Here is a 288,358-nt window from a genome sequence, read left to right as displayed (position 1 = left end):
ACCAGAGCGGTTGGGGCCGCAGTCCAGTCCCGGGTGGCGAGTGGTGGTGGGCTGTGATTCCCCCTGGCACATGTTGAGAAGCAGAAATTCGGAAGTTGGCGCGACCCATAGTCTCTGAGATGCCTCCTGGGCCATAGCCTTGTCAGCAGCAGTCTCCTTTTCAGTCTCCTCAAGATCTCTGCAGGAGTAGAGAGCAGGCGACTACGCTAGACTTCCCACAGGAGTTCGTGAAGTGGCACACAGTAACCCTGCCAGACTTCCCGGGGGAGTTCGCGCAGCGAGTGGGAGGGGCGGGGATGGGAGGCGGGGTGGGAAGTGGGGCGGCGCCTGCGCAGAACATCCAGATCTTCACCTTCCAGACGATATCACCTGCCACCTCAGACCCGCCGCTTCCGCGAGGGAGCTCCCCTGTGTGGGAGTGACAGGTGTTCACACACAGAGGAGGGTCTGTGTTACACAGCAGAGGTAGGCGGGTTAACATGGAATTACTCTGTGAGAGGCTGTGGTTGCCCTCGGATCAGTCACCAGCCGAGGTCCCAGATCCCAGAATGTTATTGGATCTGGTTAGGGAAGGTTCCAGATTCAAGAGGAGCAGCTGTAGTGGCAGCAGTAGACTTCAGGGCAGCTGGCGGTTATTCCTAGAGGATATGACACTGATCATTCATAATGAAAGAAACTAGTCTTTGCGGAATATATGAAATAACTTTGGACTTGAATCTCTTCCCCAGGTGGTACAGTGATAAAGACTCTGTCTTCTGCCAATGCAGGAGACACAAGATCAATTTCTGGGTTGGGAAGATACCCTGGAAAAGGAAATGGCAACCCACTCCAGTATTCTTGCCTGGAAAATTCCATGGACAGAGGAGCCTCGTGGGCTACAGTCCACAGTTGGCAAAGAGACCCACAGGACTGAATGGGCGCATGCACACACGCTGTTGGAATCTCAATCTAATAGCTGATAGCAGTGAATCCGAGAGCATTCACAGGGCTCCACCCAGTGACTTGCAGTAGATGAGAATTAAAGGAGAGCAGAAGTGGGGGTGGGGGGGAACACATCAAAACAGCCTTGGGAAATGTCTTTAAAATGTATATAAATTACCTTCAACCAAAAAGAATTTCAGCTTGAACCTATCTCATTTGCTCCCTCTCCAATCCTAACCTTCCCCATCTTTTTCTGCTTCTATCTTTCTAATTCATGTTTCAACATCAATGATGCTGTCAGTCACCACAGAAATCCCTTTGACAAGTCAGAAACTTGCCAAAAATTAGTGACCAGTGTCATTGTGGAGAAGCATGATTCTCTGTACCAAGGCTTGGACTTTAGAAAACAAAACACAGAGGCATGAAGTGGTAGGGTTTTATTTTTTTAGCCTGCGCATGCTCAGAGAAAGCATTTATTAATAATTACAAAGGATCATACCTCCCCTACCCTCTGTGATACAGACCCTGGGTTGGTAGGAGTTAATGTGGGTGCAGAGCCCATATCTCCCACTTCTTTCTTGCTCCCACAAAGTTCAGCAGTGTTTTCCACCTCATAGGAACTCAATAAGCAATTAATAGATTGAAGTGGAGAGTTACTGTTAGCAATCTCACACCTGGCACAAAAATCACAAGACTTACCATTGCTGCTGCCTATAGAAATTGATCCACCTCAAAACTATATATACATGCAATGGATTTGTAGACTTAAACTTTCAAAAGTACTGCTTTTCCAATCTGGAGAAATAAAGATATTTTAATCCTATTGCATCTTTCAGTTTAAGATATTATATTAGACTGAAACAGACATTATAACTCTTACTCAAGAGATATCTCTTCCAGCCTCATTCCATTAGTTACAACAGGGCCCATCATTAAAGACTTGACCCTTGCTGGGAGAGAAGTGATGAGTGACTGACTCTGACAATTGGCTTAGGGAACCAGACTCATTCATTGAATCAAAGAAAAAAAACATCAAGGAATAAGAGAACATCAAAGAATAATTCTCTAGGCTCATTTTTTAAATTTATTTCCTTGAGTCAGACCACTAGCATCTTTCTCAGAAGTGAGGTAACATTCCAGAACAAAGATCTGAGAGCTGAAGTAACTTCAATGGGTCTGCAGTATTCATTAAGCACTGAGTGCTTGAGTGAGTGAAAAGTGCTCAGTTGTGTCTGACTCTTTCGACCCCATGGACTAAACAGTCCATGGAATTCTCCAGGCCAGAATACTGAAGTGGGTAGCCTTTTCCTTCTCCAGGGGGATCTTCCAAACCCAGGGATCAAACCCAGATCTTCCACATTGCAGAATTCTTTACCATCTAAGCTACCAGGGAAGTCCCTCATTAAGCACTGCTGCTGCTGCTGCTACTAAATCCCTTCAGTCGTGTCCAACTCTGAGACCCTATAGACAACAGCCCACCAGGCTCCCCCATCCCTGGAATTCTCCAGGCAAGAACCCTGGAGTGTGTTACCATTTCCTTCTCCAATGCATGAAAGTGAAAAGTGAAAATGAAGTCACTCAGTCGTGCCTGACTCCTAGCCAGCGCATGGACTGCAGCCCACCAGGCTCCTCCATCCATGGGATTTTCCAGGCGAGAGTACTGGAGTGGGTTGCCATTGCCTTCTCCGCATTAAGCACTAGCTGTATACAAATCTTTCAATGGGATGATAACTGCTACTGAAGAACCTACTGCAGACCTGACCATGCATTCTTTGCCTGAGAACCTTATTATCTCATTGAGAAGACTTAAAACAGAGCAGAGGTTTTTTTCAAAGAAAGAGCAACATAAAAAATAATGGAAAATAATAAAATGCTAATGAAATACCCAAGGGCCAGGAAGAGTTGGAGTAAAGCAGCAATTAAGTCAACATCAGTTCAGTTCAGTTCAGTTGCTCAGTCGTGTCCGACTCTTTGCGACCCCATGAATCACAGCACGCCAGGCCTCCCTGTCCATCACCAACACCCAGAGTTCACTCAAACTCATGTCCATCGAGTCGGTGATGCCATCCAGCCATTTCATTCTCTGTCGTCCCCTTCTCCTCCCGCCCCAAATCCCTCCCAGCATCAGACTCTTTTCCAGTGAGTCAACTCATCACATGAGGTAGCCAAAGTATTGGAGTTTCACCTTCAGCATCAGTCCTTCCAATGAACACCCAGGATTGATCTCCTTTAGAATGGACTGGTTGGATTTCCTTGCAGTCCAAGGGACTCTCAAGAGTCTTCTCCAGCACCACAGTTCAACATAGGCAGTAACAAATAATTCCTTCCATGTGTACAATACTCCACAGTTTTCTAATTATTCACACATATCACCTCTTAATTTTCAAACAATTTTATGAAATATGTTTTATCTTCCCCAATTTCTTGATGAGAAAACAGTCCCATAAAGATGAGGTGACATGTCCACAGCCCTGGTGAGTGGCAGAGCTGAACAGAAAATAATTTAGGGCTCTAACCTCTAACGTAGGCATCATTGTTTCCACTTTCCCACATAATCACTCAACACATATATCTGTGCAGAGCTTTATTTTCACAAAACATTTTCATGGGCATTTTATCATTTGGTCTTCTCAGTGCCTGATGTGAAAGGAAGGGCAAAAATTCCGCAGGAGAGCAAACACGGACACTGATGAGCTTTCCCTCATGAAGTCATCCAACCAGAGATTGTTGTTGCATCCTGACTCCCCAGCACAGGGACCACTGATTCACACCTAGCTGTGATTTCATGGTGAGGTGAGCAAGAAAAAGGACAGGGGTAACAGGAAAAAGGTACATGCACTTTCACTTCTTCCTGGATCTCTACCTGTCAGGTAGCAATTCATACCATGAGACTAGAAGAGGAGAGGGGCTGATGTACACACCAGCCTGTTCTCTCAGCAGCTTCCTTGCTTTTCAGAGCATAAGGAATAGTAGTGGTTCCTCACATCCCCTGCACACCCCTTTTGGATATAGACAATGGAGTTGGATGGTGAATTTAAATCATGTCCCCAGCTCCCAGCGCTAACCTGTCTAGCCTGTCAGAGGAATTGCCAAAGCCTCTCTGTTTTGCATGCACTCTGCAAAGAAGGAGTAGGAAAGAAGATAACCCCGGGGTGAGCAAGAGAACCACTTTGGGAAATGTATTCCTGCAGCACCCGAGAAAGAGTGGGCTAATTGGCTCCAGAGGCAGCGACAGTCGTGCGCGCAGGTAGGATCATGCCTTCCTTTATTGACTAGTGCAGTCACTTGTTGGGAATCTGTGTTCATTAGCTGTGTGTAAAGTGATATTAGAGCAGAGACGCTGAGTCCTGTGCTGAATGATTGAGCGCCCTACCTGATGGGAGGTGCATTATGTAAAAGCGCCTGCAAGAGTAATCGAGTTACTTAAGTGGATGTGTTGAACGCATCTGAGAGGGTGATGCTGTGAGAATGCAAGATCGGGCACTGAAATGTGAAAGGCGACTCTACCTCAACTGAAATAAGCCCTCAGCCCTTTCATACCCATTCTCCATTGTTCTCTGGAGTTATTGTGCAGAACTAAAGGGTCTTCCACCTCCCCTGTGCTCACTCTTCATGTTTCTAAGCAAAAAAGTGGGTAAGTGAGCTACCTGAACCTGTTTGTTTAGCAGGTCCAGGAGGAAAGCAGAGAGGCCAGCTCTTCCCTCAAATCTTCCTTTCTGTGACATGAGGAAGCTCATTGGCTACTCCCTAGGCTTTTAAAGATACCAATAAATTTTTTAAAGCTACTAGAACAATGGTATCTCCCAGGGTGTTTGCTGGTTCAAGCCAAAAGTATCAAAGAGCTCACTGTATTTATCCCCACCCACCCTCACTTTTGGAGGCATAGAAAGGAGAGTCGGGGTAGCATCAACCTTGTGCTGAGACCAAACAAGCTCACCAACCCTCAAAATGGGATGCATCAAACCATGGCATCTCCACCACTGTTGCTCCACAAAGTGTTGGTCATTAGTCTCCTGCTTTTCTCCCTAGTTCACTGCCCTCTGAAACCTCCTCCTCTCCTTTTAACCACAGCATCTCAGAGAGACAGTGACATTACACAAAAGCTTTTCTCTGACTCTACCCCCACTCACTCTGCAGAACCTGCAGACCCGTCCAGAGCCTCCCAAATCATCCCAAGAATCCCCAAGAGTACTTCCTAGGTGCTGCTTCAAAACCAAAGTATGGGCTACCAATGTCCCCTGGACCTACCACATTTACAGAGTCGTAGGAAGTGTCTCCCATCAGAGCTAGCACCAAAAGTAGCACCCATGTGCCTCCTGAAGTCTAGAACTCTGGATCCCTTGTGCAAGTGGTCTGCAGCTGGATGTTCAATCCCCATCCCAGTTCTCCAAACATGGCACATGCTAGAGGGAACAGAGTTTCAGTTCACACCAGGACCTAGCTCACTTTTAAGGGCTCTAAACCATGTACACTTCCCAGGTGGTTCAGTGGTAAAGAATCCTCCTGCCAATCCAGGAGACACAGAAAACATGGGTTCGATCTCTGGGTAGGGAAGATCCCCTGGAGGAAGAAATGGCAACCAACTCCAGTATTTTTGCCTGGAGAATCCTATGGACAGAGAAGCCTAGTGGGCTACAGTGCATAGAGTCATAAAGAGTCAGACACAACTGAGCAACTGAACTTGCTTGCACCAGGCTTCCATCTCTCTCTCAGCTCAAACCATGTACACAGTGCAGCCCAAATTCTTCACCCTGGTATTCAAAGCCCCAATCACTCCATTTCCACTGCAGTTCCTCTTCCTGCAAATCAATCCTTACATCCAACTCATCACCCACCTCCCAGACTATACACCTTTCACTAAACACATTTTGAATGCTTCCTGCCACGTGCCTTTATCCTAGGTTTCCTGCAGTTGATGTCCCTCCCCTCTATCCTACTCACCGGCCTTTCAAAATCCAGCCTATCAGAAAGCAAGACCCAGCTCAGGCTTTCCTCCTCCCTGTCATTGCAAACCAGCTTATATCACAGTCAGTCGTGTGGGTCCCTTCCTAAAGCGTACTCCCTGGGGAGCAAGGATCACATCTTGTTTATCTAAATCCCTACTGTCAATAGGGCTTCCCTGGTGGCTCAGATGGTAAAGAGTCCACCTTCAGTGCAGGAGATTCAGGTTCAGTCTCTGGGCTGGGAAGACCTCCTGGAGAAGGACATGGAAATCCACTCTAGTATTCTTGCCTGGAAAATCCCATGGACAGAGGAGCCTGGTGGGCTACAGTCCATGGGGTCACAAAGAATCAGACATGACTGAACGACTAACACTACTGTCAATAACAGATTGCTTTGCACGTGGTATTGTATGTATGTGCTTAGTTGCTCAGTCATGTCTAACTCTTTGCGACCCTTTGGACTATAGCCCACCAGGCTCCTCTCTGTGCATGAGAATTTCCCAGGCAAGAATACTAGAGCAGGTGCTTTTTTCCCTCTCCAGGAGATCTTCTTGACCCAGGGATCAAACCCACCTCTCCTGTATCTCCTGTATTGCAAATGGATTCTTTACCCTCTTAGCCATCTAGGAAGCCTGCTTTGCACACAGTGGGCGCTCACTAAGTGGTTATTGGATTGAAGAGTCTATGCTATGAATCATTGCCTAACTATAAAATCATTTATCTATGTGTTTCTTTTACCTGAAGGTGCTCCAGAGGAATAGGACCCAGAACTGACAAAGTTAAATAGGTAAGGTTAGTATTGGAAAATGCCTAAAGCATGGTCCACAGGACACCCATGTGTAAAATCCTTACCACCAAGTGGGAAACAAACAAAATGGAGTAAGTGGAGAAACAAGGTGGGAGAAAGGAGACAGTCAAAACAAAGAAGCAGGGACGTCCCTGGTGGTCCACTGGTTAAGACTCCATGCTTCCAATGCAGGGAGCCTGGGTTCAATCCTTGGTCAGGGAACTAGATCCCATATGCTGCAACCAAGACCCAGTGCAGGCAAAGACCCATCACTGACAATGCATGCTACTTGATACCGTTCAACCTTTTACTTCAAAAATAAAAAGTTTTGTGAGAAGTTGGAATCATCAGATATTAGAATTACATGGCCTAACCCCTTCATTTTGTAGAATCAGCAGTGGAGGCTCAGAGAGGTAAAATGACTTCCCCAAGGTCACACAGCCAATTAGCTGCAATGTCAGAACTAAAACCAAGGTCTCCTGAGTACACTGTGTATTTTTTTTTACTAATATTGTAGTCTTTTCTTCCCATATATTTATCATTCATTTTCATAAGACAAATGAGAATGAAATGAAAGGATGAGGAAGCAGAGAAAGGGGAACTGAAAAGCAATTTAAGATTCATAAATCTTGGTCATAATTCCAATGAATCCCCCAGCACAAGCAGTAAAAGGCTTTCGTAAATTCCCTTGTTTTCCTGAAAAGAAGACATGAAACTCACAAATGAAGACGTGGAATTCATAAGTGACTATGTAACCAGATGTTGAAAGCTAAGCTCCCCCTGCTAAGCTCCCCCTGCTAGGTGGGCACCTAGCCCTCCTGCTAGCTAGCATGGGTAGGCTGAGCATGTGGGTGGGAGGCCAGATTTTTTACATTATTGTCTTTGGCACTAGTCCCCAATCCTGCCCGCCTTTCCTCTCTGATTTATTAGCACAAACCCAGCACTCTAAAAATATAATTACTACATTTACAGTGTTCTTCCTATCTATAGGCTGCAAGGGCTTAAGGAGCACATAAACTCTTCTGACATTGAATTATACCCTGAAAAACCAAAACTGTGCACTCTGCAAAGCTAGCCTGATGGCTGAATGATCCAATGGGCTGGTGGAGCTCGTTAGCAGCTGCCATGTGAATGAGAGCCGTGATCATTTTTAACATAAAGTCACAATTAATAGCAAAGAAGGCAGCCTCATAGATCTTGATCATCTTAATATGGATTATTTCCTGAGTTAAAAAATACCTCCAGATTCTCATCCTTGATCTAGAGAGAAACTATAGCATTTCTTTGTGACATTACTAATACAAGACAGGATAAAGAGATGAGTTAGGCACCATGTTTCTGATGAAAAGAGTGTCTGGGAAACACAGTTAACCTGAAGCATGGGTCCCTCAAACTCAACTATCTACCTCTTTTATATGACCTTTAATGCCTTACAGACTCCTCACAGTCTCCAGGCCCCTCCAGGACCTTGAGAAGGCCTTGAGGTATAGTGACTTGGGTATCACCCTATCCCTGGAGGTTTACTGTGCGATCATGCAAACTTGATTCTTTGTGTTTTGGTCGTCACAGTCACAAAATGGGGATAACAGCCTTCCTATATTAGCTTACCAGAGCCACCATGACAAAATACCATGGACTGAGGGGCTTAAATAACAATCCTTTTTCCCCACAGTTATGGAAGCTAGACGTTCAAGATTGAGACATCAGCAAGGTTGATCTCATGCTAAGGCCGCTCTCCTTGGCATGCATGTGGCCACCCTCTCCCTATGTTCTCACATGGCCTTTTCTCTGTGCTCACACATCTCTGGTATCTCTCTGTGCACCCAAATTTCCTGTCCTTGTAAGGAAATCTGTCAGCTTGGTTTAGAGCCCACCCTAATGGCTTCATTTTAGCTTCATTACCTCTTTAAAGACCTTGTCTCCAAATGTGATTTCATTCTGAGATAGTAGGGGTTAGGACTTCAACAAACAAATTTTAGGAGTGGGAAAGGGGGACACAATTCAACCCCTAATACCCTGACACTGACATGATGGTAAGAAGCAAATGCAGTAATATGTGTAAGTAGCTAAAAGAGAGTCAGCTCTTACTATTATCATTATTGGCTCGTTTGATAATATAATTTTGAGTTTTAAATAAGATTCAGAACTTACAATGTGTATTCCCTGATTAGAAACTTGCAATGTCATTGGAGGCTTTTGGCCAGAATAACAATCTAACAACTTTAGCATTACTTATAAACTCTTCAGAACCAGGGTTTGACCTACCTTTCCTACCTTAGTCATGCCTTCACATTCCTGATGCTCTCTGTTACTCCAGACTTCTTTGTGTTCTCCAGATTTGTTGGCTCTATCACACATTTAGGTACCTCTTCCTTCCACTATACACTGGATGAATCACATCCTTCAAAACCCATACTAAATTTTACATCTTTTGTGAAATCTTTCTCCTAATCCGAAGTCAAAGTCAGTTTCTCTTATGTTACACAAAAAAATTACTTGGCCTACAAATTTATGTTAGCATGTATTGCTTTATATTGTAAATATTTATCAATATGAATATCTGTGGTTTATTACTCTTTTTCACATAGTAGGTGAAATTGTATCAGAATACAAAACAAAAATTGTATTGGAATAGGGATGGAGGGAGTAAAGAAGGAATGGGAGATGAAAGAAGAGACAATCAGAGGGAGAAAAGAGAGAAAAGAAAAGAGAAAAACCAGAAGGAAAAGAAAGAAAGAAAATCTAGCAAACCATACCTATGAAAATGGTTAAAGACAGAAGAGGCAAAGGAAGCCACAGGTCAAGCCAAAAGTCTAACCTCACCACATCCCCACTGATGCAGTGTACTAGAGAAAACCAAAATCATTAAACAGATAGAAAAGCAGATGTCACTGAAGAAGCAAATCTTCTTCAACAACATGAGTACTTCCATTAGTAAAATGGTGCCTTTTAGCTTCAAAGCTGGTGGAGGACGGAAACTGTGAGTCACCGAATTTCCCCAGAGGATCTAACCCAATGCACACTAAATAAATATGAAGTGAAAACACACCTAACCACGTCTGGTTTGGTGCTGCCAAATCAAATTGATTTTTTTGCAAATAAAATGTTTAATATGTCTCAGTTCATCTTTTAACAGCTCTGATGTCAGAGAGGACCTGAGGAGACCCCCCAGTAACTCCCAGGAGCAATGAGCAACCAGGTGTAGGCACCCATTAGCTCCCTGAGATGGCTGCTTTCTCACTACCTCTAGAGGTCACCTGTAGGTAAGTCCCTCTTGGATCCTAGCTCCATAGCCTTTGCCTTATGAGTTTTCAGAGACTTTATTTAAGCATTTCTTTTCCTGGACTGGGTCTGAAACCAGTGGTGGGTCTGCCTGGTTTTGACTTAGAAACTGGACCAGGTCCACAGTCCGACTAGGTCCAACTTAAAGTAGACTGGGTCCATTGTAAGGTCTTGGGTAAATAATAAATAAAATAAATAATAAAATTTTGTTTTAAGAATGAACAAGTAGGTTAAACTGACCAAAGATAATCTTGAATTACAGTGGCCACAGTGGAAAACTTTCAACCATCTTAGATGAGCTTATCCATTTGCAATGTGCCTTAGGGAAAAGGGGGGTCTTAAGTCAAACGCTTAACATAATGGGTAGAGAGAAAATTACTTTTCCTCCTCTACAGATCTAGTGATCAAGATGAGACCCACTGGATGTCTCACTCCAGACACTACAGACCTGGGAAAACTTGCAGTAGCTGTTGAAGGGTAAAGATTCTTAATGAAGTCAGCTCTCCCAGATCTCTTTCTGTGGTGACTGCGCAAGAGAGAAAGGTAAGGGCTTCCCTGGTGACTCAATGGTTAAGAATACACCTGCTGATACAGAAGACATGGGTTCGATCCCTGATCCAGGAAGATCCCACATTCCCCAGAGCAACTAAGCCTGTGTGCCACCACTACTGAAGCCAGAGCACCGTAGAGGCTGTGCTCCTCAACCAGAAAAGTCACCACACCAAAATTAGAGAGTAGCCCCCACTCACCACAACTAGAGAAAGCCCATGAGTAGTAGCAAAGACACAGCAAAGCCATAAATAATAAAAAATAAATTTTTAAAAGAGAGGAAGGTAAAATTTCACATTGTTCCTTTCTTTCCAAATGCAGATTGGCAGAAAAAAATTCTGGTTATTGCTCCTTCCTCTCTTTCTCGGGGACAACTAATGTATTCTTTCTGGTCTCATTTTGTGTCCTGAGACATGGAATGTCTGGGCCAGATGAACACCAGCTGTTTCTTGAAGCCTTTCCCAAGGCCTTGCCGATAGTCCTCACATCATATGAGAGGTGTTGTTGTTCCTCCTCTTCCGTTGCTCAATCGTGTCTAATTCTTTGTGACACTGTGCACTGTAGCACACCAGTCTTCCCTGTCCTTCACCATCTCCTGGAGCGTGCTCAAACTCACATCCATTGAGTCAGTGATGCCATCCAACCATCCTATCTTCTGTTGCCCCCTTATCCTCCTGCCTTCAATCTTTTTCAGCATCACGGTCTTTTCCAATGAGTCAGCTCTTTGCATCAGGTGGCCAAAGTATTGGAGCTTCAGCTTCAGCATCAGTCCTTCCAATGAACACTCAGGCTTGATTTTCTTTAGGATTGACTGGTTTGATCTCCTTGTTGTCCAGGGGACTCTCAAGAGTCTTCTCCAACACCACAGTTCAAAGGCATCAATTCTTCAGTGATCAGCCTTCTTTATGGTCCATCTCTCACATCCACACATGACTACTGGAAAAACCATAGCTTTGACTAGAAGGACCTTTCTTGGCAAAGTAATATCTCTGCTTTTTAATATGCTGTCTAGGTTGGTCATAGATTTTCTTCCAAAGAGCAAGTGTCTTTTAATTTCATGGCTGCAGTCACCACCTGCAGTGATTTTGGAGACCAGGTAAATAAAGTCTGTCACTGTTTCAATTTTTTCCCCACCTATTTGCTATGAAGTGATGGGATCGGATGTCATGATCTTCGTTTTTTGAATGTTGAGTTTTAAGCCAACTTTTTCACTTTCCTCCTTCACCTTCAGGAGGCTTTTTAGTTCCTCTTCACTTTCTGCCATTAGGGTGGTGTCATCTACATATCTAAGGTTATTGATATTTTACCCTGCAATCTTGATTCCAGCTTGTGCTTCATCCAGCCCGGCATTTTTCGCATGGTATACTTTGCATATAAGTCAAATAAGCAGGGTGACAGTATACAGCCTTGATGTACTCCTTTCCCAATTTGGAACCAGTCCATTGTTCCATAAGAGAAGTGAGTCATAACCATTTAAGAGACCCCCTGACTAACCAGAGAACACTCCAAGAAAAGAAAAGGAAACTGAAGATGTTGGTATAGAACATAAGGAAAACCTGGAAGCATGGTGTTAAGTCTTAGTCCAAAAGCTCAAGGAGCCCAGTTTTCAGTTTGAGTCCAAAGGTTGGAAAAGACTGATGTTGTAGCTCAAACATTCAGACACAAGGAGTTCCCTCTTACTTAGCCTTTTCATTTTATTCAGATTTTTCAATTGATTGGATGAGACCCACCAACACTAAGGAGGGCAATATGCTTTACCCAGTCTATCAATTCAAATGTTAATCTCATCTGGAAATAACCTCACAGATGTTTGACCCAATGTCTGTGCACCCTGTGTCTCAATTAGGTTGACACATAAATTTAATCACCTCACATAGTGCTCCCAAAACCTATCTGACCTCAGAATGCCTCTCTAGAACAGTGTTTCTCAGGCCATGGTGTTCCATGGGTCACCTGTCTCAGAATTCCCTGAACTGCTCTCTAGAGATTCTGATTCAGAGTTGGAATTAGACCCATGAAGCAGCATTTTCAGGACCATAACATGTGAACCCATGGATCAATCTCAGTGCCACTAAAAGTGGGACTCCTCTTGCTGAGACACAGTAGAAAACACACTGTACCACCTGTCATGTATTCTTGCTCTTAAATGGAACCAAATCTAAACAAGTCTTAAATCTAGGTGACTATCAGTTAATAGGAAATAATGGCAAACTAATTAAAATTCACTGTTGAAATACAGTAAGCCAAATTTAAAATGTTCCATATTCCATAGGATTAACTATTTGATTTCTTCTACAAATAAGTGGTATGGGCTTCCCTGGTGGCTCAGACATTAAAGAATCTGCCTGCAACACAAGAGAACCTGGGTTCAGTCCCTAGATTGGGAAGATCCCCTGGAGGGGGGAATGGCTACCCACAAGTATTCTTGCCTAGAGAATACCATGGACAAAGGAGCCTGGTGGGCTACACTTTCCATGGGGTTTCAAAGAGTCAGACATGACTGAGTGAGTAACACTCACTTTTATTTTCCTTCAACAAGTAAGTGGTCTTTTTTAAATTGATGGGGGACTATCATCGATTAACAGAAACTTAACAAATATAAAACTCAGTGCAATGTGTAATATGTAGAAACCATCTTTAAAAGATATTTTGGAGACAAATATGAAACAATTAGGACAATATGAATATGGATTATGCGTGCATGCTTAGTCCCTCAGTCGCGTGCTACTCTGCTACCCCATGGACTATAACCCTCCAGGTTCCTCTATCCATGGGATTTTTTTCAGGCAAAAATGCTGAAGTGGGTTGCTATTTCCTTCTCCAGGGGATCTTCCTAAGTCAGGGAACAACCCAAGTTTCCTGTGTCTCCTGCATTGCAGGTGAATTCTTTACCCACTGAGCCATCAGGGAAGATTGGGTACTAGTTAATATGAGGGAATTATTGTTAATTTTATTATATGAGATAACAGTATTGTGAGTGTGTACAAAGAAGTGTCATCTGGGAGAGATGCATATTGAAGTACAGGCAGATGATATATATATATGCATATATATATACCATTATATGATAACTGAGGCTTTCCTTAATTACTCCATTTAAAAAATTATAAAGATGAAATGTTTGCAAATATTGATAATAGTTGAAAGTGGGTGATGAGTACATAATTTTAAATATAATTTTCTCGACTGTTTATTATAATTACGTTGTTCCATGATAAAAGATATTTGATAAAAGAAAAAGCACCTTTGGATGATTCTTACGCATTCTGAAGTTTTGCTCTCCAAGTGGTGCTAGGACAAGTGGGTAATAAAGAACCAGAAATCAACTCACTATTTCAGAAGTCTTCTAACAGTCAGATATATCTGACTCTGAGAGTGTTTAGGAGAAGGTCAGGGATAAAGGAAGCTGAAGAGGGCCTTTCTGCATTGTTTTGGGGGACTGGACAATGATCCACGTAGCCAGCAGCTTGTGCAATCCAATGCCTTTCCTTCACCATTCCTGGCCACCTGCCCTCCAGGGAACACGAAGGTTACCAAGTTCCAGCCACCTGACCTCATTCAGCATAGTCACAGCTCCCATGTTATAACATGTCTAATCTCCAACTCTGAGGATGGTGAGGACCCATAGAGTTTTTGGGGTGAGACTTACCACCCGCTTTGAACTTAAAGTGGCTTGTCCCAGACAAAGGCAGTGGATCACTCATGTGAGAGCCTCTCCAGCCAGTTATTTGAAATATTTGACAGGCCTTGCAAATAGTCACTTGCTCAGGGCAAGAAACTATTTATTAGGGACACATAGAAAAGGATATTAATTTCACTTACTGTACTACATGTATTTGTCCCTGGAGGGCAAGGAGAGATCTAGTTTTTAAAAAAGAAAAAGCTACTGTGGGCTAAGAGGAATCTATAAATTTTTAAGTATGATGGTTTAGGAATATGTTCAATTTGAATTTGACAAATTCATTTGCTAATTGTCTAGCTCCTCCATATCCTAATAGAGAACCAGCTGAAACTGTGAGAGATACCAAATAATGACGAAAAACAAGACATGTCCATTCATCACAGCTGAAGCTGGAGACAGGCTAATGAAGTTGGCTTGCAAAGTGTCAGTTATACTTTGCTCTTAAGGTTATCTATAGCATTTTATTTTCCTTCATTTTTTGCCCTTTAAAGGTTTTCTAGCACCTTGGCCTGTAAAAATCACCTTTGCAAACAGTGGCATGATTGAACACAGAAGTGAGCTCCCTGTCTCAATTCAGAATCACACACACAGTTATTCAGTGACTTTTCCAATCAGCTATGTTTATGATGGCTGCATGGCAAGGGTGCCACCTCACAGTTATTTTTCTTCTGCAAATTAATGGTGCTGTGTGTCTCTATTAAAATAAGTGTGTTTGACTTCTCTATAAGGTATATTACTCTAAACGGGTTGTCAGTCAGATTGCCCTCATTAAGCACTCAAAACTCCAAGTTCATCAGGGAATAGATTTAGATTGGCTAATGATGTTACAAAGCTGCCAACCTTTATTCATAAGAAAAACTGGTTCTGTGATGTCTCAGGAATCCATCTCTTCCTTTCTTCCCTCATAAATCTTACTCAAATTCAGACCCTTCCTACCTCTGGCACACACAAAAAAGCCTTCTCTCCTCCATCTCCACCCACTTCACACACACACACACACACACACACAGCTTTGCTCTTCACTTTGACATTTAAACCAAACCATCTTCTTCCCTGGTGGTTCAATGGTAAAGAATTTGCCTGGCAATGCAGTAGACATGGGCTCAATCCCTGGGTCAGGAAGACCCCTGGAGAAGGAAATGGCAACCCGCTCCAGTATTCTTGCCAGGGAAATCCCTTGGAAAGAGGAGACTGGCAGGCTACTGTCCATGGGGTCACAAGAGTCAGACATGACTTGGTGATTAAACAACAAACAACCATCTTTCTGGCTTTATCCCTACTCCCATCTTCCCCATCAAGGCTCCCACTATATCACTAAATTGATGTCCCAAACATATCCCATGGTTAACATGTCCTGAATAGATTTAGTATGCATCCCTTGCCAGTCCTCCCTGCCTGAATGTCCCTAAACCACTTCTAGGTGAACTTTTCATTTTTTTTTTTTTTTTTTTTTACATTTTTTTTTTATTTTTTTCCAATTTTATTTATTTATTTTTTTCAAGTTGAACAGACTAAATTTCTTTAAACAAACTTACTTATACTCCAGAGTCCTTTAAAAACTTAATAGCATTTATACATTGAAGGTATTTGATTTTCTTGTAACTAGCACTTCAAATGCAACAAGCATTTGACCCAACAAGTAAAACTTTCTACAGTTCATAACTTTTATAAATAAAATAAATTAAATGTACAGTGAATAAGTTCTCTGAAATATTTCTGCAGGTTTAGTAACATCGTAAAATACATTTCAACTAAAATTCACAAATCTAAAAACCTGTTAGGCATTTTTAGGCTTTTTAAGATGGAAATGAAGACCAATGTTACATCGTAATATGCCAATTACAAATAGTACTTCAAATAGCAAATACTACAGTTTGTCCCAAACTTTAAAAACTATTCATGAACTCAACACTGAACTATTGATGGCTATGAGAATTGTTTCCTAGCCTTTTTGAAAATTTCAACCCATTTACGTTTAAGGTAATTATTGATAAGTACGATCCCGTAGCCATTTTCTTTATTGCTTTGGGTTCAAGTTTATACACTCTGTGTATCCTGTCTATAGAAGATCCTTTAGCATTTGTTGGAGAGCTGGTTTGGTGATGCTGAATTCCCTCAGCTTCTGCTTGTCTGTAAAGCTTTTGATTTCTCCTTCATATTTGAATGAGATCCTTGCTGGGTATAGTAATCTGGGCTGTAGGGTATTTTCTTTCATCACTTTAAGTATGTCTTGCCACTCCCTTCTGGCCTGAAGAGTTTCTGTTGAAAGATCAGCTGTTATCCTTATGGGAATCCCCTTATGTGTTATTTGCTGCTTTTCCCTTGCTGCTTTTAATATTTGTTCTTTGTGTTTGATCTTTGTTAATTTGATTAATATGTGTCTTGGAGTATTTTGCCTTGGGTTTATCCTGTTGGGGACTCTCTGGGTTTCTTGGACTTGGGTGATTATTTCTTTCCCCATTTTAGGGAAGTTTTCAACTATTATCTCCTCAAATATTCTCTCATGGTCTTTCTTTTTGTCTTCTTCTTCTGGGACTCCTATGATTCGAATGTTGGAGCGTTTAACATTGTCCCAGAGGTCTCTAATATTGTCCTCATTTCTTTTAATTCGTTTTTCTTTTTTCCTCTCTGTTTCATTTATTTCTACAATTCTATCTTCTAGTTCGCTTATCCTGTCTTCTGCCTCTGTTATTCTACTGTTTGTTCCCTCCAGAGTGTTTCTGATCTCATCTATTGCATTATTCATTGTATATTGACTCTTTTTTATTTCTTCTAAGTCCTTATTAAATCTTTCTTCCATCTTCTCAATCCTTTTCTCCAGGTTATTTATCTGTAACTCCATTTTGCTTTCAAGATTTTGAATCATTTTCACCATCAAAATTTGAAATTCTTTATCAGGTAAATTCCCTATATCTTCTTCTTTTGTTTGTGTTGGTGGGCAATTATCTTGTTCCTTTACTTGCTGGGTATTTCTCTGCCTCTTCATCTCGCTTATATTGCTTTGCTTGGGGTGGCCTTTCCCTCTTCTTGCAGTTTGTGGAGTTCTCTTTATTACGTAGTTTCTTCGCTGTGTGTGGGGTTGGACGGGTGACTTGTCCGGGTTCCCTGGATAGGGAAGCATGTGTCGGTGTTCTGGTGGGTGGAGCTGGATTTCTTCTCTCTCCTTTAGAAGACAATGGGCTGCTTTTCTGGGAGCCTGATGTCCTCTGCCAGTATTCAGAAGTTGTTTTGTGGACTTTACTCCGCGTTCAAATGTTCTTTTCATGAATTTGTGGGGGAGAAAGTGGTCTTGCCATCTTATCCCTCCGCCATCTTGTTCCTTCCTCCCCAGAACACTGGATTCTTATATTCCACTTCGTCGTGGAGTATCTCTTCCCAGCTGCTCCAGCAAGGTGCAGCCGCTGTACCTTACCTTGGACGAGGGGTATCTCCTCAAGCCCGCGCCTCCTGCTTTGAATGTAGATCATCTCCTCTCGGCCCTCCGGTGCCCAAGCAGCCACCGCCTCCTGAACGTGGTACAGCTCCTCTCGGCCACCGCCCTAACCCTGGGCGCAGGGTAGCTCATCTCAGCCACGATTCTGATACATTTACATTTTGAACTTTTCATGTTTTCTAAATAGCTAATCTCTTCCTTCATTCATTTAACTCTGCTTACCACATTCTTACAGCACACCAATAGCCTCTAAATTTTGTAACTATTCAGGTACATACCTTCTCCTCCACCAGAACGTGAGCCGTGGGAGACAGAGTCCTGTCATGTTCATCTTTGCTTCTCAGGCAATACCTACCTGGCACATGGCAAATGTCCCAAATGTTTCAGGGTTACAATGAAATGCTAGGCAGCCATTCAAAATAATACATGAAACTATAAACAAGATATAACATTAAGTAAAAAGCAAAGGCAGGAAAGTATTTATACTATGTTGCCATTTATGTAAAATAAAATAAAATATGGGTAGAGATATAAATAGATTGATCTCTCTCAAAAGAAATACTTACATACATGGACCAAAACAAAAGCAAAAACAGAAAGCCTCTGATAACAGTGGTTGGCACTGAGGAGGGAACAGATACACAGGGTCAGTGATGGGACAGAGTCTTATTTTCTCTGTATATAATTTCATAGCGTTTGAATTTTATTACCATTGCATGTATTACCCTGTACATAAATTATCCACATTACCTATGCAAAGATAACAATTCAATTCAATTAAACTGAAAGTAATAAATGTTTGACTTTAATTGAAACTGAACTGAACAACCCTGAAATTAATAATAGAACTAGCTGGAGTAGTCAAATTATCCATTCCCAAGGAGTTCAGCATTCACAAAGAGAATTTTATTCCTCTAATTATATGGTGATCCAATGCCAAGTTGAATTCATTACTTTTAATAATAGTAATAATAATGAATATGCTTATAAAATTAATAGATCAGATATAATTTTTCATGTTGAGAAATTTTATCCAAGTGTATAAATTCTATCAGTTCACTAACAATGTGAGCTCTCAGCTTTTTATCCAGGATTATTATTGAAAAGTATTGCCAAATAGCATAAGCTGAAACATTGCAATAAATTTATCATTAAATCTTACAATTGCATAAATTATATCAGTAAGTACTTGCTGGAAATGTGTGTATAGATGGAATAAAAACTGGCCTGTTCAAGATATGATATCGTCTGAGAAAGGCCTTTCAATGAAGAACTAGAACATGGTATTTATAGCTAACAGTTTCCCAGACTGAGCTGTGTGGCCAGGTTTGCACAAGTCTGTGGGAAATGTCATCCCTCTTCCAATTTCCACCATGCAAGGAAAGCACTCACTCTGTCATACTAACTCAAGACACCATGGCTCCCTCTTTAGCTACTTTTGTATCTTTCCTTCTTCATGATATGTTAGCAAATACATGAACATTCAAAGAAGATTTTAAAAATTAAAAGAAACCCTTCCACAGCATATATGGACTGCCTTCTTCACCCTTTCTGGTGAAAAGACCCTGCTCTGGACCCCACGGTTACACTGCTTTCATCATTATCTTAGCCTCTGGAGCTACAAATGTTACATGTGGCCGTTAAATTATCCTGCCATCTCTAAGATCCCTTTTTAAAGAGTCACATATGATGTATGAGCAGCACTGAAACCCCACTCCTGGAGGCACTCAGTGAAATGTTAGGGGCAAAATGGAGACCCATGCTGCAGCGGCAGATCCTGGGGGATGCTAATGAGGGGCAGGGCACTGCTTTTATTACTATATTAGCCCTGCAGGGCAGTGTACCAGTTTTAATAAGCAACCAAACTGCAAGACTTCTCCACTATGAAACATCTGGAAACTAAGGGAAAAATAACCATCTATACTGTAACACCTCATTTCCAGCAATGCCTAAAAAACATTTTTCATAACAACAAATTTTCAGGCACTGCTAGTCACTATACTAATCTTAGTATTATTGCTAATATAAACATGACTGTTACTCTCTACAACCAGTATGTTTGTCATAGTGTATATATACTGAATATACTACCATAGCACTCATGCTAATGATTATAAACTGTCATAAATATTTTGTTCACCACTGGAACCCCAGGGACTAGCCTGGGATGTGGCAGGTGCCCAATACTGGTTGAATCTAACTGAGTATTACATACAATATGATACATAACATACTGTCTTATTTCCAAGAATAAAGATGCAATTTCTTGAAAATGATTTCTGACTCTCATATGTTTTTATCTGCAGATATCGTCATTTACTTGAAAATCACAAAAAAAGGAAACAGCAAAAATTCAGAGATGAATACACCAGAGGAAAGACTAAGGAGAAGAGAGCCTCCGAGCAGCTGTACAAGGTCAGTGACAAGTCACCCTGTCCCTCCTTCCTGCAGTCAGTCCTTCCTGCTAAAGCATGAAGAGCAATCTTCGCCTTTAGACAAAAAAAAATTTTCATATTTAAGCCTCCGACCCTTCTTTTAAATGCCCATTTCTTCTCTTTGTCCTCTGGTCCATGACAGACTCTGAACTGCTTATGGAAAGTACTTGGAACCACTTTCTCCAGAATCTGGAAAAAATATCAGCAATGCCCTTTAAGTTCCAGGTTCCAGTCATATACTGCTGGTTGGCAAGAATATTGGTACAAGTGTTTTGAAGAGCAGTTTGGCAATATACTAGCAAGAGCTCTAGAACTGTGCATTTCATTTGGTCCAATAAGTCACCTTCTGGAAAGCTAACCTAATGAAGTCACCCCAAATACATAAAAGGCTTTCTAGTTGAATGTATTCAGAACCACATCTGTAACAATGAAAATCTGGATGCAACCTGACTTACTAACCAATGACAGAATGTTTTAATCCATTCACATGTTGAAACACTATACAGCCATTTAAAGATTATTTATGAAAAGCATGTAACAAAGAGGAATCGTTATGTTTTCATTATAAGTAAGAAAGTATGTGTATATAGGATGATCTTAACTTATTTTAACTTATTAAATATATGAATAAAAATAAGGGGCTCAATTTCACTAAACGAAGTGCAAATAAAAATTACAATGAGATACTACTTCACAACATGAGATCAGCAGAATTTAAAGTCTGACAATAGAAGTGTTGATGAGGCTGTGTAAAAATAAAACTCTTGGGCTTGGATAGCAAGTTTTTTTACTGAATATATAAACTTTTATGACGGCTAGAGAAATGGGCATTCTCACACAGTGTAGGAAAGGATAACCCCAGCCAGCACATGAGACCCACTGGTGCACCACGGGCTGAGGACTGTCCTTCATACACATACTATGTTTGACTTGCGATCTTCCCTTTTTTACTCTATCCAATCAACTTAGCAGGGTTTCAAGAGCAACACTTCTAAATTTCCAGAGAGCAACCAAGATGGTGAAATAGAACGAGTTGACTCACTGGAAAAGACTCTGATGCTGGGAAAGGTTGGGGGCAGGAGGAGAAGGGGACGACGGAGAATGAGATGGCTGGATGGCATCACCGACTCTGTGGACATGGGTTTGAGTGAACTCCGGGAGTTGGTGATGGACAGGGAGGCCTGGCGTGCTGTGATTCATGGGGTCGCGGAGAGTCGGACACGACTGAGCGACTGAACTGAACTGAAGCTCACCTTCTCTCATGAGCACACCAAAATCACAACAACTTGCAAAACAACTCTCACTGAAAAAGTGTGAAAAGATCTTCTACAACTAAAGACATTAAGAAGGAACCACAAAGAGACTGGTAGGAGGAACAGACTCACGAGATAATCAAATCCATACCCCCAGGTAGGTGACCCACAAACTGGAGAATAATTATGTTACAGAGGTTCTTCCACACGAGTGAGAGTTATGAGCACTGCATCAGGCTCCCCAACCCAGGGGTCCAGCACTGGGAACATGAACCCCCAGAGCATTTGACTCTGAAGGTCAGCAGGGCTTGGTTACAGAATCTCCACAGAAAAGAAGGAAATAGAGACTTCACCCTTAAAAGATGAACACAAAATCTCACACACTCCAGGACCAAGGGCAAAAGCAGTAATTACATAGGCATCTCAACCAGACCTATCTAGGTCTTCAAGGGCTTCCTGGGGAGGCAGGGAGTGGCTGTGGCTCACACTGGGGACACATGCACTGGTTGTGGGCACCCCAATGTTCACTGCTGTACTGATTACAATAGCCAAGACGTGAAAGCAATCTAAATGTCCACGGACAGATGAATGGATAAAGATGTGGTGTACATATACAATGGAATAGTACTCAGCCATGAAAAGAATGAAATAATGCCATTTGCAGTAACATGGATGGACCTAGAGATAATCATACTAAGTGAAGCAAGCTAGAAAAAGACAAATGTCATATGATATCACTTATATGTGGAGTCTAAAAAAATGATACAAACAAATTTAAATACAAAACAGAAATCGACTCAGAGACATAAAAAACTGATTTATGGTTACCAAAGGGGAAGTTTGGGATTAACATGTATACACTACCATATACAAAGCATATAACCAACAAGGACCTACTATATACCACCAGAAAATAACTCAATATTTCACAATATCCTATAAGGGAAAAGAGTCTTAAAAAAATAGATATTTGTATAACTGAATCACTTTGCTCTTGCTGTACACCTATAACTAACACAACATTGTAAACCAACTATACATCAATAAAAAATAAAAGAATGGAAATATGTTTAAAATAAATTTTAAAATGAAACAAGTTTTAAAAAGACTAACAATAATAGGTTTAGTATGCTCTATTTGTGTAAATATTTTTAAAGCATATGCCTGCATACACTTGGAAGAATTTAAAATATTTTTAATGTATAAAAGATTACATGAGAAGCTGTTAAGAAAGATTCCTGGAGGAGAGGAATAATGGAGAAAGAGGTTTATTTTTCTTTTCATACCCTAAGGTGTTTTGAATTTTTAATATTTGTATATATTGACTTCAGCTATATTGCTTTTATTTTAAATGTTTCTTTGATCTGTTTAGAAATAAGTAGCTATTGCTGTGTTTTTCAAATACACATATGTGCTGTGTGCTCAGATGTGTCCAACTCTTTGCAACCCCATGGACTGTGGCCCACCAAATTCCTCTGTCCCTGGAATTTTCCAGGCAAGTATATTGGAGTAGGTTGCCATTTCTTTCTCCAGGGAATCTTCCCAACCTAGGGATCAAACCCAGGTCTCCTGCACTGGCAAGTGGATCCTTTACCATTGGCATGTACATATCTGGGAAGCCCCGATATGTACATGCATACATATTTATGTGTTTGTGTATGTGTGTTAAAAAAACAGACAAGCATCACTGGATCTACAATAAAGAGGCCTACAAATAGTATACAGCATTATTCTGGGTTAAATGATACAGACTTTGAACACTTGAAAATACAATTCTATTTCTTAAGCACTCTTTTCACTTCCCTTCCTTCCACCACCATACATTTCATTTGTGCTTTTAATTAGAATGACAAACTGTTTCCCCTGAATAGTACAAAGCACAATCCAACAATCTCAAGTAAATAGTCCAAATCAGTCACGTCTTAGAATGCTTCCTTTGTGATCCTACAACATACCTATTGTTATGGAGGCTTCTTGAAGAATATGAGTATTCAAAACAATTGGGGACTAAGTGGGAAGGCAGTTGTAAAAAGAAGAGAATATTTAGGGAAGAAAGTTAAAAACTGAAAAGAAAAGCTAGACAAGACAAGAAAACATTTCTGTGAATGTTGGGGATAGTTGTGGGAAGTAAATGTGATTACACAGGAAGAGATGTTTCTTTGTAACTGAAAGTTGGCAGGAAGGACATTGAGATATGACAGTTGGAACAGACTATATTTGAAAAGGTAATAATGCTATAAGAAATTCCAAGAGATTTCCTAGAGTGTTGAAAAGAGTAGCAATTGTTTGATGACATATAAGATTTGAAAACATGTGAGGCAAATTAAACATCAGTTCAGTCGCTCAGTCGTGTCCGACTCTCCGCGACCCCATGAATCACAGCACGCCAGGCCTCCCTATCCATCACCAACTCCCGGAGTTCTCTCAAACTCATGTCCACAGAGTCGGTGATGCCATCCAGCCATCTCATTCTCTGTCATCCCCTTCTCCTCCCGCCCCCAACCTTTCCCAGCATCAGACTCTTTTCCAGTGAGTCAACTCGTCGCATGAGGTAGCCAAAGTATTGGAGTTTCAGCTTTAGCATCAGTCCTTCCAATGAACACCCAGGATCGATCTCCCTTAGAATGGACTGGTTGGATCTCCTTGCGGTACAAGGGACTCTCAAGAGTCTTCTCCAACACCACAGTTCAAAAGCATCAATTCTTCGGCGATCAGCTTTCTTCACAGTCCAACTCTCACATCCATACATGACCACGGGAAAAACATCATAAGAATATAAATCTATACCCTGTGTATATCGGTAAAAGCAGTCTTAGTTAAAAGTAGGCAAAATAGATGCCTGTCTGCTGTGTTTTTAAAGATCCCTTGGAATAAGAATCACATGCTTATGTACACTTGTATATACACAAAGTGCGATGACCAATCATCCCAACTTGCCTGGAACTAATGGGTTCCCTGGATGCAGGACTTTTGGTACTGAAACCAGGATAGTCCTAGGCAAACTAGGAAAACATTCATCACACTAACACAGAGGTAGGTAAACAAATATAAGGACAAATAGATAGGTATATATGATAGATAAATAATGTAGATAATGAATATAGATACCCTTACATACAGGTCTCTGAAATATGTTTGCAGCATTACAAAAAAATTAGAATTATTCCTGTGGCTCCTATTATTTTTCAAGACTATTTTTTTAGAGGAGTTTTAAATTCACAGCAAAATGGAAAAGAAAGTACAGAGATTTTCCATATACTCCAACTGCACATAAGCACAGCATACCCCATCATCAACATCCCCAACCAGGGTGGTACATTTATCACAATTAAAGAACTTACCTTGATTCATCATTATCATCCAAAGTTTATAGTTTACATTGTCTCACTCCAGATGGTGAACCTTCTATAGGTTTTGACAAATGACTTTCTGGGTGGCTCAGACAGTAAAGAATCCTCCTGCAATGCAGGAGACGTGGAAGACATAGGTTTGATCCCTGGGTAGGGAAGATCCCCTGAAGAAGGGAATGGATACCCACTCCAGTATTCTTGCCTGGAGAATTCTATGGACAAAGGATACCGGAAGGCTCCAGTTCATGGGGTCACATAGACTGTATGTGTCCGATATTTTTGGTGTGAGGACTGGTTTTGGTATGGATGACAGCCACATCTTTCCCCAAAGTGTGCTGGCCATTATCCCCTTGATAGGGGGTGTGATTGGTGTTGTAGTGACTAGACCCTGTGCTGAATGTGAGGCAGGGTATTGGCTATCACTGACCTTTAGAGGTAGAGTTTGCTCCCCAGTTATTGGAGTAGAAGCCCTGAGGTTTGGGTTCAGTCAGGCTCCATTGCCCTTGAGTAGGTGCCTTTTCCCAAAGGAGGGAATTGCTGAAACAAATGAGGCCCATGCAGTCACAGAGCTCCTATGCACTGTCTGTGTAGACATCTACCATTCATCTCAGAAGTGGCCCAAGTTTGCATCCCTCTCTCTGTCTTGTTCATCCTGGATCTAGTGCAAGGCTGTAGTGTGGATTAGGCTGCATCTGGGGATCGGGACATTGTGGCTGCAGGAACTGAGGTGTCTGTGCCGCCACCTGGGATCTGGACTGCTTCTGTGGCAGACCTCTCCCAGGACCTGTCTGCTCCAGATCTGGTGCTAAGCTGCAGTATAGAGTGGGAGGGGCCAGTGCACTCTCTCTGTGCACTGAGATTAGGCACTTAAGCACCATGCATTCTTGTGACTCACCCAGTGTGCATGCTGACAATGTTTACCGGTCTCAACCTGCCACCCCCGTGCCTGTACTGACAATGGCCTCGGCAGTTCTGCCCAAATCACACCCCGGGCACCTGGGTCTGTCTCTGTGTAGCTAGACCAAATCTCTGCCCTGATTTCACACCAGGTTGTCCTGTGGAGTGAGCGGGGCCAGGGCACTTGCCCCTTCAGATAGGGAAGTACAATAAGAAAGTGCAGCCACCAATACAAGGCTCTCTTTGCCCTGATCGTTAGCAAGCGAGCGTGGACACACTCCTCACGAGTGAAGCTAGGCTTCTGCAGTCTTTCTATCTGTCTCAGTGGATTTCCCAGCAGGCAAGGGGCTTGTCTTCTCTATGCGGGCCCCAGGACTGTGATGCCCAGATTTTGAGTCAGTCTGCTCCCTCCCCAGGGTGAGGGTCCACCTGTGTGGACCTTCTTTTCCCTACAGATCTCTGCCAGGGACACAGGTCCTGACTTGATGCCTGTTTTTCCCCATCCTGGTTATGTGGACATCTTCCTTGCAGCTTTGTTGTACAGGAGATCTTCTGCCACTTTCCAATTAGCTTTCTGTGAGAATTGTTCCACATGTGGATGCACTTTTGACATGTTTGTGGGGGGAGGTGAGCTCCGCATCTTCATAGTCTACATCTGGATTCTCTTCTCCTTAAGAGTTATCTTTTAAAACTCTTTTCCCTCACTACTGCTTCCCAGGTGGCACTAGTGGTAAAGAATCCACCTGCCAATGCAGGAGATGCAAGAGACACAGGTTCAATCCCTGGATGGGGAAAATCCCCTGGAGTAAGGAAGGTAACCCATTCCAATATTCTTGCCTGGAAAATTCCATGGACAGAGGAGCCTGGCAGGCTACATAGGGTTGCAAAGAGTCGGACACAACTGAGCAACTACCTCTCCACTTTCATTTCATCTACAAATGTTATCAACTCCACTTCTGAATCACATTCCAAAAGTCTCCATTTTTCTTTTTATTCATGCTACTTTACACTTTTTCTATAATTTAACTGTGGTAAGAACACTTATGAAATTTACCCACTTAACATTATATAGTGTAACAATACTATATTGTTTTCTCTATGTACAATGTTATACAGCAGATTCTGGAACTTATCTTGCATAACTGAAATTTTATACCTATTGATTAGCAACTCTCTGTCTCCCTGACTCCCAGCCCCGGGCAACTACAATTCTATTATTTGCTTTCATGAGTTTAACTATTTTAGATACCTCCTATAAGTGGAATTTTGCAGTATTTGTCCTTCTGCGACTTATTTCACTTAGCGTAATGTCCTTCAAGTTCATTCATGTTGTTGCATAAGACAGGATTTCCTCCCTTTTTTATGCCTGAGTAATATTTATGTATATACCATGTTTTCTTTATCTGTTCGCCTGTCTGTAAACATTTACATTTTTCCCACTTCTTGACTACTGTGAATAATGCTACAGTGAACTTTTAAAAAGCAAATATCTCTTCAGGATCCTGATTTCAATTTGGAGGGATAAATACCCATAAATGGGGTTGCTGGATCATGTGGTAGTTCTATTTTTAATTTCTTGAGGAACTGCATACTGTTTTCCATAGTGGTTGCACTAATTTACAGTCTCATCAGCAATGCACCAAGGGTTCCCTTTTCTCCACAGCCTCACCAGCACTGGCTATTGCTTACCTTTTTTTAATATATAGTAGTCATTCTATGCTTCTGATTTATCAGTTTTAGGTTAAAAATTCCATAACTACTCCTCAGACTTTTCAATGCCAGTCACAAGTCTAGGTTGTTATCTGTACTTCTAACTGACTGGTTATAAATCAGACTTTCCCACAGCCCTCTCCTTTGGTAATATTAATTTGCTAAAGTGACTTAAAGAACTCAGAGAAACATAATACTACATCAGTGGTTTATTATAGAAGAATATAACTCAAGAACAGCCAGATGGAAGAGATGCACAAAAATGATAATTTTAGGTTGTCAGACACATCTTAAATTTCTTCTTTCCCTTTTTTCCAGTGCTAATTTGTCTTTAAGTGTGGGTTATTCTAATTCTCCAAAGAAGGTATACAAATTGCCAATAAGCACATGAAAAGATGCTCAACATGACTAGTCATCAGGGGAATATAAAGTCAAACCGCAATGAGATACCAGATAGAAGAGATGCACAGGGCTAGGAACCGGGAAAGAACATGTTGCTTCCATGCCCTCTCAGACGGTGCCACTCTCCCCAAACCTCCATGTGTTCACCAACCTGGAATCTCTCCAGACCCCGTTCTTTGGGGTTTTTATAGAGACTTCATTACACAGGCATGACTAAATTCTTGGCGATCAGCAGCTGAGTCAACCTCCAGCCCCTCTCCCTTCCCCAGAGGTCAGGTGGTAGGCTGAAAGTTCCAACCCTCTAATCACATGGCTGATTCTCCTTGCAACCAGCCCCCATCCTTAAGTGCTACTCAAAAGTGTCTTCATTAACATAATAAAAGACATTTTTATAGCTCTCAACACTTAGCAAAGTCTAGGTTTTAGGAGCTCTGTACCAGAAATGGGGAAGAAGACAAATATGTATTTCTTATTATAAACCACATCACAATGTTCATCAGGGAATATTGGCCTGTAGTTTTCTCTTGGTGTCTTTACCTAGACTTGGAATCTTGACCTCATAAAATGAGTTTGGAAGGGTTCCCTTCTCTTCAGTTTTTTGGAAGAGTTTGAGAAGGACTAGCATTCAAAATTTCCATTTTTATCCTTCTCCACATTCACCACCTGAGTCCAAATCATCATTTTTCACCTGAAACTGTAATAGCCCCCTATTCACTACATCCACTCTTGAACTTCTACTATTCATTCCTCTTAGAGCAGCCAGAGGAATCTTTAAAATCACAGATTAGATCATGTCACTCCATTAGAAATCCTTTAGGGGCTTCACACCACCTTTGGAATACAGTGTAGACGTCTTTATCATGGGCCACAAGGCCCTGTGTGGTCCAATCCCTACCCAGATCTCCAATCTTGTGCCACTGTAGCACTCAACTGCAATTCTTTATCTAAGTAGTCCATCTTAACAGACACATTTATTGATTTGAGCAAGTATATGTCAACTTTTGGGCTTCCCAGGTGGTGCTAGTGGTCTGCCAATGCAGGAGATATAAGAGATGCAGGTTTGATCCCTGGATCAGAAAGATCCCCTTGAGGAGGACATGACAACCCACTCCAGTATTCCTGCCTGGAGAATCCCATAGACAGAGGAGCCTGGAGAGCTACAGTTCATGGGGTCACAAAGAGTTGGACACCACTGAAGCGACTTAGCACGCACACATATGTCAACTTTCTTGGAGTCAGCAGAAGGAAGGTAAATACTATCTGTATCACTGACCAAAATAAATAATTATCCTTTTTAAAAATCTAACATTTGCATAGCTTTATTTGTGCATCAGGAATAAAATTCAAAACAAGTAGGCAGATACCATTGCTCTCCTTTGACACCTAGAAAACTAAAACATGCAGAAAAAGTCTTGATACATGAAGTAGTCATAACTACCTCAACTTAAATGTAAATTAAATCTTAATGGAACTTTAGACTACAATTCATCCTTCAGAGTAATATTAAGTCAGCATCAAATATATGTCCTATATTACAAGAGTCTTAAGACCTATAATGTTATATTGCTTACATTCATTTTTAAAGAACCATTTTTAAACATCTGCATCATTCTCCCTCTGAAAATTGTGTTTTTATTACAATTTGGATTGTCTCCATAGAGCAAAATTGTATTTGTATTGTCATTATGGCAAAAGAAAGTCTTGAAATACATAAACCACCCATGTTAATAAGGGACTATCATTAATTTTCCTAAGTCAAAAATCTAGTTAGTGATCTTTGACATTTCAAAACAAAATAAAAACTCAGAAAAACAAGTGGGATATTTTTATCAATATGAGTTAAGATTTATTCTTATTTGAATACTAAAATTAATTTTAGAAGAGAATTTTTATTGTATTTGCTCATTTGTTAGTAATCACTAAGAATGAGAAGAACTAAATTACCCAGAGGTGCTGAAAATACTAATTATGTATGCCTATTTGAGGTACAGTACTAAATAATGCTTTCTTATTGCTTTTGTAAATAATTTATTTACCCAAACTAATTCATACCCAAAGTATTTTATAAAATAGAGCTACTATGGTTTGAGTGAGGATAAAAACCCAGTAATCCACCAGCAGAGTCACCTCCTCATTCCAGTCCCCTAAGAACCTATGGTCTGTTAGTTTCCTGCTTTATAATCCACAGAAGTTGCTGAAATTTTACTTTTGGTCCAAATGAATATGATGGATTTTATAACACAAATTTAACAAATATCATAGCTTGGTTTTATTTTTTACTTAAAGTAGTATTTGTATTTCAAACTTTATTGCTCTCTTTTTTCTTATATGATTAACTCTATTGTTATTCTGTTTTCATTTTCAGTGACTATAAGCTATGAATTTCTAAAATACAAAAGAGAAGAAACATACATTAAGGAAGAGATTCAGCATTTTCATGCATTAATATTTTGTTCTAAAACTTTAGATCCAGTGAGCCATAAGACACTGGCCATTGTAATGTACAGTTGGGCACCTGGCTCAGAAATAAGAACAAAAGTCAGTAGTTTGAAGCCAAATGCTCCAGCGCTGAAATAAAAACAATAACAGAAAAAGGCATGTGAACACGAGTTTCTGGGGGATTTTGCTATTTACATCAATAAATCCAAATAGAAGAGAATATAACAAAAAAAAATAATGTTATAAGTTTCAAAGAAATCAGGAGTAGATGAAATTCAAACACAAGAGGAATAGATATCAAACTCAAACATAAGAGAAACCCTTAATTACATGGCTTGAAGACAAAGTCATTTAGGACAGCCCCCCACTAACCAATGTTTTATTTTTTCTGTAGGTGGATAATAGTCTCCATCACTTTAAGCACCACCTGGATGCAAGCCTGCCTCAGGAATAGCCCATGTCAGCCAGGGTAAACAGGCATTTTGCATAGCATGGGTCTGGGTCTCTCCATTATCTCCCCAATCCAATTATAGCCAAAACCTGCTTTATTAAGAAATATTTTGGTATGTTTCCTTTACTCTCTAAAGTAAAATTAATTAATACTATAACCTACTAATGCACATATTTCATAAGGTTCCAATAATGATGTAAAGAAGAAATAAAGCAACTTATCATTTAAGAGTAAATATTTCAAAATGTAAATATTCAGACATCACTGAAAAACTAATAAAGTAATTGGAAGCTTACAACTTACCAATACTGAATGTTTGGTTTAAGAAATATAAGAAAATCTTATAAAAATCTTAAACCAGATACATTTTATATAAGAAACAGAGATAAAAGAGGGCATATGTAAGAAAGAACATACAATAAAATCTAGCATTAGGAAAAGTAACAGGAAACCAAAATGTACCTGTATGCAACAAGACAAAGGAAATAACCCATAGTCCATGATAAGTTACAGACTGCCAAATTAAATTAAGGTATATTCTTTTGATTGATTAATAATGTCAATATACCCCTGCCAAGACTACCAGATTTTAGAATTTACTGTCAAAGTCTGTGAAGGTAGTATCATTTAGAAATACATTCAGCTGCCAGTAACATCTCCGAAATAACCTTGACTTAAATATGATAAAGGCCTCTCTCAAAAGGAAAACCTAAAGTTTGAATGATCATCAGAAACCAAGCTTCTATATTTCTGCCATGCCACCTTTAACATACAGCTTTTTTCCTCAAAATTGCCTCATTATTGCAAGATGATCACTGCAGATCCAACCATCAAGTCTATGACCCAGGCATGAGGAAAAAGAGAAGGGCAAGGACCAAGGTCACACATTCCAGCTGATTCAGCCTCCTTTAAAGTACTTTCCTGGAAGTCTCACCATGTGATACATGCTTACCACTCATGGACCACTCTCCCTGACTGCAAGAGAGAGGGGGAGATTTAGCGGCACATTTGGGCACATTGCTACATCCAACAATCTAGGAGTTTTACTGCTGAGGAAAAAAGGGGGAAATTCTGGGGGAAGAATAAAGAGATATCTAAAGATGAAATTTAGGAAGTTTTGCCTATGAAGAGCTAAGTAAAAAAGGGTAGTGCCAATTTTAAGACACTTTCAAGAAGACAGATAGTAAAGATCCACTTTATTTTTCAAAGCTTTTTGGATTGCTTTGTGTTTCATTTTAATATGACCAGCTCACACTGCCCTAAAGACAAGCTTCCTGTCCTGGGGCAATGGTTGTTGCCCCAAAACATACGAATCAAATTCAATCGAGAACAATAAGATTCAAAGGCAAATCTAAGGGGTACTTATTGTAATAGAAGGGGAAATTAACCAAAAGTAATAGTAAACAGAAAAAAAATATATACATTCTCCTCAGATAAAATTTGATACTGCGATTTCTCTCTGGTTAAATCAGAAAAATGGAGATTTGGAAAATCATTTAAAGAATTAGGGCTTTATAGACACCAAGAGTATGAGTACTTGGTTTGGTTTGGTTTTCTGTTTTGTCATTTTTATACTGGCCTTCCTAACCCCCATCTTCTCATGCTGCCACAGGTTATCCAGGGGATGTTCCCAACCCCAGAATCGAACCTACATTTCCTGCATTGGCAGGCAGATTCTTTACCACTGAGCCACCAGGGAAGCCCAACGAAATGTCTAGTGGAAGGGACAATAAAAAGTATTTCCCTTTCTATTTAATGGATTATCACAGAGCAGAAAGAGAAAGTGAGGTTGGGTGGTCAGCAGTAGGAAAGACCTCTAGAGAGAGGAGAAAGAGCAGCAAAATGAAGAGAAAAAAGCTCTCCAATTTCAGACTCTGCTGTCTACCTACCTATACCTCCTGACTACTGTCTTTTCCTTGAGAAGTCATCCTAGCCAATGCCTTTCCCCTTTCCCATTGAGCTTACTATGTGGGATTTTCCACTGCTAACCAAAAATAAAAAGGAAAACTTGAGTTATACCAAAAATCCAAATGATGTGATTTTACTAGGACATTTACTCTATCTAGGCTAAATATCTATTTTATCAATATAAATGCCTATATTATATTCAGTAGAATTTATTTTATTCTGGCAAATAAGAATAATCCAGGGTTTATACTGTCTCTGTAACCAGCAACGTCCAACAGGTCAATTTGGTTTTCCTTCTTTATTTCTTTCTTTCTTATTTCTTTCTTTCTTCTTCTTTTTTTCTTTCTTCTTTGAGAAATACTCTTAGAATAAGATGGCTTATCTTTTTAATGTTTTAAATTTAAATTGTGTCTGAAACTTCTTTTCCTTTCTTTAGCTCTTTAATATTTGGCATCTGCAGATTTTAGTCCCAGAGTTAGATCAGCCTGGAGAGTTTCTAATTTCTTGAACTCTCAGTTCTGGCCTGATTCCTACCCCCTGGGAAATATAATGCTACTTCTAGAATCTTTCTAAACCACACAAGGACTGTCGTGTAAGGACATTTCAGTGATCAGAGTTTATGACTCAGAGCTTTAAAAAGTCTAAATTCTAGTATCCGTTCTTAAATTATGTCCTGGTCAGAGTTTAAGTCTCCCAGTTTTCCCCCACTTCACATTACAGAAACTAGATCCAAGAATTGATGAGACAAACTACATTTCCAAAGATAATGTTAGATTATGATAAGAAAATAGTTTACAGAAGACAAGAATAAACATAAGGGGAGAGGAAGGTTAATGAATATTTGGCAGTCATTTAGGAATTAACCCAATATTGAGTACTATATGCCGAGTAATTTCACATATATTCTCCAATTTAATCATTAAAGTAACCTTGTGGCATAGGCACTATGTGACTCATTAAAAGAGAAAACTGAGGCTCAGAGTGGTTAAACGCCTTGCCCAAGGGCCCCATCACTAGTGAGTGTAACAAGACTCCTAGTACAGAATTCTTTTCCCTGCCCCACTCAGTTGAAAAGACTAGTAATTCTACAGCTGGCAATTTGTCATCCACTACCTATGATTCACTTTTTAATATAAACCTTACTAAAATAAATTCACCTTTATTCTAGTACAAACTCAAAATATTACCTTGTCTAGAAAAGTAAAATTGCAAGGTTGTCCCTATTAGAATACTCTAAGGAAGAACTGGGAAACGTGGAATTTGTAGAGAGTTGATACCATTCCCTGGATTCTTTACAAACAAGAATAAACCCCTATCTAATGCAGACTACTCAATACTGCCTCCTTTTAGTCTAAGTGGGGCCCTTTTACCGAGGAAGCTGCTAATATGGCATCAGGCTATTAATGGGAAAAGCATTTACTTTAGATTAAGAATAGTGTAAAGTAGAGCTGGGGCCCTCTATGACTGGCTATTAGGGATGTTAATTAAATATTTATAATATCTAAATTAGCATAGTGAAAGCTCAATTCATCAATTTGTTCTGGTCTGTTTGTAAGGGGGAAAAAATAACTCCAAATGCCCCTGAAGAAAGATGCTATGTGAGTCAATAGGAGGATGACTGAACAATTTATTATGATTGTGGTAAACTTTTTATTTTGATTTTATTTAAAGATACTTGTTGCAGCACCTTATCTTAAAGACCATTTACCACAGTCAATATACTGGAGGGCCATGTATTATTCATTGTTATCCAATGAAAAATTTGCTAAGGTGCTTCCATGCTGAATGTCTGATTGATTCATTGATTTCTTGATAGTTACTTCCAAAAAGTAAAGGCTAAGTTTGATATTGAGACGTGGAGCTGGAAGCCAGAAGCCCCAATTCCTTCCTTTATTACCAACTAGCCTGCTGAAAGACCTAGTTTTCCAAGCCTTTAAATGATATCTTGCTAATAGAATAGTTTGCAGGCTTCATGGTTAATAATTGAGAGGAATAGTTGGATCTTCCACCGAAAACTGTAAGTATGCGGCTGCTTCTCCTGTCCATATAGGGAAGCCAGGAATATTAACACCTAAATGCCCATAGCCTGTGAATGCCTAATTAATGTCTTTTATGAATTCCACTAAATTAAAATTATTTTAAGTCTCATTTTATTATGAGAAAGTCCCCAAAGGGAAAGACCAACTGTTCAATCTATTTTCAACTGTAGATGAGGTTGGCTGCAGTGGAGACTTCATCACCAACATTTTAAATGAAGTTGTATGTGGCTGGCTTAAGCTCACCACCACTCACACACGTTTGGGTAAATACACTTAAATATGGGTGGAAAGTTTGGAACTTTTTTAACAAATCCATCCTCCCCATACTGGCCCAGTAGTTAGTTCCCTGATCATACCTGATGAATGCACTTCTCCCCCAAAACTAAAAATTAGAAAATAAAACTATTAAGACCTCATAGTTTGTTTTGGTTATAATGAACTGTTTTCCTTCTGTCTTGTAGGTTTTCTTCTCCAATTAAGAAGTGACCCGAAATACAATGACCCCTCTTTATATGGGTGCATCTGATCGCCCTCTTTCTTTCCTCCATCAGACAAGCTGGCCTTCCCTAGAGGGTGGGCTGGCGTGAAAGGGTTAAAGGTTCTCTGGTCAAAATGACCCAACAGAAGGAGCCCGGCCCAGAGCTGAAATCTAAGTGCTAATGACCGCTGCCCTTCACCCCACTGCTGTCCACCGGCCGGACCTGAGGCCGGGTAGGGGCCGGGACTGGGAGTGGGCACAATGTTCTGCATTTAACATTTGAACTTCTCCTATCCGAGGCAGCAGGCCGTTTTGTCCTGAGGTCGCTGACCCTGGCTCCCCCATCAGCTGCCCTGAAACCTTAATTGAATGACAGATGGTCGTCTTAGGGGGTGCCAGAAGCTGCGGGCTGCCAGCCGCACAGGGGCTGCGGCCCCAGGCCCCAGCGGTCCTGCCCCGGCCCTGCCAACAAGGGGCGGGCAGCAGAGGCAGCAGGAGGCCCGCAAAAGCGGCGGGCTTGGTGGGTCTCGGCCAAAGGCGTGGCCCCGCGCCCCCTGAGGAAACAAGCGCCTAAGTGGTCGCACGGGCGAATAACCGGTTCCTAGCGCTCTAACCAGCCTCCCACGCAGAGCGCCCCAAACAGTTCAGGCCCCATCTAGGCCTCGGTCCCCGGAAGGCAGCCGAGAAGGGACAAAACGTCTCGCCTCAGTGTCGAAGGCCCGTATTCCAACAACCGCGGGCCCCAAGCGTCGAGGTCTAGAGTCCGTGCGGCCTAAGGCAAACAAGCTAGAGTCCAAGCCCAAGATGCCCACCCCCAGGTGGGTCCACCCTCCTGAGCCGGCGAGAAGGCCCGGAAAAGACCGATCGCATGCCGCACGCGGCCTGCCCTGAGTCACCAAGAGCGCCTTCGGGCAAGCGCCATTCTCGGCCGAGGCCACGCGAGCCACGCTGATGTCCGAGCGCTGGCGCCCCAAAACCACCCCATTGCAAGGAGCTTTCAGGGCTCTAGGGTAATAGATGCGAGCCCCAGAAGGCGCCTGGAGGCACCAGAGTCCAGCAGCACTGCCTCAGCCGCTCGTCCGCGCCCTAGTGTCCTATTTCTTTAAAATAAAAGCTGCGAGCCCTACAATTACTGGGATTACAGTGAGCGGGTATTGATCTGCAGCCAGCATCGTAGGATCAAGCAGGCGGGCGGAGGTAGACATCGCCGCTCCTACCCCCTTGCCGCCGCCTAGGGTTGCAAACCGCTAAAAAAAAAAAAACCGTTTCTAAATGTTTGATTTCAAACGCGCCATCAACACCTGCTGCAAAAGTACGACCACCGCCCCCCCCCCCCGCCTGCACCTCACCTCCTCCCGTCCGCCCGTGGGCCTCCCAGGCCCGAGCCAACTACATAGCCACCTTAAGCCCTTTCTTTCTTTCTTTCTTCCTTTATTTTTAATTACTGGGGGAAAATATACACATAAGCGAAAAAAAAAAGCCTCCCCGGCAGGCGCGAGCGGGGGTGTTGAGGAGGCCGGCGAAGGCGGTAATGCAACCCTAATGCACAGATAGCTGACATCAACTTCCGTCAGGCAGCTCCTGAAGATCGAACCTTTCGATTGTAACTGGGACAATTTGCATAGTGATTCCCTTTCAGAGCTTTCCCGGGTCCATAACAAGCCCAGGCAGCTATTCAAATGCAAGTTGCAACCCCAAATGCAAGGCTAGCCGGACCAAAAAGAGCCTTCCGGCGCTCGGGAGACGCGAGACCTGTGCTTTGGATCTCATCCTTCTCTCTTCTTTTTTCTCTCTTTCTCTTCTCGGGTTCCTGATTTAGCTGGGAGCTGTTTATTTATGGCTGCAAATGTGTGCGTCCGAGAGAGAGGGAGAATTGATCTTTGCCTGGACTTAAAGATGGAGCCGAAGGCGCTGGAGGGAATTTGGGTTTGTGCGCCTAGCTCAGACCCGGCCGCCGAAGGGGGCTGTTTGGCACGAAGCCCGAGGTCGCTCTTTTCCGCACCCCACACCTCGCGACCTTTCAGGAATCTGAGGGGTCCTGAAGCGGCCTGAATGACCCACCTCCCCGGGGCCGAGCTACCGAGAAAGGCTTCATGGAGGGAGCCATCCCGTCCCTGTCTTTAAAATGAGCGCAATAAAAGGTATCACCTGCGACTTGTACGGATCACTTTTTCTTACTGTGCACTGGCTCGGGGGCGGGAGCGGAGGGTACTTACAGTTTCTCGGGCGGGGTGGGGGGGGGGGCGTATATAGGATCCCGGGGAGGGGGGAATTAGGAGGCTAGAAGTTAGGCTCCCCAGTTTCCCGGTTTCTTTCTCATTAGAAATTATGCAGATTGACTCTCGTTTCCTCCCTCCTAGGGGGCAAATCCTCAAACGCGAACCTGATCACTTGTCACAGAAGCAACTTGCCATGAAATCCGCTAATGCGCCGCGACTCGCCCACCCGGGTAAGCCTCTCTCACAGGCGCGTGCGGAGGTGGGGGTGGGGGACAAGCCGGGGCAGGGGCTCCAGGGGCCCGGCGTCGCTGGTCCACTGCTGAGCCTGTAGCCACGCAGACAGGGTGGGAACCGGGGGCGGAGGGCAGAAGCCGCGTCACGGTCAGGGAGCCGAGCGAGGGCGCCCCCCTCCCACCCTGCCCACCCAGCTTCGGCGCTAACAGGTCCTCCTGGCAAATTTAAAGTAGCAAATGAGGGCGGGGAGGAGGCCTCCCAAATAGGGTGTAAATATCCGGCAGTGCCAAGCGTGGCGGCGGGTACGCGAGCGCGCGTCTGCGGTCTATGAGCGGTTCTCCCTCGAAGCCGCGTGCGGTAGCAGAACTACACCTGCATCCGTGCGAGTCGTAGAAACTGAGATAGCCAGGGTCACTGACCAGGGGAAAACCCCGAGTTAGAACTTGTCTACACTTCTCTAGGCTGGTTCCCGCTTTCTAAATCTCCCAGGTGGCTTGTTGTCTCTGCAAATCCAATACAAACCTGCTCAGGATTATCTCAGGCCACTATCCTTGCAGCACTACCCATTATCTCGATGGAAGAACCAGCTCCTCTGGTCAGAGAGCATAAAGCGGCGGCTACATTCATGTCTTTCCCCACCCCGCCCTTTAATGGTGAGAAAATATATCTCAAATCCACAGAAGCAACCAAACACACATTTCCCAATGTTCTTTGTTTATATCGGTTCGGGTGCTGGAAGCTGTCTGAACATCGAGGTTTTTCGTTGAGTCTGTTTTATGCAGAGCACTTGGGATAGGTTTCAGTCTTGTATCTTAAATATATATATATATATAGAGAGAGAGAGAGAGAATGCTTTATGGATGGTTTTGCAATAGGTTTCTTAAGGAACAGATATGTTCCTGTTTGGGACTGAATGGTGAGAGAAGCTGCCTGGTAGGTATAAATAAACCCAATGCAAATTAAAAACACATTGAACAGAAGAAATGATTATGAATGAAGATGAGGGAATTAACTAGTCTGGAAAAAGCGATTTTAATGTCTGAATTTTCCAGATTTCATGGCCACAAATAACAAATTGAAAGGAATTTAGTCTATCCTTTTACCTGTGTTTTCTTCATACACAACGGAAGGGCACAGGCCCTCCTGGGTTTGTCTGTCAAGTGCACATTTCTAAGCATTTCAACGGACAAATCAGTTTTGGGATGTTTTGGTCCGTAAACCACAACCAGTTTAGTTCTGATGGAAAACAATTTAAAATTAATTCAAGTTGTAGAAAAAAAAGAAAAAGTGTAAAATCCTGACAGTTAAACTATTACCAGATTCCTGGGGGTTAATTTGATATAAATAACCCACTTGCCTGTGAGCACAGAAGGTGGAAGTTAGAGGTCCTGGCAGCAAAAAGACTCTGGTGGTGACAGAGCTTTGTGAGTCTGAGGGGGTCTGCAGAGGCTCTGAGCCTAGCTTTGGGTTTGTTGCATCCCTCTTGCTCGCTTAAAACAGTAACTCAAGATGTAAGTAAAAGTGTTTTCATTTTTTATTGATCCCACTAACATCTTTCATTATCCAGCATGTAGCCACAGCAAATTATTGCTCATTTGATACCGAGAATTCTATTGACCATCACTTTCGTTGGAGAGAGAATTCTAACTACTCGGCTCCTCTGTAGTCAGAGCTGAGGCTGAGAACATTCCTCGGCTAAAACCCAAGTAAATTGAGCCCTCTGCCTCCAGGAATTGATGGAGATGTGTTCATTACATGAAGCCACGTGAATGTGCATAGAGATCTGCTTTTTACTCTGCCTGCCTTGCCCCCACTCATGCGAAAGGTCGGTCCCTTTGGAACAGATCTGCCTACTTGGAGAGCTGGGCATTCGTTAACCTCTCCTGGAACCCTTCTGGCAACTTCTTTCCAACTCTGATCAGGGTTAGGGCAAGGGAAATGATGCAACAAAAGCCTGCTCTTAAGGTCAGTCCTGTACTCAAAACCACCCCAATGTAGACACCTATGGAAATCATTACCCACGCCCTCCCCCCAAAAAAAGACTCCTAAAATATCCAGATGAGTGACTTCATGGTCCGAATACAACTTTCTAAATTAAACTACCATCCCCTTCAACTCTCCTTGTCATCAAAGAGGTCTAAGTATTGGAAGAGGGAGCTCTGAGTTCAATGTCTGTTTTCTCTTTGCTTGGGAATGGGTGTCCAGCCCCGAATGACAGGCCAGGCGACTCCCGTGCTCCCGCCAGTGCACGAAGAAGGCGTCCCCTGCCCCCTGCGACCCCAAGCCCCCAGTGAAGGCCTGACCTTTAACCCTAGGGCTAGCAGCTTCGGCTAAAGAGGGAGGAAGGTAGAGAAAAGAGGCTGGAGAGAGGGTCCGAGAGAGGAAAGGAGAGACCAGACTTGTTTCCCGAGAAGCTAGTGGCTGAATTTGCCTTCACGCGGAAAGGAGTCCAGAGATGCCCCAAGCAGGCGCCAAGCGAGGTCTCAACCCTCAGGCTGCCTTCCCCCTTCCCAAGGTGGCTTCCTCAGACCTGCCTGTCCGGACCCAGGCGCCCTTTCGGTCTCCCTTCGGGCGTCTCCGTGAAAAGTGCCCCGATTCGAGGGTGCGCTGAACTGGCACCCCCGCAGCGAAGAGAGAGACATCAAGCCTGACAACGAGCGGGGCCCGACTACCGCTACCCCGCCGTCGGCGCCCAGCCGGGCTTGTCACATTTCCCAGTAGTACGTAATCCACGGCCGCTACACCGTAAGCCCTCCAGCCCAAGCGGAGGCCAGGACGGTCTTGGAGAAGCCATGCCCGTGGGGACTCGGTAGAGGAGATGGTTTGGTTAGGTTTCATTTCCACAACCACCAGGTTTTCCACTAGGTTCCAGAACAAACGGAGAGCAAATTAATGCCTTTAACAAATGAGTCGGCGCTTGCAGCCCGCCTAACGGCTCCAACTCCAAATCCGAAGGCGGATTTGGGGCTCTTAGGGACCGTCTAGGTAGTTATTTTCCTAATGGTGCTAAATGAGCGTGAAACTGTTCTCTCGGGGACCGCGCTCCATGAACCTTGTGCGTCTGGGAGCCACTCTTGTTCTAGAACAAGGTAGTAACGGGTTGGGAGCATGCTCTAAGCACGCGGGACTCTCGCCCAAGAGCAGCAGCCTAGAGATGAGAGTAGATTCTAAGTGGACTTTTAGGGGTTGCGAGATAGGGGAGGGGAATTTAAGCTGGGATTCATACAATGGATTTTTTTCTTTGTTTTTCTTTTTGTTTTTAACGTAGATCGATAACCCCGGCAGTGGTGTAACCAGCGCGCGCGCCCAAAGCCGTCTTGTCCCTCGAATGCGCTCACCGCCCGCAACACTTGGAGAATCCAGCCCACAGGGGTTTCGAAAACCCCATTTTCCTGATTGCAGCTTAGACTCTGGAACCCCGAAAGCCTCCCCAAAGAGGGAGCCTGAATCGGGCCAAGTAGTGGGTCGGGGACACACACCCACACACATACACACGCACGCACGCACCTGCACACAGAGGCAGAGCAGTGCTTCATAGGATCTAAGATCCAGAGTGGCTGGAAAGGGATCTGGGAGGCCACGGCTGAGGGAGCCAGCAAGGCCCTGGTGCTGCCCCTGCCAGAGTCGTGCAGCCACTGAAGCAGCCTGATCCTGATAGTTATTTTGGGGGAGAAAAAACCTGGAACCCAGGTTTGAGCTAAAGAAAGTAAGGGCAAGTGACAGATGATCAAGCATTTCTTTGAAATGAGGAAGAACTGAGAACTACCCAGCTGGCCTGGCGTTAGGGCAATCTGGACATTAGAAAATTACTCTCCTCGCACTCACAGCAGCACACATCCTCTCATGGCAAGCTCACCCATACCCAGCAAGGGCCACTGCACCTCCTAACTGCTTTTTCGGCCTCCTCCAGGTTTTGCCAGGCAAATGAAACAAGAACTCAATAGTAAATTATTTTCTTCAGACTTCTGTCTTTTTATGAAAATAAAAGGCAACACTTTGTCATTTTTAATCATATAAGCAGACAATAAACCTAATCTTGATATTGATTTTTCCAGAATCAAGTGATTTTGTGCAGTGTCTGTTTTATTTCCTTTCTGAGGAAGAGCCGTTTGTTGGTGGATGGTGTGGCTCTAAGACTGCTCTCCAGTGGGCGGGTGCTTATCTGAAACATGTAGCTGATTGTGGACTTTGAAGCGAGATAGCTAAAATGGGGTTCTGCCTGGGTGGCAGGAAGTTTTGTTTTTGTCTAGTTAGCTAGATAATGGTTTCAACCTCTGGTGCCCTAGGATAGATTTAAGACTCAGTTGGTGCTTTTAGAAGTTATGGCCTCAGAGTTTCACTGCATTTTTTTTTTCAAAATAAAATCAAATAAAAAAAATAAAACCAACAGCCCCAAAATCTTGATGTTATTGGTCCCAGACAGCGCCGTGAGAAGCATTAGCAAGGAGAGCACACTCTCCCAGCAGCCCCAAGTTTAGGAAAGGGGCATGACCCTGAGCTGGCTGACCTTGGACAACTGCAAAAGCCCAGTAGAGAAATGGCAGGGGATGCAAGTTCCTGCTAATGGGCTCAGAGACATGGATGATGTCTCTGAATTCTGGTGTTCTCTCTTTCCTTTGTCAAAAACAAGGTGATATTTGATGCTGATGCCAAATGGTGTTGGCACCTTTCATGTGAAAATCTTGAGGTGCAGGGAGGTGGGCCTGGCCTCCACCTAGCTATAGAAGGAAGAGAAAGTGGGAGGGGATGAGGGGAGAAAGCTTCAGAGAAGAAAAGAATGAGGTGGAGAGAGGAAGGAAGAAAGAAAAAAAAATGAAAAGAGGTGGAGAGGAAAATGAAACGGGAGAAAGAGGGTAAGATAGAAATAAAAGGAGGAAAGAGAAGTAAAAAGGATGGTGAAGGAGAGGAAGAAAGGAAAAGAAGGAAAAACAGATTTCAAAAGACCTAATAAAAAAACAAAATTACCCCATCCCTCGGAGGGAATTGTTTGCTCTGTGAACTACGTGGGAATTTTCCCACAGCTCTGGGTAGCTTCTCCTCCCTCCTGAAATGCAGAACAAATTACAGTCGCCAGCATAAATTAAAATCCCCGAAACTCCTACAACAATCCAAAAGGCTGGACTCAGGGCGCGCGGACCGCGGACCCACTGGCAACCCAGCATCCACCAACTCCCCAGCCACCCCCCTCCCCCGCCCCCGCAGTGAGTGGCAGAGGTCACCACCACCCCACTCCACCCCCCTCCACCAATTTCCAAGGGCCTAGGACCCTGGCTAAGGGAAGGGGACTTGCTGGTTCTATGCCCTGCGGAGGGGGAGGGAACCTCGGGCCTTCGAGTGACCCTAGGGCTCTGACCTTTGCTGCCGCCCTCTGCGGTCAGCAGTTAACCTATCGCTCCCGCCCCTCTTCCCTTCCCGCCCTGGTCACTCAGCGGCCCCGGGCTAGGGAGAGTGCGTCAATATTTGGGGCCAGCGTGGGGGAGGGAGCGGCGTCCAAGCAGGCTTGCAGGAGGATGGAGCCCAAACCTGCGTGCTCATTCCGCTCCCCACACCCAGAAGACCCAGCCTCAAAGATCCCTCGCTTGCCCAGAGCTCAGTGCCAAGGCCCAGTTAACCCCGTGCCTGGTAAAGAACCCGCTAAGGCACGTAGGAAGAGAGTGGGCATCTTTCTCAGTTTTCCTGCCCTGTTTAGAGCAATTTATCTTCATTCAAAGTGTTACACACCCTTCAGACACCAGCCACCCACCCTTTTGCATTTGGGGAATTCAAAGAGCCTTGGGTGAGAGGAGAAGCAGTGTGGAGTTAGCTTTGTGTACCCCTCAAGCCCGAAACCTTGGACTAGTCTCTGGGAGCAGGTGCCAAGAGAACAAGTGAAGAAAGCGGGCCAAAGTCCATGCTACGGGTCCCAGCTGACCGCCTCACTGTCCCCTCCGGGACTACGGGAACCAGCCTAGCGCCTGCCGCATCCCACTTCCAAAAGCGCCTGCGACCGGCGCCCCAGAGGGCTCTCCCGGCGGGGACGGGGCGGGGGGCGGGAAGCGGGCGGCAAACCGGAGGCTGCCAAGGCTGGCGGAGTGCCCCCAGCCCCCAGCTCACCGCTGCTTGGGGTTTTCGCGGTCTCCCCAGCTGGAGCCGGGGCCGCCAGGAGCCGAGAGCGTTAGGTTCAAATGCATCAAGGCTCTGAAGTCATTTATCCGGTTTCATAAATAATTTTCTTATTACACTTAAGCCCGATTACTGCCCCCTTCCCGTTTTTATTGCGGGGTTTCAGCGGCTAAAAAGTTTCTAGGTCGGGTGGGCAGTTGTTTTCCTTTTTCCATCATTAACATCATTAATATAAGCTATCAATAACCCTGTCGTTCGGAGCCGAGTTTCACGGTATTGATCCACGCGGCTATTCATCTCTGCCATGCAAGACACGGAATAATTTTCGCATTACAGTAGCTTGGATTTGCTTTTAATTCATATTTAAAGCTGCAACCGGCTCGGTGGAGCGCTCTGCGAAAGACTAGAGGCGCCTAATTAATAATAAGTTAGAAACGAAGGAAGGCACCGGCGAATAAATAATTAATACAGACATCTATGTCTCTTTGAATATTGCTCCTTTAAAAATTTAGACTTACCAGGACCATACTGTAAGTCTGCAATTTATATTGCAGGGATGATTTAAGAAAGCTATTTTTTTTCCTTGAAATACAATACTAAATTATTTACAGTGTTTTTGCAAACCTAAGTTCCTTCATTAGCCAGCCCCTCGGGTTTGTTCCTTCCAGGTGGAAAACACCAATTTAAAAAAATAGTAATCAAAATAAGAATCACAATAAACTCCCAAGAACCACTGGCTATGATTAGTTTAAAGGTGGCAAGGTTGGGGGCAGATTGGCTGGAAGAGAGGCATATGGGGTTTTCAGAGGAGCAAAGAGCTGCCCTGTGGGGAGCTTGAGGGGGAGAGGTTGTTAGAGAAAACAAAAAAATCTAAAGTCAGTGGCAGTGACTTGGGACATTCACTGGTACTGGAAGGAACAAAGTTTTAGGTAAACTCAGAGTTCTCAGGGGGACTCAGGGAGTGTCCCAGGTCCTCCCCCCTATAACTCCCCCTGGGAGGAGCAGGGAAATAGCATTTTTAAAGAAAAACTATTGAAAGCTATTTCTGGATTGCAGGCTAGCTGGGAGCTACCAGTGAGCTAGGAAAGATAACAAAATTTAAGCGGGTCAAAGTGACTGAGAATCAGACAAGGGTTTGTGTGAGAGAGACTAGGATTTGTTTGCAATATTGTTAGCAATATTGATTTTTTTTTGTTACTTGGATTAATGTATGTTAAACAGGGAAATACAGGCATTAGTCAAGTACATTATAATCATCTATTGTTGAGAGCAACCTTTCTCAGGTGAGTGCTGGAGACTCAGGACTGCGAAGCACTTCCAGGGGCTCAAGGGCATCCAGGCCCAGATAGGGGCATCCGGGAGCCCACAGGGACTGGTAGTGCAGAAAGAAGACAACCTCAACCCCAGCTTGTTCTTCCTTCCGCTCCTTTTAGAATTACAGGCTTATTTAACCAATCTACTACCCAGGTATTTCAGGCTCAATCTCTAGCTGCGTGGGTGACTACAGAAATGTACAAGCTAAGTCATTTCAGTTGCGTCTAATTCTTTGCAACCTCATGAACTGCAGCCTGTCAGGCTCCTCTGTCCATGGGATTTTCCAGGCAAGAATACTAGAGTGGGTTGTCTGGAGAGGTGGAGGCATTCTTGACACCAAAAATTCTTCGCCAGCCCCAGGAATTTTCCCACAGCTTCCTAGCCTGACTTCCGGGTCTATTGGCCCTGGCGACCATCCCTACAACTCGCTTGGGTCTCGACCTAAGGCTGGGAACTCCCACATCCCAGTCGGTGGCCCGAGGCCTGGGGGGAGCACATTGGTATGCCTGCACGAGTACATGCACACCAGTTACACCTGAAAAAAAGATACGAACTGGGGAGAGAGACACCTGGAGACCCTCTCAGTCCTGGCTCTGGATCTTAGGTGCTGGTCCAGCCGTGGGAAGTGTGCCTCTGAGACAACAGACATCCCCCACATAACGGTCCCCAGTCATCCCTTCACCCCAACCCATCCGCAGGCCCACTCCCCACAGGTCCTGGCACCTTGCCCCACCTCCCCCGCAGTTGGAGGGGGAGGGGTTCTAAAACCACACACTCTGCTTTTTTTCTCATTCCCTTTCCTGCACCCTGGGTCACTGCATTTATGGAGCAAGACCCTGCAACATGAAGTTCCCAGCTAATAAAGGTGAAGGTCTTTTATGAGCTCCACTCAGGTTAAAGGGCTCCACTCATGTAAAACACCTTGGGCCTTGGATGGTTCAGAAGGGGGCAAAAGGGTTAGAGGGTAAGGATTGTAGGGGGAAAGACTTCTGGGCACCATTGCCCGGATGGCGCTGGGGTAGACGCTTGCCTAGAGCCCAAGAGTCACACAGCCGAGACTGGTTCTCTTGTCAGCTGCAGGGACAAAGGAATGAGATGGCCAAGACTTGCAGGATGAACAGGGCCCGATGGGCAAAGAAAGAAGGGAATGTGTAGAAAGTGTGAAGGGGAAAGGAAAGATGAAGGTTGGGAGGAGAAAAGGCGGCTCAGCCACAAGAAAACACATGGCCAGGCGCAACCCAGGCAGGAGGCACAGGCAAGGGATGGGGAGCCCAGAACACCAACACTGGCGTTTCATTTTTAAATCTTCTAGGTGTCTGCGGGTCAAATAAAGACAAGGGCAGTAACGATTATTCTGTTAAATCTATGGTACTTGACTTCGCAAACACTAATTGATTAGACACCAAAATGATTTGTTTAAAGAGTTTTCCTTCCCAAGTGCAGCTGCTCTCCAGCGGATCGGCGTGATCCTGTAAGGCTGCGGAGGAGCTCACCAAATGGGCCATGCTCCCGGCTGCAGAGGCTGCAATCAGCCCAGGGCTCTGGGGCCTAGTCCACACCCATCCACCTCAGATTCTGGGCTGGACTGCCACCCTCGACTTCCATCCTTCCTGTCCACCAGGTCCAAAGCTTGGTGCACCTGGAGATCATTGTGAGCCAACTTTGCCCTCTCTCCAACCCTTTTGCTCGGAGTTGTCCTCACTTTGGGTCGCTTTGATCTGCTCCAGTGAACAGACCCCTTCTCCCTTTCCCCTGTCCTCCCCCGTCTCCAGCCCTTTCGTTCTCTACATCAGGGGCTCCCGGCTAACCTGGAATAGAGCACCAGAAAGGAAGCACTGGAAGAGCATTTACCACTGCCCCAAATCTGGTAAATTCATTGCCCCACTGCACCTGCAGCCCAGATAGATCTCCTTTGTAATATACTTCAACAATACAAAGACTAGGAAAGAAAATCCACTGAAGGGTTGGCCAGAAGGTCACCTGCCCCGGAATCTAGCTGGCTGCATCCATAGTGGGGTCTTGAAAACAGTATGTTCCACCTGGAAGTCTTGGACCCCATCCCAAGCCCCAGGGCATCAGTAAGCCCCTCTCCCTTTAGGGCTCTTAGCCAGAGATCTTGAAAAACCCTAGACAAAATGGGCAGCCATTGGAATGAATTTCAGTCCAGGAAAACCTGCCTCTAGCTTATCCAGTCACCCTATTTGCCCAAGAATGGGGAGAGGCTCCCAAACCCGTCTGAGGTCCTAGAATGTTGGACCACCTGGGCCTCTCCTATAACCCGGAGTCTGCTGAGCTGGCAGGAGCTGTCAAAGAGCTCTTCACCAGAGCATCTTCTCTTTGGGATTTGGAAAGTGTAGGTAGGAAATGCCACAAAGGAGAGAGTGAACTCACACTATATATAGTGTGCAAAACATAATTTACATTAAAAAGGAAAAAACTAACAACAGATGAATACGAAGTATGTGAAGGTCAAAGATTGATGAAGAGGGCTAGGATAATTGATTAGCACTTCCTTGGCCCTCATAAAGTGGAGAGAAGCCACTGACTAAATTTTTTTAATGGTTGTCAGTAGGGAATCACAGGCTACCCTCTTCTGAATTTTTCCTATTCTAAGCCAATAGCAATTTTCTGGATAAAAAAAATTTTCTGCAGAGGTGGGAGGAAGACAGGAACCTGGCTAGAAACACCCAGGACCAAATCCTTGACCCACAGTTATCAAGTGCCTAACTCTGCCCAGCGCCAAAGAAATGGTTCCTCACCAAGAGTTTAATTCTAGACTTGCTACAGGCATCAGAAAGGATACTGAGTTACATTCCTAGGCTCTGGTCAAGGAACCAGCCTTGCCATGAAGCCCTGAGTGAGGGAATCCACCCTGACACTCAGGTTTGCTGTTTGTGCCGTCTGCAAACAGGAAGTAGACATTTAATGACTAAGAGGGGCTGGAAACAGTTCTTTGGAAGGGTACTGAAAACTGGGACTGAGTCATGTGCCACATCTCTATTACTCACAAAGAACACTAAAGCAGCAACTCTGAAACTCATAGAAGGTTCTCAAAGAACCTTGTGTGGCCAGCATTTGGAGGAAAGACCTTATTCTCATTCTCTTTTCTAAGCCTTCTGGGGTCACCAGGCAAGCTCTAGCCCACCTAGCATAGGAAGGACTGGACCTGCCTGACTACCACCAAGCAGCACTCCAGCATCTACAAAATAAGTAGTCTGAAATCCTTGTTTCCACACTGAAAATATTGCCAGCAACAAGTACCCAGTCCATAGTCTTGTTTCCTTTTTTCTTAAATATATATGTGTATGAAACAGAGTAGTGACTGACTTTTTTTTTTTAAGTTTTTAAGTTTCCTGCAGCTACTCAAAATCTAACCAGCTAACAATGAGCCCTCCCCTCAAGCTTCTTGGCTATTATATAGAACTGTACACATCCTGTAATCACATACATTAAACCCATCAAGTAATTTCAAGAGACCCATCCTTGGGCTCTTTAATCCTCCATAGTGCACCTGATGGGTGCCAGGCTGGGCAGTGGGAGGTGGAAGGGCAGAGAGGGACAAAATGACAGAGCTATCCCAGTCGTCTGGTTCCCTCCATACACATACACACACACACACATGCACACACACACACATGCACACACACACACATGCACACACACACACATAAATATGCCTTCACCCTAACTAGGCCTAAGAGCACCCATCCCACCCAACATACATTCTTAGTAGCAGGAAAGTTTTTCAAGACATTGAGTAAGAATAAAATGTTTCTGAAAAATCACTGCAATTCAGTCAACTCCAGGGAAACAAAGGTTAAATGAAAGGCATAAATGACCAAGAAAAATTAAGGAGATTTCCTCCTCAAGCAAGTCCTGTACACACTTTAGTCCACCATATAAATACTTATCCAGTTTTTTACATTGGCTCTTCCTTTAGGGACCAGCACTGAACCAGGCCCCCTTTCATAAGGTGGGGGGAGGGAGAGTTAAGCTCACCTGATCCCAGCCTGCTTCAGGTAGGCTCTAGAGGTTCAACCAGGAGCCTCACATGAGGGAAGGTTTCTAGGATCAAGTCCCTAATTAGTTACACAAAGAGAAAACCATGAACAATTTGTGCATTTGGTGGTATTTACTTCTTTCTTTTAACAAACTGCCTTTTGGGAACAGAGTTGTCATAAGGGCAAATCAATCACTTCAGGAGGATTAGAATGAAGTGGGGGAGGCAAACGGTTTAGCTCAAAGTCTGCCTTCTATGTTAACCCATTGTTTGGTCTCATATGAGAGCTACATGCTCTGTGTTGTAAGAAATGAAATCAGAAACATTAAGGAACCAAGAATTCAGCTTGCCACCAACATATTGTGATCCACTAGGCAGAAGATATGTTTTATGCTTGTATGTATGTATGTATAAATAGACAGATGTAGATACGAGTAATTTTAAAATTAATTTTTGTTTTCTGAGTTCCTTTTTGTCAGTCTATATTTCCCAAAGACCTTTTACCCTCCGGAGGTTTTAAATCCTAAATATTCATTGTTCAAGTTGATGCTCAGTCCATGGAGATAGACCCCCATTTCTAGGACCTCCATAGGCATTGTTTGGACAAAACAGGAGTGTCTGTGGTGATGAAACCAACCAGGTTAACCCATCTCTGAACAGGACAGCTTTCAAAGAAGTCAGCTAGAGTGAACTCATTGGTCTTGACCTACCTTGATCTTCACGTTTCCTGGGCTGTGGTAGGGACCTGGGCAGAGGCTGGCCTGCTTATGCCTTAGCTCGTGGGAAGTCTTCCCACCTCCTCCCCCTCCCCAAGGATAGGCCAGCCCAAGCTTTTGCCTAAGGGACTCAGCCACCACCACCACTACCACTGCACCAACCTGAGCTTTCCTAGGGTCTGGGAACATTCCCAGGAGAGACACCCGTGGTGGGCTCTGATCGGAACATACAGTTGGAGTTTGGCTCTGCTCAGGTCACAAACACTTTATTTCATATCCCAGCCCAGATAGACACCCAGGCTCTGAGGAGTTGTTCCCCCATTGTGACCACCACTCGCCCGGGGCTGAGGCTCGGCACTGACCGGGTCGTAACTGCCAAGGGCCTGACAATGGGCACATCTGTCCTTTCTCTGAGGGATGAAAGCACCTAAGCGGACACGCTCTGCCTTTTGTTACGGACTTTTCTTTCTTTCTTTTGTAAATGAAAGAAAGCCGGCATGTGGCAGCCGGGAATACGTCCCATACTGGGGGCTTCCCCACGCGTCCCCAACCAGGCCCAAGGACCAGGTTCGATTCCGGATTGGAGCGTGATTGTGGAAAGCGAACAATTACTCCCGAAGCTGAATTGATTTTCAAATCTGGAGGCTTCTCGCAGGGACGCCGGGAAGAGGGCGTCCCTACGGGCCAAGCAGAGACCGGCGCGCCTGGTCCACCCTGCGGGCGTCAGTCCTTCCGCAAGCAGCGGCCTCTGGGTGCTTTACCAGGAGGGCCATGAAAAAGCCGCAGGAACAGCACGAACCTCTGCGGCCCCATCAGAGCCCACGAGTTAACATAGGAACCCACCCAGGGCACTTACAACACACACACACACACACACACACGCCGAGTCATTCACGAAGCGGCGCACCGCTTAATTATCAGCGGAACCGGATAAGGACCCACGCGGCGGAGGACAGAGAGGTATGGCCCGGCCGGGACTCTTGGCACTAAGCGCGCCTCTTCGCAGAGCACGGAAGAGGAAGGGTGGGCAAAGTATTAGGGAACACAGAGGTTGTCGGCTGAACAGCCACTGGGTTAACCAAGGCCTTTAAAATATTTGCTCCCCTCCCCGGCAAAAGGTCAAACACCTGAAGCTGGGGAGAGTGTGGACTCCCAGAGGCCCTCCCGGGAAACAGGCCAGGGTGGAAGAAGTGATGACACCAGCTGAGGCTCCCTGGGTAACCTTCACCGGGAGGCAGCAACTGGAGACAGGGGCGATGGCTCTCTAGGCATCGTGCGCCACTCGGGATGCGAGCCCAGCAAGTGTGGCGGGGGACTGGGAGGAGAGCCCACCCAAGCCAGGGAGCCAAGGGGGGCGCAGGTTTCCCGGCGCGGGGTAGCAACCTCAGGTCGCGCTCTACGTTAGACAGTGGCACGCGCCCGCTGCTTCCCCGCCGCCCCGCGCTGCTGGTAAGGCGTAGAGGCCCCCCACCTTCATTTGTACGGGGACGTCACCGACCGCGAGCGCGGGGACCGAGGGGGCGGGGCCGACTGGCGCGCCTGCGCGCTGCGCCCGGCTGGAGGGAGGGTGGGCCGCGGCGGCGGCGGCGGCGGAACAGCGGCCACAGAGTCTGCAACAGTAACCGAGCCATGGCTGGAGCTGGCCAGCGGCACGGACAGGCAGCAGCCGCGGAAGGCGCGCGGGCTGCGTCAGGGGAGCCGGGGGCCTCACAATTCTAAGAAGGAAAGGGGCGAGAGGGGGCCAGGGGCGGGAGGGCTGGGGGCACCGCGCTCGCCCAACGGCGCGGATCCTTTTTGGAAATTAATATTAAAAAAAAAAAAAAAACGAGGACGCAGAGGGGAAGGTGGGGGCAAGAGGGAAGGCGAGACACACTGAGAGGGAGACAGAGCCCCACAGTGAGAGGAAGGAAGGAAGGCAACAGTCGCCAGCAGCCGATGTGAAAACCGGACTGCGTGCGCCCTTCGCCGCCTCTGCCCGGCCTCATCGATGTTGTGTCCGCCGCCCGCTCGCCCAGATCAGGATGAACGCGCAGCTGACCATGGAGGCAATCGGGGAACTGCACGGGGTGAGCCATGAGCCGGTGCCGGCCCCTGCCGACTTGCTGGGCGGCAGCCCCCACGCGCGAAGCTCGGTGGCGCACCGCGGCAGCCACCTGCCCCCGGCGCACCCGCGCTCCATGGGCATGGCGTCCTTGCTGGACGGCGGCGGCGGGAGCGGCGATTACCACCACCACCACCGGGCCCCCGAGCACAGCCTGGCCGGCCCCCTGCACCCCACCATGACCATGGCCTGCGAGACTCCCCCAGGTATGAGCATGCCCACCACCTACACCACCTTAACCCCTCTTCAGCCGCTGCCGCCCATCTCCACCGTCTCGGACAAGTTCCCCCACCATCACCATCACCACCACCACCACCACCACCCGCACCACCACCAGCGCCTGGCAGGCAACGTGAGCGGTAGCTTCACGCTCATGCGGGACGAGCGCGGGCTGGCCTCCATGAATAACCTCTACACCCCCTACCACAAGGACGTGGCCGGAATGGGCCAGAGTCTCTCGCCCCTTTCCAGCTCCGGTCTGGGCGGCATCCACAACTCCCAGCAAGGGCTCCCACACTATGCCCACCCGGGTGCCGCCATGCCCACAGACAAAATGCTCACCCCCAACGGCTTCGAAGCCCACCACCCGGCCATGCTCGGTCGTCACGGGGAGCAGCACCTCACGCCCACTTCGGCAGGCATGGTTCCCATCAACGGCCTTCCTCCACACCACCCCCACGCCCACCTGAACGCCCAGGGCCACGGGCAACTCCTGGGCACGGCCCGGGAGCCCAACCCTTCGGTAACCGGTGCGCAGGTCAGCAATGGAAGTAATTCAGGGCAGATGGAAGAGATCAATACCAAAGAGGTGGCGCAGCGTATCACCACCGAGCTCAAGCGCTACAGCATCCCACAGGCCATCTTCGCGCAGAGGGTGCTCTGCCGTTCCCAAGGGACCCTCTCGGACCTGCTACGCAACCCCAAACCCTGGAGCAAACTCAAGTCCGGCCGGGAGACCTTCAGGAGAATGTGGAAGTGGCTGCAGGAGCCGGAGTTCCAGCGTATGTCTGCGCTCCGTTTAGCAGGTGAGCGGCCAAGTTGTTGGGCGCGAGAGCAGATAAGGTGTTGGGGAAGCTAAAGGGACCCAAGGAGGCAGGGAAGGACAGTCTTCTGTGCACACTTCATCCCGTCCTTCTTTCACCGAGAGGGGGGTTCCTAGGCCTGGAAGAACCAGAGCGTAGCTCCCGGGAGCAGACGGCCTCTTCCAGGACTCAATATATTTATTGGGCTGTGGAAGGTTCCGGGAGCTGAGCGGCGCGGCCTGGGTGATTGCGGGGGCGCGTTTGTGCTGGGAGACAGAGCAGGAAGCTCGCACATCCATAGGAGGAGAGAAATCCCCACACCTGGATGGATATGATTTGTGCGTTGCTTCTGGGTTTCGCACTCGGGTTTGGGGAGAGAGAGGCAAAGCGTGCGTGAAACTGCGCGCAGATGCAGCCAACCAGCATCCCTGGCACATACCTGGGCACTGCGCTGGAGCGTGCAGAAGCTGCCTGCCAATGTTTATCTGAACTCGCTGCGTTGACTCCCCCCTCCGGCGCTCACTCTAGTGGCACGAAGGGCAGGGGTCTGGGGAGTGGGGAGCGCACTCCGGGAGTTCCAGCAAAAGGTTATGGAACCGCGGTGGTGGGTGTGTGGCGCAGATGCTTCCTAAGATTTAGCACGCACTTTGCGCGGGTGACCGACTGTTGAGATGGAGGCAGACCGTGCCAAGGTACAGGTGAGGGCGGCCAAGGAACATGGGAGCTTCTAGCTGAGCCCGAAGATCAATTTCGTTGCCGATTCGCTTAGTACTTCTCATTTTGTTTTATTCTTCCGCCTGAATTTTCGTCTGAATCCCCATGCAGGGGGTGGGAGTGTGAGAGGAAAAAACCAAGTCTTTGAGCAGAGGTCTCCTGGCCCCAAACCCAGAGGCACTAGTGTTTCTGAGTTGGGCGGGAAGGTCTCGGTGGCGCTGCATACATACAGCGCCCAGTTTCCCCAGCCTCTCTAGGCCAAGGATACGGGGAAGTCTCTGACCGGCCGACTGGCGGAGGGCACAAGTGACGCCAGCCTGAATCACACGGAGGACTTCAAGCAGATTCAGCCACCCCTAGGGCGGAGGACAAGCGGAGAGGTAGAGCCGAGGGAGCCGAGGGTGGACTCGGTTTGATGAGACCGGGGCCGAGTTGACTGACTCTTGGGGACATGCTGCCGCTCCCCACCCCATCTTAGCCCGGCGCCCTCGCCTGAGTCCTGGCAAAGAAAAAGGTAAAAGCCGGAATGAGGGTTTGTTAATTAACTGATCGTTCTCCATTAATTCGTCCCTAGAGTGCGAGAGACAGTCAATCCGCTCAGAGCCGGGGGCACTGAGCCGTTTCACAGTCTAAAATCAAAGCGAGAGGCCAGGGCCCCCTCCCCCACATAGTGCGGGCCAATGAGAAGCTAGAGGGGAGCAGGTGCCGGCGTCCCCGCGAGCCTGCAACGAGAGCCGGAGAGGACTCAAAGCACTCCTGGCGTGTGAGCTCTTGTGGCCTGGCTAAAGCGCCTCGCTGCCTGAGCCTCTGCCCCCGCCAGGTTTCCCAGCCCAACCCCGCGCTCGTAGGCTCCAAGCAAAGTCCCCAGGAGGACTCGTGCAGCCTTCGCCCAGAAGTCTGGAGAGGCTGGGGTAAGGGGACGGGAGGGGCAAGAAAGAGGTTGACTGGGTACCCTTTGGGGCTCCCGCAATTCCATTCTGTAGTTGTGTGTGCAGCCACCAGATCGCCCCCCTATCCCATGGGTTGACCGAGACCCCAGGACAGTTGAAGTTCTAGAAGGAACGGCCGAAAAGGCTAGTCCTCTGCCTGACTGCTTCGCCTCTACGGGCGCCCAAGGTAGTGCCTTTTCACACGCGCGCACGCCAGGCCAGCCTCGAGTCGGGCTTCAGGACCTTCTACCCAGGCAGTGTACACGCAAGCCTCGGTTAGTGGGGTCAGGGGAATGCAAGGAGGGGGTGCAGATGGAAAGCCGTCCCCTAAGGAAAGCTCGCTCCACACCCCCTACCTCGGGAAGGCGCTTCTTCAGGACTTCAACGACTCTCTTTCCCCAGGGCCTCCGATCTCCCCCTCGAAAGACTGACTGAGAAGTTAGGTTCAGAGGCGACCCCGGAGCCCCGGCAACCCGCCCTGGCGCTCTGTCCTAGAGGAGCGTCCTCTGACCTCCTTGCGTGGGCAGGTCGGGGAGATGCGGGCGGCGTGCCCACCAGGGCTCTCGGGGACCCAAGTTATCGAAGGGGCCGCTGCCTGGCACCCAGCAGCCAGTAGAGAGTCGTGCTCGGCCCTTGAGCCAGGCCGCGTGGCCTTTTCCTCGGTGAGGTGGGGGTGGGGAAGGAAAATCGGAGACTTCGCCGGAACAGGCATTTGGCGCCAAACCCCCAGCGAACTCTGCATCCTAAGACCCGGATGGAGAGTCGTCTCTTCCATTTTCCTTTCTTTAACTTCATTAAAGGGGTGGGGCTGGCTGGGATGAGCGTGCTTGCGGAGCCAGCCGGGATCAATCCCATTATGCAGGAAGAACCACGACTTGTTTTTAAGACACCGACTAACAGCGAGCCGTCCTGTTAACATTTTCTTTTACGGAAAAAAAGGGGGAAGGGGCAGATTACTGGGCCGTTCAAATGATCTCTTGTAGGTTCTGACTGCTGGTGACTTAAAACAGATTGCAGGGCATGTTAGCCCCAGCTGTGGGACATCGCCGCCCCCTCCCCGCTGCCAGCTCCTTCCGATGCACAGAGGAAGGTGCCACTTGCAGCTCTGCTTGCCTTCGCATTCAAAGACCCCCCCACACACACACACACACACTCGTTTCTATCCCTTTCCAGGCAAGGCCCATCGAGGTCGGCTCCTTGACTAGGTGGCGGGAGAGTAGCTTCTTCGTGCCCCTCCTGGTACCCCAGGTTCCGGGCAGGTGGCAGCCTGTTTGGAGAGACGCTTTCTCTTCACGAAATTACATCGGCTGGTGGAAGACAAGAGACAGGAGGAAATTTTCACCAAATTAACTACCTTTAAAAAATCAATATATGTTCCCTCAATGTAGTATTTGCCCCATTTAAGCGCAGTGCAACTAGGCTCACGTTGCCTCTCCTCCCAGGTGGGGAGAGTGGGCTGGGCTGTGCGGGTGGGTGGTCGCCCGCCTCTGGTCGCCTATTAAGACGGGAGGAGATTAGTTTCCAATTAAAGATTCCAGAAGACTCTGTCCACATTAGGGGAGCTGCCAGTGCAATAATTGGATGCAAGTGCACACCCACCAGCGGGCAAGGCCGGGAGTCTGGTGCCCGACTTTCGCCCTGAGGCACCTGTGAGGTGGAGGTGAAGAAATCTCCAAACTGCCACGCCCGGGAGCCACACGGGTCTGCAGCACCCAGGACTGCTCCTATTTCCAGGCTGGCACTTGCCTCAGGGCCACCTGGAGAAGGGCAGGGGTGGGGGTGAGGGGGTAGCAGTCTGGCCAGAAGGTGGCCATGAGAAAAGTCTCCCCTAGGCCAACCTGGGCCATGTTTGCCATAAGTGGCCTTGCAGTCTGGTTGATTGATAACTGGCCCCCGCACAAGTCCATTTGCTTTTTGTTAATATTTATCCCAGCGAGTGACACTTCAACTGTCCCCTCATTTTCCTGGACCAAGGGAGCCAAGCAGAAGGAGTGCGATGCTGGGCCCTGGGAACCCCACTTCCCGAATCCTCGAAGACTCTGGGCCGGAGAAAAGCTAGGACCGGGCCTGCGGAATGCAGGAACAGAAGGGTTCGTGGGCCCAAGAGTAGGAGGAGAAGGTGCCAAATGGACTAGTTTCCCCCACGCCCGGGCCGGCGTCTCAGCGCCGCGGGTCTCCGGCAGTGCAGCTGCTCCCAGCCGGCTGTGGCGCGAACAAAGGGCCCGTGGGGCGCGGCGGACCGAGGCAGCCTCGAAGCCTGGGGGCTAGCGGGGCTGGCTGCCGGGGAGGAGGGCCTCTTCCTAAGCTTTCTTATAGCCTCCTCCCAGCATGGCCTGGGGGGCAGCCAGTTGTCAGGCAGAAGCAGAGTCCCCTCACCAACTCAGACCCAATGGTCGCCTTGCTCCCGGGGAGTTGGTTTGGGACCCCCTGACAAACCAGCCTAACAGGTCTGGCTCTGGAGTCCAATCACCAGACGGCTTTGCATGCACCTTTCTCCCAGCCCATGTCAGAGTCCTGGAGGCCTTGTGATAATAGTTCTCCCTTGCAGTCCCCACTAGGGAGCACAAACTCCAGGGAGGAGAGGAGGGAACGCATGGAGTTAAGGGTGCATGTGGTGAAGATCACAGCAGATAGTTTGACTAGAGTGGAGGAGACCTGCTGGTCGTTGTGTGGTGACCTGGTGTCAGGGTATTGAGCACGGCCGCCAGAGACAGTAAACCCTGCGGCCTGTTCCTAGGGCAGTTGGCTCTTTCACCAGCGGGCACAGCCCCAAGTCAGAGAGCAATCAGGGTCAATAGAAACCCAATCCTGCCATAGTTGTTTTGTACCTGACACTTGGAACGGTCTGTGCCAACAACAGCAAGGTTGTGTTGTAGCAGCAGAGCAACTCAAATCCCAGGCTGCATCTTTATCTTCAAGCTTCCAGCGCTCAGTGCCAGGTGGGGAGCTAAACTCCTGCCCTCGCTGATGCCCTCGATCTGGACTCACCTTCCCCCAATAGTTTAGGGGATGGACTGTGCTCCAGACTGAGCTCCAGTAACTGCGTGCGCCCCCTGCGGGCCACAGGGCCAGGCACCCAGTAAACCTCCGTGCCTCAATCCAATGCAAAGAGAAGAGGCTTTGTTTTAGAACACTGATGTCCTAGTGATTTTCAACCGATAACTGTTTTGATTGGTAGAGTGTATTGGAGGGAGTAAAGGATACTTCGTGGATCTGTCTTGGTCCTACCCACTTCCTGGATATTACCCCACTGGTGAGACAAAATCGCCATTCCCCCAAATTATACCCCAACTCTAACCTCTCCAAACAAGATAGCATGTTTGGAATTTATATCCAAATTATACTTTTGCTGGCATGTTGAGAATATCAGGGTCACAGTAGAGAAGGTGACCCTGGCAGTCTGAAATCAGAGATTGGGGCTCAGGGTGTAGTGAAGGGAGGGTGAATTAGCCTTCCCTTTGTTTTGTTGTTTCGCCTTCCATCTGACTGACGGGAGTTAGAAGGCTGCCCTGAGGCTTTGAGCTTGAAGCTCTTTGTTTGCTGTCTGGTGGGGTGTGTGAAGGAACGCTTGGAGGCCTGGCAGCCTGAAGCCCCAGTGTGGCGTCAGGACCCTGGACAGGGCCCAGTCAGTCCTGTCGTCTGGGTTTCTCTAGCCCTTGGAAAGTGGCTAAGATGGCTTTGAAGAGTTGTGGTGAGGAAACAAAAATTACCAGCTAATATTTCAAAGTTTATGAGAAAACATGAGGCCCTGCCAGTAGTATCCATGGGCACAATCAAGTAATAATGGAAAAGATCAAACCTATCCTCGTCGATCAGGTGGTTGATCTTTTCTTCCCTCCCCAGCAGCTTTCTGCGTGCGTCTGAGTGCACATGCACACCTGCTTGTACAATTGGAATTTGAGTCCCTATGGGTGTGACAGGGGTTGGATCATTAAGCTAAAACGTTCAATTCAGTCCCTTTGATCCGTGCTGGGGAAAATCTATAGTCATCTCTAATCTATGAGGTCTTTAAGGAGGTTGTTACATGAGCTGTTTTGATGTCATCATTTCCACATTCATGGCAAATTCAGCTAATCAAACAGATGCTGCTACCCAAAGTTCTCAGAAGAAAGAGTTCTTGCAGAGTGTATCGGTAAAATTTATTCTTGATTTCCTTATAAGAAAGAAAATCCTCAAGTCTAGAGAAAGTGGGTAATTAAAAAGGAGGTTCTTGGGTGTCTTGCTTCTCAAAATACATAGTTAGAAGCCCGCCCTTCAAGTAACAGTGCTCAGTGCTCTTTGTAAACTTCATATATTGGAATAGTTAAACACCAGTTTAATATTTTAAGTCAACCAAGGAGCTTAGATGGACAGGATGAGAAATTCCTAATTTCATTTCAGTCCCCATAAAAACAGAAGTTTCCACACTCCTGGCAAATTTGAATGGTCCTCAATCTAGGGTACCAACAGAAGGAGGGTCTTATTGAAGTCATAATAGTTAAAGTATAGACTTCCTATAACTTGGGATAAAGGATTCAACAAGTATTAATTAAATACTATTTCATTTTGTTTGTATTTAAATAATATGGATAAGCACCTTTGAGAGAAGTCATTTCCTGAAAAGTGTTGGCCTTATTGAGTTTAGTAAAAAGGAAAAAGCCTGGTTTCTAATATTAATTAATTTAATGCATAATCATATATTCCTGTCTTCTATCAATAGATTTGGATAGATTTTTAGTTTAACACAAGTATGCTAATATGAATGAAGCTTAATTTTATTCTGAAATTGTAGAATTGGCTTAGATGACCAGGCCAATCACAGGACAATCTGATTATTTTGATACAAACATATAAATTTGTTTTACCACAGGTTCTCTCTATAGAAACATCCACATTGTGTACCTCCCCAAAGATGTAACATGATCATAAAGCTGAAACAAATTAGCTTCCAGAAATTTTCCTCTCCTTTAGGTGAGATAGTTTGATAAGATAACAACTGAACAGAACAAGACCCTGGAGTTCAACCCACAGATTTGTCTTAGCAAGTGATAAGGAAGTCAACTGATAAGGAAGGAGCTTGTGTCCATTGTGTACCTGTTATTGGTCAGGAACTCTGCTGGGCACATATGTGTTGTGCTTAGTTGCTCAGTCGTGTCCGACTCTTTGTGACCCCGTAGACTGTAGCCTGCCAGGCTCTTCTGTCCATGGGGATTCTCCAGGCAAGAATACCGGAGTGGGTTGCCATGGGGATCTCCAGGGGATCTTCCCAGCCCAGGGATCAAACCCAGTTCTCCTGCATTATAGGCAGATCCTTTACCATCTGAGCCACCATTTAATTCTCCCTGTACCAGTGGCTCCTAAATCTTGCTATACTTTGAACTTATTTAGGGATCTTTTTAAAAATTATTTCTGGCTAAAATCTCAAATATTCTGGGCATTAGTAGTATAGGGCATGACCTGGACACTGTGATTTTTAAGAGCTCTGATGTGATTTTAATGTGCAGCAAAGTTTAGGAACCACTAGTTCATGGGGTAGTTACCATTATTTTCCGGCTTCTCTGTTCAATGAGATTGAATTACTTAACTGTGGTAACAGACCTGGAAATCACTGAGACCCTGTTCTCAACTTTCTCAGCTCAAACCCCAGAGCACCCTTACCCTCCACCCTGTGCCTCAATTATGGGCTCAAGTTCACCAGGTCAGTGGACCAAGAATGTGGAAATGTCTGATCCCCTGTCATAAACACCAATCTGGAAAGTCTCTGCATAATAAAGGTCTTGAAATTAGAGAATGTGTGTCTTCCCTCTGGGATGCTCAAAGAGAGATACTTGTGGAAACTTCTTTCTTTTTTTTATTAAGACTTATAAAAGAGATCTTTTATTGCTCCTTTGAAGAAAGAGAGAATGTGAGGCAGTAACAGAGCTAGCCATGGAACTCAAGTCTCCTTATCCATTTGTTCACTTAAACAATTATTGACGGGCAAGACCCATCTCATTAGATGTGTTCTGTGGGTAGGACTGGTCCACTGGGACCCAGCCTGGAGGCGGGCCCAAAGGCCCAAACCTCCCATACTTTCTGGCACTGGTGTTCTGATCCACGCTTGCACAACAATTATATTTCTTGGCTTCACATCAGTTCCTGTCTTGCTATGCCAAAGCTTGCCTGTTACTCATGTTTTAGGACTCTGCACTAAAAAATAATAAATTGGCTTAAACTCTGTATATATGTTGGCAATTATCCAGAGGGTTTCCCTCAACCACTGCTAGCTTCCAGTTATCCTCGTGTTTCTCATCTGCCTTTGCATTCGCCATAGGGTGCTCAGAATCGACAGTTTCTGAAATCGCTGCTTTCGTTTTTGCATCTGGTGATGACCTCATAGTCCCAAAGAGAGGTTATCAAAGGAAAATAATAAGCTCTATTCTTTTCACTTTCTTTCCTGTTGTCTTCTAAAACAGATCAATGGGGGAAATTAAATAAATAAACGAGCGAGACGCGCCACCTAGTGACTCCTGTGCTCACTGCAGGTGAAGTGCGTGAGAGGAGTGGCTAGCGCGATTCAAGTATTGATGGAGTCACAAAAATCGTTCATTAAGGCAATTTAATCTTTGCTATTAAATGTCCTTTCAATTCATTTGGGGTAATTAAGATGCAGTTAAAGTGATTAAATTCTAATTACTTATGCTAGACAAAGACATATTTGTCACACTAATGCGGTTAACTAAGGACTCAGAAAGAAAGTTAACATTTACTTCAAATGATGCAACTGGAAAAATCAGTTCCTCTTTTCATCATTAATCCAGTGAGCTGGGTGATTATGTAATGGCACTACAAGCTCATTAAACAGGGGAAGTGCTGATTAAAATGACTGCTGGGAGGAAAACCTGATCCAGGAGTACCACAGTACCCTTTGGTCAGCATTCTTAGCAAAATTACTTGAAGGCCTCTCCCTTCAGGCTCCCCCCCACCAAGTAATAAGCAGCTCCTGAGTTTTATCCTGACATTAAAAGAGGGATTCTTCTTGGAAAGCTTTTATTGCCGGCTGCAGACACTGTTAAACCAAAAGATATTTTCAAATGGTAAATGGATTCTTGGGGTAGAGAAGATCAAGGCAAGGGGGGTGGGGGAGGGGGAATCTCTGAAGTAAATAACTCCAGAATGAAAATTTCCACTTCAGGTTTTCGAAGCCACTACACAAACACCCTTCCTACTAAGTAGTCCTTCTCCCCTCCCCAGTTGCTTTTGACTGCCTCTTACGTGAGGACAGATTCCTTTACACACACCATGCTTGTTATGCACACTCTGAAGAGCATAACAGATACATAACAGCTCCAGCTGCAGATTGATCTCTTTTCAGAGTTTTTCTACATTTGCATGTAAAGGCATCTAAGATTATACACCATCAGCTTACTGGGACTATTTTGTATGGATATGTATAATATAGGTCCTAGCCTCCTGCTGCTGCTGCTGCTGCTAAGTCGCTTCAGTCGTCTCCGACTCTGTGCGACCCCATAGACGGCAGCCCACCAGGCTGTCCCGTCCCCACTCCAGAACACTGGAGTGGGTTGCCATTTCCTTCTCCAATGCGTGAAAGTGAAAAGTGAAAGTGAGGTCGCTCGGTCGTATCTGACTGAGTGACCCCATGGACTGCAGCCTACCAGGCTCCTCCATCCATGGGATTTTCTAGGCAAGAGTACGGGAGTGGCTTGCCATTGCCTTCTCCGCCTAGCCTCCTACAACAACTTAATTCTGAGTACTCAGAAGAGGAGGATAAATTGAAATTTCACTGCATTTGAAGTTTGTCTGGGGCTTCCCTGGTGGCTCAGTTGATAAACAATCTGCCTACAATGCAGGAGACCTGGGTTCTATCTTGGGTCAGGAAGATTGCCTGGAGAAGGGAATGGCTACCCACTCCGGTATTCTTGCCTGGAGACTTCCATCAATAGAGGATCCTGGTGGACCACAGTCCATGAGGTCATGAAGAGTCAGATATGACTGAGCAACTAACACTTTTTCACTCTTTTTCACTTCCTCACAAAATGATTTCTTAAGGCCAAACCTATATTTTGCCTGGGGGGATGATCCAAGGATGAGGATGACCAGTCAAAAAATTGGAGATTAATTTCCCTGGGAGATTGGTGTCTTTAAAAACTGTTAAATTTTCCTATTGAAAATCATTATTAAAGAGATTGCATCTTTCCCCTATTTATCCCACTGAAATTCAATATTATTTCTGTTTAGTTCACAAGGACCTGAAGATATCAAATTCATCAGTCACTTACGTCAAAGAATTACCTTTTAAAAGTAAATTGGCAGTTATTTAAGTATTTACAAAGTCATTTTTAATTTAATAGATTACTACTCCATCTTAAATTACTAAACCAAATAAACACATTTAAAAAAAAAAAATAGGCCTAGACTAAGAACTGAGAGCCCCAGAGACAGGTTCTTATACTAATTAGCTCTGAGAGCTTGTCAAGTCATTTAACCTTTCTGGGCCTCAGTCTCCTTAAATGTAGAATGAAGTATTTGGCCTTAGGGTCCTTCCAGATCCATGTTCTATGATTGATTGATTTCTATGATGACTGTGTCTCTTATCTCAATTTAGTGCTGTGTCCCAAAGTCAGGATTCAACATGGTATAAGTCCCTGGGGCCATCTCTTGGGCAGAGTCTCAGATCAGGCTCTTCTATTAGATGGCCAAGAGGAAACACCTGTCCAGTCAGGGGCACTGCATTCTGGCGCAAAAATGCTGCTGCTTAAGGATACAATTCCTGGGTCCTAACAATACAAGTGGTTGGTGAGGATACAGATCACCAGGAATTCATGCCCTGCTGGTGGGGATGTAAACTGGCACCGTTGCTTCAAAAGATAATTTGGATTAAACCTGAACCCATACCTGGACCAGGTCTACTCCTTGGTGTATACCCTAGATAAGCTGACAGATGCTCTTGAAGACGAGTACAAGGATGGTTTGTAACAGCGCCATTTCTAAGAGCAAACAACCAGAAACATCCCAAAAGTCCACTGATGAGGAACGCAGGAATAAATTGTGATATATTGTGAATGCAGCAGTATATTGTGATGAAAATGAGTGAGCCACAGCTATACACCACAGCATAGTTGAATCTTAGGAACAATGTTAATTTTTTTTAAAAAAAGAAAGAACAAGCTACAAAAGGTCACACCAGAACAATACTGTTTTTATAAGGCTCAAAAGCAAGCAATGCTAAACAACTTACTGTTTAGAGATATATGAGTATGTGGTAAAAACTAATAATAAATTCAAGTTCCTAAGAGTGGTTACCTCCAGTAGGAGAATGTCAAAGATGGAAGGAGAGAACACCTTTGTAGCTTCCCAAACAGTAATTGTTCTGGTTCTTTTGTCATGTCTGCCTTCACCTGTGTTCATTTTGTTCCTGGGCTTCCTATCTTAAATATATATGATTTGTAAAAGGTAAATATTATGTAATTTTAACTTTTAGGAGGAAAAATATTGTTTCTGTCTGGTTCCCCAACCCAAGCAACTTAGACCAAACAAACCCCAGGACATTTGAGTTGTTATTTACACAGTTCTTAGCCATGTACTAAATGTCAGCCCTCTTAGGAATTAGATTTGGCCAGTTATGGACAGGGCATAAGATGTGGAAGAGGAAACTTCACTACATCTGGAGAGAGTGGTTCTTTCTTTATTCGTTTGAGCACCAGCATAACAACACTGTGCTCAATACTGGGGATGGTGTGTACAGCAGACATTTTTGGAACTCATAGTCAAGTGGGGAAGACAGACAAATAGCTGTTTCTTGGTTGCATTTTTGTGCCAAAACAAAAGGTTTGGAATGTGATGAAAGGATAGTTTTGAAGATCTAAAAAAAATTGGACTTGGTCAGAAATAGAGAAAGAGGTTTTCAGGCAGAGGGAACAACCGCATCTGTGCACAGCCTGGCTGGAACCCCTTTGCAGAAGATTTAGTGGATGTGAGTTATTATAGAGCTGGAAGCTTGTTTCTTCCCCAGCACAACTGAGAGACACGGTACCTTTCTATCAATAACAAAAGTGTTCTCCAAGGCTGTAGTTTTTTGTAGTGGGGAGGGGTGGATGGAGGGTTTCATATTCCTCAAATCAGGTTGGTGGCTGACAGAGAAGTGGGAAGAAAATACATGCCAATTAAAAAGTCTTTCAGATAATTCTAATATAACTCCAAGTTGAGAATTAGAACATTGATACTGAGCATTACTATATATAAAATAAACAAGGATCTAATGTATATAGCAGAGGGAGCTATATTCAATATCTTCTAATGACCTATAGTGGAAAAGAATCTGAAAAAGAATATATGTATGTATGTGTGTGCATATATATATATATATATATATATATATATATTTAACTGATTTACTTTGGTGTACATCAGAAACTAACACAACGTTGTGAATCAACTATAGTTTAAAAAAAGAGCATTGATTGAGACCTTAAGAGTAAATGACTTTATTTTTGCCCCTTTATTATTTATTTTAACCTTTTTCTGGAATGACCTATATAGTTCTGTAGTTATATATATTTTAATGACACATAATATTACTATATAACATGTATTATATTAATATCATTTTATGATATTTTATCTCTTTTGAGATCAAAATTTCACTCAAAAATTCAATATTCCTATTGGAATGTTGCATCCATACTTTCTTCTATCTGAAAAACTCTTACTGTTCAGTGGGTCCTTACTATTCAGTGTGGTTCTTAGCACAACAGCAGAACTTGTAAGAAATGCAGACTCTCAGGTTCCCCCCTGGACCTATGAATCTGAACCTGCATCTTGACAAGATCCCCAGAAGATTCATGTGCACATTCAAGTCACCGAGGGTCACATTACATCATTCAGAAGGTCCATTTTCCTTCATTAGCCCTCATGCTATTGGAGCGCCTCCTATGTGCAAGTTCAGTTCAGTTGCTCAGTCATGTCCAACTCTTTGCAACCCCACGGACTGCAGCAGTCTTCCCTGTCTATCACCAACTCCCTGGAGGTTGCTCAAACTCATGTCCATTGAGTCGGTGATGCCATCCAGTTAGCTCGTCCTCTGTCGTCCCCTTCTCCTCCTGCCTTCAATCTTTCCCAGCATCAGGGTCTTTTCCTATGTGCAAGATGCTGGGCTAAGTGCTGGGGCCCAAAAGTCATATCCTATAGGAGCTCACGGAAGGATGAGTATGGGTAAAGAATTACTTACAGTGTCCCTGATGATTGCTGGGATAGGTAGGAGTACAGTTATGTGGGAGCAGGGAGGACACTGGAAAGAAGACTGGAAAGGGAGTACATAGTTGTATGTCTGTATAGTCCAAGGGACTGGAGTTTGTGACAGCAGGAGCTGAAGGAAGTTGTGGCCTCTATTGGAGTGAAATTGTCAGGCTGGTGCTTTTGAAAGCCAGCCTAGTGTGAACCAATAGGAGAAGCAGCAGCAGCCGGGGACTAACTTGGAGGGGTGGCAATAGATGATGAGGGTCAGATTGTATGCCACTGTCAGCAGAGGTAGAGAAAATATATGTTTCTTTTCAGGTTTTTTCCATTATAGGTTACTATAAGACATTGAATATAGATCCCCATGTTATATAGCATGTCTTTACTGTTTATCTATTTTATATATAGTATTGTGTATCTATTAACCCCAAACTCCTAATTTATCCCCCCCATACTGTTATTCCCTTTGGTAACCATAAATTTGTTTGCCATGTCTGTGAGTCGATTTCTGTTTTGTAAACAAGTTCATTTGTATCATTTTTTTTTTGGATTCTACATATAAGCTATATTATATATTTGTCTTTCTCTGACTTACTTCACTTAATACGATATCTCTAGGTCCATCCAAATGGCATTATTTCCTTCTTTATGGCTGAGTAATGTTCCATTGTATATATGTACTACATGTTTTTAGACACTTAGGCAGCTTCTGTGTCTTGGCTGTTGTAAATAGTACTGCAATGAACATAGGGGTGCATGTGTCTTTTCAAAACAGTTTCCTCTGCATATATGCCTAGGAATGGGATTGCAGGATTATATGGTAACTGTATATTTAGTTTTTTAAGGAACCCCCATACTGTTCTCCATAGTGACTGCACACACTTACATTCCCACGGACAGTATAGGAGGATTCCTTTTCCTGCACACCCTCTCCAGCAATATTACTTATAGACATCTTAATGATCATCTAATGCTTTTAAAACATAACTTCTTTATACAAGTATTACTACTAATCAAGAAAAAAAGGTGACAAGAATCACCCATAAGGATAGGTAATCTTCATTTTTGTGAATATCCTTCCAATCTTTTCTTAGTGGGATGATCCATATATACTATGTTACAATTTTTTAAATTAAAATCCCTTGTTACCAAAGTTATGATAGAATATTTGAAAATACACGGAAGAATAATGGAGACAAGAAAATCCCCTGGTAATTCCTCCATCCCTGCCCTCTCCCAAATACCTCATGCATAGCACTTACTCATTTAGCAGATTTGTATAGCTAGGATGTTTACAGTTTGCACAGCAAAGAGTCAAAGCCCTCCCCCTACTCCTGGGGCAGTTTGGGTTAGAAAACATTCTGCACATTGTGTTTTACAGCTGTGCTATAATTTAACCAACCCCCTATTTGTGGATACTTAGGTGGTTCCATAAATTGATTGGGCAAACATAAATTTTATGACTAATATTTTAGAAGTATCATAATTTATACAGCCTCTCCAACAACCTTTCCTGTCATTGGACATTTCAGTGATTTCAGGTTTTTTATTTTATTTTGCTTGTGCTATTAGAAATCACTGACATAACAGTCAGCAATATTATATGTAAAACTTTTGTGAATATTTTCCTTTTTCAAAAATAATTTTTCTCTAATAAGTTTGAAAAATATGAAACACTATAAACAATACAACAGAATCAAATCATCCATAATTCTGTAACTCAGAAGTAATGCCCATCTATGTCTTGGTTTGTTTTCTTCTAGGTTTTAAAAGTACATAAATAAAATGCATTTTAAATTTTAATTTTTCACAAGATTAAGCTCATACAGAGTTAACGATCCAACTTATCTCAATGTAAATATTAATCAAAAGCATGATTTAAGATTTTATTTGAAAATCTCAAATTTTTCAAGCGATACAAAAATAGAATAGTACAAAGAGCGCATACCATTTACCCAGCAGTTGACTGACTGTTGACATCTCATCCCATTTGTGTTATCGTTTGTGCGCCTGTGCTCTCTGTCTGCCGGTTTCTTTCAGCCTGACTTTCTCTCACTCTCTCATATGCACAGAAGTGTTTTCATGAGCCATTTCAGAGTATATTACACACATCATGGCCCCTCACTCCTATGTACTTAGGAATGTATTTCCAAGAGTCCAGATCTTTCCTCTGTAGCCACAGTTCACTTTTTTGTCCACTGATCAGATTATGCAAATATCCTACTACTCATCAAAATTCCCCCCAGATTTAGCAACTATTGATTCTTGCCTGACCTGCTCTTCATCGCTACGGCTTCAAAATGATTTTCCATCTCCGGTTTCCTGCCTTGTTTGACAGTCCTGCTCTCGGCTTTCTTCTATGAGCAAGAGCCCCTTCTCTCTCATTTACTTACCCATTTGTTATTGGTGTGGATTCACACAGTCCTTTTTCCCAGTGGTTTCTAATTCAGTTCTGTACACCCCTATTTTGGTACTCTCAAGCTTTCTCAGATTTGACAGTGAGAACCCCTTTAATCTGGCTCATGTGTTCTTGTGACACGCTTCTGTGTTTTCCTTCTCCTTCTTGTCACCCTTCCTATCTTTTTTTTTTTCCTTTAAACTTTATGGCATTCTTTATAAGATGTTCCATGTCCTAGAGTCTACCTCTTCTCTGATGAGCCATGATTTATTGTGATGAGGAATGGTGTTAGAGACCAAGAAGGCCTGGGTACTAAGTGTGCTCATGGCTACCAGGGTGACTTTGTTTTCCAGCCCTCACAGAAAAATCCAGGGAAAAAAATGTATGTATATTTATGCACACACACCACACAAACATACCTAAGCACTCATACATATATAATATACATGTGCACCTAAACCCAAATGGCACAGTGGTGAAGAATCCACCTGCTAGTGCAGGAGATGCAAGAGACGTGGAAAGAATCAGGAAGATCCCTTGGATGAGGAAATGGCAACCCACTCCCAGGCAAGTATTCTTGCCTGGGAAATCCCATGGTCAGAGGAGCCTGACAGGCTGCAGTCCTTGGGTCTCATAGAGTCGGACACAACTGAGTGACTGAGCATGAAAGCACACACATAAACATGCTTACATACATATTTTTAAAATCATGAATTTGCACAAGTACCTCCACATCTAACTGCAATATATCCCCATAGGATTTTTTTCTTGCCTACCCACATCCCATAATGGTATGTCCCTTCCTCTACAGTGAGAGCCCTGTTACCCAGTAACTTACCCACCCCACCAACCCACATGCACAATTACTTATTTGCTCACTCCTGTAATACATCCAAAATCATTTCAAAATTGCTTCACCCATACCCATAAAATAAATAAACCCGCTACAAATTTTTTCTGTAGTATTCATTGACAGTTCTTCTCCCATACATATGCCCCAACATCACTCAGGAACTTGTTAGAAATCCTACTGGGAAAGAGCTCAGTAATCGGAGTTCTTACAAGCTCTCCAAGTGATTCTAAAGCATGTTAAAGTCTGAGAAGCCCTGCCTGAAATATGTGGAACAGGTTTATAATATGTTTATGTGTATGTACCTTTGTACCAACATGTTATTGTGTACAATAATATTTTAAAAATACCCTAAACATAACAAACATAAAACAGGTCCAGTGAAGACTCATCAGGGTCCTTTTGTCAGCGTGGGTGTGGAAGTGTGATATAAAAGAAGGTAAGCCCCCAGTTCTTTGTTTCTGCTCCTTTGCCAGCCTGGTGGATACTCAGGAGGAAGAGGAAGGTTTGAAAGTGAAGTACCCTCATTTTCCAGAGGGGGTGCTCTTCAGCTCCACCGTCGCCCCCTCTGCCCTTCAGCATTAGAAAGTTCCATCAGTTAATGACAGAGTCTCCTCCAACTTTATTCCAAACTCCCTGGGAAACCTGGGAAGATGTATGTTTGTGAATCCCATTCTCTCAGAGAATCTAATTCAGTAGGGTTTGGATAGGGTTCTGGAATGTGCATTTTGAACAAGCCGCCCCTTCATGCTCCCAGGTGACGTTGATATATTTGACCCACACCTTACAGTTTCTGCTCTGGACTCTAGACCCTGGTCACTCAGAGGACCATCCTGGACCAGTGACTAAGTAGCGAGCAAATGGGAACTTGTTAAATGTGCAGAGTCTCAGATTCCGCCCTGACCAGCCAGATCAGAATTTTCATTTTAATAAGATGTCCAAATGACTCAAGTTTATGCACTCAAGTTTGAGAAGCACTGATTTAGAATAGTGGTTCTCAGCCTTGGATACATGTTAGAATCACCTGGGGACTTTAAAAGGATTGTGTCTTGGATGGCTCCCCATTTTCTATGGGGCCACATCCAACTTATTTATCCAACAAGGATTCTGAGTATGCCAAATTAATAATCTGCAGTCTACTCTGACAGAACTCATTGTTTCCTAGTGAGAGAGATGGGTAGGTAATAAGTAATTTTCTGGGGAGCTCTGTGGACACAGGAGACCACAGTTCTCCCTAGATGAGACAGGGGATGGAGAAGCCTTGATCGAAAGTGAGATGCTTGAGCTAGGCCTTGAGTTAGGGGAAAGAAAGAGAAGGACATTCTGGGTGAGGAAACAGCTTGAGCAAAGGAATAGAAGTGTGAACATTCATAGTAGATTTAGGACTGACTTCTGAGTAATGTGACTTAGTATGGATGGTGGGTGGGCAGCTGTGGGAAGTGAGGTGGGAACAGTGCTTGGGATCAGAACGTCAAGGTCCTTGAATCTCATGATTCAATTTCAAGAGAAAGTCACCAAGGGCTTTCTCTCAGGCTTTTTGGAGACCCTTGTGAGGCCAATTGCATGATACATGTGTCATTGGAAGAATAGCATTTTCAACTGACTCTGCAGATGATTTTCTGGAAATAAAAACAAGGAAAACCACTAACTTAAAATTAAGAGATGTCTGAGGACCAAGCAAAAAGTCAAAATTGTAGGTTATTTTTGAAGGAGTTCCATTTTATAACTTTCAATTGCTGTGAATATTGTGAAGTGTTATATATGGCTATTAATTAAAGAAATGGGATCAATAAGCTAAGACTTACAATTCACAATGGGCCTGCATGAGATAATAATGCATAATAAGCATATAATTCATCAGGTCTGCCATTTGTTGTGACTGTTTTGCAGAATCAACATCATAACTAGGGCATTGATATCACATATTTCCAATTATTGGGGCCCAAACTATTGAGGGGCTCCACCAGTTACTGTCAGCAGCTGTACATTTCAGTCAATTCTGTTCCATCCCTCCCAGGCTCAGCCAGCCTCTGCCCTCCTTTGGTCATAAAGTCCAACCTCTTGGGCTACAGCTCTGGAGCCTTCTTTAGAGAAGAGAAATTGATGGAAGTATTTTGGAGGACTCCAGGCAGCACTCGGGTGGGAAGGCAGGTCTGTGTCCTGAACAACTCAGTTATAGAAGCAAACAGGGTGGAGAGGTGAGAGGGTTGGGCAACTTGTCCTACCTGAGTTTGGTGCAGCAGACCTCTCTTGACTTTAGCTACTCTCCATCTTTCCTTTGCTTTGGATCAGCTCAGGTTTCTTCTGCTTCCTCTCAGAGCCGATATCCACACAGAGACAGACTCTAGTGTTCTTCTGTGCCCCTACTGAGACTAGACTCACTCTGTCCCCTCTCCCAGGCCAGCGTGGGTCTTGCATCCCCTTCGCTGCCTGGGCCTCCTCCATCTCAACTTGCGTGCAACCCACTTTCCTGGGTGGGCCAATGCAGTCCTTTCTGCCAGACCAGTCTGGCTAATAACAGGTCTGCTGCCTGGCTAGCCACCTGCTTCTGCTCCACTCACCATGGCTCTGGGTCCCCTAGGCTGCCCTCACCAGCTGCTCCTTCCCTATTTAACCATCCTGGGGAAAGATTTCATGATGTGTCCACTGTGTTGCATCTGCTTCCAGGGCACAGTGGAGTTGGAGATCCCCAGGTTAACCAACTGTGTGCCCATAGGCAAGTTACCTCACCTCTTTAACACTGTTTCTTCACTTACAGAAAAAGACATACTATCCATTTCTACCTCCCCTGAGTTTTGTGGGATCACATGGGAAGGTTTAATGGAGGTGTTTTAAGCATTGTAACGCATGGTACAGGGGTAAAGTACAGTGATTATCCTTGACCAGGAACATCTGCTCTTTCCATGTTTGTATTAGGTGTTTCATACGCATGCCCAGAAGAGTTTCCATAGGTTCTTGAGCTACCCACAAAGTCATAGACACCAGGAAAGCTCACCTGTGTTCAGCAGGTTGTACTGGCCCCACCTCCCTCCCCTGGGCATCACCATTACCAAATAGTCCATGCAGGTGTTCCCTTCCTGTGTAAAGGCTGCCCTTGGCCATATCAGTTAGCACTCACTGAAGTTGCTTTTCAAATTGTACTTTATACTGTGGGAAGGGTAAATTTGCTGCTTAAGAGCTGTCCCATCCCCAGAACAGCGAGGGGCCTGGCTTATAAAAAAATATGCACAGGACAGTAACATAACACAAAGCAAAGCAGATAACATGATGACCCAGCACTCCTGCAGTCTGAGCTCTAATCCTGAAGTTGTGTGGCCCACCCACTGACTCTCTGATCTCCACAAGGTGGATGCCGGCCTGTTAAATGGGCTCAGGAAACTCCCATATTCACTTCCATAGTTCCCCCATTCTTGTCTTTTTGAAAAATGTTTATTGGAATATAGTTGATTTACCATGTGAGTTACCCATTCTTGTCTTACTGAAATCTGTTCTATTTGCATGCTTCCTCCTCGAACATGTATTGTCTTGTAGAGTTTACTTTGAAAAGCAGATTCAACTGTCAAGAGACAGTGTTTGGGGGTCAGTAGACATGAACAGCAACGCCACCATCCCTGTTAGTCCAGGAGAGGTTTCCTCTCCATGGCAGGTGGGCAGTGAGAGCAGAGGGCTCACTCTGTATGTGTGCACAGCTACTTCTTTCTTATATAGTTTTACTAAGAAATAAGGGCTTCCCAGGTGGCGCTAGTGGTAAAGAACCCACCTGCCAATGCAGGAGACATAAAGACATGAGTTCGATTCCTGGGTCAGTAAGATCCCCTGGAGGAGGGTATGGAAACCCACTCCTGTATTCTTGCCTGGAGAATCCCCATGGACAGAGGAACCTGGAGGACTACAGTCCACAGGGTTGCAGAGAATCAGGCATGACTGAAGTGACTTAGCATGCATGCACTAAAAATAAATTACATACTATACAATTTATACATTTAAAGGGTGTAAGTCAATGGTTTTTAATATACTCACAGAGCTGTGCAACCTTCATCACAATTTTAGAACCTTTTTATCTCCTCCCCAAAAAGAAAGCCTGTACCCATTAGCAGACCCTTGCATTCCACGCCCCTCACTACCTACTCAGCCACAGGCAACTACCCACTACTTTCAGTCCCTATGGATTTGCCTATTCTGGTTCCACTGCTTTTTTATCCCTTTTCCTACCCATGAAGTCCCAAGCTCCCCTGAGCAGGATGTGCAAGGAACTCACTGCTGACTCGGTCAGGAATCTGGGTAGAATTTCAGTGTGTGCTTTTTGCCCTCCCCATGCACCCTGCTGGTCCTGGAGACCCTGGAGCAGGAGAGGAGCAACTGCCTGGACCCTCCTCCAGCTCCAGGCGAGGCCTTCCCTGAGTGGTGTGGGACATCGCAGGCTTACCTGTTCAAGAGCACTTGGCTCTGCAGGTTGCAGTTTTCAGCTCTGTTAACAGCCTTCAGGGGGAAGACATTGTGTCTCTAACAGGCCCCTGATAAAGTGCCACACTGTCTTGAGATGACAGTGCAGTTTCATGGTGCCCTGGAATCCCAGGCCTTCCCCTTTCTGCTCCCCGGCCCACCTCCTCTCAATCACGATAAGACAGCAGACACTTGAGCAGTTGTATGGAGGCGGAAAGTACATGACTACAGTATAAGGACTCTCAGGGTAAAAACCAGGTGTGATTGGGGAAGCTGTAGGCTTCTCCTTCCTCAGTCCCATAGAGTCAGATCACCAAATGAGTCTGATTTGAATCAGCCAAGCCTGGTTCTGTCTTGGCCCCCCCAAGTCCTTTCATCCTGCCTCTTTGGAGGTCTCCATCCAAACATTGAGGCCAAAACTGTTCTCTCCTCAAGTTGAGTTCCAAATTTCCTATTAAATATCATACCTCACCAAGCTATTGCTGAAATTAAACAGTGTCTCTAAAGTGAGAGACACGCAGCTTATCCTCATCTGACCCCATCCTCATCTTATTCTAGGGAACACTGTGGCTTCTTGGTCACTCGTCCATTTGTACATCTACCACCCCCACCAAACACACGCAGTTCTCCATATTCCTCCTTAGTGTAACTAAGATAAGACCTTTGCAAATTGTCATTACAGCTTACGAAGTTCAGCCTTCTGGTCCCCCCTAGCGGTACCGTCCACTCGGCACACGTGTCTCAGTCCCTCTCCTGCTTCATCTGCGGGTGCTCTGTCCAGAGGCCTTCCCTCCCCACCGCCTGCCAGGAGTGAGAGGATGCTGGTGGCACGGGGATAGTCTGAGAATAGAGGGGAGGGGGTCAGGGAGGGGGTGAATAGCTAGAGTGAATAGTTCAACCCTCTTACTTCTCCAAGTGCCCACTTAGGACATAGAAACCTGAACCATATGTCTTCTCCCTGGAGTGATGTTGAAAGCTCTTTGCACACGTCAAGTCATAGGGCTGCACCCAGAAGGAACTGTAAAGTTTTTAATCAAATTCCTTTATTATTATACAGTTAAGGAACGTGGACTAACCTAGTTAAGGGATTTAACCCAGACATTCAGCTAATTAATGACAGAGCCAGAACCTAAAACTTTCAACAACTAGAGTGGTGCTCCTTTCCAAACTTTCCTCCCTTACAGACTGAGAATGTAGCAGACACCCTCAGTCTACTTGGATCCTTGGTGTACTTTCCATAAGTTCACACTGAAACATCCTCTAGTGCCCCCAAGAAGACAGCCTCTTCTATTTATTGATAAATAAATGAATGTATTAAATAGATAAATAAATATTTATTTGGCTGCACCAGGTCTTAGTTGCAGCGTATGAACTCTTAGTTGTGGCATGCAGGATCTAGTTCCCTGACCACGATCAAACCTGGGTCACTTGCCTTGGGAGCCCAGAGTCTTAGCCATTGGCCCACCAAGGCAGTGGTGGTCTTCTTTAATCCACAATTCTGTGCTACGTGAAGCAGCCAACTCTGGGACAGATATACCAAGAACCTCAAGAAGCAAGTTCAGACAATTTTCCTACAATTTTAATGAAAAATAGAAAGCGGCAAAAATATAAAGTACCTATTGTTCAAGGGCTCAGAATGCTTAACTGTTCACAGGGTCTGTGGTTGTTGCTGTTGTTATTGTTTTCATCTCTAAAGCTCATAAGTCTGAAGCCACTGTGAAGAATATGAGTTTGTATTAGATCACCTTCATTCAAATAAACATGGATCCAGACTATTTGCAAAACTGGATGATGTCCCTGCAGAGCCATTACCTTCTCTTTTTGAGAAGCCAAAAGGATGGAGAAGATAAAATGGAAGAGTCACCATAGTGGCTATATATTCTAAAAGACAGAGTAAGTTTACCTTGGAAATTTTTTAACAGATAATATAAAACTTTGGACACCAGGAGAGATACTGCATAGGTTTATTCATTGACTCACAGGGCTTTAAAGCCTGCAGGGGCCTTAGAACACTGCCTACTCATTGAAAGGATGCAGAAAAAGAGATCAAGTGATATGCCCAAGTTTATATCACAGGCTAGAGACAGAGCGAAGCCCCAAACCTGCTGTGTAAATTCAGTGTTTATACTTGCATCTTGATCAGAGAAGAAAAGATCAAAGAATTAATTTGTAAATATCTAGAATATCTCCGAAGCATTCGCCATTTTAACAGTCATTTCAACAATCAGATCTTGTGTGCATGCTAAGTTGCTTCAGTCATGTCCTACTCTGTGCAACCTCATGGACTGTATGTAGCCTGTTAGGCTCCTCTGTCCATGGGATTCTCCAGGCAAGAATATTGGAGCGAGTTGCCATGCCCTCCTCCAAGGGATCTTCCTGACCCAGGGATCAAACCCTTGACCCTCATCTCTTACATCGGCAGGTGGGTTCTTTACCACTAGTGCCACCTGGGAAGCCCATAGCTTATCTTATTTAATGCTTATTCTAATCCGGAGAGGAAAGAAGGCCATTGTTCTGTACCTTGCAGCTGGGTATACTAAGGCTCTAGAAGACAAGTAACTTGCCCAAGATCACATATCTACCAGTGGCCACAGAGCTGGGACTTAAGCCTGTGTCCTGTGAGCTCAGGTTCATTTAAGAAGTTGTATTATAGTTCTGTCTGGCTTTATAAATGTCTCTCAAGCCCACATGTCTGTGCCTATGTATATTTTTTAATATGGCACAACAGATCTTTTTTTGTTGTAATTGTTAAATTACACTATAGTTGATTTACAATATTGTGTTATTTTCAGGTGTACAGCAATGTGCCTACTTATTCCCAAACAAATTCTTGGCAGACTTTTGCACCACTCAATCAGCAGTTTAGATGTTGCAAAGTCCTTTGTGTCATTATATCAGGAGAATGGATATGTTGACACACAAATGCTTGGGTGACAGCTGATTCTAGGATGTTACTGTATACCATGTTTTATAAAGTATGTTCTAAGACAGGGCTTCTTCAACTCTGTATAGTGAAGTTTGTCTCTAATTTCCATATGTTCTGGACCAATAGTTTTGATAATACAATAAAAAATGTATTACTAGAACAATAATCACAGAATGTTGAAGCAGTGTCAAACTACCATAAAACTTTCTCATTATTTATTCTCAATTTTCTGATCTTGCTACAGGTCAGTAACAGTTTACAGACCAGCATGGGTCTGGCAACCAGATTTTGAGAGACATGGTTCTAAGCAACACCATTCCTGAGAGAATCTCTGAGTAAAGAGTTGCTTAATCAAATAAGTTTGAGAGACCCCATAAGCTAGAAAGCATCAGTGCATATTAGCATATTAAAGGCTCTGAGAAGTCCTGCATTAAAGAAGCTTGCTTAATCATTAACTCAGCATTTCCCAAACTGCCTGACCTCAAAACTCATTGTTCATGGAATGCCTTTCAACATCTTTCAGAATTCATATTTCTTGAAATACCCTTGGTTCTCTCCTGCCAACTCTGGCAAAGCATAGGCCCCAGGCATGCCTGAGATGAAAGCTTGTCCTTTGCCCACATCCTCATGCATTGCCTTTAAAAAACCAGGTCTTTATAATCTTTTATTCTTGTGATACACAAAATCATTCTCTGCCTTTTACTATCTTCCACACCTGGTTCTGTCTCGCACACAGTACTGACTGTAGGTAACCTGGCTCCCAGAGAAGATCAAAGTCACCTGAGACAGCCCCATTACACTTGGCCACTGCATCCTGCAAACCTTCATGGAGGTGACTTAGGATGAGTGTTCTTCCTCTTCAGTACTGCCTTTTGCATGTAATAGGAATCTCTTCCTTTTAGTCCAGTTCTGTGATAACTACTATATTTTTAAAGCTGAAACTCCAATACTTTGGCCACCTCACGCAACGAGTTGACTCACTGGAAAAGACTCTGATGCTGGGAAGGATTGGGGGCAGGAGGAGAAGGGGATGACAGAGAATGAGATAGCTGGATGGTGTCACCGACTCGATGGACATGAGTTTGAGTGAACTCCGGGAGTTGGTGATGGACAGGGAGGCCTAGCATTCTGTGATTCATGGGGTCGTGGAGAGTCGGACACGACTGAGCAACTGAACTGAACTGATATACTCACACAAAAATATAATTTTCCCATAAAACACATGCAATACTGTTGCTAAGCAGTGGTTCCTATTGTCAGACTTTATTCCCATTTTCTCATTATCTCTCTTTGTCCACTGCACACTTTTATGGACCAGTTGCTGGTTTTCAACCTTATATTAGGTAATCTATGGGGCTCCCCTGCTGGCTCAGTGGTAAAGAATCCACCTGCCAACGCAGGAGATGCAGGTTTGATCCCTGGGTCAGAAAGATACCCTGGAGAAGAAAATGGCAACCCACTCCAGTATTCTTGCCTGGGAAATCCCATAGACAGAGGAGCCTGGCAGGCTACAGTCCATAGGGTCACAAAAGAGTCAGACACAACTGAGCTGCTAATCAACAACAATGACATGTACCCTGACATGAGTTCCACGGAAATGCCAAAACATTGCTCTCATTTATATTCTCTTAGCAGGTCTCACAACTATAATTCTATACAAGCTTCTAGAAGCACGATTTTGTTTCTGTGGGCTGCTTCTCCTGGGCACCTCATTGAGGTTACACAATGACCTTCAACAAGCTTTAGTCCACTCTTCACTCTATAGATATCTTTACTTTCTTATTCGGCCACTCCAACTTCTGTACAAAGCTCTTTCCAGATATAACCACACACATTTAATCATAGTCACCCCATCCGGTACCCATATGAGTACTGAGCTCCCCTTACAGCCAAGCACTATGGCAGCCTACCCTGGAGAGACAGAATGAGTTGGCCAGGCTCCTTGCCCCAGGAGAATCCCACTTTCCAGGTTCTGACTTAGTGACATTTGCAACTCTTGAAAGCTCAGGGAAGGAACTTCCAAACTTCATTTCCCCAGAATTAGTATTGTATAAGACATAGACAGTCTCTACCAAACAGAGTTCTGGAATTAAATAAATTTGAGAAACATAATTATATGTGCTAAACACATATTATGCATTTTGAGGAAGAGGCTAGGTATTAGTAGGTTTTTCTGAAAGTACTTGGCCTACAAACCATCTTTTCAAGTAACTTGTGTTTGAGACAATATCATGCTTCTGATGCCATTTGGGAAAGGGTGCTCTGGAGTAGCTTCAGCCAAGTCCTTCCAAGTGCTAAGGACTACACTTAAGTCATTCAGTTACCCTGTGTGTGTGCATGCTAAGTCGCTTCAGTTGTGTCCGGCTCTGTGTGACCCTATGGACCTAGCCTGCCAGGCTCCTCTGTCCATGGGAATTCTGCAGGCAAAAATTCTGGAGAGGGTTGCCATGCTCTCCTGCAGGGGATCCTCCAGACCCAGGGATCAAACCCAAGTCTCTTCTATCTCCTGCATTGGCAGGTGTGTTCTCTACCACTAGCGCCACCTGGAAAGCCCTCAGTTACCCTAGTTAGGTTGAAAATAGCTATCTCTTTGTGATTTCCCTCAGTTCTGCCTTTTGAATGACAAATAAGTAGAGTCTGCACCCGATGCTCAGTTATTTATTTTTACATAGGTGTGTGTTCTGTGTAATTTAGTCCACTCTTCACTCTACAGAGCTCTCTACTTTCTTACTCGGCCACTCCAGCCTCTGCACAGGGAGGTGTCTAGAGCCCTAACGACTCCCAGTCTGTATTCCTAACGCAGATCTCTCCCCTGAGCTCCAGGCCCCATGTATTCTGCCATCTGCTGGACACCCACCTTTTGGAGATCTTTAACAGGATGTCCAACATGCACTTCAGATGGATTTGTCCCTCATAGAAGTGACAGCTGCTCTCATAAAACTCATTTCTCCATCTGCATTCCTCATGGCCCCCTTACTACCATCCAATCAGAAGCCTGGGAGATGTTCTGAACTCCATCCTCCCAGCAGGGTTGTTGTTACTAATTCCTCTTGGTTCTCCCTTCCAAGAAGCTCTTAAATTTGCTTCCTATTTCCCATCTTCAACTGCCATTTTCTATCTTGGGGTCCTCATTACACTGATTTTCTAGTTGGCTTCTGTCTTAGGCCATGATTTCTGAGACACAGACTCTGAGACTTTCATGAAGAAAGAGGGCTATGGAGATTAACCCTTTTCGAGTAGGGAAGGGCGTGGAGGAAGTAAGACCAGGCAGATGGAGTTGAACGATAATGAAGTTGCAAAAATAGCCTCAACCCATCCTACAGGGTACTCTGGAGCTGGATAATGCTTCAAAGTTGTCCCTACTAGATGCAAGGGATTGGTGTGGGGGAGCCTTAAACCAATTCATTCCACTGTCTTCAACCTCTGACTTCATACTCCCATCCCCTAGTTCCCCAATCCCCCACTGGATGTGTCTAGCCCCCCAGCCTCTCTCTGGGATGGCATAACCTTTGGCCAAGGGCAGTTCCCAGCATGGACCTCAGCTGAGAGTCACCAGCTTCTTCCAACAGGTGCAAGAATGAGTGTCCTAAAGGAGGTCAAAGTAGCACATGTCAGCATACATGTCCTGAATTGCTGCTTTCCACCTCACCCTCCACAACACTGCCAGAGGGGTTTTTCTAAACTAAAATTCAATCACATAGCACCCTTACGCAAAACCTTACCTGCGAGATAATTAATATCTGATCTCGGTCTATCTGTGAAGCCTTGTCCCCTACAGCTTTCTTCCTTGCATGCAGTCTTGCTCCACCACCAATCTGCTGCTAAGTCACTTCAGTCGTGTCCAACTCTGTGTTGGGCTCCCCCGTCCCTGGGATTCTCCAGGCAAGAACACTGGAGTGGGTTGCCATTTCCTTCTCCAGTGTGTGAAAGTGAAAAGTGAAAGTGAAGTCGCTCAGTCATGTCTGACCCTTAGCGACCCCATGGACTGCAGCCCACCAGGCTCCTCCATCCATGGGATTTTCTAGGCAAGAGTACTGGAGTGGCTTGCCATTGCCTTCTCCGACCACCAATCTACTAACACTTATCAATCCTTCACGAGCGCTGCTCCCCCTGCTGGGAATGAGTTTTCCCCACTTTTCTCACCAGCAAACTCCTATTCATCCTTTAGGGCCTAGCGTAAGTATCCTTGTGTGATGCGTTCTTTAATATCCTCAAGCAGAGACAATATCCTGTAGGCTCTTGTCATACTCCTGCAGTTATTAGGTTACATAACCATTAGGTTGACTTCCTTAAGAGGAAGGCTTGTGTTATATTCATCTTTTAATGTAAGTGAATGAATCAACCAGCCATGTGCATCAGTATCATGTAAAGCTGTGTCTACCTGGGTTGACACAAACTAACTAGACTTGACTTTAGTCAGCTTATTTTTTCAGGGACGTAATCTGGTTGTCCAGTGAAGGCTGTGGGTCCCTGGGAGGAGGGCTCTCTCAGTCCAGTATACACAGCTCAGTGCTCTGAGGGAGTTGGGTGTTCAATAAATCTTTCCCATTATGTAGATGCTTTCTGTCATGGTGGGCAAAGGACATAGCCAGTGATCTATGGAATGTGTTATGAAAGGTACCAGAAGGCCTGACTTGCCTAAAATCTCTCTTTAATAACCGAGGACATAAAAGAGAGGCCTCCCATCGTGTCCAGGCTTCCCAGGTGGCTCAGTGGTAAAGAATCTGCCTGCCAATGCAGGAGGCATGGGTTCAGTCCCTCGGTATGGAAGATCCCCTGGAGTAAGAAATGGCAACCCGCTCTAGTATTCTTGCCTGGGAAATCCCATGGACAGAGGAGCCTGGTGGGCTACAGTCCATGGGGTCGCAAAAGAGTCAGACATGACTTAGCAACTAAACTACAATCCCTCATGTCCATTCGGAAATTCTTGTTCTTATATTTCCTAATATATTGGACCTGTGGTCCCTGGAGTGAGGCAAATTCACTCTGGGGCCTGAGTAAGCTGATGCAACTGTAAAAGAGAATTTCTATATCTATTTATGTTATTTTACCCCTTTAAAATTTTCTATATTTTATAGAAATATATTCTATATTGTATTTGCTTTATAATGTCTGTAACACAGTTGCATAGTAACACATGCATATCATGTATAAAGAGATAATATAAGGGAATGTAATACTCAAAGCATTCTTTACTAAATAGCACATAATTAAAAAAAAAAAAAACTTGGAGACTCCTAGATTGCACTCTGAAGACTGGAGGCTTTTTCAACCTGTACCCAATAGCTTTTCAACTGATTTGTGCTAAATGGATACCTAAAGCTTTAGTGGAATCCACCTTGTGGAACAGCAGGGTACAAAAGGTAGGGGCAGGCTGAAGGGTAGAGCTAACTGGGAAGAGCACAGAGGCTGCACCTAGCCAGAGGTGGTGAACCTGGAGTACAAGAAGACAGGGGAGGGAGCAGGAGACAGCAGTAGGTAGGGCAGCCGGCTACAGCGACATGAAAGAGTGGCAGGCCCATCTCCACCGGGAAGATGCCCTGTCTGCCTTTTGCTGTGGTGGGAGTGTACACCTTACAGTGTGTAGTAGCCAGCTGTGAAGATAAAGAGGCTGCTCCGGAACCTCTACCCTGAGGGGGCGGCAGCTGGGTGGCGGAGGTGGCAGGAAGGGGGAGGAGGTGCAGCAAGGGGCCGGAAACTGACTGGGATTACAGCACCGGAGCCTTGTCTTAAAGGTGAATTAGCATAGCCAGAGAGCACTGTTTTTACTTCAGTTGCATGGTTATGTGGGGATGACTGCGGGGATTCATTGATGGGGGAGGTGGGTGGGAGAGGAAGGGGAGGGCATCGTTAGCAATTCAGTGCCCCTTTGGCAGGTGGAAGCCAGTGAGCCAAGTTAGCTGAGAAAGAGGAGTATGTCATCTGAGGTGAGGAGACCCCTATCCAGCAGCAAACCCTGGGGACCTGAGGACCACATCGGGATGATGCACCAGAATAGCTGTAGCAGCCAAGAGTCAGCTTCATGATACAGGAGCTGCCTGTATGAGCATGGGCAGGAAATGGGCCTTCTCAGTGGGAGATGAGGCGAGGGAAGAGGGCAACTCCAACAGCAAGACTCTCGTGAAGAACAAAAAGGAGGCACAGGGACACCCCAAAGGTGAGCATGGCTAATGTCACAGTTCAGCCCCAGTGGTGACGAAGTGCACTTCATCCCTGCTCCCCAAGTCCTGATCCCACCAAAGAATCAGTGGAAAACTGATTGAAGGGCATGGGAGGACACTCTTTACGGAGTTTTCTTACATAACAACTCTTTCCTAGTTTGTTTCCTAGGAAACAAAAACAATCAGAAGGGGAACAAATGCAATTCCTTTTTATTTGGCTTTTAGACCCGAATTAGGTTCTTAGTATTCCACTAGCAGCAGACTGTAAATCCTTTGAGGGCAACCCACTTCTAGGTGATAAGACTTTGTGTTTGTGAAGCCATCTAGTTAACATTAACTTTTACATACTATTTCACATATTCTTACCACAACCCAGTAAGGTAGATGTTCTTATATCTACTTTACAGATAGTGATAAAAAAAAAAAAAGTTCATTTATCTAAAACCCAATATTCCACAGATGAGGAATCAAGGTCCATACTCCGTTAATTGATTTACCACCAACAAAACACAGATACTTGTCAAAGCCAGGACCCATGCCCACTACTCACAAAACTCTATCTCCTCCTCTTCTCCATGCCTTTGTTACACTTCCCTCCCAGCCCACGATGGTGCTAAAACCAGAGGTCAGCAGATAGAAAGTGGCCATGAGGAATGCCTAACAGATTGGATGGGCTGGGCCTTTCTACTCTCAAGTCTCCCAGCCGGTCTGTTCTAACAGCCTCTGTGTCTCTTTGCAGCATGCAAAAGGAAAGAGCAAGAACACGGGAAGGATAGAGGCAACACACCCAAAAAGCCCAGGTTGGTCTTCACAGATGTCCAGCGTCGAACTCTACACGCAATATTCAAGGAAAATAAACGTCCATCCAAAGAATTGCAAATCACCATTTCCCAGCAGCTGGGGTTGGAGCTGAGCACCGTCAGCAACTTCTTCATGAATGCGAGGAGGAGGAGTCTGGACAAATGGCAGGACGAGGGTGGCTCCAATTCAGGCAACTCATCTTCTTCATCAAGCACTTGTACCAAAGCATGAAAGAATAACCACGAACTGAAACCTCGGTGGAAAAGCTTTAAATAAAAAGAAAAAATTTTTAAAGACCAGGACCTCAAGATAGCAGGTTTATACTTAGAAATATTTGAAGAAAAAAAAAGTGTTATTTATAGTCCAAAGAAACCAAAGACATAGCTCACCTGCATTCTGACTTTGTTCGGAGACACACACTTCAGCCGGGTGACAACTTAGCAAGAAAAATTATGAGCGGGAAGGCACCACTGGATCTCACAGCTTCAGTCCATGATCATTCTCGCTGTGCTTGGCTGTCTTGTGGTTTGGAGCATAGTGATTTTGAGCCATCGAGTGGACACCTTTAAGATCAGACTTTCTCATCCACTCCGCCGCGCCATGAAGGTGTATGGTGTCTCAGTACTGTGTGTGGGTGTGTGCGTGAATACACCCACACGTACACATGCACACCACCACTACCACCACCAGTGGTTAGGGACTTAGGCAGGGCTGGTCTTCAGGAAGGGTTGTGCTGTAGGAGCGCAACCAACATAGTGTGGGGTTGTCTGAGTTCATGGGATTAGGAGCTTGATTTTGCTCAACTAGCCTGGCGTTTGAACCTGCCAGGCCCACAACCTAAACGCAGATTCAAACCCAGCAAAGAAATTTGAATGACACCTAAACCAGTGCATTCTCTTTGTTTGTTAAGGAATGTTCAGATATTTTTTAAGAAATGAAACAAGAGTCCATCCATTAAAGAAAGAAAATCACCTAGGTACCAAAGAACACACTTAATATTATAGTGCAGGTATTTTATTGCAATGATTTTAATAACCAAAGCTATTTTTACACAAGATACTATGTAAAGTTATACGTATGAACTGATCTAGCTGTAATACACATACCATGTAGAATCATGACTATTATTTATGACTCTTGAAGCATTTGAAATATTAGTTTTCAGAACTGGCAAGAAAGAATGTAGCTTCAGGGAAGCAATTTATATCATAACAGAGAGGTCAACGCAGTATACACGTACATCCAGATGGCACATTCCCTTTCGGGATCTATAAATGTCACTTAAATAAACATATAGACATGACTCCGTGCTCTGTTCATAGCTGATTCTTCCAAAGTAGGACCCATTTGTAAACTTAGATAACTAAATTTAACAGGACAGGTAGCTAAACTAGAAAATTTTTTCAAAGTCATTCTTTTTGGTAAAATGCCACTGAACGAAGCACCCCATACTTAGGTAAATTTGACTAAAATTTGCCTTATGCATTTGACACCAAATATCTATTTAAAATACTTTACAAACACACAGAATAAGCCAACCAACATTATTATTAAAATGAACTATCCAGTTCATTATATCCTAAAAATATAATCAAGCTGATTTGATTGCCAATATGACATTTTGTAACTTGGACACCAATAAAAATAACAGGTGCAACCAAGAAATTGTGGAACTGCATAGAGAAAGCAAGAATTCTAGTGGAAGGTAAGACCTTGGGTTCCATAGGTATTAAGCTATCTATTTCACTAAGCATAGCCTCCAAAACATACTACATTCTTTCTTGCTACCGTATTAAGCTAGAAATTTTATAACATAGATTCCACTCTCTAACAGGGACAGGTTAAAAACTAGACCTGAAAATTTTCCAAATACAAAATTTTAAATCTCTATTTTTCCAAATCATTTAAACCAGGGCTATAGAAATCAAGGCAAAAAAAGAAAAAAAAAAAAAAGTACAAGGTAATATAGTTGTTCTAGTAGTACCCAAGTGAATCACTTGGTTCCCAGAAAATTCTCTTGGGATCAGCTGAACTGTAACCATGTAAGTGGATACCTTTTGTACTAGTAGGTTACAGAATTGGGTACTCATAATCACCACACCTAACTAGAAATATAAAATTAAATATTATTTCAATAATAAGCTATTTATTGAGACTCATTTAAATGCTAAATTAAAAATTGAACCATTTTGACACAAAACCTAACTCCTTAGGATCAAATATGAGCATCTTGTCCAGGTCTAGAAGAGGCAGGCAACTGGAGAGATGAACCCACAAGCCATCTGTGTCTCCTTCATGTCTGCTGTGGGATGAGAAAAGAAAACCAAGGCATACTCCCACTTGGATGAAACCGTGCATTTCCCTTGACACATTTTGTCTTTGTCTTTTTTTCAATCTCACCCCAAATTCCATCTTTAAGTTTCCCCTTCTAAATATGGCACAATTATAGTTCAACTATTAAAAGAAACCATTTAAATGGCCATCCTCTCAGATTTGCTAAAAATATAATCTTGTTAATGACATAAGTGAAAAAGAAAAAACTGATGAACATTATTTTCTCTCTCCAGAAAAAGAGGGGGGCAATACAATACAATACAATATATTTATCACTTAAGAGTGAAGAAAGCCTTTTTATTTAAAACATGAGAATTTTAAATGCAGGGAAATTCAAGCTGTGTCTACACACAACCTTACCACATTCAATACCCCAGGAAAAACAAAAGTTGAATTCAGACAACCATGTCTTTTGCTTTATTTTCCCTATGTTACCCACTCAGATTAGTTGGTTACATTTTCAACCAATTATTTTGGTACTGTGTAGACACAGTCTCAAGGAATATTGCTACACTTTTAATATTCCCACCACAATATTTTGTTTTGTTTGGCCAAGCCTCATGGCATTCGGGATCTTAGTTCCTCAGCTAGGGATCGAGCCCATGCCCCGAGCAGTGAAAGCATGAAGTCCTAACCACACTGGATGGCCGTGGATTTCCCCATAATTTTTTTTTTAATAACCAGTGATCCTATTTGCTAACACCAAAGATAATTTTCATACCAGCATTGAATTTGCACCCATTATGCAATTTCAGGGCCTAGAGATATATTTTCTCATAAACAGATGCACAAATCAGAGCCTGAAAAGCAGTTTTTTTACTTGACTATTTAGGCATACTCACAACCTTTGCTTTTTAGAAATCCTAATGGATGAACTCAGCTTCTCACAAGCAATACATGTATTACATCATGTATGACTGATTCCTTCTTGCTTCTGACTTGGCACACAGAAAATGCTTCCATTCCTGTTTAGTCTGGTGTTAATTTACGTCTCAGATGTCTTCACCTACCACACTCAGCAGTGCTGTTTTTTCGCCCATCATTTCTCAGTCCTTTAGTGAAATCACCTAAAAAGATATCTCACTCTTTTCTTTGTATGCATGTTTATTCCAAAACTGTATTTCAAATACAATGTTTTGGGTTGTTTTTTTTTGTTTGTTTGTTTTTTTTGCGGAATGGAAGTTAGACTGTTTTTGGCCATAAATCATTCAGGTCCTCTCATGACTAGAAGCTTCCCTGAAAAAGGGCCAAGAGAAAGAGTGGGAATTACGATGTCCAGACACCCCAAGAGCCCAGACATCAGTAAATGTTCAGGTAAAAGAATTCTTTTTGTCAAGCACTGAGTACTCCAGTTTCTGGATACAGCTCGAATAGATGACCCACCCCCTCCAAAAGAAAAAAAACCAAAGAAAATGTGTGGGGAAATTTAGAAGTTCCAACTGAACATGTCACTCACTCTACCCCCCAAAAGTATAATTAGTTTTCCAGGAAAAAAAAAGTAAAGCTCTATATTACTTTCAGATTCATGCCACTCCCATTGCTACCCCAGGTGAACGACCGGTTTTTGCAGGTTAAATGCAGACTTTGCTATACCAAAGAGTCCTAGGACATTTTCACACGAGCTATAAAGACATTTTCCCTAAGAAAGGGCCTCCCTTCTTTGTACATAAAGGATGAAAACTATGCATTTAGCAAACAAAGAGAAAGCACTTCTCCCTTTCCTATCTAGTCGTTTAGGGTGCATTCAAACACCAGAGGCTGTTTTGAGACTCGATTGGCCTTCTGGATTATTCTTGTGGTGTGGTTAGCTTTACAGTACATTTGGTAACTATTTACTAAATAGTAAGGACAAAGAAGCAGAAGGTAAGAAATAGCTACTTCCACGTGTAAAAAAAAAATAAAATTGTGTAAAGATCTACTATTTATAGTGTGAACCAAAGACGCTACCTCACTCGATTTCCATTGGTGATTTTAATCACATTGATGATACCAAAGAATACCAAAGATATTTTCGTGCACGGCCTTGGTCTGCAGAGGGAACTCCGCCCCTCCCCCAACCTCCTCTCCCCGCCTCCCTCTTCACTCAGTGTGTAAACTTGTCTTCATTCTTAATAATGATGATACGATAATGACAACAACAACATTAGGAAATACTGCTCTTACTACTGCTAGTTCTACTTGTAAATCTCTAGGCAAACATGTTGCAAACTTTGTAAACTCCTAGGACGAGTGCCTTGCTTGAACCAAAGTGTTAAACCGCTGTTGACCTCTCTCACCTTATACTCTGAATACCTCAGCCTCTTAGAAAGGCCACTAATGAAAAAAAAAAAAAAAAAAGGAATAATTAATCACCGTGGTGCTTTTTCCATGCAACCATGCAATGAAACTTTCTTTGATACCAAAGGATGACTTTTTTCTCCCAATTTCTTGCTGATAAACCAAAGCTCCTCCTCCTCCATCCCTCTCAAAGCTCCCCCCAGCTTCACCGAGTCCCTTCCCCAGGCAGGCCGTGCATCACTTTTACCAATTCCTCCAAATACCTCATAGTAATAAAGTTTTAGGGTTATGTTGTATAGAGAGTCTATGTGATAAGGCAGAACTTACTAGTTTGATAATTGTTAAGGTTACTTTTAAAAAAAAAAAACTTTATAATTCTTATTTATTTTGTAGTTTGTATGTTTGGGATGTCCCCCACCCCACCCCCACTTTGGTTTGGGGTTTATTTTCTCAGAAGAACTGCTCTGTTGCTCAAGGAAGACTTAATTTCTGGAAATGTTCCCCAGGTGGGTGAAGGGTTGTGTAAAAATGCAAGAATGGAATAAGAAATGATTTTCGTTCTGACGGTTACTTATGAAGTTTTTGTGTTTTCGTAGTAAATTTGTTTCCACAGGGTAAAGAAGTATATATAATCTTTTTTTGTGAAACTGGTTCCTATTTTTCTCTATAATGTGCTGTGATTTTTTTTAATTTAAATTACATTTTATATGAGCTTATTTAATCACTGTGTTAATTTATGACTGTGTAGTTTTTAAAATGTATATAGTAGAATGGAAATGGCCAAAGCTTTATGTTACAATCTTTTTGTTCTCTATGCTAAGATTAGCTGAAGGCAAGAACTTCTCTTAACTGCAGGGTGTATCTTCAGCTTTTCTTAGCAGGCACTTCAATGTGTGTTGTGAACACTGCCAGGCTCCCCCCTCAAAAAATCTGTACATGCCAAAATGGGTGTTTCAAGGTAGTCTTTTCTGTCACTTAGAAGAAAGGCATTGTTCATATTCTTCCTTTAATTTATCAAGATATATTTTTTTTCTTTAAGAAAAGATTGCTTTGCAGGTTAGACCTGAAATTCTAAAGAATTTAAGACTTATTTAATGTTTCAAAGCACCGGCATTTGTGAGATATTTTGCCTTTTTTTTTTTTTTTTTTAGTAAAACCATTTGCCCAGGTATGAGAAGTAAAAAGTGTAAAAACTCAGAGACAAGCTAACTTGAATTTGGAAATCCTCTTAAGTGTCACCAAGTTTCTGAAGTGCTTCAAGGTAGGGGGCAGGGCTTGGAGACAGTTCCTTTCGCAGACCTAAGAGATCATCACAGGTCCGAGACCTTAGAGAGAAAGTCAGGCTAAGTAGCAGCAGACCTGGCCCCTGCCTGTTCAGCCAACCAGCAGAAGAAGCAAAACACGATTGCTGAACCCCGATTAGAAATCAAATTTAAGAAAAATGTTTCAAAGATAGAGATTCCACCTCATGTTTTGTTTTGTTTTTTCATTGTTGGCATCTACTACCCACAGTTACCCTTTTCCCTCCCCAAACCACCACCCCCAACAAAAATTAGAAGAACTCTCAAATGCCACAGTCCCAGGGGTGAATGAACTTCAGACTTGTTTGAGTTTGTCTCTTCTCACTGGTCATCTTCCCACTAGTTTTCTTGCCCACACTAAAGATGGTCCCTGCCCCAAACCCCCTTAATCAAGGCTGTTCAGACACTTGGCCCTGCTTCAGATCAGCACACACACAGAATTCTCAGCTGACCAGAGCATCCTCAGAAGACCCGGTGCCCACTATTTTGTTTAATTTTGCTAAGTAAGTTGCTTCAACTACATGACATAAATCCATAGATGTAAATACTTTTTCTCCCAATACAAGAATTTTACCTTATTTTCTTTTGCAGGGGTGATTGGGGTGGGGGGAAGGAAAGGGAGGGTTTAGACTTTGGGTCAAATGTTACATTTTCTTAGAAACATTTTTATACTTGTTATGTATTTTAATAGGGCAATAAATCTGCTCTGAGTTGCAGGATCATTCAGTGCTCTATTGGTAAGCATTGATTAATTATTTGTTTTTAATACGAATGCTGTGTAGTGAGTTACAGAAAGCCCAGGAAAATGGTTGAGGGAGTTGACTTTCACCATCAGCAATGAAATGCTGAACAGAGTTGTATTCATAAGGTCGTATTTTCTGTTTCTGTGTTAGTCTCAATTTTTTGTGGTATGTTCTGCATTTATTACATAATCATTGTGGGCTCATTTGACATTTGCCGTCTGAACCAAGTGACAAGTATTTTTTAACAAAATAAACTTTAAAACATTGTCTTCCACTTGCTTCCGTAGTTGTCTTCATATCTCCCTGAGTTTCTCGTCCCTTCTAAAGTCAGCCCATCTGTCACTCGTGTAGACCTGTCCCTCCTCCCTCTTCTATTTTCAGTAACTTTGACCTTAGCTCATGTTTGAGTGTGACTCGTTTCCCTGTTCAAGTTAGCTTGATGGTTTATTATGTAAGGAGGGTGCCTAAGACAATCATCAGGTAAAAAAAAAAAAATTAAATTAAAAAAAAAAAGATCAGTAGAGTAGAATATCTTCCAAGAGCAGAGGGAATTCTTCCTTAGTAATGAAAAACAAAAAAGGTAAATACATAATTAATTAATTTTAAAACCTAACCATGAGGGGCTTAGAAGATTTTTAATAAAAGACAAATGTTGCTGTCATTTTCTTTGTCAATTAGAAAGCAGTGGTAGTTTCTACGTTGCATCTACATTTCAGACTAAATGATTATTGTACCCAGTTATGGTTGTTTGCTAATATTTTGTCTCTCTCTCTTTCTCTCTGTCCAATGCTTCTTCTGTATTTTCGTGTGTAGCAACAAAAAGTGTAATGCATTAGGCATTATCCTGGTTTGTTTATGAGTATCTCCTGTACTGCATTAAGGTTTCTTTCATTTTTTTTTAAGCTTCGCTACTGTTCTCACTTTATGCCGTGCAATATCATCTGCTGTGTTTGCTAAGCAAAAAAGAAAAAAAGAAAAAAAAGCAAGTGATGATGCCATCATGCTTTTCAGTGTTAAAATGTTTCAGCATTTATGTAGTCACCAAAATGTAGTAAATAAAATGTTGGATTTTCCAGCACTTTAAATTTAGACAATTCTTGCCTTCTTTTGTTTTTATTCTCTCTGCAGTCCTCAGTGAGTAGCTTGTGGGTTTTCTTTGGAGGAAGGGTGAAGTTAAGGGGACAACATGCTTGAAAACTCAAGCCAGTGCCATGACCTAAAGAAAAATTAAGGGGAAAAAAAAAAGAAAGAAAGAGTTGTTCTCTACTGGAGCAGAAGGATTTTTTAAATGGAAGCTGGGCAATTTATTTGTAGATGTTAGCCATTTATATTAACCTAATTGACCCTCAGAAGAAATGAAAATTATTATTGAGAGCATGACCTTTAAAAGTCCTCTCCGATAACGTGTGTGTGAGTGTGTGTGTGTGTGTGTGTGTTTGCATGTGTCCTATGTGTGTGGATCTAGGGGAGGGCTGAGAAATTAAGATCCTTATATTTTATGGAATGATAGAATATACTGATTGATTGAGAGGCCTGACTCAGGAAAAAGAGAAACTTAGTTTGAATTCCTGCTATACTGAGTACCAGCTATGTGACTTGGAGCAGATAATTTAATTATTTGACTTCCCTAAATCTCACCTTCCTCATCTGTAAAATGGGAATAAATATCTATATTACAAGGTTGATGTGAAGACTAGAAATTTGAAGTAAGTAAAGTTTAGCATAGTGTCTGGCATATGACAAATCTTCAGTAAATCTTACCTATTTTCTATTATTAGTAGTAAATTTATCTTAAGATGTAGTTTTTTTTCCAGTTTAAGGAGAACACGAATTTCTAACTCAGTTAAAAAAATTTTTTTAATATAGTTCAGTTCAATTGCTCAGTTGTGTCTGACTCATTGCGACCTCACAAACCACAGCACACCAGGCCTCCCTGTCCATCACCAACTCCCGGAGTCCGCCCAAACTCACGTCCATTGAGTCAATGATGCCATCCAACCATCTCATCCTCTGTCGTCCCCTTCTCCTCCTGCCTTCAGTCTTTCCCAATATTAGGGTCTTTTCAAATGAGTCAGCTCTTCACATCAGGTGGCCAAAGTATTGGAGTTTCAGCCTCAACATCAGTCTTTCCAGTGAACACCCAGGACTGATCTCCTTTAGGTTGGACTGGTTGGATCTCCTTGCAGTCCAAGGGACTCTCAAGAGTCTTCTCCAGCACCACAGTTCAAAAGCATCAATTCTTCGGTGATCAGCTTTCTTCACAGTCCAACTCTCACATCCATACATGACCACTGGAAAAACTATAGCCTTGACTAGATGGACCTTTGTTGACAAAATAATGTCTCTGCTTTTTAATATGCTGTCTAGATTGGTCATAACTTTCCTTCCAAGGAGTAAGCGTCTTTTAATTTCATGGCTGCAGTCACCATCTGCAGTGATTTTGGAGCCCCAAAAAATAAAGTCAGACACTGTTTCCAGTTTCCCCATCTATCTGTCATGAAATGATGGGACCAGATGCCATGATCTTAGTTTTCTGAATGTTGAGCTTTAAGCCAACTTTTTCACTCTCCTCTTTCACTTTCATCAAGAGACTCTTTAGTTCCTCTTCACTTTCTGCCATAAGGGTGGTGTCATCTGCATATCTGAGGTTATGGATATTTCTCCCGGCAATCTTGATTCCAGCTTGTGCTTCTTCCAGCCCAGCGTTCCTCATGATGTACTCTGCATAGAAGTTAAATAAGCAGGGTGACAATATACAGCCTTGACGTACTCCTTTTCCTATTTGGAACCAGTCTGTTGTATTTCCTGACATGATCCCAGTAATTACATTATATTCTCCAAAGGTGGGGTTGGGGAGAAGCTGTAGAATAAAATGTGAATGGGGGGGCCCCTCTCAAGTGGTCCATTGGATTGACCCTGGAAAGGTCTCTATTAGTTCAATTCAGTTCAGTCACTAAGTTGTGTCCAGCTCTTTGCGACCCCATGGACTGCAGCACTCCAGGCCTCCCTGCCCATTACTAACTCCTGGAGTATACTCAAACTTATGTCCATTGAGTCAGTGATGCCATCCAACCATGTCATCCTTCTGTCGTCCCCTTCTCCTCCTGCTTTCAATCTTTTCCAGCATGAGGGTCTTTTGAGATGAGTCAGTTCTTTGCATCAAGTGGCCAAAGTATTGGAGTTTCAGCTTCAGCATTAATCCTTCCAATGAATATTCAGGACTGATTTCCTTTAAGATGGACTGGTTGGATCTCCTTGTAGTCCAAGTGACTCTCAAAAGTCTTCTCCAACACCACAGTTCAAAAGCATCAATTCCTTGGTGCTCAGTTTTTTTTATAGTCAAACTCTCACATCCATACATGACTACTGGAAAAACCATGGCTTTGACTAGACGGAACTTTGCTGGCAAAGCTTTTTAATATGCTGTCTAGGTGGACTGCAGCCTACCAGGCTCCTCCATCCATGGGATTTTCCAGTACTCTTGCCTAGAAAATCCCATGGATGGAGGAGCCTGGTAGGTTGCAATCCGTGGGGTTGCTAGGGGTCGGACACGACTGAGCGACTTCACTTTCACTTTTCACTTTCACACATTGGAGAAGGAAATGGCAACCCACTCCAATGTTCTTGCCTGGAGAGTCCCAGGGACGGGGGAGCCTGGTGGGCTTCCTTCTATGGGGTCACACAGAGTCGGACACGACTGAAGTGACTTAGCAGCAGCAGCAAGGTTGGTCATAAATTTTCTTCCTAAAAGCAAGCATCTTTTAATTTCATGGCTGCAGTCACCATCTGCAGTGATTTTGGAGCGCCAAAAAAGTCTTTCACTGTTTCCACTGCTTTCCCATCTATTTGCCATGAAGTGATGGGACTAGATGTCATGATCTTAGTTTTCTGAATGTTGAGTTTTAAACCAACTTTTTCACTTTCCTCTTTCACTGTCATCAAGAGGTTCTTTAGTTCTTCTTCACTTTCCGCCATAAAGGTAGTGTCATCTGCATATCTGAAGTTATTGGTATTTCTCCCAGCCTTGAGAACCCCACGAACGGTATGAAAAAGCAAAAAGATAGGACACTGAAATATGAACTCCCCAGGTCAGTATGTGCCCAATATGCTGCCGGAGATCAGTGGAGAAATAATTCCAGAAAGAATGAAGAGACAGAGCCAAAACAACAACACCCAGTTGTGGATGTGACTGGTGATGGAAGTAAAGTCTGATGCTGTAAAGAGCAATATTGTATAGGAACCTGGAATGTTAGGTCCATGAATCAAGGCAAACTGGAAGTAGTCAAACAGGAAATGGTAAGAGTGAACATTGACATTTTAGGAATCAGCAAACTAAAATGGACTGGAATGGGTGAATTTAACTCAGATGACCATTATATCTACTACTGTGAGCAAGAATCCCTTAGAAGAAATGGAGTAGCAGTCATAGTCAACGAAAAAGTCCGAATGCAGTACTCGGATGCAATCTCAAAAATGACAGAATGATCTCTGTTCATTTCCAAGGCAAACCATTCAATATCCCAATAATCCAACTCTATGCCCAGACCAGTAATGCTGAAGAAGCTGAAGTTGAACGGTTCTGTGAAGACCTACAAGACCTTCTAGAACTGACACCAAAAAAAATTGTCCTTTTCATTATAGGGGACTGGAATGCAAAGGTAGGAAGTCAAGAGATACCTGGAGTAACAGGCAAATTTTACCCTTGGAGTACAGAATGGAGGAGGGCAAAGGCTAACAGAGTTTTGCCAAGAGAACGCACTGGTCATAGCAAACACCCTCTTCCAACAACACAAGAGAAGACTCTACACATGGACATCACCAGATGGTCAACACCGAAATCAGATTGATTATATTCTTTGCAGCCAAAGATGAAGAAACTCTATACAGTCAGCAAAAAATAAGACCAGGAGCTGACTGTGTGGCTCAGATCCTGAACTCCTTATTGCCAAATTCAGAGTTAAATTGAAGAAAGTAGGAAAAACCATTAGACCATTCAGGTATGACCTAAATCATATCCCTTAACGATTATACAATAGAAGTAAGAAATAAATTCAAGGGATTAGATCTGACAGAGTGACTGAAGAACCATGGATGAAGGTTCCTGACATTGTACAGGAAGCAGGGATCAAGACCATCCCCAAGAAAAAAGGTCTCTATCTTAATATCTAAGTACCAAGATACCAGAAAGGAAAGAATTATCCACCGGGTAGCAGTTTTTGAGGGGTGAGTTGACTTTGAGCCTTACAGAGAATGGGGAGACTCCTGGAAGCATTTCAAACACCATTCCCTAAAGACTTCAACTGTAGATGCTTTAAGAGCCTGGAGTTAATTTGGGGAGATTTGGAAAGCTCCATAGAGAAGACCTGGGAGGATTAAGATCCCCATGGGGCTTCCCAGGTGGTTAGTGGTAAAGAATTTGCCTGCAATGCAGGAGATGCAAGAGACATGGATTTGATCCTTGGGTTGGGAAGATCCCTTGGAGGAAGAAATGGCAACCCAATCCAGTATTCTTACCTAGGGAATTCCATGGACAGAGGAGCCTTGCAAGCTACAGTCCATGAGGTCGCTAAGTTGGACATGACTGAACAACTGAGCATGCACTCATGAGGAAGGGTTACAAATAAAGCCCAGGGGAAGGAAGCCGGAAGAAATATGGAAGCCTCCAGATGGGGTCAGTATTTCTCTTCTATTTCATTAAAGTGCTGAAAACAATGTGTGTCCATACTCCTTACTGATGGCAAATATAATTTACAAATTTTAATTGGTTTCAACTCCTTCTAAAGCAGTTTCTCCTATTTTTCCCCTCCTGGGCAGGTCCTCACTTCGAGTGATTACACTTGTGCAGAGTATGATGCCCTCAGTATGTATGCATGGGCACAAAGAAGGTAATGGGAGAGAATGGGCCTTGCTCTTTTCCCAGCTGTTTAGATATCCAAGTTCATGAAGCTCATAGGTACCCTCAAAACTCAAAGAGATCTCTAGACGCACCATAATAAAACTGTCAAAAATCAAAGACAAAGAGAACATCTTAAAATAGGAAGAGAAAAGCTTGTAACTTACAAGGGAGACTTCATAAGGCTATCAGCAGATTTTTCCACAGAAACCTTACAGATCAGGAGAGAATAGGGTGATATATTCCAAAGTGCTGAAAGAAAAAATGTCAATCAAAAACATACTATCCGGCAAAGGCATTCTTTCGTAAGTAGAGAGATAAAGAGACTTTCCCAGACAAACAAAAGCTAAAGGAGTTCATTACCTCTACACCTGCCTTATAAGAAATGCTGAAAGGCATTTTTTAAGCTGAAATGAAAAGATGCTGTTGTTGTTCAGTCACCCAGTCATGCCTAACTCTTTGTGACCTCATGGACTGCAGCATGCCTCTCTGTCCCTCACCATCTCCTGAAGTTTGCCCAAGTTCATGTCCATTGCATTGGTGATGCTATCCAGCCGTCTCATTCTCTGACACCCTCTTCTCCTTCTGCCCTCAATCTTTCCCAGCATCAGGGACTTTTCCAATGAGTCAACTGTTCACATCAGATGACCAAAATACTGGAATTTCAGCTTCAGCGTCAGTACTTCCAACAAGTATTCGGGGTTGATCGTCTTTAAGATTGATTGGTTTGATCTCCTTGGTGTCCAAGGGACTCTCAGGAGTCTTCTTAAAGGCATCAATTCTGCCACACTCTGCCTTCTTTATGGTTCAGCTCTCACAATTGTACATGACCACTGGGAAGACTATAGCCTTGATTATGTGGACCTTTGTCGGCAGAGTAATGTCTCTGCTTTTCCACACACTGTCTAGGTTTGTCATAGCTTTCCTGCCAAGAAGAAAACATCTGATTTCATGGTTGCAGTCACCATCCACAGTGATTTTAGAGCCCAATAAGAGGAAATCTGTCACTACTTCCACCTTTTCCCCCTCTATTTGCCATGAAATAATAGCGCCAGATGCCATGATCTTAGTTTTTTTTATATTTCATTTTAAACTGGCTCTTTCACCCTCCTCCTTCACCCTCATGAAGAGGCTCTTTTCGCTTTCTGTCATTAGAGTGATATCATCCACATATCTGAGGTTGTTGATGTTTCTTCCGCCTATCTTGATTCTAGCTTGTAACTTATCTAGCCTGGCATTGCGCATGATGTGCTCAGCGTACAGATGAAACAAACAGGGTGACAGCAGACAGCTCTGTTGTACTCCTTTCTCTATCTTAAACATCAGTTGTTCCATACGGGGTTCCAACTGCTGCTTCTTGACCTGCATACAGGTTTCTTAGGGGACAGGTAAGATGGTCTGGTATTCCCATCTCTTTAGGTTCTTTCCATAGTTTATTATGATCAACACAGAGGCTTTGGCGTAGTCGATGAAACAGAGGTAGATGTTTTTCTGGAATTCTCTAGTTTTCTCTATGATTCAGCGGATGTTGACAATTTGATCTCTGATTCCTCTTCCTTTTCTAAACCCAACTTGGACATCCAGCAGTTCTCGGTTTGCATGATGCTAATTAATGTGAAAACATGAAAATACAACACACCAGTAAAGGTAAGTATATATTCAAGTTTAGAATACTATAATACATAATATGGTGGCAGGTTAACCAATTACCTCTAGTATAAAGGTTAAAAGACAAAAGTATTAGAAATAACTAGGGACTACCCTGGTGGTCCAGCAGGTAGGACTAATGATCCCAATGCAGGGGGCCCAGGTTCAATTACAGAACCTGATCCCACATGCTACATCATTAATCACTGGGGAAGTGCAAATCCAACCCACCAGGAACTATTACTTCATGCCCACTAGAGTGGCTATATGAAAAAAGATAATACTGAGTGTTGGCAAGGATGTAGAGAAATTGAAATGGTCATATGTTACCAGTGGGGATGTAAGGTACAGCTACATCAGAAAACAAATTGGCAGTTCTACAAACTGTAAGTCATAGAGTTACCATTTGATCCAGAAATTCTACTAGTAGGTATATAACCAGAAGAACTGAAAACATATGTTCACCCAAAGGCTGTACACAAATGCTCATAACATCATTAATCATAACAGCAAAAAAGTGGAAACAACCCAAATGTTCATTAACTGACTAAGTGAATAAACAGTTTGTATTATGTCCATATATCGAGCTGTTATTCAGCTATAAGAAGAACTGATGCATGCTACAACATGGACAGATTTCAAAATTGCTATGCTAAGTGAAAGACAACAGACATGAAAGGCCAAATATTGTACGATCCCATTTACACGAAATGTCCAGAATAAGCAAGTCCACAGAAGAAAAAAGTGAATTAGTGGTTGCCAGGGCCTGAGGGAATGGAGAAATGTGGAATGACTGATGATGGCTGTGGGGTTTCTTTTGGTGGGGGGTAATTAAAATGTTCTAGACTTACACAGTGGTGATAGTTTCACAATCTTGTTAAAATGTGAAAAGCCACTGAACTGTACAATATAAAAAGATAAATTTTATATCTTAATTATGCTATTACTTTTTAAACAATAAGACCTGTTGAAGGGTATAGGAGAAAGAGCTCCTTTGGGAGCTTTAAAAGAGCTCCCAAAGGCTTCAGTTTGAACAATTTGAACTGCAAAATAAATAATGAGTATTGGATTATAACCCATACAATAAAATAAACTAGTTCATAGTAACATAAATATATAACTGAATAAATAAATGGGAAGGAGGGACAGCCTTTACTACAGTATAATTTCAATTTTAAAAATGTGAAAGGAGAGACTGAAATAGTTCATCACCACAGGCAAACATCACCATAATAAGTGCTGCAGGCAACAACTATTGATGAATGCCAAAATCGGTAAAAGATAAGAAATCGGATGTGTGCAGAATCTCAGAGTATCTCCATAGACGATGTTTACTAATTACAGAGGGGAAAGATAGTAACTTTAGAGCAGAGAAACCTGATAGCTCCTTAACCAAGAAATCAAAGCTAGCATTAATGAAAAGTGAAAAAGTGGAAACGTTAGTTGCTCAATCGTGTCAGACTCTTTTGCGACCCCAAGGACACCGCCAGGTTCCTCTGTCCATGAAAATCTCCAGGCAAGAAAACTGGAATGTGTTGTCATTTCCTTCTCCAGGGGATCTTCCTGACCTAAGTGTCAAACCCAGGTCTTCTGCATTTCTGGCAGATTCTTTACCGTCTGAGTCACCTGTAAATAGCACATATCAACATCAGTATACTATCCAAAATAAATTTCTTCAATCTAATCATGAGAAAGTATCAGACAAACTGAGGAACATTATACAAAATTAACTGACTAGTACTCTTCAAAAGTGTTAAGGTCAAGAAAGACTGAAGAATTGTCACTATTGGAGGAGACTAGGAGACATGACAATGTGAGCTCTTGGACTGAATTCTGAACAAGAAAAAGGATATTAGTGGGAAAACAGTCAAAGTTCAAATTAAGTCTTTAGAGTAGCTAAAAGTATTGTGTCTACATTAACTTCCTGGATTCAATAATTGCACTATGGTTGTGTAAAATGTGAATATTAGACATAGCTGGATAAAGGGTAAACAGGACTCCCTGTACTATTTGTACAACTTTTCTATGTGTCTAAAATTATTTCAATGTAAAAAGTTTAAACTATTTGATTTAAACAACTATGTCCAAATTCATTTTTTTCTCAAAGTCTAGTTGTGGGTTCCTTCTTTGCTTTATAGGTTGCTAACAGAATGGTGTGAAAACCAGCAGCCCTGTCACTTACAGCGAAGCAGTTTTGTTCAATTGGTCAGTCAGTCATGTCTTACACTTTGCAACTGCATGGACTATAGCACACCAGTCTTCGCTGTCCTTCACTGTCTCCCAGAATCTGCTCAAACTCAAATCCATTGAGTTGATGATGCCATCCAACCATCTCATCCTCTGTCACCCCCTTTTCCTCCTTCCCTCAATCTTTCCCGGCATCAGGGTCTTTTCCAATGAGTCGACTCTTACTTATCAGGTGGCCAGAGTATTGGAGCTTCTGCTACAACATCAGTACTTCCAAAGAATAATCAGAGTACAGTAGTTTGAACATTCTATGGCACTGCCCTCCTTTGAGATTAGAATAAAAACTGACCTTTTCCAGTCCTGTGGCCACTGCTGAGTTTTCCAAATTTGCTGGCATATTGAGTGCAGCATTTTCACAGCATCATCTTTTAGGATTTGAAATTGCTCAGCTGGAATTCCATCACTTCCACTAGCTTTATTTGTAGTAATTCTTCCTAAGGCCCACTTGACTTCACACTCCAAGATGTCTGGCTCTAGGTGAGTGACCACACCATCGTGGTTATATGGGTCATTAAGACCTTTTTTGTAGAGTTCATCTGTGTATTCTGGCCACCTCTTCTTAATATCTTCTGCTTCTGTTAGGTCCATACCATTTCTGTCCTTTATTGTAACCATCTTTGCTTGAAATATTCCCTTGGTATCTCTAATTTTCTTGAAGAGATCTCTAGTCTTTCCCATTCTATTGTTTTTCTCTGTTTCTTTGCACTGATCACTGAGGAAGGTTTTCTCATCTCTCCTTGCTATTATTTGGAACTCTTCATTCAGATAAGTATATCTTTCCTTTTCTCCTTTGCCTTTCACTTCTTTTCTCAGCTATTTTTAAAGCCTCCTCAGACTACCATTTTGCCTTTTTTATATTTCTTTTTCTTGGAAATGGTTTTGATCACTGCCTCTTGTACAATGTTATGAACCTATCAGACCTAATCCCTTGAATCTATTTGTCACTTCCACTGTATAATCATAAAGGATTTGATTTAGGTCATGCCTGAATGGCCTGGTGATTGAGAACCCAAGGTTTTAACATTTTCCAGGCTGCAACTCCTTAGGTATATACCCTTTGGCCAGCAGGTGGCAGCACTTGATTAGTTTCTCGTCAGTGAAACCCGAGCGAGCGAGCGAGATGAGCTTAAAGAGGTAGGTGAAGTAGTGATATGTCCTGGAGATAGGGGATAAAGGTGACATTGTCATTATTTGATATATGTCACTCTAGGGTGATGCCATTATTTATGAACACTTAAGTGATGAGGCATAGAGGAAAGAACTTGTAAACAGTGATCTAAGGCTTGGAGGCAAATTTATCCACTCCACCCTATCCCCACCCTGCTCCCACCCCAGCCTGGGGCATCAGGAAGGAGTCCTGGGCACTGCCTCCATCAGGTGCTAATGCCACATTTGAGACACTTTTAAAGAAACTATAAATCAGTAATAGTATAAAAGTTTAATAATTTTTAAATAAGGCTGTTACCAAATGTCTTGCTGGGTTTTCTGAGAACAGTGGGCCTGGGAGGAACTCCACTTATTTCTCTTTTTCTCTCTGCTGTCTTCTCTCCCAAACCCCAGAACCACTCCCATCATCAAAAACCTGACCTGTGTCTCAGCCATCTTTGGTAGCTTTGAACCCCAAGCGGGCAGGAGAGACCGCGGCTGGCAAGTGCTAGAACTAGAACTTCAAGCCAAGACTTTGATGAGTCCAGTCCCCATTCCATGGGGCAGAGGAAACCAATCCTAAGTTCCTGCCTTTCATTTGTGCCAGTGTGGGCTCCCAGGTGACAGGGGTGGGATGATTTCTGGTACTGGGCACCAAGGAGTCCCTGATGAAGTTCAGGTATGCTGACTAAGATGAACCTCCCTATAATGGTTAAGACATATAAGATATGGTTATTTCTGATTTGGGTTTGGGGCTTTTTTAATTTTGTTTTTTGTTTATTTGGTTGGTTTTCAGTGTTTTTGGCCAAGCCACACAGCTTGCAGAATTTTAGATCCCCAATCAGGAATTGAACCCATGCCCCCTGCAGTGGAGGGCTTCCCAGGTGGTGCTAGTGGTAAAGAATCCACCTGCCAATGCAGGAGACTTGGGTTTGATCCCTGGGCCAGGACTATCCTCTAGAGGAGGGCATAGCAACCCACTCCAGTATTCTTGCCCAGAGAATCCCTTGTATACAGGAGCCTGGTGGGCTACAGTCCATGGGGTCATGAAGAGTCAGACACAACTGAAGCAACCGGGCACACCCCTGCAGTAGAAGCTCGGAGTCTTAATCGCTGGACTGCCAGGGAACTCCCTAAAATATGTACTTTAATGATGCATTGTATTCTGATTTTCCTAACCTGGGAACATTTGTACCTTGTTCCACTACCAATCCTGACTTAACTTTTCTTTACCCCACTGCAGTGGGAGGATAATTGTTGTGAAACATAGAGCCCAAAACTTGTGACCAGACCTTCCTGGTACTTTTGAAGCTTCTCCCAGAAAGACTTCAGTCACTAGGCCTGAAACCAAACAAACAAAACAGAAGTCTATTTAAAGATGCCCTTTCTACCACTCCTAATCCATAATCTCCTGCTAATGGACAGATGAGCGTTGTGCTGCCTGCCCAGTGAACATTTACCACCTGGTGTCCTAACTGCCCCCCAGCCCCTCAACAAAGCAGCAGGTTAGAAGGATGTGTGGAAGGACACAGCCTTCAGAGCCAGCAGGGATCCTAGCTTGAGAGGTGTTAGGACTGACAGGGAGGAACTTCAGGAATCAGCCACAGCAAGAGAGGCTCCTGAGTGTCTCGTCTAGTGCAGGTTGGGAGCCACCACAGGCAGCCATCGCTGTGAATGTCTCAAGGTCAAGTCCAAGCCAGTCGTTGGGAAGCTGGAGGGCCCAGATCACAGGTGGTCCTTCTCTTGGGCTCCTCCCAAGAAAGGATTCCTTACTTAGACTGTCAAGGCACAGACACAATCCTGAGGTTTGTCTTCTTGGGGGACACTGAAGAGCCAAAGTGTTAGTAGATAAATGGTGTCCAACTCTTTGCAACCCCATGGAGTATAGCCCGCCAGGCTCCTCTCTCCATGGGATTCTCCGGGTAAGAATACTGGAATGGGTAGCCATTCCCTTCTCCAGGGGATCTTCCCAACCCAGGGATGGAAGCTGCGTCTTCTGCATTGCAGGCAGATTCTTCACTGTCTGAGCCACCAGGGAAGCCCTGAAGTCCCGCACACTCCGTTTCTGCCTTCCCTCCCACCCAGAGTCCCTGCAGTTCACTCTGACTCACAGTAGACTGAGGCCCAGACACAGGTTGCCTGCTGTCCAGGCCTTCTGTGCTGCTCTGAGGTTCTTGCCACATCTGCAGCTGAATGAAACAGGATGTGGGTAAGAGGGCCTGAGGAGTGTGATGCCGGAACCCTTGGCTTTACATAACACATGTCCACTCAGCTGAGTGTGCAAAACTTAATACAAGAACTCAACCCCTTCAAAGAGGCAACACAAGAAAGACAGCCAGGCAAGGCTGCAAACACACCCTGCCTGAGGTTGCCCACGGTGATACTTGTTTTCACCAGGATGAAAGTGAAAATGTAGCCCCGTCCCGTCACCCTATCCTGATCTGGTAACCTTCATTTTAAGAACACCAAGGTCTTGGGGTGGGAGGTGGGGGAAACCCACAGTTTGTTTTTTAACTTTAGTGGACATCTTTTTAAAGTAATATTTTTTAGAGTCAAAAGAACATTTTCACATTTAGCCAAGTTAAATTATGTAATTATATTCCTTAATATATAATTTCCAGTTAAAATTAAAATTTCTCAAACTGTCCTTAAAAATATCCTTTATAGCTGGTTTGTATAAACTAGGACCCAATCACAAGATCCTTCATTGCGCATTCTCTTAAGCCCCTATTGACTTTTTTTTTTTTAAAGATTATTGTTGGCTGCGCTGGGTCTTCGTGGCTAAGCACGTGGCTGAGCACAGGCCTTCTCTAGTTGTGGCGAGCAGGGGCTTCTCTTCGTGACAGAGCACAGGCTCTAGAGCTCATGGGCTCAATAGATGTGGCACATGGGTTTGGTTGTCCTGCAGCACGTGGGATCTTCCAGAACCTGGTATCGAACCTGTGTCCCCTGCACTGGCAGGCGGTTCTTAACTACTGGACCATGTGGGAAGTCCCCTATTGTCTTAATCTACAACATTCCCTTTTCTCATGCTGCTGCTGCTGCTGCTGAGTCGCTTCAGTCATGTCTGACTCTGTGCGACCCCATAGATGGCAGCCCACTAGGCTCACCCATCCCTGGGATTCTCCAGGCAAGAACACTGGAGTGGGTTGCCATTTACTGACAAACTATTTGGAGACATGGGGTCAGTTGACTGCAGAATGCCTGTCTCCTGAGTATTTCTAAAGACTTCTAGATGAGGTTTGGCTTGTTTCTCTATCCCTTGACTTTCCTGTAACCTGGAAGTTATATCTGAAAGTTAGAGTTTCAGGTGAAATCTGAATCTAAATGTGTTTTTTAAAATGGAGAAAGTGTCCCACAAAAAGCCAAATGGCATAAATGACAATCATATTAATACATAAAGTATCACAGATGCATGAACTGCTACCACTCAGTTGGGCCACACTTATTTTAATCTCCTGAAACACAAAACCTAGTTCCTTATCCATTTTATGGACAGAATTTACTTTTAATTCTGCCTTTAAAATCTTGTAAGTCACAAAATTGTAGTCTCATATGGCTTAGAAGAAATTGACATAAAAGAAATCAGGAAACATGCCTGTTTTCTCTTAGGAAATGGATCTGTCTCCAGTTTTTTACTCACAGCCCTAGCCCGACCCAACTCCTGGTTCTGGCCCCCATCAAGCCCATCTACTTCACACCTGCTCTGCCCAGTTCCTACCTCACCCCAACCCCAGAGGGAACAGATCAAGAGAAGCAAACACAAATCCAGATTGAAATTCTACCTTGTTCTCACAGTTTTCAAGAATCCTCATTTCAAAATTTCATTTACCCCAAGTTCTAAACAATATCCTATGTTTTGTGGCATGAATAATTCATTCTACGAGCTTGTGTCTTACAGGAATAAGCCAATTCCAAGTGATCTCGGCCATTTCTTCTGTTCAAAGATGGAGCCTCTGGACCTTTCTTAAGCAAGGTCAGCTTTGCTTTCTGTGATGGTAATTATGGAACACTGGTGAGCCACTGGGCAGGAAGGATATGCTCCTTCTCCAACTGCTTAGTTACACTCAGGGTAAATTAGTCAGTAAAAAAAAAAGTCAGGGGCCAAAACAAAAGAGCGGGGAATGGGGCACGGAGCCACACCTGTGTGCTTACAAGCAGGTAAAAAATGGAGGGTGGTGTGCTGTAAAGGAACACCGATTTTACATATGCCTGCATATACATGGTCTGTTTCTGGAAGGATATGTAACAGCCTGATGGGTATAACTGCAGGGGATTGAGGATGAGAATTCCATGGACAGAGGAGCCTGGTGGGCTATAGTCCATGGGGTCACGAAGAGTCGGACAGGACTAGGTGACTAACTCTTGCGGATATGGGCTGGAAGGTTAATTTTACTGTATCATCTTTTGTACTGTTTGATTCCTTTCACCATGTACACATATGATTTTTTCAACAATCATGAGTTTGTTGGTTGTTTCTTTAATGCAAGCGTTACACAAACCATCCGTAAGGCAACCACTCACAAGAAGAGTTGCTTTTTCACATCTTCAGCTAAAGGCATTTGTCAGTGATAGCATTTCATGTGGCTGGCTATCAGGGAAGGGAAAGTATACTATATTACCCAGAAGAAAGTCTTTCCCAACTCTCCTCAACTTTTGATGACATCTCAGGACTGGACTAGTCCCACAACACTTCTGAGACAGTATAGTGGGGGCTATGCTTGTATTAATATTTGGGCAGCTTTCCAGAAGGAGAATGCCCTGGTTAGGCAGGGGTAGCTTGGCCTTTGCCACCCCTCAGCAGAGGAAAGCCCTGCTCTCTCCCAGTCAGAGCACAGAGTGGTATTTTTAACCTTGGTGTTGGCTTACGCAGAGGTTCAGGTATTCTCTGGGTGTACTCTGAGACAGGAAAGCTGAGATCTGACACTCAGATTCATTAGCTTTACCTCAGTGTACTGCTTTTATACTCCTTGGAGAACTGGACTGTAAAAGCTGTAATAAGTGAAACTATTTATTGTGCTTCCCCCACCTCCAAAACACTTTGGATATCATCTTTCATTTCTGACAAAAGAAAGTGCAGGGATGGGCAGCTAACAAGACCCACCCCCCCATCCCCATGGGGAAAGGGAGAGAAAAATTACCTCCATATCACCTGCCTTAACTACACCAGGAAGACAAACCAGATGTGGGTCTATTACAAAAGAACTAGAATTACAGGTAGGCTATTGAAGTCCTCTTGAGAAGGTGGTGTGCATTAGTCATAAGATATAATGGCACATGCATGAGACAAATCAAGTCAACAGGAAATTGATCACGGTGTCTATGAGACGAAGACAGAAGCTGAAGTATGTGTGCTGCACAGATTCTTAGGAAACTGGGATCATGGATTTTTTTTTCTCACCAAATGAGAGAGTGAAGGGATACTGATTTACAGATTTATTAACAAAGGAGGGATGCAGACATATCACTTAAGTCAAAATACATCTCTGTAAGCCACTAATAACACAAGAGTTAGGCTAGAAAGGAACTTGTCTGGGCCCATTTAGAGATTATCACCCCTTCCCTTAGATGAAAGGAAGGTAAACTAAAGGAAGTAGTGAGTTAGTTTTGAAAAAGAAAAATAGGAAGCTATACGCCTATAGAGATCATCAAAATTTTGACTAGACTGCTACGTGATCCTTTCATTCCACAGCCTTCTAGAAAATGGAGCCTACTGAAAATTCTAAATAAAATTCAGTCCAGGATTTTTGTGTTCACACTGGTCTAAGGATAAGCTTGCTTCTAGTAGTTTCTCAAATCATGGCAAACTAAACACTGGCTGCTCACCTGTCGCTGACATAGAATGCTCCCAGCTATGCTCCAGGGACGAGTAATATATATTGTCTAGCTATCTGCCTTATTCCAGATTCCAGATACCTTTTTGGAACCTTTCAAGGAGTCCTCAGGGCTGGAAGGGAGGGAGGTCACTTCCAGATTTCTGAATCACCTCCAAGAAGTAAGCTTGGTACCCAAGGGTTCTCGGCTGAGGCCTCTCTCCATTCCTCACCTCCATTCCTGCTTCTCGATTGCTCATCTCTCTGCTTTATGTTGGATCTTATTGTTAACCTTTTAAAAATCAAGCTCTAAAATCATAAAATAATTTCAACCATGTGGCTCTATAACTATTAAATTTTTACTTTCCATCTAACATTTTTTTTAAATTTCTTCAGCAATGTAAAATGACACAATTGCTAAAAGATATCTGAAATCTCAGTAACTTTAAAACTCAGAATTCATTTATGGACTAAGTCCCCATATGACAAATGACGTCATGTGGTTAGAGTCTAGTATCTATTGCCACACAGACTTAACTAAACAACTTTGGTTCTTCTATCTTACTTCTTAATTAGAAGAGGAATCTGGAAATCATTGCCAAATAGGCTGCATGAGTCATGGCAGGTGACTGTATTCTCCTTTCTAGTATGAGGCAGTGTAAGATAAATTTGGTTTCTATTACTTTTGTTGTTTCTCAGTAAGAGCAGAACTTGCAAAATAGCTTAGGTTTACGGATCTGATTTACTTCAATGTTCGTGTCCTTACAGGGTTGTTTCTAAGGAATAATGCAAGATATTTTCATTAATTCTTCAAAGGCTCTGGGAATCAGGCCTCAAATGTGATCTTTTTGTTGTTAAAACATATTTGGACCACTTAATAGCCACCATCAGTTCTATGACTCGTATATTCTGTTCAATGTAGTTTTAACAGCCAACAGATTTTTTTTAAGTGTACATTTTGTTTTAAAGATGTGCTTATTTATTTTTGGCTGTGCTAGGTCTTCATTGCTTGTGGCCTTTCTCTAGTTGTGGTGAGTGAGGGCTACTTTTTGATGGGGTGTTCAGGCTTCTTATTGTAGTGGCTTCTGTTGTTGCAAAGCATGGGCTCTAAGGGCATGGGTTTGACAGCTAACAGATTTTTGGTCCTTTGTTTCTCATTTTACATTTACTCATTTCATAAGCATGAAATCAGTGCCTACAGTGTCTGGGATTACCTTATGAGCTGTGGGAGAGAGAAAGGTATAGGATCTGACCCCTGATTTCAAGGAAATAGTTGGGGACTAATTCGAGGGCAGCATAAAGGGCAATGAATAATGTATGTATCAATGCAGAGAGTTTAAAAAGGAGAGCAATTACTGTGGGACATGACTAAAGCAGATGTAGAAGAAAGAACAGGGAATTTGGTACTTAAGAAAACAATAGAATTTGAGGCACTGCTGGCGATATGTCAGACTAGATACTCTGAACAGATCCTCCAACAAAACAACTAGACCTATAATGAAATACACTCTCCTTTGCATTAGTGAGCTTGTAGAAGTAAGGGAAATTTCCCTGGAGCAGAGATTCAAATGCTGGTTAAAACCAGAGTGGTGAATGAGAACACAGGAGGGAAACTGTGGTTACTCTGGAGGGAAATCCTAATGAAGGAGCTGCAGAGCCTGTATCAGTCTGCTCAGGCTGCTGTAAGAAACTACCACTGACTGGGAGGGGGTTGAAACACAGAAATGTATGTTCTCACAGTTCTGGGGGTTAGATGTCCAAGATCTAGGTGCCAACTCCTAAGGCTGGGCTCTTCTGAGGTTTTTCTCCTTGGCCTGAAGATTGTCACCCTCTTGCTGTCTTTTCACATGGTCGTCCCTGTACTCAGGCCTCCCTAGCTTCTTTTCTTCTTATAAAAACACCAGTCATGTTGGATTAGGGTCCCATCCTAACAGTCTCTTTTTAACTTTATCACCTCTTCAAAGACCTTATCTCTTAGCATGGTTACACTCTGTGGTATTGAGAACTGGGACTTCAACATAGAAATTGGGAGGTAGAGGGAGGCAGAGTCCAGCCCATAACAGAGTCGAAGCCCTGAGTCCTGGCTCCAGATTAAGCCAAAAACCCTGGAAAGGGCCAAAAGGTCCCAGTCAGTAGTGCTCCCTGTATGCAGAGGTAAACAAAAACATTCCCTGAAAGAAAGTAACCCAGTCTTAGCCGAAAGTGTCCTTGTAGATTAATAGCAAATACATATGCACTCTTACCAACGATCAATAAGGAAAAAAGGCACCATGAGTGAGCATCTGCAAAAACAACAGACAACAGGGTTAGAACCACTCAAAATTTTAAGTAAATATTAGTGTCAACAAACATTCAATTAATTATCAAGTTAAGAAAAAGGGGGAATTTTACTTGACTCAAACTGAGGATTATAACCTAGGATACAGATTCACAGAAAGCTCTGAGAACTATTCCATCTGTTAGAAGGTACAGTCATATACATTTTCAAGACAAAGGATCATATATCAACATGATATCAGTTCAGTTCAGTTCATTTCAGTCGCTCAGTCGTGTCCGACTCTCTGCGACCCCATGAATCACAGCACGCCAGGCCTCTCTGTCCATCACCAACTCCCGGAGTTCAATCAAACTCATGTCCACAGAGTCGGTGATGCCATCCAGCCATCTCATTCTCGGTCGTCCCCTTCTCCTCCTGCCCCCAACCTTTCCCAGCATCAGACTCTTTTCCAGTGAGTCAACTCGTTGCATGAGGTGGCCGAAGTATTGCAGCTTCAGCTTTAGCATCAGTCCTTCCAATGAACACCCAAGATTGATCTCCCTTAGAATGGACTGGTTGGATCTCCTGGCGGTACAAGGGACTCTCAAGAGTCTTCTCCAACACCACAGTTCAAAAGCATCGATTCTTCGGCAATCAGCTTTCTTCACAGTCCAACTCTCACATCCATACATGACCACGGGAAAAACCATAGCCTTGACTAGACGGACCTTTGTTGGCAAAGTAATGTCTCTGCTTTTTAATATACTATCAAGGTTATTCATAACTTTCCTTCCAAGGAATAAGTGTCTTTTAATTTCATGGCTGCAATCAGCATCTGCAGTGATTTTGGAGCCCAAAAAAATAAAGTCTGACACTGTTTCCACGGTTTTTCCATCTATTTCCCATGAAGTGATGGGATCAGATGCCATGATCTTTGTTTTCTGAATGTTGAGCTTCAAGCCAACCTTTTCACTCTCCTCTTTCACTTTCATCAAAAGGCTTTTGAGTTCCTCTTCACTTTCTGCCATAAGGGTGGTGTCATCTGCATATCTGAGGTTATTGATATTTCTCCCAGCAATCTTGATTCCAGCTTGTGCTTCTTCCAGCCCAGCGTTCCTCATGATGTGCTCTGCATATAAGTTAAATAAGCACATGATATACTGACACTTTATGTAAAGTTCACCAAGGATTGGGCTTCCCTGGTGGCTCAGATGGTAAAGAATCTGCCTATAATGCGGGAGACGTGGGCTATATCCCTGGATTGGGAAGTTCCCCTGGAAAAAGAAACGGCAGCCCACTCCAGTGGTTCTTGCGTGGAGAATCCCATGGACAGAGGAGCCTGGCGGGCTTCACAGTCCATGGGGTCGTGATGAGCGAGGCACAAATAAGCGACTAACACTTTCACTTTCACCAAGGATACATAGCCCAGGTAAGCACATACAAAGCCAGCAGGAAGTCACCATGACCCCCTACAGAGCCACAGAAGAACTCTGTTCTTTCAAGAAATTGCCTTGCTAGCATCAGAAGAAAGAAAAAGAATTGCTCTTCAGGGTTGAGCAGGCACTCCCACTTTTGAGGAGCCCTGGTTCAGGTGTAATGCACACTGCACTTTAGGGAGAGAGGAAGGGAGAGGGGAGAAGCCCAAACACACGGAGGGAATTTTGTGTTTAACTTTTTTCTTGACCTGCCTTAAAATATAAATTTTATCTCATTGCTGGAATTATCAAATAAAAAATAAATAATAATAATATATGAAGTATCTAGATAAATGAAAGTCAGAAACACAGAAGTGGGAGAAAAAGAGACAATGAAAATGAGTTTGATTGAGAAAAGATCTATAAAGAACTTTTAAAACACAAAACATAAGTATAGAAAAAATTTAAAACTCTATGGAGGGATGAAATAGCAGATTGGAAACAGTTGAAGCAAAAATCAGCTAACCAAATAAGAAGTCCTAAAAAATCTACCAGAATGTAGCAAAGAGAGAAAAGACAGAAAAAAGAACAATGTCTAGTGTATGTCTAATCAGCATCTCAGAAGGAATAAGAGAATGTAAAAGGCAGTATTTAAAGAGATCATTGCTGAGGATTTTCCAAAAGGATGAAGGAGTCCACAGATAGAGGAAGAAATAATCTATGCCAAGGAAGGTTAAATTTCTTAAAAATCTAAACCCAGTTGTATCATAATGAAACCTGCAGAACATCAGAGGCAAAGAGAAGATCTTTTCTCTAAAAGAAAAGGCAGGTCACCTACAAAAGGATGGTAATTAGAATGACAGTAGACAATGAAATAATACTTTCAAAGTTTGAGAGAAACAGTTGACAACCTAGGATAGTCATCCAGCAAAACCATTTTCCAAGAGCAATAATAAAATGAAGGTGTTTTCTGATAAACAGAAACTGAATTTGTCACCAATAAACCTGTATCAAGAGAACTTCTAAATGATCTTGTCTTTGGGTTCCCTGAAGAAAATGCTCTGGATTGAGTGAAAGTAGTTTGAGAGGTGACCCCAGGAAATACTTGTAGGCAAGTGGGGATATGAGAGGGGAAAGAAAAGGAAGCCAGAAAAGATGGATCATCAAGCAGGTCACCACTATGGATGACCGGAGCTTCATCATTTTGAGGGACCTGGGTCCAGCGTGAAGTGTCCCAGTTTTCCTTGCCAAAGGGCAAGAGAGCTGGGCCATCCACCAACTCCCTCCAGACCTCCTGGAGGGCTTCTCCCAGGAGGTATTACTCCCACATATACCTTGCCTGCACCTGACAGGAGCAGCAGACAGAGCCAACAGAGCCCTCAAGCCAAGTGACAGGTGCTGAGAGTTAGAAGCGGTCCCTGGGCTGATAGGAAGGGCCACCAGGACAGCCCCACTATTCATGTAACTGCAGGAAAACTGGGAAATGATTGTGGAAGAAAGTCTGGTGTGCTTTAAAGAAGGACGAGCCAGTAAGTTTGCACCGTGGAGGTACATCTAGACACCCACTGTTGGTGTAACATTATGACATTAGTATCGAATTTGCAGTCCAACAAAAAAATGAAATAGAACCTAACTACGGTATTGGATACTACTGTATTTTAAACTAGAGTCTGTGATCATGGGCAAGAAATTAAAAGTTAGGGACCATAAGTTTTTTCTAAAAGAATAACATTTGGCCATCTGGATTGGTGGAAGGAGGATAAAAGTATGTCAGCTGAGGTTGCCTGATGGGCTAGAATTGTGGAGGGAAGATTGGAGGAGCACAAGTGAGCTCCAGCAAAGGCAAGCCTGACGGGGGGAGCTGTGGTGGATAAGGCTGCGCAGGTGAGGCAAGGGGAGGGTGACTGGAGAAAAGTCTTGAAGACCTAGCACTTTATCCTTTAGGCCAGGGTATTTTTTAAAATCACATTAAAATATTTTAAGCTTGTACCCCATATAGAACATTTGTACTCTCTACTAATATGCTCATTATAAAGCATATCCTCAAAATAATTTAAAGGAGATTAGCTAAATAAGCATTTTAAAATTATTTTTATTATTTGTTTTTTCTAAAAACAAAATGAATAATTTCCGCTGAGCAATGAGATGGGCTATGATTCATTAGTTTGGAAATTGTGACTTACAGAGACAGGTATATTTTGACATTGGGTTTCAGTGGCTGTCATGGCTGATGAAAGACAGCTCACCAAAGTAAAGCAGACCCAAAGGAAGACGGGTGCTTATACGCCATGATAATTATTATTATTTCAATCCGACATACCCATGATGCAAGCATTTTTGTTGAAATTTGGCTAGGAAGTTTCCATGTTCTCTGATTTCGATCAGTGGTAATATTAATACCATACTAGTCAGAAGTGTTTCCCAGGTGGCTCAGTGGTAAAGAATCCACCTGCAAATGCAGGAGATGCAGGTTCAACCGCTGGGTCAGGAATATCCTCTGGAGAAGGAAATACAACCTGCTCCAGTACTCTTGCCTGGAAAATCCCATGGACAGAGGAGCCTGGCGGGCTACAATCCACGGGGTTGCAAAGGAGTCGGACACGATTGATGACTGAGCGGGCGGATGGGTCTGATTTACAGGTTGTGGGGTTTTCTTTCTGTTTTTTTTAACAAATGAGTCCAAACTCCAATAAAAATCTTCATCAGAACAAATTTTAAATAGATTGGAAAATTCTATTTCTAAGTTTTTAAAGCCGGCTCTGCCAGTTCACAGCATCTGTGCTGATAGGATAAAGCCTCTTCCATCAAGAGGAAGGTGCAGAAAGAAAGGATCTGAGGACAGAGGTGGCAGGAGCTGGTAATGGCATTTGGAAGGAAGGGAAACAAGGAGGAGAAGCTAGAAGTGGAATCCCTGGGCTTGTCAGGTCCTTTCAGGTTGCAAGATGCAAAAGTATCATCAAAACACCTCTGTGAGTGGGAGGGAATTGTAAGGATACCTGGAAACTTAAGGGGGACAAGGAACCATTTCCATAATTGCATTGCTGGCTTCATAAAAATGTCACTCACGTCACTGATACTGGCCCTGGTGACCAGTATCAATTCAGGGCTCAACTGCAATCTCCATCGTGGCCGTGTTTGTGACAGTTCTCCAAGTAGAGCCTGCTCTTCTCTTCTTTCTTCCCTTCTCCTGCACAGCAGACCAACTACCCTACTACCCCTGCCCCCCTAGCAGCTCCTGCTGACTCATTTTTTCTGTGCCTCCTGCCTCCTCTTTGCTGCTTTCCGTGTCTCTCTCTAAGCCAACACCAGTTTACTGCTTCATCATTTCCTCCAAGGGAGAGAGTCTGATTTGTTGTTCAACCACTATGTTGGCTGAAGGTCTCAGGTGAGGCCAACCCTTAGGTCATTGGCCAGTCTTTAAGATGGTTGTTTATGGAGTGGGTGTTTGTGCCTGGGATGGTGGATCATGTCTCCGAGGCACAAATAAGAACAACCTATGTGATCAAGATTCCTGAAGAGCAACCAAAGCAACTTCCTAGGCTGTGGACCCACAAACACCTTGAGGTTTTTTGTAAGTAAGCTGCTTATACAGTGTGTCCATTATAATCTGAGAAATGGGATATTCTGGTTGTAGCTTCTTATAAAGGCCAGTAACATGCATGCATGTATTTTACTTAACCCCCAAAGCTTTACTTCAGGTATTAACATAGGAAATAACAATTTCAAATTATTGTTAATACTAATAGTAGAAGTATGAGAAGCCACGTGGTTAATAACAGACTTTGGGACTAGATTGCCTGGGGTCAGATCCTCAACGTTGTCACTGACTGGCTGTGTGACCTTGGGGAAATTACTTAACTGATCTGTGCCACAATTTCCTCATCTATAAAATGAGTATAATAAAGTCTATCTTGCTGGGTTGTTATGAGAGTTGAATTCATTAATATATTTAAATCACTTAGAACAGTGCCTGGAATACAATTAACCCTACATGAGTATTTGCTATTTGAGTATTTGCTCCAACTATGTACCAGCATTATATCTATTATTTTGGTCTCTCTAAATTTAGTCTCTGATTAAATGTTACCTTGCACTATTTTCAAATTATTTCCTGTTGCCAGTCTTGGCTCACTAGTAAGATTTTATACTTTAACAGTTTAAAAAATATTTTTTTACTCAGATTTAAAAACTATTATTTGTTTTTATTTTATAACCTATTCTGGGACTTCTTAGTCTGCTAAATCAGAGGGTCAAAATTCTGGAAAATGAAATAATACTTATAATAAATATTCTTTTCATTTCCTTTGCTCTTATCTTTGTTTCAGGATGTTTGTTATATTATCATAGTTTGATCAATTTCCCTCAGGAGAAGGTCAAATTTCTCTGGAACGTTTGATGTCATTACTTTGAGATGAAATAGGTGTTACATGTTTATTAAAGTTATCCATGAGAATGCTCCAGAAACCAAAAGGCACTGATACTTTTTGCCTCAAAAATCTTACTAGCTTGCTTCCATACTTGAATTTGAATGTTGTTTTAAATTAACATTTTATACGGCAATCAATAGTTGGTAGGATTTGCTCCAAGTATTTGAAGCTGCAATGTTCCACTATATTTTCAGATGTAAATTTAAGCAAATCTTCTAGTATCATTATATTTTGAGATTGCACACCCTAAGTGTAGGACATTAAGCTGTATGGCAACATGCCAGGAGATACATCAACGGGTGGGTTCTTCACTCCTGGGCTATGGGGTTGGCCCATCCCTGAAGTGAAACCCAAATTTCCCTGACCATGTCAGCTGCAACCATTTGCAGTAGCTTCACCTTCTAGGAATCTGGTTTGGAACTTATGCAGGTCTCCTCTCTTTCTTCTTCCTCAGGGTCAACCACTGAGCCAGAGCAGTAACCCATAGACCATCCTTCCTGCTCAAAGCCCTGGGAGAGAGAGAGAGCGAGCCAACTCATGCCTCCCTGTTTGCCTCTAAGAAAACGTAAGCCATCAGCATAGTCACTCATCTTCCTGACTCGTTCTCTTTGCCAGCATTATCACTGTCAGTCATGGAATTGGGGATTTCACTGAACCTCATACAGGTCAGATACTACCCTTTTTTTTATTGAAGTATAGTTGATTTACAGTGCTGGGTTAGTTTCAGGTGTACAGCAAAGTGATTCAGTTCAGTTCAGTTCAGTCGCTCAGTCGTGTCCGACTCTTTGCGACCCCATGAATCACAGCACACCAGGCCTCCCTGTCCATCACCAACTCCCGGAGTTCACTCAGACTCATGTCCATCAAGTCGGTGATGCCATCCAGCCATCTCATTCTCTGTCGTCCCCTTCTCCTCCCGCCCCCAATCCTTCCCAGCATCAGAGTCTTTTCCAGTGAGTCAACTCGTCGCATGAGGTGGCCAAAGTATTGGAGTTTCGGCTTTAGCATCAGATATATATACATATTAATTGTATAAATATAAAATAATATTCTTAAAATTATTTTCCATTATAGGTTATTACAAGATATTCAGCAGTTGTTGTTCAGTCACTCAGTCATGTCCGACTCTCTGTGACCCCATTGACTACAGCATGTCAGGCTTCCCTGTCATTCACTATCTCCCGAAATTTGCTCAGACTCACATCCATTGAGTCGATGATGCCATCCAACCATCTCATCCTCTGTAGCCCCCTTCTCCTCAAATACATATATATATATTCTTTTTAAGATTTTTTTCATATAGGTTATTACAAAATATTGACTATATTTTATAACCCCTGTGATGTTCAGTAGATAGCTCCACGTTGTTCATCTATTTTTTATATAGTGCTATGTGTTTGTTAAGCCCAAACTCCTAATTTATCCCTCCCCACACCCCACTTTCCCCTTTGGTAACCATAAGTTTGTTTTCTATGTCCAGGAATCTATTTCTGTTTTGTAAATAAGTTCATTTGTATCTTTTTTTAGATTCCACATATAAATGATATCATATATCTGTCTTTCTTTGTCTGACTTACTTTGCTTAGCCAATCTCTAGCCCATCCATGCTACTGCAAGTGGTATTATTTCACTATTTTTCATGGATCAGTAATACTCCACTGTATATAGGTACAACATCTTCTTCACCCATTCTTCTGTCAACAGACACTTATGTAGCTTCCATGTCTTGGTTATTGTAAATAGTACTGCAATGAACATTGGGGTGTATGTATCTTTTCGAATTAGAGTTTCCATCAGATACTACTATTGATGGGAGAGAAGAAGGCAAAGAATTTCAAATCAGATGAGGGCAGGATGCATGTTTCCAAGTACACTTAATAATGTAGGACCTATGGAGGTGACACATCAAGCAGAGATGGTTCAGTCCTTCCTAGCTTTATACCAATACTAAAGGCTTTTTAGATTGCTCACGGTAACTACCGTCTCAGAGAACTCCTCCTATATGTGGTCTATATGTGCCCTGTGATCTCCAAAGCCCAAAGTAGGGTCAAATGGAATCACAGGGCCACAGTACCTTCCAGCGAATTCCATTGTCCACATCACACAATGTGTGAGATATAAACACATGACCCTTCACATCATCAATAGCATTTTCTAAGCCAAAATTGTGCACTCAATATGATTCTCAGTATAATATGTTGAGACAATACAAAAATGTATGAGGTTTTTCCTGCCCTGAAGAAAAGCATTATCTTATTAGAGAGGCAAGACTAGCAACAGGAAAGAATGTGAAAACAGAGGTAACCTTTGATCAGAAATCATAAATTAAATCAGAGAAACCAAAATGGCAGATACTACGAGGCATCCTGGAATATGTGGTTCGGGGAGAAGCATTTACTCTTCCTGGACTTCAGTTTCCTTGTTGATTTTTGCTTTATTTTTCAGTTCAGTTCAGTCACTCAGTCATGTCCGACTCTCCGCGACCCCATGAATCACAGCACGCCAGGCCTCCCTGTCCATCACCAACTCCCACAGTTCACTCAAACTCATGTCCACAGAGTCGGTGATGCCATCCAGCCATCTCATTCTCGGTCGTCCCCTTCTCCTCCCACCCCCAACCTTTCCTAGCATCGGAGTCTTTTCCAGTGAGTCAGGTAGGGGTAATATCAATCCCTATCTTTTGAGTGATCCTGGGATGCACAAATGTAACACAGTATGTGTCAGCACTGACAAATTCTTAGCACTATTCTAATGTCGTTGTTTAGTCACTAAGTCATGTCCGAATCTTTGGCAACCCTGTGGACTATAGCCCGCCAGACTCATCTGTCCATGGGATTTTTCCAGGCAAGAATACTGGAATAGGTATTCATTTCCTTCTCCAAGGGATCTTCCAGGACCAGAGATTGAACCTGCATCTCCCAGATTGGCAGGCAGATTCTTTCCCATTGAGCCATTCAGGGAAGCCCCTACTATTCTAACGTAGGGCTTTATTATTATTGCTGTGATCATTGCCGCTATGATTATTAATACAATACCTGGAGTTCAGAGAAAGGAGAAGTCCTGGTACAAAGGGAAGCCTGCTCAGAGAAGGAAGTGTGTGGAAACCTGAGCCAGCCTGGAAGGATGTGCAGGATTCGGAAGGGTGGTAGGGGGAATGGCCAGGGCAGAGGCAAGGAGAGAGTGTGAAGGATGTGAGGCATCAATCAGGTGCCTGCTTGGCTGTGCAGAGGGACTACTGTGGGGAGGAACAGAACACAAATTGGGTGGATAAGGAGACTGACCCAGGGCAGAACTTACCATCCCCACAGAACATGAATCCTGCGGTCGGAAAGGGATAAATTGGCATTTCCTTTGTTTAAGACTAGGGGTTTGCTTAGAAAAAAGCAAAGTATATTTACCAGTCTAAAGAATTAAAATGCTCATTCTAGGGACTTCCATGGAGGTCCAGTGGTTAAAATTCCAAGCTTCCACTGTAGGGGGTGTGGGTTCATTCCTTGTTGGTGAATGTTGCAGGGTGGGCAAAAAAAAAAAAAAAAAGAATGCTCATTCTGCTACTTTTCTCAAGTATTATCCTCTTCTTCCAAGTGAGTGTATCCTTTTCCTGTGGCTTTGTTTGTATCTAGCCCAGGGCTTAGCAGATAACTGGTACCCCAACTCTCGCTGGTTGAACTGAACTCATGCCATCTGTAGTATCTTTCATCATCACTGCTACTGCTGTTCCCCAGCTCTTTTAAGTTACCAGTGATCTCATTCGATGCCAACCAATGGTCATTTCTTTGTCTTCATCCTTCTTGACCTCTGCTGAATCTGTGCCTGGTCCTTACTCATCCCATGTGTTCACAGAAGGCTGTATTGTCTGCTCGGCACTGGGAACAATTCCATCCCTGATTCCCAGGCAAACAGCTTCAGGATTCTGCCTGAAACTTAAACCACTGAGATATCTATACCTATAAACCAGCATTCTCCTTTAAAATCCAAATGCATCCAAGGTAGCTAAGGAGGACGAAGATTCACGCTTCACTTTTAATTATTTTAATTTATGTATTTTTCTCCTACAGTCTACCTGTGAGCTGCACTTGAAGGAATGAAGCAATGCTTGTTTGGACAAGTTAGGAAGGCTGGAAAGGTCATCTGAAAGATGAGGGAGTTATAAGTAGCAGACTGAAGAGCAGATTGAGGATAAGAAAGATGAATCTAATTTTCAAACTTGTTCGACTCTCAATCTTGCCAGTGCATATATATACCAGGTTCCCCTTCCAGTCCCCCATCCATACTCCAGGCTTTTCTCCCCTGATGGCCTCAAAAAGGAGAGGCAGCTTCCAATGAAAAGAAATATAAATGACTTTCTTCCCTCAAATAAGTCCTATGGGGCTCTCAGGTGGGATTCCTTGGCTCCTTTTCAAGATCCGTCTCAGAGCTTCGTTGCAAATGCTCCAACAAATGCTTTCCCCTACTCACCCACCCATGAACAATAATGAGTGAATGTCACCTGACTCTGTCCTGATTAAAGCTTGGGCTCATTTAAAAATGGAACTTTCAGGACCTAACTGTCCTGGAACGTTCTATTGAGGGGATAAGACTGAGTCACGTGACAACCAACCAAGGGACTGCGGCTCTCCTTCTTCTCATGCCCCATCGTTGACCTCCAAAGTAGTAAATTCTGCCCACACTTTGTTCTCTCTGGGAAGCAAGAGAGAAAGCTGCTCCCAGCTGTGCCCTTTGGGGAAGAGTGACTGATATGACCAGGAGGATGGGGGTAAAGATCACACTGCTTGCTCATTCTCTCGGGCTGAAGCCTGCCCGCACATTCTTCCCTCTGACTTCATTTCCATGAGACAAGCAGAGCAGGGTGGGGGCCTGTCTTCTGGAGTCCGATGTCTCCCTGAGTCTGATGGGGAGTGAGGGCAGAAACTCCCTTTCCTGCAGGCAGCTCTCCTCACCCACAGGTACAGCTGAAGGTCCTGCCGAGCCCACAGGTGCAAGCTGTGTTCTCCGCTTTAGCGTAAGCAAAAGTATGGTTTTACTACCACTAGATTGGTCTGCCCATCTCTCAACTGACTCAGAACCTGAGGGGACGAGGCATGGGCTTGACCGGCATCCCTAAGATGTCAACAACTTGAGGAGATGTGCTTAGCAGAGAATTCTCCCCTTAGATTCTCAGTGTACCATGAAGAACTAGCATCTATTCTGATAAAATTATCTTAGCGATCTTGCCCCCGCCCTTCCCTCCACCGCTAGCTGTCACCTTCCCCTGTCCTCCTCATTTGGACCTGGGGTTTGTCAAATGTATTCTGTGGGCTGGAGGACACCTAACTCTAGAGATAAAGACCTAGGCATTCCCAAGTTATATCCTGTTCTACTCCATTCCAGTGTCCTCAGTTCAGTTCAGTTCAGTTGCTCAGTCCTGTCCGACTCTTTGCGACCCCATAAATCACAGCACGCCAGGCCTCCCTGTCCATCACCAACTCCCGGAGTTCACTCATACTCATGTCCATCGAGTCAGTGATGCCATCCAGCCATCTCATTCTCTGTCGTCCCCTTCTCCTCCCACCCCCAATCCCTCCCAGCATCAAACTCTTTTCCATTGAGTCAACTCGTTGCATGAGGTGGCCAAAGTATTGGAGTTTCAGCTTCAGCATCAGTCCCTCCAATGAACATCCAGGATTGATCTCCTTTAGAATGGACTGGTTGGATCTCCTTGCAGTCCAAGGGACTCTCAAGAGTCTTCTCCAGCACCACAGTTCAAAAGCATCAATTCTTCAGCGATCAGCTTTCTTCACAGTCCAACTCTAGGTCTAATTCGGGGCACACCATGGATCACCAGGCTATTCGGAGTGCTCTAAGATACACTGAAATCTATATGGTTTCCCTGCATAGTTATCAATGTCAGTATCAAGGGAAGAGTGTCCTGGGTCTTTCCTGGTGGTCCAGAGACTAGGACTCTGTACATGCAACTCAGGGGACCTGAGTTCCATCCGTGGTCAGGGAACTAGATCCCCGATGATGCAACTAAAATTTTCCATGTTGCAGCTAGAAAAGATCATGCATGCTGCAGTCGAGATCTGCCTCAGCCAAATAAATAAATATTTTAAAAAAATTTTTTTTTAATTATTCCTATCCTTTAGGAAAAACCACTGTGGGAATATCATCATTATTTATCAATGAGACCTTTCATAACACCGAATATTTTTATCTTTCAAGCAAACATTTGATGGATTACTTTTAAAGAAAGACACATTTTTGTTTCTCATATTGTAAGTGAGTTTAGAATAGTAGCTCTAGAATTCAATTACATTGTCAGAGTTTTCTGGCACAAACCATTATTGCAGTGTCTCATAAAAAGCAATGAAATGAAAAAAATAACCATTGTTTTTATGACTGGAATGTTGGCTAGCTAGCTCTCATGGCCTAATTCCAATCAGAATAATTATATTCCATTTACATATAACCCACGTATAATTCAGTTGGATTGATCTATAATAGGAAAAGTCATGTCTCAGACTTTTGAGAACACAGGCTTAGTAAAATGCCCTGGCAGTGGACTTTAAAAATTAGTAATAAAGCAATTTCCATAGCCCTGTTTTGTAGATGATCAAATTCTAAACCATAAAGGCTATAAAATGAAGTAATTTGTATAACTTGACGTAACATGATATTTAAGTAGAAATCACACATCTTCTTAAAGTGTATTGCCCTAAGATATTTCTGTTCATAAACATTTCTAAGCAAAAGTACTCTTATATCTAATGCTTGGAGCAATGCTTAAATTTCTGCACTATTTGTGAATGGGTGATAATTCCACTTGAAACATAGGGGAAAGGGTTTTGCTCAGTTATAAAAAAATCATACATGCTAACAAAAATCTGAGATTCCTAGGTCAGAGGGTTCCCCCCAGCTCTACTGGTAACCCAGGATTGAAACTTCAGTGTTTCTGTTGTCTTTTTTCTTTTTTGTTCTCCCACATCTTGGTAGTTTCCAAGAACTTGATAATTTTCCCTGTGTGATCTTCCCAATCTCTATCTCTTTTTCATCCCTTGGTCCCAGCCTTGTGACCCTCCACTGCGACTTCTACAAGAGGCTTCTAACTGCAGTGCCATCCTTAGTCCCTGGCAAGAAGGGCCCTGGCCCTGGCCCTCCTCCACTGTGCCCTTCTGCACCAAGAGGATACTACGGAACTAAGAGATCCTCAGCAACCCCAAGTCCAAGCCCCCACTTTTAGGCCACTGGTGGAATGCTCTTGTCCAGATCCTGGAATTTCTTGTCCAAATAGTCTTAAGCCTGCTTTCAGAGCCGGTGCAGGCTTTTTCCTGGCATCCGTCCCCCTGCCGTGAATGTTGCAATCAGTATGCACAGCCCTGGGTCTAAAGGGGTAGCTGGATCTAGAGGTAGCTATTTGAAGGGAGTATGGACATACAGTTTGGGTGTGGGAGAGACGGTCACAGAGTTGGATAGTATCAGACGAAGAAAAGGGGGTGGGTGCTGGAGCAGGGGCAGAGAGAGGGTCAGCTTGTTCTGTGATGCCACATTTTGATATGAGTTTCTGAGAATTTAAAATTCAACCTGGCTCTTCAGGTTGTTGTGAATGTGTATTTGTCAAGATAGGAAGATAAAACATAATTTATTTAACAGTTGATCAGTTTTATCTGCAACTCTTAATTTTCATACATGGTGTATGGGCCTTTGTACTCTTGCCCCAGCTCTACCAGCGTTAGCAACAGGTCTGCCTAACTGGTCTCCCTATACCCAGAATTTTTTTCTCATTTGTTTTCGTTTGGGTGTTCTTTTTTTTTAGAATTTTTAATTTTTACTTTATATTGGAGTATAGTTGATTAACAATGTTATGTTAGTTTTAGGTGTACAGCAAAGAGATTTAATTATACATATAACTCCAGGAGTTGATGATGATGGACAGGGAAGCCTGTCATGCTTCAGTCCATGGGGTTGCAGAGTCAGACAAGACTGAGCAACTGAACTATTACATTTATCTATTCTTTTTCAGATTCTTTTCACATATAGTTTATTACAGAGTAACGAGTACAGTTACTTGTGCTATTCAGTGGGTCCTTGTTGATTATCTATTTTATATATACTAGTGTGTATCTGTTAACAACAACCTCCTAATTTATCACCCTCCCCACCTTTTCCTTTTGGTAACTGCAAGTTTTTTTCTAAGTTTGTGAGTCTGTTTCTGTTTTGTAAGTAAGTTCATCTGTATCATTTTTCAGATTCCGCATATAAGTGATATCATATGATATTTGTCTTTCTCTGACTTACTTCACTGAGTATGACAATCTCTAGGTTCATCTATGTTGCTGCAAATGGCATTATTTTGTTCTTTGTATGACTGAGAAATATTCCCTTATATATATGTACCACATCTTTATCCATTCATCTGTTGGTAGACATTTAGGTCGCTTCCATGTCTTGACTATTGTAAACAGTGCTGCAATGACATCCACAATTTTTCAAGACAAACATTAGATCCTCCAACTCCTAAGCACAATGGGGAGGTATCAGGGGTGTGTTATGTTTTATCTCTAAGAATATTTGCAAATGTGCTTTGACGTTTTGCCCTCAACTATTCATTCTGTATTATTTATGAAGGGGTAAAAAGGAAACAGCTGCTTTAAATGACTAACTGCTTTGGTGAGTCAATCAGCATCTCAAACCAATTCAATTACTGAGTCTAGAAAGCTGCACATGAGTAGAGGGCAAGTAAACCAATCAACCAGCTATATTTGCATACACCTTCATTCAGTACTAATTCACTCACCTTCTCCAAGCCTGTTTTCTCCTCTACAAATGGGACTGATACAGTACTACTACTTAAGGCAGCTAGGGTAATATATCAGTCCCATTTGTAGAAGAGAAAACAGGCTTGGAGAAGGTGAATGAATTAGTAAAGTTATCTAAAATCATACAGCTTATAAATGCAGAGTCTCCTAAGACCTGATTCCAAACTCTTGCTTTTAAGGGCTACAGGATCCAGACTTACTCGAAGACATGCAATTGCAATTTATATTTGGAAAAACTACCCTAGGAAGGTACATTTGGCTTCCAGTTCTGGTTTGGCACAGACAAACATTTCTTGGGGAAGTCGTCCAACAGAGGTAGGCCTCAGTTTCCACCTTTGAGATAAAGGAGTCAAAGTAGATAATCACTAAAGTTTCTTCCAGCTCTGCATTTCTTTTACAGTCTATACCCCAGATTGCTTTTCACATTTGTGCGTGTGACCCTGAAACCTAGGTAACACAGTTGTGATATAGTAATGTCTTTTTCAAATGGTCCCAGGTGTCCTCCATTCCCCCAAGTTAATCAGATCAGCTGGCACCAGTTTAATCAGAAGTTAAAAATGAACACTGAGGACAAAATGACAAACCAACAGTACTTTTTTGTTGCTATTTCCCAACACTTTTAGGGACAAGGCCACAGGGTAGTATTACCACAATGTACTAATTCCAAGAGATATTATTAATAGGATCTCCTTGAAAAGAGGGTTTTTTTTTGGTGACTGTGTTAAACAATATCAAACAGGTTTCTTTTGTGGAAATTCTGTAATGCCTACAAAGATTATTAGTTATTCATATCCAGGAAGAAGATTTTTTTCCCTCTAGGAAATAGTGCTCAGAACACAGTTTTGGGAGACGCTTCTTCAAAGCATTTAGGTAGGATCTACTGATGATTTTCAGCATCTACCCCCAAAGCAAAGTGTAGCTTTTGGTGATGGCTGTATGTACAAAACATGATATAAGATGACCAGGCTATTTGCCTTCTCATAAACTAAGTGAAAGAATGTACCTGTCTAGGGACTTCCCTGTGGTCCAATGATTAAGAATCCTCCTCCCAGTGCAGGGGACAAGGGTTCAATCCCTAGTCAGGGAACTAAGATCCCACATGCCACAGGGCAACTAAACCCACATACAACTAGAGAAAACCCGCACACCACAACGAATATCCTGTATGCCATAACAAAGATGCCACGTGCCACAACAAAAAGCTGATGTATGCATGCATACAGGCATGCTAAGTCAATTCAGTCGTGTCTGCCTCTTTCCGACCCCATGGACTGTAGCCCACCAGGTTCCTCTGTCCATGGGATTCTCCAGGCAAGTATACTGGAGTGTATTGCCATGCTCTTCTCCCTCTGGTTTTCCCTGAGCCAGGGCCAATCTGCATCTCATGTCTCCTGGGTTGGTAAGTGGGTTCTTTACCACTGGCAACACCTGGGAAGCCCAAGACCTGACAACAGCAAAATAAATAAATGAATATTTTTTAAAAAAAGAATTTAACTCTTAATGACTTTTAGCTGCATCTGAAATCAAATCTACCACTGTGGCAGATTGTATTCTCCAAAGATGCCTGCAATAATCCCATCCCACATGTATGTCTTTCCTTGAGACCTTGAGTCAGATCATCAAAATGTCATGCACTTCAGCCTTGCTCTCTGGGCACAAACAAGCCCTATGCTGACACATGTGTAGATGTGCCTTGCCAATGGCCCTCATCAACTGCCAGACATGTGGGTGATGATGTCTCCATCTGATTCCAACCTCCAGTTATCTATCACCTGGGCCTTATTCCCAACTGAGGACCCAGAATCACAAAGCAAAGACACACTGTCCCCTTTCTGCCCTGTCAGAAACCCTAACTCACAGAATCCACAAGCCTAAGAAAATCTGTATTAGCGAATGCAATCAACCACAGATCAAAGTATTTGGAAAAAGAATTCTAGAAAGTTCCAAAAAGCAAAACTTGAATTTGTCCCATGCTGGTAACTATTTTGTTGTCGCTGTTTAGTTGCTTAGTTGTGTCTGACTCTTTTTGCGACCCCATGGACTGTGGCCTGCCAGGCTCTTCTGTCCATGGGATTTCCCAGGCAAGAATACTGGAACAGGTTGCCGTTTCTTTTCTCCAGGGGATTTTCCTGACCCAGGGATCAAACCCATGTCTCCTGCATTGCAAGCAGATTCTTTACCGTTGAGCCACTGGGGAAGCCTGATAACTATTTACATAGTATTTATATTGTATTAGGTATAATAAGTAATATAGAGATGATCTGAAGTATACAGAGGATGTGTGTAGCTTATATACAAATATTATGCCATTTCGTGGGGCATCCCTAGTGGCCTAGGCAGGAAAGAATCTGCCTGCAGTGCAGGAGGCTGGGATTTGATCCCTGGGTCAATAAGATCCCCTGGAGAAAGAAAATGGCAACCCGCTCCAGTATTCTTTACTGGAAAATTCCATGGACAGATGAACCTGGTATGCTGCAGTCCAATGTGGTCCCGAAGAGTAGGAAATGATTGAGCAATTAACACACACATGCATGTTATTTTATAGAAAGAACTTGAACATCAATGAATATTGATATCCTGGGGGATTCTGGGACAAATCCCCTTTTGGATTACAAGGAATGACTGTATTTTTGGTCCCTAAATTCCAGGGTAGGATGTTTGACAATAACAATAACTGAACAACCCCCAAAGAATAAAATTTGTTCCTGCTGAGGAAATTCAAAAGAATGTGCTAAAGAAATTTTACTTTATGAATCTTTAGGATTTGAGATTTATAATCCTAGCATCTTGGACCCATGTGTATTGAAGATTTTTGGACTGGTACTCAAATCACCAGCATTTTATCATTTGAATTTCCCCAAATAATATTTTATTTGTTTAATAAAAAAACTTCCAGGGATTTCAGAAAACTAAAACTCTCAGCATGTTCAATTCACAGTCTTGAAGCAGGGCTCAGAAAATCAAGTGTCTTCAGGGGCCTGACTGGTAAAAAAAAAAAAAAAAAAATGAGTCCGGTAGAGACTTGGGAGCCTGGGGGAAACCAGAGAGTTCCAACAAAATTATTGGTTGTGACTTCTAGAAGAAAGTGACCTGTCCCCAACTTCCCTTCTTAAGCTTTAAATTTTACCTATTGCAATGCCTGCCATATGCCTGATCTCATTTACAATCTCCAAAGAACACTTGCAGAGCCCTGAGCCATCCCCAGAATCTGAATTCTTTGGATGTTGAAACATGGATTCAAAGGTTATTCTCAAATCAAACTCACTGAAACTGATAAATATGCTGGTGCCACAGGGCAGTTTTGATCAGATGCCTCAGCACAAAATTAGCCTGAGAACTAGAAATGGATCATTTGCTTCATGGGACTCCATCCAGTTTCCAGAAATAAAATCCTTTTATCAATTCATAAATGTGGTTTGGGTCCCTGAGAATTCTAGACTCTGTGACTGACAGCTCACCTACCCTATCCACACTTTTGGCATATACATTTATAGTAACCTGTGAACAAACAAGTAATTTCTTATTTCTTTGTTGTTTTCAGATACAGTTTCAGCACTACTTATAATAGCCAAGACATGGAAACAATCCAAATGTCCATTAACAGATAAATGGATTAAGAAGATATGGTATATATATTATCACTATATATATATGGTATATATAATATTACTCAGCCATCAAAAAGAATGAAATTGTGCCATTTACAGCAACATGGATGGACTTAGAGATTATCCCACTAAGTCAGAAAGAAAAAGACAAATACCATGTGATATCATTTATACATGAAATCTAAAATTTGATCATATCAACATATACAAAACAAAAACAGGTTCACAAATCTAGAAAACAGACTTGTAGTTGCCATGGTGTAAGGGAGGGTAGGAATGAGAGTTTGCGATTAGCAGAGGCAAATTATTACATATAGGATGGATAAACAACAAGCTTCTACTGTTTAGCACAGGGAAATATATTCAATATCCAGGAAACCATAATGGAAAAGAATATGAAAAAAACCTATATATATATATCTGAGTCACTTTGCTGTATAGCAGAAATGAACACAGCACTGTAAATCAACTATATTTCAATAAAACCTACAAAAAAGTTTTGATTGATTATTATTTTAAAAGCTATCTTTCCTTCTAGACCTGAAGCCTCTTTGGGGGAACCTTTGCCCATCTTATTTGCCATTATGTCTCTTGTACTCATAGCACCTGGCACACACAAAATACAGAATAATACTTAGTCAGTGAATGAACAGTGTCCCATTCATTTAGCCAATGAACATACATTAAACACCTACTGTGTCAGGTATTGATCTTGGATGTGGGAATAATAGTATTATCATGAACAATACAGGCCCAACTCTGCTTTCATGGCACTTAGCATCTAGTGAGGGGAGGGTATTGGAGAAAAATCCAAGTAAACAAACTCAATAATTTTAGGGAATGCTAATATCGGAGAAGGCAATGGCAAGCCACTCCAGTACTCTTGCCTAGAAAATCCCATGTATGGGGGAGCCTGGTGGGTTGCAGTCCATGGGGTCGCTACGAGTCTGACGTGGCTGAGCGACTTCACTTTCACTTTTCACTTTCACACATTGGAGAAGGAAATGGCAACCCACTCCAGTGTTCTTGCCTGGAGAATCCCAGGGACGGGGGAGCCTGGTGGGCTTCCGTCTATGGGGTCACGCAGAGTTGGACACGACTGAAGTGACTTAGCAGCAATAACTATGAAGAAAACCAAACAGTGTCCTGTGAATGAGTCAAGGAAAACCCTTTAGAAAGACTGTTTTTCCAATGAGCTGTCTAATGAATGTGGAGAAGAGGGCACAGGGAGCCAGACATTTATGTGCAGGAAAGAACAGTGGAATGAATGTTCCAGGAGCAGAAATAGCCGGTGTAAAGGTCCTGAGGCAGAACTCATTTGACTTATTTATGGGATATGGTACTGAGAACACAGTGTATCTAGAGCATAGTGGAAGAGTGTCACATGGTAGGGGATCAAGTTGAGATGTTGGCAGGGGCAGAGCAGAGAGGACCTTGTAGGCCATAATAGAGATTGATTCCAGGGTTGCAGAACAGCAAGCTGTTAATAAGAATTAAAGGAGCCGGTTGGCCCAGACTTGTCCCTCATGGACCTAAAATAACATGCTGCCCTGGTGGCTCAGACAGTAAAGAATCTGCCTGCAATGCAGGAGCCCTTGGTACGATCCCTGGGTTGGGAAGGTCCCTGGAGGAGGGCATGGCAACCCACTCCAGTAAAATCCCATGGAAATCCCATGGACAGAGAAGCCTGGTGGGTTACAGTCTATGGGGTCACAAAGAGTCAGACACAACTAAGCGACTGAAACAACAGCAACATATCCAACAGGAACAGAAACATCCTAGTTACAGCTGCAATCTCTCAGGTTGCAATCTCTCACATCAGACCTCTGAACTTTCGACACCTGACCTCACTGCTGCCTTTTTTTGGATCAGTTGCCAGCAATGCAACTAACTGACTCTAGAAATTTGGAGTTCTGAGCTCTTGTGGAAGCATAATTGTCATTATTATTACAACAGTAAAGAACATCCATAGTTGCTTTAGATGTAGGCTGAACGAATCAGGCTGAAATATCAGGAACTAGGCAACAAAACTATTTCAGGTTAGCAGGCTGTGATGGTCCAAGAGCCCCTCCTCTCTCAAGCCAGAGTTCTCAGCCTCTCTAATGTACAGCTCTCCCTCCCTCTCCCACACGCCTGGCCCTCTGCCTATTTGCAGCTGAAGGGGAGAATTAGGCAGCTGATCCTGTTTCCAGACTCCCAGATCCTCATCTTATCTTCTGTGGCAGCAAACACTCAGGACTCTGTGAACAAGACCTAGTAAGTGTCCAGAGAATAGGGAGGAGCGGAAAGGGGAAATGGGTGTAAAAAGATAAGAGATGGGGGATTATGGTGGGAGTGATGAGGATAAAGAGACCAGGCAAAGGGAGGGGATTTGTAGTCAGATAGGTTAGAGTTATTTGGAATATTCAAAGGAGATAAAGAGGAAATTAGGTGCAGGATAAAAGGGATTTGTATACATTTCATGTTAAAAGGTCCATGTGTTGGGACTTCCCTGGTGGTCCAGTGGTTAAGACTCCACCTTTCAATGCAGGGAACTTGGGTTCAATTCCTGATTGCGGAAATAAGATCCCACATGCCAGGTGGCACAGCCAAATGAAAAAAAAGTTAATGTGAAAAATAATCTATAACTTGTCATTTTATAACAAGTACCTTGGTCCTTTATGAGAGACAGCTGAATTCGAGCTTTGGGGCAAAGTACCTCAAGTACATGAAACGTTTTGTGTGAACTTCTCATTCAATAGTAACCAGTCTACTACACAAAGGCCCATGGTTTTGCAGTGATAGATGACCAGCAAGAACCATGCAGGTTAATAAGTACTGGGAGAGGAGCTCCAGGCCAATTACCAGGCTAAATGTGAAGTTTCAGGATGATCAATCATGAGATTTAAGAGCTAAAAGGGAATTTAGACATCCTCTAATCTAGAGGGGGCAAAACTGAACTACTTGCCTGGGCATGTTTTGTATGTGAAGGGGTTCAGGCAGGGTCCTCTATCTCAGCTAGCCCAGCCCTCACCGCTCCTTAATGTTCACCTCATAGGAGTCAGCCTAAGGAATTGTGGTACCTGGTTGGGCCCTGGAGGATTTGAGGTTGTGACCACTGGTCAACTAAGAAGCCTCATTTTACCAGGGAGGAAGGGAGAAGTCTCCCATCATGTTAGTGAAACAATTTGCTCTCTGTGAACAGTGGATAGTATGGGGGTGAACGACCTAAGGGTTAAGGTAGGAGGCTAGAGAAGAATTTGTTCAGACCAATTAGAATACAGAAAAAATGATACAATTCTAAACTAGGGCTATATTTCTTTCCTAAAGCAGTTTAACAGAAACTTCCTTCAGTCCCAACAATTTTGTGAGACCAATTTTACAAATATAACTATTCCCATTTTACAGATTTTAAAATAGAGGCAAAGAAAAGTGCCTTAACACCCATGTCTTAATCCAGAATATCCTCCAAACCCAAGATCGGTTATGAAGTCAGTCTGATGAGCAAGCTTCATAAATCTTGCAAGCAGGAAAGACAGTGTCCTGAAGCTTAATAGCAATGACTGTCGAGTGTTTTGGTTCCTGGGAAGCCCAGGATTAACTTTCCAGCAAATTATAAAGGTAAAGAAGATCTCTCTTCTGTTTCTCCCCTTTCTTTAAATCTCAGGAATTTCTTTGTTTTTTTTCAGTACCTCTCTTTTCCAAAACAAGTCTATTTTTAGTTTTCTTAGTCCTTTACAGTGTGGATTGTACTGATTCATTAGCTGATTACACTGGAGCATGAATGCATTTCCATATTTGTGTTACTCTGGCCAGTTATATGCATTTGAAGACTTTATTGCAAAGAGATTTGCTCTTGTTTAAAGGATTAAGACTCAGGTAAGAAGTTTATTTTGGGTGAGGAGTGGGAATCAGGAAGAGGCCTTTACTCTCAAGTCTTTCTGAAAACGTTCTTGGTTCATGTTCGAAACCAAAAGTCCCTACCTTTCTTCCCTCCACGTTCTATTCAGAAGAGGCAGGTTGGGGCCTGTACATGAGAGGAGAAGGTTCTGGAAGGAGTAAGGTGTTCTGCTTGTACAGCTGCTGAACAGAACTAAGAGGGATTAGCCTTCCCTTCATTTTGTTCATTTTTCATTTTCTCCTATTGACTACTGTCCTAGATTAACAATCACAAGAATTTCCGCAGGATAACTACACTCCATTTAAAAATATATATATTTTTTTCAAGTGTAGTTGTGTTAATTGTGTTACAATGTGTGAATTGTAGTTGTGTTACAATGTTGTGTTAATTTCTGCTGGACAGCAAAGCGATTCAGCTATTCATTTTTTATATTCTTTTCCATTATGGTTTATCATGGGATATTAAATATAGTTCTCTGTTCTATAAAGTAAGACCTAGTTGATTATCCATTTCACATGTAATTACTTACATCTGCTAACCTCAACCTCCCATCCCCTCCTTCCCTCAACGCCTTTCCCCTTGGCAACCAGAAGTCTGCTCTCCACGTCCATGAGTCTGTCTCTGTTTCATAGTTATGTTCATTTTTGTCTAAGATTCTACATATAAGTGATTTCATATGGGACTTGTCTTTGTCTTTCTGACTCCTTTCTTGAAGTCCCAGAAAACATTCCTAAGCCTCCTATGGTTCCACACTCTGTAGACAAGGTTTCTGTAACAAAGAGTTAATGTACTGATAAAACTAGGATTTTCCTGGCTTTTCAAAGCAAAACTGCTCTTAGGTATAAATGTCAATCCCGATCTCATATACACACTCGTTCGTTCATCGTTCGTTCTGTCGCTCAGTCGTGTCCGACTCTTTGCGACCCCATGGACTGTAGCCTACCAGGCTTCTCCGTCCATGGGATTCTCCAGGCAAGAATACTGGAGTGGGTTACCGTTTCCTTCTCCGGGGATCTTCCCGATCCAGGGATCGAACCCGGGTCTCCCTCATTGGAGGCAGACGCTTTAACCTCTGAGCCACCAGGGAAGCCCACTACTATGTATAAATTAGGTGAAGAATAGGAACCTGCTGTTCAGCACAGGAAATTCTATTCAGTACTCTGTAATGACTAATTTGACTCTTGATCAGCCTCACGATAAAGCAAAATCAGGAAAACCAAGAGAAAAAGAATCAAAGAACTGACTCATTAGAAAAGACCCTGATGCTGAGAAAGATTGAAGGCAGGAGGAGAAGGGGACAACAGAGGATGAGATGGTTGGATGGCATCACTGACTCAATGGACATGAGTTTGAGCAAGCTCTGAGAGTTGGTGATGGACAGGGAAGCCTGGCGGGCTGCAGTCCATGGGGTTGCAGAGAGTTCGGCACGACTGAGCGACTGAACTGAATGACCTGTACGGGAATAGAATCTAAAGAAAAGTAAGTGCATGTGTGCTCAGTTGTGTCCGACTCTTTGCAACTCCATGGACTGTAGCCCGTCAGGCTCCTCTGTCTGTAGGATTTTCTAGGCAAAAATACTGGAACAGGTTGCCATTTCCTATTCCACTAAAAGAGAATGTATATATGTATACATATAACTGATTCAATTTGCTGTACAGCAGAAATGAACACAACATTGTAAAGCAACTATACTCTAAAAAAAATTCATTTAAAAAACTTCTCTCAGGGGCTCACATATGAAAGACAAATGAATTTAACAATATCTAGTGAACTCCGGGAGTTGATGATGGACAGGAGGCCTGGTGTGCTGTGATTCATGGGGTCGTGGAGAGTCAGACACGACTGAGCAACTGAAATGAACTGAACAGACTTTTATGAAACTTCTCTATTTACTGAAACATTGTAAGATACTGTATACTCTATACCCAATTTTACTAATTTTTCAACATTATTGCCACATTTGCTTTATCATTCTTTCTTCTTCCCCTACCTCACAAAACCTCACCACTATTTTACAGGGTTTTTTTTTAACTCATTTGAGAGCAAGTAGCAAATATCAATAATCTCAGATATGCAGATGACACCACCCTTATGGCAGAAAGTGAAAGAGGAACTCAAAAGCCTCTTGATGAAAGTGAAAGAGGAGAGTGAAAAGTTTGGCTTGAAGCTCAACATTCAGAAAACAAAGATCATGGCATCTGGTCCCATCACTTCATGGGAAATAGATGGAAAAACAGTGGAAACAGTGTCAGACTTTATTTTTTTGGGCTCCAAAATCACTGCAGATGCTGATTGCAGCCATGAAATTAAAAGACGCTTACTCCTTGGAAGGAAAGTTATGACCAACCTTGATAGTATATTAAAAAGCAGAGACATTACTTTGCCAACAAAGGTCCGTCTAGTCAAGGCTATGTTTTTTCCCGTGGTCATGTATGGATGTGAGAGTTGGACTGTGAAGAAAGCTGATTGCCGAAGAATTGATGCTTTTGAACTGTGGTGTTGGAGAAGACTCTTGAGAGTCCCTTGGACTGCAAGGAGATCCAACCAGTCCATTCTAAGGGAGATCGATCCTGGGTGTTCATTGGAAGGACTGATGCTAAAGCTGAAACTCCAATACTTTGGCCACCTCATGAGACGAGTTGACTCACTGGAAAAGAGTCTGATGCTGGGAAAGGTTGGGGGCAGGAGGAGAAGGGGACGACAGAGAATGAGATGGCTGGATGGCATCACCGACTCTGTGGACATGAGTTTGAGTGAAGTCCAGGAGTTGGTGATGGACAGGGAGGCCTGGCGTGCTGTGATTCATGGGGTCGTGGAGAGTCGGACACGACTGAGCGACTGAACTGAACTGAACTGAACTGAGCAAATATCATTGGAGAAGGCAATGGCAAGCCACTCCAGTACTCTTGCCTAGAAAATCCCATGGACGGAGGAGCCTGGTAGGCTGCAGTCCATGGGGTCGCTAAGGGTCGGACACGACTGAGCGACTTCACTTTCACTTTTCACTTTCACACATTGGAGAAGGAAATGACAACCCACTCCAGTGTTCTTGCCTGGAGAATCCCAGGGACGGGGGAGCCTGGTGGGCTGCTGTCTATGGGGTCACACAGAGTCGGACACGACTGAAGTGACTTAGCAGCAGCAGCAACAGCAAATATCATGGGCCTTCAGCATATATTTCCTAAGAACAAAGATATTATTTTACATAAGTACAATATCATTAATAAATTCCAGAAATTTAATGCTGAGAAACTAATTGAATCTAATATACAGTCTATATTCCAGCTTTGTCAATTATTCAAAGAATGTTTCCTTTATCATATATGATCATATCATGTCTATAGTCTCCCTTCATCTTTAATAGTTCTTTGGTCTGTCTTTGTCTTTCATGGCACTGGCCTTTTTGAAGACTGTAGGGCAATTATGTTTTATGTTCTTTAACTGGTTTACCTAGTGTTTCCTCACTAGAATTAGATTCAAATTATGCATCCCCAGTGGATCATTCCTGGGTGATTTTGTTCTCCCCAGACCATCCTATCTGGAGACACATGATATCTGTCAGCATGTATTGGGTGCTGTGAATTTCAACCACCCAGGCATTGTTTATTTCCTCACTGTGTATTTATTGCTTATACCCTTCAGCCAAACAACAATCTTCAGAGACAGTGAGACTATGCAAATACTCTGCTTCTCGTTAAATTCTCCCCTACTTTTAGCATCCTTTATTTTCCATGATGGTTACAAAATGGTAATTTCCCAATTATACCATCACTGACTCTACATTTATTAAATGACATTTGTTGTAAGACAGAGTTTTCCTTTCTATGCCAATTTTTGTTTGTTTACAGCTTTAGTAATGTAATTCACATGCCATATATAATTTACCCTTTGAAGTATATATAATTCAGCAGGTTTTCCTTTTTTAAAAAATTGTGGTAAACTATACATAAAATTTACCATCTTAACCACTTTAAATTTATAGTCCAGTGGTATTAAATATATTCACATTGTTATGCAACAGTCACCATCCATCCCCATAACTCTTTCATCTTGTAAAACTGAAACCCTATACCCACTAAACAATAACACTCTTCTCCCCTCCCCTGAGCACTTGGCAACCACCACTAATTCTCTCTGTCTTTATGACTTTATAATTTCATCTACTATAAGTACTCTCAGTGGAATCATATGGTATTTATTTTTTTGTGACTATCAGAATGTCCTCAAAGTTCATCCATGTAGTCTCGTATTGGAGAATTTCTTTCGCTTTTATAGAATAACATTTTATAAAATGTTATAGAATAACATTTTAGTGTGTCTATGTTTGTGTGTGTGTGAATATAATTTATACATACCAAATTTTCCATATGTATTCACCCATTGATGGACACTGGATTGCTTTCAAGTTTTAGCTATGACTAATACTGCTATGAACATGAGGATACAAATATATTTTCCAAACCCTGCTTTCAGTTCTCTTGAGTATACACCCAGAAGTGGAATTCCTGAATCATATGGTAAGTCTATTTTTAATTGTTTGAGGAACTGCCATACTGTTTTTCACAGTGACTATTCCATTCTACATTCCCACCAACAGTGCACAAGGCTTCAACGTTTCCACATCCTCATGAACACCTGTTGTTTTCTCTTTCTTTGATAGTAGCCATCCTAATGGGTATGAGGTGGTATCTCATTGTAGTTTTGATTTGCATTTCCCTAATTATTTGTGATGTTGGGCATTTTTTCATGTGCTTATTGGCCATATCCAAATCTTCTTTGGAGAAATGTCCATTCAGGTCTTTGCCCATTTTTGACTTGGGTTGTTTGGATGTTTGTTTTTTTTTCTTGCTGAGTTTTAGGGGTTTTCTGTATATTTGGGATATTAATCCCTTACCAGATATGTGATTTGCAAATATTTTCTCCTACTCTGTGGGTTGCCTTTTTATTCTGTGAGTAGTGTGTTTGGATACATACGATTTTTTAAATTTTCATGAGATCATTTGTCTGTTTTTCTTTTGTAACCTGTGCCTCTGGTGTCAAAGTCTTGCAAGTTCTGAATCTGGTGGGGGATAGATTAGTGTAAACCACACTGTGCCGTTCTCTCTACGTGTGTTTCGCCCTCCTGTGCGCCCCAATACTGTTCTGCCCACCCCAGGTCATCACTATCTGGGGACAAGATCTGTCTTCTTACTGGATGATGAACACCATGAGAGAAGGGCCTGGGTGTCTCTTACCACTGTGTCCTCAGCATCAACCAGCATAATGTGACAAATTAGGTGAACCACATTCACTATGTAAAGAAGTTCCTCATATCAACTTAAAAGAAAATACAAATGTTATGTCAATCAGGTTTCTATTTTGGACCAGACTTAGGCTGCTGCTGCTGCTGCTGCTAAGTCACTTCAGTCGTGTCCGACTCGGTGTGACCCCATAGACGGAAGCCCACCAGGCTCCCCCGTCCCTGGGATTCTCCAGGCAAGAACACTGGAGTGGGTTGCCATTTCCTTCTCCAAGACTTAGGCTAACTGCATTATATTATTAATAGTAACAACACCAAATAAGATTTAACCATGACAGCCAGGAAGTTACTTCCTTTCTCTAAATACTCCACCTGTTCAGTCATACTCCCTCTACCCATGCTCCCTCTCCAGTTATACTCCTTCCACCTCTCCTCCATTTCCAGTTCTTCATCCACTACTCTTTCCTGTCCTCCTTAGGACATAGAGGATTTAAAAGCACAATAAGTCAACTCAATCTAACAAATTTATATAGAATATTACCCAGCAATAGCAGAACACACACTCTTATGTGTACACAGACATGTTACAGGGTAGAATACAGGTTAGGCCACAACTGAAGTCTCTATGGATTTAAAATTAAGATATCATACAAAGTACCTTCTTTGACTACAAATGGGATGAAGTTAGGAATAAATAACAAAAGGGAAGCTGTTTATCTATTCATATGATAAGGGACATTGGGTTTTTCCAGTATGGAATTACCATGATTAAAATTGCCATGAACTTTTGTGTACAAAGCTTTGCATGGGCATATGTTTTTGTCTTCCTTGGGTGTTTACCCAAGGGGAAGAAAAATGGCTTGTTGTGAGTGAAACTGAGCATCTTTCAAATGCCACTTTCTGTCTTTCGTGATTGTCCATTCATTTTGCTAATTTTTTGTAATATGTTTAGTCTTATTTATTCTTAAAGTTCTTTGTCAATGGGGAACATTAGGCCTTTCTTTTATATATGCTACAAATATTCTTTCCCAGCTTGTAATTTGTAATTTAATTTTTCTTAAAGTGATTCTATGTAAAATTTTAAAGTTTTTATGTAGTCAAATGTATTTGTCTTTAATTGCATCTGGATTTTGAATCACAATTAGAAGTCTACCCTCTATGTATGTTACAGAGAAATTCACCCATATTTTCTTCCAGTATTACTCTGGTTTCCCTTTTTATACTCAGGTTCCAGATCCATTTAAAGTTTATTCTGTCCGTGGTGTGAAGAAAGTGGTATTGAAATATCAAAAGCCCATTTTATTTTTGGCCCCAGTGATTTGAAAAATCACCTTGTGTGTCCACAGGTTGTTGCTGTTGTTGTTTAGTCACTCAGAACGTCTGACTCTTTTGTGGATGGCTCCATGGACTGTAGCCCACCAGGTTCTCTGTCCATAGGGTTTCTTAGGCAAGAATATTGGAATGGGTTGCCATTTCTTTTTCCAGGGGATCTTCCCCACACAGGGATCAAACCCTTGTCCCCTGCATTGACAGGTTCTTTACCACTGAGCCACCACTGTACATACTTGGTATTATTCTGGATTTTCGCATTCTATTCCTTTGGTTACCCTAATTCATGTACCAGCACCATGTTGTTTAAAGAATAGAGGCCTTTTTGTATGTTTAATTATCTGGCCAGACAAATCCCTTCTCTTTCCCCTGCCACAGCAGAGGTCCCTGTTCGGATTATCTGGTTATTGTCATGTGTTTATTTTTCTACATGGACTTTAATATCAACCAGTCTAGCTCTAGGGGGAAAAATGTTTATTAGTAATTTTATTGGGATCATGTTTAATTTATGAGTTAACATAGGGAAAACATACTTTGATGATGATTAGATATTCTAACCATGAGCAAGAGATATCTTTCCTTTTGTTTTCTTAAGTTTTCTTTTGTTAAATAGGATATGTTTTAGGTAAGTATATTTAAAAATTGAACCAGAGATCACTTCCATGAGACATATTAAAAAGCAAGAAGTCTATCTTGTTTTCTTTCCAATAAAGGAAAGAAGCAATTTTAAAACAGTAGTAATACACTACTTCAGTAGCTTTAATTGTGTTCAGGAATTGTTAAGCATCTTGGTCTGCAGCATTCAGATTTCCTGGATGTCTCTTCCTTGGGTCTGCTCTGGGTCAATATGGAAGGCAATTGCTCCTCAATATAAATAATAAGCCTAATCACTTTAAGCCTTTTTTGTTTATTTAAGGAGACTTTGGGGAATTCCCTGGTGGTCCAGTGGTTAGGACTCTGTGCTTTCACTGGCAAAGGCAGTGAAAAGTTTAGTCCTAGATTGGGGAACTGAGATCCTACAAGGCATGTGTCATGGCAGATGGATAAATAGATAAATAGACAGATGAATGAATCTTGTATTCCTTTAAGAATCTGAAAGCCATGGACTCCAAAAATACATAAGCTCAAAATTTTTTCATGTAGTAGGAGAGGGCAGAGATTTCATGAAGCTGATTCTTAGATGCTAGTTTTGAACCCCTGCACTATGGATTATTGAAGGCAAAAGGAGAATGCAGCAGAGGATATGACATGATTAGATAGCATCACTGTCTCGATGGACATGAATTTGAGCAAACTCCAGGATATAGTGGAGGACAGAGGAGCCTGGTGGGCTACAGTCCATGGCTTCACAAAGAGTTGGACAGGACTTAGCAACTGAACACCACAACCACTATGGATTATATATTACAGGCTTACAAACCTAGTGCTGCAGAGGCAATATCTATCTAGGTTTGGACATTTTACTCACTGATATTAATTTGTATTACTCATACTTTCCAGTTTCTCTTGAGGGATCTATTGTTTGACATAATTTGGATCTGAATAGATTTTAGTTTGGCAAAGCTCCACCAAGAAGATCACAGTGTTGTCCCTGTGAAAGTAAAAGGAGACTTCTTCCCCTACTGGTGGGTAATCTAATTCCATACTAAGAATCTGCACTTTAGATTCTAAAGGATTTGTACATTGAGGATAAAGTGCTTGATGTTATACCCATACATATTCTGAATGTTAAGGAAAATGGGGCTATGTCCAGGGAGCCCCATGACTAGTTTTAATTTCTTTCAGGTTTGGAAACCTCACTCTTGTGCTGACAGTTCTAGCATTCCAAGGCCAGAAGGCAAATAACAGAATTGGTGCTGTGGCCAGCATCCTTCAGATTCTCACTGATACTAAATCCAAATGCTATAGTAAGGTCAAAAGTAAGACACCCCTAGAATCCTGGGTCATGATGATCCTCTGAAGGCTAACCTGGGGACATTTCCTCTTGATATCACAGGATGCTACTGGGGAGATGAAGCTGGAGAGGGAGATATACAGGGACAGATGGTAAAAGGTCTTGCTTACCATCTGCTGCTGCTGCTAAGTCACTTCAGTCGTGTCTGACTCTGTGCGACCCCATAGACAGCAGCCCACCAGGCTCCTCTGTACCTGGGATTCTCCAGGCAAGAGCACTGGAGTGGGTTGCCATTTCCTTCTCCAATGCATGAAAGTGAAAAGTGAAAGTGAAGTCACTCAGTCATGTCCGACTCTTCACGACCCCATGGACTGTAGCCTACCAGGCTCCTCCGTCCATGGGATTTTCCAGGCAAGAGTACCGGAGTGGGTTGCCATTTCCTTCTCCATCAGACAGTTTCAATTTTATTTTGAGACAAAGGGAACTACTTAAGGGGAATGACATGATCAGACCTGCTTAGGGGGTAATCACTCTGGCTATTAGAGAGTGAAACTGGGGCTGGAGAGGACATCTGAGGCAAGAAGACTAATCAGTCTTAGAGGAACATCAAGGGCCGTAAAACACAGTGGCAGGCCAGAAGTAGGACTGGAAGGATTTGAAGGTAGCATTAGGAGGGCCCATCCAGAATGGCTGAGTGCACTTAACAAGGATATGGGAGTGTTGGGCCTTGGAGATTGCACTCTGAGTTCCCTTTTCCCTGGCCAAATGATCTCCCTCAAAGACATTTTCCCATCTCATGCCTCACCGCAAAAGGAATAAAATATTCTTCAATCCTAAGTGCTATCTGTGTGAAGCCACAGACAACAAAAAAGAGAGAGGAAACAGGAAGCAGAGATGACAGAGGTGCTAGTGTGGTAAGGTGGTCATCATATTGCAGTATTTAAATGTATCAAATCAGCACATTCTACACCTTAAGCTTATCCAATGTTATGTGTTAATTATATCTCAATAAAAAATTAAACTAAACAAAACAGCATATGTTTTAGTAGCTTGGAGGCCAACATTGTCACTGTGTTGAGTGATTTCTGAGCCATTGGCTTAACCCACATTCTCACTGATCCAAGGCTGGGTCAAGTTGTGTTAACAGTGCATTTGTGTGGTGTGCTTTTGCTTTCAAAATACTTCTATTTTCATTCTCCTCTTTACTCATCCAAGAATAACTTTCTTATTTTTTCCACTGGGTCAACTGGCAGTTTGTTTTGGACTAAATTAAAACCGTTTTCCAAATGGTTTTGCCATGGTTTGAGTTTCCTGAAACACTACCACTTCTGCAGATTTGACCAACTTTATTTTACCTAGTGAGTAATAACGTACACACAGTAAGTGCGTGAAGTACAAAATCTTAAGCATGTAGTTTCTTTTTAACATTTGTGCACATCTAAATAGCCACCATTGAGGGAAAACTATATAATATTTCCTGTACCCTATGAGATTGTTTTGTGCACTTTTCATTCTTTTCCTTGAAGTGTTAATCACTATTCTGACTTCTAAACACATCTTTTAGTTTTGCCTGTTCTTAAACTGTATATGGTTTCCCAGATGGCGCTAGTGGTAAAGAACCCACCTGCCAATGCAGGAGACAAAAGAGACATGGGTTTGATCCCTGGGTCAGCAAGATCCCCTGGAGGAGGGCAAGGCAACCCATGCCAGTAGTCTCACTTGGAGAATTGCATAGACAGAGGAGCCTGGTGGGCTACAGTCCATAGGGTGTCCAAGAGTTGGATGTGATTGAGCAGAAACACACAAACTGTATATAAATTGAATCACATGCTAGAACTTTTTTGTGTCTGGCATCTTTCATGCAATACTGCATCTGAGATTTCTCTACCTTGTGTTGGAGACCTTTTTAAAAAATTGATTGGCAGTATTCCATTATATAAATTATCATTATTTATCTGTTTGTGTGATGAGTATTTGTGTTGCTTCATCTTTTAGATATTATGAATAAAGCTGCTATGAATATAGTGTACAGATTAGAAGGCATATGCATTCATTTCTCTCGGGGATTAAAAAATGGAATTATTGTATCCTAAAGCCAATGCATATTTAACTCTAATAGAAACAAACAAATGATTTTCCAAAGAGATTGCATTACTTTGCAGCTTCCACTGACAAAATATGAGATTTCATCTTTGAAAACACTTGATATTGTCAGTGTTCTAAATCTTAGCCTTTCTGGGAAAGGAATAGTGGTCTCTTATTGCGGTTTTGTTTGTTTTTTAATTGGAATATAGTTGATTGATCAGGCTTTCCTGATAGCTCAGTTGGTAAAGAATCCGACTGCAATGCAGGAGACCTTGATTCAATTCCTGGGTTGGGAACATCCACTGGAGAAAGGATAGGCTACCCACTCCAGTATTCTGGCCTGGAGAATTCCATGGACTGTATAGACCATGGGGTTGCAAAGAGTCGGACATGACTGAGTGACTTTCACTCACCCACTTACAGTTACTAACAACGTTATGTTAGTTTCAGGTGTTATGTTAGTTTCAGGTATACAGCAAACTGATTCAATTATATGTATGCAAGTATCTATTCTTTTCCCATTTAGATTTGTGCTATACAGTAGCTCTGTGATGCCTATTTTAAATTTAACATATCAATCACAAACTTCCAATCTATCCCTCCCCACCACACTTCTCCCCTGGTAATCTCATTGTGGTTTTAATTTGCATTTCCTTGGTGAGTCATATAAATTCCTGTTAAGTTTTCTTTTTGCTTATCACCCAGTTAGATATCCTCATTTTCCAAGTTCCTATTCAAGTCTTTTACCCAATATTTTTATTGAATTCGTTGCCTTTTTTCTTATTGCTTTATAGAAATCTTTTTTCTTTAAAGGTCGTTCTGAATCCTTTGTCAGATGTGTGTATTGCAAATATCTTCTATTTTGTGACTTGCAAGAAAATTTATTTATAAGCAAATGGAATTATGATATAATTAGAGTTATAATTTTAATCTTTTAAATTTTTTCTGACCTTGAATCGCTTTGGAAGTCTGTCTATGAATCTCTAAAAATAACAATTTAAAATGTATAAATTAAACTACATAACAATTAAAAGGAATCCAATAATTTTGAAATACAGAGCATTTCTTAATTATGATATTTGCTCTGTTATTGGTGCATAAAAAGATCTAGTGGTAAATCTAATGATTATCATAATTTCAAAGTAGTCATGGCTATAAATGATATCTTGAAATATTTCAACTTTAATGGGATATTAAAATATCTATAATTTCTGTTGACAATTGTTGGTTCTACCATTACTATAGTTTGTTGCCTACCTTCATAATTGAAAGAAATACTAAATTTCAGTTAAATGTTAGCAAAAATTAGAATGTTATTTTCTCATCAAGGTCACAAACTCAGTGAATTCTGAGGCACACACTCATTGAGCCTCCCATGTGAAGATTTTCTGTAATCAGGATACCCATGCCGATAGAATAAACTAGAAGAAGGGATAAGCTGGAGGCAGGGAGGCCATTTCAATAATCCAGACAAGTTTAAATGGAGGCTATGGTAGTGGGGGCAAGGACACTGTCTAGTATTGGGAAAGAGAATTTAGGTGTGTGTGTCTTGGAAGTTGGTGGGGAGATGGCTGAGGAAGCAGGAGAAAAGCCTGAGTAAAGGAGTTCACTGAGGTTCAGAGCTTGGTTAAGAGGGAAGTTGGCAGTCCAAGCCACATTAGTTCTTAGCTGGACTGCAGTCATAGCCTACTAACTGGCTGGTAGTGTTTGTCCTTTCCCCCTACAGTCTAATTTCAAAAGAACAAAGTGGACTTTTATTTATTTTTTTTTCAAAGTGGACTTTTAAAACAGAAGTAAGATTACAAAATGTCTCAGTTCAAAGCCCTTCAATGACCAGTGTCCTTTCAATAGTCCTTAGGGCCTCACATGGTCTGAGTGTCCATCCTCTCTCTGACTTTATCTCCTGCTGTCTCTCCTCTCTCTCTCTCCTCCCTCACCCTCCCCTATTCACTGTTTCAGACACAATTGCTCTTCTCAAACAAACAAGGCAATGTTTCTGCCTTGGGCATTTGGACTGTTTCAGTCAGGGACAGTCTTCCTTTAAGCAGCCACATGCTAACTCCCTTAACTCCTTCAAATATTTTCTCAAAACTCTTCAAGTCCTTTCTTCCTTAACCTCTTTCAAATCATACCAGTGAGGTTTACCGCGATAAGTGGATTTGAAATAGCATCTCTGTAACTAAGAAGAACCGTATGGGGCCTTTCTGGGACAGATCGCTCCCCCATATCTCTGCTTTAGCTCCTCTCTGAAGTTCCTAAATGATAGTATCTGACACATATTTCCCAAGTTTTTTCAGATGCTAAAAGCACTACCCCATGTAAGAAATTACTTGTGATCATGAGAATGTATCCCCAGACCTATTGGACTACATTGTACCTACTCAGGATTGATAATGTTGACCCCTGTGACAACACCTTGTTATCTCACCATCAACCAATCAGAATTGTGCATGAGTTGATTACACTCCCTGGGACCAGACTCTCTCACCTTGCATGTAAAAATGCTTTGCTGAAATCCTTTGGAGAGTTGAGGGTTTTGAACATGAGCCACCAGTTCTCTTTGGCTGGCACCATTACAATAAGTGCTGCACATTCCTTCAGCATATGTCAGGAGATAGGCTTTCCTGCGTGTGGGCTAGTGGACCCAAGTTTGGTTCAGTAACATTTCCTCAAATCCCACTTACTCTGATTTAATTTTTGTCCTGCCTTTCACATATGATATCCCCTCTTCAATTTCTTGTCTGTCTTCTCTCACTAGAATGTAAGCTCCATGAGGACTGCAATCTTTGTTTTGGTACTGTGGTCTAGAATATCAAGAACAGTGGTTGGTACACAGCAGGTGTTCAATAGATATTGTAAGAATGAACACTATATTCATTGTGGGGATGGTGATGCAGCTCCAAAAAAGGAAAGGCAGGAAAGAAGAAGACACTTTCAGGGAACAAGGAGAATATTATTGATTTAATACATTAAAGAAGGATCCGTGGGTTGCCCTGGTGGATACCTAGTTGGTTTGGAGTTTAAGGGAAAGGATTACTGGTACAGAATTTTAGATTTGAAAGTTGATTAGCATGTGGGAGATAATTGAACCTTGGGCTTGTTCAAAGAGTACCTGTTGCCTAATGACAGAAGGAAACTGAGAAATTTAGAGGACAAGTAACTTTTAAAAAAGTAGTTAGGGCCTTCACTGGTGGCACAGTTAGGAATCCGCCTGCTCATGCAGAGGACATGGGCTCTATCCCTGGTGCAGGAAGATTCCACATACTGCGGAACAACAAAAGCCGTGCTCCAGAGCCCCGGAGCCACAACTACTGAACTTGCTTGCCTAGAGCCTGTGCTCCCCAGCAAGAGAAGCTACCACAACGCAAAATCCTAGCGCCATAATAAAGAGTGGCCCTCCCTCGCCACAACTAGAGAAAGCCCATGCAAAAAGCAACAAAGACCTAGTTTAGGCAAAAAAAAAAAAAAAAGAGCAGAGAATCTCTTCTTACCCCCACTGTATCCAAATTTCTACATAAATAAAATTTGTAAAAAAAATAAGAAAATTCATCAAAAAAGATGTAGTAGCAAAACAAAAACACTAGAAAGAGCTATCAGAAAACATAAAGTAATTATTAAATTTAAAAGTGGAAAAGTACAGTCATCTAGGGAAATAGGCAGGACAAAATTATTTCAAAATTAGATTTTAAACATGTAATGAAGTTTTCCAGTTTTGTAAAACAGCAGGGTGTGTGTCAAAATGTTCTGTTTTCTGTTTGTATTTTCTGTTTTCTAGCTGACACAAAAGTGCCAGGTCACATTTCTGTGAATTTTTGACACTCAGAGGAGAAATGGTAATTATCTGCTTTAATTCTAAGTGATCTTGTATTAAAAATGTACTCAGTTGGAGGTTTAAGTGTAAAATGCAAAGAGATTGATGTGAAAAGCTACAAAATTCTAGCTTGTATTTTTGAAGAAAATGTATCAAAATGCAAAGGAGTCACATTACATATTGCATTTAATTTAGAGAACTCACAGGGTCTTTGAACAAAAGAAAGCAGAGCGAGGTATGAGAGAGAGAGAGAAGAAGACAAATGATTTAAATAGTGTAGGCAGGTCTATCTGCCATCCCCCTTGACTAATATCTTTTTCTGTGTAAGTATGAGAAGCAAGGCTGGAAGAGGCAATTCCATTCATCGGTATTAGTTTTCACAAGCTCTTAGTGTAAGCATTTCACTGTATTAAGTGCAATTTCAGTGTTTCATATAAACTTTTGTAATCAACTTGTCAAATTCCATTTTAAAACCTTGTAGAGATTTTGATTGAGGCTATATTTAACTTTCGATTGAGAAATCTTTGTGTGTATTTGTTTTTTCATTTTCATGTTTGCACGTATTTTCATTTTTATTTTACAGGTAATTTGTAACAATTATAGAAAAATCAGAAAACACATACTGTAAAAATAAAGAAGATAAGAATCACCTATATTGATTGAGAAATCTTATCTTTAAACACTGAGTCTTCCTATCAGAAATATGGTCTGCTTTTTCAGTTATTTAAATCTTTTATGTCTTTTGTTTCATTGTTATTGTTTTCCCATGTAAGTCTTTAACATTTTTATTAGGTTTATTTCCAAGTGATGCAATGGTTTTGTTGCTATAATGAATGGATCCCTTTCCTCTAACATTATCTAATAAGTTAGTGTTAGAAGCTATTAATTTTTCAAATGTTGATCATATATTGGTACTAAATTTCCTTGTTTGTTCTACTAGTTTAACCGTAACCTCTGAAATAGTTTTGTTTCAACTATTTGTTTGTAGCTATGTCTTTCTTCCCTGATTTAGTGTGTTGACGAAAGCCTCAAATACAATGATAAATAGTTATGGTGGAAGTAGGTATTCTTATCTCGTTCTTTCAAGGGGATGCTTGCTTTGAATGTCTATTAGTGATGCTTGCTCTAAGGTTGTGATAAATTCTCTATAAGGAAGTTTTCCCCTCTCATTAGCTCTCTAAAGCATTTTAATAGAAATAGCATTCAGTTTTATTAAGTTCCTTTTTCAACGTCAGATGATCATTTGGTTTCTATGTCTTTAATCAGTATGGTGATTTGTATTAATAGAGTTCATAATGTTGAAGTAGTTCTGTATTTCTAGAATAAACTCTCTTGGTCTTAATGTGATAGTCCTTTAAGATACTGCCATATTCTGTGCTAATACTATATTTGGGATATTTGTTTCTATGTACATAAGTGTCATTAGTTCCTTGTGGGTTTTGGGGGGAAAGCGGTACTTTCCATTTTGGTTTGTTATCAGGATTATGTTGGTCTCAGAATGAAATACGAAGCTTTTTATTCTTTTCTTTGCCCTGGACTATTTACATAACAAAAGAATTACCTGTTCTTCAGTTGTTTGGTAGAATTCTCTCAAACTCTTCTGGGTCTGTTATCTTTTTTTTTTTTTTAAGAAGTAGATCTTTGACTAACTTTTCTATTTCTTAGATGATGACTAGGGCAGTCAGTTTCTCTACCTATTCTTGATTCCATATTATAAGCTTATATTTTCTGTAAGATTATCTACTTCACATTAATTTTATAATTAATTATATAAAATTACATAAATAAAGTTTGTGCTAATTAAATTATCTTCTATAGATGTGGTTATGTCATCTCAAATTTCCAACATTGTCTGTGTTCTCTGCTTAGAGAGCTGCAGACTTTTAGATTGCAACCTATTGAATTGAAGACAACAAGAGATAATTTCCATAGTGTTACTATAGCAACCAGACTAAGTCTTACAGCAATTAGAAGTTCAAGGGCTTAGGGATTTGAGTATCTTGAAAGGGAAACATAAAAAAGTTTGAATGGTAAAATATAACTGAGAGCATTTCAATCCCTTGATGCTCCAAGTGAAACAGAGTCCAAGAAACTCTGAAGAGCTTAACGGTGATCCCCTCAACTATCTACTCTCACTGGACCATCTTATCTGCACTGAGAAAGACATTCACTCTTAATTTTAGTCAGTCTAAGAAATACAGCATTAGAATTTTTTGCTTGACTATTGAGTTACCAGCAGGATGCATCAATGTCAATTCCTTGACATTTCAATTTCACCAAGTATCTGATTCCATCTTCTCCATTTTTCTTCAATCTAGTTTAATGAATCACCTATATCTTTATTTTCAGCCTTGTTATCTTGGGCAATCCATGCCATTAATTTTCAGTTTATCTTTTACTTAGGACGAAGAAAAATGTTCAGCCTTTCTACTTCAAGACTCACTTTCATTTATAGGTGACACATTACCACTGTTGCAAGATGCTGGCATATAAACATCATCACTTTATTCCCTTTGTTTGATTTCTACAAGCCTTGTCTTACTACTATATTTCTGGCTCTACTCAGGGGCCAGGTTCTAATTAATAGCTTGTAGTTTTGTTAATCCTGATTTCTATTGTTTGCTCTGTTTCTAATACGGTAAATCTTAGAAAGCTCTGAACTAAAAGTTACCCAGATACAAATGTAGGGTATCCTTAAACTATTAACACAAGTATTAATCCTATACCTTTATCAATATATTTGGAAAACCATAAATATTTAAAACAGAAGGAAAAAAATGTAGACCACAAGCTTCTGAGACGTATTAAATTTAGGTTTGTCCATACAGTACATGGACAAACCTCTGTCCATGGAATTCTCCAGACAAGAGTACTGAAATGAATTGCCATTTCCTTCTCTAGGGGATCTTCCCAACCCAGGGATAGAACCCGGGTCTCCTGCATTGCAGGCAGATTCTTTACCATATGAGCCACCAGAGTACATATTAAGACCCAAACAGTCTACATATTCCAGTCTAGACCATAGCATCATACAGGCAGGGGTCACGTCAATCTGTTTACTACCAAATTCCTAATGCTAGTATATGTCTGGCACATAGCAGTTAATCAGTACATATAGTTGACTGAATAATCAATTGATGTGTATAGGGACCCTAATCCAATAACGTATCTTAACATTGTCACACATGATTTAAAATGACAATGTAAAATTATGTTAGATGCTTTCAAGTTTCAGGTATCAGAGTTCTTCAGATCTTACCTTTGTTATAGGGGTTTATTGGAAGGATTCATGGAGCCATAAAATGAAGACAAAAAAAAAAACCTCAACAGATATACAGCTGATTGACCATCATTTTGGACTGGTGGTACCTCTCCCAGTCATGCTTTTTCATAATTGGGAATCTGTTGCCCGCTTCCCCATTGTTCATAATTCAGGAGGCCTCTGTGTTTGCTCAGCTGCTACTAACTCTGCATGTCTGAGTGCATTGCTACCCTCCTACCACCACCATCATAATGAATATGATTAGCCAATCACTAACCAATATAATGGGTCTAGTTCTCCAGCACTGAGCCACTTCACAGGTCACTTGCCAACCTGTTTAGGGTTGCCTTCAGGTGAGGCAATGATCCTAGGTTCAGTCACCTGTGGTGAAGGGAGTAGGGTCACATGGTAAAAGAGGGGCCACTAGTGAGGCAGGTACCCTGAGGCACCTTGCAAGACCTAGTACCACCTTTCTATTTAAAGCAATCACCAGGGCCTGTTCTGTATCAACATCTAACAATCCAAACAGCCATACTGGTTTTATTTTATATTCATGTTGCCACATTTTTACTGTGTGGATTTCATTTACTAGTCACGCCATTAATACCCAGTCATGCATCCTAGAATCAAGATGGTGTATTCTGATGAATAGAAATGAACCGTGATTTATTGAGAGAAAAATGTCATGTATATAGCACACTGAAGAGAAATTCAATATATGGGAACTTATGAATAAGAGTTAGGGAGGGTTTTTTTTTTTTTTTTGGCTTTTCCTACATGACACTCCTATAAATCAGAAAATATTTCTGAAGTACCTTGTTCTCGGAAAAACAATTTCCATGAAATCTCTGCATGCTGGCTTTTGCTGGTATACTTCATGAAATTATGGATAATGGTCTTTCTGGGATACAGCACAAATGATGTTGAATTCCCAAAACATGTGCCCATAGTAAATCTATCAGCTATTCTCAGAATTATGCCACATTGACCTGGTATAAAGTAGTGATCTGAGTCAAAGCACTGGCGCTATGAATTTCCCAACTATGGGCTATTTTCTGAATAAACAGTGAGTTCAGTTAGGCCCAGGCTACCACTGTCCACTTGTAAAAAGAGTTTCAAAATTGTTGCTTCTCGTCAGGATGACATGATTGCTAAATCAAAAGAATATTTCTCAGTCCTTACCTTATTTAACTTCACAACAGCCAACATTTCTGACTTCTATCTCATGATATCTCATGATAGCTTCTTCTTCATGATATCTCATGATAGCTTCTTCTATCTCATGATAGCTTCATCTGCTTCTATAGAGTAGCTGCCATTTGTACAGTGATGGTTCTGAGTACTATACATCCAGATGAGACCCCATCCCCAAGTTTCAGGGCAGAAATTTCTTCTGCCTTCAAACTGTTGGTCTAGACAATTACAGGTCTTTCAAACAATATATCTTGACTAAATACATTATATTCCTGTTTCCCACCCTCACCCTAGCCCTCAGAGGCCAATCTGATTTTTCCATGTGTTTCCTATCTATAAGTAGATGGTAGTCTACCAACTATTCTGAATCAGGGTAGGATCGAATGGTAGGGGTGGGATTGCTGCCCTCTTTCTTTGCCTACAACCAATCACCACTCAAATTCTACCAGTTCTATTACCTAATCCTCTCTCCAGTCTGTCTCATCTGCTCCATTCCCAGTGCCACTGCCTTAGTTCAGGTGTGTATGTTCTTGGGGTTGGAGCACTATAATAGCTTTTTTTGTTACCACCTTGATCTCCATCTTCCACTTTGTTGCTGAAACCATCTTTCTGAAACAATCTCATTACTAATTTACTAAAATCCTTTGTAGTTTTCTGTAATCCACAAGATAAAACCCAAATTCATTGCTATGGCTGTATTGGTTTGCTAATGCCTCAATAATCTTGTGTCACAAACTACTCCAAACCTTAATGGCTTAAAACAACAATTCATATCCGTGGATATACGGGTTGGCTGTGGTGGTTCTGCTCATCAAAACTGGGATGATCCTTGGATCATGTGAGGTGGCTAAAGTTCCTTCCACTTGACTATCTTCCAGGGACTAGCAGGTTAGCCTTGGTATCTGTTTTTCATGGTAAAAACAGAGGCAAAAGAGCACAAACAGCTAAGGCCTCTTCAGTTAAGTTCAGTTCAGTTCAGTCGCTCAGTCGTGTCCGACTCTCCGCGACCCCATGAATCACAGCACTCCAGGCCTCCCTGTCCATCACCAACTCCATCACTCAAATTCATGTCCACAGAGTCGGTGATGCCATCCAGCCATCTCATTCTCGGTCGTCCCCTTCTCCTCCCGCCCCCAACCTTTCCCAGCATCAGAGTCTTTTCCAGTGAGTCAACTCGTCGCATGAGGTGGCCAAAGTATTGCAGTTTCATCTTAAGGTCGAACTAAAAACTATCATGTTACCCTCATTCTAATTGTCAAAGTCATGTGACTGAATCAGGATTTGGGAAATATATTTTGACCTGTTACTGGGACAGACTGCAAGTTACAAGGGAAAAGCATGAATACAGAGAGGGATGAAGAACTGAAGCCAACGGGAAAAAAAAGGGGGGACTGTCTAATGTATCTATCACTTGCACTTAACTTCCTTGAATTTGACCTTCTAATATGACACCTTGAACAAAATATTTTCTGTCTTGCTTCAGTGACATGCTTGAATGACATGCTGGGAACAGCTTCTCCCATCTCCACCCCACCCCATGTTGCTTGTCTAATGATGACCCCTTCATTCTCCAAAACATAGCTAATATGTTGTTTCTCATTCCTAAGTAACCCCTTCTCCTAGAGAGAAGCAATTTCCTTCTCTGTGCCACCTGTTTTCTTTATGCATGAAATTTTTTTCTGCTATCAAATAAATTTCAATTAGTTATTTACATTGCCACCTCCTTTTTTAGATTAATAAATCTTTTTGAGGTTAAGTATTTGCTTTTCTGTCTCTGTGTCTCTAGTATTTGGCATGCAAAGTTCAATGAATGCTGAATTGAATTAAAATTATATTAGACAGAAATGACATTTTGGAAATAAGACCAATTACACTGAGTTGCAAGTACAGAATTTTGCCTGTGCAATTTGGAATAAGAAGGCAGCTAATGTTCCGTTCTCTCTGAAGCATGGCAGGATGAAATTATTCAGATATACACAGCAGGCAAATAAAGGAATCGCTTCTAGAATTCTTCTTATGCTGTACTAAGCTTTTGAGTTCTGATAGAAGTAGCAAAAATTTGATTTTAAAAAATACTTTACAGATTGTTCTACCATGCTCTGTTACATGTGAACAATTTAGTTTCAATTGTGAATTTTCCCACTTGTGAAAAGGAGTTGGAGATTTTCTGCATTGTTTTTGTATAGTCTTACAAACCTTTTTTTCTTTCTTAAAACCCTAATAGCATAGTAACCTAAGATTGCTTCTTAAAAACTTTTGAAGAATTAGACTCTTCTCAAAATTTTTTTTCTGAAATATCTGATCACGTACATTTTGAAACAAGAGGTCATTGCTGTTGTTTATATCTATGTTCAAGTCAAATGGTATGGATTTCTTTTTAACAATGAAAAGCACTATTACAGAATTCTCATTAAGATACGATGAACTGGTTCATTCTGATGAAAAGATTTAAAGGACCAGTAAGTCAAGGCTATGGTTTTTCCCGTGATCATGTATGGATGTGAGAGTTGGACTGTGAAGAAAGCTAATCGCCAAAGAATTGATGTTTTTGAACTGTGGTGCTGGAGAGGACTCTTGAGAGTCCCTTGGACTGCAGGGAGATCCAACCAGTCCATTCTAAAGGAGATCAATCCTGGGTGTTCATTGGAAGGACTGATGCTAAAGCTGAAACTGCAATACTTTGGCCACCTCATGCGAAGAGTTGACTCACTGGAAAAGACTTTGATGCTGGGAGGGATTGGGGGTGGGAGGAGAAGGGGACGACAGAGAATGAGATGGCTGGATGGCATCACCGACTCGACGGACATGAGTTTGAGTGAATTCCGGGAGTTGGTGATGGACAGAGTGGCCTGGCGTGCTGTGATTCATGGGGTCGCAAAGAGTCGGAAACGACTGAGCGACTGAACTGAACTGAACTGATTTATAATAGACTTATACTAGCTCATGGAGAGTTTAATTGTGCATTGGAGTCTACCCATCACTGCTTCTGAAAATAGCTCACACTATTTGGGGGCAAGGTAGTTTTGTGTGATCCTTTAACAGGCATGAAGGGGAAAGTAATTTCTATGAAAACTTTACTGAATTTAATGTGTGTGTTTGGAAGGGTCATTCACCACTGTGTCTACTGTATCTAAGGTGTGCTCTCACCATTTTGTGGTGCGTTCAAGTTTCATTAGAATGCATATAACTTTTTATTTTTGGCTGCACACTGCCAACTTGTAGGATCTTAGTTCCCTGACCAGGGATTGAACTCGTCCCCTCAGCAGTGAAAGTGCTGAGTCCTAACCACTGAATCTCCAGGGAATTCCCATAGGATGCATAGAACTTTTGATAGGATTAGAGTAAGCAGTAAGCTCCCTGAGCCCTAAATTTGACCTGCTAGAAGGCATCACTTGACTGGGTAGCATAGCTGATTTTTAAATGTCTTTTGTATTATTGCTACTAAGCCACTAAGTCCTAGAGCAGTGTTGTCTAATAGAGGTACTATGTGAGCTACAGATGTAACTTCATGTTTTTCAGTAGCCATATTAAAAAAAAATGTTTTTAAAGAAACCAAATCTATCTAAAGTAGGGTCATTTCAACACATAATCAACATTTTTAGAGTATTAATATGTTTTGCATTATTTTTATCATACTAAATTTTTGAAATCTGGTGTATATTTTAGGCTTACAGCACATTTCAATTTGGATGCTATATTTTCATTAGAAATGATTGATCTAATGCCTTGGTCACACTCTCCCTGTCCTACTCCGAACTCTTTCTTTTTACACCACTACCCTGCCTGGTCCTCATTGGTCTAGCAAACTTCTGCCCCCATGCCCAAGTTCAGACTTACTTCTTACAGCATCCCTCATCTCCTTCATCTGTTTTCTCACGTTTGTATTTTTATTACAATAATCATCACATCACATTATACTACAGCTTTTTAAAAATCTGTTGCATTCCAGTTGGAAGTGATCTCATTAAGAGCAGATTGTCATATTTATCTTTATACCCTTGGTTCTTAGCAGGTGCTGAGCCTGAAAAAAAGTCGATTGATTCATTTATGTGAAATGTGCAAGACAGGCAAATCCATACAGACAGGAGGCCGACTTGTGGGTACCAGGGAACTTGGAGGAGGGAAGATGAAGAGTGAGTGCTAAACAGTGGGTACCAGGGGTTTTTTTAGGGTGTTGAAAATGTTCTGGAACTAGATAATGATGATAGTTACACAATGCTGTGAATGAATATTCTAAATGCCACTTACTAAACTGTGCACTTTAAAATGGTGAATTTTATGTTATATGAATTTTGCTAGAATAAAAAAAATATATTGGTTGGCAAAAAAGAGAAATAATAGATCAATGTAGACAATGTATACATTTCTACAATTTGCAGTTGGAAAAAGTAGATTCATATACCAAAGTTGTTCCAACAGACTTTTTAAATAATGGAATGAATAACTAGTCATTCAATTTAAATTAATTGGGAAATTCAGTTTCTCAGTTTCACTAGTCACATTACAAGTGCTCAACAGCCACATGTGACCAGTGGCCACTGTGTTGGCCAGAGCAATTCTAGAGAAAAGTGATGGCCTCAGGTCTTCAGTAATTACCTGAGGATTTGTGCCCAGCTGCTATCCATCAACACAAGAAATAAAAAGGAATCAGAGGTCACAGTTCATCTCTACTCATAAAAAGATAAAAAGTATATAGTGTGTGGTTTTATATCATAAATAAAACATGAGTTCAGAGAAAAAGCAAATGGGTGTGTGTGAGTGTGAGCATTAGAAAGCATTATGAGGTAAGACTTTGGGCCCTGGAAGTCCACAAGGGTTTAGACAGGAATTGTTATTGTTGTTTAATCACTAGAACTCGTGTCCAACTCTTTCGTGACCTCATGGATTATAGCCCTCCAGGCTCCTTTGTCTATGGGATTGCCTAGGAAAGGATATTGGAGTGGGGTTGCCATTTCCTTCTCCAGGCAATAACTGAACCCACATCTCCTGTATTGCAGGCGGCTTCTTTACTGCTAAGCCACCTGTGATGCCCAGAAAGAATTTAGGAAGGAACATTATGTGGGGGAAATGACAAAAATTTGGTGGTGTAGATACAGGGTTTACATGGAAAACCAAACTATACAGGACCAGTACTAGGTGATGCTTAAGAACTTAAACCCAATAGTCATGTTCCTTCAGTGTGAATCCTGGCTCTGAGACTTCCTAACTAATTGACCATGATCATGTTATTTAACTTCCTTTTTCCTGTTTATTTGATCATAAAATAGGGCTACAGTTAGTACTGGACATGGAACAACAGACTGGTTCCAAATAGGAAAAGGAGTACGTCAAGGCTGTATATTGTCACCCTGCTAATTTAACTTATATGCAGAGTACATCGTGAGAAATGCTGGGCTGGAAGAAGCACAAGCTGGAATCAAGATTGCTGGGAGAAATATCAATAACCTCAGATATGCAGATGACACCACCCTTATGGCAGAAAGTGAAGAGGAACTAAAAATCCTTTTGATGACAGTGAAAGAGGAGAGTGAAAAGGTTGGCTTGAAGCTCAACATTCAGAAAACAAAGATCATGGCATCTGGTCCCATCACCTCATGGGAAATAGATGGGGAAACAGTGGAAACAGTGTCAGACTTTATTTTTTGGGGCTCCAAAATCACTGAAGATGGTGATTGCAGCAATGAAATTAAAAGATGCTAGAAGAAAAGTTATGACCAACCTAGAGAGTATATTAAAAAGCAGAGACATTACTTTGCCAACCAAGGTCCGTCTAGTCAAGGCTATGGTTTTTCCCGTGGTCATGTATGGATGTAAGAGTTGGACTATAAAGAAAGCTGAGTGCCAAAGAATTGTTGCTTTTGAACTGTGGTGTTGGAGAAGACTCTTGAGAGTCCCTTGGACTGCAAGGAGATCCAACCAGTTCATCCTAAAGGAGATCAGTCCTGGGTGTTCATTGGAAGGACTGATGTTGAAACTCCAATACTTTGGCCACCTGATGCGAAGAGCTGACTCATTTGAAAAGACCCTGATGCTGGGAGGGATTGGGGGCAGGAGGAGAAGGGGACGACAGAGGATGAGATGGTTGGATGGCACCACTGACTCAATGGACATGGGTTTGGGTGGAGTCCAGGAGTTGGTGATGGACAGGGAGGTCTGGCGTGCTGCAGTTCATGGGGTTGCAAAGAGTTGGACACGATTGAGTGACTGAACTGATACTGAATAATACTTCATAGGGACTTTGTGAGGACTAATGAACTAATACCTGTAAAGCATTCAGTGTAGTGCTTACTGCTTAAGTGCTCAAGATTCATTAGCTGCTGTTATTAACTAAGTGTGACTATTTGCTCTTTGGAATTTACATAAAACAAACCAGAGCCATTCTCTTTAAAACTTACATCTTACAGCATTGAGCTTATGTTTACATAAACCAATTTATATTCCAAATATGCAACCATTCTCAATGTTACTGAGTCTCAGTATCCCCATTTGAAAATTTTGGAATAATTTAACCTACTTTGTAAAGTTGTAATGGAAATTAAATGAGCCCATTTAGGAAGCAGGCTTCTTCTGCCTATTAACTACAGCCTATTAACTATTATTCACCTCAGAGCCCCAGTTTTCTAATCTAAATGATAATATCACCTTCTCAGGATCAAATGTATAATATATGTGAAGTGCTGAGCACAATTACTGTCACAAAAATGTGCAATTATTTTTAACTTTTGAAAAGATCTTAAGTCTTGATGGCTCAGAGACTGCTAGCAGCTCAGCAAACCTTCAGATTAAAGATTTCCATGACTTCAAGTTTAGAGGCTTTCATATCTCTAAGAAGTACAGTCACTTCTGCAGGCAGGAACCAGAAAGAGTCATTTTTCACTTCCTTATACCTGTGGTTAAAGAAGGTGGACAAACAGGAGTCTCAAAAAAGGACAAATCAGCCAACTCATTTAAAAGAAGGGGGAGAATTGTTTACACGAACCAATACTTTAGCAATGACTTTGTGATCCTCTCCCTTAGCAAGAAATGAACTGTAACAAATATGAATGAACAATTGGAAACAATTTAGAAACAGAAAAAATAGCTTGCCTTTCCTCTTGTTGCTCCAAGAACTAAAAGTACACAGTTTGATGTTTTTTTACTTACCTTAGAAGATTTATCTATACATTTTAATTAATTCTACTAGTCTTTATTTCTACAATATGGTGAAACAGATCTACCAATCACCATATTTTAAACAGTCTATTTTCATGTGATGATTCTCAATCACTTATTCATGATCATAAAGTTGTTCTTTTGTGACACTAAAGAGATTTTCTTCATATTTTCAACTTATTTATTGTAATTTTTACATAATTAAAGATCCCCATGATTCCATGACCATTCAGAACCTGAAAGGCTTAGAAAGCTTGCATATCAGCAGTGCAACTTACAGGCCAAAAAAAAAAAAAAAAAATATGGCAAGATTCTTTGTTGGGGGCTTCCCTGGTTGGTGGCTCAGCGGTAAAGAATCCACCTGTCAACACAAGAGATGTGGGTTCAATCTCAGGGTTGGGAAGATCCCCTGGAGAAGGAAATGGCAACCCACTCCAGTATTCTTGCCTGGGGAAATCCCAGGGACGGAGGAGCCTAGCGGGCTACAGTCCACTGGGTCACAAAAGAGTCGGACATGACTTAGTGACAACAATAAACTCTTATCTGGAGTTCTATATTAGTTTCTTGGGCCACAGTAAATAAATACAAGATTGAATGACTTAAGACAACAGAAATTTATTCTCTCAGAGTTCTGAAGATGAAAAGGACAAAAGCAAGATACCTTCAGGCACATGCTCCCCTGAAGTCTCGGAGAAGAATACTTCCTTGCCTCTTACTGGATTCTGGTGGCTCGCGGCAATCTTCTGCATTCTTTGGCTTGCAGCTACGTCATTCCGATCTCTGTTACCTGGTCACAGGGCCATCTTCCTTGAGTATCCTATCTTCAAATAACTCTCACTTTATAAAGACACTTATAATTGGATTTAGAGCCCACTTCACTCCAGCATGACTTCATGTTAACTTGATTATATCTGCAAAGACCCTAATTCCAGTTAAGGTCACATTTACAGGTATCAAGGATAGGACATCAACATATTGTTTTGGAAGACACAACTCAACCCACAACAAGCTCTTACTATTATAAGACAACACCAAAAGTTCAATGAAAACATATCCTTCATGTACAAAGTTTGTGCCACCCACTGATTTCCCAACTCTCTAGCTTTATCCCTAGTGAGTAAATGCCAACTGGTATTACAAGTACAGTTTGTGGGCACATACAAGAAAACTTTATCAGTGAATACAAAAGTTAACATGTATTGAGGTCCCGATCTGGGCCAGGTCCTTTACTTGGTGTTAGAGATACAAGAAAAAGGTACCAGTCCCCACATTTGTGGAGCTCATTCTGTTAGCCTGGCCTGGTTCCATGACCTTGATAACAGTAACAGCCTTGCACTAATAAAGTGAGTAAACCAGTTATCCTCATCACTCAGTAGAAGACCTCCATTAAATCCATAATTTTGTTATACTGTGTCCATTTCAGCAAAACCTATCAAAGTTGAAGGGATTACCTCCTTCCTGAAGATGAGCTAGTTTTTTGAAGTTAATTTCTCAAGTCTTTGCGACCCCATGGATGGTAGCTGTCCAGGCTCCTCTGTCCATGGGATTTTCCAGGCAAGAATACTGTAGTGGGTTTCCATTTCTTTCTCCAGGGGATCTTCCCGACCCAGTGATAGAACCCGGGTCTTTACTGTCTGAGCCACCTCAGAGTCTGCCTGGAATGCAGGAGATCTGGGTTCAGTCCCTGGGTGGGGAAGATCCCCTGGAGAAAGAAATGGCAACCCACTCCAATATTCTTGCCTGGAAAATCCCATGGATGGAGGAGCCTGACCGGCTACAGTCTGTGGGGTCGCAAAGAGTCAGACACAACTGAGTAACTTCATTTTTTTTTTTTTTCCCAACACTAAGGGGGAAAAAATGGAGAGCAAATCAGAGAGAAAAGGGGGAAGGTTTCTGCCAGCTGTTTTGACTTGCTTCACCCACCTTCACCCCTCACCAAGCAGGAAACAGAGATGTTTGTTTTGCTTGGATGCTCCAAGGTGCAAACACACTTTATCACCAACACTTAAGAGTTGCCATGGTAGGTAGGTCATTATCTCCAACCATTCTGTAAATGTTTTAAACAATTATAGAATTATTTTGGAATTAGAAAGAGATTATTTACTGCCTGAGTCCAAATAACTCACTTTTATAGATTAAGGGAGGCTGTAGAATGTGACTTGCTCTAGACCAAGTAGTGGTCAATACTGTAAGCTCCATGAGAGTAATGACCCTGTTTTTGGTGACTTTAGTGCTCTCAGAGACTAGCATATGCCTAGCAGATAGTGTTCTATAAAGGAGAGCTGAATGAGTGAAAAAATAATTTGAAAAATAAATTAATGAGTCAAAAATATATCTCTTTAAAAATACTTTTTCCACTGCCATAATTATCTCCAATTTTTCAACAAATTTAAGATTCTCAATCAAAAGTTTCAAGGTAAAAAGATTCAGGTCTAACAAATGTTCAGATATCATTTATCCATGTGCTGTAAAACTTGTTTAAAAGATAATTCTTTTGTTTTCCAGATTATCCAATACTCTCAGCCTCCACTCCTTTTTTTCCTAGCCTTTATACCTCTTGCAAATTTGGCAGAGGAAGAGGAGCTGAATCACAGATCTTGCTGCCTGTTCACCCAGTAAGCCTTTACAATAGCTGTTATCTAGTCCCAGCTGTTGTGCTAAATTTAGGATTTTGGATTATCTGTAACTGTCCTTTCTGTCTCCCATTACCAAGGTTAACTGAGAATTGATGTTAGAACAAATAAAACTTCAGTTCATACAAGGAACTACATAATATAGTATTCAATAATATCTAAGTCAAATCCACTGGGAGTTAACATTTGTAGCTATTACATAGATTAACAAACTGTTGCCATTTGTCAGAAGTTTCATCTTCAAGATGCCAGAACATATCTCATGAAAATGCATGTCACCCTCCTGAATGCTTTGTCCTGTTTTGACTAGTTACAGTCTTAGAGTTAAGGTTTTTAAATGCAGTTGCATACATAATTTTACTGTACATATGAAAACATCCAGAAAATATTATTTTTTCATAATAAAAACTATGCATTTGATAGATTTGAGGCAAAAAAATGCAATCTCAATCATAATTTACAAAAACTTCTGATGTAGAAATAAACAATCCTCACTGTAAAACTTTGGAAACCTCAGAAGAGTACAAAGACTAAAGGAAATCACCTTTAGACCCATCCTAGTACTTTCTTGTTGTGATTCTTTTCTTTTTTTTATGATACTTTAGTTTACTTCTGAATATTTTAAATATAATGAAAACAAATATAACAGTTTTGTTTTCAAAACTCTCTTGAGTTATCAACCATTAAAAGACAGGGGTGTGTAAAAAAAACACACAGTGGTTTATTGAATACTTACAACATTTACACCTTCAATATTAATTCTACTTAATTTTAGAGGACAGAAGTGCACAAAACAAAAAGCTGTTGAAAACATCTTCAAAGTGGGAACCACATCAGATGGAACTGTGGCACTAGACACTTACCCCCAACATACGTGATGGTGGTGGTGGTGTAGTCGCAAAGTCGTGTCAGACTCTTTTGCTACCCCATGGACTATAGCCCGCCAGGCTCCTCTGTCCATGGGATTTCCCAGACAAGAATACTGGAGTGGATTGCTATTTCCTCCTCATCCTGTTGTGATTCTTGTATGCAAAATTGTTTCTTTTTTAAAGAGTTTTTATACTGAAACCAAGAGGACTGTAAATTTTGTACTTCTCTTTGTCTCTATTTAAAGCTCACAACCCCATATGTACTTTGTCTATAAACTGAGTAGCTAATAGCTTCAGTCCTTGCTAGGGTTGCTTTTTTTAATTACAGCAGATCCTTGTCATCTGTTTGTGTTGAAATGATGACACAACATCGCAACACGAAATGTCATCATGTCACATTGTTATAGCACAACAACAAAATTACAGCTCCCCAACAATAACACGGTGTCAAAAGTGTCCTCCTGCCATGAGTCAGTGTTTCAGAGGTTATAAAGGTTATTTTTAGCACAGCAAGTGCCTCGGGAGCTTGGGTTCTGAATCCTACTAAAATCCCTAGTGATGTAGAAAAAAAAAAAAAACACAAACTCTAGGGTGAGGAGGGCTTCTTGTTCTTAAACTCCCCAGTCCCTGAAGCGTATGGAGGCCCACTCTCTTGTCCAATTAGATCCAGCTTCCACTGTGCACTGCAAGCTACGCGGGGATGGGTCACTACTCTGCGCCAGCATCCCGTGTGGAGGAGGAGGAGGAGACTATAATTATCCTCCACGTCTGGGGCAGGCCCTCGGATGACATCTCCCCGGTTACCCTGTGCTCTAATAGCGCAGCTCTGGTTCCTGGTCCCAGACGCGCTTCAGCCAGCTCGAAGGGCAGACAGGAGGCGAGCGCCGCCGATGCGCCTGGCGCCTCGCGGGCCTTCGGCGCTCGGCCAGCCCCTCGCAACCCGCCGCACCTGCAAGGAAACCCAGGCCCCCAGGCTAGCGCCCCTGGGCGCGCCGGGCGTTGTCATAACAACCGGGCGCCAGCCGCTGAGGCCGCCGGGGAGGAAGTGACGAGCGGTGGGTTGGCTGTTGTTGGGACACGTGACCCGGGCAGTGTTTTGACAGGGCAAACAGCAGAGAAAGAACTGGGCGAGTGAGGGGGCCGGGGAGCTGGGGCGCCAGAGCTAGAGACAGCGGGCGGGCGAGGAGCTGGCAGAGGCGCGGGGCGAGCGGGCTGGCCGTGTCGACAGGCGGCCAAAGCCCGAGGGCCGCGGGGCTCGGGTGCGAGGCGGGCAGAACGAGGGGCTGAGCGTCGGGAGCGGAGCGAGGCGGCGGCCGAGGCGGGGGTGGATGGCCACAGGGGCGCCGGGGAGCCGCGTCGGGCTTGTCGTCTCGGGCCCCCATGGTCCCCTAGCGCAGCCTCGGGGGCCGCTGCGCGCCACACTCCGCTTTTGCCGGCCCAGCGCCTCTCGGAGCCTCACGTCTGAGGTGGGAGTGTGATGTGAGCCGCTGGGCGAACGGCGGAGAGAAGTGCTAGGAGGAGGAGGTATTGGGACGCGAGGCGAGAGAGAGAGTTAGTCAGCAGAGGCCGGCCGAGGGAGCCATGAAAACAACTCTCCGGCTGGGAGAGGGGCCGGCGCGGCGCTCCGGACGGCGGGACTGAAGGAAATCCGGGGCCGCGGCGGGACGGAAGGGGCCCTCACCGGCAGGCTGCACCGAGCCGGGGCGATCGCCCTGCTGTAAACACCTTCCCGGGACGACCCTCAGGCCCGGCCTCTCAGGGCCAGGGGTGTTGCAGGGGCGACCAGAGGCAGCACAGTATAGTTCTTTTGGGACTGGGGGCTGGGCGTGAGGAGATGTCTCGCGTTTCTGTCTGACCCTCTCATTGTGTAAACTTGGCCGCGGTTGAGGCAGGAAGACTAGCCAGAGGGTAATTACACAGGTGAGGCCCGGCGGGGTGGGCAGAGCGTCGGCGAGGCGTTTGGGGTCTTGAAGAGTTTCCTGCGCCCAAGTCTTCAGGTCCGAGCATTTCTATACCAGTCACTGTTCCCAGAGGCGTTTTTTACAAAGTGGTTAGTTAGCTTGAGTTGCTTGATCCCCCCCGCCCCCGGCCTGTACATTCAAGTTATAAATAGATCTTCCTTTTGGTTTGGAGACGCTGTGTCAAAGAAGGACACTTTGGCCTGGAGAGCACAGGGGCGGGGAAGAAGGGTGCTTGGTCCGGAGTCGATGGGGGAGGCGGTGTAGAGTTTTGCTTTTTTCAGACCTGCGGATGGTGCTGTCACCGCTCTTAGTGCCAGGAAGAGGCCTGTTAGCAGTAGTTTTCTTGCAAGATTGAGTGTTAGGGTAGGACCAAATTAATTTTATTTTGACCTCTTTTAGCGTTTTGAAAACGAAGCAGTAGCTGCAAAATCAGCGGCGAGCCTGTTGAAGAGAACCCACACGTGTATTTCACAGCACCTTGGGTGGATATCGGCGTGAAAATGAAGCCAGACCGAGGTACATAATTTAAGTAGAATTTTTTTTCTTGTGCCCCATTTTTGAAAGATTAACCTAATTCTGCGGCAGGATCAACTGAATTACATATGATTATTTCTGTTACAGATTTCCAGCTGGTAAGGTAGAGAAGGGCACAGGGAAGAGCTAGGAACTAGATGGGAGAAGACATTCTTGAAAAGTGCCTTCAAAATGTTAGTTTCAAGAGATACTAAAAGTGAAATTTTCAATAACAGCATTTTTATCTGGTGTCACAAAATTTGATATCATTTGAGAGTTACACATTTTTAGGTAAAGTCAATCTAACTTCAGTTTTAAAAAAGTTTACAAGTTTCCTCAATTTGAAAATTTGAACTTGATAAACCAAGAAAATTTAAGATTGTTTGAGTTAACAGATATTATTTGTCATTGCTGATTTTTGTGCTTTAAGCAAACTCTCAAAGTTTGAACAAATCCCTGGAGTACGTTGCAGTATATCAGTATATGGACAGGGCTACTGAAATCCTATAATAAGTACTGTAAATGTGCCATTTTCTTTCTAAACCTGTATTTTCAGGACTTCTGGGAATAATGTATACACTGTGTTTTTCAAGAACTTCAAAGGAGTTGAAAAACCCATTTATCAATCTGCTTTTGATTCATAGCAAGGACCAACTTGAGAAGATTTTAATATAGTGGTAGTTAGGAGTTTCAGTAATATGGGAATTTGGTTCTAAGGAATATTATAAGAAGAGAATTAATGTATTTGGTAGGGAGTTGGGCTAGATGACAGAGTCCCTTCCAAATTTGAGACTTTTGGATTGGAAATGTTAATTTATCCTTATGAATTAGATGCTCATTAAAAAAAAAAAGATATAGGAAATTCCCTGGTGATCCAGTGGTTAGGATTATGTGCTTGCACTGTGGGAGGCACAGGTTTGATCTTTGGTAGGGAACTAAGATCCCACAGGCAGCACAATGTGGCAGTAAATAAGTAAATAAATAAGACCAAAAAAAAAAGACATAATAATTTAAAAAAATAAAATAATTTGAAAAGATATGTGTTAAACTGGTTATTTTTTCCATATATTATTTTCAAAGTTGATTAGAAAGTCAAATTCTCTTTTCTATTCAAATATGTCTTTGGTGATATTGTCTTAAAATGCACTAGAAAGAAGTGGAGAAAGTCATACTTAATTTAGAGGTTTAAATTAGTTTTTAAGTGTTTTAAGTGGTTGATTCTTAAAATCAGTTTTGTATGTTTTAAGTATTAGCAACTATATTGCTACTAATCAGGTTGCTTATGTAGATTGCCAAGTTTAGACTTTTAGGTTGCATCAGTGACTCTGGAAAGCTGGCACCAAGGTCAGTAATTGCATCTCAGAATAAACAAACAAAATCAAAGTCATTGTTTAAAAGTTACTTTAAATACTTACACAAAATCACTATTTTAGCCAAAACTAGTACTAAGCATGATACAATGTTAATGTAGATTACTAAAAAAAAGTAAATGCATTTATGCATCAAGATTCCTAAAGAAGTAACTTTTTTTCTCATTAAAATTGCAGCTTTCTTTAGCATTATGCTGTAAAAATGAGGGAATAGAAAGTTTGGTCCTGTGACTATATTTTATGAGTCTTTAGGCCCATGGCTTTCTTTTGACCATGACCTAGAGTAAGTAATATCTTTTACTTTGCAAATAGTACAGAAATACTGAAATTTTTCAGAAAACGTACTTACTACGTGCATTGTGGTCTTGTATTTTTCTCTTCTATTTATGTTTTTAAAAATTGCTTGCATAACCTATTGAATTGATTTCTTGATCTGTGACTGGCAAGGGACAGTTACGGGAGAGATGGACAACAGTAATACTTCACTTTTTCTACATTGGTGTCTAAGAAACTAGTCGGTATGAGTTCATTTTCTGGATGACTGAAACTTCACTCTTTAAATACCAAAATATTTTCTGTTGTATTCATAATATGTGGACAAAGGTTTTTTTTGCCTCTAACTTAAAAACCCCTTCAGCCTGTTTTCTTCAAGATCTGATTTTTGAATTCCCATGCTGTAAATAGTCTTTGTTGTCAATATGCTTATTCTTGCTTTTAATATCTGTGGTAAAAAACTAGATAACCATACTTAGCACTGAGTTCTCTAAAAAATGAGAGTAAATAGGGGAACCTTCAGACATTCATTCAGAAACTGAGAATGTATATGAATCCTAGTGTAGAAAGTCTCAGATATTTGCTGAATAGGATACAGCTGTGCATCAGAGTTTCTAAATAAGTACAAAAAGAGCCTCTTATCCTACACAATTACATGTGGTAGTTGGTTGGATAATCTAAAAAGTTGAAGTGAGGAATCAGAAAAAAATAATGCCTTAATTATTTTGCCTGTCTTTTGATGTAGGCTAAAGGCCCTTCTTTAGAAGTGGGAGTGGCAGGGAATGGAGCCTGTTTAATCAGAGTTAGATGTGATCTTTCTTATGTAAACCACACCAAAAATGTAAACCTAAAGATTTCTACTTTTGATTTCTTTAAAGTGGAATAAGACTTTGTAAACAAATTGAAGGGTGAAATATTTTACATTAAAAAAATGTAAAATTCTTTTTTAATGTTTAGCGCAATTTTATAGATGTCCTGTGTATACCAAGGATTATAAAGATATTTGTGTAGTCAACAGGAGTGTGTCTTGGGGGAAGAGGGAATATATATTCATCAAAATTCTGTTCATCAAATATTCTATACCCAAAGCAGTCAACATGGTTTTCAGAGAAATAACCTTTTGTTTGCATTCAAATAAGTTCACTACGATAGAGTGGCATAAGCAAGTTTGAGAATAAACACCAGATATTAGCTACTAGTTAAGCACACAACTCAACTAGCAGGAGTAGAAGTGCACAGGAAACTGGAAGCAATTTACTAGCTGCTAGTATCTGTCAGTTTACTTTATGGAGGAAATGGAAAGTACTGGACAATATGGCTAGTTGATTAAGTGAAAATTAAGAGACTTTCTACTGTACTTTCAGATAATTAAGATGTTACTGTACAATGGCAGTGTTTTACAGTAGTCAATAGAATTTTATTACAGTCTGAGGTAACTTTAAGACTTTTAAGCAGTTATATAACATTACTTGCACAATGCTGCCAGAGATGAGTCTTTGATGTTATCATTGGCACAGATTTTGGAATCAGACTTCTATTTGTATCCTTGTTCCATTACTTGCTAGCTCTGTAATCTTCATCTAATTGCTTAATTTTTGAGAGTTTCAGGTTCCTTATCTGTAAAACAGGGATAATTCCAACTTCTCATAGTTGCTAGAAAGAAATATGACACTGGTTGGCACATAGTAGTTTTTAAATAAATGATAATTATGTTAAACAAGATATTACAGATGGTTATATGTTCAGTTATAAAATATGTTCAAAAAAGGTAAAGAAGTAGTCAAATATGCAATAACCTAGTAGTACCTTGTTTTGTTTTACATTCATAGCCTGAAACCTGCTAAGGCTCAAGCAGATTTAATAGGCTTTTAATGTATAGGTATCTGAGAATATATAAAAGCTACAAAAGAATGCTTGATATATGTGGAATTTATTTCTCTGTCTTTTGTTACTACAAGTATATATATGTTAATTTCTATGTGTAGAGGGTGGCATGGATGGACCAAGCTTCCTAGGAATACCTGTTTAAATGGTGTTAAATTCTGACTAGAGCTGGGCAGTTGGAGAGGTTAAATGATGTTATTTCACCTTGTACTCAAGGATGTAAAGTTTGGATCTGATCCTAGTTAGATATTGAATGCTCACTCAGTGTTACAAGAGATGTCTAAAGTATGGTTTTTGCTCAGATGTAATAAAAGCACTTTACATTTATATATTTATAACATAATATTTATGTTATAAATGTGTGGTATTTATAATTTTGTATATTTTGAATGCATGGTATGTTTTTTTCTATAAAAATGTATTTCAAAATAATAAGCTTATGTTTTGATTTCAAAGTCCCAAAGGTTTCAGAATTCCTAAGTTCATGGTATTGTGTAACAATTTAAGTAGAATCAAAATCTTTTTAATTTAAAAGATAAATGTCAGTTTTGCTGTGCTTTATGCTTTGTTGGTCTTCTCTGGTGGCTCAGTGGTAAACAATCCACTTGCAAGGCAGGAGCTACCAGAGATGCGGGTTTGATCCCTGGGTGGGGAAGATCCCCTGGAGGAGGGAATGGCAACCCACTCCAGTATTCTTCCCTAGAGAACCTCATGGACAGGGAAGCCTGGCAGGCTACAGTCCATAGGGTTGCAAAGAGTTGGACATGACTGAAGCGACTTAGTATGCATGCACGCTTGCTTTGGTTAGAGTTTCTTCATCAGACATTTCCAAGAAAGTTGTCTGAGCTTATCAACTGTTATGAAAGGTTCAGTTCAGTTCAGTCGCTCAGTCATGTCCGACTCTTTGCGACCCCATGAATAATATCTAGGAAATCATCAAAGCATTAATAATTTAAGCATATTGTATTTCAATTCATGAGCCATTCATTTATGAGTATTAACTGAAAACTATTAATGCAAAACCTGTTGCACAAATAAAATACCAAGCAATTGATTTTTTTTTGAGGTTTAAACTGAGAGGAGGGAGAAAGCAATGGCAAGCCACTCCAGTACTCTTGCCTAGGAAATCCCATGGATGGAGGAGCCTGGTAGGCTGCAGTCCGTGGGGTCGCTAAGGGTCGGACACGACTGAGCAACTTCACTTTCACTTTCACACATTGGAGAAGGAAATGGCAACCCACTCCAGTGTTCTTGCTTGGAGAATCCCAGGGACGGGGGGCCCTGGTGGGCTTCCGTCGATGGGGTCACACAGAGTCGGACACGACTGAAGTGACTTAGCAGCAGCAGCAAACTGAGAGGAATACTTAATTTTTCCCCCCTTTGCTGTAGATTGAATATTTGTGTGCCCATAAAATCCACAGATTGAAATCCTTAGCTCCAGGATGATGTTAGTAGGAGGTAGGGGCCTTTGATAGATGATTAGGTCATGAGGTTGAAGACTTCATGAATGGCATTAGTGCCCTCATAAAAGAGACCCAGGAAAGTATCCTCACCACTTCCACATTTTAGGTTATAATGAAAAGACAAATACCTAGTGAGAAAGCCGATCCTTACCAGGTACCTATATCTGCTAGTGCCTTGATCTTGGACTTTCCAGCCTCCGTAACTGTGAGAAATAAATTTCTGCTGTTTATAAGTCACCTAGTTATGGTATTTTGTTATTGCAGACTAAATGGACTGAGACACCCCCTTTTAGATTATATTACAAATTTAGGCTTTAGCTTTAGTATTGCAGTGGCTTATGAACTTATCTAGAGTATAATGCAAATCATTTTAATCTCAAACATTTCTTCCTGGGCAACTGAAATGGGGAAAGAAATGGTAAGGACTAGAAAAAAATAGCATAGGAGGTAGATGAGTTTCTAACCTGCTAATAGTTCATTGTTAGCCAGTGTAAATCAAGCAACAGAAATAGGACGAGAAGTGCTGACTAGATTAAATAGAACAGCCTTTTGCTAAATTCCCTCAGTGGAGGTAGTGGTGGTACTATTACTAATAAAAGCTAACTCTTCTACATACTGTGTGCCAGGCACTGATCCAAGTAGTTTATATAACTCATTTAAACATCACAATTGTTCAAGAAACTAGATGCTGTTGTTCATCTTCATTTCATAAATGAAATAGTCACAGTAACTTATCCAAGGTTACACAGCTAAAAAGAGGGCAAGCCTAGATTCAAAGTAAGCTTGGGTTGTTGTTCAGTCATTCAGTCGTGTCTGACTCTTCGACCCCATAAACGGCAGCATGCCAGGCTTCCCTGTCCTTCACTATATCCCTGAGTTTGCTCAAAATCAGGTCCACTGAATCTGTGATACCATCCAACCATCTTATCCTCTGTCATCCCCTTCTCCTGCCTTCAATCTTTCCCAGCATCAGAGTCTTTTCCAAAGAGACAGCTCTTCGCATCAGGTGGCCAAAGTATTGGGGCTTCAGCTTCAGTATCAGTCCTTACAATGAATATTCAGGGTTGATTTCCTTTAGGATCGATTGGTTTGATCTCCTTGCAGTCCAAGGGACTCTCAAGAGTCTTCTCCAAGCACCACAGTCGAAACCATCAATTCTTTGGCACTCAGACTCCTTTATGGTCCAGCTCTCACATCTATACATGACTACTGGGAAAACCATAACTTTGACTAGATGGACCTTTGCTGGCAAAGTAATGTCTGTGCTTTTTAATATGCTGTCTAGGTTGGTCATAACTTTTCTTCCAAGGAGCAAGCGTCTCTTAATTTAATGGCTGTAGTCACTGTCTCGAGTGATTTTGGAGCCCAAGAAAACAAAGTGTGTCACTGTTTCCATCTTTTTCCCCATCTATTTGCCATGAAATGATGGGAGCAGATGCCATGATTTTCATTTTTTGAATGTTGAGTTTTAAGCCAGCCTTTTCACTCTCCTCTTGCACCTTCATCAAGAGGCTCTTTAGTTCCTCTTTGGTTTCTGCCATTAGAGTGGTGTCATCTGCCTATCTGAGGTTATTGGTATTGACAAAACGTCCACTGGAGAAGGAAATGGCAAACCACTTAAGCATTCTTGCCTTGAGAACCCCATGAACAGTATGAAAAGGCAAGCTTGGGTACATGCTGTAAATCCTCTGATTGGTAGGAGTATGTTATATTAAAATAAGATATTGGGGCCAAATTTGTTTAAAAACAGGCCCAAGGGAAATAAAAAACAGATTTGCTAATTATTATGATCTTGGAAGACTATATATCTTATTTGTGCCTTACCTTTTTCATCTTTGCAATGGAAGAAGTAATAGTACCTTGCCTTTAGAGTTATTTGAGTAAATAAGTTAGTGTATATAATGTGCTTAGAACTCTGGGACATAGTAAATATTCATGTGTGAACAGCTTTTCCTACAATTGGACATATTCTGATTAAGTCAGTTATTTAGAGAAAGCTGGGGAGGACAAAAGAAAGGGGCTAATTCAGCTGTACATGTTTTATATACTCACTGTGATCTCAAGTCCGAAAATGACTACTGTTTGCCTTTCATCCACTTACACTGATGGGTCTTGACACATCAGTATCTGTCAGATAATTGCTGGCTTGATACAACTTCTGAGACTCAATACCAAAGGGATTAACTTAGAGGTTCCTTATGTTTTTGCCTGTCATCCTGTAAGAAAGCTATGATTCAGTGGATAGAACACTGTCATTTCTTTGAAGGATGAGAAAAAAAAATAATTGGAAGGCAGAATTGAGAAGCTAGTGTGTACACAGGGAGAGTAACTCAAAAGCTGATTTCCTTTTCAAAAAGTGAAGAAACCTGTGGGGCCTGAACATTCTGCACTGTGAACAAGTTTAGGAAAAAAGTTAGTTGTTAGATAAGGAATATTTACATTCATTTATTCTTTTGTCTTTCTCAACTTTGCATCTAATTACAGTAGTATTTTCCACTCAATTAAGGCTGAGGGTTTTAAAAACTGAGGGAATGTTTAACTTAGAAATTCCAACTGAATACTGACTTTTTTTTTTAATGAGAAAGCAAAATCGCAGTACCAGGAAATAGTATTTATTTCTCAGTAGGTAAACCAAAGTCAATTTGTCAATAGTTAATTCTGCCTTTCCTCAAATGGTTGAAAAAATCTGACATTGATTATGTCAGACTTTCTTATTAAACTGAAACAGAATCAATGGACTAAAAATGCCAGTAGCTACTCAAAATATTGGACATTAATCCATGTGTAATACCAAAAACAGACCCAGCAATAACCTGAGTTGAGATGTCACATATATACCTTTTCATATAAAAGAAACTCATTCAGTAAAATTATAATAAGGCTTTTTGAATGTCTCACCTTTGTTTAACTTGCCCAGTCCCACTGGCCACCTTTTAGGTTTTGAATGACCATTCACAGCCTTGTGTCCATTATTTCTTCTGCCTGAAAAACCTTCTCCAAAGTCATCACGTGGGTAGCTCCTTGTCATTCTTCTGATCTTGGTTTAAATATCATTTTTCAGAGAGATATTCTCTGACTACGCTATCTAAAGTGCTCAATTAAAGTTAGCAGCTATTATTATTTATTAAATTAGGGTCCTTGTTCTGTGTCTCCACAGTCTCTTTCGTAGCATTTACCGTATTATGTGATTTTTTTTTTCTTTGCTTATTGTCTGTCTTCACAACTAGATTTTAAGTTCCATGAGGACAGGAACCTTGTCTCTTGTTCACAACTGGATTTCCATCACCTAGCTGATGGTCTTATACATGGTGGGTGTGTCGGAGGTGCTTAAAAAAATGAATCACTAGTTTATCTCAATTTTTGTGAAGCAAATAGGAGTAGACGCAGATGACTAGAAATCATTGATTGTTTTACTGACATCAACTGAAATTCTCTCACTTTAGGGATTTGCTTGCATTATTGACAGTTAGGCTATTATCACAACATTATACCTAATTAAAAAAACAGATTTAAAATATATTTGCCCATAACTTAAAAGAAGATGATTGATTAAATCTCACTAATTTGAAATGAAATTATGTAAAATAACTAAGGTGTAGGCAAAAGCTGTTTGGTATAGGTGGTTCTAAGTTTATATACATTTGCTTAACAAATAATCCACACAGAAGCATTTGCTGGTAGCTCTTTGCTCTCCAACCACCATACTGAATTTGTTCCTGTTGCTATTTCTTTGAAAGAGAGAGAGATTAAATTGGTTGGATAACTTCAGATTTATGAGTACAAGTAGGATAAAGACTCAGGATTTAGAGTGTAGATTTGGGGCCTGTTCTGTCACTTACAGTTTCTATGACTTGGATTAATTTCCAAATCTGTTTTCCCATCTGTAAAATGTACTAGGCTCAAAGTGTTGCTTCTGAGCTTCAGGTAAGATGATGTGTCAAAGAACTTTATAAAGTGTGAAATGCTATATATATTGACTGGTTTGCTGTATAGACAGGAAGATCTGTACTCATGAGCAAAGAGCTAGGTGCTGTATCTTAGGGGAGGTCATTCTGTCTAAAAATACCCATTTATGCAGTACCTGGTTTTTACAGTTTTTAGTTTCCCCTTGTTATCCTGATTGAAATTACACCAACAGGAGAACCATTTAGATTAATAAGAGTATATTTAATTATTTATTTTTGAAGAATATTGAAATGATGGCTATCTTTTGTTATAAAATTGGCTGAAATGTATCCTTTTTAGCAGCATAGAGTTAAGACCCTAAAGCTTTAGGGTCAAACTTAGATAGAAATTCTGAATCTAGCACTTATCGACCAAATGACCTTGAGCAAATTACATAACCTGTCAGAACTTCAGTTCTTTTTGTCCAAATACGTTAACTTTAAGGACTGTGGGAAAGGTGAACTGAGAACCCAAGGTTCAGCAAATAGCATGTGCCTGGCATGGGATAGGGATTGATTAGTGTTTCATTTCCAAGGATAAGCAACTTGAATCAGCTGCACTGAGGAAATGAATGTTTCAGTGCTCTGTTGTGAAAGCTAATCATTAAAGGCATAAGAGACCAATGGATCTTTATTGTTTGTCACTCTGAACCTTGCATTCTGGAATATACAACTAGAGGAACTCAAAACCAGTATGGAACTACACATCTGTAATGTGCATGCAAGGGGAGAGGGAAAGTGGGTAAGTGGAGCACACCAACTATTTCTGGGTGATCACACACCATTGTGAGCATTTAGAGCAGCATTAAGGCAGAGAGATTGGGATGGGGGTGGACACTAGAAGGAGGTTGATGAAAATTATTAGAATGGTCAGATGGTGCCCCAAATTGCTCTTTTCTTTATTTTAGGACATTAGCTAGGATTGATTCAGTGGTTGGAGCATGGCCCTTTTGTTTCTGTGAGTCAGAATCTAGACTTGTTCCTGATGCTGCAAGAAATGGCCCAATATTATAGGTTAAGCAGCTTTTGGTAGGCTAGCCTACGAATCTAGTCATAACTTATTATCTATAATTATTTATTATGTACTATTACTTGTAAATAATATTTATTCAAAGTATGACCATTATTTGGACTTTGAGAGTACATCTCGTTTATAGTTAGGAATTCACATTTTAAATTAATATGAAGTTTCCATTTTTTGTTTTCCTACTTATTAAGCTTATATATTCTGAATGGAATTAAAATTTTATAATAATAGCTGAGATTAAAAACCATAGCCTTGACTAGACGGACCTTGGTTGGCGAGGTAATGTCCCTGCTCTTTAATATGCTATCCAGGCTGGTCATAACTTTCCTTCCAAGGAGCAAGCGTCTTTTAATTTCATGGCTGCAATCAGCATCCGCAGTGATTTTCGAGCCCAAAAAAATAAAGTCTGACACGGTTTCCACTGTTTCCCCATCTATTTCCCAAGAAGTGATGGGACCAGATGCCATGATCTTTGTTTTCTGAATGTTGAACTTCAAGCCAACCTTTTCACTCTCCTCTTTCACTTTCATCAAGAGGCCCCTGAGTTCCTCTTCACTTTCTGCCATAAGTGTGGTATCATCTGCAAGGCTGATTGCCGAAGAATTGATGCTTTTGAACTGTGGTGCTGAAGAAGACTCTTGAGAGTCCCTTGGACTGCAAGGAGATCCAACCAGTCCATTCTAGAGGAGATCAATCCTGGGTGTTCATTGGAAGGACTTATGCTGAAGCTCCAATACTTTGGCCACCTCATGCGACGAGTTGACTCACTGGAAAAGACTCTGATGCTCCAATTGGGGGTAGGAGGAGACGGGGAAGACAGAGAATGAGGTGGCTGGATGGCATCACCGACTCGATGGACATGAGTTTGAGTGAACTCCGGGAGTTTGTGATGGACAGGGAGGCCTGTTCATGGGGTCGCTAAGAGTCGGACACGACTGAGCAACTGAACTGAACTGAACTGAATAATAGCTGAAATCAGGCTATTTATAAAACTTTATCCTGATATTAGAGAATTCTTGTACATTTTAAAAACCAAATTAGCCATTTTCTTTTGTGAAGAAATATCATGGTTTTGTGAAAAGAAGTGATCCAGTGGGTCACTTCTACTTAAATTCATAATAGTAAGAGAATGTGTAACTTCAGCACTCAATATTGGTGATTTTGATCTGTTTTTTGGGAGGGCTGCGCTAGCTTCTGGGATCTTATCTCTGGACCAAGGATCAAACCTTGGCCCTTGGCAGTGAAAATGTAAAGTTCTAACCACTAGACTGTCAGAGAATTCCCAAGATTTTGACCTTAAACATAGCTTGAGGTTAAAGCTCTATATCATATTTGGTATACGTCACAAAATTTTGACATACAGAAAAATTTTGATGTACAAATTTTTTGATATATGAAAGAATTAGCCATAGGATTTCTTTAAACTTTCATACATTGCATGCTGTATTTCACACCCACAAACAAAGTTAGAATCATAATTTTCATAGATTATGAACATCTTACCCCTTTTGTTTTATCTCTCTTGAGTGGTATAGGTCAGTAGATAGGTAGGTATTTAGACGGGCATAAGGGCTTTTTTATTTTTTTGTTTTTATAAATTCAGAGTAAGTGGTGGACATCATGACACTTCAACTCTGTGTACTTCAGTATGAAACTGGCTAGTAGCAGCATGTGATAGCTGATTGTATACATTTCTTCTCAACTCTGTCAAGCTGGTTGCTTGCTATCAGCAAAGGTACCAGTATTTACAACATGGAAATTGGTAGTGCTACAGACCAGGACTTTTTTTTTCCCTTTGCAGAACCAGTTGTTAAACATTTATCATCATATTATGGCTGATTCGAGTTGTTTTATGTCAGAAACAAACACAACATTGTAAAGCAGTTTTCCTCCAATTAAAAAATTAAAAAAAATTCTCCTATGTACCTGTAATACAGTTATCATATCCAAGAAATCTATTAGCACAATGCTAATACCTACTTTACTGTTTATATTCATATTTCTCTAGTAGTCCCAGTATTATCTACAGTAATAGTGCCTTTTAAGGAAGTAGGTTGCTTTCTGTTACAAAAAAGGAGTTAGACCCTGGTGTTGGACATTTAGAAAGCTTTTGGAGAATACCATAAGAGTATATAAAGGTACAAGTGAGTAAAAGTACTGTCTTTTGTGAAAAAAAAAATAGGTCATGTAAATAGGACAGTTAATTAGGATTTTAGGGTATTTTTCCTTATTTTGTTTAACTTTTTTGGAAAAAAAAATTACTTGGACTAAATGGATTTGAGAGGAAAATGAGTATTGGTAAAATTCCCAGACTTCTCAGTTGAAGAAGAATTATATTTTAAAATATATTTGCATTGGAAAGAATTACATTTTTAATCCTGAAGCCTCATGATACCTCTCTGACCTCATTTCTTGGTACTCTTCTAAGGTTCCCTGTACTCTAGGCACGTTGATTTTGCTGTTCTTCAGTCACTACAAACACATTGACATCATGGGGACTTGGCATTTGCTGTTCCCTTTTGGACTGTAAGTCTCAGGATTGTCTTTTACATCATTTGACTTTCTACTCAGTTGTCACTTCCTCAAAGTGAGGAAGTTGTCACTTCCTAGACCATCTTATCAAAAGAGTACAGGTCTTTTCTTGTCTCTTGACTCTGCATTACTCTTCGTTGTACTTGTCACTACTTGACTTGATATTTTATGTTTATTTATTTGCTTTTTTTGTTTTTCTCTCAATAGGAGTATAAACTTCACAAAGGCAGGGACTTGGTGGTGTTTGACCACTGCTGTGTTTGCCAGTGTATGGATTGATGTCTGGCATTTAGTAGCTAGTCAGTAAATATTTATCATTGAATGAATGCTTGCATGCATTTTAATATCTTTGTGGTGTAGCATAAAACTTATTATGGGAAAATTTTTTCTATTATTTTTCTATGATTTGTTAGTTTCATAACTCTAAGAATTAATTCTACAGTGTCCATTTTTGTTTCTAAATGTGAATATTTATTCCCACTTCTCAAAGTTATTGGGTGGATCAAATGAGATAACTATAAACAAACATAGTATAAGATACTTGTATACAGTAAATAGTAAAAGTAATGTCTGCTATCAGAGTTCATAGCAGGTGATTAATTTCAGGGCAAAGCCTGTCTTTTGGCAGAGATAGCAGCTGTATTGAGCCTTAAAACCAGTATGATTCGGATAGATGAAAATTTACACAGACTAAGAAGGGGAAGACTGGAAGAGAGGACACAAGGAGCAATAAAGATGTTCCAGGGATAGTAGGTCGACTAATGTGAATTGGAGGAGTTACTTAGGAATGGGGGAGATTAGGGTTTTGAATGTCAAGGACTTTGAGCTTCATTCATTTGATAGCAGGGCACCATTAATTAGTTTTCTATGATTAAAAAGAACTTCTTGGAAGAATAATTTCAGTACATTTCTATTATTTCATTATAAACCAGTACAGATACTGAATATCTGACAGTCTTAAAAAATAAGTTTTTTAGCTCTAAAAATTATATTATAATCTGGTATGATAAAAATTACCTAACACTCATCTCAACCGTTGTCTAATTGTTTTCTCCTCTGTATGTTTTCCCTTTACCACCATTCTTTGTAATATATGAGGGATTAATAATTATTTCCTTTTATGAAAATTCTTAGAAATATTAATATGGTACACAATACTGATTGTACCATGGCTCTTGCTTTATGATACGCTTTGTTCAAAGTAGTAAACTGCATGGTTCATTTTAAAATAGCTGTGTGTTAGAACAAATAAGAGGAAAACAACAAGATGAAGTTTGAGATTCCTTCTCTCATGGAAGAAACTTAATGAACTCTGCAGGATTAGAAGCCCTTATACTTTCCAACCTCATGTGAGCCATAAGAGCGAGGAGACTCCCTCAATACTGATAAGCTTTTCTATCTTTGTTAAGGAGAGAATGAACATATATCTTCTCCCCTAACCAACCCAATAAACATTTCACACCAAAGCTTTAAGAAAAAAATTTTGGTCATACAAGGGGTTTGTTCAACGGTGTATTGTTGCAGAAAGAACACAGCAGGAAATCTTAGATTCTGTCATTCATAACTCCTTTCTTAAAAATTGTTTCTCTGGGCATGTGTGTTCTTAAGTTAGTATACTTGCTCTTTAGAAATTGGATTAAGGAACATATCTATACCTTTGAGGAATCTGCACTCAAATCTTAGTAATTATTTTGTTGATTGAACATTGGTCCTGGAGACATATTTCTGTAGTCCAGCATATAACAACCCTGGCCTGTGCTTTTACTTGCAGCTTATGTTGCAGAGTTCAGGTATCTGCTAGGGGACTCTGACTAACAATGGGGAAAAAAAAAGTCATCAGGTTACATCGTGGTGCAAATTAAATTCCATTCTGAAGAGCTCAGGACATGAAAATGGTTTTGTGATTCTGAGATTACTCTCAAAGTTAAGCTATTGCCAGAAATCAGAATTGAAAAGGTCCTTAGTATGAGTCTCTTTCATTTTTTTATAGTTGGTAAAGCATAAGGCCCAAAAGAAAAAAAGTAACCTGTCTAACTATAAAAGTAAAACAAATTACCTGCTAACCAGTTGAGTATTTTTCTATACCACATTATTACCTCTGGCAAGAGCACAATTGCCCCTAGATTCTGGCCCCAGAAATGACATCATGATCATTCAGCCTTCCTCAAGGAACTTGGAAGAAACAAAGGCTAGATGATTATATTTTAACATTCTTCTCCAAGTAGTGTGTACATACTTTTAAAAGAAAGTCAAATGGTAATACATAGACTCAATGTGAAATAAATATTTAATCCTTGAAACTGGGATGCTAAAAAGAGAAAGGAATATAAAAAAATTAGAGATAATGTCTAAAATTTAAAAGTTAAGAAATAATGTGAAGCTTATTATTAAGAATTATAGAGGAAGAAGTCCATTTTTAGTTTTGTCATGTGAAAATAGGGCTAGTAATAGTACCTAAATAAAGGACTGGCATAGTGGTTAAATGAGGTAATCCATGTAAAGTGCTTTAGTATTTGACTCTGAAGAAATATTCAATAAATGTGACATATTATTGTTAATATATTAACATTTCTTGAACAAGTAAGAAAAGTACATGTTGTAAGTGCTCTGAAGGAAATATACAAAGGTTAAGAAGGTGACAACTTAGGGCAGGGAGAAGACCCCCTTCTTGGATGATTAGCTAAGGCCTCTCTGAGAAAGTGAGGCGAAGATAAGAAGGAGCCTGCTGTGTTAACGAGTGAGGAGGAGAACATTGCAGGCCAAAGAAGTGGTATGTTCAAAGGTCGTGAATTTAGAAAGAGCCTGGCATGCTCTAAGAAACAAAAGAAGACCAGGGCACGTACCACTGTTTGGGCATCCTTTACTTGCTCATTTTAGACTGTCTCCTTCACTAGAGTACTTATTCTCCAAGGGCAGGACAGCATCTGACTTCCCTTACACCTGTTATGGTCCTGGCACGGGGCTGGCATTTATTAGATAGTTGAGAAAACATTTCATCACTGTCAGTGTTTTGTGGGTGAAGACTTGATCTTTCCTTCAAACAAGATAGCTAGGATGTATTGAGTTGCTTATGGTTACTTTTTAAAGGGTATTTGGAAAACCTGATGCACAGTTGTAAAATATTTCACATACCATAAAATATCATAAATTTTATATTTTGACTCAGATCAGTGAGTTTCACGGAATAAAAAAATTACATTTTTTAACTTGAATTAACTTTTATATGTCTATTTTAACCATGAAATTCACATTTTCTTGGGGGATGGGATGGGTTAAATGCTACCTGGGATGGTCCTGGTTTATGCCTGATGTCCCTGTGTTCAATCCTATTTCACAGTTTGTCTCTCCTTTTTTTACTGTTTTGTACAAATAATTTTATGTTCACACTAGTGTTGTGCTGTCCTGCTAGTACACTCAAATCTTGTCTTCTGTTAACTTGTGTTTTATTCTGTATTTAGCTAGCTTGCTGTGTTGTGTAGGATATTATACCTAATATTTTATAATTTATGTGGACTCTTGTACTAAATCAAGGTATTGACTGGAATGCTTGCTTTGACTTAGAATACCTGGACTTTGTTTCAGAAAGTCTTGATTTCTAAAATGTTTCTACCAAACTGCACATGTTTTAACAAAAAAAAAAATTTTATTCAAAGTCATCAGAATTCTTATGAACAGTGTCTTCTGTGATAAATGTTAAATTAGTGATTACACAGTGTGTGGGTAAAATGACTTATTTTTAGAATTTATTGTTAAATATGGTAAAACTTTGGACAATTGGATTCCTTTCCCTCTCTTCTCCTGAATCATGTTCATTGAGCACCTGCTACGTGCCTGGTACATATGTAGTGGAAATTCAATAATGAGCAAGAACTAACATGACCTTTGCCCTCTGGAACCTATAGTTAAATGTAGTCTTTCCTGACTTTTTTTTCCTGAGTCAGATTAGGACTGGAGGTTACCCTTTGCTGTTTTGGAAGAGGTGCAAAGGGCCAGTAAGGGAACTGGCCCAGAGGAAGAAAGTAGCAGATGGCCTACACAGACTTGTAGACCTTTGACATTCCACTACTCTTTTCTATTTGTTGTCTCAAATATTTTTGGTTTGAACAAAGGGTTATGAGTGTATGTGTTGGTTGTTCTGTTTTTGTTTTTGAGAATAAGGAATGGGAATTTATTCTCAATAAGTGCAGGTTTCACTTGAGGTGCTTAGTTTATGATACTTTGTTGATTTTCTCCTCTAGGTGATGCAACTAAAACCTTCCTGGTCTAAAAGGTTATTGAGGTAGTCAAAAAATAAGTACTTTGCACAAGGTTGCTAGGTAAAATAATTGTGTAAACTGAAATTGTATCTAAAATGGAAAGCTTTGAAAGGCTGACTACAACATTTGTGTGAATAAAAAGAAAACGCTTCCTCTACACAAAAGGGTAGATGCAGTAGTTACAGAATTCATGCATTCTGGTGGTAAATCTCTAGCAACTATTTCTTTCTCAGACTCGGTAAAACTTAATATCAGCCTTTAATATGTGCTTCCAAAGTCCATACTGGTTGAATGTAATAAGGTAGAACCAAACACCTATTGGAGAGAATTAAGGTAGGGGGGAGGGTCACTGAGCAGTAGTATCACATGGAGCAGTAGGTTAAAATTTTTTTTGACTGCTCACAATTACAAAAATAGTTGAAGTTGCTGCCCTATAACAGCATTTCCTCCTCCCAAACAAAATTCAGTACTCAGTCTTGCTCATGAAGTGGTAACTGATCTTTTCTTTTTCCCGTTTTATTTAAAAGGAAAATGATCGTCCCAGCCCTTTAGATTAATTTCACAGCACATATAATCCTACAGATTATTTTAGCATTTAGAAGAACTTGAAAGACCTTGGTTAAAGTTCTTATTTTGCTTATGGTTACTGGGGGGAACAATGGGGGAATGGGATAGTTAGGAAGTTTGGGATGGACATGTACACACTTCCATATTTAAAATGGATAGCCGGCAAAGTCGTACTGTGTAGCACAGGCAACTCTGCTCAATGTTATGTGGCAGCCTGAAAGAGAGAAGAGTTTGGGGAAGAATGGATACATGTATATGTATGGCTGAGTCCCTTTTCTATCTACCTGAAACTATCTCAACATCATTGATTGACTATATTTCAAAATAAAATAAAAAGTTAAAAAAATAAAGTTATGGTTTTGTCACCTGATCTATTTAAGCTTAATTAAATTTTGAACTGAACTGAAATTACCCTAACTTCTCTGAACTTCAGTTAGTTCAGTTCAGTCACTCAGTCATGTCCGACTCTTTGTGACCCCTGGACTGCAGCACACTGGGCCTCCCTGTCCTTCACCAACTCCCAGAGTTTACTCAAACTCATGTCCACTGAGTCAGTGATGCCATCCAACCATGTCATCTTCTGTCATCCCCTTCTCCCTCCTTCAATCTTTCCCTGTATCAGGGTCTTTTCAGATGAGTCAGTTCTTCACATCAGGTGGCCAAAGTATTGCAGTTGCAGCTTCAACATCAGTCCTTCCAATGAATATTCAGGACTGATTTCCTTTCGGATGGACTGGTTGGATCTCCTTGCAGTCCAAGGAACTCTCAAGAGTCTTCTCCAACACCACAGTTTTAAAGCATCAATTCTTTGGCACTCAGCTTTCTTTACAGTCCAACTCTCACATCCATACATGACTACTGGAAAAACCATAGCTTTGACTAGACGGACCTTTGTTGGCAAAGTAACGTCTCTGCTTTTTAGTATGCTGTCTAGGTTGGTCATAACTTCTTCCAAGAAGTAAGCGTCTTTTAATTTCATGGCTGGAGTCACCATCTTCAGTGATTTTGGAGCCCAAAAATATAAAGTCAGCCACTGTTTCCACTGTTTCCCCATCTATTTGCCATGAAGTGATGGGACTGGATGCCATGATCTTAGTTTTCTGAATGTTGAGCTTTAAGTCAACTTTTTCACTCTCCTCTTTCACTTTCATCAAGAGGCTCTTTAGTTCTTCTTCACTTTCTGCCATAAGGGTGGTGTCATCTGCATATGTGAGGTGATTGATATTTCTCCCGGCAATCTTGATTCCAGCTTGTGCTTCATCCAGCCCAGTGTTTCTCATGATGTACTCTGCATATAAGTTAAATAAGCAGGGTGGGTGAGTTTCAGTTTCCTCATTGGTTAAAATTGAGATAACAATGGTATTCATTTTAGAAGTTTGTTGTAATGACATAACCTGAGGAAAGTAGTTGTACCAGGCTCTTAAACACATAATCAATGGCTATTTTTATTCTCTCCAGTTTGTTGGCTTAGGAAAGTGAAAGTGATAATAATGGTGAATCCTATTCAGAGGAAAATTAATTCAGTTTTAGATATATTAGAGTTTGCATTCACACAGATAGCCAGAAGAGTTCAGTCACATCATTTGGAAACAAGAGTGTATGAAATAGTCTGAAATTAACAATTTGTTTTAAAATGCAAGTAAACAGTATTAAAGCTTTGAGGACTTAACAATTGAGTCTTAAAGCTACATGAGGTTTTCTTAATTCCACTTAAACTGTTTTACTTTACTAGATTTTGTTAACATTCTTCAAACTTTTAAATGCAGGACCTGTCATTTGTATGACTGTTGGCATAACTCAAATTTATGGCTAATGATAGCTAGCTGTAGGGGGATGGCGATGACGGTTGGGGAAAACAAACAGGACTTGGAATTAGACCTCAGTTAGATGATTCTGTTTCTTCATTCTTATTTCACAAAGTTGTGATTGTCAAAGGGACAAGTAAATGTAAGATACATTATCTCCATGCAAATACTTTTACTAGAATATCATTTTATCAGGATAAAAAATTCTTGATTGGTTCTGGACTTTTAGGACTGAATCAAACATACCCTTCTTTATAATAGTGAAAGATTGACAACATCCCAGACCATGTCTTTAAAGAAATATGGGTATAGGTAAAGGGGAATCCATGTGCATCCTGGCACATATTTTATTTAAGAATAATGATATTATTTTTATTAAGACCCAAATAGTATAGGATATTAAAAATTAACTCTTATTCCTGGTCTTGGTACTTATTAAATCTGACTAGTGTGTAGATAAGATATTATTAGAGTGTTTGTCCAGTAGCTTAGATTATAAATAACCCCTGTTCTTGCTCATTTTAAACAATGTAGTATGAATGATGCCAAAAAACAGGCTAGAACATTTTCTTCTCTCCAAGATCTTAGATTTTGTAAACAAGGCTCTGCTCCTAAAACTAATCTAGGTCATCATAACCCCAAATCTTTTGAAAGATTAAGCCTCTTAGGTTCTTTTTTAATACTGCAAATTTATGAAGTGTTTTAGGTTTTAAAAATACAATATGTTTGGATTGTATAGTCACTTGGCTTATTTGTACCATGTGATAATGAATACAAATCACTAGATAATCATTTCAGCAATAATGATCGCTGGAAATCTCCATGTGAGTGGAAATTAATGTAGCCTTTTATGGCTTAATTTATCCAGTACTGACCTAACAGCATAATTTTTGAGTAAAAACTGATTTAATGAGAAAAGCCATAAATTTTCTTAATTCCTCAAATTGTAAAATTTAGTTTTATTTAGTCTTTCTTGCAAATAAGTTTGTGAACTGTGAAATGTGTTGTTAAAGTGACATTATTTAACAAACTGGAAAAATGTCAGTGTCATAAAAATCTTTCTATGATAGTCAAGATTTAAATTTTATCGCTATTGATATTAATATGGGATACTACTAATGTGTTACCCTTTATTTGTGGTGTGTGTATGTATGAATGTACATTTGCTGTTTAGTAACATATTTATAGAACTGATGTTTGAAAAAGAAAAGAGAAAACTTAAATTGCTTGAGAGCCTGGCGTGCTGCAGTCCATGGGGTCGCAAAGAGTCGGCCACGACTCAGTGACTGAACTGAACTGAATTGAACTGAGAGCCAAGTATTGGGCTAGATGGCTCATAATTCTAGAGAAATTATTACTGCCACTTTACAGATGAAGAAATAGACTCAGATAGCTAAAATCATTTCACAGCACAGCTTCTTAAGTGGAAAGAACTTGAACCCTAGACACTCTAGTCTTCTCCATTATGTCCTGCTGCTCTAAGGGATCTTTTCAGTAATTAGGTTGTATTTTGTGCAAACATGTTTACACTGTCAACCCCTAGAAGACTGACCACCAGGGATGACAATATCCTATTTGTGCTGTTTTTCAAAATTATTGTATATTGTCCCATTTGATCCTTACAACATACCAACATTGCAGTCAAAAGAAGAAGAAAAAAAAGAAAATTTCTGACTTAGAAATGAACAATTTCAGAGAAGTACTTAAGGTAGAGTTTAGTCTAGAACCCAGATCCATAGTTCCTGGTTCAATGTTCGTTTCTACCTCCTTTACTTTCTCTGAATCAGGTATGTGATCTGTGATTATGAAGTAGTGAAGTTCACAGATTGAACCTTTTATTGTGTCCTTAATGTAACTATAGGCTGGCTGCCTATTTAGCAGTCAAATCCTGTTTTTCTGTATTGTAAGTAACATCAATGACAGTTCTGAGGTGTAATGGGGCTGTAGTGGTGGTTATTGAATGAGTAATATATAGAAAATCTTAGCTTGAGATTTTTGTATTTCAAGTTTATTCTTACATGATGCCATATTTGTCTTATGGAAGTATAACTATGAAAGGAATTGTTAAAAGCACACAGATTTAGGAATACCTGTTTCCTGGCTTTGCCCACTTAGTTTTGCCTACTTGAGCAGGTTATAAAGCAGTTTCCTCATCTGTGAGGACAGTAACTACCAGAGTCAGAGGAGATGGGCATGTAAAGAAATTAGCACCATGCCTGGCCCATGGGCCTAAATATATAGTGGTGGTGGTGGTTTAATTGCCAAGTTGTGTTATATATAGTGATATATATAGTAGCTACTTTGAAAGGTTCTTTTTTTCTTCTAGCAATGTATCTTCTAATGTTTAAAAACTATCCAAGCTAGCATGGTTATCTCTTAAAGAGAGATATCTTAAAAGATATCTCTTAAAAGAGATATCTTAAAAGGCTTAGATACCTTAAAAGATAAGGTATCTAGTAGCTATGTAATAATTACCTTTGAAGGGTTTTTTTTTTCTTCTAGCCATGTATCTTCTAATGTTTAAAAACTATCCAAGCTAGCATCAGTTCAGTTCAGTCGTTCAGTCATGTCCGACTCTCCGCGACCCCATGAATCACAGCACGCCAGGCCTCCCTGTCCATCACCAACTCCCGGAGTTCACTCAAACTCATGTCCACAGAGTCGGTGATGCCATCCAGCCATCTCATTCTCCGTCGTCCCCTTCTCCTCCCGCCCCCAACCTTTCCCAGCATCAGAGTCTTTTCCAGTGAGTCAACTCGTCGCATGAGGTGGCCAAAGTATTGCAGTTTCAGCTTTAGCATCAGTCCCTCCAAAGAACACCCAGGATTGATCTCCTTTAGAATGGACTGGTTGGATCTCCTTGCAGTATAAGGGACTCTCAAGAGTCTTCTCCAACACCACAGTTCAAAAGCATCGATTCTTCAGCGATCAGCTTTCTTCACAGTCCAACTCTCACATCCATACATGACCACGGGAAAAACCATTGCCTTGACTAGACGGACCTTTGTTGGCAAAGTAATGTCTCTGCTTTTTAATATACTATCAAGGTTGGTCATAACTTTCCTTCCAAGGAGCAAGCGTCTTTTAATTTCATGGCTGCAATCAGCATCCGCAGTGATTTTGGAGCCCAAAAAAATAAAGTCTGACACTGTTTCCACTGTTTTTCCATCTATTTCCCATGAAGTGATGGGAACAGATGCCATGATCTTTGTTTTCTGAATGTTGAGCTTCAAGCCAACCTTTTCACTCTCCTCTTTCACTTTCATCAAGAGGCTTTTGAGTTCCTCTTCACTTTCTGGCATAAGGGTAGTGTCATCTGCATATCTGAGGTTATTGATATTTCTCCCAGCAATCTTGATTCCAGCTTGTGCTTCTTCCAGCCCAGCATTCCTCATGATGTACTCTGCATATAAGTTAAATAAGCAAGGTGACAATATACAACCTTGACGTACACCTTTTCCTATTTGGAACCAGTCTGTTGTTCCATGTCCAGTTCTAACTGTAGCTTCCTGACCTGCATACAGGTTTCTCAAGAGGCAGGTCAGGTGGTCTGGTATTCCCATCTCTTTCAGAATGTTCCACAGTTTATTGTGATCCTCACAGTCAAAGGCTTTGGCATAGTCAATGAAGCAGAAATAGATGTTTTTCTGAAACTCTCTTGCTTTCTCCATGATCCAGCGGATGTTGGCAATTTGATCTCTGGTGCCTCTGCCTTTTCTAAAACCTGCTTGAACATCTGGGAGTTCACGGTTTACATACTGCTGAAGCCTGGCTTGGAGAATTTTGAGCATGACTTTACTAGCATCTGAGATGAGTGCAATTGTGCGGTAGTTTGAGCATTCTTTGGCATTGCCTTTCTTTGGGATTGAAATGAAGACTGACCTCTTCCAGTCCTGTGGCCACTGCTGAGTTTTCCAAATCTGCTGGCATATTGAGTGCAGCACTTTCACAGCATCATCTTTCAAGACTTGCATGGTTATCTCTTAAAGAGAGACATCTTAAAAGGCTTGCTGCTGCTAAGTCACTTCAGTCATGTCTGACTCTGTGTGACCCCATAGACGGAAGCCCACCAGGCTCCCCTGTCCCTGGGATTCTCCAGGCAAGAACACTGGAGTGGGTTGCCATTTCCTTCTCCAATGTGTGAAAGTGGAAATTGAAGTCACTCAGTCGTGTCCGACCCTCAGCGATCCCACGGACTGCAGCCCACCAGGCTCCTCCATCCATGGGATTTTCTAGGCAATAGTACTGGAGTGGCTTGCCATTGCCTTCTCCGCTTAAAAGGCTTAGATACCTTAAAAGATAAGGTATCTTAAAAAGCTTCCTCGATGGCTCAGTGGCTAAAGAATCTGCCTGCAATACAGGAGACACAGGAGAGCAGGTTCAATTCCTGGGTCAGGAAGATCCTCTGGAGGAGGAAATGGCAACCCACTGCGGTATTCTTGCCTGAAAAATCCCATAGACAGAGGAGACTGGCGGGCTACAGTCCTTGGGGTCACAAAGAGTTGGACATGACTGAGTGACTAAGCACAGCATCTTAAAAGTAGATAGTTCAATTGTTTCTGCTAACAGAGGACACGGATTATGTGAAACAGTTAATATTTCAAATTTTTCCATTCTGTATTTGGAATGGTGGGCTTCTGTCTATGGGGTCACACAGAGTCGGACACGACTGAAGTGACTAAGCAGCAGCAGCAGCAGCAGCTTAAAAAAACTCATGGGAGATCTGCTTCCTACTTATTTCCTTATATTAGTATAATATAAATAATTTACATTTCTTGAACTGGCCTATTTGGAGAACACAATTATGACCATACTGGGCAAAAAGGTTTCTTTTTTTCCTGGTCGAGGGTTGAGAATTGAGAACCTGAGACTAGTACTTAGTATAGCGTTTTATTGATATATTATTCAGATTTTTAACTTGTTGACTGTTGAGATTATTTATGGCATTGTGTACCACAATGAACCAGGAGGAAAAGCAACATTCTTCAGAATTATATAAAGTGCTGTTTTGAAATTTATTTATCATTTAGAAAACTGGTAGCAGAGGAAGTGTTTTGCTAAATAAATCTCTTGGTTGCATTTTACTTTTTAAGGTGGCATGTCTCTTCCAGTTCATTTTATTCACTTGTAATTACATGCTTCTGATTAAATTTAATATTTTTAAATAAGTTCTCTTTGAATATGTTAATATTTTTAGATTATAGAAACTGGCTATTATTAGCCTTTAATTAAAAATTTTAAGAATTTTAACTGAAAGGAAGTATTCTAAAACAGTTTAGAGATCATATATTCTTTTTTTCAAAGATATAGGAAGAAGTTAATTTTGAATTATGCAATTATTTATCCAAATTTTTAAAAAAATCTGTTTCCTTTGGTTCTAGTTGTATGACTTGAATAAATGTTTGGAATTGATATTCTTATTTGAACTTGTTCTATTTAACTTTCCATGGTTATGAAATCAAATAAAGTAGTATATGGAATATAAATCAATCATGGTGCTAGGTAAGCAATAATGTAGACAGTTGTAGTATCTCCCTTCAAAGCACTTACATTGTGGAGGAGGAGAATGTCCAACCAGTCATTTTGCAAATAATTATTTAACATTTTGTGAGCTAAGTACTAAGAAAAAAGTATAGGGAGACTGAGACTAGGCTCAGAGAAAGCTGTCCTGGGGAAGAGAAATTTAAGGGAGACTTATCAGTGGAAGGGATTGTGGGAGACCACTCCAAGCAAATGAGGAATACAATTTGCAAAGGCTCTTAAGTTTTGAAGAACCTTAAGAGTCCTTAGTAACCAAAAAAAGCAGTCTGACTAGTAAAGAGCACCTTTTAGCCTTCACAATAGTCCTGTAAGTTAATTCCATTTTATAGACAAGAAAATTGAAGCTCGGACTAGTTTAGTAATTTGTATAGGGTCTTGCTGTTTGTAAATGGCAGATTCATATTTTGAACCCAAGTTGGTCAGCCTGATTCCAACATTCTTGTTCTCTTGACTCTGCCATTCTTTCTCTGAGTCACTTGGCTCAGAAGTTATTGTGCTCCCAAACACATCTCTTTCTTGTTATTTCTCAGAAGGCTTAGCAGCTTTCCTTCTGGCTAACTGTTAAGCCAACAACAATCGGGTTCTTTCCTTATACTACTAGGTAATAAGGTTTAACTCTTACAGGTTATATCTCTTACTTGTATTCTGTAGAACTCCAGGGATCCTAAAAGCTTTTTCAAGGGTAGGAATTTTGTAGATTCTGGGATTGATATGATACTGCAGTGGTTTTTGTAGCCTCTTACTTAAAAATAGCCTCATGGTGCTCATGGGGTGCTTTAATACTGCCAACATTTCCATCAGCCTCTCTGCCCTATCTGCAAGACACTCCACATAAACAAAGATCTGAGTAATAAATAGTATGCTTCTGCTGTTGCCTCTGCCTACTCTCTCCTGTATAGAAATCCTAATGCCACTACTAATAATGCATTTTATTGGAAGAATGCAAATTTAAAGAATTCCATTGCTTTAAAAGTTTGAAAAACACTATCCTAGTTTGTGTGAGGTTCATGGGAACTATTTCCTAAATGAGAAATTTTTCTGATTCTTCATATCTGTTTATCTCCTACTACCTACACTGACTCCCCCAGACATTTTTCCTAGAGGGGAAAAAAATTCCTGAAAGATAAATTTAATTCAGACTCAATGTCATTTTTTTATGTTTTTTGTCATTGTTTGTATAAAAAGAGATATTTTAATACAGATACCTAGTTAAATCTTTTATCATCAGAGTTTACTGAACAATTTTTTCTAAGCAATCTGTTAACCTCAGTTTTTCTTGCCCTCTTAAAAGGCACTGCATAAATTTGAGGGAGGACTATTTTTAGGCCTTGTCTTGTTTTAACTAACTAATCTTCTTTTCTTGGAATTTGTGAAGTTTGTTGTAAAGTAATTCATAGTTCTGGGTAGACAGAGGTTGATGCTTTATCCTGATTGTCCTAAATTTTTGAATTCTTTGTTTACCGAAGGTTTCACATGGTAGAACCTGATTTACTTGAAATGCAAAGTAATAAATTGATTCCCTGCACCACCCCTTTGTCCTCTGTTTTATGTGAAACACCGACTGAAGTGAATGTTTGCCCTATGAATTTCTCTCCATTTTAAAAGTACCCAGAGACACACATTTTAGGGGCTCATGCTAGAATACTTTGTCATTATCGTCACACCAATCTTTCCTTTCACGTTTGCTGAGTTGGTAAGAGGAGCAAAGACAACAAGATAGCGCTGCCAAGTAGAAGGGAAGCTGTAGTGGACCCAACGAGCAGGGGCGGCAGAGCACACCCTCCATCCAATCAGCTGTGAGTGCTGTTGCTATGTGCGCTCTTACTCTGCTGCCTTTGTGAAAAACCTTACACACAGCGAAGCGAAATCAGCACCCACGGCTGAACATTTGTTTTAACCACTGCAGACATCTGGATTCCTCAGTTACTGACTGTATAGCTATTGACAGCCAGAAGGCAACTTCTTTTGTACAAGGATTCCAGTATGGTTTTCAGTGGAAACAAAGGGCTTCACAGAGAAGGTGTGTAATGAAGTGTTTTCAACGGCTTTATTTTTAAACTTCCAATTTTCAGTAGCTGTTTACAGTTGCAGTGTTTGCTTTGCGTGGATTTTTAATAAACAGGTCTAGGAAAATGATCTCATGTTGAAAAACATTGAACTTAGAGAATTTTCATTACCTTCCAATAGCCTGTTTTCTTTGAACAGCATGGCTTAAAAGATTAGTAAAATGCTCATCTGAACAATGAGGAGGGAGAAAAGAAACCAAAATACAATATGCTTACTTTAATGGGGGAAAATATGACAAAAACGAGAAAATTGGGAAGAAAATGAGGTTTAGACAGAAGTATTAACTGTACTTGGGTGCGGGAGGTTTTGTTTTTGTTTTTTTAAATAGAAGCTCTTAAGGAGAATGTATTTTATAGAAGTTAGGTATTTTTAACTGAAATTCATTGTTTCTGAATTTGAAGAGATTATCAGAATTTAGCTTAGCAAGAATTTTGACATAGTTTTGATGTTCTGTCTTTCTGTAAAGGATTTCTGAAGATGCAACCTCAAATTGTATAAGCTCTTAATTGTTTGATCTGTTGGCTAGTTCTTCTCAGTTCAGATAAAGTATAGTAGTATAATCCAACTGCAAAGACAGTGATGTGTTCTATTAAATAAATGTCCATATAGAAAATTGAAAATATAAAGGATTTTGCAGACAAACTAGAAATATATAAGATACTATTTTAAAATTAAAGTAAGTCTTAATTAAATGTCACAATTCCTTATCTGACTTAGTTAATACTGCAGATATAGTAAAGTCTTATTAAATTAAACCTCACTAATTCAATATTTATAATAATTAAAATATGGGTTACAGTTTATTTTTATGAGATCTGGAAAAACCAGTTTATCCAACTAATTACAGGCAAGTTTTATTTTTATTTTTTTTTCATATTGGCAAGTTTTAAAATATCTTAGATAAACAGAAATCTTCACGCAGTTTCAAATACTGTGAAATTATATTTTACATAGTTGATTTAGCTAATGTTTCTTTTAAATTAATTAAAGCAGAACAGAATACTAATTAATATATTACCCATTTATAAATAGTTTTCTTTTGTTTACTTTCACCTGGTTGTGTAAGTGGCTCCTTTTTAATTCACTAGGTAATTTATGTCTGAGTAAAATTAGTATAATATAAATTCCAAGCTAATATGCAAGCTTTATATTTTATCTCTACAAATGATATATTTTGGAATATGATTGGTTTTGACATTATTCTCTTCAAGAAGTGCTTGTCATTAGGAAGGAATAGCATTATTTGATAAGCAAAGAGAGATTTTTTTTCCTTGAAAAGAACTCAAAATATATTTCATGCTTTTGTGCACATTACTGACCATTTTTAAGGATACATGTATATTTATAAAGGTATTTTATGTGAACCTACATGTTGTTAAACTTAAAAAATCTGGCATTTCTTAGTTTTTTTCAGTTTGTTATGTGTAGCCAAAACTTGAACTTTATAGGAGTTATAAAAATTATGGCAAAATAAAAAAAGCTATTATATACCTTGTACTTGCTAGCCTTCATGATATGAAGCACTCATTTGCAGAAGAGATGCTGGGGAGGGGGGGCGGTGCGGGTGGGCAGGGATGGGCGGCAGAGGGATGTTAAATGGGCCCAAACTCATCAAATATAGCTCTAATCCCATGGAAGTCAGTCTAGTTATTGCCCTTTTTTGAGCTATCACTCTCATCAATTACTCATTTTATTTTTTAATTTTACAACCACAGAAACCAAAGTGTTGCTTGTATTGGTTCCCCATCTGCTTGGTTTATTTCTTAAGAATTAACAGACTTTCCAAGAGAAGGATGATTTCATTCATATGCTGAAAAAAAAAAAAGTAACATGATATTGGCAAGAAATTTAGATCTGCTTTTGTGTTACACAAAAGCCTTGCCATTGTGTTGTAGGAGGAATAGTCTTGGCAGAATCCCAGGTTTTATTTCTGGGCTCATCACCTAAAGATGGTTCTTATACATCTTACATGTTTGAGAGTTCCTGTTCAGTAACAGAACCTCAGGGTAATAACTGATTTTTTAAAATCTGGTCAAGGCTAGTGACATTGCTAGCATACTTCAACTCTGAATTTACCTGTTACCTGACGATAGAATTTTAATTGTCTTATTCTGTGTCAGATCTTTCTGGCTTTATTTGTTTGTACTTGTAAATAGAAAAATACTTCAGTTCTCAAAAGTAGTGATTTCTTTTGTGTCTTAGCCATTTGATAGGATAGCAAATAGAAGTTCTCATATTTATCAGATGCGGTGTTGGCTGTAACAGATTTTATTTCAAATAAAATATTTTTAATTTTTAAATCACCAGGTAATAATATAGAAATATGTAAATAGTATTTCATTTATAATTCTTCAAAAAATTTCTCTTATTTAGAATTTCAGGTTAAGAAGGGGTAACAATCCAAGTATTTCTTTTTCTTTTGGTCTTTTGTGAAATCTTTTTTTAAAAAATAATTCCTACAGCAAGTATTATCCCCAAGTATTTGATTCCTACATGTATGCTCTAAGTATTCTAACACTACATGCAGTGTTTCTTAGACTCTTCCTTATAGAAATTCCATTCACTTACTCCTCTTCTGAACCCAGAAAAGATTTGATTATTATAGTCAGCAAGTAAGTTTTGTCTTAACAACTTTTGATCAGACATTTTCATATAGCAGCTGTGTTCTTGCCTGGAGAATCCCAGGGAGGGCGGAGCCTGGTGGGCTGCTGTCTGTGGGGTCGCACAGAGTCGGGCACGACTGAAGTGACTTAGCAGCAGCAGCAGCAGCAATGCTATTATGTAAACTGTATTGCTTTTGCAAGAGTATAATCTTTTTTAAAAAAATCTTCAGATGCCACTGTATCTAAAATCAGAGACCCAAGTTTTAAAAACATAGTTGTTTGGAGTATTGCTTGAATCTGATTATATAATCCTTTGTGATGAGGCTGAGTTATAAGCTATTACTTGATAAACTGGAAATATTGCCTTGTTGTTTTCTTCGCTGGTCTCAGTTTTACTCATTCAAAGACTTCTGAACATCAAAGGATTTGAATTATAAGGTTTATGATAAGCACAGGGACATTAAAATTATAAATTACAGGAGGTAGTCCAGATAGAGTAGAAGAAAGAATTGGGTCCTAAGAGTCATATATAGGTGGGCCTCTCATTTTACTGTAAACTTCTTGTTATCCAGAGTATGAAAACAAAACTCTGCCAGTTATTTGCAATCCCTGTTATTTATGTAACATTTTATTGCTAAATATTAGTCATTCTATTTTCTTTAAAAATTATTCTACATTTTTAAATTCTGAGAATTTTAAGTATACTGTAGATATAATTTTTTATATTTTTCTTCTAAGTTTCACATATGCAAATATACTTTTATGCAGAATCTCAATTTTCTAAGATACTTTATGACCCAGAAAGTCTTGGCAACTTGGGGATTTGGGCAGAAGAAAGGGCAGAGCTGGACTTCCCTGGTAGTCCAGTGGTTAAGACTCCAAACTTCCAGTGCCTCCACTTAAGGCCCAGTGAGTTCAATCCCTGTTTGCAGAACAAAGATCCCACATGCCTTGCTTAGCATGGCCAAAAAACAAACAAAAAAGAAGAAGATAGGGCAAGGCTGATAGGGAAGTATGTGACTAAATCTCTGACGAAAGATAATAGTCAATAATGGCAAGAAAATAATGAATAAATGGGAAGATAAATGAAGAAGAGGAGGCAGAAAAAATTTTATTTGATACATTGTTATTTTTGAGGGGTGTGTGTGTATGTATGCATAAAAGTCCCCACCAGTGCTGGGCTGACTGACTAGAGCTGGTAAATTCGCCAGGGATTTAACTCATTTCTGACTTTTCTTTTAAATTCCTCAACTAGGTTGTGATAAGGATGACCTTGTATTTACCACTTATTAATGACAAGGGACAAGTCAGCTGTCTGGAAACCAGATATTAAATTTTATCACATACATGGTGAATGTAACTGTTTTGAAATATAAGAACTTACAGAATAAAAATCTGGTGATATAGGAGCTAAAATATAAAAACTCAAAATTCCAAGCCAAAATGTTCAGAAAATGGTCTTTGGTCATTTTAATTAGTACACAAAATTTCAGGTTCTTTTTCAACTGATCACATTATTTTCATTGCTTTGGGTAGTGATAATTTTATGTTATTTTGGGAGAGAGGTTCAATCTGGTTCCCGTCCTGGTTTTCATATTTTCATCAAGTGCTAAGATTTTGTGATTCTTGCATATTTAGTCTTTCAGTTTGGCTGAAGATACAGTTTAGCTTATTGAAAATTAGAGAACCAGCAAACGTAAAGAAAAGACAATCTCTTACAGGTTTACTCCATGTTTTTCACTGTCAGTATATTCAGTGGTACTGCCTAAGTGGCTTCTGCATTGGATCCAGAAACTATTTTACATCTAACAAAAAGGGTAGGAGAACCTTTTTAGAAATACATTTCCTGGTTTTACCTGATTGCATTGCATTGGTGTGTTTGTTTACCTTAAATCATTTTTTTCTGAAAATATCCACATAGAAAAAGAATAAAAAGATTGTTCTATGTCATTGTTTTATATTTTGGGTACTGACCCTTTTGAGAATCTGCTGAAAAATACCAACCCTCTTGCTAGAAAAAATGCATCTATGTATATACATAGATAATTTTGTGGAAAATAGCCAAAGGTTCATAAATTCTCTTAAGAAATCTTATTAAACATTATTTGGTTTTAGTCAGAGAATGAAAGCATTAATTTTAGAGAATTGAGGTTTAAAACAGATTGGATAAGAACTTCAGGATATGAATGGAAGCAAAGTATTAAGTAGTGAGTGTACAGGGCTGTTTTGTCACTTTTGAGGAGAGGGGAAATGTTTTAACATGTACGCCATACATTAGTACTCTTGCAGATGGATTTGTCCTGGGGAGGACCCCACATTCCTGTGCTGACTCCTCTATTCTGGATGAGCTTCTGATAGAGAACCTAGTCAAAAGGCCCAGGCCTAGAATGTGTAATATCTAGATCTGAGGACCTACATATCATCTCTGAGTTGTAGGTTGAGAGTATAGGAAATCTCAAAGACACCTCCTTTGACCTAAGACTTTCACCTGAGTGCTCTTCCAGAAATTGCTCTGTGCTAGAGATGACAGACCCACTGCAGCGGATGGTACCTAGTTCCATCTTTGTTCTAGAGAACTGAGCAGAACTGATCTTAGTGTATGTGCTCAAGTTTTCAACTCTTAATTAAAAACAACTCTGCATCCACTTTTTATTTCTGCTGGAGTTTTAGGATTCACACATACCAACAGTCAGTGGAAAATACAAATGTTGAGGGTGCTTAGAAGGAGGAGTTATGCGTGTGGTAGAGGGAAGGAGATTGAAAGGACAGAGTATATTTTTGGGGACCAGCCTATGTTATAACCATATTCCCATGAGGTAAAAATCTAAGAAAGAGTAAATTAGGTTAAGCTTGAGAATAATTTTAGAAAGCTATGTGCCAGTTATCTGAGTTTAGTAAAGCTGGAACAAAACAAAACAGCACTAGAATAGTAGATGGTTGCTTTTTTAGCACAGGGTCATCTTTTGAGTGTAGAGCTAAATCTAGAACTTGTGGTTTTGAGAGACAGGACTTTGCTTCCTTTTGTGGCAGTGTTTTCTCAGTTTTTTGTCCCCTACTTGTTCTGCATGTGGTGTGGAGTGATAAACAGTAGTTTATCACTGAAACAGTAGTGAATTAGCCTTAATGATTTACACAGGGAACAGAGAAATTAGAAACTAAGATCAGTGCAAGTAAGAAAGAAATTAATAAAATCTGTATAGCTCTGTTTGTGTCCGTGTATCTGTGGTGTATGATGAAAAGCACAATCCTGGTAACCTGAACTTAAGGAGGCAAAACAAATGGACACTAGTAAATTTTGTCAGTGACACTGACAGGTTCTAATTGTTTCATTTTAAACATCAAGTCTTCTGGGAGCTTTCTCTGATATCTAAGATTGAGTTCCCACCTAACCATTCCCATAGCACTGAAATATACTCCTGTTATTTATCAAGAATCACCCTGAATTAGCTTTACCTGAATGTACTCCACAAGACTTCCTCTGCTTGAAGGCAGAACAGCAGCTGATTCTACCATTGCCTTCAGGAGACGAGCTGGGTTCCACTTGAATTTTTTGACACATAGAGACTTTGTTTTCCATTCTTACCTTCTAGCCAGTCTTTGAATTGCTTAAAATTTAGTTTTGTTTCTAGAGCTTAAGTTGCCCTCAACTCATCACATAAGCAGTCAATAGGTTGGTATGAAGAATTGTTATTCCTTAAAAGACTGTTGAGACCTAGAAATTCCAATAACAGATATGGAAATTAGAACTCTGAAAGTGCCCTCTCTCCTTTTTATTTTTTTAAATTAAATGTTTTTGCCCTGGCCTAGAGATTTGGTGACTACCTAATGCGATTAAAAAAATTTTAAAAACAGATATTTCCTTGTCCCATTTAAGAAAATCATATAGATAATGGCATTTTAAAAACTCACAAAAAACTATTTCAGTGCAAAATATCACATTCAAGATAATTATCTGGACAGGGAAACAGCAAAACCTTTATCACTTTAACTGGAAGTAAGCTGAAATAGGGAGAAAACAAAATGTGATGGAATATTAACCATTCATTATTTTAGCAAGTGTTTGCAAGCTTCTTCACACCAAGTACTATGCTGAGCAACTGTAAGAGAGATGATCCTTCTTCTCATGGACCTTAGTGGGTTAGAGAAGAGAGGTAAATAGTGATTTATTTGTGTGTGTGCTAAAATTTAGGAAGGAAAAGCATAAGATACAATGGGCTCATCTCCTAAAAACAATAAAGCATCATGGGAGGGTATAATAGGACCAGATGAGCTTGGATAAGACCTAATTAAGAATTGTGTATTTAAGCTGAACTAGAGCTCATCACGTTATTTTATACCCTATTCTCTTAATCTTTAGAACTTTGATCAAGTGGTAAAGTTAAATTTTTAACTTCGTAAATGTGTAGGTGGTTAGAAAATGTAATTTAAAAACTCATGCACAAGAGTAATAAAATTTTGAATGAACTTAATAGAGAAATTTTTAATATTTTAATTATTTATAATATTTTGGGTGCACTGGGTCTTCTTTGCTGCATGAGGGCTTTTGCTAGTAGTGACAAGTTGGGGCTACTCTCTAGTTGTGGTGCACAGGCTTCTCATTATGGTGGCTTCTCTTGTTGGGGAGCATGGGCTCTAGGTGCACAGAGTCAGTAGTTGCAGCTCCCTAGCTTTAGAGCACGAAGAAGGCAATGGCACCCCACTCCAGTACTCTTGCCTGGAAAATCCTATGGACGGAGGAGCCTGGTAGGCTGCGGTCCATGGGTTCGCTAAGAGTCGGACATGACTGAGTGACTTCACCTTCACTTTTCACCTTCATGCATCGGAGAAGGAAATGGCAACCCACTCCAGTGTTCTTGCCTGGAGAATCCCAGGGGCGGGGGAGCCTGGTGGGCTGATGTCTATGGGGTCGCACAGAGTCGGACACGATTGAAGCGACTTAGCAGCAGCAGCAGCAGCAGCTTTAGAGCACAGGCTCAGTAGTTGTGGCACACGGGCTTAGTTGCCCTGCAGCATGTGGGATCTTCCTGGATCAGGGATCAAACCGGTCCCCTGCATTACAAGGCAGATTCTTAACCACTGAACCACCAGGGAAGCCCTAGAAAATTCTTTATGAAGAAAAAATTTTAAATCTTCCAACAAATATGAATGGTGAGATTTGAACCTTTAAACTGCAGTTTTTTAAAAGTTGGTTGAAGTGATTTTTGAGTCGCTAACTCTGATTTTGGGGACTTGTTGAAAAATTACTGAGGTATCAAGAATGGAAAAGCAGTGAGTGTTAGAGTTGGAGTGCTCTCCTAAAATAATACACAAAGGATGAATCACCGCCTTACCACAAAGTTTCCATGGTATGACTTTAAGAATACTGGCGTAGTTGGAGAGAAGGATTAAAAAGATTGAGGTGGGGCTATGAGGCTTGTGAGGAGGGGAGTGCTGGAAACAAGGAATTCTAGTTATTCAATGGAATAAAGAAGGGGTAAGATATCTTGGTACTACTTCTCTGGTGGCTCAGAGGTTAAGGCGTCTTCCTGGAATGCAGGAGACCTGGGTTCGATCCCTGGGTTGGGAAGATCCCCTGGAGAAGGAAATGGCAACCCACTCCAGTACCCATGGAGGGAGGAGCGTGGTAGGCTACAGTTCATGGGGTTGCAAAGAGTCGGACACGACTGAGCGACTTCACGATGGTGACGAAGATGTCTTGAGGTGGCCCTGTGAGAGAATAAGATCAGGTGGGCCAGAACATTGGATGCATAAAGGGCAGTAATAACTAAAGAGGTTTAAAAAAGTGAGATAGAATCCCTCTTCACCTCATCTCTCATTGGTCCCCTTTATGAATCCAATGCTCTGACCAAACTCAGAATGCTGAGAGACGAGATATGGGAGGTTGTTAGTAGAAGCAGTCAGACTTTACCATTGAGGACTTGTTGGAGACAGGAGAAAGGGAGAAGACATAGATCATTCTAAGATTTCAAGTCACAAAAAGCAAAAACAGCTATAGTTGGAAACAAGTTTTGTACTCTGACCAGCGCCCCCATGATTATTTTTAGTTTGTGGTAGGCTGTATGTACCAGGATCAGTCTGTGCTTGCGGCCACAAGCAAAGTGGTACTGACAGTAAATGGGATGGTAGTATTTTTATAATTTCAAAAATCAGCACATGTAGAATCAAATATTATTTAAATTGGAATGGGCATCTTATTTCACGTTCCTTCATTTTACAAGTAAGTTTGTTGAGGGTCACAGAGTTTAACTGACCTTTCCCGAAATCTTGGAACTGGAGTGCTGGAAACAAGGAATTCTAGTTATTCAATGGAATAAAGAAGGGGTAAGATATCTTGGTACTACTTCTCTGGTGGCTCAGAGGTTAAGGCGTCTTCCTGGAATGCAGGAGACCTGGGTTCGATCCCTGGGTTGGGAAGATCCCCTGGAGAAGGAAATGGCAACCCACTCCAGTACCCATGGAGGGAGGAGCGTGGTAGGCTACAGTTCATGGGGTCGCAAAGAGTCGGACACGACTGAGCAACTTCACGACGGTGAAGCATATCTAGTTCATGAGAAAGGTGAAATTGGAATCCAGATCTTCTGGCTTCTAGTATAGCATTTTTCATATTTTTTGCAAGTTACTGAAATTTTGGTTTTATTTGTTTTCTGTTTTTATCGAGAAATCTATCAATTTCAAGATCTGTTACAAGTGTAAAGGTTGGTTTTAGATCTGTTATTTAGCTATCAAAAGATGTAGGTAAAAGATCTAAGTTAAATATGGATTTAAAGCCAGTTGACAAGTTTATCTTCTAAACATATGATTTTAGAATAATCTAACAATAAATAATAGCTATGCTCAATTGACGACAGTTTGTGAATCAGTTCACTGAACTAAAACCAGTTTAATCTGGTTCTAAGAAGTATCCTGGAGAAGGCAATGGCAACCCACTCCAGTATTCTTGCCTGGAGAATCCCAGGGACAGAGGAGCCTAGTGCTGCCATCTATGGGGTCGCACAGATCGGACACGACTGAAGCGACTTAGCAGCAGCAGCAGCAAGTATCCTATACTTGGCTGATTCAAGTTGATGATAATGACCACAGAGTTATCCAATAAAACATTAATTAAAAGCATTATATTAGCATTAAATCCCATTGCTTGATCATTATCTTTACCAAAGGATACTGCCTTGGCAGAGTTACACATTTGAAGGGGAAATAGAGCGATATGAAACTAAAGAAAAAAATAGAAAAACTATTGTTTCTCATCTTACCGACCTAATATGGCAAGGTGATATCTTTATAATAGCCATTTACAACTAAGCTATAACTTCTATTCAAAATAATTGATCTCTCCACACTTGTTCAGAGGTCAATGAATGAATCCACTTGAACAAACAGATGGTTACAAGGGTGACCTTGTCTGCTTGCTTCAACTGGTTGAATCACTGAAGGAATCAGTGGGTATTCTTTCTTGGTGCTATTACATCATCTCATTTTCTTTTTGGCAAGCTATCATTCTCATTGACTTCTAATCCATTGTGCCCCCCTTCTCCTTTTTAATCGGATTGGCAGGTTTCTACTTTTGTGGAACGTTGTGGTCTCTACTTCCCCATCATTGCTCCTTCAAATGACAGATAAGCTTCTCAGGCTGACAGAAGTGGGAGCAGTGGAGAGGGAGAAGGGAGGGACCTCTGGAGAATGATAGTTGGGTTTTTGGTTATTACTCACACAGGGCCTGAAGTCAAATCATTTTCAGGATAGTGGTGGTGGTTCCTGAAGTTTGGTCCTCAGACCTGTGCTAGTCTAATGTAAGTTTTTTTTTCATTTTTCCGTAGCAAAGATGGCAGCCATTCTCAAGAGAGACTCCTTTTCTGTGATCATGACTGTCAATTTTTTGTTATTAAGTGCCTTTTCTTTTATGAAATCATGTTTTTTCTTCGTAATTTTGCTTTAATTTTAGAAGTGAAATGCAGTGTTTAAAAATCTCCAGGAGTTTTAGAAAGCTTCTTTTAGCAAACTTTGGAGAGTTTATTTTACTTTTTTATATTTTATCATCTCAGATAATCTTTAAATAAGTTTATACATTATTGAAAAAAGTAAATATAAAATTGTATTGCTGTTTAACTTAATGGATTTTTATGCCTTTTTATAAACAATATAATTATTTTAATGACTGTAGGATATTCCATCATGTTGAGATAACATCACTCACACCTTTTTCGATAGTAATGTAATTTTTAAAAATACTTTTAACTTTACTATTATAGTAGATAAAACATGGCTTTTCACTGTGATTTTAATTGGTATTTCTTTGATTAAATATCCTTTCTAGAGAGATTAAACATTCCAGTCTGTGTTTACTTATGTGAATTCTTCTTCTTTTCAAATTTGAAAATAGCAAGTTTAATTAAAATAGCATATGGAATAATTTAATATATGTAGGAACACTTTGTCAACCATATAGTATAGAAATATGTTCCCTTTAAGAAATACTTTGATTTTATACATTTTAATCTGCCAATATTTTCCTTTGTGTATATTTTTCTCTTTTCAAGCTAAGAAATGTCTCATTTCACTAAATAAATACATATTGAATATTTTCCCCCTTAAAACTTAGATGTGATTCTTTTTACCTGTGAGGTATTTACTTTCATGTATGATCTAAAGGGCTATTTCTCAAAGTGTGATTCAGAGATCACCTGCACCAGAGGAATAAAGCTTTCTTATTAAACTTGCAGACTCCTGAGTCAGAATCTCTGGGAGTAGGACCTGGTAATATACATTTTCTGCAAACTCCTAAGATAATACTTGTTTTAGGTCCTGTTTCTGCTGTAAGAAATTTCTGCAACTTTATGGCTTAAAACAATGCACTTAACCAATTTCTAAATCTGTAAGATGACTCAGAGACCTCATCTGGGCCAACTCTATTTCAGTTGTTAAAAACAAATGAAAAAGAATTGCTGAAACAAAAAAACAAGAAAATTGGTAGTAAGGCATATATTTGATCAGTAGCGTATTGGCTAGGGACCTAAATATTGAAATGGGACAAAGATATATCAAGTCTAAAAATTTTCTGTGTATTTTTGGAAGATTACATAACCTTGTCTAGATTTTTTTTTTATGTACTTCTTTAGTCTTTCACCTGAGAGAATTTGTGAAAATAATTGAGGTCAACTACAAGAAAGTACTCCTGACTCAAAAAAATTATAATGTAAATAAAATGTGATATATTGACTTCCATGCAATTATTAAGATTAATTCTAAAAATAGAAGGCCTACAATAATAAAATTTGTATAAATTTTACACTGAGGTGGACTTTTAGATGCAGATGAGGAAAAATCAATCACTTTACTAATTGAGTTTGGCTTGGTTTTGTCATGTTGTACCTTATATCCCTAGTATTTATTTGTTTTCTAACTGGAAGTTTGTACTTTTTGACTGCTTTCATCCGTTTTCCCCTTTACCCATCCCTTGCCTCTGATAACCACAATGATCTCTTTTTCTGTGAGGGAGTTAGTTTTTCTGTTTTTGAAATACAGTTGACATCCAACATTATGTTAGTTCCTGTTGCTCAAACAGTGATTTGGTATTTCTCAGTTCAGTTCAGTCGCTCAGTCATGTCCGACTCTTTGCAACCCCATGAATCACAGCACACTAGGCCTCCCTGTCCATCACCAACTCCCGGAGTTCACTCAAACTCATGCCCATTGAGTCGATGATGCCATCCAGCCATTTCATCCTCTGTTGTCGCCTTCTCCTCCTGCCCCCAATCCCTCCCAGCATCAGGGTCTTTTCCAATGAGTCAACTCTTCGCATGAGGTGGCCCAAGTTTTGGAGTTTCAGTTTTAGCATCAGTCCTCCCAGTGAACACCCAGGACTGATCTCCTTTAGAATGGACTGGTTGGATCTCCTTGCAGTCCAAGATACCTTTCAAAATAATCACCATAATAAGTCTAGTTATGATATGTCACCCTTTCAAAGATATTGCATAGTTACCAGCTGTCTTCCTTACACTGTTCATTTTATACCTATGACCTCTTTCTTTTCTTCCCCCATCCACTTCCACTTTGGCAACCACCTGTTTGTTCTCCTTATCTATGATTCTGTTTAGTTGTGTTTGTTTATTTGTTCATTCATTTTTTAGATTCCATATGTGAGTGAAATTATACAGTATTTGTCTTTCTCTGTCTCATTTATTTCACTTATTGTGATACCCTTCTAGGTCCATCCATGTTGTTGCAATGACAGAATTTTGTTCTTTTTTGTGGGTGAGTAATATTGCATTGTATATATAAGTCATATCTTGTTTATCCATTCATGTTTTGTTGGGCATTTGGATTGCTTCCATGTTTTGGCTATTGTTAATAATGCTGCAGTGAACATAGGGGTGCATGTATCTTTTCCAATTGGTGTTTTTGTTTTCTTTCAATAAATACCCCGGAGTTGAATTGGTGGATGATATTTTTAATATTTTGAGGAATTTCCATACTGTTTTCCATAGTGGCTGTACCAATTTACTTTCCTACCAGCAGTGCATGAGGGTCGCCTTTTCTCCACATCCTTGCTAATACTTGTTTTATTTGTTGTCTTTTTGACAGTAGCCATTCTGATAGGTGTGCCAAATATGACTCTTTGCCAACTTCAAGATAATATCTGAGAGAGAAAAAGAGATATTCAAGAGTTCATAAAAAGTTGAAAGCCTCTTCCTTATATAATGGAGCTGAGATTTTAATCCATTTAGGTTTTTCTCCAGGACTCCCCACAACTATTTAAAGAAAATTTTTTGGACAAGCTGACATAATTTTTAATTGCATTGTAGAAAAATGAACTCCATATTTATTTTCATATGTCTTAGACCTCATACAACTATAAAACCAAAATAATTTTGAAAAAGCTAAATTCAGGCCATCATTCCAAAAGTCTACAAAAATAAATGCTGGAGAGAGTATGGAGAAAAGGGAACTCTCCTACACTGCAGGTAGGAAAGTAAATTAGTATAACCACTATGGAGAACAGTATGGAGGTTCCTTAAAAAATTAAGACAGAGCTACTGTATGATCTAGCAATCCCACTTCTGGGCATATATCTGGAGAAACCATAATCTGAAGGGATACATGTACACCCTGATGTTCATTGCAGCACTTTTTACAGTAGCCAAGACATGGAAGCAACCTAAATGTCCATCAACAGAGGAATGGATAAAGAAAGACGATGTGGTACATATATACAATGGAATACTCAGTTCATTTCTTAGTCATAAAAAATGAAGTGATGCTGTTTTCAGCAACATAGAGATTATCATACCAAGTGAAGTAAGTCAAACAGGAGAAAGACAAATATATGATATCACTCATATGTGGAATCCAATTTTAAAAAGATACAAACGAATAAACAGAAGCAGATTTAACAGACAGCAAAAACAACTTATGGTTACCAGAGGGGAAGCATGGGGAAAGGGATAAATCAGGAGCTGGGGATGAACACATGCACACTACTGTATAGAAGATAGATAACCAACAAAAACCTACTGTATAGCACAGGGAACTCTACCTACTATTCTGCGATAACCTAATGAGAAAGAATCTGAAGAATGAATATATGTATATGTATAACCGAATCACTTTGCTGTACGCTTAAAACTAACACAACATTGTAAATCAACTATACTCCAATAAAATAAAAATATTTTTAAAAATAATAAATCTGGATAAAATTACAGAACCACTAAACTTTGTCATTGTGATGTATTACAAAGCTATTGGTCAAAATGTGACTATCATGCTTGGTATTATGAGCCAAGTCCTTTTGAGTTGAACATGCCTTCAATACTATTGCTTGATATTTGCTTGTCCCATTTGACTCACCGTCAACTTTTGTTGGTACCCCGGGTCACTGTTTTGTGGACTATATTAAGTCCACCTCTCTTCTTACCAGCCAAGAGCTATTCAAGTCATGCTGTTTAAACACCAGCAAAACTGTCAATGTAAGTCATAATTGTACATATGAATATAACATTGAAATAAGAAAGCAATCCTTGATTATCATTGTCTAAAATGTTCCAGACTAGGTTTATGCTTTTTTTTTTTTGAGATTTTCATTGACAATAAATCATGTGTTAAATTTGGAGAGAGAGTTGTCAGATCCCCAGAATGTCCACAGACTCCAATATGAGAGCCAGTTCTACCTGGTTACATGTTATACATGGATACATGCAAATTCACAGCTACAATTGAAAACAATTCCAGTTTAAAGCAGGTCCCTTGCTTTTCTAATGTCACCTCTGCTTTCCCTATATCCTACCTTGCCTAATATCCTCATTTTATCCCTTTACGTAGCCTCAAGTTTTCAGCTAGAGCAGTGGTTTTCAGTCCTTATTGCACATTAGAATTACATGGGGAGCTTTTATGCAAATATAATATCTGGTCTTGGATGTGTCTGAGTTTTGTTTCTGTTTTTCTGTTTGATTGTTTTGTCTTATACTTTGTTTTTAAAGTTTTCCAGTTTGCTCAATGTATGACTTGGATTCAAAACCACAAGGTTCTAGAACTATTGAAAATTTCTATCAAGATATTTTGGCTTATTAAGGAACTAAGATCATGGCATCTGGTCCCATCACTTCATGGGAAATAGATGGAGAAACAGTGGAAACAGTGTCAGACTTTATTTTTTGGGGCTCCAAAATCACTGCAGATGCTGATTGCAGCCATGAAATTAAAAGACGCTTACTCCTTGGAAGGAAAGTTATGACCAACCTTGATAGTATATTAAAAAGCAGAGACATTACTTTGCCAACAAAGGTCTGTCTAGTCACGGCAATGGTTTTTCCCATGGTCATGTATGGATGTGAGAGTTGGACTGTGAAGAAAGCTGATTGCTGAAGAATTGATGCTTTTGAACTGTGGTGTTGGAGAAGACTCTTGAGAGTCCCTTGGACTGCAAGGAGATCCAACCAGTCCATTCTAAAGGAGATCAATCCTGGATGTTCATTGGAAGGACTGATGCTAAAGCTGAAACTCCAATACTTTGGCCACCTCATGCAACGAGTTGACTCACTGGAGAAGACTCTGATGCTGGGAGGGATTGGGAGCAGGAGGAGACAGGGACGACAGAGAATGAGATGGCTGGATGGCATCACCAGCTCGATGGACATGAGTTTGAGTGAACTCCGGGAGTTGGTGATGGACAGGGAGGCCTGGTGTGCTGTGATTCATGGGGTGGCAAAGAGTCGGACATGACTGAGCAACTGAACTTAACTGAACTGGAGGCTGTGTATTATATAATACTGCTTACTGTATGCCAGACACTGTGTTCTTCAACACATATTATTACCTCATAAAATCAGTGATGCTATGAAATTGGTATTAGCTCCATTTTTCAGGAAGGTTAACTTTAGAGAGACAAATTAGGTTCCCTTGGGCTGCATTATTAGCAGCAGAATGGGGATTCAGATTGTCTGTTAATCATTATCTTAACCACAACACTATAAATATTCAGTCTTATTTCACCCTTTTATTACAATATAGATTTACTTTAACCAATCCTTGTTAAATGCACACTTTGATGAAGGCATTTTTACTTTGAGTCGTTTACATATTTTGACTAAAAATGTGTGAGCATCAAGTATGAATGCAGTTCATATGAACACCTGCAGCTATAGTTCTCTCTTTTTTTTCCTATTCCATTAAGAAGATTGTTGGATAAATGATTTCATTTTCCAAGATTGGATTTCTTTTCAAAAGAAGCTGAAAAGCATTCAGTTAGTTAGCTCACTTTGTTTTCAAGTCTATTAAATACTGCATTTGAATTACATTCTGATTAAACTTATAATTTTAGGGTTACCATATTTGGTTGATTTTAACACTTTTTCTATATTTTACATATTTGAAGTCAGAGACAAATTTGTTTCTTACACTTTGTTGCCCCACTGTAGTTAAATTGGCAGATTTTTCTTTGCTAATGAAAGATAAAATAGTTATATGTCTTAAAATTAGTGACATCTTGGATTTGATGAATTAACAATAGTAGATATGAATGACTGTTCCATACATAATCTGCCTGTTTTGGGAGGTAGAACAGTGTGATACATTCTCAGTATTGAGAAGATTAAATGAGATAAAATAATCATCACAGTATCTGGCACATAGTTAGAGCTTAGGAAATGTCAGCTGTTGTTCTGTTGAGTTCAGTCGCTCAGTCGTGTCCGACTCTTTGCAACCCCATGAATCACAGCACGCCAGGCCTCCCTGTCCATCACCAACTCCCGGAGTTCACTCAAACTCATGTCCATTGAGCCAGTGATGCCATCCAGCCATCTCATTCTCTGTCGTCCCCTTCTCCTCCCGCCCCCAATCCTTCCCAGCATCAGAGTCTTTTCCAGTGAGTCAACTCGTTGCATGAGGTGGCCAAAGTATTGGAGTTTCAGCTTTAGCATCAGTCCTTCCAACGAACACCCAGGATTGATTTCCCCTAGAACGGACTGGTTGGATCTCCTTGCAGTCCAAGAGATTCTCAAGAGTCTTCTCCAGCACCACAGTTCAAAAGCATCAATTCTTCAGCGATCAGCCTTCTTCACAGTCCAACTCTCACATCCATACATGACCACTGGAAAAACCATAACCTTGACTAGGCGGACCTTTGTTGGGAAAGTAATGTCTCTGCTTTTTAATATATTGTCTAGGTTGGTCATAACTTTCCTTCCAAGGAGTAAGCGTCTTTTAATTTCATGGCTGCAGTCAGCATCCGCAGTGATTTTGGAGCCCAAAAACATAAAGTCTGACACTGTTTCCACTGTTTCCCCATCTATTTCCCATGAGGTGATGGGACCAGATGCCATGATCTTTGTTTTCTGAATGTTGAGCTTCAAGCCCAATGTTGAGAAGGCAATGGCAAGCCACTCCAATACTATTGCCTAGAAAATCCCATGGATGGAGGAGCCTGGTAGGCTGCAGTCCGTGGGATCGCTAAGGGTCGGACACGACTGAGCGACTTCACTTTCACTTTTCACTTTCACACATTGGAGAAGGAAATGGCAACGCACTCCAGTGTTCTTGCCTGGAGAATCCCAGGGACGGGGGAGCCTGGTGGGCTTCCATCTAAGGGGCCACACAGAGTCGGACACGACTGAAGTGACTCAGCAGCAGCAGCAGAGCTTCAAGCCAACCTGTTCACTCTTCTCTTTCACTTTCATCAAGAGGCTTTTGTGTTCCTCTTCACTTTCTGCCATAAGGGTGGTGTCATCTGCATATCTGAGGTTATTGATATTTCTCCCAGCAATCTTGATTCCAGCTTGTGCTTCTTCCAGCCCAGCGATCCTCATGATGTACTCTGCATGTAAGTTAAATAAGCAGGGTGACAATATACAACCTTGACGTACTCCTTTTTCTATTTGGAACCAGTCTGTTGTTCCATGTCCAGTTCTAACTGTTGCTTCCTGACCTGCATACAGGTTTCTCAAGAGGCAGGTCAGGTGGTCTGGGATTCCTATCTCTTTCAGAATGTTTCACAGTTTATTGTGATCCACACAGTCAAAGGCTGTTGTTACAACATTGTAAATATTAGTGTTATAACTGCATGATGGCTCCACAGCTACAGACCAGAGAAAGGTGACCAGCAGCCTTCAGTTTATAAGTGAAAGAAATTAACTGTTCTTTCAGTTATTTCCTGTAGACAGGTTCTTTTATAAACAAATCTGACTGGCATTAAATTGATATTTCCAAGACTGCTGTATATATAGAATGCTGAAAACCACCATTATACAATATATTGTGCTGTACTGATCATTATGGACTCTTATTCTGGCATATTCTCAAAATACAGAATTGAATATAGATATTCACTAGTCTAGTCCAGGGGAATTTTGTCCAAGAAATGCAGCACCAAAGATTATATGTATGAGAAACAAGATTGTTGTCAGTAGTCTTTGAGTATGTCAGTTTTTATTAGAACTGTGCTTCCCTCAGTCACACAACAGTTTTATTTACCTGTAAAACAAGTTAAATAGCAAATAATTGTTGCAGAAGTAATATTTCTCTCTTCCTTCAGTAAGTCACACTTATTTTTCAGGCCCTGAAGACTTAAGTTTATTCATACCTATCAGACATTAAAGTGCTTTATATAAAAAATGTTGTTGTTTAGTCACTCAGTTGTGTCCAACTCTTTGCGACCCCATGGACTGCAGCACACCTGGTTTCCCTGTTCTTCACCGTCTCCCGGAGCTTGCTCAAACTCATATCCATTGAGTCGGTGATGCCGCTCAACCATCTTGTCCTCTGTTGTCCCCTTCTCCTCCTGCCTTCAATCTTTCCCAACATCAGGGTGTTTTCTATTGAGTCATCTCTTCGCTTCAGGTGGCCAGAGTATTGGAGCTTCAGCTTCAATATCAGTCCTTCTATATAAAACATGCTGCTGCTGCTGCTAAGTCACTTCAGTCGTGTCCATATAAATTATATTAACTTAAGTTTATACAAAATGTCCTTTTTTTTTTGGTCCCGGGAGGTAAAAACTCACCTGAGCTTTGATCATTTTCTTTCTTGCTTGTGACGTTGCTTTCAATTATGTTTTTTCTATAATTTATGTTTCCTAAAGGAAACTTCTTAAGTACAATTTTGGGATAAGTGAATAGATTATTTTCATTATTGATTTTTATTTTTTAAATTGGCAGAAAGCAAAAAGAGAATATTTTCCTGGAATTGTATAAAAGGGAAATATTTTTTAATTAATAAACTTTCTTTAGAAAGAATTTTTAGATTCTCAGCAAAACTGAGCACAGAGTGCCATATACACATTGTTACCCACATGTCCACAACTTCCTCTACTATGGATACCCCATGACATGGTGGTACATTTGTTAGTCAGTGAATCTACATCGATACATCATCATCAAAAGTCTATACGTTATGTTAGGTTTCACTCTTGCTGAATATATATATTTATTTGCTGAATTTTATAATTATATTTTTTTCTTTACTCCTCTCTCTTGAGCTTGCCTTCTGTGCCCTACTCTCCTTTGTCTGATACTCTGCCCTGTGACTCTAGCCACCTAACCTCCCTTTGACTTAGTTCTTTTGTCCTTTACTCAGGGAGATTGCTGGCTTCTGTCTGCCTTCTCCTCTCTCCTGGAAACTTTCTCCTTTCTTCAGCCTGGAAACTTTCTCCAGGTATTAAAGCTGGGCAGTTGTAGGACTCACCTGTTTATTTTTCTCTCAGAGATCACTGTCTTGCACTGTCTGTTGTCCAGTGCCTGGAAACAGTTGTTTGTATTTTGTCGTGGTTTAGGCGTGTAGGTAAATCAAGTCCCTGTTACTCCATTTCAACTGGAAATAGCCTAATGACTACCGAAACCAAACCAGTCATGTTACCCATTCTATCATCCTTGTGGAAGAATTCATAAAATGGGTGAATACAGAAATCAGTCATTTCTCTCCAGTATGTTCCTTAGTGGGAAGATAAGGGTTGTGGTGAAGTCTTGCTCTCCTCCTATGTATAGAGACCCAACCTAAAGGGGAAAAGTACCTTTCTCCCCTAACACTTACCATTATCATTATTTACATAAAGAAATTGAGTGACATGTCTCAACTTGCCCAGGACTGTCCTCACTATATCCTGCTGTCTCCTTTGTGAAAACAGTAAAATCAGATTCTTCAGTGAATGTTTTACTTTTGCAGTTGTGAGAGTTATTAAAGGTTAATTTGTTTTCAGATCTTTACATGAATTTTTTTTACTTTGGCCATCAGTTATGTTGTATATAACCTCATTTCAATGAAGTTTGCTTTTGAAGGTTAAATAATTACTGAAATTTAATTTGATAATTCCTACCATAGCAAGGGGCTTCCCTTGAGGCTCAGCTGGTAAAGAATCCTCCAACAAGGCAGGAGACCTGGGTTCCATCCCTGGGTTGTTAAGATCCCCTGGAGAAGGGAAAAGCTACCCACTCCGATATTCTGGCTTGTAGAATTCCATGGACTGTATAGTCCACGGGGTTGCAAAGAGCTGGACACGACTGAGCAACTTTCACTTCACCATAGCAAAGTATGCCAGAGATCAAAGGGCAGAATCTTTTTCTTTCTCAGAAATTTCTGAGAGAATTATTATTTTAACTTGCCTACAGTTACTCAGTATTTGAATTTACCTCTGTTTGATATAACGTCAGTATTTACCTCCCAGTTAGGCCACATTTCAGAACCATCACAGTTCTATAGAAAAATATAAAAGTTTAATATTTTAGGTTTAAGATGAGTTATAATTTTGGCATCTTATGTGTCCCTTGGAAAAATTATCTTTTGAGATCATTTGTCTAAAGCCAACAGAAAAATCATTATAAGCAATATGATTGTCAAACAAATCATCTCTGCACTTATTGTCAAATAATAAATAGCTCTACTCTTATTCAGTTTATTTTTCCTTTTATATTTCCCCCTTCTTATTTGTCTATTCTCTATCCCTGTCCCTTTCCTCCCCTTTTTTTTCTCTTTATTTGATCACAATTCTTAGTTACTTATCCTTCTATTCTTTTCTGATTATTTTCTATAAGAGTTCCCTTATCTCCACCGTGGTTGAATTGGTAAGGAGTCAGAAGGGGAATGTGGATGGCACTCGTATATAGAGGTTTCGTGTAGTTGGGAATTCAGATTGTAAAAGAAATGATGTTTGTTGCAACAGACAATTATAGTCCTCTGGGAAGAGAGTCGCCTTGCAGAATTGTGTGAAGTACAAGCTCTACCTTCCTTGGCTTCTGATTAACTCTTTTTACTCCTCTGTGCCTAGAAAATATCTATTTATTAACAACTGGGTAAAAATTGAATAATAAGTAGTTGCATAATTAGATTGAGGTTTTTTTTTTAATGAACTCACCAATTGCTTCACTACTATAAAGAGTAGTTTCTTTTGTGTTATGCCTTTAGAGCACTTTTAGTCAGGAATTATTTTGATGGAAGATGTGTAAATACTAATCATAAATGCCTTATTTCTTTGTTATACAAGCTTTTAATCTATAATATAATCATCTGAGCAGTTTAAATGACATAAAATGTATGCTTTTTTTTAAGTTTTACTGTAGCCTATGATAGTGTTTTGGAAACTACATAGCATTGTATTTTTTTATTACTGTAGTCTATTTAATAGTTATGGTAAACAAATTCAAATTGGTAGGTAGTTGCTATTTTATATTATGTGATATTTGCAAAGGTGGGAAAAGAGATAGTACTTATTATTTGACTGTAAATAACTTAGGAAACAGAGGACTTAGCATGGACTGAGTTCTGAGTAAATAGGCTTGTCATACCTCACATCAAAGGAGCACCTTGTATACTTCCAGAATTCTCTTATGTTGTTTAGTTTTAGAACTAGAACTATTTGACTTTTAACTTTTAGATCCTTGTATCAAGAAGTTCATAGTGCTTTAGAAAATACTATTAATCTTAAAATATCTTAAGAATAATGGAATGAATATCTTATATTGATTTTGTTCACAATAATTAAAATTTTGTGTGTATGTGTGTATATATATACACACACATATATATGAAAATTACACAACACCAGTTGTGAGCCTGATAGAATGTCTACAAACATGAACAGCTTTAGAAAAATTTAAGAAACGTTTTAGAGCACTGAAAATAATTGAAAGTCCAAATTATCACTTAATAAATCACTAACTCTGCTTTTCTTTAGTGTATTTCCATTGGTTAGTTCTGCTGATTGTTAACAATAGAGAGTTAGTGATTAGATAATTAACCAAGGCTTTTTCCTTTGGTTTCTGTGAGATTCTGTGTGAGATATGTGTAAGATCAGACCCTCAAAATTACCTGCTGTCAGCATTTTAGAGAATACACTATCAAATGGCAGAAATGGCTGTCAGATTGGAATTTAGGAAATAAATTCTCTTGAGATACTGATGATTGGGTCCCAGGAACATATTTGAAATAATCATTTTGGTTGGGTATGTGTGTGTGTTTTAACAACTCTTTGCTGAAATGTCAGTGTGAATAAGTTAAATTCTGTCTTTTAAAAAACACAGTAAAATAAAAGTTAAAAGAGCTTCTTGTGCATTGCCTGATGTTTTGACACCTTCAGTCTGCCATTTGTTGCAGAGCTAATCTGAGCTCATTTGTCCTATAAAACCTGAATTCTTCAGTTTAATCTACTTTAATCAAACTTGGCCATACTTCACATACTTCAGTCTATAATCTTTGATCTACACCTGAGATCTTACTTATTAAATAACTATGCTTAATTGATTGTCATTATACTTATGTATTCATTGAGCATCTTCTATATACCAGGCAGTGTCCTGAAAGTGAAATTTGCTCAGTCATGTCTGACTCTTTGTGGTCCATGGAATTCTGTAGGCCAGAATACTGGAATGGGTAGCTTTTCCCTTCTCCAGGGATCTTCTCAACCCAAGGATCGAACTGAGGTCTCCTGCATTGCGAGCGGATTCTTTACCAGCTGAGCCACAAGGGAAGCCCAAGAATACTGAAGCGGGTTCAGTTCAGTTCAGTTCAGTTGCTCAGTCGTGTCTGACTCTTTGCAAACCCATGAATCACAGCACGCCAGGCCTCCCTGTCCATCACCAACTCCCACCCCTTCTCCAGGGGATCTTCCTGACCCAGGAATTGAACCAGGGTCTCCTGTATTGCAGGTGGATTCTTTACCAACTGAGCTATCAGGGAAGCCCACTGTCCTAGACACTGGTAATAGAATGATGGCTGTGTTAGACCTGGTTCCTGCATGCCTGGGTTTTATGATCTCATTAGAGACAAACAGCCATTAGAGCAGTAGGAACACCTGAAGCTTATGAGAGGATTTCCCTTTGCATCTACTTCCCATCTGAGTTGAAATTTCACTGCAATCAGGCGCTAGAAAAAAGTTGGCAGATTTTCAACTTCTCCATTGGAAAATACACAGTTTGTAACAATGTACTCCCTAGTTAAGGCTTTTAACCCCTGCTTATCTTCCGGCTTTGGTTTTCCAACTCATTTACAACTCTTCTTTTGCAGCTTTCAAGATACCAGGTTTAGTTTGGTTAGCCATTGCATATAGGTGAACTCTGGGAGTTGGTGATGGACAGGGAGGCCTGGCGTGCTGTGATTCATGGGGTCGCAAAAAGTCGGACACGACTGAGCTACTGAACTGAACTGACTGACTGATAGATATAATAGATATTGAGAACACAATCCTCATGTCTCAGTGCATAAGCAAAGAAATAAAGAAAATTCTGTTAGGATTGTAGAAGAGTAGCCATGTAAACAGGAAAGTCCAGTGAGAATTCAAAGGGAAACAGATTGCGAATTAGACATCAAGATGTTTTACAATAAGGACTAGAATCAACGTTCAGAGGCTGGATAACCAGTACAGAATGAGCAGTGAGAATGACCTTGATACTAACAAATATATGAGGCTGACTATCCCTTCATGACTCTTTCCTGAGCTAGAACTGGATTTGGACTAACTGGGGAGTAGAGTTTAGGTAGGCATACTGGATGAAACTTGGAAATAAGTCCTCAAATTTTTAATGTTTTATGTGCACAGGAGATCTTAGTTTAAGGCCTTACTTTACCATTATATTGCTCTGTGTGTCTGAACTGTCACTTCTATGAAGTCTAATTTCTTCATCTGTAGATTAATTAAAATTCATAATGTTCCTTTGAGTTTTTAAACTGAATTATATACAAAAGCCAAGACTCTTCCCTCTCCACTCCTGCCCCACTTTTTAACTTATCCCCTGTTGTCCTACCCACAGAAGCTGCTCATTTTTCTTTGATGATAAAGGGACCAGGCTTGGTTGTAATTAACTGTAAGTGGTTTTGAATGCACAAAACAGAACATTGAAACATTTTATTTATAAGTATATGTAGTTGTACAGTATTACCAAGCATAATAAGGATAATGTTTCTAAGTGGGGTATCCTCTTGTTCTTTCTGGAACCACATGATCCAGACCTTTTCCATGATACGTGAATTGGGAAACCTTTAAATTATGAAGACACAAGGAAAGAAAGAAATAACTGTCCAAATTCTTTTAATACCAGGAATCCTTGAAGATATGTCTGTCTGAGTGGATTTCTAGAATCTGTGCCCTGAGTAGGTAGGGTAGCTTCTACTCTAAAAATGAGTCATTTTTGTGTGAAGTGAAAAATAAGAATGAACTTTCATAATTGAGAATTATTAGAAACTATTGGTAGTGTAAAGTGGGCTCTTAGGGATGGTTCTCTACTGATAATGTTTGTGACCTTGGCAAATGATTTTACAAATTTAGTTTTCTCATCTGTAAAGTGAGAGAAAGACCCACGTCATCGCATTTATTTTTATCTTAGGTTTAAGAAGCCATATGGTGCACTCTATGTGCCAGGCAATATTCAGAATATTTTACAAATAGCAATGCAGTCCTTTTAACTACCCTCTGAAGGTCAATACTGTTATTATTGCCATCTAATGACACGACTGAGCGACTGAACTGAACTGAACTGAACTGAATAGATTTTTTTAAAGCTAAGACAAAGAGAGGTACAAGAGGTATAACCTGTGCAAAACCAACCAGCAAGTAGCAGAACTGTTTGCCTGATCTAAGAGTTCATGTTCTTAACTATTACTTTGTGCTACATAATGAGAATTAAGATGAGGAAGCACTTGATAAAATACTTCACAACTCAAGATGATAGAGATCATCTTTGTCTAACTGAATGCTTGGATTATGTGACAGTTAAAATTTGTAGCTAATTTTCAAAGAGCTAGATTATTATAAAAACATATACATGACTTTATTTTTCTGATAGAACCTCAGAATATTAATTGCTTTAATCATAATCTTGAATTTTGGTGGTTGCTGTATAATGTATATGTACAGCAGAAATATTTGAATTTAAACAAACTACACACAAGTCTAGAAAGTTGTTTTTAAAAGTCAGTCTGTGATAAGTTTGTTTACATATCACTTGCCTTTTTCAGAATAGAATGCTTAGGATCAGTTTAAGCTTTGTTCTTGGCTAACAAAAACAAAGCTTATTTTTGTATTTGAAGGTACTTTTCTTCTAGTGAAAATATTTGTGTCACTAGTATTAATAAAATAATACTGTACATATAAAGTTGCTTTCATTTATAGCCACAGTCTCTATTTTTTGCACTTGTCATTAAAGTTAACTTTGTTCTTTATTTTCTTCTTAAAGATTTCTCATAGTGTATAAATCAAGTTGCACTAGGAATGAAAAAACCTAGATCCTGGTGTGCAGCAGTATACATACAACTTTGAGAAAAAGGAAGTTAATGTCTTTTTACCTTTCTTCATTTGAAAGTAAGGTAGATTAGGCTACATAATTTCTAAGATCTTTTACAATTCTAACTTAAAACAGAAACACTCAAAACATACCTATGAGATTGGAGCATGTAAATGAGAAACAGAATATTTCAGAGTATGTAGAACCTCACTCATTAGGAAATAAACATCTACAGAATATTAAGTATATTTTTATAAAGAAATGGATGGGTTACTATAACTCTGGAAGTTCTTGCAGTTTGGGAGAGGGTTGGCTCAAGTTAGCAGTACAGTCTGTATATGGAATAGAGTGAAATATACACAAGTGGAGGTGAAATTTATGACCTTAGGATTGCATGCCAATACCCCGAAGTAACCATTCATGGTGTAATGGCTTACATAAGTTCTGGGGAAGAGTACCAAGTAAGTGAAAGATCAGTGTGGAAATGAGTTAGGAAAGGACTCTTGTAGGAAAAATGGAGTCAGGAAAGTTCTTCAGAAAGAACTGAGGCATATTTAATAGGTAAAAGAGAAAAGGTGGTGGCACAAGGTGAGAAATGAGTAGAACGTGGTATAGTTTGGATAGAACAGGGTTACACGTAGGGACCAGTAAAAGAAGAGATTAAGAACCAGAGCTGGAGTCTTAAGCAGGCTCACCTCAGTTTATAACTTCTGGAGGCAATGTTCATATCAGAATCTGGCAGTGCACAACCAGAGTAGCTGGCTCTGTATGGTGGCCCTGGCCCTAGTGTCAGGGTTAAGCATTTACACTGGGTTTAATAGGCAGTTAAGGGGCCAGTAAAACAAACAAAAAACAAACAGAAAAATGTTGAGCTGAGAGGAATGTGGTGGAATGGCTTTTCAGGAAGATTAATCTGCATCAGTGTGCAAGACAAATAACTTTCTAGAGTCTTAGACCATAGCTAGGAGACTGATGTAAATAATAAGAATCTAACTTGGTAACTGTTTTGAGGTTGAAAAAGAAGGTTTAATTTCAAGAGACATTGGAAGAACAAATTAGTAAAATTCAGTTACTGGATTTTAGGCCCTGAAGAGGGTGAATCTCCTGCCCCTGTATCAAAGACTTAGAAGGGAACTTCTTTTATTTTCTTTTGGGATTTGGAGACAATTTTGTATGAGTGAGGATTCTACATGTGTAGTACTTATATTGTGACATGAATCGTCACTGTGTTAAGAAAGAACTAGGAAAGTAGGCTTTTGTGTTTATCATCTGTACCCTTCAGAATAATTGACAATATATGCCACATCTATCTAGTGACAATATATGCCACATCATCACCATCTGTTGAGATCACTATTGTCAAAGTCACCAATGACTTCCTTAATGTCAAATCCAGTGGCCATTTCTTTGTTTATGTCTTATTAGACCTCACTACTGTTTGAGACAGTTGACCACACCCTCCATGAAACTTTTTTTTTCTCTTGGAAATTCCATGATACCATACTTGACATATACCAGCTCCTTTTGCTTGTTCCTCATCTTCTACCAGATCTCTACTTGTTAGAGTGCCTCAGGCCTTTGTCATGAATTCTCACTATGTGCTTCTAGGTGACTCCTCACTCTAAATGCTGTCCAAGTGCCAGTGTTTCCCAAAACTATATCTCTAACCTTAGAAAAACAACCACCTCCTAACTAGTGTACCTACTTTGATTCTTTTTCCCTTATTTTGTTATTAACATATCTGTCAGGGTGATCACTTTAAAATGTAAATCAGATCATGTCGTTTCTCTAGTTAAAACTATCCAACAGCTTCCCACTGCATTTATGATAAAATCTAATTTCCTTTCCCTAGCTTCAAAATCCTGTATGATATAGTCCCTGACCACCATTCTTTTTTTTTTCTATTGGAGGATAATTTTTTTTTTTTTTTGCCATACAGCAACATGAATCAGCCACTGGTGTACATGTGTCCCCCTATCCTGAACCTCCCTCCCACCTCTCTCCCCACCCCATCCCTCTGGGTTGTCCCAGAGCACTGGCTTTGAGTGCCCTACATGCATCAAACTTGCACTGCCCTGATCACCATTCTAAACTATAATTCCTACCCACTTTTCCTCTCTGCTACTGCCATTCCATCCTTACTCACCTTCTTTTGGTTCCTGGGACATTATTGCTTTATTCCTACCTTAGACCCTTTGCTCAGAGTGCTCTTTCTCCCAGTTTTTTAATGGTTTGTTCCTTGTTCTGACCTTGGCTTAAATGTTATCTGCTGAGAAAAGCCATCCCTCAACAGTCAGTATAAAGCATTCACATAATTCCTCTCAGTTTTTGCAATTATAGTATAGCAGTTAACACCATCTTCATACCTACATACTGGCTTTATCAACTGAGCCCAATTCTCTAAGCATAACCTCTTCTCCTAAATCTTAACACCCTTTCTCAGATTCATCCATATGTTTTTCATATTATCAATATAAGGTACTGGTTCTTACCTAATTATTTTTAAAAGAGAAAAGAGAAAAAAAGGAAGAAAACAAAGCAGAGAAATATTTGAAACTAAGTTCTAATTTCAACACCAGAACCAGTATGCCATTATCTACGTCTGTTGTTACAAATTCCTCTACTAAGTAACCACACTATTAATGTGATCTGTTTAGCAGGGGTTTTACAAAACAATAACTAATTAATGAATGTATATGACACTATGTAATTCTTTTATTTGCATATTATTTTCAGCTAATAGGTTTTATCTTTTATCTAATGCCAGTCAGAGACTAGAAATTTGTTTAAAATTTAGTTTGTCTGTTTGCTTTATAGGAATCTATGCATGTGTGCATATGTAATCCCACAAACACATGATCATAACATTCTTTCTTTTGAGAGTTGTGTTTTCACTTATGTTGTGGATAATCTTTCCTTGTCAAAAGTAGGTCTATATCATTATTTTAGGTAAAACTTTACCACAGTGCCTTTTTAACCAGGGCCTTTTTTTTTACATTTAGATTGATTACATTTTTTGACTTGTATAAACATTTTAATAAATACCCTTCGACATTCAACTCAGTGTACTTGTTCTGTTATTTCTTTGGAACAAATTCATGGGACAGTCTTTATTAATATTACCAGATTGTTCACTATACATTTGAAAGGAAGTGATTTTTAGAGAAACTTTCTTTTTAGCAATCCCCCAGGTGTTCTCATGCTTCATTTTATTCCATATACGAGGGGTATGAAATCTACTACCTTGGCAGACTTTAGAAGTAAACTTAACAGTATAGAGAGCCGCCCAGTGATAGGAAGGACATTCTTCTTCCATTTCCTTTGGACAGAGCTTTGAAGTATTCTAGATTTTTTTAAAATCAAGGATTCAGACACCATCATTAAGTGTTTATGATAAGTTCTGGTTCAGAGGGACTCCAGTTAGGTCCTCCCAAGAAGGAAATGGTGGTTCTGGCCTCTCCCCTGGGTTTTTTTTTGAAGTACTTCAGAGTAGAGATTCATAGACTCTCAAGGTTGAAAGAACCAATGGATGTCTAATTCAGCTACCACTTGACAGCTAAATCCCTTCAGCTACACCTGGGCAATTATTTATCTGTCTGTTTGTGAGCATCCTTAGTGATAAAGAATTTATTTCCCAGGTTAATCTGTTTCACCTGTGGATCATTCTGATTGTTTAAGATTTTCCCAATGGGAAAATTATTCACTTCTTTGTTGGAGAGAACAGATAAAGAACTTTAAGATGGCTGAACTCCAGAACTAGAAGAGAGCACCACTAAAAGGGAGCCAATCTGGTCACAGCTTCTAGTCAGGCTGTGGTGTAAGCAGTGTCCTCATTGAGGTCTTGTGGGGAGAGGGACTCGAGAACTATGTTTTAATTGATTGACTTCTATTCTCTAATGATCTGTCATTGATAGCCTGTGAAAATTTATAACAACCTTTCTGTTCAAAGTTATGTTTTAAATCAATTTGTCTCTTAAAAGGCTAATAGGTAAGCCTTTGCAGCCCATGTTTGTCTACATTTGAAACACTTTTTGTTTTTATAAAACTAATTGTTTACAGAGACCCCCAAAATTATACCTTATTTCTGGGATAATCTATGTCCTTAAGGTAGCAAGTCATATCTAAAGAATTTTCTTTAATATGTCATAATATTTCCCAGTTCATTAGTCATATTCTGTACTGCAGTAAACTCTACTGTATGGCAGAGGTTTTAGAAATTGAAATAATCAAAATTTTAATAATGCAACTTTTCTAATGACTACTGTAATTTAGTATTATCATTTGTTAAAATTCAGATACCCATAAGTTTTTCCTGACAAGTTCCTAAAGGCTGTCATCATGTCACATGCATTTAGCTAGTATTTTATGTGTTTCATGATACCATTGTTAGTCCATATTTTTCCTTGCAGTATTTTTGTAATAGTTACATAGATAACTAATAGGTAACTACTGTCATCTCTAATCTTTGTTTGGCATTTTTCATATAGATATTTAATACCCTGGCTAAATTCAATAAGCCTTCCAAAGGATTGCAGACTCTAGTCATGGTTTTGGAGTTTTTTTAGTTTGCTATTTGAGGAGGTAATGACCAAAACAACCAATTTCAGTCAATTATTAAATTATTCAAAAATACTTTTTCCTAACAGTTTGATTTTTATCACTTTAAACTTAATAATTTCTAACATGTGATTAAGCCATATCCTACTAGGCTTGTTTTTTGTTGTTGTTGTTTGTCTTACAGTAGATCCTTATTGATAATCTATTTTAAATACAGCAGTGTATGCATATTAATCCCAAACTCCCACTCTGTCCCTCTCCCCTCAACTTCCTCCTTGGTAACCATAAATTCATTCTCTAAGTCCATGAGTCTGTTTCTATTTTGTAAATAAGTTCATTTGTATTATTTTTTTGGATTTCATATATAAGTGATATCATATGATATTTGTCTTTCTCTGTCTGACTTACTTCACTTAGTATCAAAATCTCTAGGTCCATTCATTTTGCCACAAGTAGCATTATTTAATTTTTTTTTGACTGAGTAATATTCCATTGTATATATGCACCACATCTTCTTTATCCATTTGGAAGATGAATTATAATTTAAAAAATAGTATCAAATATATATGAGACATTACTTAGGTTGTGGACCGTCCTTAGTACTCACATGGAGTAGTTGACATCTTGGCATCACTCAGATTTCATAGCTTAGGAGCAACTGTTCTGACACAATTTTTAGGTCTCCAAGATTATTCCATAGTTTGAGAGAGGGAAAAGGATGAGCCCAGAGAAATTTTCCAGGAGCTAAATTCATGCCATGTTGCCAGTCCATGGCAAAGCTGAGCTAGTCTTGAAAACCCACAGACCCATCAGAGAAAAAAGGATGAATGGATTTCTTTTTATGTCTTTTGATTCTCTCTGCAGGACATCATGATTTAACTCACTGTGTCTCAGGAGATCACAGGAGACCCTTGGCTTATGACCTAATTGGTTCCTGGAGGAAAAATGAAAGTTCAGACCTCTCTTTTATCCCCAGTTGGCACAATATTATAAAGGTCCTTTTCCTGGAAACAAACCCTGTACCACAAATATTCCAAAATATATTAAAATATATGTTGAATGTATACGATTTATATTTATATTTTTACAAATATCTATTAATGTATATAAAAGCAAAATTTGTAGCCACAAGAAAAGAAAGCATGTTTGGGGTAGTTAGGGACTCAGATTCTGGAACCAGACTTATGTAGGTTCAAATATCAACTTTGCAGCTTCCTAGCAGGGTGATCTTGGGCAGTTATTTAATCTCTCTGTGCTTTGGTTATCTATAAAAATGGTGGTAATAGTCCCCACCTTCTAGAGGTGCTCTGAGGATTAAATAAGTTAATATATCCATCTGTTCCATCGCTCAGTCATGTCCGACTCTTTGTGACCCTGTGGACTGTAGCCTACCAGGCTTCTCCGTCCATGGGATTCTCCAGGCAAGAATACTGGAGTGGGTTACCGTTTCCTTCTCCAGGGGATCTTCCTGACCCAGGGATCGAACCCTGGTTTCCCTCATTGGAGGCAGATGCTTTAACCTCTGAGCCACCGCATAGAAAGTAGTGAGAATTGACAATGCCTGACAATGTCACTAAGTGTTGACTGCGATTTTATATGTTGTCAATGTTCATTTTAGGGGAACTTTTTGGAATGGCCTTAAAATACCAGCTCAATCAAGTTGGCTGTCAAGGTTCCTTCTTTTCCTGATAAGCATTCCTGAGGCTAGATATAGATGCTTATCATCATACCCCCTAAAGGCTATTCACAATCAGGCTCCAGTCTTGCCTTTTCTATACTTTTTTTGTACAAATGCTCCCCTCAAGTTGTACTTTCTATTTCCTGGTTCAGCCCAACATCTGCCTCTTTTGCGAAGTTTTACCAGTATTATCTGAACTGGAATTTATTGTGTGCTTCAATGTTCCACTGTTTTAAAAATCATCTCTTAAGTCAAACCATTTGAGTAGCTATATGCAGTACAACTTTGTGTTCCCTCGTCATCTACTTCAGGATGTGCTTAGTCGCTTGTGTGCTAAGTTGCTTCAGTCATGTCAAACTCTTTGTGAACCTAAGAACTGTTGTCCACCAGGCTCCCCTGTCCATGGGATACTACAGGCAAGAATACTGGAGTGAGTTGCCATGCCATTCTCCAGTGAATCTTCCTGACCCAGGGATCAAACCCAAGTCTCTTATATCTCCTGCATCAGCAGGCGGCTTCTTTACCACTAGTGTCACGTCTTCCTGACCCAGGGATCAAACTTCCATCTCCTGTGTCTCCTGTATGTACTGCTTAATTGGCAGAGATAAGAGAAAGTAGCCTTTTTAAGACTGTACTATAAATTGAATTTTGTGTGTGCATGTACACATGCATGCATGTCCAATCTGCATAGCAGGTTAACAGTTTTGAAAATTAACTGTACTTTTAAAATTGGAGGACTTGTAAGAAATTTAATATTAATATAACTAAGTGAAACATTTGCAGATTACATTGTTTGGAACTGCATAGGAACCAAAAAACAACACACTTCATATATTGCAATCAGGCCTGCATCTCCTGTTGGATAATTATGAAATGTCTTCCTTTGATACTACTACTACTGTGTTCAGTTCAGTTCAGTTCATTTCAGTCGCTCAGCCGTGTCCTACTCTCCGCGACCCCATGAATCACAGCACGCCAGGCCTCCCTGTCCATCACCAACTCCTGGAGTTCACTCAAACTCATGTCCACAGAGTCGGTGATGCCATCCAGCCATCTCATTCTCTGTCGTCCCCTTCTCCTCCCACCCCCAACCTTTCCCAGCATCAGAGTCTTTTCCAGTGAGTCAACTCGTCGCATGAGGTGGCCAGAGTATTGCAGTTTCAGCTTTAGCATCAGTCCTTCCAACGAACACCCAGGATTGATCTCCTTTAGAATGGACTGGTTGGATCTCCTTGCAGTCCAAGGGACTCTCAAGAGTCTTCTCCAGCACCACAGTTGAAAAGCATCAATTATTCAATGCTCAGCCTTCTTTATGATCCAACTCTCACATCCATACATAACTACTGGAAAAACCAAGATTTTGACTAGACAGACCTTTGTTGGCAAAGTAATGTCTCTGCTTTTTAATATGCTGTCTAGGTTGGTCATAACTTTTCTTCCAAGGATCAAGCATCTTTTAATTTCATCACTGCAGTCCCCATCTGCAGAAGTTTTGGAGCCCAAGAAAATTAAGTCTCTCACTCTTTCCATTGTTTCCCTTTCTATTAGCCATGAAGTGATGGGACCGGATGCCATGATCTTTGTTTTTCGAATGTTGAGTTTTAAGCCAGCTTTTTCACTCTCCTCTTTAATCTTCATCAAGAGGCTTTTTAGTTCCTCTTTGCTTTCTGCCATAAGGATGGTGTCATCTGCATATCTGAGGTTATTGATACTTCTCCCAGCCATCTTGATTCCAGCTTGTGCTTCATCCATCCCCACACTTAGCATGATATACTCTGCATGTAAGTTAAATAAGCAAGTGACAATATACAGACTTGATGTACCCCTTCCCAATCTGGAGCCAGTCCATTGTTCCATGTCTTGTTCTAACTGTTGTTTCTTGATCTGCTTACAGGTTTCTCAGGAGGCAGGTGAGGTGGTCTGGTATTACCATCTCTTTAAGAATTTTCCACAAATTGTTGTGATCCACACAACGGTTTTATCATAGTCAATGAAGCAAAAGTAGATGTTTTTCTGGAATTCTCTTGCTTTTTCTATTCCTTAATATTAAATATTTTAATTGAAGTTTACATTAAAATAATTTGATGCCATAATTTTAAGCAGGTTTATCATAAATGAAATTGAGGGTTATCCATCAACATTTGACTTCCTTACCTCGTTAATTAAGAGTTTATTGTATTTTAATTTCCTTGTTTTTACTCTTTTTTCACTCTTTGTTCAGTTCAGTCACTTGGTCGTGTCCGACTCTTTGCAACCCATGGACTGCAGCACGCCAGGTCTCCCTGTCCGTCACAAATTCCCGGAGTTTTAAGTGGAGTTTTAAGTCATCTTTTTCACTCTCTTCTTTCACTTTCATCAAGAGGCTCTTTAGTTCTTCTTCACTTTCTGCCATAAGGGTAGTGTCATCTGTATATCTGAGGTGATTGATATTTCTCCCAGCAATCTTGATTCCAGCTTGTGCTTCATCCAGCCCAGCATTTCTCATGATGTTCTCTGAATAAAAGTTAAATAAGCAGGGTGACAATATACAGCCTTGACATACTCCTTTCCCAATTTAGAACCAGTCTGTTCCATGTCCAGTTCTAACTGTTGCTTCTTGACTTGCATACACATTTCTCAGGAGGCAGGTGAGGTGGTCTGGGATTCCCATCTCTTTCAGAATGTTCCACAGTTTATTGTGATCCACACAGTCAAAGGCTTTCGCATAGTCAATAAAGCAGAAATAGATGTTTTTCTGGAACTCTCTTGCTTTTTCTCTGATCCATCGGATGTTGGCAATTTGATCTCTTGTTCCTCTGCCTTTTCTAAAACCAGCTTGAACATCTGGAAGTTCATGGTTAATGTATTGCTGAAGCCTGGCTTGGAGAATTTTGAGCATTACTTTACTAGTGTGTGAGATGAGTGCAATTGTGCAGTAGTTTGAGCATTCTTTGGCATTGCCTTTCTTTGGGATTGGAATGAAAACTGACCTTTTCCGGTCCTGTGGCCACTGCTGAGTTTTCCAAAATTGCTGGCATACTGAGTGCAGCACTTTCACAACATCATCTTTTAGGACTTGAAATAACTTCACTCTTTGTTAGTAGATATAATTGAATTTGGGCTATGGTATTAGTTTTTGTGGACATTAAAAAATGATTTCTTGTGAAGGATACCTTAAAACAAGGACCCATCTTTTTTTCTTTCTTTCTTTTAATACTAGATACTCTGGATGAATATTTTGAATATGATGCAGAGGAGTTCTTGGTCTCTCTGGCCTTGTTAATAACAGAAGGACGAACACCTGAATGTTCTGTTAAAGGTCGGACAGAAAGTTTCCATTGTCCTCCAGCACAGTCCTGTTACCCAATAACTACAAAACATGAATGTAGTGACAAGCTGGCCCAGGTGAGAATTGTGTGTTGAATGCATTTTATCTGCCTTTTATATAAATTAGTTTAAATTCTGTCATCACCTTTATTACAATTGTAACGTTCACATTTAAATATAAAATTGGTTGCAACATAAAGAGAAAGTATAGTAGATAGCTTTTCCATCAGCAGGTAAGTGCGCAGCCAATTTCATACCTTTGTCCACACATAGCAGATTTAAGATGATCCTTGTTAACTATGAATTAGATTTCATTAGTTTTAGTCTCAGTCCTAGTTCATCAACTTGGTGTTCTTGTTTATTTATTAGATTTATGTTCGTTATTATTTTCCCCACATTAACGGGAGGATGCTTTTTGCTGTCATTAATGTTTCTGTACAATACTGTTAAAAATATTTATTTTGGTATGTAGCGTATAATTTGCTGTAAAGATGTTTCTGCCAGTTAGTTTTTTAAATGTAATCCAAAATTTTAAACTTCTAAAATCTTGTCTATTTTGAGTGTTTAATGAAAATGAACTTTAATATTTTGCTCTTAGAATGAATCTTTCGTCTGTAATTAATGATATCATTGACAGATGAGACAAGGCTGGGCTATCTTGAGGCCTGTCAGACATTGTACATGGCAGTTATTTTTCCACAAAATAGAGCAAAGATATCCTCCCACAAGAAAATTTGCATCATAATTGTTAGCTACTAATCCCCACACTCTGGAGTTAATAGTGCTGATGCATTGTTTAATGCGGAAACCTAAATAGACAAGTGTGAGCAAAGCCCTTGAATAGTGGAATCATTTTCATATAGATGTCTGCTTTACAGTTATACTTTTCGAATTGAAATATAAAATTGGATGGGCTATTGAGCCATTTTGCTTATCTCCACCTTCTCTAAGTGTCGCCAAGCCAGACGAACTAGGTCTGAGGTCGCATTGTTGTGGAAGAATAACCTTCCAATCATGGTGGAAGTGATGCTACTGCCAGACTGCTGCTACAGTGATGATGGGCCCACCACCGAAGGAATTGATCTAAATGATCCTGCTATTAAACAAGATGCGTTATTATTAGAAAGATGGATATTGGAGCCAGTTCCTCGACAGTAAGTTGACCTGAGTTTGAAGTTGTCCCTGGTAAATTCGATTTTCCATTACTTTCTATAAATTACTTTAATAATATGTCTTTGAATCCCTCTATTTATGTAGTAAAATTTACCTATTTTGTACTTCTGTGACTTCAAGTGACACTTGTAAATTTACTCCCACACTCTTGAAAGCACATATCCTGAGTGATATATTTACCAATTTCTTTCTAAAATTCAGTCATTTTATACTTGCTGACATTTAGATGATGCTTTTTTACTTTCCTTAGGAGTGGTGATCGATTTATTGAAGAGAAGACTCTCCTGTTGGCTGTCCGCTCATTTGTGTTTTTTTCCCAATTAAGTGCTTGGCTGAGTGTTTCTCATGGTGCTACTCCACGAAATATTCTTTACAGGTATGTCTAGGGCAGAAAAAGAATCATGCATATTCAGCTACAGAGGTTAACACTGAATGGTGTTTGACCTTTTAAGCAGTTTATTTCCTTCATTTCTAAATGTAAGTGGATAAAATTTACTCAAGTTTTTCTAAAAGCAAGTTAGAGAAATTTAGATATGATATGACTGTAGATGAGTTTTGCTTCTTGGGTTAAATTTGGTGTAGAGTAGTTTTCAGAGAACTTTTAAGCTTACTTTATAGAACCAACAATGAATTCATACCACCATTATAAATAAAGTGGAAAAACTTTCTGGGCTGCTGAATTTTCACAATGGTAAACCTACTTAATTTTTAGATCTTGAAAACTGTAAACACACAAGATGCTGAACAGCTGTCTTAACTGTCTCTTTAGGCAGGTAGCCATGAGATAGAGAGTATGTCTAAATCACCTCACAGAAAGCACATCATTATAATAGAATTAACTGAATTCATTTATTTAGTAGCAAATGGAAAGTTCTTTTTTTCTGTTTTGACAACTAATTTTGAATTACACTATTTTTTAACTTTAATGCTTTACTACTATAGTGTTCTTAAAAAGAAGATTGTCTGTATTGAAGGCATAATCTATTTATGTTGGTTTTATTAGAGTGACATGCATGGTAAAGTAGATTAAAATAAAATCTCAATAGTAATTAATGCAAACAAAGGTAAGTATATGACTGCTTAAAGTTTTAAAAATAATATATAATAATGATATGTTTTATAATCCATTGATTCCATTTTTTTCTGTGTGATTCTAGAATCAGTGCTGCTGATGTAGACCTACAGTGGAATTTTTCACAGACTCCAATTGAACATGTGTTTCCTGTTCCCAATGTTTCTCACAATGTGGCCTTGAAAGTCAGCGTTCAGTCCTTGCCCAGACAATCTAATTATCCAGTTTTGACCTGTAGTATTCACACTAATATTGGCCTTTATGAGAAAAGAATTCAAGAACATGAACTTAAAACCCATCAGCACCGAAATTCTACAGAAGCAGATCACTGTAGTACAGATAGTTCACAGCGTGTTTGCAGCAAACAAACTTGGACCATGGCACCTGAAAGCATAATATTACATGCAAAAAATGGCACAACTCCAGAATATAATACAGCTGTCAAAAATGTCAAGCTATATCCAGGCACTGGCAGTAAATCTGACTACGGAACATCTCAAGGCAATATTTTGGGCTTCAGTAATATAGGAGAGAAAAAGTCACATGAAACATCAGTGAGAACTTTAAAATCATTTTCAGTGGTTGATTCTAGTGACTCTAGTCGCCAGAGTTCCTGGCAGTCAGTTGGTGAGACTAATCCTTTAATAGGCTCTTTAATTCAGGAGCGGCAAGAAGTTATTGCAAGAATAGCTCAGCATTTGATTCATTGTGACCCAGGTACTTCCCATGTTTCTGGACATCCACTTAATATGCAAGAATCTAGTTCACTTAATTCAAAACTTTTCCGTGTTTCACAAGAAAATGAAAGTGTAAGAAGATGTAAAGAAACATTCTCTGTCTCTTTCGGCAGTCCAGAGCTCACCTCTTCAGAAGACACCAGTGAAAGGAAGATTCGAGTAAAACCAGAAACTCCTCGAAATGACACTTGCATCTCTAATGGTCTTCATTCTCGTCAGTCTGTTGGTGAGACTAATCCTTTGATAAGCTCTTTACTGCAGGAACGGCAAGATATCATTGCAAGGATTGCTCAACACTTGGAGCATATTGATCCAGTGGCATCTCACACGCCCCGGCAATCATTCAATATGCAGGACTCCAGTTCAGTTCCTTCTAAAGTATTTAGGAGTTCCTATGAAGACAAAAATTTATTGAAGAAAAACAAGGATGACACCTCTGTTTCCATTTCTAATACAAAATTTTCCTTGTTAGATGACATCAGTGAAGGGAAAAACTCAATAACTAATAAATATTTTAGTTCTTTTAATTGCAACAGTAAAGTCAAGCCTTCTTTGCAACCTCAAACAAGAAGAAATCTGTATAAGGACAATCCTAGTGAAATCCAAAGTACATTTCAGGAGACACAGAGCAAAGATACTGGTTTAATGACCCCTTCAAATGTATCTCACTGCAAAGAAAATCACTTCGATTTGACAATCAAGTTAGAAAACATACGTTCTGAGTGTCAATTTAAGAAGCACAAAATTAACGATGAAATTGATAAAGAGCATTCAAATTGTAACAGTATTGACAAACAGATTTGCACAAGTAAGTATAAGGACAAAATAATAAATGAAAATTATAATCCAGAATCTTTTAATAATCACCAGTGTGATAATTCAAAAAAAAATGACTTGAAAGTAAAAGTTACTGTGTTGGAAATGTCTGGATATCTGAGTAAACATGAAAATGAGTGCTCAAATAAAGACCCAAAAAGACCTAAGGCATGTGAACAAAACACTCAACTTAATAGTATAGAAAATTATCTCATTAAAGATAGTGAAGGTTTCAAATGCAAAAAGCTAGACCAATTAAGAAACGAACGGGATGAGAAAGAAGATCCAATTGATGAAAACTCTCAAAACTCTCCTCAGAGAAAGAATATAAAAGACTGTTTGTCCACATGTGAACAACTGAAAAATAAAGAGGTGTTGGTAAGTAATATCTAACATTTCAAATATAATCCTCAAATATTTGTTATGGTTTGGATTTTGTTTACAGAAGATCTTGTTATAAAGGCCCAAGGTGCCCATTGTCTATAGAGCAGACTGGCTACAGAACTAGTATTCAGTTCAGTTCAGTCGCTCAGTTGTGTCCGACTCCTTGTGACCCCATGAATCACAGCACGCCAGGCCTCCCTATCCATCATCAACTCCCAGAGTTCACTCAAACTCAGGTCCATCGAGCTGGTGATGCCATCCAGCCATCTCATTCTCTGTTGTCCCCTTCTCCTCCCGCCCCCAATCCCTCCCAGCATCAGAGTCTCTTCCAGTGAGTCAACTCGTCGCATGAGGTGGCCAAAGTATTGGAGTTTCAGTTTTAGCATCAGTCCTCCCAATGAACACCCAGGATTGATTTCCTCTATAATGGACTGGTTGCATAACTAGTATTAACATCCTTATAAATAAACCACCCACTTAAGAGAAAATGCTAGGTAAATTTTTCCTTTTGCCCTTTTTTGTTTATTTCAATACTGGGAACAGTTCAGTTCAGTTCAGTCGCTCAGTCGTGTCCAACTCTCTGCAACCCCATGAATCACAGCACGCCAGGCCTCCCTGTCCATCACCAACTCCCGGAGTTCACTCAAACTCATGTCCATAGAGTCGGTGATGCCATCCAGCCATCTCATTCTCTGTCGTCCCCTTCTCCTCCCACCCCCAACCTTTCCTAGCATCAGAGTCTTTTCCAGTGAGTCAACTGGGAACAGTTGCTGGAGAGTAAAAAGGAGTCAGAAATGAAACTTGTATCATTAGCATAATATGTTACTTGTTAGCAACTCTGGCCCATTGTATTATGCCTCTGCTCAGCTGAGGAATATCTAGTGAAATCACTGACCGGTGGTCAAAATACCTACATTCCAGTCCTGACAAATTTGGTCCTTGAGTGAAGCTGAATAAATCACTCACTTCTAAAACTTCCAGTCTCCTTAATTTTAAAGTAAGAATGATGAATCTCTTTTGCTTATAGTTGTAATAATTGTAGATTTTTAAACATTTTTTAAACTTTTAATTTACTACATAAATCAGACATACTTAAGTTCCATTTTATTTGTCCACCAAACCACTTTTTAACTTTAGAAAATTATTATTAGACTTAAATTTCCTTTGTTTCTCTAAAAAGCATTACAAATTTATATCTCAGTTATATGAAAAACTACTTAACTGCCTTGATCCAAATCTGAATGACCTTGGTTCATCTTCTTTATCAGGCAGATTAGTCTTGTTGGACATTCAGTTCAGTTCAGTTCAGTCGCTCAGTCGTGTCCGACTCTTTGCGACCCCATGAATCACAGCACGCCAGGCCTCCCTGTCCATCACCAACTCCTGGAGTTCACCCAAACTCATGTCCATCGAGTCGGTGATGCCATCCAGCCATCTCATTCTCTGTTGTCCCCTTCTCCTCCTGCCCCGAATCCCTCCCAGCATCAGAGTCTTTTCCAGTGAGTCAACTCGTCGCATGAGGTGGCCAAAGTATTGGAGTTTCAGCTTTAGCATCAGTCCTTCCAATGAACACCCAGGATTGATCTCCTTAAGAATGGACTGGTTGGATCTCCTTGCAGTCCAAGGGACTCTCGAGAGTCTTCTCCAGCACCACAGTTCAAAAGCATCAATTCTTCGGTGATCAGCTTTCTTCACAGTCCAACTCTCACATCCATACATGACCACAGGAAAAACCATAGCCTTGACTAGACGGACCTTTGTTGGCAAAGTAACGTCTCTGCTTTTTAATATGCTATCTAGGTTGGTCATAACTTTCCTTTCAAAGAGTGAGTGTCTTTTAATTTCATGGCTGCAATCAGCATCCGCAGTGATTTTGGAGCCCAAAAAAATAAAGTCTGACACTGTTTCCACTGTTTTTCCATCTATTTCCCATGAAGTGATGGGACCAGATGCCATGATCTTTGTTTTCTGAATGTTGAGCTTCAAGCCAACCTTTTCACTCTCCTCTTTCACTTTCCTCAAGAGGCTTTTGACTTCCTCTTCACTTTCTGCCGTAAGGGTGGTGTCATCTGCATATCTGAGGTTATTGATATTTCTTCCGGCAATCTTGATTCAGCTTGTGCTTCTTCCAGTCCAGCGTTCCTCATGATGTACTCTGCATATGAGTTAAAGAAGCAGGGTGACAATATGCAACCTTGACGTACTCCTTTTCCTATTAGAGTCTTAAAATTATGCCATGTTTCCAATTGCTGTTTTTCAACAGAAGATTTCCTCTCCTCTAACATATGTGTTTAATCAAATTTCAGTTTCCAATTTACTAAAACGTTAATTGTCACAAAAACCTACCCTGACCTTATGAATACTAGCTTTTCATGATCCTTTCTGGTACGTTATAGGGAGGCTTACTTTGACCATGGTATTTTTCAAGCCACTACGATTAGTTTTTTTCATGTTCTTACTTTAAATATAATTATACAGCCTTTGCTATGTGCCTAGGCACTCTTATGAATGTTTTATACATGTTGGCTTACTAAATCCTTTCACTACGATGTGAGATTAGGTGCTGTTACTAACTCAAGATTGCAGATGTGGACACTAGGCCTGGAGAGGTTTGCTCAAGGTAATAAAGCTAGGAAATGATAAAGCCAGGACCCATTAGTTCTTTCTGATTTATATTCATGTGTTTTCATGAATTTTTGATTTCTGAGTATAAACTTGCATAAATTCTTAAGAACTAGTCTATTTCTTATATCACTTCAAAAGCATGGTACTGTGACTGTGTTAAGTATGTTTAAAAATTCACATTTATATTCTTGTATCATGCACTAACTACCAAATTATATTTTCTGAGGAGGGTTCTTGCTATTGACATAGTTTTGTATTTTAGAATATTGTACTAATTTTTTTCTAACTGTGAGAAGTTTTTTTTTTCACAAATTAAAAGAATTTAATATTAGCTTATTAATGTTAGACTAAGTATGAAATTGACCTGGCATACTGCAGTCCATGGTGTCACAAAGAGTCGGACACAACTGGGCAACTGAATATAAGACATACATTAGATGTACTTTCTTTCTTTGAGTTTATTCAGCTTCTTAGAAAAAACTCTTAAACTCTGTTTTCTAATTAAAGTGTATATAAATGTGTGTGTATGTGGTCTTCCCTTGTGTCTCAGATGATAAAGTACCTGCCTGCCACTGCAGGAGATGCAGGTTCGGTCCCTGGGTTGGGAGGATACCCCAGAGAAGGAAATGGCAACCCACTCCAGTATTCTTGCCTTGAAAATCCCATGGTCAGAGGAGCCTGGCAGGCTACAGTTCATGGGGTCGCAAAAGAGTCAGACGTGGCTTAGCGACTTAACAACAAATAATGAATGTGTGTGCATAGATAGGTTTATAGGTCATTAACTTTACCACCAAGGATGTAATAACTTTACCACCAAGGATGTAATACCTCAGTACATATTAAGAATAAATCTAAAAACAAAAAACGTAAATGTTACTATTAAAATCTAATTCTTTTCCTAGCAGAGTACTATACCACTTAGGCAGTCAAGTGTCTGGCAGAAACATAATTTTCATTCCTTGGATGGAACCTCAACCAGAGCCTTTCATCCTCGAACTGGATTGCCTCTTCTTTCCAGTCCTGTAAGTGTTTTTCTCTTATTTTTTTTCTCTTATTATGTAAAATGTTTGCAAATAATTTTATCCAAATTTTAATTGAAAAAATTTAAATTTAAATACTTCAAAATAAATTTTTAGTGGGAAATCATTTTAGCTTTTGATATACTTATAGCTAATAAGAGAAGGCAATGGCAAGCCACTCCAGTACTCTTGCCTAGAAAATCCCATGGATGGAGGAGCCTGGTAGGCTGCAGTCTGTGGGGTCGCTAAGGGTTAGACACGACTGAGCGACTTCACTTTCACTTTTCACTTTCACACATTGGAGAAGGAAATGGCAACCCACTCCAGTGTTCTTGCCTGGAGAATCCCAGGGACGGGGGAACCTGGTGGGCTGCCGTCTATGGGGTCACACAGAGTCGGACACAACTGAAGTGACTTAGCAGTAGCAGCATACTTATAGCTAAATGTTATATGGGAAAAGGAAAAGTGGATAAAATGAATTTATTATTTTATGATTATAAAATTTCTCTGAAATTCTTAATGTCCAGCATATTAATTCTTACTAAATATAAGGAAAATAAGTGTCAAATGTATTTTTTATAAATAGATTTGTGTTATAGTACTGAGCCTGGTTGACACCACCAGCTGAATCATCTGGGATTCAGATTTGTGGCTGTCTTTGACTTAGGACCTGTACAATTAATCATCTTATTTTGAGATATAGAGGTTTCCCCTTTCTTCATTTACAAATAAATTTATAGATCTCAGTGTGATGGTTAAGAGCCTTGTTTTGTAGTCACACTGACTATTCTCTAGCCATGTGACATTAGGTGAGAGATATTATCTCTCTGAGCCTCAGTTTCCTCATCTGTAAAAAGGGAGTGATAATGTCTACTTTAGTGTTGGGAGGATGATTAATATCATTCCTGACATATGGTAAGCATTTGATAGTCACTAATGCTGCTATTTCAGTTAAACTAGAGGTAAGCTGCGGAGAAGGCAATGACAAGCCACTCCAGTACTCTTGCCTAGAAAATTCCATGGATGGAGGAGCCTGGTAGGCTGCAGTCCGTGGGGTCGCTAGGGGTCGGACACGACTGAGCGACTTACTTTCACTTTTCACTTTCACACATTGGAGAAGGAAATGGCAACCCACTCCAGTGTTCTTGCCTGGAGAATCCCAGGGACGAGGGAGCCTGGTGGGCCTCCGTCTATGGGGTCACACAGAGTTGGACACAACTGAAGTGACTTAGCAGCAGCAGCAGCAGCAGAGGTAAGCTGTCAATATCCTAGCAAACTAAAAATATATTTATTTTGCTACTAATGAAAAATAATTTTTGTTTTTATGTGAGTTTTTAAAGTAAAGGCAAAGCATATGTTTAAAAAATAAATCTTGAATAAGAGATCTAGATTTAAACTTGTAACTAGGACCTTAGGTATTTGTTTTAGAGGAGTTGAATTCCAAACAATATAAAATAATCCCAAATATTTGACCTACCTATGAGGTACTTTCAAAATACCCAAGTGGTTAGGAAAAAAACTTGCATCATGCTGGTGTAAAGACCACTACATGCAGAATTCTGTTCAATATGGTGGACTGAGCTGATACAAGATCCTTCCTCTTTCCTAAACACAGAAATACTGGATAAAATATAACACAACTTCTAAATGCATAATATAGTGTATGAGCAGGAAAGATACATTTCCAAATACTAACTAGGGGTGAATTAATTATGGCTTTCCAGAATATCTAAATCTAATATAGTGCTAAGGTTTAATGTTCCTGCTGTGTCAGGAGTTGGGTCTATAACGATCATAGCTGAGACCTAAAACCAAACTCCATAAAGCCAGAAACAGAAGAGGACTGCCATTCTAGAAATGGTATAGAGGAGGGGGAAAAATCACCTATTTAATTAAAAGGTACAACAGGAAGGTATAGATTATATGGGGAAAGAAGCCCCCCAAAGAATTTGGACCTAAGCCTAAATCACCCCAAGGGAGGAGGGGGAAAAATCACCTATTTAATTAAAAGGTACAACAGGAAGGTATAGATTATATGGGGAAAGAAGCCCCCCAAAGAATTTGGACCTAAGCCTAAATCACCCCAAGGTAGGGGGCTACAAATCTGTGCTATATATGAGAAAACATGAGATTATCCCACATCTATAACCCATGGCACCAAGGATTTATTTTCAATAATAGCTCCTGCTGAAGATGATCTCAGGGGAATTAAAATTACAAAGCACCTTAAAAGAATCAACAAGAGCAAGAAGTAAGAGAATTCATATTTAGGAATCTTGTTATCAGAGCAGCATGAAAGAGAATTAAAAATAACTCTTTGTAAAATTTTCCAGGATATAAATGAAGATAAAGACAGGGAACTGAGATAAGAGCACATGTGGAATTGCAAAAATAGAAATGAAAAATATGATTGAAATGTACAAATTTGTGCACACACCCATATACATGAATTCAATGGTGGACTGAAATCATCTGAATAGAAATTTAGTAAATAGACACATGTTAAGAAAGCACCTGGAATAAAGTGTAGAAGGAAAGACAGATGGTATAGTATGAAAGTGGCCTGGAGGATAAAATGAAATGTTCAATATAAGCCTAGTAGAAATTCCAAAAGGAAGACTAGATGAAGTAAAGAAAATGCAGTATTAGAAGAAATGAAAGTAGAAAATGTTCCTCAATTGAAGACATGAGAATTTGGATTGAATTTTTCATATTAAGTTCTGACTCCAAAATATAGCATGGTATATGTACAAGCATGTACAAGTGTACAACTCTCAAAAATGTTGAGATTGTTTAGACTTTCAGTATCATCTGTTTCTTAATCACAAATTAGACTAATCACTCAGATACTTTATACATATTTAACTTTAATTTTAGGGACAAATCCACCTAACCTGCATGTTGTATGTGATTTTATCTTTTAATTTACAGTGGGGTCTTTCACTTTTAGAGTATTTTTAGCTAGTTGGTGGTTTGTCTTAAATGTAATTTGGTATACAATAGTGATTGAAAATCCAGAATAGTATTTTTCAAAACTATTATCTGTGAAGTCCCAGCCAGGGTTCTTAGAAATATGCTCTGGGGTAGGGATAGGTAAAGGAGCAGCGGAGTTGCCAGGACCCCAGGCTCCCATCACCATTTAATTCTTTCCCCCCTTTTATTGTAAAGCTATAAATCATTTATTTCTACCACATTCAATACAGAAGTATGTAAAGTAAAAAGGAAAAATCTCATTATATTATATATTAAGATTACATGTAAAATTTGGTTTTAGAGAAAACTGGTTCTGATTCTTTATTTATTTGACTGCACCGGGGTCTTAGTTGTGGCATGTGGGATCTCGTTCCCTGACGAGGGATCAAACCCAGGGCCCTGTATTGGGAGCCCAGAATCTTAGACACTGGACTGATTACTAGGGAAGTCCCCGGTTCTGATTCTTAAAAAGTCAAAACCTAGGGAATTCCCTGGTGGTCCAGTGGTTCGGACTTGGCACTTTCACTACAGTGACCCTAGTTAATCTCTGGTCAGGGAACTAAGATCCTGCAAGCTTCAAGGCGTGGCCAAAAAAAAAACCAGAAAAGTGCTTTTATTAATCATTTGTTTATTTTTTAACTAGTTAATAAAATGAATACATAGGGACAATATGTAATAAGGGTGATTTTAAGTACACTGTTAAGAAAGAAGTTGTATTATTTTTTAAGATATGCTTAGCTTTCATTTGAAATTTGTTTGATCAATTCAAGAAAAAAATAGTCTTTCGAAATTCTTTTGAAACCTAACAAGTGGTTATTTTAACCTTAGGTTCCTCAAAGAAAGGCACAATCAGGTTGTTTTGATCTGGATTCTTCATTCCTGCATCTGAAAAGCTTATCATCTAGAAGGTATTTATCTTAAAATTCATTTGTGTATATGAAATAGTGTTACACAAAATTCTAGCCTTTCGTAGTAAATGTTGTTGATTCTGAAAATCAGAATTTTAACAGGAATCTTATTTTTCAGTTTATCATTTTCAAGATGATTTCACACATTTCAGTTATTAAAGATGAGAGAGATTAAGACAATGCATAGCTAACTATATAATGGCATCATAATAAACAAACACTTAACATTGGTTTTAACATTTAAGTGGGTTTGTCTGCTTCTGGTCATTCACCTCCTCCTTTGTCTTATACACCTTTGCAAAACAGCCTTGGCAGCTTGTTCCTTGTTGACAAATAATACTCTCATTATATTCCTTAGTCACATAATTTTGCTTTGTATTCTAGTTCTTAACTTAAAATGAAGATTGATATAGAAGACTGCATTCAGTTCAGTTCAGTTGCTCAGTCGTGTCTGACTCCTTGTGACCCCATGAACTGCAGCACACCAGGCCTCCCTGTCCATCACCAACTCCTGGAGTTTACCCAAACTCATGTCATCGGTGATGCCATCTAACCCTCTTATCCTCTGTCGTCCCCTTCTCCTCCTACCTTCAATCTTTCCCATCAGGGTCTTTTCACATAAGTCAGCTCTTCCCATCAGGTGGCCAAAGTATTGGAGTTTCAGCTTCAACATTAGTCCTTCCAATGAATATTCAGGACTGATTTCCTTTAGGATGGACTGGTTGGATCTCCTTGCAGTCCAAGAAGACTGCATTACACTACTATATATTTCCAGTAGATGCTTCTATGTGATATGTTATAAATTCCACCTTGAAATTTAGGATGCTTTATATATATTCTTTATCAAATACAATAAAAAAGTTTATAAAATCAGAAATTTAAGATATTTCATATCTTAATATTTGATTACATTAAATTTTTTATTATGATAGTTTAAGTAAAATTGATCAGATCTTCCTAATTTAGTTTTGTACAAAAGTAAATTAGAAAACATTGTTGTTAACGTGCCCATTTGCTGATTTGTTCCTTTTTAATTTTTTGTTCTGTTTTTAAATAGTCCTCAACCATGTTTAAACATTGAAGATGAACCAGATATTCATGAAAAACCACTTCTGAGTTCTAGTGCTCCACCTGTAACAAGTCTTAGTCTCTTAGGAAATTTTGAGGTAATGTTTTTAAAACTATTTTAAAAGTTGATGTTTCTTAACCTAGATCCATGGTGCTATATCATTTGTTTTTGAAAAGGAAATAAATAGATTATATTTTTCTGAAGCCTTGAAATCACCTTCTTTCCTTCCTTTCCTATTTTTCCTTTTCCCTTTCCTTTTCATGATAAGTGAAGTTGGGAGATTGTTGGCAGTGATAACTTACAGTTGGGTAGCTGGAGGGAAGAGATGGAGCACATAGGTGAAATCAGGTTGGATGGAGGTATCCATTACTCTACCTGGAAAATAGACTTGACCACATCTTATCTGGTAAAACTGTCTCTGGGATCCAGAAGGGATTGATGATGGGCTGATAGAAGCTGATTCATCATCAAAGGAGATTGATTTTCAAAATCAAATGATTCTTTGTACTATATTTGCAACTTCTCTGTGAATCTAAATTTATTCTAAAATAAGATTATTTTTAAAAAGTCAAATGGTTAAAGGTCTCTCATACATGTGCTGCTTTATTTAATGACTGTTGTACTTGAGATCAAGTATATCAAGGGTTTAGTTGTCTTCAATTAGACATTGTACTTCTAAATGACATTAAAATTTTTTTTATTGAAATGTAGTTGATTTACAATGTTGTATTAGATTCTGCTGTATAGCAAAGTGAATCAGTTGTAAATATACATATATCTACTCTTTTTTAGATTCATTTCCCATATGGGTTATTCAGAGTATTGAGTAGAGTTCCCTGTGCAGTACATTAGGTCCTTATTAATTATCTGTTTTATATTTAGTAGTGTGTATATATTAATCCCAATCTATCAATTTATCCTGCCCCACTTACCCCCTGTAACCATAAGTTTGTTTTCTACATCTTTAACTCTTTCTGTTTTGTAGATAAGTTCGTTTGTACCCTCTTTTTAGATTCCACATCTAAGTGGTATTATATCTTATTTATTTTTACCTGACGTACTTCACTTAGTATGATGAACTCTAGGTCCCTCCATTTCATTGCAAATAGCATTATTTCATTCTTCTTGTGACTCAGTATTACTCCATTGTATATATGTACCACATATTCTTTATCCAGTCCTCTGTCGATGGACATTTAGGTTGCTTCTGTGTCCTGGCTATTGTAAATAGTGCAACAGTGAACATTAGAGTGCATGTATCATTCTGAGTTATACCAGTGGGATTGCTGGGTCATATGGTAGCTCTATTTTTATTTTTTTAAGGAACCTCCATACTGTTCTTCATAGCGGCTATACCAATTTACATTCCCACCAACCTTGGCAGTCCAGTAGTTAGGACTCCCTGCTTCCACTTCAGGGAGTAGGGTTTCAATTTCTAGTCAGGGAACTAAGATACTGCATGCCATGAGGTACAACTAAAGAATAAATGAATGATTTTGTATGTGTTTATGGGTATGTGTATATATATATATATATATATATATATATATATATATATATATATAGGCTTCCCTAGTGGCTCAGTAGTAAAGAATCCACCTGCCACTACAGGAGCCATGGGTTCAATCCTTGGGTCAGGAAAGAAATGGCAACCCACTCAAGGATTCTTGTCTGGGAAACTCCCCAGACAGAGAAGCCTAGAGGGCTACAGTCCATAGGGTCTCAAAAGAGTTGGACATGACTTAGCAACTAAACAACAACAACAACAGTGGGTGTATATATGTGTGTGTGTCTTATGTATATATACATATGTATGTTTGTATGTATACATATGCATGTAGGACAGAGGAGCCTGGTGGACTACAGTCCATGGGGTCGCAAAAGAGTTGGACACAACTTAGCAACTAAACAACAACAACGATGGGTGTGTGTGTGTGTGTCTACATATGTATATTGTATGCATATATATGCATGTATAAAAACATATCCTGAAGAAGGACATGGCAACTCACTGCAGTATTCTTGCCTGGAGAATCCTATGGACAGAGCAGCCTGGCAGGCTACAGTCCATAGGGTTGCACAGAGTCAGATACTACTGAAGCAACTTAGCATGCATGCATGCATAAACACATATATAACCACCAATTACCTTGTTCAACTTGCTTATTAATTTTGTTCATGGGGGGAGATTTTTGTATGTTGATTTCCAAATCATCTAAAAATATGAAAGGTTTTATTTTTTACTTTGTAATTTGTATGCCTCTTATTTCCTTTTCTTGTAGTTGTGCACTGAATAGGGCCTAGCATGCATGCTAGTATATTCATTTAAAAATCTAAAGTCAGAGACTGCTTTGGATCATTGACATGGTCTTTTTGACCATGGAACTTGAGAATTGCTGATGTCACTTTCAAATTTAGACTCATGACGGCTTAGAGTGTTTCTTTTCAAAGAACTACTGAATCAAAGAAATGCTACTCACATTTCATGATGTATGCATATATGTGTTGATATATATATACATATATATATATAAAAGAGAGCTTGTGAAAAGATTTACTTTTTTCTCATACCTGGACAGATAAATATTAAATAACAGAGTGGTTTCCTCAGTGAATGAACTTGGGAGAGATGAATAAGGAGCTTCTCTACTGCTTTTATTTATATACTCTTAAATATTTTCCCCAACATGTATTTGCTGTCTTTTAAATTAAACTGAAAAATAGATAAAACATATGTCACATACAACAGTTTTTAAGAAGCACTTGTTTCTCAAAGCTGAGTACTTGACTTTCTGTTTTGATGCAACTTCTGTAATATAACCTGTTAACAAGCTTTCAAGTGCTTCTCTGTGGCTAACACTAGGAGTATACTCTGTGAAGAATAAGAAAATTTGTAATATTATACTTGCTTTGGTAGAGCATATTTTTCTTCACAGAGATAAGAATAACTTAGTACACAATTATGTCTAAATAGTGGTTAAGTTTAAAGATAGTTCAATATAGATTGGAATAGTAAGGAGGCCAAATTTTATTTGATGTGGGAGGAAATTGATTTCTGGTCAGATGAACTTTTGAAATGAGGGCATGGCAATGGCAGTGACCACTCTCCTAGTGCCAGAAACTGTAGTAACATATTTCTTTAAATAGAAAGAAAAAATGTGTTAACTTTTAATTATTTCTTAAAATTTCTTTTATCTTCCAGGAATCTGTCTTGAACTATCGTTTAGATCCTCTCGGCATTGTCGATGGCTTTACTGCAGAGGTAGGGGCAAGTGGTGTCTTCTGCCCCACCCATTTGACTCTTCCAGTTGAAGTGTCATTCTACAGTGTTTCCGACGATAATGCTCCCTCTCCTTATATGGCAAGTATTTTTCAATTGTCTTCTGCTGAAATTAACCATCTTAATGACAAATGCCTTTAAGTTTAAAGAGATTTAGTACTGCTTTGGTGCAATGCTTGAAAATATAAACCATTTCCTAAGAGAGGGCCAAATAGAGACAAATATGCCAAAACAGCACCTTGCAGCTTCTTTCTGAGCAAGCTCCAATGACAGATATCCTCTTTTATATTTGAGATGATGCTGAAAATTTACTTGTTTTTATGTAATTCGAAAAATGATAAAATTTTGATTAGTGACACTGTAATTCCATATCTTGCTGTGTTCACACAAATTCTTAAGTTCTTACTGTGCACTCTAGTTCTATCAGGGTTGCCTTCACTATGACCATCATCTCAGTAGAGTTTAAATAAAGATTTAGTGACCTATGTTTTCTGTGAAACCGTTTCACTCCCTTTCTCCTGTTTGGTTTATCTTTGGACCATTTTTTTTCCCCAGTCCCAATCCTAGGATTCCTAAAACAGACGAGGATGCTATATTACACAGTTTATTTTTTTAGCTCTGAATGTGGCCTTATGTAGTTTCTTGAAATTGATGGATAAATTGGCCCAGACCTGGGGAATATCAAGGGTGAGACTTTACACCAGAAGCCTCCTGGTTTCCTGAGGCTCTGACTTGAGAGCTTCTAGCAGCACAGCCCTGCTAATCAGAGTTAGGGGAGAATGACTAATCTGTGCAGGGTACCTAAAATGATTTATGACAATTAGCCACAAATGCAAGCTATTGTGAATCTACCCTCAGGACTGCAAACGAATTTGCCTGCTTGCTAAATACAGCCAATAACATCAAGTAAAAATGAATTTGGATTTCTCTGGTGGGTCAGCGGTAAAGAATCTGCCTGCAGTATAGAAGACCTGGGTTCGATCCCTGGGTCGGGAAGATCCCCTGGAGGAGGCCATGACAACCCACTCCAATATTCTTGCCTGGAGAATCCCATGGACAGAAGAGCCTAGTGGCTACAGTCTATGGGGTTGCAAAGAGTCGGACACAACTGAACAACAGAACAGGAATTTTTAGCTCAGTGGGCGGGAAGCCTGACATGCTGCAGTCTGTGAGGTCTCAAAGACTGAGTGATTGAACAACAAGGTTCTTTAAAATACTAGCTATTTCTGACTCCGTGCCAATGTTTTAGTGGAGAGTAAAACAGCTCAGGGGAATAAAGGCAGCATCTTGAACCTTAAGATCCTATAATTTTATCTTTCTCATTTTTTTATTCCAGCAGATTAGAGGACAAAATAAGCCCTCAACTGCAAAAATGATACCAGGTCCTGGTGTGTGATTACTGTCAACCCCTTTCCAAAAGACAAGTCAGTGGCTACTAATACAAGTGTTTAAGAAGTTTACATTGATGATATAAAATATGGAGTCAGATCAGGTTTTTTATGTTAGGCCTTACTTTGGGAAATACAAATTTCAATAGACATAGAAATATGTATTTCTGATCTTCCTACTTGAGTTTCCTAGCTTATCACCTGATCCAGTTTTTTTCTTTCCTTCTTTTCTTTCTAATATCCTTCTCCCCTATCTTCTAGATTCTCAAGGACATTAGCAACAGTGCCTTTTGTTATGAATAAAAGCTATGAAAAGCGAATTCTATTACATAACTTAGTCAAGAGTCTGATATGTGTTTCATACTTTAATCAAAAAAGCACAATGATATGTAATCATTTATTCAAAGTTTTCTTTTTTTGATAATAATTACATTTGTGTAGTAATCGTGAAGACGCATAACAATGGTTATTACAAAAAACAGGCTCAGTTTCTTCACAAACCTGCCCACTTATCATATACACCAAATGATATTCACTTTGATATATAGAAAGATATATCCACTTTTTGGTATAATTTTGAAAAAAATAACTGTTAATTTTAGATAATAAAATGGAAAAGATCATTGAGATATCATTAAGATAAGCTCAATATCAAAAATAATGTGCATCATACTGAATGCTTACAGTATTAGAATACATCTATAAAGATGCCCATTTTGCTTTACTAGAACATGAAGGAGTCTCATTAGTTTCACATATTCTGTTGGCACATGCTAATACAGAAATGGAAAGATAAGGTCTAAAGTCATTAGTGTACAGAGTTAATGATGACCATTAGGGGAGTTAGAAACAAGATAAAAGAGTGAATTGGCTGAAAATTAGCTCAAAAAATATCTTGGCTTGAAATTCATGCACAAGAGGTAATTTGAACTGTGCTTTAAAAAAAGCAAAACAACATTTATCCTTGACCTTGGTTGGCATCTAAAAAACGAAGGATTAAGAGGTAAAGGATTTTATCATTCTGTCTCCAGAAAGTACATCCAGGTGCTCACAGATTTTGAATAAATATTGAAAAGAGTTAAAATCAGGTTGAGTTAGTATATCCTTTAAAATCTCTTACTTTTCTCTGATAATTGTCTTTAATAAATTTTCCATTATGTAATTTTTTACTCATTAAAAATGAGTTGCCTTTGCAAATGACCCAGTCCAAATCTTAGACCGCAGATCTTTCCTGCTGCTGCTGCTAAGTCACTTCAGTCGTGTCCGACTCTGTGTGACCCCATAGATGGAAGTCCACCAGGCTCCCCTGTCCCTGGGATTCTCCAGGCAAGAACACTGGAGTGGGTTGCCATTTCCTTCTCCAATGTGTGAAAGTGAAAAGTGAAAGTGAAGTCGCTCAGTCGTGTCCGACCCCTAGCGACCCCATGGACTGCTGTATAATAAAATTAATCTTGTTTTTTAGCGAATCTTATTTATATTTTGGTAGTTGTCTGTTTTCAAAGGACTGATCATGTTTTGATAAGGTAGTATATATCATAGACCTGTGGAACTGAGACACCAAATCCCTCTTTGTTACTCTAATAATGACCTTGGGACTTCTCATAACAAATTATACAGTTAACTCACAAAAGTGAAATTTTAACACAGAGAATTCTGTCTTTGTGGTATGGAGATAGTACCATGCTTTTCATTAAATAATTCCTTTAAGATTATCTCAAAGCCACATAAATATCTCTGTCCAGTCCAGTGTTAATGGTAAGAATATTCTCCAAGTGTTAGGTAATGTGACAACATTTCACTGTTTAGAAACTACTACATGGTGATCAGTTAGAAAGGTCTAAAGCAGGTTTGCTCATGGCAGCATCATGGTATGACTTGCATTATGATCATATTAACAACACTATCGGGGCTTCTCCAGTGGCTCAGTGATTAAAAAAATAATAATTTCAGATGACAATGCAGGAGACACAGGTTCAATCCCTGGTCCAGGACCATCCCACATGCTGCGGAACAACTAAGCCTCTGTGCCACAACTATTGAGCCTGTGCTCTAGAGCCCAGGAACCTCAACTACTGAGCCTATACACCACAACTGCTGAAGCCTGTGCACCCTAGAGCCTGTGCTCTGCAACTCGAGAAGCCACCACAGTGAGAAGGCCGCACACAACAAAGAATAGTTTCCTCTTACTGTAACTGGAGAAAAGCCTGCATGGCAACGAAGACCCAGCACAGCCAAAAATAAATTAATTAATTGATTTTTAAAAAGCAACACTGTATATTTTTTATATTTGTAATTAGCCATATTAAGATATCTTCCTTCAGTTTTACTTTGTTTTGCATATTTTCTATTACACAATCACTTGAGAAAGAGTTTTTGTGTAAGATTTTGACCAAATTGAATTCATCTTAATCCTTCTATTCCATTCTAAAATGCCAGAAGGAAATGTGTTTTTCTTCCTTATGTTATATACAGTAATTTTCTAAGTATAAATATTATTATGCCAACCAATTACAATAATGAAATAGCTAAAATAATAAATTTAATGATAATACTAATGAAATTCCAAGTACTTTCCTAATCTCTTTTTAAAATTCCTAACTTGCCATTATCAATACTAGTCTTACGTTGCTTAGAAATTTTGTGAAGTGTTGCCTTAAAATTTGAGGTTTTAGAAAAATCTATATTCTTCCCTTATAAATTGATTTATTGTTATTATGTTCTAAAAACTATTAGAATTATATTAAAGGAAATAAGTGCAGGCTTGGTAGTAGATTTTCCCTCACCAATATTCTTATATATATTTAACAGAGGATGGTAAGGAAAAACAGTAGTGTATTGGCTACAGTAATGTGATTAGAAAGGTAGCTATTATTTAGATATATTTTGCTTTTCTTTCTGGAACTAGGAAAAAGAGGAGCACCATATATACCATAGCATTTTTTCATGTAGAGGAAATTGTAAGAGAAATATTATTAAAGCTTCAATACTGTTTTGGTTAGGGAGCCAGTTTGTTAGCATACTGTTTTCATGCTTTAAATGACCATTGATATATCAGATTCATTAAGAACCACATGTCTTTTCAGTGCCCTTGAACTGAACTTGAACATTTCCCATTATTAACATATTAATTTAATATTCTGATGGTCAAGTGCTGTTCACTGAAGGTTAGGTATTCGCATATTAGAGTCTGGCCTTCCCTTTTACCTTTGTTCCCCTCCCTTTTATCCCCCACCCCTACCCATGGTCAGTCTTTCAAACCCAACAGAGATATTACCTGATGGGACAGTCCTGTTTTATATTTACTTTTCCATAAGGTTGGCATGTTTTGGCAAATACAGTGTAAAATTATGGGATATGAATCGTAGAGCATGCAATTATTCTACTTGAATACTCAAAGCTATTCACCCAGTTAAATGAATCAGCATTTTTTTCTTGACGCTACCTAAAAAAAAGTACCACATCACCATCTGTAGTCATTTGGTCATCCTGGTTATCTGGAAACTTTCACACATTCAATTGTAGCTTCCTGTGTTTTAATTTATACTGTTTGCCATTGTTTGGACTTCGGCAGTAATTACAGCATCTTTCTCAGAAAATTATTTTGTGTAATATGACAGTACCTCTCCTTTAATGTACATATGATATCATCTGGGGAATGTTGTTAAAATGCAGATCTGATTTAGTAGGTGTGTAGGGAGAAATAAAAAACTCTGTGTTTCTAACAAGTTCACAGGTGATGCTGATAATGCTGGTCCACCTCAAGTCAGAAAGTCATTTATGTATATAACAACTTAATTTTCTGACGGAATAATTGACTTCATTTTTTGGGCCAGACATAAACAGGATCATCCCTCATTTTTTACTTTTCATATGTTCAAAGATCAATACATTGTTTTGCTTCTTCATTTTCTCCTCCTACATGATACAAGAGAATAATCTCCCTTTATCTCCTTTTTAGTTAAGGAACTGCTTACTTCTATATCTTATATCTTAATAGAAATTTCAAGCAGCATGGTCATTGATGTTGTGTATTGTTTATTGCAACATCTCCAGGAAAAATAGTAAATTGTTTCCTTATGGGTGAAATCCTTACTATTTTTCATTCCTTGAATGTAGCTCTATTAATTCAATGTGAATTTTTTTTCCATACAAATACAGTTGTGAAAAGTTATTAATTACATAATCTATTGTTTTTATTTTAGTCGTGTGTGTGTATATATATGCATCAGTTTGTACTCAATTTGTCTTCTTTTATTTTAAGGGTGTGATTACTTTAGAGTCCCTTGGTAAAAGGGGTTATCGAGTACCTCCTTCAGGAACAATACAAGTGGTATGTGTTTTATAGCCTACAATTGCAATAATCATTCTCTCACATACATATAGAACTTAGCCCTTTCTCCTGCTACTGCTGCTGCAACAACTTTGGTAAGTAACAGTGGGGCTGCAGCTTTGTTTGGAGTTTCCCTGCTCTGCCTCAGGAATGACCATTTGGGGACCTCCATAAAAGGAAAGCATTAATAAGCTAATCAAGGTGAATGCTTTAGAAAAATAGCATATGACAGTTAACATAACTTAAGTAGAGCTATTTTCAGTATAATTAGAATTTAGATTACCAGTATCTTCTATTTAATATAGAAAGACAGATTGAGATTGACCCATGTAAAAGGAGACCCCAAGTATTAGTATTGCTTTAGCAGGGAACTTGGGAAGAAAAATTATCCCTACTATAATAATTTCTAAAATTGATTTAATGAGATGGTTACACAAAGCAGAAATGAAGTCCTGCAGACATCAGGGTAAAGAATGCATCTTTCCTTTTGGCCTAGATGTTGATCTAGTTTTGCCTTAGGAGAACTCTTCTAGCCCAGTGCAGTAATCCTTCATCATCTTTGATCCACAGCTCTTAGAAGAGTAATTTTATATCAAGGCCCATTTGTGATTCAGTTCATCTCCAAGTCAGACCCAGGATAATCCTGTGAGTCTAAAGTCTGTTACAGTATTGACTCTTGTAACTCTTCCAAAGAGTCTAGCTGTATTTGTCAACTGTACCTCAATAAAACTGAAAAAAAAGAAAGTCTAGCTGAGTTCCTCAAACTCAGATCCAGATAAGGATCTGGTCTAATTCAGCAAGCCTTTCTATGACTTTTGGCTGCAGTGTGATCAGTTCTTTGTCAGACCACTTTTATGCATCCCCATTGTTCTAGTATGGCAGAGTCTGTACATTTGTTTATTTTGTGTCACACAGAAATGAAACATAGTACTAAGCAATTTATATGCATGTTTATATTGGAGTATGTATATATATATATAACTTAGGAAAAATTATCGCATTTTAAAGTAAGATTTTTATGTGAATGGATTTCTTGAACTAAAAGAGTGATCATCTTCTGATCTCTTGCCTCTGGCTATGTAGCTCTTGTGAAAGTGTGGGTCACTGGAAAACTAGCTATCAGTTGTCATAATAATGAGGCATAAACCCAGAGGCAGCACATTTACCCCTTGTTTGAAGATTGCCAACTCTGCTGGCTATTTTAAATCTGAAACTTGGGTATGTCTTTCATTCCTTATGTAAGTTTAATTATGTATAAACATGGCTTGAACTTCTGGCTTACTAGTTGTTGTAGTTGTTAAATATATTAGCCTTAATTTTAAGACTCACTAGATTTCAAAAATTGGATCATAATATTGATATATTTCTCATTTTGATTCAGTGAGTGATGTCCAGTGCCACGGATGAGCTTCTGAAAGCATGGGCACCAAGTTACCTATTGATGTGTTGGTAATTTGGTTAAAGTCAAATCAGCAGCTTGGAATTTTGTTTAAAAATTAGTACTTAAAAAAAATATTCCTTCAGTTATTCATGGCCAAATAACGATTGAATTTAATTTTGGTCTATTATGATATTGATGGTGGTTTAAAAAAAAAAGTCTGGTGTCACTGAAGTTTCTGAAATGAATCCAACTGTAAGAATATAAATTATTACTTAGTGTACTTTGTAACTAATAATAATGAACTTTATTTTCTAAGCTTGGAAAAATTTCCAAACAAGAATTTCTTTTTTGAGAACATATTTTAGGTTTTTAATAACCATATGTACCTAAAACATCGAAGTCTAGTTTTACCAAACTTTTTATTTTAAAAAAATTCTATTCATTCACTTAAAATGTGAGGAAAGCTGAAATGTTATTTTGAACATTTTGCAGTTAATGCATTTTAATAAAGTAATATTTGAAATATTTGAACTGGAATGTTTTAATTCAGTGAAGCTATATTTTGTTTAATCTAATGGAACTATTAGATATATGAACAAGAGTAAAAGTTGTATGTTGTGTATTATTAGTAAGAGATTTGTGACTAAAAGATTTTGATTTGTTACAGGATCTCTTATTTCTGTAAATAAAAAAATAAATTGAACCATTAAAAATACTGAATATCATTTCATAAACTTCTGAAATTTTATTAGCTTTATTCCTTCAAACTAAATTATATCCACTGGGATTAATTTATTATTACAAAGCCTATTTTACTGTTGGCATAATCATTTTAAGTCAAATCAACAAATCATTGTTTTTTTAAAAATAATTTTTATATTGTTTCTTCAGACCTTATTTAATCCTAATAAGACTGTGGTGAAGATGTTTGTTGTGATATATGACTTGCGAGATATGCCAGCCAATCATCAGACATTCCTACGACAAAGAACTTTTTCTGTACCTGTTAAACAAGAAATGAAAAGAAGTGTTAATAAAGAGAACATCCGACATACAGAAGAACGGTTATTACGCTACCTCATACATCTGAGGTAATGTTCTAAATAAATATGAAAATACATTACTTCAGAAGAAAACTCTAAAATTTTGACTTTATTTTTAAAAACTATCTCTCTAACTAGACAAGTGCCCCTTGGAATTTGCTTAACTTGGACACTCTTTATGATATGCCAGGATGCAGAAAGCACATGGCATATTTTTCTACAGTCATTATTACTTGTTGACTTAGGGGAGTTTTTATTGGTAGCCGTGTAATGTAAAATATTTTATAGCAGAAAAATGCTAATATATCTGGAGGGGCAGTGAAACAGTTTTCTGACACAATGCTGCCCAATAGAAGTGTAATATATAACCCATATAAATAGTTCTATATTTTCTAGTAGCCACATTAATAAAAGTAATAGGTAGCGGAGGATTAATATGTTTTATTTAACTGAACACATTTAACTGTTATAATTTGAATATGTAATATACATAAAAATTATCAGTAAGATATTTACATTCATTTGCTGTCCTCAGTTTGAACTACCACATTTCAAGTGCTCAGTAGGTGCTTGTGGCTTCTGAGTTGGACAGGGAAATTCTTAACCTTCATTTATTCATTCATTCATTCAAAAAATACTGATGTGTCAGGCATGCTTCTAGGCTGTAGGGAAGCAGCAGTGACAAAAAACTATGTTCTCATACAGCTTATATTCTGGTTATTCTGTCAGAAATATGTTTTCCTCAAACTTTTACTACCCAGCTCATAGCTCTAGGTTGTGAGAAATCATTTGTTTGCTCTTGAAGTTCATGCTTCCAGGGGTAAGCTTTGTAGCCCCGATATCCTAGTGCATTTCTTAGGTTCCATGAGCAAGTCTGTTGCTTAGCAGAAAGCTCAATAGTCTTTTGTCCATAACTCTACTCCTAATAGTAAGCCCTCAATCAGTGAGGAGACTGATCACATCAGTGACAGTAATTCATCTTAACTTCTTACTACAAGAAGCCCCATTCATCAGGAGAAGGTACCAGTCATTTCTTTAATCTGTTGCAACAACCTTAGCCATATATAACCAATGATTAGTTACCTTAAATGCTGTAAAGAAACTACTTTAGAAAGTATGGTGTAATTCCCAAAGTTCACCATGTTCTTTTTCAGATTGAAAAGGTAAAAAACTTCAGAAAGAATGAGAGTGAGCCAGCCTGAGGTCTGCTTTAATGTATACAACTGACCACCAGATTTTTCAGCTAATTTGGGAATGTCATCCACAGTCCCAGATATTTCTACTATACAAAGGGAAAACCACAAAAATTAGCACTAAAGGGTATGTCTGACATACCCATAATCTGCCAGATAGCGTTATGTGATTAAAGCCTCCAATCCCTGTAGTATGCTACAGATATTAGCAGAGGACAGAAACAGTTTCATGTACAGCTTTGATAACCATTTTCATTTCACTGCTAACTTTGTCCTCTTGAATTCTATTGATGATTAGGCTTTGCTAGCCACTACGGATGGTAGCAGTCCTTTCTCATCCTGTGGTTGTCCTCAAAGCTTGATATAGTTTTCTGTGGTAACTTTCCAAGTGTGGAATCCATTTTATTGTAGTCAAAATTGTAGGAGGGCAGATTGTGTGAAATGGGTCATTCTTTGTATGAACTAGAGGATGCCCAAATGTAGTATAACTGGCTGACATGAACTGAGACTTCATGCTATAGGTGAGGAAAGGTGCATGTGCTTTGGTGTCAGGAATATAAAATAGGACTGTATATGAAACCCAGATTTACAGAGAGCACCTCTGTCATTGTAAGAGGAAAAAGGGAGTGTGAAATGTGTACGGAATAGTGAAGGGGAAGCATTTAACATAGCAGCACTTGCTTTGACAATATAGGATGTCAAATATTTTGTTAAAGAGGGACTGTTAATACTGTAACAAGACTGATTCTTCCTGCTTTCAAAATTTAAAACTTTCAAACTCAAAACTTACTCAGGTCTGTTTGTTTTAAACACTTATTTCCTGAAATGAAGCATCTTTTTGTTGTTTCTTTGTTTAGGTTCCAGAGTTCTAAATCTGGAAAGATCTACCTCCATAGAGATGTACGGCTCCTGTTCTCTAGAAAGTCAATGGAAGTTGATAGCGGTGCTGCATATGAACTCAAATCTTACACTGAATCGCCAACAAACCCTCAGTTTTCACCAAGATGTTGATAAAGAGTGACAGCTTAAAGTATTTGCCCAGTACCCAAGTTTGAAAATAAAAATTAGCATAGAAAGGAGTGTACCAAATTAACAAGCAGGAGAGTGGATCTTCTCCTGTTTTCCTGGACCAGTTTTTAATCAGAGGATTCCTGGAATGAGATCTACATATTCCAAGTAGACTGGAAACACTCATGTCCTAATCCTTTTTGTACTGTTGAAACCACTTCATTGGACGTATTGCAATAGCAAAGCCCCTCCCCCCCACAATTAGATTAGTGTTTACACTTTTTTTCTCAGTTATTTAATATTTAATGTTTTCCTTAATACTCAAGTGATGTTTGTCTCTAGTGTTCTAATGTAGCACAAATCCTATGTAAAATCATACTGTGTATTTTTGACATTACTGTTGAAATCTGAAATATATGCACAAGTCTTTTAATTTTGTGTGATGTGTTTTAAGTACTATTCATTTAAGTTATTGAAAATGAGAATGAAATGTTGAGCTTCTTTAAGATTAACGCACTATGCAAGCATGTGTACTTTTTATATCTCCCAGGTTTAGTTTTTACAATACCTCGTCCCGATTGCTGTCTCACACAGTAGTCCTGTAACATGCTGTCTTGGCAGTGCAATGCAGACTAAGCTGCTTCACATTCCCTTTGCAACTTCAGATCATCGTGCCCATTCATATTCCTTCTAAAATCTCTTATCCCCAAAACAGTTCTATTTTTTCCTTAATCACTACTACAGAGGATTTACCTTAAATCGCTGTCCCAGTCTAGATAATTTTTGCTAATTGTTAAAAGAATATGTACTTTGAAGACAAATTAGTATTTATATTGTAAATATATGCAAGAAACAAAGAAATGTGTATTTGGCTTTTATTTTTGGATGAGACATTTATGTGATTGAGTGAATTTCTGGTACCCATCATACAGTTTCTATTCTAGCTTTACAGCTGATAAGAGGAGAGGGAAGATGTCTTGAGCCTCATTCCGATTTATCAGGTTCTCATTTAGGGTCACATGGAAGGCATTTGGCAACTGGGAAAACCACTGAGTAAGAGAACTTGATTGAATGCATCAAAGTCTTCCATCTGTCCCCCTCAGAAAGAGTAGTAGTTTTAGATCTTTCTACAGCGAAGAGTTGACACACTGGAAAAGACTCTGATGCTGGGAAGGATTGGGGGCAGGAGGAGAAGGGGACAACAGAGAATGAGATGGCTGGATGGCATCACCGACTCAATGGGGGTGAGTTTGAGTGAACTCTGGGAGTTGGTGATGGACAGGGAGGCCTGGCATGCTGTGATTCATGGGGTCACAAAGAGTTGGACACAACTGAGCGACTGAACTGAACTGAACTGAACAGCGACAATGGGTAACAGCAGATCAGCTAACAATGGATGAATACTGCAAATGCCCAAAGTCATGAATGCGGGTTAGAAAATACCTACTGTTCAAGTAGATCAGATTTGGAACACCTGGGAGTCTAGAACTAAGTGAGCAGTCTGGAATTTGGGAGATGGGAAGGTCTTTATTTTTGGTACTCAGCTAATGGATAGACTATGCAAAAGAATCTGCACGGGATGTGAATGTGTATCTGATGGCTTTGGGGGTGGTCTGCAAGAAGCCTCCTATAAATTTCTTTTTGAAATACCAGCTTAAAGAGAAAAGGCTATTTATATTCCATGAAACTAAAAAAGGTTTCAGTGGCACAAGTTTGTAAAGATTTGTTCTTAATCTTTAGCCATGTGGTAACAACATGGTCATGTATGAATGTGAGAGTTGGACTGTGAAGAAAGCTGATCGCCGAAGAATTGATGCTTTTGAACTGTGGTGGTGCAGAAGACTCTTGAGAGTCCCTTGGACTGCAAGGAGATCCAACCAGTCCATTCTAAAGGAGATCAGTCCTGGGTGTTCACTGGAAGGACTGATGCTAAAGCTGAAACTCCAGTACTTTGGCCACCTCATGAGAAGAGTTGACTCACTGGAAAAGACTCTGATGCTGGGAAAGGTTGGGGGTGGGAGGAGAAGGGGATGACAGAGAATGAGATGGCTGGATGGCATCACCGACTCGATGGACATGAGTTTGAGTGTACTCTGGGAGTTGGTGATGGACAGGGAGGCCTGGCGTGCTGTGATTCATGGGGTCGCAGAGAGTCGGACATGACTGAGCGACTGAACTGAACTGAACAACATGGGATTAGGACCCAAAAGGTTTGGATTCTAGTCCCAGTTCTAATGGTATCTGACAGAACTGACTTCAGAAATCCTCTAAACTTTCTGGGTCTGTATGATTGAGGAAGTGAGGTGAGAGTATTATATTGAGTAGAGTTCCCCGTGCTATATAGTAGGCCCTTATTAGTTACCTATTTTATATATACTAGTATGTATATGTCAATCCCAATAGGCTTTTTATACACTTGACAAAAGTCAATATTGATCATTTTATATAAAACTTGGAAAATACCATTTAAAACATCAAAATGCCTTTTTTTAAATTAAAAAAATGGGTCCTAAGAAAGGAAAGTTTATACAAGTTCAGAGGAGGCGGAGGTGGCGGCGGCGGGGGCCCAGGACCAGGTGCCCCCATGGCGGGCTCGGAAGAGCTGGGGCTCCGGGAGGACACGCTGAGGGTCCTAGCTGCCTTCCTTAGGCGAGGTGAGGCTGTGGGGTCTCCCATTCCGACCCCACCCAGGAGCCCTGCCCAGGAGGAGCCAACAGACTTCCTGAACCGCCTTCGAAGATGTCTTCCCTGCTCCCTGGGGCGAGGAGCCGTTCCCCCTGAGTCCCCTCGGCCTTGCTCCCTGCCACTCCAGCCCTGCTATGGTTCAGAGCCTGGCCCTGCTACCCCAGATTTCTATGCCCTGGTGGCCCAGCGGCTGGAACAGCTGGTCCAAGAGCAACTGAGATCCCCACCTAGTCCAGAATTACAGGGTCCCGCACCCACAGAGAAGGAAGCCCTGCTGCGAAAGCTGGTGGCCCTGCTGGAAGAGGAGGCAGAAGTCATCAACCAGAAGCTGGCTTCAGACCCAGCCTTGCAGCGCAAACTGGCGCGCCTCTCTGCCAGTTCCTTCAGCCGCCTAGTGGAACTCTTCTCTAGCCGAGAGGTCAGCCCTCGCCCAAGCCAAGCATTACCGTGCCCTGGGCCTCCGCCACCTTCCCCGGAACCCCTGGCCCGCCTGGCCCTGGCCATGGAGCTGAGCCGGCATGTGGCTGGGCTGGGGGGCACCTTGGCCGGACTCAGTGTAGAGCATGTGCACAGCTTCGCGCCCTGGATCCAGGCCCACGGGGGCTGGGAGGGTATCTTGGCAGTTTCACCCTTGGACTTGAACTTACCCTTGGACTGAGCTCTCCCTCAGAAGTTGCTGCAAGATCAGACCTCATGTCCCTGCAGTCTCTTTCCAAGCCTTCCTATTCTACTCAGGGCTGTGGAGTGGTGCCCGCCCTCTGTTTTTTTACCCAAAAAAATGTTTAAAATGTTTTCACATTAAAAACTTTTTCAAATATTAAAAAAAAAAAATTAAAAAAATGTTATTGCTGCTTTAACCTCTCTCAGTTCAGTTCAGTCCAGTCACTCAGTCATGTCCGACTCTTTGCGACCCCGTGAATCACAGTATGCCAGGCCTCCTTGTCCATCACCAACTCCCAGAGTTCACTCAAACTCATGTCCATCGAGTCAGTGATGCCATCCAGCCATCTCATTCTCTGTCGTCCCCTTCTCCTCCCACCCCCAATCCTTCCCAGCATCAGAGTCTTTTCCAGTGAGTCAGCTCGTCGCATGAGGTGGCCAAAGTATTGGAGTTTCAGCTTTAGCATCAGTCCTTCCAATGAACACCCAGGATTGATCTCCTTTAGAATGGACTGATTGGATCTCCTTGCAGTCCAAGGGACTCTCAAGAGTCTTCTACAGCACCACAATTCAAAAGCATCAATTCTTCAGCGATCAGCTTTCTTCACAGTCCAACTCTCACATCCATACATGACCGCGGGAAAAACCATAGCCTTGACTAGACGGACCTTGGTTGGCAAAGCAATGTCTCTGCTTTTCAATATGCTGTCTAGGTTGGTCATAACTTTCCTTCCAAGGAGTAAGCGTCTTTTAATTTCCTGGCTGCAATCAGCATCTGCAGTGATTAACCTCTCTAGTAATCCAAAAATTAGTGATACATATGTTTGCAGGTGTCTTTTATGTAGATACCACAATGCAGTTTTTCTAGAATTTTTTTCTAGTGCTTGGTTTTCCACCTTTCTGGACATTTTAAAGAAGATTTCAAGAAAATGACTGAAGTAGCTGGATGCATCTTGTGCTCTTCGTGCCAAGTTTGTGCATGGTAAAGACATGCTGACCTTTTACCCGTCTACTTCTTAGGGCCCTTTTTGTCTGTGTTCTTTTCCCCAGTGAGGTACAGTCACCCAGCACCTATCTGCTCTCACTTGCCCTGGCACTAACTCCATTATAACGGGTTTTTTTTTCTACCCTTCTTTTGTCATAGGCCGAGACTTTGTACTCCCCCTCTTTGTACTCACAGATTATGTCACTGCATTGAGAGTGTTTGACATATGCAGGTAAGACAACCAACACTGCTACCTGTGAGAGTTCTCCTCACTTATTGCAGGCTCACTTGGCAGTTTTTCAGACTGAAAAAATGAGGGATCACTTCTTTTTAAAAGAAACTTAAGGACACAAGTAACCTCTGGGAAATCTTTGGAGATTTTCTTATCGGAGAAAATGAAAAATATTAATAAATGATGGCAATGGAGACTGGCTGGAAGTCACCCAACAGAAACTTCCCTCCTACTGTCATTTTACTCCACCAGGTCTCTCTCATTCCCAGAGTGTTAATGAAAGGAAGTAATTTCTCCAAAAACTCCATCCTTGGGATCCCCACTCTTCTCTAATCAGTTTGTGAGTGAAGCAATGATTTGATTTTAATTTATGCAATGCATGTTTAAAAATTTTTACACTGCATAGTTACATAAAGTAAATGTGAAAGTTCCTCCTATCATCTGCCCTTCTAGCTATCTCTTTACAGAGATGGTAGCTATTCAAATTTTGGTATATGAAACCTCAATTGGTCTACTGGACCTGGGACACAATATCAGTCTAGATGGGAAGTGGGCTTTTCATCATGATAGGAATTCACTCTCAATCCCTAAGACTGTCTCTGTGTGGGTTGGAATCAACTTACTCCATCATGGATTATCTGTGAGAGATGTGTCTTAAACGTGAATACTGTGGGAAGAGGCAGGGAGTATATGAATGCCTACTGTGTGCCTGGTTCTGTAAGTGATTTCTATGTTCAGTTCAGTTCAGTCGCTCAGTCATGTCCGACTCTTTGCGACCCCATGAATCACAGGACGCCAGGCCTCCCTGTCCATCACCAACTCCCGGAGTTCACTCAAACTCATCTCCATTGAGTCAGTGATGCCCTCCAGCCATCTCATTCTCTGTCATCCCCTTCTCCTCCTGCCCCCAATCCTTCCCAGCATCAGAATCTTTTCCAGTGAGTCAACTCGTTGCATGAGGTATTAAAGCCATATTTCAGAGAGTCTGGATATAGTCTACAGTGAAAGAAAAAACAGGCTTGAAGTACTTGCCCAAGGTCACATGGTCAGTAAGTTGAAGAGCCAGGATTCAAATCTCAGTTAAATCTTCTGACTTTTCCATTCAACTACACTAGTATTTTGCCCATTTTTTCTTTTCTTTTCTTTTTTTTTTAACTGGTAACTGTAGCCTGGCATTAAAGTATACTTTTCATCAATATTCTTGGCAAAGAAAGTTAATTTGCTCTGAAATAAGATATATAATTAGGCAATGCCTAAAGTTTTAAAAGTTTCTTTCAGACCTCACTGTTCCTCATTCTTTTTAATTCATTCAAAAATTTCCTATTCCAGCCTTTCTAGTTCATATAAAGTTCTCTTGTCTCACTGAATCCCTAGAGAAATAGTATCCCCCACTTTCTAAGTCCCACTTCCAACAGTTAAGTTGCTGAAACTTTTCTTTTTACAGTTATCTGACTTACTTTACTTGGGTAATGTTCCCTTAATTTTGTTCCCAGACATCACCATTTATACTCAGGGTTTCTGGCATTCTGTATCTCATTTGGTTTCCCTGAGTTGATCTTCCAATCTTTCCCTTTCATTAAAAAAGTATTCTGCTCATATCATACAGTATCATTTATATGTGGAATCTAAAAAATGATACAAATGAACTTATTTACAAATAGAAACAGACTTATAGACATAGAAAATTTATTGTTACCAAAAGGGAAGGGGAATAGGGATAAATTACGAGTTTGGGATTAAAAGATACAAACTACTATATGTAAAACAGATAAACAGTTAGGACATACTATATACTACAGTGAACTATATTCAATATCTTGTAGTAACCTACAGTGGAAACGAATCTGAAAAGGACCATATATATGTATATACATGAATAAATCACTTTGCTGTACACCTGAAACTACCACAACATTGAAAATCAACTATACTTCAATTTAAAAATGTATTCTGTTCTTGATATTTGATACAACACCAGCAGTGATGCAGGTAGACAGACTTCACTCAGCTGCATGAGGAGTGGATTGGATGTAACATTTTACCTCCTTTACTCACTCCTACAAACTCTTGAACTAGGGCACCTAAAATGTAAAAAGACCGTTGATCTTTAAAAAATTTTTATATATCAAGTTCCAAGGCTGAAAAATCTTTTGTGCATGTATGCATCAGAATCACAAGGGGGAGCTTTGGTTAAACATCAGTTCTTTGACTTTGCCCCAGATTTAATGAGAATCTCTGTTACTAAGGTTTCTCAATAATTCTAATCCTTGTAGCCAATTAAATTAAATCGAAAATTCACTTCCTTAGTTGTGCTAGTAACAGTTCAAAGGCTCAATATTCGTGTATGGCTAGTGGCTACTCTGTTGACTGGCTCGTATACACAATGCTTCCATCATTACATAAAGTTCTCTTGGACAGCACTGATCTAAAATATATATATGACTGTTGAAGTCATGAGGGTGGAAATGATTTCTCAGAACATGTAAAACTAGAAGAGAAGGGTATCCAAGGACAGAATTGTTAAAATCCCCACATTAAGAGGCAGATAAAGGAGGGACTTTCTTGATGGTCCAGTGGCTAAGACTCCTTGCTCTCAATGCAGGGGGCCCAGGTTTAATACCTGGTCAGGAAACCAGATCCCACATGCTTCAACTAAGACCCAGTACAGCCAAATAAATAAATAAATGTATTTTTAAAAAGTTCAACAAAGGAGGTTAAGAAGGAATGACCAGACAAGTAAGAGAGAGTGGTTTCTTAGAGGTCAAGGGAAGAAAAGTTCTGAGAAACAGGAAATTGGTGATCACTGTGTAATTTTAAACATTAAGGTACATGGTTGATGATGCAAAAGGAACATTATTTTGCGAAGTATGGCCTCCCAGACAGTCCCCACAATGGGGCATTGGTCTTTGTAAATTCTACATTGGTCAAAATCTGCCCTTCAGAAATTCAAATTTGCCCTTGTGAGTATCACTGTCTTTCAGGACCAGATTCTATTTATCTAAGGTTCATTCATTTCATTTCATTTCAGTTGCTCAGTCGTGTCCGACTCATTGCAACCCCATGAATCACAGCACGCCAGGCCTCCCTGTCCATTACCAACTCCCAGAGTTGACTCAAACTCATGTCCATCGAGTCGGTGATGCCATCCAGCCATCTCATCCTCTCCTCCTGCCCCCAATCCCTCCCAGCATCATGGTCTTTTCCAATGAGTCAAGTCTTCTCATGAGGTGTCCAAAGTATTGCAGTTTCAGCTTTAGCATCAGTCCTTCCAATGAACACCCAGGACTGATCTCCTTTAGAATGGACTGGTTGGATAACCTTGCAGTCCAAGGGACTCTCAAGAGTCAGACTCTAAAATTTTGTGCAAATGGAATAAAACAATATATACCCTTAATAAGCTTGTTTCTTCTCGGTATAATTGTTTTGAGATTCATCCATATTGTTGTGTGAATCAAGAGTTAGTTCCTTTATATTGTTAAGTAGTACTTTCTATGTAGATTAGATACACTATAATTTATCTGTTCACCTATGGATGGACATTTTGGTTGTTTCCAGTTTTTACTTTTGGCTTTAGAAATAAAGCTGTTACAAACATTTATGTACAAGTCTTCATAAGGACTTTCATATTCCTTGAATAATCGAGGAGAGGCTGGGCAATAAACTACAGGTATGTATATACCTCAGTTCAGTTCAGTCGCTCAGTCGTAACCGACTCTTTGCGACCCCATGAATCATAGCACGCGAGGCCTCCCTGTCCATCACCAACTCCCAGAGTTCACTCAAACTCATGTCCATCGAGTCGGTGATGCCATCCAGCCATCTCATATACTGATTTTCTATATACATGTGTCTACTAGATTTTACCTCACAAATACATTGACATAGATATATATCACAATGTCAACTCAATAAAAATAAAATTTTAGTTGCTCAATAAAAATTTTAGTTACTTACGTTAGCCTGACTTGTGCATTCTTCGTTCTCCCTGTGCTCAGTTGCTAAGTCATGTCTGACTCTTTGCTACCCCATTGACTGTAGCCCACCAGGCTCCTCTCTCAATGGAATTCTCCAGGCAGGAATACTGGAGTGGGTTGCCATTTCCTTATCCAGGGGATCTTCCCCTGGATATCCAATCTGCATCTCCTGCATTGGCAAGCGAATTCTTTACCACTGGGACCCATGGGAAGCCCAAGAAGAACTTACACAGGGAGTCAAAAGAGGGGGGGAAATGGCTTTTGGGTTCACAGTAGCTGGAACATTAACAGAACAGGCTGAGATTTTAAAAACATAACTTGCCCTCTTTTCCCTCTGTACTTTATCCAAATCATCACAACAGTGTTCTCTATTAATTCCATCATGCTCCTTCTTAATTGCAAGTTGCACAGCCCTAAGTCCTATAATTCTTGTTACTGTGATGGGACAAGCCCTGTAACAGTCAGCAGGGTTAAAAAAAAGATTACAGAAGGACAAACTCACACACACTTGACTGGGAAAAGTGGGAGAAATGTCAAGTAACATTACAGGTCACTGTTGTTTACGAACATGGTCATTTGTGTCCACACTTTCTCTTCTTCATCTTAGTACTGGCTTTTAGGCACCTCATATTCCCAAAGTGATTCTTGGCTTCTCCTTGTAGGTCTGCATAGAAGAAAGGCAAGTTTTCAACAAGGTCCTTTGTGGGTATGCTGCTACTGCTGCTAAGTCACTTCAGTCGTGTCCGACTCTGTGCGACCCCATAGTCAGCAGCCCACCAGGTTCCCCCGTCCTTGGAATTCTCCAGGCAAAAACACTGGAGTGGGTTGCCATTTCCTTCTCCATGAGTATGAAATGAGAGCAAATAGTTAGTTGATCTTAGGAAGTTTCTCAGGAGAAGGCAGTGGCACCCCACTCCAGTACTCTTGCCTGGAAAATCCCATGGACGGAGGAGCCTGGTGGGCTGCAGTCCATGGGGTCGCTAAGAGTCGGACATGACTGAGCGACTTCACTTTCACTTTTCACTTTCATGCACTGGAGAAGGAAATGGCAACCCACTCCAGTATTCTTGCCTGGAGAATCCCAGGGATGGCGGGGCCTGGTATGTTGATGTCTATGGGGTCGCACAGAGTCGGACACGACTAAAGCGACTTAGCAGCAGCAGCAGCAGCAGGAAGTTTCTCAGCTGGACCAGCTTAAGTCAATCTCAATAGAGATCCTTGTAGAAGAGTGGGCTCAGGCCCAGCATCTTGAACTGTATTATTTTAAATACTCCCTTGCCTGACAATCCTCATTTTCTTTCCCCAAAAGAAGTGCACCTTCTGTCTTTGAAATTGCAACCCCAGTGCAATTTTTCCTGCCAGGGGTTCTGTTGAGAGCAAAAGCCAATTCTGACTCCATGTTAGAACTGTTTCTTTGACTTGCTTTTCATTGCTTTTGTTATGATAATCATATACAATGGCCTTCCTCAGAGAATCCTGCCCATCTGCCTGACTGGTGAAGTGCCTTCTTCCAGAACCCTGTCCACATGTAGATGGCAGGATGAAGAAAATTAACACATCCCCTTCCTCTCAGCCTTGCCATTCTAGGAGATATTTGCAAGAGTAATGGCCTTTTTACTTTGCTTCCTCACCTCCCCCAATCTCTGATCTATAAAAAATCCTGCCATTTATTTATTTATTTTAGATTCATTGGCCTGTCCTGCAGCCAGCACAGAGAGCTTGGACTAGGTAACAGTTTTACCCAGGGCACCCTGGTTTGAGTTTTGATGGTTACCAGATTCCCACAGAATTGCATTATATATTGCTTTTAATGAGTTTAACCCTTAGAAGGCAATCTTATTTCCAAGTTTTATGAGAGAAGCTTCATTGGAACAACCACTTACTGCCAGTAGCTATTCAGATGTCAAGTAGAATATGGATTAAATGTAAAGCCAACGTTTTTGGCAATTTAAAATGTCATTGGAGGAGTTTGGTGCCAGCAATTTCACTAAAGTGGGAATGGACCCCTGGGAGTTGACAAATGAATGGAAGTTTACTTCCTTCATCAGGTATTTATTGACTATCTAGGAATTGCTGAACTCTGGGGACAAAATATAAGCAAATATTGCCCTGAGGTGGCTTGTCTAAACAGGAAATGTGACATTAATAGAGAAATCACAACAAATACTGTCTAATGATAAAGTGTGCATTCTTAAGCAACTATGCAGAAATATGACAGTATTTAAGAGGTGACTCTGACCTAGTGTAGGGGCTCAAGAAAAGCCCGAGGCCTTGACATTGGATTGGGGATGTTAAAGATAAATAGTGTGAAGTAGGCAAGGCAGAAAGAATGAAGAGAGGGAGCAAAGCAAAAACACCACCCAGTTGTGGATGTGACTGGTGATGTACGTAGAGTCCAATGCTGTAAAGAGCAATACTGCATAGGAACCTGGAGTGTTAGTTCCATGAATCAAGGCAAATTGGCAGTGGTCAAACAGGAGATGGCAAGAATGAACATCGACATTTTAGGAATCAGTGCACTAAAATGGACTATGGGTGAATTTAACTCAGATGACCATTATATCTACTACTGTGGGCAAGAATCCCTTAGAAGAAACAGAGTAGCCATCATAGTCAACAAAAGAGTCTGAAATGAGTACCTGGATGCTATCTCAAAAATGACAGAATGATCTCTTTTCATTTCCAAGGCAAACCATTCAATGTTACAGTAATCCAAGTCTATGTCCCAACCAGTAATGCTGAAGAAGCTGAAGTTGAATGGTCCTATGAAGACCTATAAGACCTTCTAGAACTTACACCCAAAAGAGATGTCCTTTTCTTTACAGGGTACTGGAATGCAAAAGTAGGAAGTCAAGAGATACCTGGAGTAACAGGCAAATGTGGCCTTGAAGTACAAAACGAAGCAGGTCAAAGGCTAAAAGAGTTTTGCCAAGAGAACGCACTGGTCATAGCAAACACCCTCTTCCAACAACACAAGAGAAGACTCTACACATGGACATCACCAGATGGTCAACACCGAAATCAGATTGATTATATTCTTTGCAGCCAAAGATGAAGAAGCTCTATACAGTCAGCCAAAACAAAACCGGGAGCTGACTGTGACTCAGATCATGAACTCCTTATTGCCAAATTCAGACTTAAATTGAAGAAATTAGGGAAAACCACTAAACCATTATGGTATGGCATAAATCAAATCCCTTACAATTATACGGTGGAAGGGACAAATAGATTCTAAGGAATAGATCTGATAGAGTGCCTGAAGAACCATGGACAGAGGTTCGTGACATTGTACTGGAGACAGTGATCAAGACCATTCCCAAGAAAAAGAAATGCAAAAAGGCAAAACAGTTGTCTGAGGAGGCCTTACAAATAGCTGAGAAAAGAAGAGAAGCTAAAGGAAAAGGAGAAAAGCAAAGATATACCCATTTGAATGAAGAGTTCCAAAGACTAGCAAGCAGAGATAAGGAAGCCTTCCTCAGTGATCAGTGAAAACAAACAGAGAAAAACAATAGAATGGGAAAGACTAGAGATCTCTTCAAGAAAATTAGAGATACCAAGGGAACATTCAGGCAAAGATGGGCTCAATAATGGACAGAAATGGTATGGACTTAACAGAAGCAGAAGATAGTAAGAAGAGGAGGCAAGAATACACAGAAGAACTGTACAAAAAAAGATCTTCATGACCCAGATAATCACGATGGTATGATCACTCACCTAGAGCCAGACATTCTGGAATGTGAAGTCAAGTGAGCCTTAGGAAGCATCACTACAAAAAAAGCTAGTGGAGGTGATGGTATTCCAGTAGAGCTATTTCAAATCTTCAAAGATGATACTGTGAAAGCGCTGCACTCAATATGTCAGCAAATTTGGAAAACTCAGCAGTGGCCACGGGACTGGAAAAGGTCAGTCTTCATTCCAATCCCAAAGAAAGGCAATGCCAAAGAATGCTCAAACTACCACACAATTGCACTCATCTCACACGCTGGCAAAGTCATGCGCAAAATTCTCCAAGGCTTCTATAGTACGTGAACCGTGAATTTCCAGATATTCAAGCTGGATTTAGAAAAGGCAGAGGAACCAGAGATCAAGTTGCCAACATCTTTTGGATTATTGAAAATGCAAGAGAGTTCCAGAAAAATATCTATTTCTGCTTTATTGACTATGCCAAAGCCTTTGATTGTGTAGATCACCACGAACTATGGAAAATTCTTAAAGAGATGGAAATACCAGACCAGCTGACCTGCCTCCTGAGAAACCTGTATGCAGGTCAGGAAGCAACAGTTAGAACTGGACATGGAGCAACAGACTGGTTCCAAATCGGAAAAGGAGTACATCAAGGCTGTATATTGTCACCCTGCTTATTTAACTTATATGCAGAGTACATCATGAGAAAAACTGGACTGGAAGAAGCACAAGCTGGAATCAAGATCGCCGGGAGAAATATCAAGAACCTCAGATATGCAGATGACACCACCCTTAGGGCATAAAGCAGAAGAAGGAAAGAGCCTCATGATGAAAATGAACGAGGAGAGTGAAAATGTTGGTTGAAACTCAACACTCAGAAAACTAAGATCATGGCATCTGGTCCCATCACTTCATGGCAAATAGATGGGAAACAGTGAGAGACTTTTTTTTGGGGGGGGGCCTCCAAAATCACTGCAGATGGTGACTGCAGCCATGAAATTAAAAGGCACTTACTCCTTGGAAGAAAAGTTATGACCAACCTAGACAGCATATTAAAAATCAGAGACATTACTTTGTTAACAAAGGTCCGTCTAGTCAAGGCTATGGTTTTTCCAGTAGTCATGTATGGATGTGAGAGTTGGACTATAAAGAAAGCTGAGCGGCAAAGAATTGATGCTTTTGAACTGTGGTGTTGAAGACTCTTGAGAGTCCTTTGGCCTGCAAGGTGATCCAACCAGTCTGTCCTAAAGGACATCAGTCCTGAATATTCATTGGAAGGACTGATGCTGAAACTCCAATACTTTGGCCACTTGATGCAAAGAACTGACTTATTTGGAAAGACCCTGAAACTGGAAAGGACTGAAGGCGGGAGGAGAAGGGGACGACAGAGGATGAGATGGTTTCACCGACTGAATGGACGTGAGTTTGAGTAAACCCCGGGAGTTGGTGATGGACTGCTGCAGTCCATGGGGTCGCAAAGAGGCAGAAACTACTGAGCGACTGAACCGAACTGAGGCAAGGCAGAGTGGGGAAAGACTTGTGAAGCACAGAGCTTTGGGGCGCCCGAAATTCTGTGTGGCCACGGCGCAGAGAGATAGGAGGAATGAGGGACTCAGCGAGTCTGGGGAAGTGGAAATTAGCAGGTTCTTGGATCCAAAGGAAGGGACCAGAATAGGCAGGCGGAGCGGGGAGAGGCGGTTACACGTTTAAACTACAGTTCCCAGGAAGCATTAAGCAGACGGATGTGAGGTTGGGCGCGAGCCGCGACCTTTGAAGGCAAGAAGGAAGTGCTTGGGCGTCGCAGAACTGGAGAAGCGGAGTAAGGTAGGCGAGGGCGCGGCACGGGCGAGACGGCGGGGCGGTGGCGGGCCGCAGCGGGCCGCCCGCCGGGCGCGCCGGACCTGCGTGTCGTCACAAGGCGGCGGCCATTTTCGGGGGCGGAGGCGGCCCGGGCGGGCGCTCGTGGCGCGGGCGGGAGGCGGGCGGGCCTGCGACGGCGCGGTGGGCGGGCGGCCTCGGCCACCCGGTAATCGCTTCTCTTCTCGGCCTCTCGTCCGTAGAGGGAGCAGTATGTCTGCGGAAGTCCCCGAGGCAGCCTCCGCGGAGGAGCAGAAGGTGAGTGTGTGCGCGCAGCGGCCCCGGGAGCCGTCGCTGCTGGGAACCCGGCCTGGCGGCGGCCTGGGCCCGCCCGGAGCCGAGGGGCGCGGCCGAGGCCCGCCCGGCGCGGGCGCAGAGCGGGTGCGCCGCCTTCCCACCCCGGGCAGGCCCGTCACTCCCTCGTCGGCGGTCCGCAGGAGCTCGGGTAGTCAGCGCCGGCCTGGTGCCGAGTTTGAAATGTGCCTTTTAACTCCTCGGTGTCTCAGGGTTTTCCTTAACTACTCATCTTTTAATTAGAGCTTTGACCCTTGTACGTGGAGCTTAAGGTTTCCCACGGGCTGCTAACCTAGGAACCTTTGTTTTTCCCTGGAATAACTAACTGCAACTACTTGTATTGTCTTCGTGCTCTTCACTTCAAAGGCGGGGACTTAGACCTAGGTTGGAATTTCAGATCCAGTCATCGTTAGCCATGTAACGTTGGTCAGTTGCTGAACTCTTCTGGGTTTAGTCTCCTCATTGTAAAATAATAGTAAGTCCTTGCTTGATACTGTTGTTGTGAGGCTTAAATGCGCTGGATAACTTAGTGCTTTGGCGCAACGTGTGCTTAGAAATGTGAGCCAGTGAGATTAGCATATGACTAAAAATTGGAATTTATTTTTTTCTTTTTAACCAATTTAGTTGATCACATTTTTTGTGTGTGGAAACATGGGGACATATTGTAAATTCACTTGTAATATCTTGCTGGTGTAGAGAAGTGTGCCACGTATCTGTGTGATTCAAATTACGAACATAAAAGCTTTGTATAGGAATCCCAGGGACGGGGGAGCCTGGTGGGCTTCCGTCTATGGGGTCACACAGAGTCGGACACGACTGAAGTGACTTAGCAGCAGCAGCAGCAGCAGCGCTTGCTTCTTCCACCGTAATTATTTAAGAATCAGAGTGCATTGTCATAAATAGGATTTGGTCTAATACTTGGATTTTGTAAGGACTTCTGCTTAAGGTTACAGCCATGCCCCTAATCAGGCTGGAAATTTGATTAGTGTTCTAAACCCATTCCATATGTTCTTTACCATCTTAACTTTTCCTGAATTGGATGGTTTTGTTATGATATTACTTGTAAAGTAACTGGAGAAAAAAAGAGACAGCGTAAATAATAGGCCAAGTCACTGCATTATTCGAGAATAGTCCAATGAAAACTTTGTTGGGTATTTTTCACACTTTGATAAAAATTGAACTTACGGGGAAAATAAAGAGAAGTATATGTCATATATATATATAAAGATTGCAATCATTTATCATGGTGTTCATTATTTCTTTAGGATTTTGGAACCCGAATAAAATGGTCAAGCCATATCCCTGCTGTTTTGTCTTAAACACTAAATCAACCCCAGTTTCGACTGCTGATGTACAGTAATGTGCTATGTAATTTTCCTTTATGAGATTTGCTAGTATGTCCTCAAAGCATGGAGTGTTGATTTCTGCACTGTAAATGTTTTCACTTGGGACAGCCTAATATTATGGCTCTTAACAAGATTAAGGCTATCCTGAATGTTTTCTTTTTGTGTCTACATTAAAATTTTAATTCAGGTCCTCGGTTTTAGGGCTGTTGTCACTAACACCAGTGTGAGTTAGTAATATAATAATATCCCTTCTTGAATTAAGGTTTGGCTGTAGATGTTAAGTGCCCGTAGCATGGGTCCCGTCCCTAAACAGGAGGAGAATGTGCAGAGTCACTTCTGCGCTCCTGTGGGCCAAATCACCTGTTTCTTCTCTTTGGAAGAATAGTTAGATGACCTACAAAAAATTAGATTATTGTCTGTGTACCCAATTGACCTTTCAATTAAAGCCAGAGTAAGTCAGCTAAAATATTTTTATAATTTTATGGTACATTAGCCTCTGAAAAATTAAAATGAAGAGATGAGCCTGGCATGGAGTTACAATCTAATCTGAATTATTAATTCAGTGTGGCAAGTTTTTTTTTTTTGCTGAAACTGAATTTCTAGTATGTTGAGAATATGGTAGCAGTTGTTAAAGTGCAGATTTTTGAGTTTGGCAAGTTAACACTCCCCTGGACATATGATCCCTCAATTCTCCTTTTGTAAGAGTAGGCTGTGTGGTCTTAGGTACCTCATTTACATTTTAAATTCAGCTCTCTTCTTTTTTCATTATCCTGGACAAATGGAGTAGTAAATGAAAGCTCTGACAAAGAAGTACCACAGTTCAGTTCAGTCGCTCAGTCGTGTGTGACTCTTTGCGACCCCATGAATCACAGCACGCCAGGCCTCCCTGTCCATCACCAACTCCCGGACTTCACTCAAACTCATGTCCATCAAGTCGGTGATGCCATCCAGCCATCTCATTCTCTGTCGTCCCCTTCTCCTCCCGCCCCCAATCCCTCCCAGCATCAGAGTCTCTTCCAGTGAGTCAACTCGTCGCATGAGGTGGCCAAAGTATTGGAGTTTCAGCTTTAGCATCAGTCCTTCCAATGAACACCCAGGATTGATCTCCTTTAGAATGGACTGGTTGGATCTCCTTGCAGTGCAAGGGACTCTCAAGAGTCTTCTCCAGCACCACAGTTCAAAAGCATCAATTCTTCGGCACTCAGCTTTCTTCACAGTCCAACTCTCACATCCATACATGACCACAGAGGTGCTTAAATGTAAGATGGCAATTCAGATACCCTAGAATATGCTTATATTGTTCTTTAGATTATCAGTGATGTGAAACCAAAACATATGAGCAGAGATCTCATGGATCCATTAGTCATCCACTTTGAGTAACAGTAAGCTGAGACAGGCATGCAGTCTGATCCTGGGGGTAAGAAGGGGCATGTGGAGATTTCCAACATGTAATTCTGTAGTGAGCATCTTAAGCTTGGGCCCCTCCTTTATTTATCTTTTCTCCCATGGCCCCTAGCATAGCACCTGGCATTGTTCTGAAAATGTTGGTTAAATGAATTTTTCTCTGCACTTTCCGGTTGAACCCATTGTCAAAGCACTATGCCTATACAAATGGCACTGCTAGTACTGCAGTTAGAAAAAAAGAGAGGCTAGACCATGGTAATATAAAAAACCTTAGCTTAGACCCAGTTAGATCTGAATGAAAGTAGAGGAATGTTTATATATTTTCATATATATGTGTGTGTGTGTGTGTGTGTATATATATATACATATATATATACATATAGTGGCTTTTAGGGCTTCCCAGGTGCCTCTAGTGGTAAGGAACCCACCTGCCACTGCAGGAGACCTGGACAAGGGTTCGATCCCTGGGTTGGAAAGATCCACAGGATTAGAGCATGGCAACCTACTCCAGTATTCTTGCCTGAAGAATCCCATGGACAGAGGAGCCTGGCAGGCTACAGTCCATAGGGTTGCACAGTCTGAGACAACTGGAGTGACTTAGCATGCACACACACAGTGGCTTTTAATTTTTTAAAAGATCTTAATAGCAGATTCTCTAGAAAACAGTTTCTATTATAATATTCATCAAGTTAAGTTAGTAAGATGTCTTGGAAAAGGCTAACTCAAATATTTTTGACAGTTTAAAAGGTATGCTGGGTGACTTCCCTGGCAGTCCAGTGGTTAAGACTGCCCGCTTCCAATGCAGGGGGCATGGGTTTGATCCCTAGTCAGGGAACTAAGGTTCCACCTGCCTCGTGGCCAAAAAAAAAAAGATTACAGTTAATTTTAAAGAAAACCAGGGAGTTCCCTAGTGGATTAGTGGTTAGGATTCCGAGCTTTCACAGTGGAGGCCCAGGTTCAATCCCTGGTCCAGGAATCATCGTGCATGTCAAGCAGTGTGGCCAAAATAAAAAAATAAAAGGCATGCGTGGTGCTTTTGTGAGTGGTGAAAGAGGAAGAGAAATATTGTTTGAATTATTTCATTATGTCATCAGTAAAGAATGAATATAAGTTGCCTTCCCATTTTCCAAGTTTTTTTAAAACTGGTTAATATTGGCATTTTCTGAGACTGTTTTTGACAGTACCTTCGGTAAGCAAAAGGCTCAAGATACATTCAGTTAGGAGCACAACCCGCTACTCTGGTTTGTGTACAGCCGTTGATTCTTAGCAATCTAGAGGTAAATCTCAGAAAAGTTTTGAAAAGTTTCTTAACTTCTAAAAACCATTTGGAATATATTGTATTTGTTCATTCAGTAAACTTCTATTGGGTGTCCATTAAATGCCAGGCACTGGGCAAGCAGCAAGGACTTGGTACAACTACAGAGTTTTTCCATAGGGGTAGATAACAGTATTAGTACCTTCCTGACAGTATACCAAAGGATTTGTTGGCTTTCATTAATCAGTACGTCAGTGAACATACTGTTGAACAGATAGAGAATTTGTTCAAAGTGGTCAGATTTTTATTTGGTGATGCTGCTGTGTAACTTCCCTGCTCAGGGCCAAAGAGTGGTGATAATCATTCAAACTTGCTGTTAGTTCCATGACAGACTATAAAATAATCCTTAATTGTTTGAATATGTTTGTGTGTGTGTTTATACCTTATGCCCCTGCTACTTATAGAAAGGATAACTAAAGTATTTCAATGGAATAGTTCACAAAAATGTAAGTGCCTCACATTAGTAAATGTTAGGCCCTGTGCAAGTTATAGAGTGTATGACAAGGATTATTTGGGGGCATATGTTACTTGTCAAGAGACTATCACTTAAAATGTTGTTCTTAAATTTTTGTTTTTTAGTGCATCATAAGCATATTATCTGTTGCAATATCCTGGATTTTTCTTTCCCAGTTCATAGGTTAGAGTGGAAGTTTCCAAATTCTAATGATGCTTATTCTGCCCCTCCCCCAAAACTTATTATCAGCATATAGAAACTACTTAGCTAAATGCAGACAATCATTCTAGCGTCTGTTTCTTTAGAGTAGTAAAATTTCTGTGAAGCACAAAGGCTTCCTGGAGAGTAAAGTTTTGAAACCAGATTTGAATTTTTAATACTTTCTTCTTGGTTAAACTTGTCATTTCCTTTCTGTTGATTCTTTTTGTTGTATCTGTGTTTTGTATTTCATTAATTTCTGTTTTTTATTCTCTCTTGTTTTCTTTGGGTTCTGTTCTTTGTCTTAACTTCTTAAGTTAGACCTAGCTTATTACGTTTTAGTTTTCTTTAAGTCCTTAGAACCTTGTATTTTACAACTTTGGTATGTGTAGAATTTTTATTATCAGTGAGCTCCAAGTATTTGTTTTATTCCTATGATTCCTTTTTAAACTATGAATTATTTAGTAATGTACTTTAGTTTCCAAATGACAGGGAGATAATTGACCTTTTGAAATAATTGACTTCTGAATTGTAGATTGTGGTCTGGATGGAAATGTTTTTGGCATAATATTTAGTCAGTTTTTCCATTTGTCCTTAAAAAGAATATGTATTTTCTAATTGTTGGGTGCAGAATTAAAATCAAGTACCTTGACTACTTTGTCTTTCTTACCTACCTGTATGAGGAAGAGATGTTGAAATTTCCTATGCTGATAGTCTTGTCCTTTGCTCCCTATCATCTGACTGATTTATGTATTTTGATGTTTTTTTGAAATTAGAGGCATGAACATTAGATCCTCTGTATCCCTAATAAAGCTTTTTGATCTTTTTTCTCCTTTCTTGTCCTCCCCTCTTTTTTTCAATTGATTGATTTTCTTCTTCCATTTTACCCCCACTGTTAGTTTGGAAGTTTTATACTTTAGTTCTGTTATTAAATTTATTACCCCTGAAATTTTATCAAGCATCCTTAACTAAACAAATTGTAAAATTAGTATCATAAATCTTTTTCTAAATGAAAAACAAACTTTAGTTCAGTTGCTCAGTCGTGTCCCACTCTTTGCGACCCCATGAATCACAGCACGCCAGACCTCCCTGTCCATCACCAACTCCCGGGATTCACTCAAACTCATGTCCATCGAGTCGTTGATGCCATCCAGCCATCTCATTCTCTGTCGTCCCCTTCTCCTCCTGCCCCCAATCCCTCCCAGCATCAGAGTCTTTTCCAGTGAGTCAACTCTTCGCATGAGGTGGCCAAAGTATTGGAGTTTCAGCTTTAGCATCAGTCCTTCCAATGAACACCCAGGACTGATCTCCTTTAGAATGGACTGGTTGGATCTCCTTGCAGTCCAAGGGACTCTCAAGAGTCCTTAGAATACTTTAAAAACATATGTATTTTTACTCTGTTCTTTTTTAGCCTCACATATTAAGATATTAAAATCAGAAAAATGAATCTGTTAATTATATCTCAATAAAGCTAGGGAAAATTAGAAAACTGACTCAGGATACATGCATATATACCAGTTTGTTTGCTGTTTCCTTGTTTATCTCAAAATTTTTGAGGGATGCATTTTCATTCTAGCTGAAATAAATGCTCAAGAATTCCTTTGAAGGATGTCTAGAAATGCAGTCACACCAAATTTTGTGTCTTTTGTATTTTTTAATATGATTTTAAGGATAAATTGCCCCAACTCTTTTAATTTCTGTTACAGCTTTTTTATTTTAAATCACTGTGAAATGAAGTGTTCACATCAGACATCTTCAGGCTCCAGATATTGATGGGGTTTTATAGGAATCAAAGTCAGGCATCTGGAGTAGGCTATTAGGTCACTTCTCGTTACCCCTGTGTACACTCCAGTCACCCACGATCCTGCCAGGACCACCCTGGAGGCAAGGTGACCTTTTTTTTTTTTTGGTAATAGTTCTAGCAAAAGTTATACAACAGTTTTATTGCCTTAATTTTACTTTGCAGTTTACCATACATACTTGGTATAATTGGCAATTTACATGCATACTTCTATACTTTGTATTATCTCCTGTCTTTTATATATATAAAATGCAAATACTTTCTAGGAAATATTTCAATAAATTGCTCATTTTACCTGATTTTTAATCAGTTAGTGTCCTCTGGAGAACAGAAATCACTGAGGGTATATCAAACAGAAAGGGATATGGTTTAGGGGATTAGATTACAAGGTTAGAATCACAAAAGAGGGAAAATGATGTTTCCAGATGTGAGGAATTACAAAAAACTTTTGCCCCTGCGAGAGTGAGCACTATTCTGAACCCAGTGTCCTTGAGCCCCCATCTCATATAGCAGCTACCGTAGCCCCTCATCGTGAGCTTAATGCCCTTCTGCAGAATACACAGGAGCTGCTGCTGTCTGCATGTGTGTGGCATCACCAGGAAGAAAATGGCTTTTAATCTGATATAGGTTCCACTGACAGACTCTTAAAGGAATTTGGTCTGGGAAATGTGCTTTCAGGCTTCTGTCGTGCTTCAGAAGAGTGTTTAGAGAAGGGTTTCCATGAATCAAGGCAAATTGGAAGTGGTCAAACAGGAGATGGCAAGAGTGAACATAGACATTCTAGGAGTCAGTGAATTAAAATGGACTGGAATGGGTGAATTTAACTCAGATGACCTTTATATCTACTACTGTGGGCAGGAATCCCTTAGAAGAAATGGAGTAGCCATCATGGTCAACAGAAGAGTCCGAAATGCAGTACTTGGATGCAGTCTTAAAAACGACAGAATGATTTCTGTTCGTTTCCAAGGCAAACCATTCAATATTACAGTAATCCGGCCTATGCCCCAACCAGTAACGCTGAAGAAGCCGAAGTTGAACGGTTCTATGAAGACCTACAAGACCTTTTAGAACTAACACCCAAAAAAAGATGTCCTTTTCATTATAGGGGACTGGAATGCAAAAGTAGGAAGTCAAGAAACACCTGGAGTAACAGGCAAATTTGGCCTTGGAGCACGGAATGAAGCAGGGCAAAGGCTAATAGAGTTTTGTCAAGAGAACGCACTGGTCATAGCAAACACCCTCTTCCAACAACACAAGAGAAGACTCTACACATGGACATCACCAGATGGTCAACACCAAAATCAGATTGATTATATTCTTTGCAGCCAAAGATGGAGAAGCTCTATACAGTTAGCAAAAACAAGACCAGGAGCTGACTGTGGCTCAGATCATGAACTCCTTATTGCCAAATTCAGACTTAAATTGAAGAAATTAGGGAAAACCACTAGACTATTCAGATATGACCTCAATCAAATCCCTTATGATTACACAGTGGAAGTGAGAAATAGATTTATGGGACTAGATCTGATAGATAGAGTGCCTGATGAACTCTGGATGGAGGTTCGTGACATTGTACAGGAGACAGGAACCAAGACCATCCCCATGGAAAAGAAATGCAAAAAAGGGAAATGGCTGTCTGAGGAGGCCTTACAAATAGCTGTGAGAAGAGAAGCGAAAAACAAAGGAGAAAAGGAAAGATATAAGCATCTGAATGCAGAGTTCCAAAGAATAGCAAGGAGAGATAAGAAAGCCTTCCTCAGTGATCAGTGCAAAGAAATAGAGGAAAACAACAGAATAGGAAAAACAAGAGACCTCTTCAAGAAAATTAGAGATTCCAAGGGAACATTTCATGCAAAGATGGGCTCGATAAAGGACAGAAATGGTATGGACCTAACAGAAGCAGAAGATATTAAGAAGAGGTGGCAAGAATACACAGAAGAACTGTACAAAAAAGATCTTCAAGACCAAGATAGTCACGATAACGTGATCACTGACCTAGAGCCAGACATCTTGGAATGTGAAGTCAAGTGGGCCTTAGAAAGCATCACTATGAACAAAGCTAGTGGAGGTGATGGAATTCCAGTTGAGCTATTTCAAATCCTGAAAGATGATGCTGTGAAAGTGCTGCACTCAGTATGCCAGCAAATTTGGAAAACTCAGCAGTGGCCACAGGACTGGAAAAGGTCAGTCTTCATCCCAATCCCAAAGAAAGGGAATGCCAAAGAATGCTCAAGCTACCGCACAATTGCACTCATCTCACACGCTAGTAAAGTCATGCTCAAAATTCTCCAAGCCAGGCTTCAGCAATATGTGAACCGTGAACTCCCAGATGTTCAAGCAGGTTTTAGAAAAGGCAGAGGCACCAGAGATCAAATTGCCAACGTGCTCTGGATCATGGAGAAAGCAAGAGAGTTCCAGAAAAACATCTATTTCTGCTTCATTGACTATGCCAAAGCCTTTGACTGTGTCGATCACAATAAACTGGAACATTCTGAAAGAGATGGGAATACCAGACCACCTGACCTGTCTCTTGAGAAACCTGTATGCAGGTCAGGAAGCCACAGTCAGAACTGTACATGGAACAACAGACTGGTTCCAAATAGTAAAAGGAGTACGTCAAGGCTGTATATTGTCACCTTGCTTATTTAACTTATATGCAGAGTACATCATGAGGAACGCTGGGCTGGAAGAAGCACAAGCTGGAATCAAGATTGCTGGGAGAAATATCAATAACCTCAGATATGCAGATGACACCGCCCTTATGGCAGAAAGTGAAGAGGAACTCAAAAGCCTCTTGATGAAAGTGAAAGAGGAGAGTGAAAAGGTTGGCTTGAAGCTCAACATTCAGAAAACAAAGATCATGGCATCTGGTCCCATCACTTCATGGGAAATAGATGGGGAAACAGTGGAAGCAGTGTCAGACTTTGTTCTTTTTGGCTCCAAAATCACTGTGGATGCTGATTGCAGCCATGAAATTAAAAGACGCTTACTCCATGGAAGGAAAGTTATGACCAACCTTGATAGTATATTAAAAAACAGAGACATTACTTTTCCAACAAAGGTCCATCTAGTCAAGGCTATGGTTTTTCCCGTGGTCATGTATGGATGTGAGAGTTGGACTGTGAAGAAAGCTGATCGCCGAAGAATGGATGCTTTTGAACTGTGGTGCTGGAGAAGACTCTTGAGAGTCCCTTGGACTGCAAGGAGATCCAACCAGTCCATTCTAAAGGAGATCAATCCTGGGTTTTCATTGGAAGGACTGATGCTAAAGCTGAAACTGCAATACTTTGGCCACCTCATGCGACGAGTTGACTCACTGGAAAAGACTCTGATGCTGGGAAAGGTTGGGGGCGGGAGAAGAAGGGGACGACAGAGAATGAGATGGCTGGATGGCATCACCGACTCTGTGGACATGAGTTTGAGTGAACTCCGGGAGTTGGTGATGGACAGGGAGGCCTGGCATGCTGTGATTCATGGGGTCGCAAAGAGTCGGACACGACTGAGCGACTGAACTGAACTGAACTGAAGTGTGGGCTCGGTGTCTGTGATACAGTCCACTGCCACATGTGTTACTAATTCTATACAAGCAAGCCTGGACCTATGTCAGAATGTTGGTGAACATCCAAGCATTTGAACTTACTTATTAATAAGCCCTGAAACTGTCCTCATCTACCAAAGGTTTAAGAATGTTTTTGTATGATCCTTTAAAACTATTGTAGATGTTTTGATGGTATTGACTGTATTTTAAAAATGTAGCTTTGGTCACATCTTGCACCTTCTTGGTGTTAAATGTAGCTGAAATTCTGAATCCAACCACAAAGTTGCAGCTATCAGGCACTTGCCATTGTGCTATGTGTTTGGAAAGAAAGTTCAAGAATTGCTTTGTTTTTCTAGGACCCATTACAGATTTATTATAAATCTAAATATTTTGAGCTATAGGTGCTATTTTGCCCAAAATATTCTTCAATAGTAAACTGTTTCAACTTAATTGAGCTATTTTATTTAATTGGATATTATATGTAAGTATATGCATAAATGTATTCTTATTAAAATAAAGGAATGCCAGATAAAACGGCATATTGTGTAGAAATTTTTTCCCATGTGTATAAAATGGGGAAACCTGAATAAACATTGGAAACTAGGAAAAAGTAAAGAATATTTCTTAGATACAGAAAACTGATAAAGAAGTGGAGAGAGAGCTCTCATTTCCCAGGTCCAAGAAAGCTGGGTGGTTTTAGTGGAAATGTAGGATTCTGTTAATATCCTTTAATTTGAGGGTGCTTGGGCTGTAATCAGGTTGGAGTCCTTAAAAGCCATTGTACAGTGGAACCCTGGAGTAGGTCCCTCCCAAGTCCACTTCTAAATTAACCACTGTGAATACCTTGGAGCCATAATAGTGAAGTGAAGCCTCTGTGGTGACCACTCTGTTATACTTAATTAGTGTCTCCAGCTGATGATAAGGCAAAAACCCATATAACTAAAATCACCCTTAAAAAATACTGGTAAAGTCATGATCACATTGAAGACAGCCCCATGTCAATTTTCAGGTCAAGTGATAGTCACTTTTTTGTCTCGTTTTTGAACAGACGGCTGAGCTGGTTCTTCAGCTGATTGCCAGCTGAGGTAGTTGACCCCTTCTGTATGGGCTGAGTTTTGAAACACTGGAATGATAAACAGTATGTTGATATGCTTACACTCTGAAAGAGACATACTCTGGGATTGAGACTCTCATGGGAATAGCAGGTTTACATCACACATCTCACACTTGAGCTACCCTTTTTGAACAGAATGACTGGCAGAGTCACTGATACTATTTTGAGTCTCTGGGTGGGCACACATACATCAAGTGAATGAATGATGTGACCTCTGTAAAAAGAATGAAAATCAAAACATGTAGATGCATGAAATGGCAGCTTCAAGAGAATAGAACACTTGAAACAGAAGGAAGCATACACATAAAAGAAGCCCCAGAGAAAGGATATATTTGACAGCAGCAGCTGTATTCTCAAAATCCTCCAAGACTAAAAATGAGAAGATGTAACAATGCATGAGAAAGTTGTCACAGGTGAAAAAAAATATTGATAAACTATAAAGTTAATTATAAAACATATATGAATATACTTTTAAGGAAGATATATGCAAAATTTACATGAAGTTGTTTCTTCAGTTTCTAGATTAATATGATTACTTGCTGCTTTATAAGATAAGTAGGCTTGGCATATTTATGGATAGCATTTCTGCTTTTTGACTTCATAAATAGCCTAGAAAAATCAAGATATACAGAGGTGTGTGATTTTGCTGAGCTGATGTGCAGAAATGAGTCCATTAGCTAGAAAGTGTGCCTTACCATTGCCCAGCCTCCCCTATCTAGGCAGCGCTATCTTTGTTCATTCTTTCTTCTGCACTACTTGCCATGAAGTGGTAAACACTGCTTTCCTGTAAAATACCATTTCAGGGGATTGCCCCAACAGTCCAGTGGTTAAGACTTCATGATTCCACCACAGGGGTCAAGGGTTCTATCCCTGGTGGGGAACTTAAGATCCCACATGCTGTGTGGCATGGCCAAAAACAAAAAACAAATGTATCATTCTTGGGAAGAAAGAAGGCTATATCTCATTGGCAACCCACTCCAGTGTTCTTGCCTGGAGAGTCCCAGGGATGGGGGAGCCTGGTGGGCTGACGTCTATGGGGTCACACAGAGTCGGACACGACTGAGGTGACTTAGCAGCAGCAGCAGTCTTTAAAATATTGATAGTCCTTGATCAGAAAACATTTTCAGTACATTAAAGAATAGAATCTTTGGCATGAACAGTGTTTGCCATTAAATATGGGGAGAAATTAGGCAATAGAATCTAAAGATTGACAGATGGTGTTTCTCTCCTTTAAAAATAACAGGGTCTTATGCATTGAGTTGTTCAAGGAAAATGTATCATGTAAGTAATTAATTTCTGTTAAAGACTCTCAGAGCTTCCAATTAAACATGATTTTTAATAAACAGGAGGTCAAAAAGATTTTTTTTATTTTAAAACTATTAAGGTAGTTCTCTAAATATGGGCAGAGAGCTGCTGCATTCCATAGAAGGTGAATAACTATAAATGTATTATACATGACCGGAAAGTAATGGCAAGCAAGACTTCAGAGCTGAGCTATCTTGGTATTTTTATCCAGTGTGTGGGGTGCATCACAGCTATAATAGAACTATCACATGGATCATTTGAAAAACAAGGCAGATTTTTAAAGCCTCTGTGCTTGGTTTCTTAGTCAGATGCTGCATTATTTGGCATTCAACAACAAAAGTCAGAATTCAGATATTTAAAAGGTTATCTAAAATAACTGAATTGTAATACAGAAGTAATTTATTTAAAATTATTTCAGGAAATGGAAGATAAAGTGACTAGTCCAGAGAAAGCTGAAGAAGCAAAATTAAAAGCAAGGTATCCTCATCTAGGACAAAAGCCTGGAGGTTCCGATTTTTTAAGGAAACGATTGCAGAAAGGGGTAAGTTCTCGTATGTAAATCTTCAACTGTTTATGCCCTGTGAACTCTGTGCTGAAAGAGGCTGTGAAATGGGTGTCTGTATTTGTACCTCTGTGTACCTTACTACCAGATACGTGTGTATGCACTTACATGTTGGTTCCAGTTATATGTGGATTATTTTCTCAAATCAAATTGCAAGAGAATATTTTTTCCGGCTTTATTGAGTTATAATTGACATGTAACATTATGTAAGTTAAAGGTGTAGTGTGATAATTTGATACATGTACATACCATGAAATATTTAACATAGTGAGGTTAACTATAACACATCTTTCACCTCACGTAATTACCATTTTCTTCTTGTTATGGTGAGAACATTAAAGCTCTACTCTCAAGTATATAATCCAGTAGTGTTAACTGGAGTTAACTATGTTGTCCAATTTTTAGATCCCTGGAACTTATTCATCTTATAATTAAAAGTTTGCACCCATTAACAGTTATTTCCCCATTTCCCCTACCATTCATCCCCTGGCAACCACTGGTCTACTCTGTTTTCTGTGAGTTTGATGATTTTAATTCTACATATAAGTGATAACCACACACTAATTGTCTTTCCACGAAAATAAAATTTCAAAAGTGGCAAAATATAGAGTGGCATTTTTATATAGCATGAAAGAATGCCATTCACAGCTTTGGAAAATAGGATGACAAGAATTTTAACAATTTAAAAATAAATTGTTCTGTGAAAAGTAATTTGATGGGAAAATCATTACAAAAATGATAGTATCTGTAACACATAAAATGGTTTTTCAGATATACAAGAAAAACATTAAGGCGCCCTAGATAAAGGAATTTAACAGAGGAAGTATTGTTATTAAAACTCAGAAAAAATGTTTATACAGGATAAAAATCAATGAAATGTAAATTAGAACAATTATTTCTTTGTATTAGTTTTAACTGCAATTAAAAGCATCACTGTTCAACAGCAGAGACATATAAGTAAATTATGATAAGTCAGCAAAATAGGACATTATGTGGTCATTTAAAAAGCATAATTATAAAGACCATAATATAGGGAATAAATAGAAAAAAGCAGAATGGGAGACATGTTCTACATTCTGTGTAAAATATATTTGTGCCAAGTCTCATTTTGAAATGATACCACCAGATGTGGTTTTAATATGAATTATATAATAATCTTTGATTGTTAAATTAGTATTTGAATTTTGGGTTTAACTGATTATTTGTGTTTCAGTTCGGTTCAGTCGCTCAGTCGTGTCTGACTCTTTGCGTTTAGGAAGCTTTATTTTCCTTTGCTATTCTTCAGCACAACTTAGACCAACAGGCTTTCTTCCAACATTCAGGCTGTTGTCTTTGTCATTTTTCTCTAGCTTCAACTATGACTTTTAAGTATTTTCAAGTTAGAATTTATATGCATTGTATCTTGGAGTTGGTGTTATAGATGTAAATAGTTGTCAGTAAGAAAATACCACTTAAATCAAGAAATAATTATGTAGAATTTGAGAAGAGAGCTATTGAAAAATTTTGTATTTTACCAAAATGTCAGTGAATAAGCACTTTTAGAGAAGTCAAATCTTATATTCAACTATATCATTTCTTGCTATGTTAAAAGATTTTTATTTTTCAAAAAATATCTGGTCACATAGTTTTAGTTTTCTTCTGTTGTAATAGCAAACTTGCAGATTGTCTTAGTATCTTTAACCAGTTTCTCACTCATTTGAGAAGGTCAGTTCTATATCATTTATATTAAGTTTCTTTCTGTTTTACGTACTCAGTGTTACTCAGATACCTATTTTTAGGCTTTAAACAATATGAGATGTGAGGGATATCAAGCAGCAGTCTGTCCCATGTTTTTTATTTTTGTGGAGTTTGTGAGGTCCCAAAAAAACTGAGGATCCAGTTTTAAGAAACATGACCTTAAAATTAAATACTGTCACTTAGGTGATCCATTAGTGTCAGTGCAGTCATAAATATGGTTGTAAGTATGGCCCTTAAATTGGGAGTGGGAGAAGGCTCTTAAAAAGTAAGATGATACAGATATGTTGATTCCCCCCCCCACTTAAAAGCAAAATTTAAAAATTGTTCAAGACATGATGTTGCCATCTTGAACTGTTTCTTTGCCCTTGTGAGAAACTGATCGATTTTAGTTTTTCTCTTGCCATACTACATAAATTTAATTCCTTTATCTCAAGCAAAGTAGCCCAATCAGTTAAGTGAGAGCCCCTTATGATGAATCTTTGGTTACTATAGATTAGCTATTATTAGAAACTGACTCTACTACATTGGAGAAAATCTGCCTAAAATTTGTACTGTGTGTTAAATTTCTCATTTTGTGCTTTTGACTCTAAAAAATTTGGGAGGCTGCTTTCTCTTTTAGAGGCTACTAAACTTAAGAAGTAGCTCACTCATATAATACATAGTACATCAGAAATTCTGGAATTCTTTTTTTCTTTTTCACTGCATTTTATTGTATTTTTAATTTTTATTGGACTATTGTTGATTTATAATGCTGTGTTAGTTTCACGTGTACAGCAAAGTGAATTACACATATACCCAATATCCACTTTTCTTTTTATTTTTTTAGATTCTTTTCCCATTTAGGCCATTTCAGAGTATTAAGTAGAGTTCCCTGTGCTATACAGGAGGTTCTTCCTCATTAGTTATCTATTCTGTAGTAATGTGTATACTACTATCAGTCCCAGTCTCACAATTTATCCCTCCCCCAACACTGCATTCATTTTAAAACATGCAGAAATGAAGCTGCAGCAAATCTTCCTGGTCCAAGTTTCATACTCTTTCTCTTGGCTTAAAGTTGCTGCTGCTGCTAAGTCACTTTAGTCGTGTCCGACTCTGTGTGACCCCACGGACTGCAGCCTACCAGGCTCCTCCATCCATGGGATTTCTAGGCAATAGTACTGGAGTGGCTTGCCATTGCCTTCTCCGGGCTTAAAGTTAGGTGCTTATAAAAGAATAGTCCCTGGAGGAAGGCAGCTGACGAGACCTTTTTTTAGGCCACTTAACAACCTTAAACTAAGCTGTGATTTCCTGTTTCCTCCATTTACCGCTTGAGTTATCTCTGAAATCTCAAGAAGAGTATTTGTATTTTACCCCCTTCACCCTTTGTCCAGGCCCTCATCGCACATCTGGATGAGTCTTCTTGCCTATGCTATGGGCTCTGAGTTACCACAGCATCTTGTGTATTTAAGACAGTATAATAGTGGATTTAGGTGGCTGTTGTCCATTTTTTTTAATCTCTTTTCATGATTCACACAGTGCCTTGTGTAGTATAGCAGACATTCAGTAAAGGCAGGCTAAACATGATAGGTGAAAAGTCGGAACCCGGCAAATTCACCTGTTTTTACTTTGGAACAGATCAGTTTATGTAGATTATCTATATTAAGGTTGATCTTTAGCTCCAGAATTTCTGTTTCAGTGATAAAAAGGGTATGGTGTTTACCTATTCATCTCTCCAACTAAAAAGAGCAATTGTTGTACTTAGTGGCTTAGGTGGGAAATGATGGTATATAATAGGGTTGTGTATTTTAAGTGATAATTTCTATTGAGTTTATTTCTTCTATTACCCTAGCATTTATATTTGAACCTTAAATTTTATTTTAGTGAACTGCTTTAATTCAAATAAATGGTTTAAACCTTACAGAAAAGTTCATCTTAGTTGACAGAGTACCAGCACCTATGAATAGTTTTCATAATTGTAAGCTTGATTGAAGGTGGGTGGCACATCCCAAATACAAGTTGGTGAGTTGTATGTGTGTGTTTCCCCAAAATCATTTAAATAAGAATTTCACGTAGGTGTTTACATTAGTAAATTAAAGGCTTGCCTCCCACTCTTAAATCCAGGGCTGTTCTCTCCCAGATAGATTGATTTGGAAGTTGATATTATCTTGAGGGTTCCATACTGGAACTAGAGTGATGCAAGTAAGCCTGAAGAAGGTGTTCTTGCCTGACTTCTCACTTATTGACTTGCAATAGAATTCACTGTAGAGACATAGCTCTTTCATGTAATTGATATTTGCTTTTTTCTAAACTTTAGGCTTATTTTATATTGACAGTATAGAGTCATGTTTATATCTTAAATGAGCATAATTGCATAGAAACTTTTTAAACTCTAGTCTGAATTCTTCTTTTTTTCCCTTGTAGCAAAAATATTTTGATTCTGGGGATTACAACATGGCTAAAGCAAAAATGAAGAACAAGCAACTTCCTACTGCAACCCCGGATAAGACAGAGGTCACTGGTGACCACATTCCCACTCCACAGGACCTTCCTCAGCGGAAACCATCCCTTGTTGCTAGCAAACTGGCTGGCTGATTAAAAAGAGCTGAACTGCATGAATCTTCTAATTCCCATTATTTCTCCTTAATATGTTACTCCTCTGCTTTTTATTTCCTTTTACTCCCTGTGTCATTTGAGAGTGATGGCTTTGCAGGTAGCGGTAGTATGTGCTGCTATTTTAAGGGAATATACATGTGTAGAGTTTTTGATTAGTTTAACAGTGCACTGATGAAAAGAACGTGTTAGAGCAACATAAAGTGATCTACTTGAAAATAATTGTATAATATTACCTAACTCCTAGTGTAGGGCTGGATCCAACAAGTAACAAACAAGTTTTGCAGTTTTAATGTTGGCTTTCTTTAATTCATCTTAATTATAGCTTTGTATGTTACTCTTATTTAATATAACCTCTACTGTTGATTTCTTCTGGATTTTCCTTTTGGGTTTTGTAAAACAAGTTTAAGACCACAAGTTAGAAGAAAGGTCACATATTTCAAACACAAATAAATGGGGCTCCAAAAGATTTGTATCCTGTGCTTGAACTTGAATGGCCTTAAATCTGTTTCAGCTTTAACAATAGAATTTTACTTGGGCAATATTTGCCCATTCTGGTGTAACTTACGTGACTCTATTGCTTAACAGCTGCTGTTGAAGCTAGTATTCTTATTCAGTTCTATAGTGTTCAGAATACCTTTTGTCATTGAAGATGTGAATGAAGTGTGCATGTGCATTGACTGTTGAATTCACTTTTGTGCCATTTTTGTAAATACAATAGTTTTGCACAACCTCTCACAACTGTCTGTATTACTTTCACATATTAAAGAGTAGATAATGTGCCAACCAGAAGCACAAGAGTTCCTACAAAAAACTCTGTATGTCATTAGAGCTTTTGTATAGTAAGAGTAGTTTATAGTCTTGGGGTTGTAGAATACCAAACTGAAATCTTTGCTCGGCCTGCCATAGACTTAAGCTTTTTCATTTGTTAGTAGTACCCATGACATTCAGTGGCCTTGTGCAAATATGGTATGTTGCTTAGGCATATCTTTTGTCCTATGCAGAATGTTTCATTTTTACTTTTATGAAAATTACTATTCATATAATTTATATAAACTTTTTAAATGTAGAAACTTTTTACTTCCACAGTCAATTTGGGGGACACTAGAATAAAATACTTTGCCTCTTGTGGCCCCTCCCTTCTTTTTTTTTTGCTTCTTTGACTCACATTGTGTTGGGCTGTGTGATTCAGCCTGTTCAGAAACATAAGTGTCTGTATCTTCACTCTTGAAATTTGCTCTGCTGAATGCTGTATTTTCTAACCCAATAATGACATTTTCCTTATAATTTCTCAGTTGTTAATTAACCACTCTTAATCCTGTGTTACTACTAACTGACAGTTGTTTAAAAGGAAATTTATAATAAAACAAGTATTTGAGAAGATTGGCCCAGGAATCGAGTCAGGATAAGCTGAATTTTAAATAATAATAATAAGCTAAATGAATTAGACTTGTGACAATTAGAGCAATTTACATGATAGGTGGAACTGATAATACATATTTAGATATTTTGCTTCTGTAGATGTCATTTTAATAAAATGCAAATTTAATTGTGTGGTTTGTCTCGGAACTTTAATTAACAGACTGCTGGGACAAATCTACTGGTCTTTTAAGAGCTCTTCCCATAAGTTGTGATGCTGTAGCATGATGCAGAGGATCTGTAGCCTGAGATGATAGTGTTTTTTTCTTCTTTGACTTGTGCAGGGCCTCCACCTCTTTTGAGTCCAGGCATCTTTTCTGGATCTTGGCTTCATTAGATACTTGCTTTCCTTTGACCCCAAATCACCACAGATGGTGCGTTGAGCATAGCACCTGCACCTAAAGGCTGCCTAGCACTCTGAGGAAAGCTTGCTGATTATCTTCTTGCTCCATCCACCCCAAAAGAAGAGAACAATGAAATCAATAATGTGCTAATTTGTTCCTATAAGGATTGGTGGTTTAATTTCTAGTCGCTAAGTTGTGTCCAGCTCTTGCGACCCCATGGACTATATAGCCCTATTGGATTTTCTAGGCAAGAATATTGGAGTGGGTTGCCATTTCCTTCTTCAGTTATAAGGATTAGTTATACACAAATAGATTTGTAATGAGAGTAAGTAGGTTATTCAAAAGCATGTATAATCATTATAGGATTGATTTAAGAATTACAAAATACCCAAAGTAAAATTTCTGTAATATCTAGTGGGGTTTGGGTTTTGTTTCTAATGACTATTTGCAAGCTGTCACTGTTAAATTCACACACATCTGATTAATCTGAAAAACCATGTTATTCTTGGTTATGGTAGGACTCCTGCTATGGTTTGCGATAAGTGATGTAATCTCTGCCTGAGTTTAGTTTGTAAAATAAATACTAATATTAACCTACCTCAAAACTTGTTGAGGATCTGTGAAATACTGAGTAAGTGCCCAAAATAAAATATTGTTGTCTTTTTATTAAAAGTAAATTTCCTCATTAAACCAGCCTGCCTTCTGTAAAGTCACAATGATTGAAATCTCAGGATTTTCCATCAGGAAAGACTGGTCATGTAGGACTTATAGGTTTAAGTAACTGCATAGTCTCCATTATTTTTATATTACATAGAGGTTATACATTTTTATATTTCTGTTCTGCTTCTTAGCTCAGTTTATTGAAGGTATAGTTGCAGGCTGTTTCACTATTGCTTGAATGAAGATTTTTGACTAAGATGGGCTTCATCAAACATTTCTATGGTTTCATAATTGTGGTTTGAGAAATGGCCAATTTAAATCATTGTCCTTATTGTAAATGTATGTTGGCATAAACAAGTTGGAGAAAAATACTTCATGAAAACCAGCTAAAATAAACTACCTGTTTCATGTCCAGTAGCTCCTATTTGATAGTACAGTTCTTAGAAACATTTCATTTTTAAAGACTATATCTGAGTAAAACAATTCTAGTTATTGGCATGTTGCGATAGTAAGAATTGTTGGACTGTTTTGATGAACTGGAAGGAGCATGTTTGCAGTCTCTTTACAAGTTACTCAATATTGTGCTGCTCACCTAAAAAAAACGTTTTAACTGTTCATCAAGGCCTGTATTGTCTTACTTCGCTTGGAATTTGTTCCTTGTTTTATTTGATGTAACAGAACTATACCTCTAAATGTTTATTGATACTTTGTACTAAATCAGACAGGTATTCTTTCTCAGTCCAAATTAGTGAAGCTTCATCAAACTGAAATGTGAGCTCTACTTGAATTGTGCCCCAAACTCTGTTTGGTGATTCAGGGGCAGGTATCCTGTAGGAAGGGCATGTCTGAGTGGCAACAGAGAGTGTCTCTGGTGGCCTTTTCACATTTTCCCAACGTTCAGACACATTTCTTCCATTTTTCATTTTCCTTTTCCACCTCATTTTCCTTCACTTCTCCCTACCCCGTTCCCATCCCTGCCTATTTCTTAAGCCCCCTGATGGCATTCAGTAAATGATATTTAGGCTTGATGAATTATCAGTCCTTTGATATTCTCCCCAATATACCGCAACTATAGACCCATTTTAAATTTTCTAAAACACTACCCTCATCTGGAAGTGACAGCTTTGAGCCACTGTCCTAATTCTGCAATTCAGCATGCACTGCCAGCCTTCCCCCATGTCACTTCTCCACCATATCCCTTCTCCCCCTGACACACCACACCATACCTTGTAAAATTGGGGTCAAAGAAGTTCCATTCTGGGATTGATAATCTAAGGATAAAAATGCTGATTTCAATAACAGTTTCACTAGTTCCTGCCTTTTAAAGTAGGTAGGCCTATGGGTTTTATTCTGGAAATCACTGATGGGTCACACCATTAATTATCTTTGTATTATGTTATTTATCAACTAAATAGCATTTGAAAGAAAAATCCAGTTTCTTTAATATGCCCTCAGATCTGTTACAGCATCTCTTATTTGTGATGCAATAGGACACTTGCCTGTATTAAAAGGGCCAAAAGTAAATGCCTTTTTTTGTTGAACATGTCTATAGAGTCAGCAGTTAATGCTGAAATTTGTCAAGTAGCCCTTCCAAAATTAAACTTGTAAAATACACAAAAAATAAATGTCTACGTAGTATCTATTGATTTTATTTGCCGTTTTTGTCTCATTTAAGTGTTACATTGTTCTTTGGTATATTTTCTGAAGTTGATCCCTTTAGATTTCAGCTACTATGATATACAGAAAGATTTTGACTATATAGTTTTAAATTTTGTTTTGGTTTAAATAACGTTTGTTTATAAGTTCCTGGCAGTCTAATTTATATTGGTGGAGACTTTGTAATTAAGTTTAACATGAAATATTTGCAGATTGAGTCTTTTCTACCTCATGTATAAAACACTCGAGTACAGTACTGTCAGGAATGTTTAGGAGACAACCTGAGAAATTGTATGTACGTACACTTGACCGCCAACTCTGGGAGTGGTTGAAAATTTATGTATAACTTTACACTCTGCCCCCCTTATCCATTGTTATACATCCACGGATTCAACCAACCTCACGTGTATAGTATTGTAGTACATATTTAGTGAAAAATTCCACCTAGAACTGGTCCCTTGCAGTTCAAACCAATGTTGTTTAAGGGTCAACATTTTTGTGTGTGTGTATGTCAGTCGCTCAATCGTGTCCGAGTCTGCGACCCCATGAACTGGAGCCCACCAGGCTCTTGTCCATTGGATTCTCCAGGCAAGGATACTGGAGTGGGTCGCCATTTCCTTCTAAAATTTAATACAAGGTAGAAGTATTAACATTCCTTAAGAGAAGTAGAAATAACATTCCGGGAAGTCTAGAGGAATACATTATTCAGTCTAGGGGATAAATGGGATGGGTGGTAATCGGGAATTTTAGAGGCAGTTCTGAGAGATAGGTTGCTGTAGTCATTGGTGGAGGAAAAGGGAGGAAGAGGAGCATTTTAAGTAGAGAGCTGTTAATTTTTGAATAGTCAAGGAGCTAGGAAAATGTGACTGTCTAAGGAAGTTTGGTTGGAGATCATGGAGTGTGAAGGTAACTTTGATTTTTCTTTGTAGCATTATCCTTCCTTCCAGACTTCAACTCAGTAAATGACACCTCTGTGCACTTGCCCACTGGAGTAGTGAAACCAACTTTGGAAGTTACCCTTCATTCCTCAGAGGCTGTGACCAACATCCACCAAAATACACACTGAATTTGTCAATTCCTCCTCACTGCTGGCACCATGCCTCGAGCCAGGATTTCTTATCTGGACAACTGCTATGGTTCCTAACATATCACTTTCCACTTCTGCTCCCTTGTGCATACTGCATCCCGCCCATTCCCCCTGCCCCATCTCACTTTCATTCTTAAATCATATATCCAAGATCTTTTTGCCTGTGTTG

At 40.4% G+C, this 288,358-nt stretch overlaps 3 protein-coding genes, 1 long non-coding RNA gene and 1 pseudogene across 16 annotated transcripts; all 5 read left to right on the top strand.

Moving 5' to 3' along the window:
* The first annotated feature begins 51,565 nt into the window (after positions 1-51,565).
* ONECUT1 (one cut homeobox 1) lies at positions 51,566-83,334 on the top strand. Its single transcript, XM_055437060.2, has 2 exons — positions 51,566-52,670; positions 83,042-83,334. Exons 1-2 carry the CDS (start codon positions 51,566-51,568, stop codon positions 83,332-83,334), a joined length of 1,398 nt encoding a protein of 465 aa, XP_055293035.2.
* A 30,282-nt stretch (positions 83,335-113,616) lies between these two features.
* LOC129562593 (uncharacterized) lies at positions 113,617-119,051 on the top strand. The gene is made up of 3 exons (XR_008687230.2): positions 113,617-113,747; positions 115,058-115,168; positions 118,662-119,051. It is a non-coding gene; the product is annotated as an uncharacterized LOC129562593 (long non-coding RNA).
* Positions 119,052-161,201: 42,150 nt separating this feature from the next.
* Positions 161,202-251,722, top strand: ATOSA (atos homolog A). 10 transcript variants are annotated; one of them, XM_055437265.2, is made up of 13 exons: positions 161,202-161,409; positions 162,715-162,831; positions 224,784-224,968; positions 225,842-226,044; positions 226,314-226,439; positions 227,221-229,066; positions 232,600-232,719; positions 236,518-236,597; positions 237,655-237,763; positions 240,869-241,027; positions 246,596-246,664; positions 248,937-249,136; positions 251,139-251,722. In XM_055437265.2, exons 2-13 carry the CDS (start codon positions 162,816-162,818, stop codon positions 251,290-251,292), a joined length of 3,267 nt encoding a protein of 1,088 aa, XP_055293240.2. In that variant the 5' UTR covers positions 161,202-161,409; positions 162,715-162,815; the 3' UTR covers positions 251,293-251,722. The 10 variants fall into 10 exon arrangements, 9 of the variants coding, with proteins under 9 accessions (XP_055293240.2, XP_055293239.2, XP_055293238.2 ...); XM_055437264.2 differs by lacking the exon at positions 161,202-161,409 and adding an exon at positions 161,481-161,820; XM_055437263.2 differs by lacking the exon at positions 161,202-161,409 and adding an exon at positions 161,481-162,274.
* A 2,055-nt stretch (positions 251,723-253,777) lies between these two features.
* Positions 253,778-254,743, top strand: LOC129563500 (bcl-2-like protein 12 pseudogene; annotated as a pseudogene).
* Positions 254,744-265,367: 10,624 nt separating this feature from the next.
* On the top strand, positions 265,368-287,084 carry ARPP19 (cAMP regulated phosphoprotein 19). Of its 4 annotated transcripts, XM_055436182.2 has the most exons (4): positions 265,368-265,624; positions 266,926-267,011; positions 278,554-278,676; positions 282,835-287,084. In XM_055436182.2, the coding sequence occupies exons 2-4, from the start codon at positions 266,946-266,948 to the stop codon at positions 283,003-283,005; spliced, it is 360 nt and encodes a 119-aa protein (XP_055292157.1). In that variant the 5' UTR covers positions 265,368-265,624; positions 266,926-266,945; the 3' UTR covers positions 283,006-287,084. The 4 variants fall into 4 exon arrangements, with proteins under 4 accessions (XP_055292157.1, XP_055292158.1, XP_055292159.1 ...); XM_055436183.2 differs by lacking the exon at positions 266,926-267,011 and having other exon boundaries at positions 265,374-265,624; XM_055436184.2 differs by lacking the exon at positions 265,368-265,624 and having other exon boundaries at positions 266,926-267,028.
* Positions 287,085-288,358: the final 1,274 nt, after the last annotated feature.

This window comes from Moschus berezovskii, chromosome 9 (assembly GCF_049115385.1).
Source record: "Moschus berezovskii isolate FMDL1 chromosome 9, NW_MosBer_1.0, whole genome shotgun sequence".
Taxonomy (NCBI): Eukaryota; Metazoa; Chordata; class Mammalia; order Artiodactyla; family Moschidae; genus Moschus; species Moschus berezovskii.
The sequence above is the reverse complement of the archived record's forward strand: the minus strand, read 5'-3'. Positions and strand labels throughout refer to the sequence as shown.

Bases quoted from the DNA above. Each gene is read 5' to 3' on its own strand.
- ONECUT1 (XM_055437060.2), top strand. From the start codon at position 51,566: ATGAACGCGCAGCTGACCATGGAGGCAATCGGGGAACTGCACGGGGTG. The intron at 52,671-83,041 runs GTGAGCGGCCAA...GTCTCTTTGCAG, and splicing joins GTCTGCGCTCCGTTTAGCAG to CATGCAAAAGGAAAGAGCAA.
- ARPP19 (XM_055436182.2), top strand. From the start codon at position 266,946: ATGGTCAAGCCATATCCCTGCTGTTTTGTCTTAAACACTAAATCAACC. The intron at 267,012-278,553 runs GTACAGTAATGT...AAATTATTTCAG, and splicing joins CCCCAGTTTCGACTGCTGAT to GAAATGGAAGATAAAGTGAC. The intron at 278,677-282,834 runs GTAAGTTCTCGT...TTTCCCTTGTAG, and splicing joins GGAAACGATTGCAGAAAGGG to CAAAAATATTTTGATTCTGG.
- ATOSA (XM_055437258.2), top strand. From the start codon at position 189,474: ATGGTTTTCAGTGGAAACAAAGGGCTTCACAGAGAAG. The intron at 189,511-224,783 runs GTGTGTAATGAA...TTTTAATACTAG, and splicing joins CAAAGGGCTTCACAGAGAAG to ATACTCTGGATGAATATTTT. The intron at 226,440-227,220 runs GTATGTCTAGGG...GTGTGATTCTAG, and splicing joins CCACGAAATATTCTTTACAG to AATCAGTGCTGCTGATGTAG.